At 47.7% G+C, this 224642-nt stretch overlaps 1 protein-coding gene across 1 annotated transcript; it reads left to right on the forward strand.

The window, feature by feature from the left end:
* Positions 1-311: 311 nt before the first annotated feature.
* LOC147081741 (fer-1-like protein 6) lies at positions 312-214115 on the forward strand (the record flags this gene model as incomplete). The annotated part of the gene is made up of 39 exons (XM_085980729.1): positions 312-361; positions 733-787; positions 892-1023; positions 2957-3019; positions 5895-5973; positions 12165-12324; positions 14612-14798; positions 15965-16157; positions 19413-19753; positions 22885-22993; positions 29350-29527; positions 31768-31888; positions 33033-33133; positions 36614-36704; positions 58592-58708; positions 66240-66392; positions 71906-72086; positions 77575-77699; positions 80682-80816; positions 87019-87168; positions 94734-94844; positions 95692-95853; positions 97578-97752; positions 107159-107274; positions 118348-118464; positions 120491-120536; positions 126383-126498; positions 135122-135253; positions 137664-137783; positions 138341-138468; positions 139512-139682; positions 143217-143371; positions 156112-156254; positions 169163-169251; positions 171919-172017; positions 182530-182771; positions 195143-195306; positions 203673-203773; positions 206931-214115. Coding segments are annotated over 39 exons (5289 nt in total), but the record flags the coding sequence as incomplete, so codon positions are not given.
* Between the last annotated feature and the right edge of the window lie 10527 nt (positions 214116-224642).

Consider the following 224642-nt stretch of genomic DNA (forward strand, 5'->3'; position numbering starts at 1 on the left):
TTCCTCAGTCCATTCAAAATAGGACCCCTTTATCATCTACACATGTTTCATGTTCCCAACGCACATTCTGTTTTGCATGATGTCGGGAGTGGAAAAAAGAAGAGCTTAAAACACTAGCTGATTTTAAACCAGGACGAGCACAAAACTATTTCCTTCCCAATAACTATTTTCTAGGGGGTCACAAATTTATGTTGTATAAGGCTAGATCTAGGTTAGATGTCAGGAGGTGGTTCTTTTCCCAGAGAATAGTGGACCTCTGGAACAGGCTGCTGTCCCGTGTGGTGGGCGCGGACTCACTGAATTCCTTCTAGCGAGAGCTGGATTTGTTTCTGGCTGGGGCGGAGATCACCTCTTACAGAAGGTAGGTGCTGCAGGCAATTCAGGGCCAGAGTGATCTCCTGGTCTCGTTTCGATCGCCCAGATGGATCGGAGAGGAATTTCCCAGATTTTTTTCCCCCCCCAAATTGGCCTAGGTTTTTAAAATCTGTTTCTTTGCCTCTCCCAGGAGATCACATGGTTTTGGGTGGGGTGGAGAGTATATGTTGTGATAAACAAGGTATCGCAATTGAGTGGGACAGGCTCGATGGACCAGATGGTTTTTACCTGTCCGTCATTGTTTGTAATATGAGCAGACTGTAATTAGTTATTGATTTGAGTATTTTATTTACTTTACAAAACTTATGCAAAAATATGGATAATAATCACACTTCTTTAACAAAATATTTTGCACAGATCAAAACCAGTGTTTAAAATACAACCCACTGAAAGCAAGTCTCAACACTATCAGGTAAGCGAACATAGTAACTGATTCCAGTAGTTTTTCAATGATTGTTTGACGCATACAACTTGAAAACTTTTCACCAGAGAACTCATGCTTCCTGTGTCTAACAGATTGCCATTACGATCACTGAGGCGCGGCAGTTGGCTGGGGAAAATATTGACCCGACAGTAATAATTGAAGTCGGAGATGAAAAGAAGCAAACAACAGTGAAAGAGGCGACGAATGCCCCTTTTTACAATGAGGTAAAAGTATTGAATCACTCATCATGTCAATAAAGGCATGTCTGTTGTGAACAAATAATGGTGATTTAGCCTGTTGAGAGTAAGAGAGTTTAGACATTAGTTTTGAAAGGATCAGAATGGCTTTCAAAGTTCAAATAGCAATTCAGAAAAATATCCCTAATAAAAAAAAGAGGTGAATCTTCCCCAGGAGCGAATATGGGCAACTGGCTGGATGCCCGCTAGTCCCACCGGAAAGCCCGGTCCGTATAGAGGAAACCGAGCACCGGGGCAGTCTGCCAACATCAGGGCCGGCACAACATCAGATTGTCCGGTCGGTTCCTGGCGGGGTGGGAGGTGGACGGGAGAGCCATAGCGGCAGTGGTCCTGGCTGGGTTTGTGCAGCCTGGAGGAGCAGTCCTGCCCCTCTCAGCCCCACAAATGTCAAGAACAATTCATCTTTCAGGTCCTTGTCTGCCCAGCTGCCAGCTGATAGCGGGCGGAGTTTGCATGGCTCATCCCCCAGCGAGTTAAACCCAAAAATGACATTGGGTTTACATTGACGTCATAGGACTCCGATTTAAGTATTGCAATCAGCTGGGTGCCCTCCTCAGGACCCCAGCAAGATGGCGACGGCCACCGGTACGGCAGCAAAAGGATGGTTAAGTTCTTGCACTCCATTTTCATGTCACTACCATCCTGTTTCCACTGGAAGGGAGGCCTGAAAATTCAGCCCAAAAATCCTATAGGCAGTGCTTTGGAGCCCCTGTAGCCTGTGCCAATGTGAGGAAACCAAACACCCTGGGGCAGACTGCCCAAAATGGAAGATCATAGACTCGCTCCTGGGAATCTTCACACAGTGACTCACTGATCTTCACCATGTTGCTGTGGGGGATTACTGAGTGAAGATCAACTCTTCTCCCATAGGGATAGATGGAAGATTCCATAGAGCAGCTACAGCTACCTGGAAATTCCTGCGCACCGGGGTAATAGAGTGACATTGTCAGAGGACTGGAAGTTGGCTATCCCCCTCACACTGCACCCCCCCACACCCCCATTCCACACGATCTTCGCTTGTAATGATGTGTGAAACGGGAAGAAGAAAATATAACAAATATTCTGCAAAAGAAATTATTTTTATAGAATTGGGAATAGTAAAAGGACACTAGCAAAATACATAATCTCAGCTGCATTCTCTGATAATTGAAATAGAAGATTAGATGTGACAGCGGATGTGATATTGATTTTGATTTCATTTTGGAGAAAAGCTAGAAAACTCACAAAACACACAAATATAAATTGGTTGTGTTTAAAAGTAAATATAAATTAACATCCCAATTTTCCTCAGCTGTTTATTGTTTATATAAATTATTAAAACATAAAATAAAATATGTTCCCTGTATCCTTGTTTCTGAAATAATGCAGAAACTTCCACTGCCGAATGAACATTTCATATCTGTGTTCATGTCTCTCGCACACATCCTAAAAATCAGTCATAATAAACAGTTAGTTTATTGAAGAGGCTATTTAGACAACAGCAATGTCAAACAGTGTTTAGTTATTTTAAAAAATCACTGTGGTTACATCTAAATTGTGTGGCATTATTAGTTAGCTTTTTACTTGAATTCTGTTCCTAGCATAATTACCTCAAACTCTCAAAGAAAGCAGCCTGTTTAAACAACTTAGCAATTGCTTTGCCATATAGGTAGTAAAGCAAAGAGCTTTTAGTTGCATTTCTATAGACAGCAAGACCAAGTTTATAACCTAAGAACAGTCAAAGGAGAAAAGGCCATTTGGCCCATCAAACCTGCTTCCTCTCGCGCCCTATTTGTCCAGGTTAATACACAGCTGCATTTTAGATGCTCCTGATATCTGTGTCAGTGTTGGACTGAACAATAGAATTGCATAGAATAGTTACTGTGACACGATTAATTACTTATTCATTCTATCTTTGCAGTACTTTGTGTTTGATTACATTGGTCCAGCAGATACATTGTTTGACAGAATCATTAACCTTTCAGTAAGTATTCGCATTATTATACACAATTTTAAATGACCTTTTGTAAATGATCAGATAAAGTTTTAACTGTCCAGTATACTCTAACTGAATGTTATTACAATTTAGGAAAAGAGAAGTTGGTTTGAAAAAGGTTTCCCCGCCCAAAAGTAGAAATATTCTCGCTGTGATTTAAAGAAACAGGGATAGTGTAAAATGGATAATTGCGAGTTTGTCAGCCCTTTACATCATTCCCGATTGTTATACCCATTGAAGGCAATAAGTGATGTAGAAGCGGGCTGCCAATTCACTATCGCCCGTTTTACAATATCGTACAAAGTCAAGATCTACCCCATAGAATCTAGGGCAGGGGAAAAAGTCCTTTGTGAACTAAGTGTAATAAAATTATAAACCCCTTTCCAAAGAACAGGTTTGATGATTATGTAGTGCACAGAGGAAATCTCTCCCCGGGTTTTTACATTCTTTAAAGAGATTTTAATCATTCAGCTGCTTTAGATTTTACCCAAGCATTGTATAGATTGGGATTGGCAGAGGAAACTCCTGGTATTTTGGCCAAATACTTGATAAATACAGTGTTAGATAGGAACAACTGAGCAATGCTCAGGCCATACACAATCACTTTTTATTGCAGTTAAAAAAAATTATTTGTGGCACTTACTCACCAATAACCTGCTCACCGATGCTCAGTTTGGGTCCCGCCGGGACCACTTGGCTCCAGGCCCCATTACAGCCTTGGTCCAAACATGGACAAAAGAGCTGAATTCCAGAGGTAAGGTGAGAGTGACTGCCCTTGACATCAAGCCAGCATTTGACTGAGTGTGGCATCAAGGAGCTCCAGTAAAATTGAAGTCAATGGGAATCGGTGGGGGTGGGGGGGCGTGGGGGGGTGGGGGACTCTCCACTGGCTGGAGTCATACCTAGCACAAAGGAAGATGGTTGTGGTTGTTGGAGGTCAATCATCTCACCCCCAGGACATCGCTGCAGGAGTTCCTCTGGGCAGTGTCCTAGGCCCAACCATCTTCAGCTGCTTCATCAATGACCTTCCCTCCATCAAAAGGTCAGAAGTGGGGATGTTCGCTGATGATTACACAGTGTTCACTTCCATTCACAACTCCTCAGATCCATGCCCAAATGCAGCAAGACCTGCATGCCATTCAGGCTTGGGATGATAAGTGGCAGGGTAACATTTGCGTCACACAAGTGCCAGGCAACGACTATCTCCAACATGCGAGAGTCTAATCACCACCCCTTGACATTCAATGGCATTACCATCGCCAAATCCCCCAACATCAACATCCTGGGGGGTCACCATTGGCCAGAAATTTAACTGGTCCAGCCACATAAATACAGTGGCTACAAGAGCAGGTCAGAGGCTGTGTATTCTGCGGTGAGTGTCTCACCTCCTGACTCAAAGCCTTTCCACCATCTACAAGGCACAAGTCAGGAGTGTGATGGAATACTCTCCACTTACCTGGATGAGTGCAGCTCCAACAACACTCAAGAAGCTCGACACCATCCAGGACAAAGCAGCCCACTTGATTGGTACCCCATCCAGCACCTTAAACATTCACTCCCTCCACCACCGGTGTACCGTGGCTGCAGTGTGTACCATCTACAAGATGCACTGCAGCAACTCGCCAAGGCTTCTTCGACAGCACCTCCTAAACCCGTGACATCTACCTAGAAGGACAAGGGCAGCAGGCGCATGGGCACACCACCACCTCCAAGTTCCCCTCCAAGTCACACGCCATCCTGATTTGGAAATATATCGGCCGTTCCTTCATTGTCGCTGGGTCAAAATCCTGGAACTCCCTCCCTAACAGCACTGTGGGAGTACCTTCACCACACGGACTGCAGCGGTTCAAGAAGGCAGCTCACCATCACCTTCTCAAGGGCAATTAGGGATGGACAATAAATGCTGGCCTTGCCAGCGACGCCCACATCCCAAAAATGAATTTAAAAAAAGACTAGGGGCTGAACTGGGAACTTTTTGGTCTAAATGGGTTCGAATCTAACTTCTCCCACCTGGCAGAAACCGGGCAGGAGGGGGTGGGGTCAGTTAAAATGAGATCAGTTACTTAAATCCCCCCCCTCCCTTAAATATGCAGATTGGGTCTGATGATGGCTTCCCCATAAGGCAAACCTGTCGGGAGCCTGGATACTTTAGGTTTCCTTGTGGGTCAGGAGGACCAAGAGTGGTCCTCCAGGCCTCACAAGGACGCTTTGGGCCTCCCTCGCCCCGGGAGCTCCCAACCTTACCCGCACCCCCCCCCCCAATTGCGACCAGAAAACACCCCCAGATCACCTCCAGAGGTCCGCCAGCTGCGGCCTCCTGCCGCCAAAATCCCTTTCTTGCCCGCCGGCCAGGTAATGGATCTGGTCAGATCCGATGGGACTTGGGGAACATTTATTCAAATATGGCCCGGCCATTCCAATCAGCTGGGCCTCCAGGTCCCCGGGCTCCCCGGGTTCGACTACCGCTTGTGGCTCATATGCACCGTACCCGCGCCCCCTTTAAAACCAGGGCCTGTGGTTCAGCATTTAGTAACAGAAGTATTATTTATAAGTAGTAATAACAGCATCATAACTATACAAATGAATTGTTATTTGATGAAATAGGGACATATTAAAGAAACCATGAAGATACCCACTGAATTCCATTCCTGAAAATTTATCTGTTTTTTGAAAATGGGCCCAAAGTCCAAACCTGAAAGTTTACCTTTATCACAAGAGTAAGGAACTGACAGCAGATGAACTGATCAAAGCTTGGGAATGTCCTATTTTTATCCGTTTTAACATTTCATTAATAAATGCCAAGTTTTTCAGTAAACCTTTTCACTCATTTGCTATTTTTCTAAATGCTGATGTGATTGTGCAGGTCTTGCATTCCAAATTGATCCGTGGAACGCTGATTGGAGCATTTAAACTGGATGTAGGAACAGTTTACAATGAATCAGGTACATTCAATTGTTGCTAATTTGAGGTTATAGGGAAGTTTTCCTGGGTCTCCTCCTGGGCACACTGGATCGCATGGGCGCATTGAATATCGGAAAACTGGACGTGTCAGAGTGCATGCCTGGAGGAAAATTGAGTGTTATGTTCGGACTCGCCCGATATTTCAGCCGGTCCAGTGCCGGACACAGGAAACTCTCCCCTCGCTAGGCGGGGTGTTCGGCCATGTCCAATTTTCTTCTCTACTGCCACTACCAACCCCAGGGAACACCATGAGAGGGATGGCAGTACAAAGATGGAAAGCTCACCAATCCCGCCCCCCCCCATCCCCCCATTCCCCACTTAGAGGGAGAGACTTCTTAACCTCCTCTTCCTGGCCAATTGGTTCACTGAGATTCTTCACTGAAATTTAAAAATAAATCTTTGGGCCTTTTTTGCCCTTTTACCCATGACTTCCTCTTCTTCTGTTGCGGGGATGTCTAAGGTGGCCATCGCAGCACTGTTGAATTTTGCTTCCTGGCAACAGCAGGCTCCCTCTCGGTGGCAGAGATGCCACTGGATGCTCATCCTGTATAGATTACCAGCCCTGATCCAGGAAAACGGGTAGAGGTCAGGGTGGTGTGTGGAAGTCCTGCCTGACCTTACCCCGGCGGCAAAACCGCCCGGGAGGAAAATTCAGCCCAAGTTATTAATTGATTTGTTTTTGGTGGTGGTGCTTAACGGGGGGATGTTAGCTGGGGCATCGGGAGAACTCCCTGCTCTTTTTTTTGAAATGGGAAAAGGGTCACTGGCCTAATTATAAAGTGTTCCAACCCACCGAGGCAAGAATCAGCAGAGACAACATCAGCGGTGATAATACATTGAAAACTGAGTCAGTTAGTGAGCAAACAATTTTATGTTCCTTTGGTTCCTTTTGTGGCCGGGCCTTCTGTTGCCTAGGCCCTGAGCTCTGGAATTCCCTCCCTAAACCTCTCTGCCTCGCTACCTCTCTTTCCTCCTTTAAGGCGCTCCTTAAAACCTGCCTCTTTGACCAGGCTTTTGGTCACCTGCCCTAATTTATTCTTATGTTGATCGGTGTCAAATTTGTTGTCTTATAACACTCCTGTGCAGCGCCTTGGGATGTTTTACTATGTTAAAGACGCTATATAAACACAAGTATTTGTGTTGTTGTTGGTTAGGGAACAGTGCATGGCCTTGGGGAGTTTTAAAGTTTCAGAATGAAATAGGTTGGAAATAAAGAGTAAAAATAATGATAATAAATAAGTAACAGACTTTACTGCAGCTTACTGATAACCAAGTTATCTCATATTTCTCTAATGCCTTTGCCAGAGCTCAGGTGACTGTGTGGCACTGGGTGTGGCGCTGGGGATGTGGTGCTGGGGATGTGGCGCTGGGTGTGGTGCTGGGTGTGTGGTGCTGGGTGATGTGCCTCAATAAATCCGAGACTCGATGTTAGCGAAACAAAACAAGGCTTTTATTGACTTAGAAGGTAACACACAGAGGAGAATGTATCTTCGATCCAGAGGTCTGCCGTACTGGATGTGCTGCAGGCTGGGCCAGCTTACATAGGAGCCAGGTATGGGCGGAGCCCTACACACAGTACAATACAATGGAAATGAAACTGAAACCAACCACAGTCACAGGCAGAGAAATACTGATGAGTGATGAATGGAATATTTCATCACATTCACCCCTTCTATAGATTTAGTCTGTTCGGGGGTTTGATAGTCCTCTGCGACCGACGTGGCTGTTGTGGTGCCACGGGTGTCGGCTGGGTGTCCCCGGTGGCCTCCTGGGTCTCTGCCGGGGGTGCCGCCAGGGTTGTTGAAGGGGTAGTTGGTGGGGGTACCGTTGGTCGATGTTCTTCCGGGGGTGATGAAAGAGTAGTGGGTGGGTAAGAATTGCTGTGGTCGTTGTTGCTGCTGTTGTCGTGGTTGTTGTCGTTACCGGCTGGGGCGACGTCTTTTATGGACACTGTGTCCTCCCTTCCGTCGGCGTGCCGGACATACGCGTATTGGGGGTTGGCGTGGAGTAGGTGCACTGACTCCACGAGAGGGTCCGTCTTGTGGCCCCTCACATGCCTTCGCACGAATACCGGACCTGGGGTGGAGAGCCATGACAGCATGGATACGCCTGAGGTGGATTTCCGGGGAAAGACAAACATTCGCTCGTGAGGCGTGGCATTAGTGGCAGTACACAATAGCGACCGTATCGAATGGAGCACATCTGGGAGGACTTCCTGCCAGCGGGAGATAGGGAGGCCTTTGGTCCTTAGAGCTAGAGTGACTGCTTTCCATACTGTCCCGTTCTCTCGCTCCACTTGACCGTTACCCCGGGGGTTGTAGCTGGTGGTACGGCTCGTGGCGATCCCCCTGGACAGCATGTACTGGCGTAGCTCTTCACTCATGAAGGACGCCCCCCTATCCGTATGGATGTAGCTCGGCATACCGAACAGGCAGAACAGGCTGTTGAGGCATTTAATGACCGTGGCGCTGGTCATGTCTGGGCAGGGGAAGGCGAATGGGAAACGAGAGTATTCGTCCACAATGTTCAGGAAGTAAACATTGCGGTCGACGGACAGGAGGGGGCCCTTGAAATCTAAGCTGAGCCGCTCAAAGGGCCGTGTAGCTTTGATTAAGTGGGCTCTATCTGGGCGGTAGAACCGAGGCTTGCACTCAGCGCAAGTGCGACAGTTCCTGGTCAGGGACCGAACTTCCTCAATCGAGTAGGGTAAGTTGCGGGACTTTATGAAGTGGACCAGCCGCGTGACCCCTGGGTGGCAGAGGTCATTGTGGAGGGTCTGTAGCCGATCCCCGGTGACGCTGGCACACATCCCTCGTGAGAGGGTGTCGGGGGATTCGTTAAGGGCCCCTGGCCGGTAAATTATGTCATAATCGAAGGTGGAGAGCTCGATCCGCCACCTAAGAATCTTATCATTTTTAATCTTCCCCCTCTGTTTATTATTGAACATAAACGCTACCGACCGCTGGTCGGTAAGTAGGGTGAAGCGTTTGCCGGCTAGGTAGTGGCGCCAGTGGTGCACTGCCTCCACGATGGCTTGGGCCTCCTTTTCTACGGAGGAGTGTCTGATCTCGGGCCCTTGGAGGGTCCTCGAGAAGAAAGCTACGGGCCGCCCCGCCTGGTTGAGGGTGGCCGCCAAGGCAAAGTCAGACGCATCACTTTCCACTTGAAAGGGAGTGTTCTCGTCCACTGCCTGTAGCGTGGCCCGCTCAATATCCTGCTTAATGCTTTTGAAGGCGGCATGGGCCTCAGCAGAGAGCGGAAAAGAGGATGCTTTCAAGAGGGGGCGGGCTTTGTCGGAGTAGTTGGGGACCCATTGGGAATAATAAGAAAATAACCCCAGGCACCTTTTCAGGGCTTTGGGAGTGTTGGGCAGGGGCAGCTCCCGTAGGGGGCGCAATCGGTCGGGGTCTGGTCCGATTTCCCCATTCTCCACCACGCTGCCTAGTATGCAGAGGCGCGTGGTGTTGTAAATGCACTTGTCCTCGTTGTAGGTGAGGTTGAGTTTTTGTGCGGTTTTCAGGAACCTCTCGAGGTTCGAGTCGTGATCCTGCTGGTTGTGACCGCAGATGGTGACGTTGTCGAGGTAGGGGAATGTTGCCTGCAAGTGGTGGTCATCGACCATGCGGTCCATCTCCTTCTGGAAGACCGAGACCCCATTCGTCACCCCAAAGGGGACTCTGAGGAATTGGTAGAGGCGTCCGTTCGCCTCGAAGGCGGTGTACGGGCGGTCCTCTGGTCTGATAGGGAGCTGGTGGTACGCTGATTTGAGGTCGATGGTGGAGAACACCCGGTATTGGGCGATTTGGTTCACCATTTCTGATATGCGGGGTAGCGGGTAGGCGTCTAGTTGGGTGTACCTGTTGATCGTTTGGCTATAGTCGATCACCATCCGTTTCTTCTCGCTACCCCTTACCACCACCACTTGGGCGCGCCACGGGCTGTTGCTGCGTTCAATAATGCGCTCCTTCAGGAGCCTGTCTACCTCGGTCGCGATAAACCGCCTGTCCTCCCAGCTGTACCTCCTGCTTTTGGTCGCTATTGGCCGGCAGTTAGGGGTAAGGTTCGCGAATAGCGAAGGCGGCTTTACCTTCAGGGTAGCCAGACCGCACACTGTGAGGGGCGGCTGGGACCCACCATACTTGAGCGTGATGCTTTGGTGGTAGCACTGGAAATCCAGGCCCAAGATCACGCTCGCACATAGATTCTTCATGATTAGTACTTTAAAATTATCGTATACCGTTCCGTTAACGGACAATTGTACCGTGCAGTAACCCATAATGGTCGATGTCTGGGTTTTATCAGCCATAGAGATGGTACCCCGAGTAGGGACCACCTTTTGGGAGAGTTGTACCAGTTCAGGGTGGATAAAACTCTCCGTGCTTCCACTGTCAATTAAACATTTAACCCCGCACCCGTTTACCTCGATGTCCACCATTGATTTGGATAGCGGGTGCGGCCTGGTCTGGTCCACTGTGACCAATGCCACTGTAGGGCCCTGATCGAGACAAGGTGGCGTCCACGCTGTCTGCTCACAAGATGGCGGACCCCACGAGGTTGGGCAAGATGGCGTCCAAGATGGCCGCTCCCACGGCGCACACGCGGCGGTGGCGGGTTTTCCGGCGGGGTTCCCTCTGCACACCTTCCCGAAGTGCCCCTTCTTACCGCACTTAAAGCAGGTGGTGCCTTTCGCCGGGCACAGGTTTCTGGTGTGCTTCGGCTGCCCGCAGAAGTAGCAGTTGGGTCCACGACGCGTCGCGGCTGTCGTAGGGCTTCTGGGGGGAGAGCAGGGCCCTGACGGTGTCGGGCTGCCGGGCGGGGAAGATGCCTTCCAAGGTGGCGGCGTGGACGGCGCAGGCTGAAGAGTAGGCGTCCGAGTTTCTCTGGGCCACATCCAGGGATCGCGCTGTGTCCACAGCCTGTTTCAGGTCCAATCCCGTTTTTTCCAGCAGTCTCTGCCGGATGTAAGTGGAGCTGAGGCCTGTGATAAAGGCATCGCGAACAAGCTCGTCAGTGTACACTGCGGCTTTTACATTTTGGCACTTGCAGTCTTTGCCAAGCGTTTTCAGGGTGCCTAGGAACTCCTCCACCGATTCCCCAGGTCGCTGTGCGTGAGTAGCGAGCAGATGCCTAGCATACACCTCATTCGTAGGCTGCTGGTAATGCGCCTTTAAGATGTCGCAGGCGGCCGGGTACGTGTCGGCGTCTTGGATGAGGGGGTAAACCCGGTGGCTTACCCAATTCCGCAGAATTCCAAGTTTCATACTCGCAGCATCCGTAGCGTCTTTGACGGCTGCGGAATTGTCCAGGAAGAATTCCATACACATAAACCAGTGTCCGAAGCGTGCCGATGCGTCCGAAGCATGCTGGTCCAAATCCAAACGTTCGGGTTTCAAGAGTTGATCCATTGTGTTGAAAATTAAGTCAATAAAATTGATGTGCCTCAGTAAATCCGAGACTCGATGTTAGCGAAACAAAACAAGGCTTTTATTGACTTAGAAGGTAACACACAGAGGAGAATGTATCTTCCATCCAGAGGTCTGCCGTACTGGATGTGCTGCAGGCTGGGCCAGCTTACATAGGAGCCAGGTATAGGCGGAGCCCTACACACAGTACAATACAATGGAAATGAAACTGAAACCAACCACAGTCACAGGCAGAGAAATACTGATGAGTGATGAATGGAATATTTCATCACACTGGGTGTGTGGGGGTGCCTGAGATAATAAAGATTGAGTAAGATGGGACTCATTTACTGTACCAGACTTGTGAAGCCATGGAACCATCAAGCAATCTGCTTATGAATCATAAAGTTGTCTTGCAGTGTTTAATTTTAGCTTTCAAATTGGCTTCTTTTCGAAGTTTACATTTTTTCAAAAGCTTTAATTCATAATTATAAGGTTGAAAAGAACATAATGGCACTTTGAAGGTTGCTTTTCTGCTCAAAAAGGTAAAGGGAAGAGCTTTCTCCAGAGTCACCGATAGACCTGGAACTGTTTGTTTGTGTGCTATCCATTGTCTCGGCCAACAACCAATTGCCCCTGTGATCTGCTGGAGTGCTGCAGTAATTGCAGCAATACAATAAATATGCAATTCTGACTGTGGTTAGTCATAATTTAAGAAATGAATTAACATGAGCATACCGAATTAACTTTTTTTCTTGCTCTTGCTTCAGGCCATCAGTTCAATAACAAGTGGGCACCTCTTACTGATCCCAGTGATATCAAGACTGGGGTGAAAGGCTACCTTAAATGTGACATTTCTGTTACTGGGAAAGGAGATAGCATGCAACCTCCTCAGAAAACCAGTGAAGCTACTGAGGGAGAAATCGAAAAGTATGGCTACATTCTCATTCCTTTTGAGCAAATCGAACAAAAACAAAGTTGTGATAACAAGAGAAAATGCGGGAAATGCTCAGCAGGTCAGGCAGCATCTGTTGAGAGAGAAACAGAGTTAACGTTTCGGGTCGCTGACCTTTCCTCAGAACTGGAAGAAGCTGCATGGACAGAGAGCCAAGGAAAGGGGGAGGGGAGGAGAGAACAAAGGGAAAGGTCTGCGATAGGGTGGAAGGCAGGAGAGATTAAATGACAAAAAGGGCAAGGCAAAAGGGGGTGGTAATGGGACTAGAAAAGGAATAAAAGCTGGGTCCAGAGGAGCTGTAAATGGCAGCAGCAAAATAGCAGAGCGAGAGTGAAGCTTTGAAAATCTAGGAAAGCGGAGAAGGTTGCAGTGTCCCGGGAATGTGGCGGAGGAAAGGCAGTCGGACTCCAGGGGTGCAGACCACCCTACTGGCCATGTACCGATAGGGGGATCCTCGCCCAAAGCCCCAGCCTTCACCTCCTCCTCTCCCAGTGGCCCCGCTGCAGCGATCCTCCATTACCAACGCCTGCTGTCCCAGAGAAAGAACAACGTTGTGTTCAGCTTCAAACCTTTATGCAATTAAAAAGAAAGGAAAAACTGCCAGTGCTGGAAATCTGAAATTAAAAAAACCCATAATGCTGGCAATACATAGCAGGGCAGACAGCGTCTGTAAACAGACAACGATGGCTTAGTGTTTTATGCGTTGTCCCCTTGTTAAAACAGTCCCGATGAAGAGTACACCTGAAATGTTAACTTACTGCTTTGCTTTCAGACGTTAATAGATCTGTTGTGCATTTCCAGAATGTTCTATTCAAACCTACGTGCTCTTGCTCTTGGATTATAATGTAACGTTTTAATAGGTAAAACATGAGACTTTTCAATGCAGGAATAAAATGTGTTTACTGTTTGTTCGTGTGAAAATTTACATCATGAAAAGTATTTGTTTTTCAACTAAATTAATGTTTTTTTCTTGAGATGGTGAATCTGTATTTTAATTTTAAAATATTGTGCTCAAAGTGATGATTTAAGTGCCAGTGAATGAAACAAGTTCCAATTCAGGCATCAGCACCAAGCATTGCCAGGTCGGGTGCAGCACAGTTCGATGCAGAATGACATTTCCTCTGCTCTGCCTGAGAAGGGCACCCTCTGCTTGCACCAGTTGTGACATTCTTTCCTTTTCCGACACCATTCAACGTTAGGTCTGTCAGTGAGATTGCCACTCCGCTCTGCATTTGGGGCAGTTTTGTGCTGTAGGCCCATGACCAGTGGACCGGGATTGAGAGACTGTCAAACTCATTTCACAGAGGACCCTTCCAGCCAGCACACGGAGGAGACTCTCATTCCATCAGACTGACCTGGAGTCGACCCTCCGTTCCAGAGGTGAAAGGTCACCGTGTCTCCTAGCTCCCCTAATATTTCAATTTGTTTTAATTAGCTTTTTGTTTCAGTTACTGTTTAAAAAAGGTAAAAGATGTTGGCCCAGTAATTCCGGTCCAAACGCGTGAGTACGGACGGGGTACTCATGCGTGGGCCCGTTGGAAGTGCCGGATTTCAGCATGCACAGCGCATGCGCGGAAAACCGGCATTTCCACTCCTCTGAACCAAGGGGTTAAGAGGCGGTTCCCTAGCGACGTTTGAGGCAGCGCGTACGCGTTGAACTTCGGTTTTTTTGACAGGTTTGTCTGTGCGTGAAGGCCTCCAGCAGACGTAAGGACTTAGTTTTATAAGGTAAGTGGTCTAATAATTAAAGTTAGAATTTTTTTTCCACAGGTTTATTATTTTTAAAGAATTTACAGTAAGGTAAGTGTATTTTCGGACCCGATTTCTTGAAAAAAAAATTTTGGCAGAAATTTGAATAATTGTTTAAAATAGTTTTTTAAAGTTATTAATAGTTAATTTAATTATTGGAATTTTAAAAAACTTTTATTTAAAGTTTAATAGTGTTTTGGGCGCCCGGACTTTTCATGAGTTTGACAGGTCTTATGTCTAACTCATGAATGGACTTTTGTAAACTCCCATTGGTTGCCCAGTGCTCACGTGATCCCAGCCGGCTCATCGCACTAAGTACGCCGCTGGATCACGCATGCACAGCGCGCCGGGAGCTGAACCGGGCCACAGACCGGAAATCCACGCAGGCCCAGTCTTCAAATGTCAGCGCGATATGTAAGTGTAGGTCGGGGGCTTGCACCCGCGGGAAGCCCCCGACCCGAATTTCTGGGCCGTTGAATTTTTACTTGCAATGCAATTTTTGGTGTGCAATAGGAATCTACTCATTCCAATGGGGTTTCCAACAGAAAGACCGTGGGCAAGGTTTTATGTCAAAATTTACAAAGCTCAGGGACTTCCGAAGATGAACTCCAGCATCATGGCAAATGTAACAAAGGCATTCATGGGAGACAACAAGGATTTTGTGGACCCATATGTCATCATCACCTTTTCTGGTCAAAGGGTATTACCTTTAAAATGATTTTTCTGCTTATTAGCACTTTTATTGCACCAGTCTGCAACTTCACCGAAGTGATTATGACATGAAACAGTTTATTTGAGACAGATGCTAAATAACTTTATTAATTAGTCCTGAATAGGATTCCTGCGGATTGGCCTACTAGGGGTCTTGCCTTTTATTATGCTACATGTTACTTATTACAAAACTTGAGGGCTGATTTTACCCCTGCCTGGCAGGCGGAAACCGGGTGGGTGGGCAGTAAAAAAGGGCCGCAGCGACTTGAACCCTCCGATTCCGCGGGTTGCAATTTTATTCTGCTCTTTTGAGCAGGCGAGCTGGAAACGCACACTGGAAGGCAGTAGAGCCCTTCCTTAAATATGCAAATCACCTGCAATTTTAATCCAAGGCCTGCACGGGAAGCCATCATGGCTTCGGGACGTAGGAGCAGGAGTAGGCCATTCAGCCCCTCGAGCTTGTTCCATCATTCAGTGCGATCGTGGCTGATCTGTATCTTGACTCCACCCACCCACCTTGGCTCCATATCCTTTTATACCCTTGGGTAGCAAAGATCTATTGAACTCAGATTTAAAATGATTAATTGAGCTAGCATCCACTGCTTTTTGTGGGAGAGAGTTCCACACTTCTTCTACCCTTTGCATGCAGAAGTGTTTCCTAACTTCTCTCCTGAATGGCCTGGCTCTAATTTTAAGGTTATGTCTTCTTGTCCTAGACACTCCCACTAGCAGAAAATGTTTCTCTCCCTCTACCCTATCAATTCCACTCAAAATCCTAAAATCTCATTCCAATCACCCTTTAACCTTCTATATTCCAGGGAATTCAAGCCGTGTTTATGTAATCTCTCCTCACAACTTAACCCTTGGAGCCCCGGTAACCATCTGGTTAGCGCCCTCACCAGGTCAGAAGATGCCTAGAAAGGCAAATTATTTTCAAACCCTCAAATTCTGCCATTTTCCCGGCAGTCCCGCCTCCATACCTGCCTCCCCAGGGCTGGCAAAATCACCCCCAAATGTTGAATTTGGCCGGTTAAGATTCCTTTGAGAGCCCATGATGTGAAAGTTGTTGGAAAGTTGTCGGATTGGAATGGTTTACTCTCTCCACTCTGTTCGTGACAGAGACTCTCATTCTTACTATTTCCTTCTGGTCATCAGGGCCGAACATCTGTGCAGAAAAACTGTGCTGAACCTGTCTGGAATGAACAGATCATTTTCAAAGAAATGTTTCCACCACTCTGCCGTCGAGTCAAAATTCAGGTGTGGGACGAAGGGAATGTTAATGACGTTGCCATAGGAACTCATTACATTGACTTGAAGAAAATATCAAATGAACAGGATGGAGATAATGGTGAGAACCACTTATAGAGTCATAGAGGTACAGAAGGAGGCCACTTGGCCCATCGAGTCCGTGCCGGCTCTCTGTAGCGCAATCCAGTCAGTCCCATTTCCCCGCTCTATCCCTGTAGCCCTGCAAGTTTATTTCCCTCAAGTGCCTATCCAGTCTCCCCTTGAAAACATTGAGTGTCTCCGCTTCCACCACTTCCATCGGCAGCGAATTCCAGGTCATCACCACTCGCTGCGTAAACAAGTTTTTCCTCACATCCCCCCTGTATCTCTTGCCCAAATCCTTAAATCTGTGTCCCCTAGTCCTTGTACCATCAACTAGTGGGAACAGCCTTTCCCCGTCTAGCTTATACAAACCCGTCATAATCTTGTACACCTCTATCAAATCACCACTCAACCTCCTTTGCGCTAATGAAAACAAATCCAGCTTCTCCAACCTGTCCTTGTAGCTAAGATACCCCATGTCCGGAACCAGTCTGGTAAATCTACTCTGCACCCTCTCAAGGGCCCTCACATCCTTTCTAAAGTGTGATGACCAGAACTGGATGCAATACTCCAGTTATGGCCTAACCAGCACTTTATAAAGGTTCAGCATAACTTCTCTACTTTTGTACTCAATACCTCTATTTATGAAGCCCAACATCCCATATGCTTTGTTAGTCACTCTCTCAATATGTCCTGCCACCTTCAGGAACCTATGCACATTAACTCCCAGGTCCCTCTGTCCCTGCACACTCTTTAAAACTGTGCCATTAAGTGTATATTGCCTCTCCCTGTTCCTTCTGCCAAAATGCATCACCTCACACTTCTCTGTATTAAATTCCATCAGCCACTTGTCTGCCCATTCTGCTAGCCTTTCTATGTCCTGTTGCAGTCGATTAGTATCATCATCACTGGTTGCCACACCCCAAGTTTGGTGTCATCGGCAAATTTAGAAATTCTACTCTGTATTCCAATATCCAGGTCATTTATATATATCAAAAAAAGCAGTGGCCCCGGCACTGACCCTTGGGGAACACCACAGTCTACCATCCTCCAGTCTGAAAAACAGCCATTTACCACAACTTGCTGTTTTCTGTCCTTAAGCCAATTCATTATCCAAGCTGCCACTGACCCACCTATTCCATGAGCCTCAATTTTGTTAACCAGCCTTATAAGTGGTACTTTGTCAAACGCCTTCTGAAAATCCATGTAGACAACATCCGTTGCATTCCCTTCATCAATCCTCTCTGTTACTTCATCAAAAAATTCAATTAGATTGGTCAAACACGATCTGCCTTTTACAAATCCGTGTTGGCTCTCCTTAATTAGCTTAAACCTCTCCAAGTGCCCGTTAATTTTTTCCTTGATTATTGTTTCTAAAACTTTACCCACCACTGATGTTAAACTGACCGGCCTGTAGTTACCAGGATTGTCCTTCCACCCTTTCTTGAACAATGGTGTCACATTTGCCACTTTCCAATCCTCAGGCACCTCCCCCACATCTAGGGAAGATTGGAAAATTATGGCAAGCCCTTCCACTATCTCCTCCCCCAATTCCCTTAGCAACCTGGGATGCAAGCCATCAGGACCAGGCGACTTATCCACTCTAAGCATTCCCAGCCTTTCTCGTACATCCTGTCTATCATTTTCACCCCTTCCATTGCTTCTACCTTTTCCACTTCTGTCAACTTTGTCAGGAAAACTTGTGAAATTTCTCAGCAAAAAATCAATTTCCTGTCAAAGAAAATGTTCCTTTAAATTTTCATTATAAAATAAATGTTATGTAAGCATTTAATGATTGACTAGGCTCACTGGAGTTCAAAATAAAAACTATTGAATGCTTGATAGTTAAAGCCATTACATATATCGGCAGCAGCAAGATGGTGTTTTTGTTGATAATATTGCTATTCTCGATTTATATATTTAAGACTTTCAAATGAATTCTTCAGATTTCAGAAGATCTGCGAGTTATAGTTGTGGCAAAAAATATAAATAAGGTATTGGCTCTCATCAGGAGGGTGACAAAATACAAACCGTAAGAGTTATAAGGGGCAATTTTCTTAAATTGCACTCCTGGCTCAGAATCGCGCCTGCTGGCATTGGCAGCCAGGAATTTGGGGGCACCCCCAACAATTTTCCAATCATTAATTTTAATAGATGGAACATTGTGGAAAGTATGGCAAAATTTCTGATCTGTGCTTGTGGTGGGTGAGGCTCCATGCCTGGTGCACAATTTGAGAAAATGACCACTATTATAGTGGTTCGACCCCGCTGGGAATACTGTGTGCAATTTCAGGGCACTAAATCAGAGGAATGATTTTATTTCCCTTGAGAGGGCACGCAGATGAAAAACAAAGACTATTCTTGGTGTGGAATCTTTAAGTAAGGTATGGTTTAGAAAATAGGCTTGTTTCTTTGGAAGAGTGATTTTGAGATGATGACATTGAAATTTTCAGGATTATGCAGAATTGATAAAATCGATTTAAGCAAATTGTTCATTATGATGAAGGATTAAAATTCCAGGGGATTGAAGTTAAAATTAAGCAATTAGGAATTAAGAAAAGTCAGATGGAACACTTTCCCCAAAGGATAATATAGTTGTGGAATGAGTATTTAGGGCAGAACATTAAAGCAGACTGTTTAAATGAGTCCAAGAGATGATTAAATGCATTTTGGAGAGAGAAGGGACTGAAGAATATAATTAGGAGACAGGTGGGTGGGGTTGAGTTCTGAAAATGGAATGGGCTTGTGCCTAATGGCCTTTGCCTAAAAATTCTTTGTATTCTTATCATTAATTCAAGAAAAAAGGATGGCTTGATAGTTACAACACTAGTCTTGGGAGTACCTACCAAGAGACCCAAGTTACAATTGTAGCCTCGAATGACTATGAGATTTGGGATATTTCCAGAGGGATAGTTTTGCTGAGTTTTCTAGCAGAAGCAAGATAATCTGGTCTGTGAGGTGGGGCTAGGTCCCTTCCTTCACCATTTAAGTGTGACTCCTGGTGGTTAATCAAGGAACATTGTTAAAATGATATGCATGCAGATGTCAAATGTTGGACCTTCCCACCTCCCCTCCACACTGAGGAGGAGCATAGTTTGGACAGTGAGACTACCGGGGGAATGAGAGTGTGGGTGTGTGCGGTGGTGGAATACAAATAATAAAGACAAAAACAAATGAACAAAAACATTAAATAAAATGTTAATATTACAAAATCAAAAAATGATATAAAATGAAAATTGATATCCAGAAAAACTTCATTGTGTGCTTCTTTAAGGATTTTTGCCAACTTTTGGACCAGCGTGGATCAATTTGTACGGCTCAACCCGCAATTATACCCTAATGGATGATAATCAGGAGCTCAATATGGGTATTGGAGAAGGAGTATCATTCAGGGGCCGTCTCCTGATTGAAATTACAGTGGAGATTCTGGCAGCCGGGGCAGCTGAGTCAAGATTCTCTAAGGTTGCAAAGGAATTGAAGATTGTGCCTAAAGAGCCCAAATCTGGGAAAGACCAAAAGACGTCGCCCACAGCTGAAGAATCCAAAACCTCGAGCTCTTCTGATAAGACAAACTCTACTGAAGTTGAAGTGGAACCAATAGAGTCTTCTTCTTGGGTTTGTTTTACAATCACCATAGAAACATAGAAAAATAGGAGCAGGAGTAGGCCATTCGGCCCTTCGAGCCTGCTCCGCCATTCAACACGATCATGGCTGATCCTCTATCTCAATACCATATTCTCGCTCTCTCCCCATACCCCTTGATGCCTTTTGTGTCTAGAAATCTATCTATCTCCTTCTTAAATTTATTCAGTGAATTGGCCTCCACAGCCTTCTGTGGTAGAGAATTCCACAGGTTCACCACCCTCTGAGTGAAGAAATTTCTCCTCATCTTAGTCCTAAATGTCCTACCCCGTATCCTCAGACTGTGACCCCTCATTCTAGACCCCCCAGCCAGGGGAAACATCCTCCCTGCATCCAGTCTGTCTAGCCCTGTCAGAATTTTATACGTTTCAATGAGATCCCCAAACTCTAGTGAATACAGGCCGAGTCGACCCAATCTCTCCTCACCAGTTCTTTCATGTTAATCTGGGGATAAGTGGAGAAGGAATGAAGTTGTGGTCTCTGTTACTTTTTTTCCTTAAAGTTTATTACTGATACATTAATTTCAAGTTTGATTGCAATCTCCAAGACTTTTGTTAGAATCAGAAGAAGCAGAAAGGTTAATTTCAGATAGTTTCATGCTAGTTCCCTTTAATTTAATTACTTCACGGGTTAGGGTTTTACTTATGAGAATTACAGACACACATTAATCTCTTGCTTAGTTTCATAGTAAAGCAAAATTGTTTAAACATTTTGTGCAGCTCACATACTTTTAATGGTAACAAAGGTCTATTGAGCGTCTGAAAATTTAAAATATATATTACACATTGTCAACCTTATCATTGAGATTTTAAATGTTTCTTTTTACAAGAATACATGGATTTGAATCTGTATGCAGCGCAGGTACAGTGTCAATAATGAATGTTAATTTTCACTAACTTCATCCAATTTGTTCCCCCTTAGCTTTCTCCAATAGTTATTCATTTCCAGGAAATTAGAAATGAATGATACAATTAGATGCTTAACAAGGAAGGTGGCAGGACAAGTTGATAAGGCTGTTTTTAAAAAAAATAGCAAATGGAATCCATGGCTTTATAAATAGAGCCATAGGGCTCGATTTTCCAAGCCCCGAGGAGGCGGGTTTGGAGGCGGGAGAGGTGGGAAAATTGCAGAATCGGGGGGCAGGAACCCATCCCGCCCCCAACCCGCCTCCGTGCCAATGTCCCAGGAGGCGGGTACCCGACCTGTGCTGGGAGCTGCATCCCCGAGGCGGGAAGGAGATTAGTGCTAATTAACTGCCTGTTAACAGGTAGTTAACAGGCAGTTTTTTGCCTAATCCCTATTTTTAGCCCTGAAGTGTGGGCTGTCCGACGGCTCCGAACCACGCCAAGTTAGCGAGGCGGACCGTCGGTCTGCAGGGGTTGGAGGGGTCGAGATGTCCATTGTGCAGGTGAGTGATGGGTGCATGTGTGCAAGGGGTAAGTGTGTGAGGTGAGTGTAAAGTGTTTTAATAAGTTTTACTTACCTTTACTTTCTCCTGCAGGCTTCCTTCCTTCAGTTCTTGGGAGTCCCTCAGCTCACCGGCACAGAAAGCAGAATGGCCGCTGAACTGTCAAAAGCTGCAGCCTCTGCTTTCTGATCTGGAGAGATCTCTAACTGAGTCTGAGTAGAAGGACTCAAGTTAGAAGACAGATTGTCAGTGTTTGACAGCTTCACAGAGCTGTCAAACGCTAATTTTTCATCTGTCAAAAGCTCTTGACAGATGAAATGTCAATCGCTGACGTCACCAGTAACCAGGTGTCCCTTAATTGGCCTGCTGAGCCCGCTGGGTTGGCCACAAGTTGATGGAGGTGGGACTACAACCCAAAAAGTGGGAGTTCCGCCTCCAAAAGCTCCCCATTGACAAAATTGAGCCCATAGAATACAAAAGCAAGGAAGTTTTGCTGAACTTTTATAAATCACTGGTTAGGCCTCAGCTGGAATATTGTGTCCAATTCTGGGCACCGCACTTTAGGAAGGATGTCAAGGCCGCTGTTGTTTAGTTTTGTCAGGATATGGAATGCTCTTAAAAAACCAAGTTCAGACCTAGGCATCTAAGTTAAAATGGGCTATTCCGTCAGTTCAATATGTTTAACCTTCCATATCGTTCTGCTCAGGAATGCTGCCACTGTCGCAGGAAGTCTCTTCAGCTCTATCAGGCTGCCAGCTTCACCACTGTAGGAGACTCCATCTCAGAAGGCACAGCTAACCTTCCCCACATACTCGGTTGTCCTAGTTGTAAGCACATTTTGTATTGACCAGTAATATTTCTACCAGTAGTTCAGAGGTCCGCAGTGCAGAACAGCTACATTGCTCCAGCTGACGTACTGTGTGGAGTGAGCAGCTGCTGTGTGCAAACCAAGGAGGTTTGAAAGTGCACGGTGCCATGCTGGTAATAAGTACATTAAAATGTTAGTGAATAAAGAAATTTTGTACTATTATAATGAAGGTTTTACTACACAGGGTTAGAAATGAATGGAGTTGGGCGGCGCACTCCAGGTCCTCCTGGCTCCACAGAGAGTTTTTAAAAATGAAATCTAACTTCCCTTTAGCTGGCTGCTGAAGAATGCTGAACGTGGCCGGCCCAATGCCTGCTCTGGCCATTGGTAACTCATCTTGTAGAGGGGTCCTTCCACAGGTGTCAGGCCCTGCATCAACAAATTCAAGGAGCCCAACACATATATTAGGCGGCTGCCAGGACGTTTAAAAAAATGAGTCCTAAGCATTTAGCAGCAGGACCAATGGCTGCGCAGGCTTGAGCCGTCCCACTGCTAAATTAGTATACTTTGTGGTCGCTTTACACCCAAAAAACAGGTGCAACACAAACCAACTTCTACCCCTTAATATTTCACTTAATATCTGATATTAAGTTCAATAATATATTAAGTGTGATTTCAATCCAAATAAAAGGCATTGGGGAAAAACAAAGTTTAGGAAAGGAAGAATGGCAATAAATATTCCCATTTTAAAAGAAATCCTGTTCAATTTTATCTCCGCTACTTCAGTCATTTGGAAAAACTGGACGAAATACAGATTTTATGATGATTCTGTATTTACTGTTTATCTTCTCAGTATTACCTGCTATGACTAACACATGCCTTTTTCAGATTGATGAGGAAACTGTACAAGATTTTCTTCTGTTTGGTACGATTTTTGAAGCAACAATGATCGACAGGAAAATTGGTGAAAAGCCAATCAGCTTTGAGGTATCTTTAGGTAAGGAGACACAATTTGCTCTCTTTACTTACATGATTGACCATGAAAGATACTCAAACCAGTGTTTTGCTGCATCAGTAAATGCTGAATTGTGAGCACAGTGATAATCCCGAGCAGTCACCGAGTGCAGGGTGAGAAAGCATTTCACCCTACAATGACACAATGACATTTTATTCCAATGAACAGTAACAGCTGTTCAACAATGCCTCCCTCACAACAACATACCCTCCAGGGGAACGGTAGGGAAGATATAAGAGGAAAGCTGGGAGTATGCACACACTCCACCAACTTCAGATACAGTAGAAATAGTGAAACCCATCTTCACCCTTGGATAAGTCGGGTGGCGCCTGTGCACTCCCACTCAGTCTCTTATGGCTACTGCCAATAAAACACAATCACCCTGAAGCAGGTAATGCTACCACACTTGTACATTCAATGCCAACATTGACCGGCATCTTCCACTTCTGCATTCCCATGCCTATGATTTTCCATTTATTAATTTTAATGGGTGCAAAATTGTGGTCTGGGTTGGGGGTGTGGGGGCAGTTGCAGCAAATGTTTGTGTGATTGAAGTGTACAACAGCATCCGAATATAAACCGGTGTAAAATTGTGAAAAAGTAAAAACACAATTATCCTCCCTACATCCCTCTGAACTTGGTGGAATCTATTCTTTCCTCATTACTCCTACAATGGCCAGGATTTTGTGGTTAAAAATAACGGTGAGGCTAGTAGCACTCACCGCTATTAAGGAGTAAATCAGACAGCAACTTCCGGCGACTGCACATGTGCAGATAAACGCGGCAATCAGGAAGTTGCTGTCCAAGTTGCCCTGTGTAATGTATATACCTTTAAGGGGGGAACTATGTTTTACAGCTCATGTATACTGCAGTACCGGCAGTGACCACACCTGTATATAGCACTGAGTAGTAATCTGTACAGATCAGTTGCAGTGTGAGCTACGTTGAGTAAACACCTGTTGTACCGTTCTCCGCAGTCTGTGTCTTATTATACACAGACGCAACATTGGCGACGAGGCAGGTTCGAACCTACCTGCAACTCTGCATCACCTCCCGGGGATTCGTTCTTGGAGATCAGTGGATTGGAGGTCAAGGCCAGAGACTCGGGCGTCGACCACGGGCAACCGCCCAGTCATCCAGCAGAGACTTGAGAAGTGCGGGGGAGGCTGTCGAGAGCCAGGCTTGGCTTTCCAGTCGAGGTGGTCCAGCGAAACGGGCTGGCAACAGGTAGTGCGCAGGCCCTTCCCGGACAGCGGCGGGCTAGAGCCCGACCGAGCAGCACAGCAAAGGGCCGAGCAGCGGCGACGGGGGAGAGAGAGAGAGGGCAGAGCACACAGGGTACAGCCGGTGTTCAGGGGCCGAGCAGCGTCGGAGAGAGGGAGAGAGAGACGCGCAGAAACCAGCGAGGCGCCACCATTGCCACGAGGACCGCCGAGAGTGGCGTTGGCAGCAGCGCAGGAGAAGCGTGCGAAACCTACAGGGCGCCACCATTGCCACGAGAACCGCTGGGAGCGGCGTTGGCAGCAGCAGGGGAGGAAGGAAAGCGCGGGAGACGCCATTTTAAGCCATTGGGAGACACCATTTTAAATCACAACCAAAATGCCGAAGAGTGGCAGTATCACCGCATTTGACAATGAAGTCGAAGATTGGACGACATATGTCGAACGAATAGAGGTGCACTGCAAGGCAAATGAGGTGTCAGATGACAAGAAAGCGTCGGTATTGTTAAATTTAATGGTTGCAAAGACGTATGGTTTATTACGAAATCTAGTAACCCCAACGAAGCCAATGGAAAAGAGTTTTGAAGACATAGTAACGATACTAAAGGAACATTTAAACCCCACACCGCTGCTGATAGCAGAAAGATTCAAGTTTCACAAACGGAACCAGCATAAGGATGAAAGCAATGCTGATTATTTAACAGAACTGCGCAAACTATCGAAACACTGCCAGTTTGGAGCGGGACTGGCAGATATTTTAAGGGACAAGTTTGTGTGTGGGCTTCAAAGTGAAGGAACCCAGAAATGGCTTTTATCTGAAAAGGACCTTACGCTGGAAAAGGCTTTCAGCATTGCGGTATCATATGAAGCAGCAGCACGGGGCGCTGCAGAGATACAACAGAGACCGCAAGAATATGGCACAAACGAAATGTCATATGGAACAGAGAAGTGCTATCGCTGCGGCAGAACAACACACGACCAGGATGATTGCTGGTTCAAAGACAAAGTGTGCAGACAGTGTGGAAAAGTAGGACACATAGCACGAGTCTGCAGGTCGGGAAAGAAAACCAGCAATAAGAAACCTACCAAAGGAAAGTACAAGAAGGTACATAAGATGACGGAGAATAGTTCAGACGAACAAAAGAGTGATAACGACTCCGAAAGCAGGGAACTGAGTTGTCTGAAACTACATAATGTGATCACAACGGAGGATCACCGAACCATTTGGGTCACTCTCAAGTTAGCAGGAGTCCAGGTAAAGATGGAATTGGACAAAGGATCAGCCCTAACAGTCATAAACCAACGGGACTACGAGCGGCTATTCTCACACATACCCTTGAGAGACACAAAAATTATTTTGAAGACGTACACGGGGCAAAAAGTCTACCCCAAAGGAAAAATAAGGGTGACCGTTATATATAACGGTAAGGAAACACCAAAACTAGACCTGTATGTATTGCAAGATGGAGGACCACCATTACTGGGACGTGAATGGATCCAGAAAATACAACTGGATTGGCATTCCATACAGGCACTGACTGTGGCTGACAAAAAGGATGACGACGTCACACCTGGGCGACTGTCAAAGATCCTAACTGACGCGAAAGAAGTGTTCCAGCAAGGACTCGGAACACTAAAAGGCATGACAGCGACGATTAAAATTGAAGAAAATGCAAGCCCAAAATTTTTTAAGGCCAGACCGGTACCTTATGAGATCCGCCCAGCCGTCGAAGCAGAGCTGGAGAGTCTGGAACGTTCAGGTGTACTGTCCAAGGTAGACTGGAGCGAGTGGGCTACACCCATCGTCCCTGTGATGAAAAAGTCATTGAGCAGCACGCCTGGGGAACCAAGGAAGGTTCGCATCTGTGGGGACTTTAAGGTAACAGTGAACCCGATCCTTCACACCGTACAATATCCACTTCCGCGGATTGAAGACATTTTCGCCTCACTATCTGGAGGGAAACGCTTCACTAAGATTGATCTGGCCCAGGCGTATCTGCAAATGGAGGTAGAAGAAGCATCAAAAAAATACCTCACAATCAACACCCATAAAGGTCTCTACCAATACAACCGGCTGGTATTCGGGGTAGCATCAGCTCTGGCTATTTGACAGAGGGCAATGGAACAAGTCCTGCAAGGGACCCCAGGGACCCAGTGTTATTTGGACGACATCCTGGTCACGGGCGAAAATGACAGTGATCACCTTGCCAACCTGGAGCAGGTGCTCACTAGATTGCAGGAATATGGGCTCCGAGCTAACCGCCCCAAATGCGAGTTTTTTAGAAAACAGATCTCGTATTGTGTCCACGCTATCGATAAAGAGGGGTTACATAAGTCCCCAGAGAAGATTGAGGCAGTAGTCAAGGCTCCAGCACCGGAAAATGTGTCACAACTGAGGTCGTTCCTCGGGCTGGTAAACTACTACCATAAGTTCTTGCCAAATTTGTCTACAATACTACACCCACTGAACACCCTACTGCAAACTGGGGTGCCATGGAAGTGGAGTGACGAATGTAGACGAGCTTTCCAGAAGAGCAAAACACTAATCACATCGAAAGAGGTATTGGCCCATTACAACCCGGCATTACCAATTCGGTTGGCATGTGATGCGTCACCCTACGGCATTGGAGTGGCGCTGTCGCACAAATTCTCGGACGGCTCAGCGACGCCAATAGCCTGTGCGTCACGATCACTAACCTCAGCCGAGCGTAACTACGCCCAGATTGACAGGGAGGCCCTCAGCCTAGTGTGGGGAGTGAAAAAGTTCAATCACTATCTGCACGGGCAGAAATTCACCTTGCTGACTGATCACCAGCCTCTTGTCTCCATTTTTAATCCGAAGAAGGGCGTTCCGGTGATGACTGCGCAATGACTACAAAGATGGTCACTTTTTCTAGGGGTGTACCACTATGAGATTGAATATAAGGGCACGAAACAGCATGGAAATGCTGATGGGCTATCACGCCTGCCACTGCCTACTGCGGAGGAAGCACCAGCAGTGGATCCTGTCAAAATATTCCATTCGACTATAGTTGAATACCTACCGGTAACTAACGCTTGTATCGAAAAGGAAACCCGAAATGACCCGACACTATCTCGGGTATATGATTTGACGGTGAAGGGATGGCCAGCACATGGCGACTCACTGTTGCCAGCATTCTCGACAAGAAGAGAACAGCTGTCAGTGTGCCGGGGGACCTTGATGTGTGGATCCCGAGTGGTAATTCCACCCAAGTTAAGGGATAGAGTGCTCAATGAGCTTCATGAGGGTCATCTGGGAGGGGTAAAAATGAAAAGCCTAGCCAGGGCTTATGTGTGGTGGCCGGGAATCGATAAACAAATCGAGGACCTGACCAAGAGCTGCTCAGGATGCCAGAAAGTCCAAAATGCACCACCACAGGCCCCTCTACACCCATGGGAGTGGCCCTCATCTCCATGGCAACGGGTGCATATTGATTTTGCTGGTCCATTGATGGACTCAATGTTTTTAATAGCCGTGGATGCGCACTCGAAATGGTCTGAGGTCATCAAAATGTCCTACACCACCACGGAGAAAACTATTGCAGTCCTACGGACCATTTTTGCCAGGAATGGCTTGCCAGAACAGATTTGCTTCCACAACGGACCACAGTTTGTGTCCGAAGAGTTCCGGAGGTTCGTGAAAAAGAATGGGGTAAGGCATTACACATCCGCCCCGTATCATCCAGCCACAAATGGATTGGCTGAGAGATTCGTACAAACCTTTAAGAAGGCAATAAAGGCTATGTACAATGACAACATTCCGCTGCAGCACAAGGTGGACAATTTCCTGTTCTCGTACCGGAATGCGACACATGCAGTCACCAACCAGGCCCCAGCCATGATGTTCTTTAACCGAAGGTTAAGATCTCGCCTGGATTTGCTCAGACCTAACGTACGAAGAGATGTTGAGAGTAAACAATTCCAGCACATCCATGAGAAGCCAACAAGGAGCTTCAATGTAGGGCAACCAGTCTTGGCCCACGACTACCGAACAGAAAAACGGCAGCCAGGAACGATATGCACACAGCAGGGCCCACTAATGTACACAGTGGACGTTGGGGAGAGCATCGTGAGACGCCATGCTGACCAGATCCTAGAGTCACGGGAACAAGTCAACCCCATGCCTCGCCCATACGTACCTGGTGATGAACCCGATGTACAGGTAGCATCTACCCCAGAAACAGTAGCATCGGAAGCTGATGAACCAACCGACGACAGGGGGCCAGAATCGCCTCCGCACCAAGAGCAAGACACTCGGGAAAGGCGCTATCCAGAAAGGATCAGGAAGCCTCCCCAAAGACTGAATATATAAATAGACTATTTTCAGCTAATGTTGCATGTTAAAAGTGTTAATTGTAATTAGTTTGATATTTAATTGTTAAATGAGTGTTATGGTACTGTTAATCTAAAAGGGGAGGAATTGTAATGTATATACCTTTTAAGGGGGGAACTATGTTTTACAGCTCATGTATACTGCAGTACCGGCAGTGACCACACCTGTATTAGCACTGAGTAGTAATCTGTACAGATCAGTTGCAGTGTGAGCCACGTTGAGTAAACACCTGTTGTACCCTTCTCCGCAGTCTGTGTCTTATTAAACACGGACCCAACACCCTGCTCTTCCAGAGGCTTCCCTGGAACAGTATCTCGCTGAGAGACGCTGCATTGAAACAAATGCAACGACGTGAAGTTGCTGTACTTATGTTCACGCAGGTCCCACGTCCCCTGTTAGGGATTTTTAAGAACCGTAAGTTCCAGTGCAAAAGCCCACAGAAAGCCTATGGGCAAGTGTAAGTGTAATGAAGGGCGAGCAGCGTTCGTTCACCGCTGACCGCAAAATCCGGGCCATTAATAAATTTACAAACTTGAAGTGTAAAGGCTCCTTTAATCGTCTTACTTCTTACTAGTAGAATGCGGTGCTGTGAGGAAGTGTGTGTATGCATCAGGAGCAAGGACATTTAAGAATGAACTTTGCAGGGTCAAACACAGGAAACAAGCAGAGATAAATTTAGGTCGCATAATAAATAACTGAGCAATTATTGGACCAAAAGGTCAGAATGAGAAGGGGAAGTTATGTGTTGCATTTCATTTTCACAGGGAATTATGGAAATGTTATAGATGAAGTTGCTCCACCTACTCCAATCAAATGGCGGCCACCAGAAATGAATGAGGGAGAAACTGCGTCTCTGTTGCGTGGCAGTGGATTAGATCAAACACCCGAGTCTGACAAGCCGACTACCACACCTGAGAAGCCACTGCTAACTGAAGGCAATAGGTAGAGAAAAATATTCTATTCTATTTCAACAAAGTAAAAAAAGAGAATCCTGTAAAATCTGGGCTATTGTTCACTCTGATGCAAAGGTTGCAGCTGCTGATTTTTGTGGTGAATGGCCGGTTGGCAAAGCATTGATTGCACCACTGTGTAAGCTGCACCCTCAGGTTTGCAAGTCAGAAGCAGCTGCCTGAAGATGTAACTTTAGCACTTGGCACTTCCATACATAACTAAATCCATGTGGTAAATACTACGTGAAACTGGTTCCACTAAGCTGAAAGGACTAACCAATTAAACCAAAGTCTTGGTAGAGCAATGCCAAACTAGTCTCCGTGTAGACTGGCTTCAAAACTGAAAGCTTAGTTCCGCACATGCACACTCCCATTATGCTGGCATTGTACTCAAATTTCTTTTGCCAGCACTAGGCATTGCCAGTGGGCAGGCTTGCCCCATGGTGTTCCTGGGCCATGTTAATGGCCTGGGACAGGAAATTCCTTCCCGAGTCTGTCTTTACTGCAACACCTATGCAAATATCTGTGATCAGCACATACCATAATGTTGTGCTGGTTACAACGGGAGCCCTAAAGGCACCAGTGGCCAATGGTCTGAGCTGCTGCAACTGCCCCCACACCCCCCACCCAGACCACAATTTTGCACCCATTAAAATTAATAAATGGAAAATCATAGGCATGGGAATGCAGAAGTGGAAGATGCCGGTCAATGTTGGCATTGAATGTACAAGTGTGGTAGCATTACCTGCTTCAGGGTGATTGTGTTTTATTGGCAGTAGCCATAAGAGACTGAGTGGGAGTGCACAGGCGCCACCCGACCTTATCCAAGGGTGAAGATGGGTTTCACTATTTCTACTGTATCTGAAGTTGGTGGAGTGTGTTCCAGAGTTCCAACATTAACCCACCTATATCTTTCATACGGACATATGAAAATGATGGACAGGGAAAGACCAGCTGGTCTGTTGAACCTGTCCCATACAGTCATGTTGTAACTAAGTATCACAAACCCCAACGACCCCACCCATCACAAGCCTCGTAAGTTCCTGGGAGAGGCAAAAAACCACAGAGATAAACCCTAGGCCAATTCAGGGAAAAATAATTCTGGGACACTCTTCTCCGACCTCCAAAAGCAATCAAAACAATTTCAGGAGATCATAGTGACAATGAGGCACATCACCCAACATCTTGTCACCGATATTTCCTTACTGTGGCAGGCACAAGTTACTTAGTATCATCGCTTTTACACAATAGATCCGGAGGTACAAAGGCTCTCTTGGCCGACACCCCATCCTCCACGCTCCAACTTCAGCTGATCCAAAACTCTGCTGCCTGTATCCTATCCCACACCAAGTCCTGCTCACCCATCACCCCTGTCCTTGCTGACCTACATTGGCTCCTGGTCACCCAGCGCCTACAATTAAATATTCTCATTCCTGTGTTTAAATCCTTTCATGCGGTTGCCCCTCCCTGTCTCTCTTACCGACTCCAGCCCTATGAACCCCACTCCATGAACACTCCATTCCTCAGCTGCTGGCCTCTCGTGCATCCCTCCTTTTACCCCACCATTGGTAACCGTGCCTTCACTCATTTAACCACCATGTCCTGGAATTCCCTTCTTACACCTCCCTCTTTTCCTTTAAGATCTTTCTTAAAACCCACCTTTTGGACCTCCTAATATCTCCTTCCTTGACACGCATCTATGTTGTCTGATTCTACCACTGTGTTGTGCATTCAGACATTTTTGTACAGTAACAACAACAACTTGCATTTATATAGTACACTTATATAAGGCGCATCACAGGAGCGTTATCAAACAAAATTTGACCCCGAGCCACATAAGGAGATATTAGGACAGGTGACCAAAAGCTTGGTCAAAGAGGTGGGTTTTGAGGAATGTCTTAAAGGAGGAGAGAGAGGCGGAGAGGTTTAAGGAGGGAATTCCAGAGCTTCGGGCCTAGGCAGCTGAAGGCACGGCCACCAATGGTGAAGCAAAGGAAATCGGGGATGCACAAGGAGCCAGAATTGGAGGAGCACAGAGATCTCCAATTAAAGGCGTTACAGTATATAAATGCATGTTGTTCTAGTTGTTCTAATCTATACAAAGACACCATATATAACTTACCTTTGACCCTTCAGGCCCTAATTCTCCCCAAAACTTTTGGCTCAGATACCATTACATTAGTAACAAATGTATCAACTGATTGTGATTTAGTTCCTTTCTTTTGCTTGCAGAAGTTACTACTATTTGCCATTTAATAACAAGAAGCCATGTGTCTATGTCAAGAGTCACTGGGAGGACCAAATCTTTCGGTTGCACAGTTCTAACTTCCTGGACAAAATTGCTGACAGGCTTGTTAGTTTTTTATTACTTAATTAAATTGCTCTACCTGCGCTGGAGTTGTTGGCTCACTCTCATTAGTTCAAGGGTCCCTGAAAGATCTGTCCTCTCTCCCTTCTATATATCAGTGACCACCTCCACCCATCGGAGTAATTTTAACCTCCAAGAACGGGTGGATTTGGGTCGGGTGAGAAGTTAAAATTTAAAAAATTTAAAACCTGGCTCAAACCCGCTCACTTCTGGGTTAAAAGGAGGTGGGGTGGTGTGCGGGCGACTAATACGCGCTCAGGTGGCTGGTCGCTTGGCAACAGCTTTTAAGGGGGCTGGTAAAAGGTGAGATGGGCTGTATCCATAAGGTAAGTGCCTTTCTAGCACTATTTTCTGGGCCAGGAAGAGCAGGAGTGCCCGATCCACTATCTCCCCCTGACCCTCTGTCCCCCCCCACCCCATCCCCCCACACCGCGATCTCTCCCTTCCTCCCTCTTCTCCACTTCCCAGCTGCGGCCTTTCAGCACAGGCCTTCCCTCCCAACAGCCTCTCAATCTGGCCGGCTGCTGGCTGGGAAACAGAGAAAAAAATTCAAATGAGATCCTGCTGTTAAATTGAAAAGGACCGCCACATTCCGCACATTTCTGGGTTTCGCGGCCACTGCGGCCCTCCCACTCCCTCCCCACCTTCCCGTAAATATCGGGGCCTTGGTTGCTCTATTTTTGCTGACCTCAAGTGAAACTCCCACAGTTCCTTCATCATTAAGGCTGCCACCATTTCCACTTTTGGACAAGTTGTATAGCTACTGTAAAACAGAAGCCGGTATCTGAGATCAGGAAAAGCTGCGTTGGTGCTGGAGGAGCTGGATTTCAGTTGCCGATCATTTCAGGTGGTAGGCCAGCCATAATAAATGGTGCATTTTATTCTGTACAGATCCCATATGATATGCATATGACACATGTATCCATCATAACTTTTAACGTTGTGTGCGTTGTGCAGAATGGTCTGAAGTGTGAAAATGGACGCAATATGTGTACCATTTATTGAAGTTTCAGTATAGGTGATAATGAGTGACTCGGATTCCAACTGGTCATAGCATAATGGGCCTAACAGCACAGAAAGGATGGCGGAGCCTTGACAGCTTTGTTCATTGCCTCAACTTCACATTTAGGAAGAAGGGTTGGAAGAAATCAAAGAATGCATGAAAATTTCTGACTCGAGAATGGATAAGAAGATGCACGAGGTCCTGAAGGAATTTATAACCCGATGCAGGTAAAATACTGAAATGGCTGACTGATATATTAACCATCCCAAAGCGAATATAGCAATAAAACTAATAAAACACCCTGAATGCCTTTTGACTTCCAGATTTGCATTGCAATCTGTTTAGCTGCTTAAGAACATTTTATGAATACATAGGATTACATACATAGGATATACGGCACAGAAACAGGCCATTCGGCCCAACCAGTTTATGCTCCACTTGGGCAAATAGATTTTGGCTGAAATTTAATGTGAAGGAATGTGAGGTAATATGTTTTGGGAAGAAGAATAAGGAGAAGACTAAAAGGAGCAGAAGAATAGAAACACTTCAAGGTAGAGATGCAGAAATCTTTAAACGGAAGACAACATGTTAATAAAACTATATTATAAAAAACTGTATGGAATCTAAGGTTTTATAAATAGGAACAAAGAGGTAAGCCAAACATATACAAGTTCTGATGAAGGGTTTCGACCTGAAACGTTGACTCTATTTCTCTCTCCACGGATGTTGCCTGGCCTGCTGAGTTTCTCCAGCGTTTTCTGTTGTTATTTCGGATTTCCAGCATCTGCAGTATTTTGCTATCGTATACAAATTATTGGTTAGGTAGCAGCCAGAATATTGGCCCGTATTTTACGGGGCCTATGACTGCGTACGCATAGTGTATGCCGTTGTAAGTGTCCCACAAGTTCTGGGTTTCCGCGTGCGATGCGCATGCACGAAATCCCGGAACTTGTGATCTGTCAAGTTTCTCCTTGATGGGCGTACCCATCCGTTACAAATTCACTTTCGCTGGCGCAGGGTTGGGCTATTTGCCCAACTACTGTCCAGCAACTACCCACCAAACCCTTACGCCATTGGTTGGCCTGGCCCACATGATCCCAGGGATGCTCGTGAACCATGTGCGTGTCTGGGATGCATGGGCCTTTACGCAGGCGTAGGCCTACAGGCCCAGGACCGCAAGATGCCATAGCTCCGGAGACACCAGGTAAGTACAAACTTTTCTTGCGGTTCGGAGACATATGTGGGCGGCAAGCCTCCGACCGCAATTTCCAGGCCAATGTGTCCTGTTTTAAGCAGTCTAATTTAGGAAGGAGATCAAGGTTATGATGAGAACACAGACTTACTAAGGCGATAACATGGATGAGATTTAATTATGAGGAGAGGCTAGAGACACTTTTCAGTCAAACAGAAAAGGTTAAGAGGCTATCTAATAGAGATGTTCAAAATAACAAGGGATTTTGGTTCGCTAAATAGGGAGAACTATTTCCACTTGAGGTTATAAATTTAAGATAATCACCGAAAGAATGAAGGAAGAGGTTAGGAGTATTTTTTTAACGTTGAGGGTTAGGGCATGGCTTTCCCTAACAGAAACAGTGCTGAAAACAGAAGCTATAATAGCTTTTAAAAGGTAGTGGATAACTATTTGAAAAGTAAAAACTTAGAGTATGGAAAAAGGACAGAGTAATGGAATTAAGTCTGTAGCAATTTCAGTATATGTGTAAAGGGCCAAATGGCCTCCTTCTGGGATATAAAACACTCTAAGAATTGGTTGTATTGTGCATTGCATCGGGATAAACTAAAAAAAACTATTTGCAAAGATTAGAGGTGAGATCATGTCTATTCGTGTACCTGAATCCACTGCAATAATGTAGGCGTTAACTCATTTCCAATAAACTGGTTAATGTCTTCACCAAAATAGTGGACAAATGAAGTTCATGTTAACAACCTCAACTCCATTAGGAATGGCTATGACAGCCTTTACTGAGGAACAAATTGGGACTAGGTAATGAGTTACTTTTATCTAGAATTTAAGTGCATTGGATTTGAATATAAATTGATTTGACTGTATTTTATTTAAAATATAAGTACAAAGACCATAAATGAATCAGGAAATGTAAACAGAGAGTTAATTGGGCAATGAAAGGATTGCATTGTTTAACTCTCTATGCAGGATGTCACATTACTTTATCGTGGACTTTGACTTGAATGTAAAGTTATTCCAGGTAAGGAAAGATTAGCGGCTGTAGGTAATAACTTTATCAAATACAGTACTTCAATTTGAATATGTGGGGAGGTTATGCGAGTGCAATGCAAATGCAAATATCACTGGTGTGGAAATACTGCTCCGTTGTGGCACTGGTGAGCTGGATTGTCCCATTCTCAGAATGCATAGGTTGGAATGTGTTACTAGGCAGTAACAAGTCAGATGACATAGTAAACCACTAACATAGCCTGTTTCCACTTCCTCAGGACAACCCAGAGTGCTTCACAGTCGATAAGTGACTTTTGAAATGTAGTCAATGTTGTTATGCAGACAGCATACGCTAATCTGTATATTGGATATAGGTGATGTTCATAGGAACAGGTTTATTCTGTTTTTAGTAATATTTTTCAAACAAGAACAAGGGAGATTTCTGCGATCAAATCACATGACTGGAACTACAGGCTGCCCGCCCAGGAATAGCAGCGAGAGGCCTGGTCCCCTTTAATGGCTGGGCCTCATTAACATCCTGCCGGCCAGCTACCTGCCCGAAACAGGCATCCAGATGCAGCTCGCCGGCTTTTGGCCTACAAAGATCAGGCGTGGGCAGCGAGTTCGGAAGGGTTTCGTGGATGGGGGGGTGGGGGGTTGGGGTTGGGAGTGGGGGTGGAGCGGGAGCATGGGCCGGCAGCAGACCAAATGTTCTTGGGGCCGCACGAAGATAAGTTTTACACTTACCTGGCAGGGTCACTGGGTGTTCACCAGGCTTTACTAAGCAGGGCATCTGGGTACAATAGACAGTTAAAATAGCATCTGGGTCCGACCGAAGTAACAGGGCTCCGATTTGCAAATATTTAAGAGGCTTCCGCTCGAATCAGGTGGTTGCCACACCTGCCCATGAAACAGCAGCATTAAAATATCCACGAGTTGGGAAACGAGCGGCCTTGGTTTTAACTCCAAGAGTTAACTCCTGAGTTTCTCCTGTACTTTCTTCTCTTTTCTCCCTCCCACCCTGCCGGTGCTTGTTGGGATATTATTCCACGAGCTCCAATAGCATCCTGCTATCTCACCCAAGTGTCCATTCGTTATCTGTAAGCACAGACAGTGTGTGTTGGTGGGCTGTGCAACTGCAGCTGGCATCGTAGCCAAGTCCTATCATGTCTTCACTCAACATGACCGCACAGGGACCTTCCAGCAGGGTCACTGGATAGTGATTAGGAGCAAGAATCTTGGCTGATTTTTGACTTGCTTGGGGGTGCTGAGGCCAATTGTAGTGATCTCACATTTGAAAGTATTTGCATGCAAGCAAAGGATAATAAATAACAAATGATTTATTGAAAATAATTTATTCAAGGTTTTTTGATAGTTGCTTGATTGCAGGTTTGTTAATCAGAACCACTTGATGGAATTGCTGCCTTGTAACTCCTAACTCTGAGCTTACACCAACAGAGGTGAAATATCCACCCACTCCTCTAATTAATAATCAAACCGTTTATTTGTTTCTTAGACATTTTTCCACCTTTACCGAAAAGAAAATGGAAGGAGTTGATCAAACTGCGCTTGATAAGAAACGCCTCATCACATGCAGGCTGGAACTGGTAGGATATTGGCAGAATGAAGTGGACGTAAAGGCTGGGAATTTCCTCAAAACTGCTCCCGCTCCGCCAACGCAAGCCAGGCAGAGACCCGTTTAGTCACTTCCGACGAAGTTACAGCGGGAGCAGCTCTGAGGAAAACCCCGGCCAATTTTTCAGTGTGCTTGGCCATCATGACATGAAGCTCTTTATAATCATTATTATCAAAGGACAACTGCTAAAAGACAATTACATACAATGAGTTCCTATCTCATTGTTCTAGTCTGCTTCCCTCAATTATTTCTAAAGTAACTTATTGTATAAGGAGTGCAGCGGCCCGAACCATTTCAAGGCCCGGGCCTCATATAAATAGAACCAGCGGGCCAGCGCAATATCGGGCGACCCTGAGGCTGCCTGGACGGCAGCAAGGTAAGTCCTGGGGGAGGAGGTTTGAGATCATGGGGGCGGGGGCGGGGGCGGGGGGAGTGGGGGGTGGGGAGGTGAGTGTGGACAGCCCAGGGTGGCAGTAACCAGATTATTTTTGTAGGGCCCAAAGCAGAAACCCAAATTCTCCAGATCAGTAACTTAATTTTTTTCTTCAATTCTGGGTCTAAGGCCTAGAAATTCACTTTGGGCCCGCCAGCTGGCGTGCGCCCAAAAGTTAGCGCTGAGCGCGGAGCCAGTTGCGACCGTCAGATATTCAGTTTTTGCGCCCCAAGTCGGAACCGGGCGCTATTCCAGGGTGTGCCCGCCCCCGCTTGGGGCGCTGAAACTGAATTTCAGCGCTCTAGGCACCGCTGCGCCACCCGCTGCGGAGCGGAAGGCTGCGGTACTGCAGGCCTCCTCCTTCTCTTAAGGGGGAGGTGCCTGCAACGGGGAGATCGCCGCTGGATAGTGCCGGCAAATGAGCCCGGCACCACGGAGAAGTGCCGGGTTCGCGGAATGCAGCTGGCAATGCCACGGGGGGGGGGAGCGGTGGAGGAGGCCGGGGAAGGAGGTGCGGGCAGGCGGCCGCCGAAAAAGCGGCCGGCCGCACCTCCACCTTAAAGCGCCCCACTAAGGCTACAGTACGGCCCCGTTTTCTGATCGCTGTTTGCGGCCGCTGCGGTAGAGGCGGCCGCAACTCAATATGGGGGTCGGGCCGGTAGCGGGGCGGTAGCGGGGCACTGCGCACACCGATGACGTCATTGGTGCCGGCGCAGCGCTAGCGGCTACCGCCGCCATTACCGCTGCGCTGAATATCAGCGCAAACTCCTCTATTGGCGCAGAAGCCCTCTTTGGGCGGTAACTGGCCGCAAAGCTGGCAGCGCCTTACTGAATTTCTAGGCCTAAGAATTTAGAAGCAATTTGTACATTACTGCCTTTGTTAATACCGCACAATGGGACCTGTTTTTATGATTTGAAGGTCGTTGGGGGGGGGGGGGGGGGGAGACTGTTCAAATAATGTGAGTGCATTTTCCAAGTTGGACATTCTAACTTAAATTAGTATCGCTGTTTAAATTCAGAGTTACCCAAAGACCAACGATATACAGGACTAATAATATAAACAATGTAGGAACACTCCTGCTCCCTCTGGCCCCACACAAATAATTTAAAGCGGACCTTTTTGGGGCCTGTATCACTGGTCGGAGGGTGCACAGCTCAGGCTCCACTCAGTTCTGTCCTAAAATGGCAATCGGGCTCCTTTGTATGTGGAGTTGCCAACTCTGGTTCAACGTATTCCTGGAGGGATCATCACATGACCTTCCACCTCCAACTATCCCGCCTTCACACTGCCGCTATTGGTCCCCTTACATGTCCATCCTCGTGGCGCGCCACCTTCCTGAACCAATTGGAAAGTAAACAGACTCGTCATTACCCAATTGGATGAACCTTGACCGTCAGTCCAACAGCATTTTTCCCCCATATTCAACAACAACAACAACAACAACTTGTATTTATACAGCACTTTTAATGTCGTAAAACATCCCAAGGCGCTTCACAGGAGTGTCATAAAACAACATTTGATACCGAGCCACAAGGAGAAATTAGGGCAGGTGACCAAAAGCTTGGTCAAAGAGGTAGGTATTAAAGAGCATCTTAAAGGAGGAAAGAGAGGTAGAGAGGCAGAGAGATTTAGGGAGGGAATTCCAGAACTTAGGGCCTAGGCAACAGAAGGCACGGCCACCAATGGTTGAGCGATTACAATCAGGGATGCTCAAGAGGCCAGAATTAGAGGAGCACAGATATCTCAGGGGATTGTGGGGCTGGAGGAGATTACAGAGATAGGGAAGGGTGAGGCCATGGAAGGATTTGAAAACAAGGATGAGAATTTTAAAATCAAGGTGTTGCTTAACCGGGAGCCACTGTAGGTTAGCGAGTATAGGGGTGATGGTTGAACAGGACTTGGTGCGAGTTAGGACACGGGCAGCCGAGTTTTGGATGACCTCAAGTTTACATAGGGTAGAACATGAGAGGCCAGCCAGGAGTGCATTGGAATAGTCAAGCCTAGAGGTAACAAAGGCATGGATGAGGGTTTCAGCAGCAGATGAGCTGAGGCAGGGGCCAAGATGGGCGATGTTACGGAGGTGGAAACAGGCGGTCTTAGTTATGCTGCGGATATGTGGTCGGAAGCTCAATTCAGGGTCAAATATGACACCAAGGTTGCGAACAGTGTGGTTTAGCCTCAGACAGATGCTAGGGAGAGGGATGGAGTCAGTGGCTGGGGAACGGAGTTTGTGGTGGGGACCGAAAACAATGGTTTCGGTCTTCCCAATATTTAATTGGAGGAAATTTCTGCTCATCCAGCACTGGATGTCGAACAAACAGTCTGACAATTTAGAGACTGTGGAGAGGTCGAGAGAAGTGGTGGTGAGGTAGAGCAGCATACATATGGAAACTGACGCTGTGTTTTCGGATGATGTCGCCAAGGGGCAGCATGTAGATGAGAAATAGGAGTGGGCCAAGGATAGATCCTTGGGGGACACCAGAGGTAACAATGCAGGAGTGGGAAGAGAAGCCATTGCAGGTGATTCTCTAGCTACGATTAGATAGGTAAGGATGGAACCAGGCGGGTGCAGTCCCACCCAGCTGGATGACGCTGGAGAGGCGTTGGAGATGGATGGAGTGGTCAACCGTGTCAAAGGCTGCAGACAAGTCAAGAAGGACGAGGAGGGATAGTTTACCTTTGTCACAGTCACATAAGATGTCATTTGTGACTTTGATGAGAGCCGTTTCGGTACTATGAGTTTGGGGCGGAAACCTGATTGGAGGGATTCAAACATGGTGTAGGGGGTTTTGCTACTTGCTTTGGCCAGTCGGTTATGTCTCCGGCTGCCTTATCTCTGAGCGGTTCGGATCGCTCACCCCTTGGTTCTGATCCCCGGACTTATTGGCAGATAGCGATATAGACAAACGAGCAGACCAGTGGTTTGGTACAAAGAAAACCAAAATTTATTAACAGAGAAAATAAGATAACAATACTATACAAAAGGATGATATGAATGCAGTACACTTACACTTAACAAGGGAGGAGAAACGGCACATCGAGGGAAAATGGCTAAAATGACAATTCAGCAATCCCCTTAACTCCCACCCTCTACACCTAGCTAGATTATCTTGCGATGGGTCTGAAGTATAATGCTCACCGGCCTGAGATGTTGAAAGAAAAGCCTTGTCCCTTTGCCCTGTTGCCTGCCGATGTCACGTGGTCCCGCTGTTGCACAGACTTCACCGTCCAGGTAGAGATACCCCAGTAATTAAAAGGTCTCTGACAGGGTATCCTACCTCTCTGGATGGGCTCTCCTTCGATGGTCTTCTTCCTTGGTTGATGGCGAGGCAGGGCGCAGGAGGCGAGGCGAGAGAGAGCGAATGGCTTCTCGAGAGGCTAGTTATAACCCCCTCGATAGCCCTTATCTCTACGCTCAATCAGCTCATTCTTTTGTCTGATTTGAGCGGGCTGGAATTAAACAAAAGGTATCGATCTTGGCCCATCGACTTGGATGGCCGGTATTCGGTTCCTGCCGGTTCTGCAACTGCTCTCCTTTGTCCAACAGGTTCTTTGATGGGGGCCAGCCCAGTCTCGATGGCCCCGCTGATTATTTTGATTGTTTGAGCAAACACCTTGATGGCCTTTATGCGTAGGTCTGATTGTAATTGGGTTTGTCCCCAATGCATATGCAAAAGTCTTGTCTGGTTTCAAGATCTCCTTGCTGCAGACATTGAAATGCACAAGCTGTTAGCTTGCCAGGGTCCAAATTGAAACTGATAGGCTTTCGGTCATGAGGTCTGACCGCAGCCATTTTGTTGTGCCCTGGATTTTAACACTCAGTCTGACCAGGGTTTCTTTTAAAAAACCAAATAAATCTTTGGGGGGTGGGGGGAGATGTATGAAATTTTCGAATCCTTCAGTCCTCCCTAGGATACTGAAACTTGCTTGAAGTGTCCAACCAAGGTGAGCAAAATTTCTGATCCCCCACAAATAACCTTCCCCTGTATTTACCTATCCATAATCCCTCAGCCCACATTTCCCGTACTTAGAGAAAACGCGGTGTACAACAGGCATCTACAGATGGCAAATATGATTCGTTATAAACAATCCAAGCGTGGAGGGGGTCCAACACCCCTGCACCACTTGGTACATTACAAAATTTTTATTCTGTAGTATCAAACAGTCACAATCTTTATTAAAATAACACAATGAAACGAAGAAACAATCTTTATTAAAAATAACAAACAACGACCATCACGTTTAAGTGATGCGACGCAAAACTCAAACGGGTGTCTCTTCTTCCCTTCTTCCACCCGGGCATAATGTTCCTTCCACACCTTTTTAGGTTTAAACTCTAATCTGGAACCCTTTCTCCTACACTGGATGCACACCAGGTAAAGAACTATCCCTAACTGACACACCACCAGGATGTGGGATGCCATACGGATCCAGGATGGGACCTCTATATTTTCAAAAACGTCCCACCAGGGTGGGGTCGTAATATCTAAAATGTCGGCCCCTATCTGGACAGTCTTCTGTTCCAGGGTATAGAAGTGTTTTTGTGACACTAAAACTGCTTTTAGCAATTTAGTGAGGTGTTCTGGGAGAGGGGGAATCTGATAACCGAAATGCGCAACATATTTCTGCAGGTGGGTGAAATTCTCTTTCACAGTGAGGTGAACAGTGGAGGGTTCAGGAATGGGGACAATTCGTAGTTGTGCCACTTGAACTTCTGCCTCGGGTTTGAAACAGAAACTGCTGTCACTCACTGCACACCAGCTATGCTGTCCATACTGGTAGTGAGGCATTCCTGCGGTGACACAATATGTCCCACCTCCTATATATGCTACCTGGGGGGGAACATGGCCTTGTGCCATTGCCTCCATGGTGCAATTTATAGGTTTCGCGCCAGCAGCTCTGAACCCGCACTGTGGTTTGGAATAGGCATTCAAGTGCTGGGGACACAGGATTATGTGCACTCCCCGGCTACGGCACCCCGAGAGGTTAGTGCCCGTCATAGCATGCTCCCACTTTATGACGTAGGGCGGGACCGCTGTAAAACGAATGTGTGCACCCCCCTGAATGACCCCAATGTTCTCCACCCTGTACACCGGCGCGGGTCGGGCCGTCCCGCCCATGACCAGCATTCTGACTACTAGCCCCATGACGGTGTGGTTGGACCGCCCACAGTCCACCGGGACTGGGTAGGCCTCAGAAGCTAACCGGAGCTGGCACGGGCTTAATGCATTCTCAAAAGGGTGGAGGGCTGCGAGGTGTTTGTTGCTGATCCAGGAGGGGACTAAACCTTGCTTTAAATCCTCCAGATTGCTGCGGCCCTCGCCCAGCAACCATGCCCCATACAGCACACACACTTCATTCTGCGCAGCTTGGTCAGAAGCGTTTCTGTCCTCCCTAATGAGCACATTAACCGTTTTGGCATGTTCCTCCAGCTCCGCTATGATCTCCTTTAAGTGGAGTGTCATGGCCTGGTCCTCATGCAACTCGGAACCCACCACCTCATTCTCATTGATTAATATTTTCTTTAATTGCGTTTTTAAACCATTAATCTGGGTCTGCAGCTCGATGTCATCTAAGCTGTTGATGACAGAAGACCCCGTGTTAAAACCAGTTAAAACATTGTTAAAAGCATCCCTTCTTTGTCTCCCAATCCCGTCCAAAAGCTCATGGGTGTATAGTCTGGTTCTGTCAATGTCTGAAAAATCAAACTCATAGAATATACGGAACATATCTTTTAAGAGGGCTTGATACAACTGCGCGGTCTCTGTGGGGCACCATGCGGGTAGGTGTACCTCGGTGAGGTTTAAAATCACGGAGGCTACCGCGTAGTGCACCCTTTGATACAGCACCTGGTCTGTAGGTACTAGCACCAAGCTGTTCCCTGGTCCCTTGGTCGTGGCGGGGCATCCCTCTACTATCGTCCGTGACATCGTGGGCAGGGGCTGTCGGGGGCGGGTCACTAGTTCAGTGGCATTAACTGAGATTGGGGAGTATGGGATTGCGCATGCGTCCAGGCAAGACTCCCAGTCCATCCCCCTCCCGTTATCTTGCCACTGGCTGCGGAAAATGATGGAAATGCCTGTGGGGCAGGCCTTCTCTGATCCCCACATACAGACATAGATCCCCTGATCCGGTTCCCACCATTTATCCCAGCACACACTTAACCCCCCGTGGGTCCCTGTGATAGTCCGATGAGTGTTGTTCCCCAACCGTTCCCACTCAACTCTGGGGTTCCCCATGCCTTTACTTAGTTTCCTGAGCCACCACCACCTATCCAGGGGAACGTGTCCCTTGCATGTTAAACATATCCTTTTGCCCACGGTGACGCTAATCCTGGGAGCGACGATCCGTATCCTGGGGCACAGGAGGGAGGCCTCCTCGTAGGTGAACCCAGTCTGGCTGGAGTACTGGGACGAATTGGATCCCAGCCACCCCGGCCACGTCCCCTCGTGGAAGTAAGCGGTTGTCTCCTCCGCTTCCCGTACGCCGCTACCGTCGACTGCCACCGGCGCCCTGTTCCCCGAGCGCCCGAAGATGTGGTGGTCCTCGACGTCCCCTCTCCTACCGATCCTCAGCCCGAGCAGGACGAGCAGGATTACGCCTCCGTACATTCTGAAATTTCCTGTAATAGACATAAAGGCATCTAGCCAGGTTCCCTGGAGACTCGTTGGCTCGGGTGACGTATGGTCGGGTCCCGCGACCTCGACTCACACGGACAATACTCTGAGACGGCTTCATACTTAAATCGAACCTAACTGTTCCTTACTTAGAATTAAATTAAAATAGCCTAACTTAACACTATAAACTTAAACTACTAAAACCATATTCATCTGTCGCCCGTCTCCGAGCGGCCAGCCTAATTCCTGCCTGGGCTGTTGCAGGCTGCTCCCTGCGGCGTGGCTGCACTGACTTGCACTTCTGGTCCCTTGCAGTCTGTAGCTGCTAGCTGGGGACCTTTGTCTTCCGACTTCTCTTTAACTCGGGAGGTTGCCCTTTCAAACTGGGGAGCCGGCGACCATGCCTTCCTAGGCTGGGGTGTCCGAGGAGACCTCCTAGGAAGTGCTACTGGTGGGGCTACCCTGGTGAGCAGACCTTTTGCTCGGACCGCATTCCTCGCTGGCTGGGGATCTTCTCCCTGGGGTCCCTCCCCTCCCAAACCTGAACTGGGGACCGGTAATCTCCCGCCGTCGGCTGCCGGTGGCTGAGGGTCTCCACCTCCAGGTTCAAAACCTGGGACGGGGGCAGGGCCATCTGGCTCGGGCTCCTCCTCCTCGGAATCCCAAAGGAGGGGGGGAGTGGTCTGAACAAGGTGCTGGGGGACTCCTCCCTTGACACACACGACTGCGCCTGCGTGTGCAGCCAGTGTGTGTGCGCGCCCGCTGCGGGCTGAGGATTTCTAACCTCGGGTTGGATCCCAGCTGCCTGCTTCTTCGCCTCCGGCTTAAACAGCTTACACTGGTTGATATGGAACCATTTTGTGCACCGGGGCAATTTCACTGCATACACCATGGGGCTGGCTTTATCTACTACTAGCTGGGGAGCCCCGCGTTGCGAGGGCAATTTTGGGGCGCTTGGTCTCCTTGCCCCTGTGTGTCCCCCCTCTCCCTGTCATGTCATCTCCCTGTCCTATCCCTCCCTCCCCTCCCCTACTCTCCCTCCCCTCCTCTCCCCTCCTCTCCCTCCCCTCCTCTCCCCCCCCTCCCCTGTCTCCCTCCCTCCCCCGCTCCCCCACTCCCCTCTGTCCCTCTCTCCGGCCCCTCCCCCTGCCTAGCGCCTGAGGTCCGGAGCTGAGGTCCCCCGCGTATCGCGCGGCTGATGGACGGCCGCTGTGGGCGGGCGGGCGGCGCATGCGCAGTCAGTGCGGGCGGCGCATGCGCTATAGGGTTCCATGTACAATGGCTCTAAACTCCCCACTCGGGCGTAGTTCCTAACCATTACTTGGTCCCCTATCTCCCATTGGTGACTTTTGTTAGGCTTGAGCAGCAACCGGTTATTCCGGTGCTGCTTCCCCATGCTACCTGCTGCCTGCTCGTAAATCTGCTTCAGGCGCTCGAGGAGTGTTCGGGCGAATTTATCCCGATATACCTCCCGAAGCTGCCCTTCGGTAAGAACTGGGGCTAGGACATGGGTGGGGGTCCGCATAACCCTGCCAGTCATTAACTCGTACGGGGAATACTCTGTACTTTTGGACTGACTGGCCCGGATCCCCATGAGGACTAGAGGCAGGACCTCCACCCATTTTTGGGGTGAGTCCACTGTCTCTTTCTTCAGCTTTTCTTTTACGGTGCGGTTCATGCGCTCCACAATCCCTGAGGACTGTGGATTGTGAGCTACGTGCCACTTCCCCTTGATGCCGAGCAGCATAAGGGTGTTCTGCATGACTTGGCCGGTGAAGTGGCTTCCCTGGTCGGACTCCACAAACTGGGGTAGCCCCCACTGCGAGAACATCTCCCGTACCAAGATCCTTGCAGTGCCCAGTGCTGTGGCTGTTCTACAGGGGATGGCTTCTACCCACTTGGAAAACACGTCCACCAGGACGAGGCAGTATTTGTAGCCTCCCTGGGCGGTGGACAGGGGCCCGATGTAGTCGATCAACTGGATCGACTGCCATGGTCCCTCCACCCTCCTAACGTGTCCCATGGGCACCTTCCTTCTGTGGGGGTCGGGGTTGTTTGCAGCGCACACAAGACAGCTAGCACAGAACTCGCGGACGTCTTCCCGGAGTCCCGGCCACCATCCCGCCTGTTCCATCCGTTGCCAGGTGGTCTCAGGCCCGGGGTGTCCTGCTCCCGGACCCTCATGGGCCAGTTGAAGGAACTCCCTCCGGTGCTGCTGGGGTACTACCCACTGTTCTTCTTTGAACAGCACGCCTTCCCTTATGGAGAGGGCCACTGTGCCGTAAGGGCCTTCTAACTTCCTGACCTCCATTACTGCACTAATGACAGTTTTCAGGACAGGGTCCTGGGCTTGGACCATTTTAAGATCCGGGGCTAATGCTACTCCTAAGCTCCTCTGGGTCCCATCTCTGCCTCTAACTGCCGCCACGGGCCCGGACCCATAGGGGTCCCAGAAAGTGTCGATGCGGGCACCCTCCTTGGCCAGCGTGTCAGCTTGCTGGTTACCCTGGCCGCGGGGTTCTGTGGAGGAGTGGGCCTTCACTTTGTGGATGAAGATCTCGCCTTCCTCCCCCACGGCTGCCAGGATTTTCTCCAGCAGGGGTTTTACTGTTAAGGGTCTCCCGTCGGCGGAGGTATACCCGCGGCGAGACCAAATGGCCAGGTATTCCATGCACGAATTGCAAGTGAACATGCTGTCCGAGCAAATCGTGTACTGGGTAGGGAAGATTTCGGGGTGGGTCACGACGTACACCACCGCGGACAGCTCCGCCTGCTGGACGCTCATGGTACTGGGGAGCTGGATCGCCAGGGCAATGTTTGCCGTTGGGTCATAAACTCCACACCCTGTGAGTCGTTCGCCAGCAGATACCATGCTGGAACCATCTACATAGATCTCGCGGCCTGTGGGATGCATCCTGGCCCGTAAACCTATGTTCACCTCCCATACCCCTTCTATGGAACACCGATGGGCTGTTCCAGGATATACCATATTGGCCGCGAGCTTTGGCTCGCAAAGGCCCCTCACCTTCAGATCCATCTGCGAGAGGAGGAGGGTCCAGCGCGCAATGCGGGCACTGCTGACTGTCCCATCTTTAATCCTCCCGTCCAGAAGCATCTGGTGGGTGTATGATGTGTGAGGAGGGTGATGGGAGAGGTGTTGAGTCTGTGGTTTCAATTGCAGTTATACTGAATAACAGGACACAGACTACAGAAGTAAGTAAACAGGTCTTTAGTGATTGAGGGTCAGGGCTGAACTGGGATACACTTTGCTCCGCAGGGTTTATATACCGGTGTGGTCACCACCAGTACTACAATGTACAGGAGCCATCAAAAAGTAGTCCATCACCTTAAGGTGGTACAGGTTACATACACTACAATTCCTCCCCTTTTTAGCTTAACAGTGTACACCCCAAATTAAACATTACATGGATAACATATATACAATTTACACACAAAACTGTTCAAAGATTCAGTCTCTGAGGAGGCCTCCTGATCCGGGCCGGATAATGCCTTTCAGGGGTCTCTGGTTCTCGTTGCTGGGGTGACTCATCCACTTGATCTCCTATGGATTGAACATCATCAGGTACGTTCGAGTCTGAGGTAGATGCTACAGGCTCAATAAGTTCTTCAGCTGGTGTCTCTGCCGTAGACATGGGGTCGACCCTTGTTCTCGATTCCACAAGTTGGTCAGCATGACGTCGTATTACGTTCTCTCCAACGTCTACCGTGTACATCAAGGGTCCTTGTCGTGCACGAATTGTTCCCGGTTGCCATTTATCATCCCTATAGTCCCTGGCCAACACTGGTTGTCCTATTTCGAAACTACGAGTGGCCTTGTTATTTACATGCTGGAATTGCTTGTTTTCGACTTCCCTTCGCACATTGGGTTTTAACAAATCCAACCGGGACCGCAACCTTCTGTTATAGAACATTATGGCAGGGCTTTGATTTGTCACTGCATGCGTGGCGTTTCGATATGCCATCAGGAAATTGTCCACCTTGTGTTGTAGTGGAATATGGTCTTCACTCATGGCCTTTATCGCCTTTTTGAACGTTTGTACAAATCTCTCGGCCAACCCATTTGTAGCCGGATGATATGGGGCAGATGTATAGTGTTTCACCCCATTCTTTTTCATGAATTTCTGGAATTCTTCTGACACGAACTGTGGTCCGTTGTCTGAACATATTTGCTCCGGCAACCTATTCCTTGCAAATATGGTTCTTAGAACTGCGATCGTCTTCTCAGAGGTAGTGGTCGACATCTTAATCACTTCTGGCCATTTAGAATGTGCGTCTACTGCTATCAAAAACATGGAATCCATGAATGGACCTGCAAAGTCGATATGCACACGTTGCCATGGGGCTGAAGGCCATTCCCACGGATGCAGCGGCAATTGGAGGTGCGTTTTGAACTTTTTGGCACCCTGAGCAGCTTTTAGTCAGATCCTCTATTTGTTTGTCGATACCTGGCCACCACACATAAGCCCTAGCAAGGCTTTTCATCTTGACTCCCCCCAGATGACCTTCGTGCAATTCTTTCAGAACTCTCTCTCTTAATTTCAGAGGAATAATCACCCTTGTTCCATACATCAATGTTCCTTGACATACGGACAGCTGTTCTCGTCTGGCTGAGAATGCTGGTAACAGTAGTTTGCCATGTGCTGGCCATCCCTTCACTGTCAAGTCGTAGACCCGAGACAGTGTCGGGTCATTTCGGGTCTCTCTCTCAATACCCGCATTGGTGACTGGTAAGCATTCGATGATGGTCGAGTGAAATATCTCGACAGGGTCAACTGCCGGTGCCTCTTCCGCTGTAGGTAGTGGCAGGCACGACAGCCCATCAGCATTACCATGTTGCTTTGTACCTTTGAATTCAATATCATATTGATGTGCCCCTAGGAAAAGGGACCATCTCTGAAGCCTCTGCGCCGTCATTACCGGAACACCCTTCTTAGGGTTGAAAATGGAAACCAACGGCTGGTGATCTGTCAGCAGCGTAAACTTTTGGCCTTGCAGGTAATGGTTAAATTTCGTAACTCCCCACACGAGGCTCAGAGCCTCCCTATCTATCTGAGCATAGTTGCGCTCAGCGGAGGTCAATGATCTGGATGCGAAAGCGACTGGCCTTTCCGGGCCATCTGGAAACTTATGTGAGAGCACTGCCCCGATACCATATGGAGAAGCATCACAAGCTAAGCGAATAGGCAGCGTTGGGTTAAAGTGAGCCAACACTTCCTTAGAGGTGATCAGTGCCTTGCTCTTGAAAAGCCCGCTTACAATCATCGCTCCACTTCCATGGTATTCCCATTTGCAAAAGAGTGTTTAGCGGGTGTAACACCGTGGATATATTTGGAAGAAACTTGTGGTAATAGTTAACCAACCCGAGGAACGACCTCAACTGGGATACATTTTCCGGTGCAGGAGCTTTTACAACAGCTTCGATCTTGTCAAGTGACTTATGGTGGCCGCAGTACGAGATTCGCTTTTGAAAGAACTCGCATTTCTGGCGATTAACTCTGAGCCCATATTCTTTCAATCTGATGAGCACCTGCTCCAAATTCGCGAGGTGATCCTTATCGTTATCTCCTGTAATCAGGATGTCATCCAGGTAGCATTGTGTGCCTGGAATTCCCTGCAATACCTGCTCCATGGCCCTTTGCCAAATCGCTGGAGCTGATGCCACTCCAAAAACCAGTCTATTATACCGATATAAGCCCTTATGCGTGTTGATCGTGAGATACTGACGTGACGCGTCATCAACTTCCATCTGTAGGTACGCCTGCGCCAGGTCTATCTTAGTGAAGTGTTTCCCGCCAGACAGCAAAGCGAAGATATCTTCAATCCGCGAAAGCGGATATTGCACCGTGTGAAGAACCGGATTAACAGTGATCTTGAAATCGCCACAGATGCGAACCTTCCCAGGTTCCCCCGGCTTGTTGCTCAACGAATGCTTCATGACAGGAACAATGGGTGTAGCCCATTCGCTCCAGTCCACCTTGGACAGTACCCCTGAACGTTCTAGCCCTTCCAGCTCTGCTTCCACAGCAGGTCGTATCGCATAAGGCACCGGTCTGGCTTTGAAAAATTTTGGGTTTGCATGTTCTTCAACCTTGATGGTTGCCGTAATTCCTTTCAGTGTTCCAAGTCCCTGTTGGAACACCTCCTTAGCATCGTCTAAGATTTTGGACAGTCGTTTAGGTTTGACGTCGTCCTCCTTACAGGCATCTACAGTCAGTGCTTGTATGGAATGCCAGTCCACATTTATTCTCCGGATCCATTCCCGTCCCAGTAGTGGCGGACCTCCATCAGGTAACACATACAAGTCCATTTTCTGACTTTCTTTACCATTGTAGACCACGTTTACTTTTATCTTTCCTTTGGGGTATACTATTTGCCCCGTGTACGTTTTCAATACAATCTCCGTATCCCTCAGGGGAATGTGCGAGAATAACCTTTTGTAATCATGCTTATTCATGACCGTTAATGCCGACCCAGTGTCCAATTCCATCTTCACTTGGACTCCTGCAATCTGAAGCATGACCCAGATAGTTTGGTGGTCTGCTGTGTTACCCACATTCTGTATTTTCAGACAACCCAGTTGCTTACTGCTGGAGTCTGAATCCGTCTTTTGTTCATCCGAACTGTTCTCTGTCACCTTGTGTACTTTTTTGTACTTCTGCTGCGGTGACTTCTTGCAGCTGGTCTTCTTTCTGGACCGGCATACTCTCGCTATGTGACCAAGTTTGCCACATTGCCTGCGTTCTTTATCTTTGAACCAGCACTGGTTCTGGTCATGCATTGTCCTTCCACAACGATAGCACTTTACTGTGCCCAATGCCATTTCATTGGTGCTGAATTCCAATGGCCTTTGCTGTATCTCTGCAGCGCCCCGTGCTGCTGCCTCGTGGGATGCTGCAATGCTGAAAGCTTTGTCCAGCGTAAGGTCCTTTTCCTCTAGCAGTCGCTTCTGGGTTCCTTCCCTTAGGAGCCCACACACAAACTTATCTCTCAGTGCGTCTGCTAGTCCTGTTCCGAACTGGCAGTACTTTGATAACTTGCGCAGTTCTGTTAGGAATTCAGCGTTGCTTTCTGCTTTAAGTTGAATTCTTTTGTAGAATTTAAATCGTTCCGCTATCAGCAGCGGCATGGGGTTTAAATGCTCCTGCAGGATAGTAACAATATCCGCAAAACTCTTTCCTACCAGTTTGTCTGGTGTTACAAGGTTCCTTAATAACCCGTACGTCTTCGCACCCATTGAGTTTAATAGGGTTAGTGCTTTCTTATCATCCGGTACCTCATTCGTTGTACAGTAAACTTCGATGCGTTCCACATAAGTGGCCCAATCTTCCACATCGTTATCAAAAGTAGTGATGTTACCCGTTTTTGGCATCCTTGCTGAGTTTCTCCTTCCCCTTTGGATATTATTATTATTATTTTAATTTTTTTTCCAAGATGGCGGCTTTTCCCGCGCTTGGCGGCTTTTCCCGCGCTTGTCTTCTTCCCCCGCCGACTCAAAATGGCGATTTCCACGCTGTTGCCGTCCACGCCTCCCAGCGGTCCTTTTATTTTCCTCTGCGTTGCTGCTCTTGTTCCCCCGCCGCTCCCGCGGTCCTTGTGGCCATAAACGCTTTTCTGGCTGCTGCGCGTCTCTGCCCGATTGCAGTCCGGCCCCTGACACCGGCTGCGGTCGTGTTCTCCGCCCTTTTCGTCGTTTTCCCTCCCCTTCTCCCACTGACAACTCGGCCGACTTCCCCCCCGTGCCACTCGATCGGGCTTACCCGCCGCTGTCATAGAAGGGATGCTCACGGATGCTTGACTTCGTGCTCAGCAAACCAACCCGGGCTTCCGATGGCCTCCTGTGCGATGCAGGATGTTGAGGGCGGATGCCCTTTTTCGACGCCCGTTTCTGAGGACGAAGCTTCCTTTGATGCAAAACTGCCGCAAGGTAAGATCAGACTCGTCACCACTGTTGAGTCTGTGGTTTCAATTGCAGTTATACTGAATAACAGGACACAGACTACAGAAGTAAGTAAACAGGTCTTTAGTGATTGAGGGTCAGGGCTGAACTGGGATACACTTTGCTCCGCAGGGTTTATATACCGGTGTGGTCACCACCGGTACTACAATGTACAGGAGCCATCAAAAAGTAGTCCATCACCTTAAGGTATCCTCTTAAGGTGGTACAGGTTACATACACTACAAGAGGTGCCTGTGAAGATCGAGGATCTTTTCACAGCCCAATACGTGGCCAAAAGGTGCCGTTCGCAAATTGAGTAGCTCCTCTCCACATCAGTGAGTACTCTGGAGGAGTAGACCACGGGTCTTAGCCTGCCGTGCCGCTCCTGGAGCAGCACAGCACTGAGACTATCCCCGCTGGCCGCTACCTCCAAGATGAACTCCTTCCCCCCATCGATGGCTCCCAGGGCTGGTGCGGTCTGCAGGTCCCCCTTGAGCTGGACAAATGCTGCCTGGCACCCCTCATCCCAACACCACTCCACTCCCTTGTGTAGGAGTCGGAGTAGAGGGGCTGCTGTGGCTGCATAATCTTTAATGAAGTCTCTGCAGTACCCCGTTAGCCCTAGGAATGACCTCACACCTCTCACTGTGTTGGGGACCGGTAGCTCTTGAACCGCTTCCCTCCTCGCCTTGTCTATGGCTCTCTCTCCGGCGCGGACGGTCAGGCCCAGGAATTTAACTTCCCGCTGGCTGATCTGCGCCTTTTTCGGGTTCACTTTGAACCCCTTACACTGTAGCAGCTCCAGCAGTTCGGCCAGCAGCGGGCCGTGCTCCCCGACTGAGTCGGTAAACAAAAGCAGGTCATCCACATACTGCACTAACTGGGTGGGCTGACTAAATTCTTTTAAACTATCCGCCATGGAAGATGCTGGGGCTGTTATGAAAGCCTTGTGGCAAGCAGTTCCAAGTGTACTGTTGCCCTTTAAAAGTAAAGGCAAATTTGTACTGGTCCTCCCGCCTTCAAGGGATGGACCAAAACCCATTTGAAATATCCCGCACCGTGAATGTGGTCGCAGATGCTGGAATACTTCCGATGAGGTTGGCAACTGCTGCCATTGTGGGGGCACACGCGGGGATATTGCTGTTGAGCACCCGATAATCCACCGTGGCTCTCCATGAATTGTCCGGTTTCTTAACCGGCCAAAGCGGAGAATTAACATGGGTGGCTATGGGCCTCAACACTCCCTGCTGTACTAAAGAGGACATGGCTGCTTCCATGTCGGCCTCTGCTTCTCGGGGGAAGCTATGCTGCTTCTGGGGCCGGGCCATGGGGTCCCCGTCTACTCTGACCTCAAACCCGGTGACCCTCCCGCAGTCGTGTTTGTGCATGGCAAACGCAGCCAGGTGGGCTTGCACGAATGCCTGGAATTCCCTCGGGACACCATCGACCATGAGCCCGAGGTTGTAACCCTCTTTCGGCTTCACAGTACACAGGGTCCCCTTCCCTTCCTTTCCTGGGATGACTACCACACTGCCCTCCTTACCCGTGTCGGCTCCCCAGAGGCAATGATTGCGGAGATCCACGAGGATCCCGTGGCCCACGATAAAGTCGGCCCCTAGGATCCCTTTGCCTCCCTCCGCTTCCCACCTCACCAGGACGCACGTCCACTTGGTCTGGAGCATGCCCAGCCGGATTGAGAGCGGCTTGGAGTGCGCTTCCGCCTGTTCCTTGCCTGTGAAGCCCGATAGGACGTATGGAACCCCGCTAGGCAGAGGTGAGGTGGTGGGGTTAGCTGCGTGGATCACGGTGCACGATGCTCCTGTATCCAGCAGATAAGTCCCTTTAACCTTCTCTACCTCCATCTGCATGAGCGGTCTCTTCCATCCGTCATACCGGAGATCACACAGGTGGACAGGCTGCGTGGGCTCCAGTCATTGCGGGGAGTCAGATGGGGCTGAGGGAACTACAACACCGGTGGTGGCAGCTATTTTCCCCTGGCTGGCCAGGAGGAGAGACCGTAGGGACTGTATCGACTCCAGGAGTGGCTCGATCGCAGCGGGAGGGATACCTGGCCCTGCCTTTTGGGCTGGGGCTGGTGAATTCCTCCCCTTATTCTCCTTCCAGGGATTCTTACAATCCTTTCGCCAGTGGCCGTCCTTCCCGCACCCGTAACAGTTCAGCTTATTCTGGGAGGGACGGTTTCCCTCCTGGTGCCACTCTTTCTTATTCTGGCCCCCAGGTTTAACCTCATCGACTTTCCCCTTGGGTTGGGGCGTCTCGATACCCCTTATATTTTTAAATGCTATCGTGAGCTGGCGGATCACCATTTCCTCAGTGGTCTGGGGGCTACGGGGGTCAAACCAGGCCGCAGCCTGGGCTCGGATTTGGGGCAGGCAGTTTGTCATTAGACAACGGAGCCAGTGGGCCTATTGGTCTTGGTCCATCAACGTTCGTGCCGGCGTTCCCGGGCACGCCCTCCGGTAGACTGGCCACAGCCTGTCTGCGAACGCCTGCGGGGACTCCCCTGGGAGCTGTGCTGTACTGTTCTTTCTACACGGGCGAACGGGCTGCCGTCATTCATACCCATGGCCTCCAATATCTCATCTCTTAAGTCATCGTATCCCTTCTGCCCCTTCTTACATTCATCTGATAGGGTCTGGAGGAGTTTACCCTCCAGAGAAAACAGCAGCATTTTGGCTTGCTCTGCATCATCGCAGTCATTAACGCAAGCTGCCTGTTCTATCTCTCTAAAATGCAGTGAGGGGTCTCCCTTTTCGGAGAGCTTGGGGATGTGACTAACCATGGCCCTGAGTTGCTGGGTGCCATGCGGTACCACAAACTGGTTTTGGATGGCTCCTTGTTCGTCGTCCTCGCCGGGCGGGCCGTACTTCCGTTGTCGGAGGGGGTACACCGGTCCCGGTCCCGGCCTATCTAGCGGGGGCTGCTGTACCTCCCCTACCACTTCATCTTCCACCCCCCTATGCTGCCAGACCTCCTGAAAGCTCGGAGCTATGGGTGGTGGCCGTGAAACCTCTGGTTCCCTTGCTGGCTCATCTCTTTGCGCTGCCTGTGGGACCGTTCTGCTTGGGTTGCCGGTAAAGTCCGACTGGCCTGCCTTTGGGCTGATAAGGCATATCATCCCCTTAGCCCTCGCTAAAGCCATACTCAAGGTTTCTATCTCTTCCCTACAGGGGCCATGATCTGCTTCCTCAAAGCCTCGGTCGCAAGCCAGCCTATATGCTGCCTTTACTTCTTTAACCTTCTCCTCCTGTTCCCTTATCTCTTGGGTTAGGCGGGCAATTGTGTCCTGTAACCTTATCTCACTACCTCTTGCCTCTCTGACCTGGAACTCCAAACACTCCACCTTGTACCTTGCGCTACCTTTGATTTCGGCGGTCTGGCATTCCAGGCGCTCTATTTTTGCTCTTGTATTATTCTTAACTTCAGCGACCCGGCTCTCCAGGCGCTCTATTTTTGCTCTTGTATTATTCTTAACTTCAGCGACCCGGCTCTCCAGGCGCTCTATTTTTGCCTGGTGTTCTTTTGCCGTCTGCACTCTTTCTTGGTTTAGTGCCTGAAGCGCCACTATCAATTTCTCCTCTGCTAAAGCCTTATCCTGTATCTCTATCTCCTTGTGCTGGATTTCTAGGGCCGATTTCTTAAGCTTGGCAGCCTGTGCTGCTACAACTCCGTCCAACAGTAGGACCTGTTTCTTGGACTGGGCTGGCCCCCATCAAAGAACCTGTTGGACAAAGGAGAGCAGTTGCAGAACCGGCAGGAACCAATTACCGGCCATCCAAGTCGATGGGCCAAGATCGATACCGTTTGTTTAATTCCAGCCCGCTCAAATCAGACAAAAGAATGAGCTGATTGAGCGTAGAGATAAGGGCTACCGAGGGGGTTATAACTAGCCTCTCGAGAAGCCATTCGCTCTCTCTCGCCTCGCCTCCTGCGCCCTGCCTCACCATCAACCAAGGAAGAAGACCATCGAAGGAGAGCCCGTCCAGAGAGGTAGGATACCCTGTCAGAGACCTTTTAATTACTGGGGTATGTCTTACTGGACAGTGAAGTCTATGCAACAGCGGGACCACGTGACATCGGCAGGCAACAGGGCAAAGGGGCAAGGCTTTTCTTTCAACATCTCAGACCGGTGAGCATTATACTTCAGACCTATCGCAAGATAATCTAGCTAGGTGTAGAGGGTGGGAGTTAAGGGGATTGCTGAATTGTCATTTTAGCCATTTTCCCTCGATGTGCCGTTTCTCCTCCCCTGTTAAGTGTAAGTGTACTGCATTCATATCATCCTTTTGTATAGTATTGTTATCTTATTTTCTCTGTTAATAAATTTTGGTTTTCTTTGTACCAAACCACTGGTCTGCTCGTTTGTCTATATCGCTATCTGCCAATAAGTCCGGGGATCAGAACTAAGGGGTGAGCGATCCGAACCGCTTAGAGATAAGGCAGCCGGAGACATAACCGACTGGCCAAAGCAAGTAGCAAAACCCCCTACAATGGAGTTCCCAGAAAGATGGGCACGGATTTGGGAGGCGACAACACGTTCAAGGACTTTGGAGAGGAAAGGGAGTTTGGAGGTGGGGCGGCAGATTTGAAGGAGAGGGGACAGTACCTGAGGAGAGAAAACTGTTAACACTGTCAGCTAACATGGGAGCCAGAAAAGGAAGTTGGGTGGTCAGCAGTTTAGTGGGAATAGGGTTGAGGGAGCGGGAACTGGGTCTCATGGACAAGATGAGCACGGAGAGGTCATGAGGGGAGATCGGAGAGAAACTGGAGAAAGATGCAAATTCAGGGCTAGGGCAGGGGATCCTTAGAGGAAGCTTAGTCCGGTGGGCTAGGGGAAGGGAGGGAAGTGGCAATAACAGCTGATTGGATGGTCTCAGTCTTAGAGACAAAGAAGTCCATGAACTCCTTGCACTTGTTGTTGGAGGTGAGGGTGGAGGAGACGGGAGATTTTTATAACTAATAAATGGAAATGTTCAAAGAAAATTTAAAAAACATATAATTCTTTTAACGCCCCTATGATGTTTCTCCAGGGTTGCTCGCAGTAGAGTCCAGGAGATGAATCTTTAATTCCTGGTGACTCCAAGACAATCCTGGAGGGTTGGCGACCCTACTTGTATGTCACAGGACCCCGCCCGACTTGCCTATTGAAAGGGGCCTACTGCCGGAAACAGGCAGGAGCTTCAGCCACTCGGCAGTAGGCCCTTTCACAAATGGTGATAGCCAAAGTGTCGCCGGGATTGGGGCGGTAAGTCTACCGACCCCATTTTGAGGCTGTTCCATCCGCGATATCACTGACTAGGCCAAGTTAAAATCGCCTCCAAAGGAAGAAAGTCCAAATGCCTGACCAATAAAAAGTGAAGGACATGTACAGTAGGTTCCAAAGTATCATGTAGCCTGACTCACCAATGTAGATACGCTTAAATTAAATATATAATACATTTCTTTTTATATTGTTGGTCTCGAACAAGAAAACAAGTTACTGATCTGGAGCGTTTAAGTTGCTCCTTTTGATTGCTTTTGGTATTTTGGCAGGCCCTTTTTTGTACACAGAAGCTCATAAACATAATCTTGTAAAGGCAAGTTTAAAATAAGGGGAGGGCAATCTCTAAAGGCGATGGTTTCAGGATTGAATCAAACATTAACAATAGTGCTCCATGGTTGTCACAACATGAGCCTGGAAATTACTGTGATCAAGCATTTAAAATAAATGGGTTTAATGTCTCTGCTACAATAGTAGAGGGAGGAATTTGGTACAAGCACATTAAGCATTCAAATGATAGCATTGCTTACAGTAATTTCCAGGTGATAGTAATTTTTTTATATAACCAAAGTAGGGCTAAAGAAATCCACCAGTCAAAACATTTTGTCATTTTCACATTGGAAGTCCAATTGAGGAACCCCCAAAAAATCTCACAAATAAGACATCAGACTAGATTTGACACCTCTCAACATGTTATCTGTGGTGAATATTTGTCAAAACCTCTTTGTCTGCACAAGTTTTTAAATAACAGCTGCATCCCTGGATAACAAAGAATAAAATGCAGAAATTTAATGGAAACTGTGAGATTCTCTGTCTGGCTATTTCTCTATCTGCCTATGTCCCTTGGCATTTAACTCCAATCAAGACCAGTCAAATGGGATTCTTTCCAGGGTGTTCAGTCTTTCTTGTAGCTATTTCTTTTTTTGAGGGAAAGGCTAGATTTTGTACTGAGTAAAATGATAATGTCATTACTGGGGAGTGGATCATTTTTTCAGGTTTGTCACTCAGTATCAACCTCAGGTACACTCAGATGCAGCTTGAAACATCCTTTACTCTGTCCCAACAGACTGCTAACCTCAAAAAAGCACCTGCTGCCAAACCAAGCTAAATTTTCCATTTCCCACACTAGCCATCCTTTTGGTCTGTTTGAAAGAGAGCGCCAATTTGTGCCAACAGATGGGCTCTTTGCTCCTATGGGCTGATGCCCACAAAGAGTTGGGATGAGACTGTTCAAGTTATTCTATGCTGGAACGTTATAACCAGCAGAAAGAGGAGACTTTCATCCCATCAATCTGCATTGGATCCCAGGTTCATTCAATCCGTCTTATCTGATTTAAGCCAGGGCAGTGCTGTTGGACTATGGAAGAGAGAAAAAAAGGGTCCCCTCTCCAGATTGCTGGTGTGCGCGTGTGCATGTACGTGTGCGTGTGCGTGTACGTGTGCATGTACAATTTCATGTTTCACCGTAGCCTGTTAACAATAAACTGGAAAACCAAATAAAAATGCTGTTTGACAAACTGTCAGGTACATTTTCCACTGTTATCATCTCGGTCATTTTCTGTATTCTAGGAACTAATGTCCAACGAAGCCAGTCTAACGGTTCAGGGAAAGAAGAAAATGTCAGTGAGTGAGCGGTTGCGTGCAATTCAGAGCTGCATCCAAAAGCTGCGATTCCTTGTTGATGAGGTATAATATAGTAAAGAAGTATTTCATTACAATCCAGCATTAGTTTTTCAACCTGAGTGTTAAACCTAATGACATGGCAACAAACTGATCTGTTTTAATATTCATATTGTTTGTTTTTCCCTAACCCCTGAAGGAACAATCCTCAATTTATCACTTGAATGCGGGTCAAGAAGGCCATGACATAGAACACCAAATGAATCATAGAAAATCATAGAAATTTACAGCACAGAAGGAAGCCATTCGGCCCACCCTGTCTGTGCCGGCCGAACAAGGTCTATCCAGCCTAATCCCACTTTCCCACTCTTGGTCCGTTGCCCTGTAGGTTACGGCACTTCAAGTGCATATCCAAGTACTTTTTAAATGTGATGAGGGTTTCTGCTTCTACCACCCACTCAGGCAGTGAGTCCAGACCCCCACCACCCTCTGGGTGAAAAAAGTTCTCCTCAACTCCCCTCTAATCCTTCTACCAATTACTTTAAATCTGTGCCCCCTGGTTATTGACCTCTGTGTTCAGGGAAATAGGTCCTTCCTATCCACTCTATCCAAGCCCCTCATACTTTTATACACCTCAATCAAATCTCCCCTCAGCCTCCTCTGTTTCAAAGAAAACAACCCCAGCCTCTCCAATCTTTCCTCATAGCTAAAATTCTCCAGTCCTGGCAACATCCTCGTAAATCTTCTCTGTACCTCCTCTAGTGCAATCACATCCTTCCTGCAATGCTTTGGAGTGAGTTGTAAGCCTGGAGTTCAGTCAAAGGGCTTTAGTGATAAAACAAACCACGACAATGACACATTAGTTGTTTATGAATGTCAGCAGAAGCCCAAGATTGAATGAATCATGGAATGATACAGCACAGAAGGAGGTCATTCGGCCCATTGTGCTGGTGCTGGTTCTTTGAAAGAGCTATCCAATTAGTCCCACTCCCCTGCTCTTTCCCCATAGCGCTGTCATTTTGTTTCCCATCAAGTATTTATCCAAGAGAACAGTTGCTACTCTCCCTAGTATCTGTGATTTGTTTTAACAACGCATACTGAAGTTATTTTTACACTGAAGTTTTTCAGGTATTGAATTCGATAGGTTGGAGAGCCCTAGACTGATGAATTAGTACTCAAATATAGTGTTATGGTCACGGATGTCCACGTGACAAATGTAAGGGACTCCAGTAATTCAAGTTACAGAACATGGACATTTATTTAACTGTTTAACATTTCCAACCCAAACAAAATATAACACAATGATGGGTAAACCCAGATAATCCCCTTATGTAGCATTGTAGCTATAAAATAAAGGGTGATTCAGGAAAGAGTGTAATTGTGTTGTACTTAGCACTCTCACCTCTGGGTCAGAAAGTTGTGGGATCAAGGTCCTTTACAGGACTTTATTTAGGTTGTCACTTCAGTGCAGTACTGAGGGAGTGCTGCACTGTTGGAAGTACTGTTTTTCAGATGAGATGTTAAACCAAGGTCATGTCGCCTTGTTCTGGTACTTCAACTGGACGTAATAGATTCCAAGGGACTAATCGAAGAAGAGCAAGAGTTCTCCTCGTGTCCTGGCCAACACATCTCCTTCAACCATCACCATAAAAAACAGACTAACTGGTTGATATACCTATCAATTCATCCAATGAAAAGCGACGAGTTAAGATAGTAACTATAGGTTTTTATTGGCTAAATAACAGAGCCCACCCTCGTGGGTGATCGGGTCCAACAAGGAGGAATACCAGCCAGTCGACCACCTTTATACCTGGACAAGCAGGCGGAGTCATGGGCGGAGTCAGCTGTGGTCAGCCCAGGTATAACAGCATGACAAGAGGTGACCTTGTGTAGTGATACAACAGTGTAAAAATACCTGTTTATACACTGTATGAATGGAACCGCGTTTATGTGTTCAACCATAAATGTATTTTGATGCTTTGGCAACATAAGATGTACCTTATCATGCCAATAAAGCGATTTGTATTGTATTGTAAACAGTGATAACCATAGTGTAACGATATAAACAGTGATAACCATAGTGTAACGATAGTGAACGATAAAAGTGGTTTACCACATTCACCCCTTGTTTAGATTTGAGTCCGGCAGGGTGAAGTGTGCTACCAGTTCGGGTATGTCACTCTGTCCGGAGGCCTCGTAAGTCTCTCTGATCGGCGCAGCAGCGGCGGCGGTGATGCAGTATCCGATGTTAATGCTGGTGTCTGCGTGGTCGGCGAAGGCTCGTGGGGTTCCGGCATGCCGTCTACCTGGGGTGGATTTGGGGGGGTGGTGGGGGGTAACGGTGGTGTCTCAGGGGTGCCCGAGGGTGCAAGGTCTCGTAAGGAGACTGTGTCCTCCCGCCCGTCTGGGTATGCCACATAGGCGTACTGGGGGTTGGCGTGCAGGAGGTCCACCCTCTCGACCAGGGGGTCCGTTTTATGGGCCCTCACGTGCTTTCGCAGCAAGACGGGCCCCGGAGAAGTCAGCCATGTTGGTAGCGAGGTTCCAGTAGTCGACTTCCTGGGGAAAACAAACATTCGCTCATGGGGGGTGGCGTTAATGGCCGTGCAAAGCAGTGACCGGATGGAATGCAGCGCTGCCGGGAGGACTTCCTGCCAGCGAGAGGTTGGCAGGCCCTTAGACTTTAAGGCTAAGAGAACGGCCTTCCAGACAGTCGCGTTCTCTCTTTCCACCTGGCCGTTCCCTCGGGGGTTGTAGCTGGTGGTCCTGCTTGCAGCAATGCCTCTCGCTAGTAGGAATTGGCGAAGTTCCTCGCTCATGAAGGATGAGCCCCGGTCGCTATGTATATAGTTCGGGAACCCAAACAAGGCGAAGAGGTCGTTCAGGCATTTGATGACCGTGGTACTGGTCATGTCTGGGCAGGGGAAGGCAAAGGGGAAACGGGAGTACTCATCAATGATGTTGAGGAAGTACACATTACGGTCAGAGGACGGGAGGGGCCCCTTAAAATCGATGCTCAAGCGCTCGAAGGGGCGGGTGGCCTTGATCAGGCTTGCTCTGTCCGGCCTAAAGAAATGCGGTTTGCATTCGGCACAGGTTTGGCAGTTCCTGGTCATGGTCCTGACCTCCTCGATGGAGTAGGGCAGGTTGCGGGTCTTAATGAAGTGGTAAAGTCTGGTGACCCCGGGGTGGCAGAGGTCGTTGTGGAGGGTCTGCAGTCTATCAATTTGCGCGTTGGCGCATGTACTTCGTGATAGAGCATCTGGGGGTTCGTTCAGTTTACCAGGTCGGTACAAGATATCATAATCATAGGTGGAGAGCTCGATTCTCCACCTCAAGATCTTGTCGTTCTTGATTTTGCCCCTCAGCTTGTTATTAAACATAAAAGCGACTGAACGCTGGTCGGTGAGGAGGGTAAATCGTTTGCCTGCCAGGTAATGCCTCCAGCATCGTACTGCCTCCACGATCGCCTGGGCCTCCTTCTCGACCGACGAGTGTCGGATCTCAGGGCCCTGTAGGGTCCTTGAGAAGAAGGCCACAGGTCTCCCTGCCTGGTTAAGGGTTGCTGCTAGGGCGAAGTCGGATGCATCGCTCTCCACTTGGAAAGGGATAGACTCATCCACCGCGTGCATTGCGGCCTTAGCAATGTCTCCCTTTATGAGGGAGAAGGCTGCGCACGCTTCTGCCGTCAGGGGGAAGGAGGTGGACTTCATGAGGGGTCTGGCTTTGTCCGCATAATTCGGCACCCATTGGGCATAGTAGGCGAAGAGCCCCAGGGTTCTCTTCAGCGCCTTTGGACAGTGGGGGAGGGGTAGCTCCATGAGGGGGCGCATTCTTTCGGGGTCGGGGCCGATGACCCCGTTCTCTACTACGCAGCCGAGGATGGCGAGACGCGAGGTGTTAAACACACATTTCTCCTTATTGTAAGTGAGGTTCAGCCGTTCGGCCGTACGGAGGAATTTCTCCAGATTAACATCGTGGTCCTGCCGGTCGCGGCCGCAGATGGTGACGTTATCTAGATAAGGGAACGTGGCCTGCAGCCCGTTCTGGTCAACCATCCGGTCCATCTCCCTTTGGAAGACCGAAACCCCGTTGGTGACGCCGAAGGGAACCCTAAGGAAGTGGTAGAGGCGGCCATTCGCCTCGAAGGCGGTATACTGGCGGTCCTCAGGGCGGATAGGGAGTTGGTGATAGGCCGACTTAAGGTCGATGGTGGAGAATACCCGGTACTGTGCAATCTGATTGACCATATCAGATATGCGGGGAAGGGGGTATGCGTCCAGCTGGGTGTACCGGTTTATGGTTTGGCTGTAGTCGATGACCAGGCGGTTTTTATTGCCGGTCTTAACGACTACGACCTGGGCACGCCAGGGGCTGTTGCTCCTCTCGATGATGCCCTCCTTCAGGAGACGCTGCACCTCAGAGCTAATAAAAGCTCTGTCCCCGGCGCTGTACCGCCTGCTCTTGGTGGCGACGGGTTTACAGTCGCGGGTGAGGTTAGCGAACAGGGAAGGGGGCGGGACCTTGAGGGTGGATAGGCCGCAGGTGGTATGCGGTGGGCGGTTTAAAGGCTGCTGGTTGTCGACTGTGAGTGGGGGGAGGGGTCCACCGTATGCCAAATTGACACTTTGAAGGTGGGATTGGAAGTCCAGCCCTAGTAGGACGGCAGCGCAGAGCTGGGGCAGGACGAGGAGTTTAAAATTTTTATACTCCGTGCCCCTAACCGACAGGGTCACAACACAGTAGCCGCCGATGTCTGTAGAATGGGACCTCGACGCCATCGAGATCCGGTTGCGCGTTGGCCGGACAGTGAGGGAGTAGTGGCTCACCGTGTCTGGATGGATGAAACTCTCCGTGCTTCCGCTGTCGAACAGGCAGGTCGTGGCGTGGCCGTTTACTTTGATGTCCATCATGGACTTGGACAGGTGATGTGGGCGAGCTTGGTCCAGTGTGACGGAGGCTAGTGTATGGCTGAGCGAGCTGCTGTAGTCTGCGGGTGAGGCGGTGGTCGGGTCTGGAGGCAAGGTGGCGGTCGAGTGTGGTGGACAAAATGGCGGCGCCCACGAGGTTGAATAAAATGGCGGAGAAGATGGCCGCCCCCACAACTCACATGAGGCACTGCTGGTCTCGGTGGCCTTGATCAAAGATGGCCGCCCCCCACGACTCACACGAGGGGATACTGGCATCTGTGGCCTTGATGAAAGATGGCCGCCCCCACAACTCGCATGAGGCACTGCTGGTGTCTGTGGCTCTCCCCCTGCAGGCCTTAGCGAAGTGGCCTTTCTTGTGGCAATCGGAGCAAGTCGCGTTTCTTGCAGGGCAGCGCGTCCTCGGGTGTTTCGCCTGGCCACAGAAGAAGCAGCCGGCGGCCCGATCGCGGGGCTCCGATGTTGCAACCGGTACCGGGGGTGGCGGTCCCGATCGGTTCTGGGACGCCGACGCTGAGGTAGGTCCCAGAGGCGGCGGTGCGAGGGGTATTGCGGCCGGGGTCGGGCCGGAGTCCCAGGGTTGCGCAGCACAGTACCTGGAATACGTCTCGAGGTCCCGATGGGCCACTTCCAGAGAGCGAGCGAGGGCTGCAGTTGTATTCAGGTCGAGGTCCTTTGATTCGAGCAGTCTTTGCCGTGAGTAGTCGGACCGAAGGCCTTTCACGAAGGCATCGCGGATATTCCCTTCAGTATTTTCTGCAGCCGTTACAGCTTTAAAATCACAGTCCCTGCCGAGTGTTTGTAGCGCCCGTAAAAATTCATCTACAGACTCTCCTGGCTGTTGCGAGCGGGATCTTAGGAGATGTCTGGCATACATAGAGTTTACCGGGCTCCGGTACTGCTCTTTCAGCAGGTTGAGGGCGTCCTCGTATGTAGTAAGGTCCTGGATGATTGCAAATACTTTAGGGCTCACTTGGGCGGTCAGAACTCTTAGTTTGGATCCCGGAGGCACGCCGGATTCTCCCAGGTAGGATTCGAAACAGCTCAGCCAGTGTTTGAAGTCGAGGGCTGAGTTCGCTGCCTGTGGGTTTAGATCCAGGTACGGCGGTCGGAGGGCTCGCAGCCAGGCCGGCTGCTGTGGCTGTTGTAGCTGGCCGTTTGGCTGGTCGTTTGGCTGCTCCGATCCACTCATTTCAAAATTTAGCCAATAAAATTGATATACCTATCAACTCATCCAATGAAAAGCGACGAGTTAAGATAGTAACTATAGGTTTTTATTGGCTAAATAACAGAGCCCACCCTCGTGGGTGATCGGGTCCAACAAGGAGGAATACCAGCCAGTCGACCACCTTTATACCTGGGCAAGCAGGCGGAGTCATGGGCAGAGTCAGCTGTGGTCAGCCCAGGTATAACAGCGTGACAAGAGGTGACCTTGTGTAGTGATACAACAGTGTAAACAGTGATAACCATAGTGTAACGATATAAACAGTGATAACCATAGTGTAACGATAGTGAACGATAAAAGTGGTTTACCACACTGGTCAATCATGTCATTTGTTGTAATCAGACCTTGCTGTGCACTAATTGGTTGCCAGTTTTACCTCCAAAACAATGGTTACACTTAAAAATAAAATGTAATGGCTATGATGTGCTTTGGGATATCCTGAGGACTCAGTAGAATCATAGAATGATACAGCACAGAAGGAGGCCATTTGGACCATCGTGCCTCTTTGAAGGAGCTATCCAATTAGTCCCACTCCCCTGCTCTTTCCCCATAGCCCTGCCAATTACCCCCTTCAGGTATTTATTCAATTCCCTTTTGGAAGTTATTATTGAACCTGCTTCCATCGCCGTTTCAGGCAACGCATTCAAAATCACAGCAACTCGCTGCGTAAATGTTTTCCCCTCATGTCACCTCTGGTTCTTTTCCCAATTAACTTAAATCTCTGTCCTCTGGTTACCAACCCTTCTGCCACTGGAAACAGTTTCCCCCTATTTACTCTATCAATACCGTTCATGATTTATAACACTAAATAAATACAAGTTCCTTCTTCTTTCGCTTTGGAATAAATATATAAAAACATTTTTAATTGATGAATTCTGCTGAGGCTAATTGCATCTCATTTGCCCAATTTCCAAATTTTCCAGGAAAGATAAGATATTTGTAATTGTGATGATCTGATTATCAATAAATTATGATACATTTTTGAATCAAAATCAAAATATCACATTGTTGATTGGACCAGTGGTGCAACTTATTATTATGCTATGCCCTAGGAGATCCAGGACTGCCTCTCATCAGTGAGTTATAAATCTTAGATCATCAGACATGGAACTGTGCTGTGTTGAGTTGCATCATTAATCAAGGAATTATCCTGGTTTGTAGATCGACTTAAGCACTCCCTAATTGCCGACAACATACTGGTGTTGGTGAAGGCCATCGAAGTAGCCATAGCAACCCATACAGCCTTTCACCCAGACTCCAAGGTGTATAGCCCAAAGGCAATGAAAAACAACACTTGAAGCTAAAAATATATCAAAGGACACAACCACAAATTGTGATGTTTCTGTTTGTTAAAATAAGTTTGCAGCATAACAGAACATGACTAAATGCAAAGCAGAGAAGTTTAAAAATCACACTATTGATTTACATTATTTTTATATTTCAGCCGCAACATACTATTCCAGATGTGTTCATTTGGATGCTCAGCAGCAACAAGAGAATTGCGTATGTACGGATTCCAGCTAAAGACATCCTGTATTCTGAGAAAGAGGACGAGAAAGGAAAGGATTGTGGGAAGATTAAGTCACTATTTCTTAAAGTAAAACATTTTTGATGTGCCTCAATAATTCCGAGACTCAATGTTAGCGAAACAAAACAAGGCTTTTATTAACTTAGAAAGTAACATGTAAGAGAGAGGGGTATCTTCCTTCTGGAGACTGAGGCCAGACTGAGCTAGCTTACAAAAGGGGCCAGGTATGGGCGGAGCCCTACACACAGCACATTCCAGCACATTCCAATAAACAATACAATGAGGACTGGGGGAAGGGAAATGACACTGAAACCGACCACAGTCACAGGCAGTGATGAATGGAATATTTCATCACATTCACCCCTTCTATAGATTAATCTGTTCGGGGGTTTGATAGTCCTCTGCGACCGACGTGGCTGTTGTGGTGCCGCGGGTGTCGGCTGGGTGTCCCCGGTAGCCTCCTGGGTCTCTGCCGGGGGTGCCGCCAGGGTTGTTGAAGGGGTAGTTGGTGGGGGTGCCGTTGGTCGATGTTCTTCCGGGGGTGATGAAAGAGTAGTGGGTGGGTAAGAGTTGCTGTGATCGTTGTTGCTGCTATTGCCGTGGTTGTTGTCGATGCCGGCTGGGGCGACGTCTTTTATGGACACGGTGTCCTCCCTTCCGTTGGCGTGCCGGACATATGCGTATTGGGGGTTGGCGTGGAGTAGGTGTTCTGGCTCCACGAGAGGGTCCGTCTTGTGGCCCCTCACATGCCTTGGCACGAGTACCGGACCTGGGGTGGAGAGCCATGACGGCATGGATACGCCTGAGGTGGATTTCCGGGGAAAGACAAACATTCGTTCATGAGGCGTGGCATTAGTGGCCGTACACAATAGCGACCATATCGAATGGAGCACATCCGAGAGGGCTTCCTGCCAGCGGGAGATAGGGAGGCCCTTGGTCCTTAGAGCTAGAGTGACTGCTTTCCATACTGTCCCGTTCTCTCGCTCCACTTGGCCGTTACCCCGGGGGTTGTAGCTGGTGGTACGGCTCGTGGCGATCCCCTTGGACAGCATGTACTGGCGTAGCTCTTCACTCATGAAGGACGCCCCCCTATCCGTATGGATGTAGCTCGGCATACCAAACAGGCAGAACAGGCTGTTGAGGCATTTAATGACCGTGGTGCTGGTCATGTCTGGGCAGGGGAAGGCGAATGGGAACCGGGAGTATTCGTCCACAATGTACAGGAAGTAAACATTGCGGTCGACGGACGGGAGGGGGCCCTTGAAATCTAAGCTGAGCCGCTCAAAGGGCCGTGTAGCTTTGATTAAGTGGGCTCTATCTGGGCGGTAGAACCGAGGCTTGCACTCAGCGCAAGTGCGGCAGTTCCTGGTCAGAGACCGAACTTCCTCAATCGAGTAGGGTAAGTTACGGGACTTTATGAAGTGGAACAGCCGCGTGACCCCTGGGTGGCAGAGGTCGTTGTGGAGGGTCTGTAGCCGATCCCCGGTGGCGCTGGCACACATCCCTCGTGAGAGGGCGTCAGGGGATTCGTTAAGGGCCCCTGGCCGGTAAATGATGTCGTACTCGAAGGTGGAGAGCTCGATCCGCCACCTAAGAATCTTATCATTTTTAATCTTCCCCCTCTGTTTATTATTGAACATAAACGCTACCGACCGCTGGTCGGTAAGTAGGGTGAAGCGTTTGCCGGCTAGGTAGTGGCGCCAGTGGCGCACTGCCTCCCCGATGGCTTGGGCCTCCTTTTCCATGGAGGAGTGTCTGATCTCGGGCCCTTGGAGGGTCCTCGAGAAGAAAGCTACGGGCCGCCCCGCCTGGTTGAGGGTGGCCGCCAAGGCGAAGTCAGACGCATCACTTTCCACTTGAAATGGAGTGTTCTCGTCCACTGCCTGTAGCGTGGCCCGCTCAATATCCTGCTTAATGCTTTTGAAGGCGGCGTGGGCCTCAGCAGAGAGCGGAAAAGAGGATGCTTTCAAGAGGGGGCGGGCTTTGTCGGAGTAGTTGGGGACCCATTGGGAATAATAAGAAAATAACCCCAGGCACCTTTTCAGGGCTTTGGGAGTGTTGGGCAGGGGCAGCTCCCATAGGGGGCGCAATCGGTCGGGGTCTGGTCCGATTTCCCCATTCTCCACCACGCTGCCTAGTATGCAGAGGCGCGTGGTGTTGAAAACGCACTTGTCCTCGTTGTAGGTGAGGTTGAGTTTTTGTGCGGTTTCCAGGAACCTCTCGAGGTTCGAGTCGTGATCCTGCTGATTGTGGCCGCAGATGGTGACGTTGTCGAGGTAGGGGAAGGTTGCCTGCAAGTGGTGGTCATCGACCATGCGGTCCATCTCCCTCTGAAAGACCGAGACCCCATTCGTCACCCCAAAGGGGACTCTGAGGAATTGGTAGAGGCGTCCGTTCGCCTCGAAGGCGGTGTACGGGCGGTCCTCTGGTCTGATAGGGAGCTGGTGGTACGCTGACTTGAGGTCGATGGTGGAGAACACCCGGTATTGGGCGATTTGGTTCACCATTTCTGATATGCGGGGTAGCGGGTAGGCGTCTAGTTGGGTGTACCTGTTGATCGTTTGACTATAGTCGATCACCATCCGTTTCTTCTCACTACCCCTTACCACTACCACTTGGGCGCGCCACGGGCTGTTGCTGCGTTCAATAATGCGCTCTTTCAGGAGCCTGCCTACCTCGGTCGCGATAAACCGCCTGTCCTCCCAGCTGTACCTCCTGCTTTTGGTCGCTATTGGCCGGCAGTTAGGGGTAAGGTTCGCGAATAGCGAAGGCGGCTTTACCTTCAGGGTAGCCAGACCGCACACTGTGAGGGGCGGCTGGGACCCACCGTACTTGAGCGTGATGCTTTGGTGGTTGCACTGGAAATCCAGGCCCAAGATCACGCTCGCACATAGGTTCTTCATGATTAGTACTTTAAACTTATCGTATACAGTCCCGTTAACGCCCAATTGTACCGTGCAGTAACCCAGAATGGTCGATGTCTGGGTTTTATCAGCCATAGAGATGGTACCCTGAGTAGGGACCACCTTTAGGGAGAGTTGTTGTGCCAGTTCAGGGTGGATAAAACTCTCCGTGCTTCCACTGTCAATTAAACATTTAACCCGGCACCCGTTTACCTCGATGTCCACCATTGATTTGGATAGCGGGTGCGGCCTTGTCTGGTCCACTGTGACCGATGCCACTGTAGGGCCCTGATCGATACAAGATGGCGTCCACGCTGTCTGCTCGTAAGATGGCGGACCCCACGAGGTCGGGCAAGATGGCGTCCAAGATGGCCGCTCCCACGGCGCACACGTGGCGGTGGCGGGTTTTCCGGCGGTTGGTTTTCCGGCGGGGTTCCCTCTGCACACCTTCCCGAAGTGCCCCTTCTTACCGCACTTAAAGCAGGTGGTGCCTTTCGCCGGGCACAGGTTTCTGGTGTGTTTTGGCTGCCCGCAGAAGTAGCAGTTGGATCCCTGACGCGTCGCGGCTGTCGTAGGAGTTCTGGGGGGAGAGCGGGGCCCCGCCGGTGTCGGGCTGCCGGGCGGGGAAGATGCCTTCCAAGATGGCGGCGCCCTTGGTGCACACGTGGCGGCGTGGGCGGCGCGGGCCGAAGAGTAGGCGTCCGAGTTTCTCTGGGCCACATCCAGGGATCGCGCGGTGTCCGCAGCCTGTTTCAGGTCCAACCCCGTTTTTTCCAGCAGTCTTTGCCGGATGTAAGTGGAGCTGAGGCCTGTGATAAAGGCATCGCGAACAAGTTCGTCAGTGTACACTGCGGCTTTTACATCTCGGCACTTGCAGTCTTTGCCAAGCATTTTCAGGGTGCTTAGGAACTCCTCCACCGATTCCCCAGGTCGCTGTGCGCGAGTAGCGAGCAGATGCCTAGCATACACCTCATTCGTAGGCTGCTGGTAATGCACCTTTAAGATGTCGCAGGCGGCCAGGTACGTATCGGCGTCTTGGATGAGGGGGTAAACCCGGTGGCTTACCCAATTCCGCAGAATTCCGAGTCTCATCCTCGCAGCGTCCGTAGCGTCTTTGACGGCTGCGGAATTGTCCAGGAAGAATTCCATACACTCAAACCAGTGTCCGAAGTGTGCTGATGCGTCCGGAGCATGTTGATCCAAATCCAAACGTTCGGGTTTCAGGAGTTGATCCATAGTGTTGAAAAATAAGTTAATAAAATTGATGTGCCTCAATAATTCCGAGACTCGATGTTAGCGAAACAAAACAAGGCTTTTATTAACTTAGAAAGTAACACGTAAGAGAGAGGGGTATCTTCCTTCTGGAGACTGAGGCCAGACTGAGCTAGCTTACAAAAGGGGCCAGGTATGGGCGGAGCCCTACACACAGCACATTCCAGCACATTCCAATAAACAATACAATGAGGACTGGGGGAAGGGAAATGACACTGAAACCGACCACAGTCACAGGCAGTGATGAATGGAATATTTCATCACATTTTTTTTGCTATAGAAACATCTCAAACCTTGTATTGATTCTAAAAAGAAAAAGGCGTGGTTCAATTTATTCCATTTATGTCCCGTTGTGCTGTGCATGGTTTCTGCTCCACAGGGTAGGTAGGTGGGCATCCTGTTTCTAAGTCACCGGCATTCTGACAATGCCATTTTGTGACTGGCCATTTCACTTGGAAGCGCATAGGAGCAAGCTGCCAGGCTTGCATGCTAACCTTTTGTCCCTAACTGTTGGAAGGTGTCTGACCTCCACCCAGAAAATTCTGTGGCAGTCCAAGCAGGACTTGGGAACATAGGAACAGGATTAGGCCATTCAGCCCCTCGAGCCTGTTCGACCATTCAATTGGATCATGGTTAATCCGCACCCCAGCTCCATTTACCCACCTTTGCTCCATATCAACAACAACAACAACAACTTGCATTTATATTGCTGCTGCTGTTGATATGGGGCAAAGGTGGTTAAATGGAGCTGGGGTGCAGATCAACCATGATTCAACTGAATGGTGGAACAGGCTCGAGGGGCTGAATGGCCTAATCCTGTTCCTCTTCCTTGATACTCTTACCTAACAAACATCTGTTGCTCTCAGCCTTTAAGGTTTCAGTTGGTCTAGCATCCACAGCCTTTTGGGGAACAGAGTTGCCGATTTCTACTAACCCATTGTGGGGAACTTGCTTTGTGGGGGCAATTGCAGGCATGTACCCACATCCGACTACACCATTGGCACCAATCCGCTGCACCTCTTCCTCTATACTATAAGAAAAAATAATTCCCAGTGACTTTTCTTATGGTCTATCTGAGTTTCAAATTATGGGTAACATTGCACTCAAGGCTCATGCCCACTAAGAACTGCACTAGAAGTGCCGAAAATCATTTCATTTAAGATCCTACAAGCCAGCAGAAAAAAAGAGAATTCCATAACATTAGTCTGGGGCTGAATTCAAACACAAGCCCCAAGCATTTTAATGGATCAATGTACCTACTTCCCCCACTCAACCCTGAGGGTATTTAGTTCTCTGATTAGATATAACTCACAATATGTTGTGATCGCTTTTGATTAAAATGAATTAAAATGGCTGTCACTCTGGCATCATTTGCAATGTAAGTTTTTTATATGTGCATCCTTTAAGCTGCCAGGGAAGCGTGTCATGGGATGGACCGTACAAGCAAAAGTGGATATTTACCTATGGTTGGGTTCAACCAGACATGCGGACACTCTTTTGAAAAACTTACCCGACGGATTTGAGCCAGAAATTCCAACAAGCAGCACTGGGCATCAGGTTTCTCTACCTCTCAGTATTCTTTATAAAGGTAGGTGTGACAGATCAACGATCCATCCTGTTTCAATTCATAAGAAATTCTTATATTTTATCTTTTTATATTAACTTGTAGCTAGAGCAGTGCTGCGAGATATTTAACATGGACTAGAGCCAGTGATCCCCCAGAGGAAGCTATTAGGGCTGGAATTCCTCTGGTTTGCACCAGGGACCGCTAATTTCCTGAGTGTAGAGCAGAGCAAAAAGGGGCCTAGACCTGTTATGCCAGGTCTCCACCCCCTTTGGTTTGCCTGGGGACTTCAGGACTACTTTTTGGGGAAGGGGGTGCAGGTGAGTGCTTGTACCAACAAAGGCACAAGCATTAAAATAACATGAAAATGATACGTGTGTGGCAGAGCCACCAAAGGACTCAGATCGTTTGTATATAATTCCTTTAACAACATGTTAGCTACTGACCGAATCTGTATCTTTATTTATGCTGTTTAACTGTACAGGGCGTGGTTACTTTAACAGCGCGGTTAAAACGTGATGATGTCACGCCGTTCATCACGTGATTCCCCACTGGCGGGAAAATGTGATGACGTCAGCCACGGGACCGCAGGGGCAGTCCTCGTGGAGCTTCCAAAGAGAGCAGACCTACATCCGATGTTATCCTGCAGTTTCTTGTTAAAACCTGTTCGTTTCATTAAAGTTCGTTTTGTTTGATCGCCTGAGTAGAACTCAGTCTTTTAGTTAGGAAGCCATGTTCCTACACGTGAATCATTTCACAGCGCCTCCCATCTCATTTTCTTATTTTCCTCTAACAACACTGGAGGATGCCTATTCAGGGAAGGTGGGGGGGGGGTGGGGTGCAGGTGCGGCGGCGTTGGCAGAAGTAGGCCTCGGGCCTTGCACCCATCCCCCATCAGATCAGAGTAAGCAGGATCCTGGGTTCAGACCTGTGGCTAGCAGGATTAGTGCAAGTCTGGAGGTTTTCTGGCTGCTGTTTTCGGACAAGAGCCAGAAGGTCCTGCAACTGGCAGCCATTACTGCTGCCACAGGACCCTCTCACGCTTGTAGCAGTGACTGGATTTCTGCGCTTGCTTCCAGCACAAGGCCCGAACAAGGGCCAGGCTTGTGCCCGGGGCACTTCCGGCCTATTTTAGCGACCTGATCCGGTAAATATGTGTGGGGTCAGGACAGGTGGAGCACACTGTAGGTACGCTCCATCTGACTTGTGCCAGGTGGATGAGAGGGGAAGGAAAATCAATCTCAATTGTCTGCAGCTTGGAACATACAGCTGTGGGATCTAGTTTAAACTACAGCTAATCAAGTGGCATATCTTTTGAAAGGATAATGACTTTCTGTCTGATGGCTTTCATTTTATTTGGTGAAATGCAAATGCAAGTGACGTTGAACCAAAGTGTTCATAGAATCCTAGAAATTTACAGCAGAGAAGGAGGCCATTCGGCCCATTGTGTCCATGCCGGCTGACAAAGAGCTATTCAGTCTAACCCCACTTTCCAGCACTTGGTCTGTACCTTGGAGGTTATGGCACTTCAAGTGCATATCCAAGTACTTTTTAAATGTGATGAGGGTCTCTGCCTCTACCACCCTTTCAGACAGTGAGTTCTAAACCCCAACACCCTCTGGGTGAAAAAAATTCTCCTCAAATCCCCTCTAAACCTCTGACCAATTACTTTAAATCTATGCCCTCTGGTTATTGACCCCTCTGCTAAGGGAAATAGGTCCTTCCTATCCACTCTGTCTAGGCCCCTCATAACTTTATACACCTCAATTTTGTCCCCCCTCAGCCTCCTCTGTTCCAAAGAAAAGAACCCCAACCTATCCAACCTTTCCTCATAGCTAAAATTCCCCAGCCCAGGCAACATCCTCGTAAATCTCCTCTGCACCCCCTCTAGTACAATCACATCCTTCCTGTAATGTGGTGACCAGAACTGCACGCAGTACTCTAACTGCGGCCTAACTAGTGTTTTATACAGTTCAAGCATAACCTCCTTGCTCTTCTATTCTATGCCTCAGCTAATAACAGCAAAGTATCCTGTATGCTTTCTTAACCACCTTATCTACCTGTCCTGCTACCTTCAGGGATCTGTGGACATGCACTCCAAGGTTGGATGAGCCCCATTATTTATGACATGATGCTGGTGCTGTGGGACTGCAGCATGCAGCCCAGGCACTTTGTTCTGCAGGTCAGCCAGCTATCTCCAAGTGTAATTCAGTTATGACTGGTCAAGGCAGTAATTGGGTATGTAATACCTGGACCACATGTAAGTTGGAATTCAGTCAAGCTGGTGCCATGCACTGTGGTCATCTCCCATTGTGTGAATAAAAAGAGGAAAAAGAAATACTTCAAATGCTGTAAATCTGAATTAAAAACAGAAAATACTGGAGATACACAAAATCTGTGGGGAGAAAAGGCAGGTTAATGTTTTAGGTGTAATGTCTGGAATATCTGGAGCACTACAATTCGGACCTGCTGAACTCTGTGGGCTGATCCACAATCCCATACAGTGAGGCTCCAAGATGAGCTTCATCTCATCAATATACCCCAATACAGTATTTGTATCTTGCATGCACTGCACATCAAATGTGTGTGGTCTAGTAGACCAGAAGTGGTCTATTGACATTTCCCGTTTTTCTATTTCTGTGGAGTCTTCTCCCCATTGTTTCACTGAAGTCCACTCCCCAGTGTTTTTCTGTAGGCTTGCCGCCTGCTTCCCAACTTCTAGGCAACTTGCTCTGCAGTGTTTCTATACAGGTCTGCCCCAGGTATGGTTTTTACCTTTTTGCCAGGTACAAAACTGGACAGGGCCTGTTAGAGTCAAGGCGGGCGGGTGGTGGGTTGGGATCGTGGCTTGAGTTCTGAGATATGCTTTTCAAGTGATGAAAATTCATGTAACACCTCAATAACTAAAGCTTTCACAAGTGCAAAAATGTGACTTTTGCCTTAAAATTCAGAGTTTTGTGTTCGGTTTACATTTTAGAAGTTTCCAGACCAACTGCTCAAAAACTGGACTATCCAAGACTGACTTGGTGCCAATCCTATCCCCAGCTCCACTGATGTTTCTGTGCACCTGCTCACTGATGTTTCTATCATATTTGATAGTCAGTGACTCACTAAAATGATTGCTTTTGGATCTTTCTACTAAAGGAAATGAAAATATCCTAATAAAACATCTCCCTTTAATGGACTTTACCCTATTTATATACCAGGGAGCGACAAGAAAGATTGTGTGAGAGAGAGAGCGAGAGGTTGCAGGCTAGAAATGAGGAATGGATCACCTTAGAATTATAGAATGATACAGCAGAGAAGGAGGCCATTCATCCCATCATGCCCGTGCCGGCACCAATTAGACCCATTCCCCTACCCTTTCACCATAGTCCAAGTATTTATCCAATTCCCTTTGAAATTTATTTTTGAATCTGCTTCCACCACCCTTTCAGGTAGTGCATTTCAGATCATAACAACTCACTGCATAAAAAAAAATCTCACCTTGTCTCTGGTTCTTTTGCCAATTACCTTAAATCTGTGTCCTCTGATTACTGAACATAAGAACATAAGAAATAGGAGCAGGAGTAGGCCATTTGACCCCTCGAGCCTGCTCCACCATTCAATAAGATCATGGCTGATCTTCTACCTCAATTCCACTTTCCTGCACTATTCCCATATCGCCTTGATTCCTTTAATATCCAAAAATCTATCGATCTCTGTCTTGAATATACTCAACTAGTGGGCCTCCTCAGCCTGCTGCCACTGGAAATAGTTTCTCCTTATTCACTCTATCAAAATCCTTCATGAATTTGAACACCTCTATCAAATCTCCCCTTAACCTTCTTTGCTCTAAGGAGAACAACCCTAGTTTCTCTAGTCTTTATACGTAACTGAAGTCCCGCATCCCTGGTACCATTCTAGTAAATCTTCTCTGCATCCTCTCTAAGGCCTTGACATTGTTTCTAAAGTGCGGTGCCCAGAATTGAACACAATACTCCAGCTGGGGCCTAGCCAGTGTTTTATAAAAGTTCAGCGTAACTTCCTTGCTTTTGTACTCTATGCCTCTGTTTATAAAGCCAAGAACCCTGTAAGCTTTTTTAACAACCTTCTCAACTTGTCCTGCCACCTTCAAAGATTTGTGCACGTACACCCCCCAGGTGTCTCTGTTCCTGCACATCCTTTAAAATTATACCATTTAGCTTATATTGCCTCTTCTCATTCTTCCTACCAAAATGCATCACTTCACACTTCTCTGTATTAAATTGCATCTTCCATATGTCTGCCCACTTCAGGGAGTCAAGACCAAGTGTAGTCTTCAGGTGAAGCAGGGTTAGAGGATAGGAGATAGTTGGCCCAGGGCAAACAGATGTAATTTAGTCCCTATTTTAAAGTCATGCATTCAATCCTTATTTTTATGTAATATTTTGTTTTGCTATTATTTATAGTTAAATAGCAAAACTTACAGCAATTTGGGAAACAGAGAAATAGAGTTTGTTGCAGCTTAGGGGCATTCTCTGCAGTACAGCCTAAGGAGCTGGGAGACACCAAACTGAGGCACTACACCGCCACCACTCGTGGGAGGGTGTCATTACACCGTGGCAAATTTACACAGGTAGTTTTCATCATGGATGCGGGCATAAGAATTTGTAAACGGAAAAAGTTGACATAAAAGTGTGACAAAAAACGTGACACAGGAAACATTTTTAGACAGAAAATGTGGGCAGTTGTAATATTTTAAAATATATTTCAAATGGATACCTAAATAAACAGTTTAATGTGCTCCGTGATATATTCTTGTGTCAGTGCAACTAAATAAACAACATTTTAGTTGATGAAGGTAGTGGTAGACCAAACTACATTGTTGTGCTTTTGCTGAGGTTTGATGAAGTGTTAGAGCCTTTCCTGCCAGGTCTGAGCTGGACTTTTCAGCGACAGCTGCCTAGGGTCCTTAAGTATGTGCAAGCTGGAACACATCCTGCTTGATTGGACCAGCTCTCCCACCCAGTTAATGAACTTAATCAAAGTTTTTTCTGACAACTTCAACAGCTCACTTCTGGTATCAGAAACTCGTGTTGGAAGCGTGTGACCTCTATCCTCAAAAGACAAATATTCCAACACATGCAGCATGTGTCACCAGTTCAAATATTAAGGAATGCAAACCAGACAAGATTATGTCAAACACATGGGAGCTTGCTCCCATTGTGACCTGAGTATTCTTTAAAAAAAAAAGTTGCAAGAAAACTATTTGCTGCTTATGAAAAGTGCTAAGAGCACCTTTCCACGATGACTTCAGTTAAAAGGACTTATATTTGGGAACACTCATGACACAAGCTCCTTTAACTAAAAGAAATAAGAGGAGATGATTGCATAAAATGATTTTCTACCAGGCTTAGGATGCGATCCCATTTCTTTAACCAGCTATGATCAGTAATGCTAACAAGTGATTATTAACGAATAAAGTGCTGTGTTTCTAACCGCTGTCTCTACATTGTTAACAGTTGTGTTTTGAACTTCTTGTATTGAACAGACCACCATAAGTTTCAGCTACGATGCCACATGTACCAGGCGAGAGGTCTTCTGGCCGCTGACAGCAGTGGTCTTTCAGATCCTTTTGCTAAAGTGACATTCGTTTCACATTGTCAGACCACTAAGGTAAATAATGATACATTAATAATATGTTAGGAATTGTAACCACTGCAATCATAGATAAAGCTTTCTGATGTACTCCACTGTTTAATCATAACATGCAGTACATCTGGTTCCCTCAGTTTGCCAGAAACTCATTTTAAGCAACCCATGTCCTTACATGCTTTTGGATTGGTTCCTGAACGTAGTGTTATGGGTCAGTCCATTGTTCGTACAAAGATTTGCATAGCAAGTATTGGCACGCTCTCTGATAAATAGTAGTGATAACAGTACACAAATATACAATAGCATCATTAAAATTATTGACTGTAGTATAGCCTCGGGAAACCTAATTACTGCTGTTTATCCAGACACATTTTTTATGAAATCAATACATCATTTTTGACAACGTGTTCTTTTCATGATTTTAGTTGTGCTTTAGAACTCCAATATTAGTCAACACTGCAGTGTTCCTTTCCCAGGACCTGCTTATCAATATTAATAACTCAATATTGAGTCTGCTATGGCTCCTAGGTCTCTCAGATTCATCCCTGGAGTACGCATATCATCTGCATTTCTTTCACTTGTCCACACTAAATTTCATCTGCCATTGTTCTGTCCACTTACATATTTTGTCCAACTCGCTCTGTATTTTTTGTGCTGCCTTTTCTTATTCCACTGCCCTTCCTACTTTGGTATCATCTACAAATGTAACCATTTTGCATTGCTTTTCTGAATCCAGGTCATTTTATATAAGTTAGAAACAGTCGTGGTCCCAACATTGAGTCCTGAGGCAACCCACTCAGTATTCTCTGCCCCCCATCCCATCCCATTCCAACATAACTCCTTTAATGTGTACTCATTGTTTCCTACCCTTTCAATCCATTCCCAGGGCTTACCCTGAATCTTCACAATTTTGAGTTTAATTAATATTCTTTTGTGTGGAACTTTATCAAAAGTCTTTGAGAAGTCATGGTACTCCATGTCATAGGGCTTACCACTGTCCACTTGGGTTCTTACTTCCTCAAATGTTCAGGAGGTTGGTTAAGCAGGATCTTGCTCTTCTGAATCCATATTGATTGTGGTTTATTGGTTATTATTGTACAGATAATTGAAATTGGGAATTCTAATTATTGAGGAAAGATTAGGCATTTTGTGACTGGTATCGGTTTTGTTCTTGCAGCATGAAAGGGATATCCTGGCAGCCTTTATCTCCAGGGTACCTATTTAAGTTTATGTTGCTCCAATTTGGTTGTGTCCATTGGACAAATATTGCCTGTATTTTGCTGGACCATGAGATAGATTGCTGCTTGGTGCTGTGGCATTCAAGGTGTGCTGTGTAAGGAAGGAAGGAGGGATAGGGAAAACTGCATGCCAGTTCACCTGCTGCCAGATCACTCAGCATCTTAAAGGGGAACTGCCTTCTAAAATGAAAAAACTAAAAATAATTTTAAAATATGCAGTTTTTAGCCATCTCCTTCCAAATGCACCACTAGCCTCACACGCTTCTCAATGCACAATTCCTCCCACCCAATCACTCACCTACCAACAATCTATATGAAACATGAGGCACACCTCCTATTCCTAGCTTCACCTCACCCCCTTGGAGGAGACGGTGCTGGCCATTCTTGGCAGGGGCGTGGCTGAGTCCTTGGCCAGCGGCGGGGCTGAAAAGATACAAGATGCTGGTATCCTTATACATTATCCTCCTTCTCGCATGTCCCTCTTGCTTTCCCATCCTCCCCCCACCACAACTCCACACTTGTGCCTTCCTCATTTCACACACCCAAGAAATGCAGCCTGCCCAGCCAGTGGTTGACCAAGAAGAGGAAGAGGAGAGTGAAGAAGAAGAAACACCGTCACTCGAATTCGCACTCCCAGCCACCAGCTCCTTAAGGTCAACCAGCAAGGCCATTTGCAGTGTCCCCACTGAAAGTCAGCAGCCTTCCACCAGCCATGCTGCAGCAGCACTGCATGACATCAGCAGGATAGGCAAAGGCACACACAAGACAGTCACGAAGGGAATGCACAAGTATGATTAGTTAATTTCTTGATGTCATATTGGATGGATAGATGTATAAAGTTTGATTGGAAATTATGCTTTGTAGTGGCTTTTATTTCAGCATTGTGGCCAAGAGGATGCTGTGATGGTCAGTAACAGAGGGAAGGTAATGTGTGGGACAAATGTTGAAAGGGGAATTGGGGTTGTGGTCACTGGTACCACAGGCGAATGATTCCATCCCGGATATCCCGGCCAGAAAGGGGCTGTCTGGGTTGCATCCTTTCATCTGCTTCCTCCTCTTCTGCTTCTTCCTCTTCCCTCAGCGAGTGGATGCTGTAAATCTGAAATAAAAGCATAAAGTGCTGGAAACACTCAGCAAGCCAGGCAGCATTCACATCTGAAATGTGAACTCTGTTTCTTTCTCCACGAATGCTGCCTGACCTGCTGAGTATTTCCAGCTATTTTTGTCTTCTCAGAGGCTTTCCTTTACCATTCGAGGCCTTGCAAGCGTCCAGCAGATCTCCCTGTATACTTAAAACATTTTTTTAAACATGTATTGCCCCAAGCCACTACTTCAATAAAATATAAAAAATCCAGTCCAAAAGCTTAAATGCAAATTACCTGAAAGATGTGTGTGTCTCTTTAAGAAGTGCTGCACGCTCGCTTTTCAGAGCGAGCCTAGGACCCAGCGCTAAACTCAGCGCTAAGGTCCAAGTTCGCAGAGCGTAGCGTTAAGTTGGCGTTGCACGCCAACTGACATCACGCTCTCCATACTTGCATCTCCAGGGCCATCACTGCTATCGGTAGCACTAAGGCCCTCACCAAAATGGCAGCTGCCGAGTCCCGCGCCAGAGAAGGGCGTTACAGTGGCGGCTGCCAATTTTTTCCAGGATTGCGGCGGTAACTCGTGCCGGTCAGTAGCCCAATTTCTGGGCCAAAGAATGTAACAAGAATACCATGGTCGGAAACCTTCTGTCATGCTTCTTTTCTTCTTTGATTCTGAACAGATTATTTCTCAGACTTTGTCCCCAACATGGAACCAGATGCTCCTGTTCAATAACATCCACCTTTATGGTGAAGAAGTGGAAATAAGTGAGGCTCCTCCACTTGTGGTTATTGAGGTTTATGATTCAGATGCAGTCGTAAGTATAAAATATTAATCTGTCTGTATCATGGGGGGAAAAAAATCTTCTCTCAAAGCACAGTTATTAGTGTTTGCATTTTTATTATTTATTGGCCCATGTTCTTTCTTGAATCGCTTATTTCTATCTCAATCCCATGTCATTTCATGCCTTTCCTTCAGACTGCCTGTGTCAATTTCACTCTTGATCCAGCCACTGAGAAGCGGCAGACAGTAACCCAATGAGATGCATCCTACTGACTTCCTCTTCCCTTTCCATGGGGAGGTGATTCCCGTCAATTGAGACTGTTTGTGGGAGCTTGCTGTGCGCAAGTTGGCTGCCGCCTTTCCTACATTACAACAGTGTCTACACTTCAAAAGTATTTCATTCGTTGTAAAGTGCTTTGGGAAATCCTGAGGTTGTGAAAGGCGCACTTTCTTTACCCTTCTTGGCATGGGTGATTCAAGTGTGCAACCTCAGGTGGTATGAGCCCATATCTCCTCTTCTCATGGCACAGATCACTGGGGCACCAATTTACTGCATCGCCCTGCTGTCTGGTGTTTGCAATTTTTTTTTTATTATTGACTCTTAATTGTGAAATATGACAAATAATAATTGTTATAAATCTCATCATCATGAAGAAACGACTCATGAAATAACACTGGATGGCCAGCTGGTGGCGCCGTCCAAGGAGTATAAATACTCAGGTGTGGCCCTGCTTGCCCAGGGACATTGTGTAAGACAGGAACTAGTGAAGTACAACTAGACCTCCTTGTTTTGAAACAAGTTGATTAAAGCCTTGCTTTATACTCAAACCAAGTGCGTAGTGAGTTTTATTACGTCAATTTAATCAACTTGATATCGACTCCATGCTCGGAGTGATTTCAGGAACAGCCAGCTATGACTTCAACTGCAGAAGGGAACTCCGGCATAGTAATCAATCCATCATGGACAAACTACTCAGATCCGCCCGTCTTGACCTGGACCCGAATTCACCTACAACTGCTAAGGTATGGAAACACTGGTATCGTACCTTCAGCAACTTCCTCAGGGTATGTGGTGAGAATGTTCCTGATAAATTAGAGATACTTGCCAATTATGTATCTCCTCATGTGTTTGACTATATTGAAGACTGTGTAGACTATGACTCCACTATCCTAATATTACAGCGACTATATGTTAAGGCCCCAAACGAAATTTTTGCTCGGCATCTACTGGCCACAACTCGACAACAACCCGGGGAATCACTTGACGAATTCCTTCAGAAACTTTGCAGGCTCAGCAAGGATTGTAATCTTAAAGCTGTCACAGCTGAGCAGTACCAGGAGGAGTTAATTCATGATTCCTTTATTAATGGAATTATGCCTCCCTTCATACGCCAGCGTCTGTTGGAGAATAAAACCCTCGAGTTACAGGCTGCCTATGACCAGGTATGTTCCCTGGACTTAGCAAAGAGGAATGCAGATACCTATCTTTTACCTCGTGCATAGGGCTGCTGCTATCACTTTTATGACTCCTTCGATAGGTCTCGGGCGGAAGCCCTCACTGATGATGACTCTAACCTAACGGATGACAACCCTACCCTGGAAGCCTTCACTGATGACGACCCTGCCCTAGCGGCATCTTGGCAATCTGGAAGGAAGTGTTTCTTCTGTGGAGGGGTGTTCCATTATAGGAAATTTTATCCTGCTCGTAACGCAACCTGCAATCATTGCAGCAAGGTCACTTTTCTAAGGTATGCCAGTCAAGAGCCTCTGTTAGTAAGAAAGGCCACTTTTCTAAGGTATACCGGTCGAGAGCTCCTGTTAGTTTTGCAGCTACTATCTATAAAACTGCTCCTCCCCCAAGAGCCACTACTAAGGTTGCAGCTGCTATCTATGAAACTGCACCTCCCCCAAGAACCACTACTAAAGTTACAGCTGTCAAGGGTAAACCTGCTCCTCCTCCCATCACAGCTGTTTTTCCCCAAAGTCTATCCCATGCAGCCACGAAGGTTTTGGTAAATGGACACATTTTGAGCGCACTAATCGACTCATGCAGCTCTGACAGCTTCATTAGTGAGCGGGCTGTCAGTAAGTTAAAACTGCGTATTTACCCCTCAGACAGGGAAATTGCAATGGCTCTGACGACACTGACCACCAACTCTTCTGGCTTTTGTCTTGTTGACCTTATTCTCAATGGCCGCACTTATCTCTCCACCCGGCTCAGGGTGCTCAAAAACCTATGCAGTGATGTGCTCCTGGGACAGGATTTCCAGAAACAACACAAAAGACTTACTTTCGAGTTTGGAGGGTCAAAGCCGGAGCTTACTATTTCCATAGTACCGTTTTGTGCGCTTTCGGCGGCTTCGCTTGATGAGCCCTCCTTGTTTGCCAATCTTTCCCCCCGATGTGAGCCCATAGTCACTAAATCACGACGTTTCAGCCAAGATGATCGATCCTTTATCGAGGCAGAAATCTCTCGTCTTCTAGCTGACGGTATCATTGAGCCATGTTCATCTTCCTGGCGGGCTCAAGTCGTTGTTGTTAAAAATCCTCTGAAGCAACACAAGAAACATCTTTGCATCGATTACTCGCAAACTATTAACCAGTATACCAACCTGGAGGCTTACCCACTACCACGCATCGATGATATGGTCAATAACCTTGTCCAGTACAAGGTATTTTCAACTTTTGATTTAAAGAGCGCATATCATCAAGTACCGTTAAAGGACTCTGACAAAAAGTATACGGTCTTTGAGGCCAATGGTTGGCTTTATCAGTTTTGTCGCCTTCCATTTGGGGTCACCAATGGGGTGGCCGTCTTTCAACAGGCAATGGATAGCCTACTCAAACAGGAGAACTTAACGGACACTTTTCCATATCTGGATAATATCACCATTGCTGGCCATGACCAGAAGGAGCATGATGCCAATCTCCAGAAATTTTTTGACGTTCTCCGTCGTCGCAACTTAACCTTAAATGAGTCCAAATCTGTGAAATCAGTACCATCAGTCAACATCCTTGGCTACTGGGTGGGCAACGGTGTCATCAAACCGGACCCGGAGCGACTTCATCCACTTCAGGAGCTCCCTCCCCCTACGAATCTCGGCTCTCTTCGTCGGGCACTCGGCATGTTCACCTATTATGCGAAGTGGATACTCCACTTCTCCGACAAGATCCAGCCCCTGCTTCACGCGAAGTCACTTCCATTGGAGGCAACGGCTATTTCAGCTTTCAACCTCCTCGAGACAGCTGGAAAAAGCCACGTTTCGTTCCATTGATGAAAATCTTCCTTTCGTGGTCGAGTGCCATGCATCGGAGGTGGCGATCTCTGCTACCTTGAATCAAGGTGGTCGACCTGTTGCATTTCTGTCCAGAACTTTGCAGGGTAGCGAGCTCCATTATCCTCCTGTCGAGAAGGAGGCTACGGCCATCATCAAAGCTGTACGTAAATGGAGTCATTTTCTCGCTCGTCGCCATTTCACACTTATAACCGATCAGTGCTCTGTGGCCTTTATGCTGGATAACCGGAAATGCACTAAGATCAAGAATAACAAAATACAACTCTGGAGGATGGAATTGGCCGCATTTGGATACACCATACATTATTGACCCGGCAAAGAGAATGTGGCCCTGGATACCCTCACGCGGGCATTCTACTCTTCTATGTCAACTTCGACTCTTGCGGATCTTCATACTGACTTATGCCATCCTGTCGTTACCCGTATGTTGCACTTTGTGCGATCTAAAAATCTCCCATTTTCTACGGAAGATGTGAAAAGAACATGCTCCTCCTGTAGAATTTGTGCGGAATTAAAACCGCAATTCTTCCGTCCATCGGATGGCTCGCTCATACACCCTATGCAGCGACTCAGCATTGACTTTAAAGGGCCATTGCCTTCCTCAACGCGAAACACCTACTTACTTATTATGGTGGACAAATATTCACGCTTTCCCTTTGCTTTCCCCTGTCCCAATATGCTTACTTCCACAGTGATCAAATGCCTTGATCAAGTCTTTTCCCTTTGCGGTACGGCCAATTTCATCCACTCTGATCGGGGTCCCTCCTTCATGTCAAGTGAACTCAAAAGTTATCTAACGGGGAATCGCCACAAGTGAAACGACACCATACCATCCCATCGGTAATGGACAGGTTGAGAGATACAACGCTATCATTTGGAACGCTGTTCGTCTTGCACTGAGGTCACGCAACCTACCAAACCAGCAGTGGGAAACTGTGCTCCCTGTTTTGTTGCATTCCACCAGGACTCTTCTTTCTACGTCCACCAATGTCACGCCTCACGAGCGATTCTTCAGCTTCCAGCGTTGCTTCACTCATGGGACGTCCCTACCATCATGGTTGGCAGCTCCCAGCCCCGTGCTGCTCCGAAGATTCGTCCGATCTTCCAAAAACGATCCCCTCGTCGACAAGGTGGAACTCATGGATGTTAATCCCATGTACGCACACGTGCGGTACCCTGATGGCCGGGAGTCCACCGTTTCGCTCTAGGATCTGGCTCCCTGTCCAACTGGTCCCACGGACCCAACTGTTAGAGGGACCCACGGTAATGATGCCGACACTCTGCGCTCTTTTGAAGATGACGCCCTACCTGGGACATCAAGAGATCTGTCGGCTACTCCACTGGATCCACTCAGGGAGCTGAGCACTCCCCGTGGGATGGCCACCTGAAGCCAGGACGCCGGTCAATCCCCAGCTATCAAACAAGATGAAGCCAGCTCTGCGCCTGTGGGGACCTGCACCCGGAGTCACAATCTCCCCAGTCTCCCTCGGGTCATTCAAGACGACACGGGCCCTGTCGATCTACCAGTACGGACCAAGCGACCCAGGGACCAAGACACGGTCCGAGGAGACGTGCCTTCCAGCCACAAACAAAGATCTAAAAGACTGCGGCTATTCGTGGTCCGCCTAATCCGTTAGGAGGAAGTCGTCGGACTTCCATATCTTTTAGGCAGGAAGAATGTTATAAATCTCATCACCATGAAGAAACGACTCATGAAATAACGCTGGACGGCCAGCTGGTGGCGCCGTCCAAGGAGTATAAATACTCGGGCATGGGCCCAGCTTGCCCAGGGACATTTTGTAAGACAGGAACTAGTGAAGTACAACTAGACCTCCATGTTCTGGAAACAAGTTGATTAAAGCCTTGCTTTATACTCAAACCAAGTGCGTAGTGAGTTTTATTACATCAATAATCATCAACCAAACATCACAGTTTTTCTACAATTAACATGCCTGCACACTTCATCTGCAAGTACACAAATGTTGGTTTTATTATTCATGTATCCACCTAGTAAACTGAAACAGAGAAAAGCTCCAACACTTGCAGTTCAGGTCATGATTTAGGATCATAGAAACAGAAACATAGAAACATAGGAGCAGGAGTCGGCCATTCGGCCCTTCGAGCCTGCTCCGCCACTCAATATGATCATGGCTGACCCTCTATCTCAATACCATATTCCCGCTCTCTCCCCATACCCCTTGATGCCTTTTGTGTCTAGAAATCTATCTATCTCCTTCTTAAATATATTCAGTGACTTGGCCTCCACAGCCTTCTGTGGTAGAGAATTCCACAGGTTCATCACCCTCTGAGTGAAGAAATTTCTGCTCATCTCACTCCTAAATGTCCTACCCCGTATCCTGAGACTGTGACCCCTCGTTCTAGAGTCCCCAGACAGGGGAAACATCCTCCCTGCAACCAGTCTGTCTAGCCCTGTCAGAATTTTATACATTTGAATGAGATCCCTCTCATTCTTCTAAACTCTAGTGAATACAGGCCCAGTCGACCCAATCTCTCCTCATACGACAGTCCTGCCATCCCAGGAATCAGTCTGGTGAACCTTCGCTGCACTCCCTCTATGGCAAGTATATCCTTTCTTAGGGAGACCAAAACTGCACACAGTACTCCAGGTGTGGTCTCACCAAGGCCCTGTACAACTGTAGTAAGACATCCTTACTCCTGTACTCAAATCCTCTTGCAATGAAGGCCAACATACCATTTGCCTTCCTAACTGCTTGCTGCACCTGCATGTTTGCTTTCAGTGACTGGTGTACAAGGACACCCAGGTCCCTTTGACTTCACTGCCATTTCTAGACACTAGAGAAACTGGTTATCCACTTCTATCAGTTCATTTTCACCCTGTTAGGTCAGCACAGATGAAGCGTGTGTATTAGCAAGGTGACTGGAAATGATGGATCTTCTTTCATGCTACCTTTATTTCAGGGTAAAGCGGAGTACATTGGCAGCACTGTGGCTCTTCCTGTTGTGAGGCTGGCTGGACAGGATTATGCCCCCCCTGTGCTTCAATATTACCCAGTGTATTGTGGCAGCATCCCTGGTGGTGAGCTCCTTGTAGCCTTTGAACTTCTGCAGGTACGGATGTATTGGGGGGGGTCAAGTTTTATTTTATTCCATTGAACTCCTTAACTTAAATTGCTTCACTGATGATATGCTGTGCTTGTAGGAGCCTACATCGCTAAGTTAGTTATATAGATGGTCAATAATGGTATACTAAAACTCTAGAATTAAAAATATGAATATACATAATCACTTATATAAGTTAATCTGCACTTATACACACACACACTTTAAAACAGTCCCTGTTCATTACCTTTCATGAAAGAGGAGCTGAGGAAAGCTAGTCGCTGAAGAGTTGGTTCGTCCCGAGATGAAGTTCCAATGACATTTCACCAAAACTGTGCTCACACCTGTCACAGTAACTCTGCCGAGAACCAGCCCAAATTTCCTCAGTGCACATTATAAAAAGGATTTAGAGGCACTGGAGAGGGTGCAGAGAAGATTTACAAGGATGTTACCAGAAATGCGAGGGTATACATATCCGGAAAGGATGAACAGGCTGGGTCTCAATTCTCTTGAAAAGAGAAGGCTGAGGGGTGATCTAATAGAGGTCTTTAAAATTATGAAAGGTTTTGATAGAGTGGACACAGAGAGAATGTTTCCACTTGTGGGGAAGAGCATAACTAGAAGCCATCAATATAAGATAGTCACCAAGAAATCAAATAGGGAATTCAGAAGAAACTTCTTTACCCAGAGAGTGGTGAGAATGTGGAACTCGCTACCACAGGAAGTGGTTGAAGTGAATAGTATAGATGCATTTAAGGGGAGGCTAGATAAGTATATGAGGGAGAAGGGAATAGAGGGTTATGCTGATCGAGTTCGATGAGGAAAGATGGGAGGAGGCTCAAGTGGAGCAGAAACACCGGCATGGGCTGGTTGGGCCGAATGGCCTGTTTTTGTGCCATATATCCTATGTAATCCTATGTAGTCAGAGCCAGTCTGCCCCTTGGGGGAGGAACGTCCAGTGTAGCTGCAGCAGCTGGAAGGCCAAGACAGCCATTTTGGGTCTCTATAATAATGCAATGTCTGAGACTGGAGCTTCTTCAGGCCACCAAGCTCACAATTTTAAGGATTCCTCAGCTGAGGTGTAACTCCCTCTAATCCATTAAAAGAGGACATCATTTTTTTTTAGCTTTGAGGGAAGGAGGCCTATGAAGGGCATGATCCGGGCCGGAGCAGGTAGGTGGCCTTGGCAGTGAGTGCCCCTCACCTGCATTAAGCAAAGCCTTCTGAAACTTGGATCACATTCTAAATTGATGCTCTACTTTTGCCACAGTCAAAGTCAAGGAAATGTCACCTTAATCTCCCAAGGCTCCTGCTGTAAATCATCGGTCAACCACCTCAGAACTTCCTGCCACTTTAGGAGATGAACACAGAGTAGGCACCAAGAGTATGCACCAAGGGGAGGCATGGTCCTTTAAACAGTAAGAAGGTTGTCAGTGAGATGTTTGTGTCACTGATAGGATTTCTGAAGAATTATTTGGGGCAAGGTGGTGCAACACCTGCATGAAGAAGTATCAGAATAATCTTCAAATGGGGGCTTTGGTAGTTGTTGAGGAGACTCAATGTCAGCAAAGGACTGAGTTGAGGTGGAACGTGATGGCAGGACCCATCTGGCAATGGGCTCAGATCTTAGTCAGCTGAAGGTCTCCTTATGAGATGTATCTGCAGTTGACTGGCAGCTTCCACAACTCAGGTACTGTGAGGAAAGGGCAGCCTTCTGAAGCATTGCTAAAGGAACATAGTGAAGGAGCCCTGCCTGGATCTGCATCTCTGTGGTGGTCCTCTTGATCCTCCTCCTCTTCCTCCTAAAAACAGAAGAAGAAGTGGAGGCCTAAGAGAGACCCCATTGATACCCAAGAGCCTGTAACATTAAAACTTTAAAAAAAACTTTGCAAATACTTGAAAAGAAACTTGTATTAAAAATTAAAGAAACTTTAAGAAAAAACTTGAAGTTGGAAAAAAAAACTTTAAAAAATGTTTAAAGACTTACCTCCAGGTTGCTCTGGGTCCCTTGTGGCCTTTAACTATGGAATGCCTTTGGTCCAACACAAACATGCCCCAATGCCTGTTCTGCAGAGGTGTTGAGCACCATTGGCTGCCACTGGGCAACAGCAGTAGGAAATGGACCTGGAGCCCGACCAAAATCGCTGCCCACCCGCCATCATCTGTATGTGTTGGCCAGTAATGACTACCCCCAGTTGGCCTGAGGAAAATGGTCGGTTCCATATTTTGGGGTGGGGATCCAGCGTAAGTTTCCACTGCCTGATTTTCCTCCGTTATCTGCCCTGGAGACGCCTGAAAACGGGTGGCAAAATAGAGGAAAATCCAGTCCGTAGTGAGCGACTAGTTTGCTAAATGAGGTTGTGACTTTGAATATAGAATTAAATGATCATCTGTAACATAATTAATAATTAATAATACCTGTAGTATCAGGCTGTGAAGACTCACCACTAAATCTTATTGGCATAAACTAAATCAGCGATCTAGGGGCATAAGGCATAATGACCTAGAAATTCGGTTGGTAGCGCTGGCGCTGAGCACCTAAAGAGACCTAGAATTGGGGCGATACCCTATGTTGGGGCGTTCGCTATGAAGATAGCGACAACTCAGATATTGACTATACATTTAGCGCCTGCGCTAAGTGTTTGCGCGCGCCCGCGAGCGCAAGCAGATCATGACGTCATTTCAGTGTGCAACGCCTTTTAGGAGCGCCTGAGCGCATATTGGGTGGCGCCCGGAGCCTTAACGCCCAGCGCTATTAGTGACAGTTCGAGGGAGGGCTAACAGGCCCTTCTCGGAGTAGGGGGGCGCTATTTAAAGGGGACAGCTCTAGTGCAGAATCTTCAGCCACTTGACCTGCTCATTGCGATCGTTGCTGGAGAGAGTTGGCGAGCTAATGTGGAGCGAAGTTCTGGGAATTGAGCTTTACATTACTTGGGACCTTCAAACCTGTCCGAAGCACTTGCAGCACTACACCTAAAAGCCTTTTGACCAACTGGCATCGGAATGGGAGCTTCTTTGGAGGGCGACGGCCTCATCGCCCAACACTGTGAAGGGGCAGAGAGACGGCGGGAGAGAGGGCTGGGATTGGCCAGAAGGAGGAGGGGCAATGGAGGTCGGACAATCCGACGGGAAGCTGCGAGGGTCTTTAGGCAGCAGGTGACAAGCCTTGACATGTCGGAGGAGCAGTGTTTGGGAAGGCTCCGATTCTGGAGGGACATTGTTACTGATCTGTGCCACCTGCTTGGTCAGGATCTGCAGCCGCGTGAACGCTGCAGAACCTCTCTGTCCGTGATCGCTAAACTGACTGATAGCCTCAATTTTTATGCCAACGGATCCTTTCAGTCAGCCATTGGGGACATTGCGACTGTCGCTCAGGTTGCAGTCCACTGTTGCATCCGGCAAGTTACAGATGCCCTTTATAGGCGAAGGCGTCAATTCATTACCTTCCCTCGGACCCTGCACAAGCAGGCGGAGTGCGCGCAGGGTGTCGCTTCTATTGCGGACTTCCCCATGGTGCAGGGGGCGAGTGACAGCACACACGTGGCTTTGAGGGCGCCATGCCATCATCCTTAGGACTTCTGCAACCGCAAGGGGTTCCACTCCCTCAACATGCAGCTGGTCTGTGACCACCGCCAAATCATCATGGCAGTCACCGCACATTTCCCAGGGTGCAGCCACGATGCCTTTATCCTGTGGTTGACCTCAGTTTGTAACCTTTTTGAGGGGCTGCCTCGAAGACGAGGCTGGCTTACTGGGGACAAGGGCTATCCTCTCTGGCCATGGCTGATGACAACACTCCGTGTGGCCGACACCCCAGCAGAAGAGCTGATCAGCAGCGGCCATCAGGCGACCAGGCACAGTAAACAGCACACTATTGGTGTTGTCAAAAAGCCTTTCCAATGTCTGGAACATTCGGGGGGATCCCTGCAGTACTCGCCGCAGCAAGTGGGACACATCGTCGTCGTCTGCTGCATGCTCCACAACTTGGCGAATTGACGCAGCCAGCCAATTCCAGCTGTCCCTCAACGACCAGCAGAGCAGGCGGAGGAGGAGGAGGAGGAAGAGCAGGCGAAGGAGGAGGAGGAGGAAGATGGAAGAGCTGCTGAAAGTGGAAGGGCCATACGTCAGAGGCTCATCTGGCATCGTGTCGAGACCCCTGTGGCGGAATGATGAGAGTCTTAACTCATGCGCACTTTGGATGTTTGACGGCCTCTGAATGCCAGCATCACTGAAACTAGTCACATGCACCATGCCACATTGAAACTTCTGTTTATTGGCACAAAAGTCGTTCATTACAGCTAAACAACGTAAGGTCAACAGAAACCATAACTTTCAAAATAACTGTGAACTCTTTGGCAAAGCCGCAAAACTCAACAAACCTTCTGCAAATATAACAACAGGTGAGGGTGTCCTTGAATTTGGACAAACAAACATCTCAGTACCTCCCTCTACAACTGGCCCCTTGAGGGAGAATGACTTCTCTTTCGCGCCTGGCCCCTTCCCTCCCTGCTGCTCCTACGTAATTGGACCCCAGTGGCGGGCTCAAGGCTGGGGGACGCCTGCTGACTGTCTGGAAGCGCAGAAGCCCCTGAGGGACGGCCTGGCCGACCTCTGGGCTTGGAGGGTGCGGACGCAGGATGCTTGATGTGACCATGGCTGGAAGCAGTGTGGCCTGCAGGTGGTGGCAGCTGCAATGCAGGCGTCCCAGCGCTGGCATGTGCAATGGTCTCCTGCCGAGAGAGGACACCTGCACCATGGTCGGACGACACACTGGCTATCTGAGGGGAGCGGCTCGGCTCATCCGCCACAATTGCATGCTCCACTGATTCCTGGCCTTGTATGGGACTGGAAGGGCCCGGGGTGATCGTCACTGATGCAGAGAGGGTGGCTACAGTGAGAGATCGCGTTGTGTCAATCTGGGTGTGGAGGAGCACAGCAAGTGACTGCGTGGCAACAGTGAGGACCTGTGTGCCAGGTGCCAGTGCTTCGGAGAAGGCCTGGACAGTTCTTCCCATTGCTTCGGACAAGGCAGGTGCCGACCGCTCCACTGCCTCGGACAAGCCCTGGACAGACCTTTCCAGGGATTGTCCGAAGCCCTGAACAGTCCTTTCCATAGCCGACTCAAAGCCGTGGACAGTCCTCTCCATTGTTGGGCCGAAGCCCTGGAGAGTCCTGTCCATTGTTGCCCCGAAGCCCTGGATAGACCTGTCCATTGTTGCCCCGAAGACCTGGAGAGTCCTGTCCATTGTTGCCCCAAAGCCCTGGAGAGTCCTCTCCATTGTTGCCCTGAAGTCCAACATACTCTTAGCCAATGAATCTATTGACTCAGGCATCTTCTCGACTGCAGCCATCAGCTCCGTGTGTCTGACCCGGGCCTGTTTGCTCATCTCAGCCAGGCGACGCACCTCATCTGCACTCTGTGCAGCAGTCATCACTACCTGCCTTGCCCTCCGGGGAGACAGTGGCTGAACTTGCCTATCCCCCGTGCGTTGCTGCATGCCGCTTGGTCCGGCAACTGGTTCATCGTCAGAGCCCCCCCCCTCCCCTCCAGGGGACTACTATCCCCAGTCTGTAGATGTGTCCGCTCCCCGGATTCTGCAATGGCTGGTCCGGATTCCTCCTGGTCCTCGCCTCCGGTGGCACTGGCACTGGCAGCTTCAGTGCGTTGAGCCCCAGTTGGTGCTGCTTCATCTGAAAGTGGGAGGTGGAAGAGTGGCTTTAGCAAAAGGACAGGTTTGCTGAAAGGCATGCCAGATTGTGGCAAGGCTCTGACATGGCTGCACACTGAGGATGCATGCTGGCGGGGGGACCAAGTGGAAGGCAACAGGTGAAAAAGGTGAGAGTCTTACCCTCGCTGTCGGAAATGGGGTCGGCAGATGCAGTGGTCACAGGACCAGGCAGACGTCCTCCAAGTATCTGGTGCACTCTCTCCTCCAGATCCGTGAGAGTGACCACTTGTGGAGGTCCGCCACCGGTTCGACGCTGCTCCTTTCGGATCATCGCCAGCTTGGACTGCAGGGGAAAGAAGGGGAAGTTCTGTAACATGATGCCTTGAGAGATCATCGCATGCCCCCCATGGTGCAAGAGCCCTTACATGAGGCCTTGAGAGATCATCGCATGCCCCCATGGTGCAAGAGCCCTTACATGAGGCCTTGAGAGATCATCGCATGGCCCCCATGGTGCAAGAGCCCTTACATGAGGCCTTGAGACATCTGTCCATGTGTGTGCCCAGAAAGGGCCATGGGTGCATGCTGGCAGATGGCCATTGGGGCATCATTGCAACAGGGTGCCCGAAGTCAGCTGCAGATGGAGGGAATCAGACGTTTGCAAAACCATCACTCACCCTAACGATCCGTGTGAGGTCATTGAATTTCTTCCTGCACTGAACAGGGGTCCTGGTCGCCATGCTGCTGGAGTTGACCCTCACAGCAACCTCCCTCCAAGATCGTCGGTAAGCCTTCTGATTCGGCCTCTTGCCATTATCCGGATACAGGATATCTCGACGGCGCTCAACTGCAGCCACCAAGTGGTCCAGAGCCTCAGTGCTGAAGCGCTCTGCTCTCTGTCTAACCTTCTCCATGCTGAACAAGTTTGTAACGCCAGACAAGGGCGAGCGCTGATTCTGAGGCCTACAGGGCATTGGGTGTTGAAGCTCAGGCTGACTGACCCGCCCCTTTAAGAGCCAGCCGGCGCCTGGAAGTCTCGTGGTTTCCCGTAATTGAGATCACCTGCGCTGCGCTCGTCCGCATCGATATTGAGTAGCGCCTGAACTTTTGCGCCTTAGGAGCACCGTGCAACGGCTGAATTAGCGCCTCAATCCCCTTTGGGGGCGATGCAACCCAATATCTCGCCAGGCAGCGATAACTTTTGTCTGGCTATAAACTTAGCGCTCCGCCAGTTCTAACGCCTCAAGCGGGGCTATACCCAATTTCTAGGCCAATATCCCCAAAACTGTAGCCAAGTCTCCCCAACAAGGAGTACCTGTCTCTCAAAATGCTATACAGCTGATTATTTTTGTGGCAATTTGAAATTTGTGCTTTTCATGGACAAACCCAGGCCATTTAAAAACAAATATTTACTGGTATTATACAGAGTCTATGGAATATAGAATTTGAATTGCAAATTTAAATTTACAGCAGAAATGGGTACCCTACCCCCTCAAAGTTTACAGCATGAATTCAAATAGTTCTACAATAAAATGGGTGGTTTCAAAGACCCAGGGCCCCAAGGCAACATTTTACCAATAAAATTCTGATCTATAATCACACTGTTAGACCAAGAAAGGGGGAAACTATCAAAGGAGCTCGTATTGGGAAGAGATGGTTGCTTCAGGTGAGCTGAATGCAGACTGTTTTTTAATTGCACTTTAAATATGATTTATTTAAACCTCTTTACATCAGTGTAAATTAATGCAAAGAAAATAAAAGACTGACAGAAACAGTGCAGGTTAGGTTGTTTATCAAGATGGTGTTAGCTGGGGGAGGGGAAGGACCAGAGGAGAGGAGAGAGAATGATGTTGAATGTAAAAGTGTGTGGAATCTTCATCTTTTGCTCTACAAATGATGTGCTTTCAGATCCCTGATTCAGGAGCTGAAGATCTTCCTCCTACTGATGAACCAGATGCAAGTCAGATCTTTGCAGTGCCAGTCAGTATCCGTCCTGTCCTAAACAACTACAAAGTGGAGGTACAGTGTATAGTGCAGCCAACATGAGGCTTGTCGAACTATTGCACTCTCTCCGTCTTTATGTTTTATCGGGTTTGCTGTCAGAATGAGGGCGCCTTCGACTCTGTTTAGAAAAGAACACTTATTATGTATTTTTTTTCTTGTAAATGATCCCCCATCTTTAGTCTGCCTGATCCCAATACTTCTGCTGAGGAGATGCAGATAGCTCTACCAAAACTGCAGTTTAGAATCCCAGTAGCTAGTCACCAACAGGCACCGGGGACAATCCAGGGGTGACTCTCCCCTCCAATTTCCTCTGGCTCCTGAAGGGCAACACAGAAGCCTCCGCACAGTACAACCCCATTCAGTGATGCTCAGAGCGGGAGGAAAGCAGAGCATGGCACTGAACCAATAAAGAAAGAAAGAACTTGTACTCGTATAGCGCTTTTCATGAACTCAGGACATCCCAAAGTGCTTCCCAGCTAGTAAATAACTTTTCAAGTGTAGTCTCTGTCGTTTATTAGGCAAACGTGGCAGCCAGTTAGTGCACAGCAAGGTCCCACAAACAGCATTGAGGTATATGATCAAATAATCTGTTTTTGGTGAAGTGGCTGAGGAATAAATATTGGCAAGGATACTCAGAAAATCCTACTGCTCTATTAGTGCTATAACACTCAGCAACAGCCCTCCCCATGATACTATCATCATCTTACATGATCCAGTTCCTCCTGTATCTCAGAATGCACATCCTCGCGTTCTTTAGAGCTACAGCTCTCCATCTTCCACGTTCGTTTGAATCTGAATCTAATGCTCACATTTTAAATGTCAAAGTTGGCTTCTGTTTATTTTGAAATGTAATTTTCTGCAGGTGTTTTTTTGGGGTCTTCGTGAGCTCAAACGAGTGCAGCTCCTTACTGTGGATCGACCTCAGGTTTTCATTGAATGCTCAGGGAAAAGCATCAAATCTTCTGTCATCCAGTGTTACAAGAAAAATCCTAACTTTGCAGTTCAAGTAGACTCGTTCACAGTAGTAAGTAGACAACCATTGAATTAATCACATACACTTTTGCTGCCAGCTACGGGAGCATTGCTGGGCTACCCCAGAAATTCTACCCATTACTCCTTGCTGAAGTCCAGCAGAAGCCATGCCAGCTGAGAGCAGGCATGACTTCCAAACTGGGCTTCATAAAGACCCCGGACATTTTAAGAAGGAAAGGTAATTCATCCTCGTGCAGTTGTTTAAAATTGTAGCATTACCTCTTCAGCCAACTAAGGGGCTATGGCTCCCTCATCAGAGTGGCAGGGTACTACTGTGATTTTCTGCTGGACAGTTGTGGTGGGCACCTTTGTCCTGCGTCTACAGATATGGGCCATTTGCCCTGACTATTTAAATGACCTCGTCTCTGATGTTGGTACAGGGTTACCTCCAGGGCACAGTAGCAGATGGAAGTCCCGCCAGGCCACACTGCCAAGGGCGAAGCAGGGACCCTGAAATGTTGGGCCCTCTCTCTATAAACTTGCTTACCCACAGTCCCCTTCATGCTGATTAGAACAAAGGACCACAATGAGCAATTAAAGCAACAAATTGTGTCACTATCTTCAGTTTATTTGAGGGGGGGGAAGGAGGAATTTTCTGGATATGTTTCCCCCTTTCTTTTCTGCCCTTTTGTTATCTGGCCTCGTGTTGTGGAAGCCAAGAGAAAAGACACGGCTCCTTGCTACCAGGGCCTCACCTATGATCTCTGTAGCTGGCTGCCAGGAAGCACCAGGCGCTGCCTAGGCCATTCTTTGCTGTGAGAGGCCACGGCCTCCACTCGCCATCTTCCCATTCTGATTGGGAGTGGAGTGGCACAAGTGCCGAACCTGCATCTATCACTGCGCCATCTCGTCCTCACTAGCTTCACTTCTTTGACACATTGGGGTCGATATAAACCTGCCCATGTGGGCGGGAGAGGGTCGGTGTGGCGGGCGGGGGGCGTGGGGGATTAAAATTAAATAGACAGCAAAACGCGACCCCAACCAGGCGCGTACGCACCTGCTGCCATTTTTATGTTTGCGAGGCGGGCGTGTGTCCTGTCTTGTAGGTTCATATTAATATTTAAATCAGGCTCCCACAGGAATGAACACCCACACCCACAGCGCAATCAGGAGCCTGATTTAAATTTAACGGCTGCCAGTTGGGTTCCCAGGACTTGGGGAAACCCGGCAGTGAAATGGAGACGGGAGCAACCGCCTGCAGAAGGTTACGTGCTTTTTCGAGCACTCCTGGTGAGCCAGCAGGAGCAGGTGTTCTCTCCATGGCCCCTTAAGCAAACCCTCTGCCGATCGCGGCCTCTCCTCGCTGCTGCGTGTGGGCAACAGCCCGCCCCAACCCCCGATCTTTCTCTCACCCTCGATTGCTGGGCTCCGAACACCCCCCCTCCACCACCCCCACTTCCTCCACCAACCCTCAATCTTTCCCTCTTGCTGGGGCCTGTCCCTGCATCCTTCTACCGCAGGCTTTCCCGCCCGGTATCCGGCCAGCCTCTCAATCTGGCTGGCTACCAGGTGGGAAACGGAATTTTAAAATGTTAATGAGGTCCTGCCGTTAAATTCCAGGATCACCCTGCCCTCCTCTCCCCCCCGCACCCCCGCTACCATGGTCCCCAGCTCCCTCCCCGTAAATATCAGGGCCATTGTATTTCACAGCTACAACATTTATGCATTGTGAAAAATGGTAATGTAAAAGAAAGATTTTGCTGTTTATTTTGATAGGAATTACCTGAGAACGAACACCTGCACCCACCACTCTGTATCTCTGTTGTCGACTGGAGAGCATTTGGCCGCAGCACTCTTGTTGGGACACACACAGTCAACTCACTGAAGCAGTACATATACAAGCCTTCTGAACGTCGTCGATCAGCACTTAACCAGACAGGAGACGTAACTGGTGAGAATCCCTGGATATTTCAAAAGCTCCTCTTAAATCAGCTGAAATGTTAACTGGGGGCAGCGATCCCCGGTTCTGTGATGAGTGAGCATTTTAATAGAATTTTGGTGGGATATTTTTGGCTCCAACCATTCTTTGGGTGTCAGCCTTGGATCATTGGTAGCATTCTTGCCTCTGAGTCAGAAGTTTTTGGGTTCAAGCGCCACTCCAGAGACTTGAGCACAAAAATCTAGGCTGGCACTTCAGTGCAGTGCTGAGGGAGCGCTGCACTGTCGGAGGTGCCTTTTTTCGGATGAGATGTTAAACCGAGGCCCTGTCTGCCCTCTCAGGTGGATGTAAAAGATCCCGCAGCACTATTCAAAGAAGAGTAGGGGAGTTCTCCCAACATTTCTGGCCAGCATTTATCCCTCAATCAACAGCTAAAAATGGATGATCTGGTCATTTATTTCATTGCTATTAGTGAGACCTTGCTGTGCACAAATTGGCTACCACCTTTCCCACATTACAACTAGTGGAGTGACTTCCCTTCAAAAATAGTTCATTGGTGGTCAAGCGCTTTCGGACATCCTGAGGTTGTGAAAGACTTTATATAAATGCAAGTTTTTTCTTTCTTTCTTTACCTGGTCATTGTAACTCCATTTTATGTCTCAAAAATTTAAATTTGATTTGGTGAGTTCAGTGTAATATACTTGCATGAACCTCGCGTGCTGGAGCATAATATTGGGTAGATTATTTATAGAATATTTTCATGGTTGACTGACGCGGAGGTAATTATCTCTGTATAATGTACACTCATTAATATATTCAGGTAGCAATGGCACAACACTGAGCGAGTATTTGGGTTATAGGAGGGAGCGTTATGTAAGGGGTCAGTTACTCGATGCTAAATGTAACCCAAAACACAACCTGACATCCCTGACTACCAGGAGCTGATGGAAATTAGGTTTCTCACTTTTTTTCTCTTTTATCATCTTTATACATTGTACCTTTTATTTCTATTTGCCTTAATATTCTTTTGTCCATTTTCTTTTCTCTTTCATTTTGACTTTCAGCTTTTCCTTATTTTTATTCCTATTTTCTTTACACATGTTTTGTTTCATTTTGTTTATTTCATTTTTCTTTCCTTTCTATGTTATTTTAATTTCTTCCATCTTCATTTCCTCTTTTGGGGGAAGATTTTTCTCTTCAGTGTGTTTCTTCATCTCATTCTTTCTGGTGTGTTATTTTTACTGGTCAAAATTCATTAGATCCTGAGGCTGATTCATAAAAATAGCAACCTGCATATGGTTTAATATTGAAGATATTTGAACAGAACACAAAGGAAAACGAAGGCTTACATTTATATAGCACCTTACACAATCTCAGACTGTTCCTAAGCACTTCATAGCCAATTAATTACTCTTTGGAATGTAGCCACGGTTGTTTTCATAGGCAAACGTGGCAGTCAATTTGCACAAAGCAAGGTCCCGCAAAAGGCATTGAGATGAAAGATAGTTACTCTGCTTTGGTGTGGTGTTGGTTAAGGGATGAATATTGGCCAGGACACTGAGCGAGAATTGCACAGAATTTACAGCACAGAAACAGGCCATTCGCCCCATCTATGCTGGTGTTTATGCGCCACACAAGACTCCTCCCACCCTACTTCATCTATCCCGATTCAGCATACCCTTATATACCTTCCTCCCTCATGTACTTATCTAGCTTCCCCTTAAGTGCATCTCTGCTATTCATCTCAACTAGTCCATGTGGTAGCACATTCCACATTCTAACCACTCTCCGGGCAAATAAGTGAGTTCCTTACTGGATTTATTAGTGACTATCTTGTAGGAATGTCTAGTTCCTATCCAAAGACTGAGGTCCACTCAGGCGCTTAAACAAAACGAAGTTCAATGGAAACTAACAGGTTTAAACAAGTAACTGCAGGAGAACATCGAGTGTAGGTCTATTCAGTTCGGAGGCTCCACGAGGACTGCTGGCTGGTCCCGTGGTTGACATCATGATGTCATCACGTTCTTCCCGCCAGTGGAGGATCACGTGATGTACGGCATGACGTCGTCGCGTTTACCCACGCTGTTAAAGTAATCATGCTCTATACAAGTAAACAGTACAAATAAAGATACAGACTCAGGCTGTAGCTAACATGTTGTTAAAGGGAATTATATACAAATGGTCTGAGTCCTTTAGTGGCTCCGCCACATGCGCCCCCCCAGAATTGTCTTTAACAGCAAAAGTGAGACGGCGAGGAGGCCTGACAAGCCTGTCCGAGCGACTTCTGTAACCCTGAAGTGGAAGCTGATGGCCGGTGGTCGAGCTGTCGGGCGGTTGTGGTGGAGCTGGCACGGCGACTGTGGGCGGTCGGCCCCGTTTTGGCGGTTGAGCGATTTCGACTGGGCTGTCCAGGTCTAAGTGCGCCGGCTTCAGCCGGTCCACCGATATGTGGTCCGGTTTACCTCCGATATCGACCGAAAAGGATTTGTCTCCCGGCTCTATGACGCGGAAGGGACCAGTGTAAGGAGGCTTGAGCGGGTCCCGGTGAGTGTCTTGGCGGATAAACATGTACTCGGCGCTTTTCAGCTCAGTTGGGACGTGGGAGCTCTGTAAGCCGTGATGTGACGTAGGCACTGGAGCGAAACATCTGGCCGCTGCCTGGTGGCTGACGAGTTGCTGGGATGCGGACCATGGCTCTGTTGGAGACGGGAGGAAATCCCCTGGTACTCGTAGAGGTTGGCCACATACAAGTTCCGCCGAGGAGGATTGTAAATCTTCTTTGGGCGCCGTACGAAGACCCAAACGGACCCAGGGAAGTCTGTCCACCCATCCCGCGCCTTGAAGACTGGCCCGCAGAGCGGCTTTGAGCGACCTGTGGAATCACTCGCACAGGCCGTTCGCCTGTGGATAATAGGCGGTGGTGTGATGTAGTTTGGTGCCGAGCCCCTGAGCCACAGTGTTCCAAGCTCAGAGGAAAATTGCGGTCCACAATCGGAAGAGATGTCCGCCGGTACGCCGAAACGAGCAACCCAAGAGGAGATGAAAGCTCTGGCCACGTCTGCCGAAGTGGTGGAAACCAAAGGAACTGCCTCTGGCCATCTAGTGGTGCAGTCTACCATTGTGAGGATGTGTGTAAAACCTTGATAAGGTGGAAGCGGCCCCACGAGGTCCACATTCACGTGGTCGAATCGACGCTCCGGAACAGCGAAGGTGGCCAATGGAGCTTTGACATGGCGCTGTACCTTGGCCTTTTGGCAGGCCACGCAGGTGTTGGCCCAGTCGCGGACATCCAGGTGCATACCCCTCCAGACGAATTTTGATGACATCAGCCTTTGCAAGGCCCTCATGCCAGGGTGTGACAAACCATATATGGCGTCGAAGACCTTTCGGCGCCAGGCGACTGGAACTATAGGGCGGGGAACTCCCATGGAGACATCGCAAAGTAGCGTGGTGCCTGCAGCATGGAATTTGACGTCGGCCGCTTGGAAGCTAGAGGGGCTGGTCCTGTATGCTTGGACCTCCGGGTCCAAGGCTTGATCCGTAGCCATGAGGGCATAGTCGATTCCGAGCTGGACTGCGTGCACAGTCGCGCGGGAGAGACAATCCGCCACCAGGTTATCTTTGCCTGACACATGCTGAATGTCCATGGTGAATTCTGAAATGAACGTCAGGTGACGTTGTTGCCGAGCTGACCACGGTTCAGCGGTCTTGGCCATAGCGTACGTTAGTGGCTTGTGGTCCACGTAAGCCGTGAATGGACGTCCCTCTAGTAAGAACCGGAAATGGCGGATGGCTAGGAAAAGGGCCAGCAACTCCCGGTCAAAAGTGCTGTACTTTCTTTCGTTTCGCCGTAGTTGACGGCTGAAAAACGCAAGCAGTTGCCACGTCCCATTCACCCACTGTTCCTGCACTGCGCCGATTGCGTAGTCCGACACGACGGTGGTAAGGGCAATGGTGGCACCTGGAAGCGGGTGCGCCAGCATGGTTGCGTTGGCCAAGGCGCCTTTGGTGTCGACGAACGTCCGGTCCATCTCGGCCGTCCAGCTGATCGGATCCTTACCGGACTTGGCCTTGAGGGCCTCGTACAAGGGCTGCATAAGTAGAGCCGCCTTAGGGACGAACCGATGATAAAAATTTACCATCCCGAGGAACTCGTGTAGGGCCTTGACGGTCTGCGGGCGCAGGAAAGATGTAACCGCCTCGACCTTCATCTGTAAGGGAATTGCGCCGTCTGATATAATGCGGTGGCCCAAGAAATCAATCCGCTGCAAGCCGAACTGGCACTTGGCCGGGTTGATAATCAAACCGTGTTGACTGAGGCGTGTGAAGAGGGTACGCAAATGGCGGAAGTGCTCCTCTTTGCTAGGGCTGGCGATGAGGATGTCGTTGAGGTAGATGAAGAGGAATTTTAGGTCCTGAAGCACGGAGTCCATTAAGCGCTGGAAAGCCTGTGCAGCGTTCTTTAAGCCAAACGGCATCCGCAGAAATTCGAATAGGCTGAATGGAGTGATGACTGCGGTTTTCAGGACGTCTTGCGGGTGCACGGGGACCTGGTGGTAACCGCGGACGAGGTCGACTTTCGAAAAAAAGGTATTTCCTGCCAAATAGGCCGAGAAACCTTGGATATGCGGGATCGGGTACTGATCAGGAGTAGTGGCGTCATTCAGGCGTCGGTAGTCGCCGCATGGCCGCCATCCGCCGCCGGGTTTTGGAACAATGTGGAGAGGCGAAGACCAGGGACTATTCGACCGGCGAATAATCCCCAGCCGCTCCATCGTGTCGAACTCCGCTTTCGCAGCCGCGAGCTTGCCGGGTTCGAGTCACCGGGCCTGTGCGTAAACCGGGGGGCCGGTGGTGGTGATGTGATGTTCCACACCATGTTTAGTAGCCGAGGAGGAGAAAGTGGACCTGGTCAGATCTGGGAACTCTCCGAGGAGCCGAGTGAAGTCGTCTGGAGGTGGGAACGCACAGAAGACAGTGCGCGGCACGGCATTACCGCGGTGGCATGGGATGGAGTGGAACGTGGCCGCATTGATCAACCGGCGGTGCCTGACATCGACCAGGAGGCCGTTGGCACACAAAAAATCCGCCCCAAGGATGGCCTGCGTGACTTTGGCCATGATGAATTCCCAGTGGAAACGCTGGCCGCTGAAACACACCTGGACCCGCCGCCTTCCGAAGGTCCGAACGGCTGCGCCATTAACCGCTGCGAGGGCGGGGCCGTGGCCCCCAGCTGGTATATTGAGATTCGACGCAGGTAGGATGCTACACTGCGCCCCGGTGTCGCAAAGGAAACGTCGACCAGAAAGGGAGTCGGTGATGAAGAGAAGCTTCCCTGAGTCTCCGATGGCCATCGCAGCCGCGGGGCACTCGTTAGACCCGGTCCTCTTTCGCCAGGGTGTCTGTAGATGTTTTTTTTTGGTGTGAAAAACTGCAGGGAGGGCGGCAGCATCTGGCTTTCGCGCCAAAACGGGCGTGGTAAAAGCACAACCCCGCTGATTGAGGAGCTGGAGCAGCGTCTGTGGGGGAGGGGCACCTCGTGGCCGCACAGTGCTGTTGTGTCACCACGAAGATCTTGTCCGCTTCAGCAGCAAGCTCCGCGCAGTCTGTGACTTCGGACCTGGCTAGGGCAGCCTGAACTTGCTCCGGGAGTAGGCTGAGGAATAGCTCCCTGAAGAGGAAGCATTCCGGCTCGGACCCGAGGAGCGTGAGCATCTGGCTCATGAGTTCGGACGGCTTGGAGTCCCCAAGGCCGGGCATAGCGAGCAGCCGGCGAGCGCGCTCTGACTTCGTGAGCCCGAAGACCTGCAGTAACCGCACCTTTAAGGTGTCATACTTGCGATCAGTAGGCGGACTACCGAGTAGGCTGACGATCCGCGAGGCTGTGGCGCTGTCGAGGGCGGAGACCACGTAATAATAACGGGTCTGATCCGCAACAATGTCCCTGATGGCGAACTGGGCTTCAGCCTGGATGAACCACGCGGCTGGTTGTTGCTCCCAGAACTGCGGTAGCTTCAAGGTAACGGCGTTCGTTTCCATGTTGATTATCTTCTGCGAAAACTGTTCGCAAAAGTCGGGGTCACCAATGTAGGAATGTCTAGTTCCTATCCAAAGACTGAGGTCCACTCAGGCGCTTAAACAAAATGAAGTTTAATGGAAACTAACAGGTTTAAACAAGTAACTGCAGGAGAACATCGAGTGTAGGTCTATTCAGTTCGGAGGCTCCACGAGGACTGCTGGCTGGTCCTGTGGTTGACGTCATCACGTTCTTCCCGCCAGTGGAGGATCACGTGATGTACGGCGTGACGTCATGGCGTTTACCCGTGCTGTTAAAGTAATCACGCTCTATACAAGTAAACAGTACAAATAAAGATACAGACTCAGGCTGTAGATAACATGTTGTTAAAGGGATTTATATACAAACGGTCTGAGTCCTTTAGTGGCTCCGCCACAATCTTATATTTAAGACCCCTAGTTTTGGTCTCCCCTACAAGTGGGGACATCTTCTCTATATCTACCTTATCAAACCCTTTCAGAATCTTAAAAACCTCTATTAAATCACCCCTGAGCCTTCTCTTTTCCAGAGAAAAGAGGCCCAGAGCTCCTTATTCTTTTTCAAATATGTGCCATGGAGCTTTTTTTACATCCACCTGAACATGCAGACAAATGTCTCATTCAAAAGACGGCATCTCTAACCATGCAGCACCCCATCAGAACTTCACTGAAGTGTCAGGCTAGATTATGTGCTCAAGTCCTACAGTACAGATTGAACCAAAGGCAAGAGCATTCCAAATAAGCCAAGCTCACACACTGACCTGAATTTTAATGGGGAGGCGGGTTGGTAGCGGGGGGCTCGGAAGTGGCTGGGAAACCCGGGATAACCTGGGGAAGCTGCAACATAGGACTACATGCATGCTAAACAGCGAAATCAGCATGCTATAGACAGAGCTAAGCGATCCCACAATCAAGGATCAGATCGAAGCTCTGCAGTCCTGCCACATCCAGTCATGAATGATGGTGGACAATTAAACAACTAACAGGAGGAGGAGGAGGAGGAGGAGGCTCCATGAATATCCCCATCCACAATGATGGCGGAGCCCAGTATGTGAGTGCAAAAGACAAGGCTGAAGCGTTTGCAACCGTCTTCAGCCAGAAGTGCCGAGTGGATGATCCATATCGGCATCCTCCTGAGGTCCCCACCATCACAGAAGCCAGTCTTCAGCCAATTTGATTCACTCCACGCGATATCAAGAAGCGGCTGAGTGCATTTGACACAGCAAAGGCTATGGGCCCCAACAACATCCCGGCTATCGTGCAGAAGATTTGTGCTGCAGAACTAGCTGTGCCTCTAGCCAAGCTGTTCCAGTACAGCTACAACACTGGCATCTACCCGACAATGTGGAAAACTGACCAGGTATGTCCAGTACACAAAAAGCAGGACAAAGCCAATCTGGCCAATTACCGCCCCATCAGTCTACTCTCAATCATCAGCAGAGTGATGGAAGGTGTTGTCGACAGTGCTATCAAGCGGCACTCACTCATCAATAACCTGCTCATCGACGCTCAGTTCGAGTTCCACCCGGACCACTCGGTGCCAGACCTCATTACAGCCTTGGTCCAAACATGCACAAAAGAGCTGAATTCCAGAGGTGAGGTAAGATTGACTGCCCTAGACATCAAGGCAGCATTTGACCGAGTGTGGCATCAAGGAGCCCTAGTAAAATTGAAGTCAATGGAAATCAGTGGGAAAACTCTCCACTAGCTGGAGTCATACCTAGCACAAAGGAAGATGGTTGTGGTTGTTAAAGGTCAATCATCTCAGCCCCAGGACATCACTGCAGGAGTTCCTCAGGGCAGTGTCCTAGGCCCAATCATCTTCAGCTGCTTCATCAATGACCTTCTCTCCATCATAAGGTCAGAAGTGGGAATGTTCACTGACGATTGCAGAGTGTTCAGTTCCATTCGCAACTCCTCAGATAATGAAGCAGTCCATGCCTGCATGCAGCAAGACCTGGACAACATTCAGGCTTGGGCCGATAAGTGGCAAGTAACAGTCGCACCACACAAGTGCCAGTCAATGACTACCTCCAACAAGAGAGAGTATAACCACCGCCCCTTGACATTCAACGGTATTACCATCACCGAATCCCCCACCATCAACATCCTGGGGGTCACCATTCACCAGACACTTAACTGGACCAGCCACATAAATATTGTGGCTATAAGAGCGGATCAGAGGCTAGGCATTCTGCGCCGAGTATCTCACCTCCTGACTCCCCAAAGCTTTTCCACCATCTATAAGGCACAAGTAAGGAGTGTGATGGAATACTCTCCATTTGCCTGGATGAGTGCAGCTCCAACAACCTTCAAGAAGCTCGACACCATCTAGGACAAAGCAGCCCGCTTGATTGGTACCCCATCCACTACCTTAAACATTCACTCCCTCCACCATCGGTGCACCATGGTTGCAGTGCGTACCATCTACAAGATGCACTGCAGTAACTCGCCAAGGCTTCTTCGACAGCACCTCCCAAACCCGCGACCTCTACATCCTAGAAGGACAAGGGCAGCAGGCGCATGGGAACACCACCGCCTCCAAGTTCCCCTCCAAGTCACACACCATCCTGACTTGGAAATAACTCGCCGTTCCTTCATCATTGCTGGGTCAAAATCCTGGAACTCCCTTCCTAACAGCACTGTGGGAGTACCTTCACCACACGGACTGCAGCGGTTCAAGAAGGAGGCTCACCACCAGCTTCTCAAGGACAATTAGGGATGGGCAATAAATGCTGGCTCTGCCAGCGATGCCCACATCCCATGAACGAATAAAAAAAAATTTGCTGGCAGGTTGCATGAAGCGTGCAAAAGCCGACCAGCCACTGTTATATTTAGAATGGAGATTAAATCTGAGACATGCCAGCCTCATTCTAATATTTAAATTGACGACCTGCCTCCTGGCAACGGGTTGATCGCCCGCCCCCATCCCACCTCTGTTAAAACCGGAAGTGGGCGGGTTGGAGGCTGGTTCTAGTCCGGATTTAGATTTTTAACACTAACTTCCCACACGACCCCTTCCCACCTTTTTTTTTTGGTTAAAACTCCCCTCACTGTGATCTTATGTTATGAGTCAGAAACAGAACAGGGACTTGGATGTGGTCCAAATAAAAAGCTGTTGAAGACCTTCCGTTGTGCTTGGATACATTAGTCTGGGCTTTTGAGAGACTCTAGATCTAACTGTGCATATACAAATTTATTGGGTTCAGACTTTGGAAAGTCAGAGCAAAGTGAACTTAAGTGTTGAATCACTGGACAAACAAAGTCACCATTGTACCTGAGATGTCTTGATATATACAGCAATATTTCAGCATAAGTAAAAGGTCAGCTTTGTACTAATTATTGATTTTTTTAAAAAATATAGATTCCTCTGGTGCTATGCTAAATGTACCACAAACACAGGAAAATGAAATCCATATAAACATTGATTCTGAAATGCCACCTGAACAAATTCCAACAAAAGCTCCCCCAAAAGTACTGGTCAGTAAGCCTTTCTTTCCTGCACGCTTCCATAAGTTAGATTGTACCTCGTATTGGAATGTTGAACTTGATTGATTACTGTATAGTGATATGACATGTAGAAGTGTTAATGTACTTTTATTGACCTCAGGCTGTCACACTATACCATCCATGAGCTGAACCTCATGCCTCCAAAGGCACACAGGATCCAACAAGTCATTATTCCTGAGACTAGAAGCTGGAGGCATGAAAAACGAGTGTCTCTCTTTATTGGCCTTTCAATGGCACAATTGTAGTCAAAAGTTGAGTCCATGTGGCACTTCCTTTATTTTAATTTGGCTCGAGAACAAGTTCAGTCACTGAGTTCCAGTCACAATGGAGTGCATTTCTGGTGCACTCCACACTCTCAGATAGTGCTAGGAAACATAGAAACATAGAAGATAGGAGCAGGAGTAGGCCATTCGGCCCCTCGAGCCTGCTCCGCCATTCGATGTGATCATGGCTGATCATCCAAACTCAGTACCCCGTACCTGCCTTCTCCCCATATCCCTTGATACCTTTAGCTCTAAGAAATATATCTAACTCCTTCTTGAATATATTTAAAGACTTGGCCTCAACCGCCTTCTGTGGTAGAGAATTCCACAGGTTCACCACTCTCTGGGTGAAGAAATTCGTCCTCATCTCTGTCCTAAATGGCTTACCCCTTATCCTTAGACTATGACCCCTGGTTCTGGACTCTCTGACCATCGGGAACATTCTACCTGCATCTAGTTTGTCCAGACCTGTCAGAATTTTATAAGTTTCGATGAGATCCCCTCTCATTCTTCTAAACTCCAGCGAGTATAAGGCCAATCGACCCAATCTCTCCTCATACGTCATTCCTGCCATCCCTTGTGAATCTTCGCTGAACTCCTTCCATGGCAAGAACATCCTTCCTCAGATAAGGTGACCAAAACTGCACACAATACTCAAGGTGTGGTCTCACCAAGGCCCTGTACAACTGCAGCAGGACATCCTTGCTCCTGTACTCAAACCCTTTTGCTATGAAGACCAACATACCATTTGCCTTCTTCACCGCCTGCTGCACCTGCATGCTTACCTTCAGCGACTGGTGCACAAGGACACCCAGGTCTCGTTGCACTTCCCCTTCTCCCAATCTATTGCCGTTCAGATAATCATCTGCCTTCCTGTTTGTAATGAAATCTGTTTGTCTTGGTCCTGTATTCGTTTTGCACTCATGTATATTACCCTCCCCCACTGTGTATAGTTTCACTTCCTCTTTCCCGACTAACCTGGGAGGTTCCAGGTCTTGGCTCTTGGCTCCGCCCCTGACTTCTCTTACATAAAGATCCCAGGATCTGTATGACTCATTCCTGTGAACCAGTCGGCGTTGAGATGTTAGCTCTGATCTTAGTGATTAAAAGCCAACTTGTTTAAGTCTATAACGTCTAGTTTTGTGGTTATTGAAGGCCCATCAATTTTAATCACTAAAGAATACTAGGATGGATCGACTCCTAAAACCAGAGCGTCTGGACTTGGATCCACATTCTGCTGAAGCATCAAATCAATTTGGACACTGGCTCAAATGCTTCGAACTCTTCGCGGGGGCCTCATCCGCTAGCGAGGTAGATAAACTGAGTCTACTGACTACTCGCGTAAGTCATCGGATTTATTCGTTCATCCGGGACGCCACCTCTTACACGGAGGCCATCACTATCCTGAAGGCCCAATACCAGAGGCCGGTAAACGAAGTGTACGCCAGACATCTGCTGGCTACACGCAGGCAGCGACCAGAGGAATCAATGGACGATTTCTTACAGGGCCTAAAGGACCTGGTCCGGGACTGTAACTGCAATGCCGTGACGGCCAACGCGTACTCTGACGAATTGTTCCGCGATTCCTTCATCACGGGCCTCAAATCGAATTATATCCGGCAGAGACTGCGGGAGAAGGAGGTCCTGGACTTAAAAAAAGGCAGTGGCCACTGCGCGATCGCTGGATGTGGCCCAGAAAAACTCTGGCCTAGAAATTCAGCTGGTTGCGCCAGCCGGTAGCGCCTTAGGAGGAGTAGATGTCGGGCACTAGGCGGCTAGTGGCCGGGTGCAGCGCGATCTGCGCATCGCCCCAACTTCACTCACGATTTAGCGGAGTCGCAATGTCTTTGCGCGCACTCAGCTGCGCGCGCAGATCATGACGTCATTTCCTCGTGCAACGCCCTTTGTGCGTCCCCAACCGGAAATTCAGTCGCTACGCCCCATTGTGCGCCTGGCGCCCCTAGCGACTGTTAGAGTGGAACGGTGCTCAGTCGATGCGGGGCGCAGGGGGCGCAAATTAAAGGGCACTCCTCCTGCCCTATAAAAGGCTGCCATTTTGCAGCACTCCTTCTTGAGAGACGGATCTTTGCAGAGAGACCAAGGTAGAGAGCTTTCTGCTTTGGCCCAACACTCGGACAGGTACTTGTGGCTTCAGGCCACAGCTTTCCACTTGTCTTTGCCTTCATTGATATATCATTGTTTGCCAGCATATTATGGGGGCTGCAATGGGTGCAAATGTTGGCTTTCTCAATTGCATCCAAAGGGCTCACAGACGCCTTGAGAGTGTGGCAGCCCTGGCTAGACGGAGAGGGGGCAACAGGCGTCGGGAAAGGAGGCCTTACCCACCCAGGGTATACCGCCAGCAGTTCTCCTATCTCAACATGTCTGATGAGCAGTGTGTTCGGAGGCTGCGATTCAGAAGGGAGGTGGTCACAGAGATCTGCCACCTGCTTGGCGGTGATCTGCAGCCACAGCTGAGGAGCAGGACGTCTCTGTCGGTGGTAGTGAAGGTGACGGTGGCTCTCAACTTCTATGCCACCGGCTCCTTCCAATCCGCTACTGGGGACATTTCCAACATCTCCCAGTTCGCCGTGCATTGCTGCATCCGCCAGGTGACCAATGCCCTTTTCAAAAGGAGACGTCAGTTCATCTCCTTCTCCATGGCCCTTGCCAAGCAGCAACAGCGTGCAATGGGCTTTGCAGCATTCGCGGGCTTCCCCATGGTGCAGGGCGCCATTGACTGCATGCATGTGGCTTTGCGGGCACCTCTGGAGAATGCCGAGGATTACCGCAACCAGAAGGGCTACCATTCGCTGAACGTCCAGCTGGTGTGTGACCACAGGCAGCTCATCCTAGCTGTCAATGCCCGCTTTCCAGGCAGCAGCCACGATGCCTTCATCCTGCGACAGACTTCTGTGGCAGACATGTTCCAGGCCCAGCCTCACCCACGAGGATGGCTTATCGGGGACAAAGGCTATCCTTTGTGTACCTGGCTGATGACCCCGCTCCGTGCGCCCAGCACCCCTGCTGAAGAGGGATACAACGATAGCCATCAAGCGACCAGGAACATCATCGAACAAACAATCGGCGTCCTGAAGCAACGGTTCCGCTGGATCGTTCCGGTGGAGCCCTGCAATATTCGCCGGAGCGAGTCTCCCATTTCGTGGTCGTTTGCTGCATGCTGCACAACCTGGCTATCCGCAGGACTCGGCCACTGCCACCAGACATTGGAGGACCACCTGAGGAGGAGGAGGAGGACCAGCACAGGAGGGAGGCAGAAAGTGCAAGGGCCGCCCGTCGCCGGCTTATTGAACGTCGGTTCTAGGCCTCCTCTCAGGGAATGGCTTGTGCCAATGTCAGCAGATGAATGTAGCCACTCCACAAGCCCTCAGCCGAGCAGGGCAACCCGGACTTTACAAAAAAAACATGCACAGTGCAATTTAAGAACAATAATTTATTGCAAACCTCTGCCCTTCCCACATTACATCCTCATGTGGAGAAGCCCCCTCCAAAAACACAAAACTACCAGTCTCGGCCTTACAAAAAGAAAGAAAGACACCAGTCTCGGCCTTACAAAAACACAACTGCACCAGTCTCGGCCTTACAAAAAGAAAGAAAGACACCAGTCTCGGCCTTACAAAAACACAACTACACCAATCTCGGCCATACAAAAAGCACCAGGCATTTGTGCATACCTTCTACTTTTTGCCCTGCGAGGGCGATGCCTTTCGCATCCTTGCCTGGCCCCTGCCCGCCCTGCAGCTCCTCCTCAATGGGAGCCCAGTGGCTGCAGCAAGGCTGGGGGAAGGCTGCTGAGGGGCAGATGGCGAGACGGCAGATGCCCTTGGGGGTCGGCCTGCACCAGCTCTGGCCTTGGAGTGGCCGGCTGCTGACTGCTCCAACTCTGGCTGGGCGGCAGCAGTCTGTCCAGCGGCTCGTGGCAGCTGCAATGGCGGAGTGGCAGTGTCGGCTGCAGGAATGGTGCCAACCTGGCAGATCACAGGTGCTCGCTGGTCGCCTGAGACATTGGCACTCGCACGGGCCAGCACTGCAGCATGCGCAGCAAACAGCTGAAGAACAGACTGCTGGGCTGCTGCTGCGCGGCGAGTGCCCTGGCGATGCCTGGCTGGTCCAGCGAGGGTGGCAGCAGTTAGTGCCCGTGTGGCCCTGGTCTGTGTCCGCATGACAACAGCCAGTGAATGGACGGCACGACTGAGCACTTGGCTCGAAGCCGCCTGTGCTGCCGCAAAGTCCTGTAGACTCCTGGCCTGTGCTGCACTGAATTGATCCAGACTCCTGGCCTGTGCTGCTCCAAATTGCTCCACACTCCTTGACAAAGACTCAATGGAGTCAGGCATCCTTGCCACTGCAGCCATGAGCTCATTGTGCCTGCGCTCAGCCTGGACGGCCATTTCCTCCAGGAGCCGCATCTCCTCTGCGCTGACCGTCGCAGGACTGGAGGCCGCACTCACCCTCTGGGGAGAAGTCCGCCGAGCTTCCCCACCCCTCCCGCGTTGCTGCAGGCCGCTGGGCCCCGGAGCTTTGCTCTCCTCCGACCCTTCCCCCCGGCTCCCCTCCAGGGAAGACGTGTCCCCTACATCGCCATGGGCTGGCGCGGCTGAGGGTGGCACTGATGGGCCGGCTTCCTCTTCCTCCTCCTCGTATTCCGAAGCGCTGACAGTGGCAGCTTGAGGGGCCGCCTCCTCACCTGCCGATTCACCATCTGAAAGCAGGAAGGCACAAGAGTAGCTTTAGAGTGAGGACAGGGTGGCAGCGAGGGAGGCATGAGTGGTGCCATTCACTGCATTGGTCGGACAGTGGCAAAGGATGCTGATCTGAGGCGCAAGTGGAACGAGCGAGGTCAAAAAGGTGATGCCCTTACCATTGGTGCCCAGAACAGGGTCGGCATCTCCACTGGCGACGGGGCCAAGCAGCCGGCCTGCCATAATGCGCTCCACACGCTGGTCGAGGTCGGAGAGCTCTTTTACGTCAGGATGGCCTCCCCCGGTGTCAGTTCGTTTCCGCCGGTTGTGCGCCACCTTGGCCTGCAAGAGAAAGGACGGCCTCTAAGTACAGTGTGAAGCCCTGATCTTGTCTGCACTACCTCCCATGGTCGAATAGCTTGTACAGTGTGTAAAGTGCTGAATGTGCAAGTGATTTTCATGCCAGTCCCATAGCTGCTGGATGAGGGCTGGCCATTAGGGCTTTCAGGTCCCTTTGCCCATAAAGTGAGGTGCACATGCAGGGATGAGGAGGACACTGGAAAGGGTACTCACCCTGACAACCCGAGTGAGGTCGTTGAACTTCTTCCGGCATTGCACAGTAGTCCTGGCAACCACGCTGTTGGAAGACACCCTGTTGGACACCTCCCTCCAGGCTTTCCAGTAGGCGCTGGGCAGCGGCCTCTTGCCACCTTCTGGGAACAGAACATGGCGCCTGCGCTCCATTCTGCCAACCAGCAGGCTCAGGTCACCGTCGCTGAAGCGCTGCGCTCTCTCCCTGGCCTTCTCCATAGCCCTGGGCGTTGTGCAGATGAAGCTGAAGTGGTCAGGCCTAAGTTGAGGGCTGCAGTGTGCAGGGCGTGGCAGGCAAACAAATCCACCCTCCCCCTTTAAGAGCTGACCGGCGCCAGAGTGTCTGCCGTCAATCAACAACTCGCCGCACCTGTGCTGCGCCTGGCCTCGGGGGTATTGCTCAGCACCGCCGGCTTAGCGCCTAAAGATAGTCGTGCATCGCCTGTTTTAGCGCAGCAGCAACCTCTTGGGGCGATGCGACTGCATATCGGCGAAGGTGGCGCGACTTTGCGCCGGGCGCAAACTTTAGCGGCCGCCCGACTTTACCGCCCCAAAAGTGGCTATACTGAATTTCTAGGCCTCTGACTCTTATTCTTCCGGCCATGCGGCCCTCACCGCCTCGTGCGCGCCGAGGGGGCCGCCATCTTGGAATCAGCCATCTTCCCCATCCAGGTCTCAGACCAGCTCTACGCCGCCGGAGTCCCCACACAGAAGTTCACCCAGGAGTCCTACTACAGCGGCAATGTCTCGAGGCCCGAAATGCTACTTCTGCGGCCAGGCCAAGCACCCCAGACAACGATGCCCAGCGAAGGACGCTACATGCTTCAAATGTAAGAAAAAGGGGCATTTTTGCAAAGTCTGCAGGGGGAATCCGATTTCCAACTCCGTCACTGCCTCGTGCGTGCCGTGCGGGCCGCCATCTTGGGATCCGCCATCTTTTCCCGACTCAACGGCCGCCCAGGGCCCAACAGTGGCTTCGATCACGGTGGATCAATCCAGGCCGCACCCGTTGACAAAATCCATGATGGACATACAGGTAAACGGGAATTTAACGAAATGTTTAATTGACTGTGGGAGTACCGAGAGTTTTATCCACCCTAGCCTGGTACGGCGGCACTCATTAACGGTAACCCCTACACGGAGCAGAATTGCTATGGCTGCTAAGCCCCACACTTCGGACATTTTGGGCTACTGTGTGGTAACACTGACTGTAAAAGGCACGGACTACAAGGATTTTAAACTCCTCGTGATGCCAGAACTCTGTGTTAATGTAATCTTGGGCCTGGACTTCCAGTGCCACCACGAAAGTGTCACGCTAGCATATGGCGGGTCCCAGCCGCCACTCACAGTCTGTGGCCTATCAACCTTAAAAATCAGCCCGCCCTCTTTATTCGCTAATCTCGCTCCGAACTGTAGGCCCATAGCGACCAAAAGTAGACGGTACAGTCTGGAAGACAGACACTTTATCAAGGCGGAAGTGGACAGACTCCTGTGGGAAGGCATTATTGAATGCAGTACCAGCCCGTGGCGTGCCCAAGTAGTCATAGTTAAAAATAGCGAAAAGAAACGGATGGTAATTGACTACAGCCAGACTGTTAATATTTATACCCAGCTGGACGCCTACCCTTTACCCCGCATATCAGAAATGGTCAACCAGATTGCGCAATACCGAGTCTTCTCGACTATCGACCTCAAATCCGCATATCACCAGCTCCCCATTAGAACGGAGGACTGCCCATACACTGCCTTCGAGGCGAACGGGCGCCTCTACCATTTTCTCAGAGTGCCCTTCGGGGTAACAAATGGGGTCTCGGTCTTCCAACGTGAGATGGACCGCATGGTTGACGAGAATAAACTACAAGCTACCTACCCCTATCTGGACAATGTCACTACCTGCGGGCACAACCAGCAAGACCACGATCTAAATCTTGCGAGATTTTTAAAAACTGCCCTAAAGCTGAATCTAACCTACAACGAAGACAAATGTGTCTTCAACACAACCCGTCTCTGTATCCTCGGCTGTGTGGTGGAAGATGGGGTAATTGGACCGGACCCTGACCGATTACGCCCCCTAAAGGAACTGCCCCTGCCACACAATCCCAAAGCTTTAAAAAGGTGCCTGGGATTTTTTTCGTATTATGCCCAATGGGTGCCCAATTACTCTGATAAGGCCCGACCCCTCATTAAATTGAAGTCCTTCCCACTATCAGCTGAAGCTCGGGAGGCTTTCACCAGTATTAAACAGGACATTGAAAGGGCTGCAGCGTGTGCAGTGGACGAATGCATTCCCTTTCAAGTCGAAAGCGATGCGTCAGACTTTGCCTTAGCTGCGACCCTCAATCAGGCTGGGAGACCTGTGGCCTTCTTCTCCCAAACCCTTCAGGGACCTGAAATCAGGCACTCTTCTGTCGAGAAGGAGGCACAGGCTATAGTGGAGGCAGTGCGGCACTGGAGACACTACCTAGCCGGCAAACGTTTCACCCTGCTCACCGACCAGCGGTCGGTGGCTTTCATGTTTAATAACAAACAAAGGGGGAAAATCAAGAATGACAAAATACTCAGGTGGAGGATCGAACTATCCACGTTCGACTATGATATTATGTACAGGCCGGGAGCCCTTAATGAACCCCCAGACACCCTATCGCGGGGAATGTGTGCCAGCATTCATACGGACAAATTACAGGGTCTCCACAACGACCTCTGTCACCCAGGGGTCACCCGACTATACCATTTTATAAAGTCCCGCAATCTGCCCCACTCCATTGAGGAGGTCAGGGCAATGACCAGAGCCTGCCGCATCTGTGCGGAATGCAAGCCTCGTTTCTACAGGCCTGACCGTGCACACCTTATCAAAGCCACACGGCCATTCGAGCGCCTAAGTCTGGACTTCAAGGGACCCCTTCCCTCTGCCGACCGTAATGTATACTTCCTCAATATCATTGATGAATATTCCCGCTTCCCCTTCACCATTCCCTGCCCAGACATGACCAGTGCCACGGTCATCAAGTGTCTCTGTAATCTATTCTGCATGTTTGGAATGCCGAACTACATACACAGCGATAGGGGGACGTCATTCATGAGTGACGAGCTGCGCCAGTTCTTGCTCTCGAAGGGGATAGCCACTAGCAGAACCACTAGCTACAACCCCCGGGGTAATGGGCAAGTGGAAAGGGAGAATGCTACTGTTTGGAAGGCTGTCACGTTAGCCTTAAAGTCAAAAGGCCTTCCGACCTCCCGCTAGCAGGAAGTCCTCCCAGACGTGCTCCACTCCATAAGGTCTCTGTTATGTACTGCCACTAACGCTACCCCTCACGAAAAGATGTTCGTTTTCCCCCGGAAATCCACCTCGGGCATATCTCTACCCGCGTGGCTGACGTCTCCGGGGACAGTACTATTGCGGAAGCACGTGAGAGGCCATAAAACGGACCCCCTTGTGGAAAAGGTACAGCTCCTCCATGCAAACCCTCAGTACGCCTATATCGAATACTTTGACGGGCGAGAGGACACTGTTTCCATAAAAGACCTCGCTCCCTCGGGGAGCGGAGAGAACGATGGGAGACTACCCGATGAAGACCTACACAACAAAGAGACAGGACGCCCAGAGGTATCAATACCCAACTTTAACCTGGAGGACACTGCAGATAACCTGGAAGACACTGCGGAGGCCCGGACAGCGGAGGAACCAGAATCCACTCCCCGAGAGGCACCCCAACCGGCTTTGCGCCGATCACTGAGAACTGCAAAACCTCCTGACAGACTCACTTATACCAACTTTTAAGAAACATCACCCCGATGGACTAAATCTATAGAAGGGGTGAATGTAATGAAATCTGTTTGTCTTGGTCCTGTATTTGTTTTGCACTCATGTATATTACCCTCCCCCACTGTGTATAGTTTCACTTCCTCTTTCCCGACTAACCTGGGAGGTTCCAGGTCTTGGCTCTTGGCTCCGCCCCTGACTTCTCTTACATAAAGATCCCAGGATCTGTATGACTCATTCCTGTGAACCAGTCGGCGTGTTGAGATGTTAGCTCTGATCTTAGTGATTAAAAGCCAACTTGTTTAAGTCTATAACTTCTAGTTTTGTGGTTATTGAAGGCCCATCACTGTTTTTGCCACCAAAGTGGATAACCTCGCATTTATCCACATTATACTGCATCTGCCATGCATCTGCCCAATCACCTAACCTGTCCAAATCATACTGCAGTTTCTCGGCATCCTCCTCACAGCACACACGCCCACCCAGCTTTGTGTTGTCTGCAAACTTGGAGATATTACATCTAGTTCCCTCGTCTAGATCATTAATATATATTGTGAATAGCTGGGGTCCTAGCACCGATCCCTGCGGTATCCCACTAGTCACTGCCTGCCACTCGGAAAAAGACCCGTTTATTCCAACTCTTTGCTTCCTTTCTGCCAACCAGTTCTCTATCCAAGTCAGTACCTTACCCCCAATCCCATGTGCTTTAACTTTACATGCAAATTTCTTATGCGGGACCTTATCGAAAGCCTTCTGAAAGTCCAAATACACCACATCCAGTGGTTCTCCCTTATCTATTCTACCAGTTACATCCTCAAAAAATTCTATTAGATTAGTCAAGCACGATTTACCTTTTGTAAATCCATGTTGACTTTTTCCGATCCTGTCACTGTTTTCCAAGTGCTCTGCTATTACATCTTTTAAAATGGACTCTAGCATTTTACCGACTACCGATGTCAGGCTACATTAGCTACCCTCCAAACCATGGGAACTGTGCCCGAGTCTATAGAATTTTGGAAGATGAGCAGCAATGAATCTACTATTTCTAGGGCCACTTCCTTAAGTACCTTGGATGTAGCTTATCAGGCCCTGGGGATTTATCGGCCTTCAATCCCATCAATTTCCCTAACACCATTTCGCTACAAACACTGATTTCTTTCAGTTCCTCCCTCTCATTAGACCCTATGTTCCCCAACATCTCTGGGAGGTTATTTGTGTCCTCCTTTGTGAAGACAGAACCAAAGTATGTATTTAATTGTTCTGCCATTTTTTTGTTCCCCATTAAAAATTCCCCTGATTCTGACTGCAAGGGACCTACGCTTGACTTCGCCAATCTTTTTCTCTTCACATATCTATAGAAGCTTTTACAGTCAGTTTTTATGTTCCCTGAAAGCTTACTCTCATACTCTATTTTCCCCCTCTTAATTAATCCCTTTGTCCTCCTTTGCTGAAACCTAAACTGCTCCCAATCCTCAGGTTTGCTGCTTTTTCTGGCCAATTTATATGTCCTCTCCTTGGATCTTATGCTATCTCTAATTTCCCTTGTTAGCCACGGTTGAGTCACCTTTTCTGTTTTATTTTTATGCCATTAAGCCAAAGGTTCTCTCCCTTGCTACGGTGATGGGATATGATGGTCTATCCCTATATAGATCCAGTGACAATGTGCCTTGATGTTTTTATTTTATACTCATTGAAACCACCTCCCATTGGCTTTGCTTTATTTCAGAAGAGGCAGCTATCACGAAAGTTCACTTCAAGAAGGAAATGGTCTTGCATTGATGACAGTGACAATGTCGTAGACTGGTGGTCAAAGTACTACGCTTCTGTGGAAAAAGCCCAAAATGTACGGCATACTTATTCATGAGGGTTTGCTTCATAATGCTTGTCTAAAAATCATTATATCATTTATTGAAATGGTATCACTGATCAATAAGAATGATTGTATTTCACTGATTTTATTTATAATATATAAAACAAAAACAAATGGTTAAATACAAATGACCAACAGAAAGTTAAAAAAAAACAACAAATGCATCGGGTTCTTGAAAATAAAGAGAAAGCCACTGCTTCCCCCTTTCCCTGCCTGTGTGCTTTCATAAAAACGATTACATTTCTATAACATTTTCCAGTTCTGACGAAAGGTCATCGACCTGAAACGTTAGCTCTGTTTCTCTCTCCACAGATGCTGCCTGACCTGCTGAGTATTTCCATCACTTTCTGTTTTTATTTCAGATTTACAGCGTCCGCAGTTTTTTGCTTTGTTCTCATCCTGTTGCGTCAGTAGCTGGGCTCCCTGGAAGTGCAGCAGCTCCTTAGCTCCAGTGCTTTTAGGTGCTTGCACTATGGAGTCAATTTTCAGCACTCCTTACACACAACTTCATGTGCCAGCTATGCATATCAGAAAATTAACTGTTCACTGTCCGTGGTTTTCTATCCAGTCACTTTAATGCATGGAAAACTGCGGGCAGCGAGTGCCCAGCTTTCCGATATACCTTGCCAGTGTGAGAAGCACTGCATCAAGCATGCGGAAGACAAAACGTTACCCCTAGAAGTGAGTTTGTTTGAAATATGAGCCAATAAGCTGTGTCTGTACTTGCAAATTCTTGTACAAGTGCAGTACTATCAAGATTACCATCAGGATTTCTATGTGCTTGTGAGTTACTTGTTTTTTATCGGCCATCCTTTGTTTTTGTCAATATAATCCTTTAGTGACTTTTTAATCTAAATAATTCCATTAGTAATGCTTGAGTATTCAGTGACTAGAATAACAACACATTTATTTTAGTTTATTTGAGTAGAAAGTAAGTACAATTTGTTCCTTTTTCCTCAACCGAGGATTCCCCTCCACTGTAGTTGACACGGGTCTCGACCGTGTCTGTTCTATTTCCCGCACTTCTGCCCTCACCCCTTCCCCTCCCTCCCAGAACCACGATAGGGTTCCTCTTGTCCTCACCTTTCACCCCATCAGCCTTCACATTCAACAGACCATCCTCCACCATTTCCGCCACCTATAGCGTGATCCCACCACCAAACACATCTTCCCATTCCCTCCCCTTTTAGCATTCTGAAGGGACCGCTCCCTCTGCGACACCCTGGTCCACTCCTCTGTCACCCCCAACACCCCTTCCCCTTCCCACGGCACCTTCCCGTGCAAGCGCAGGAGATGCAACACCTGCCCTTTTACCTCTTCCCCCTTCCCGCTGTCCAGGGCCCCAAACACTCCTTCCAGGTGAAACTCATCTTTTGTTTCTTAACTTGTCCCATTACCATCTCCTTTCACCTTGCACCATCATTCCTTTTGTCATTTAATCTCTCCTGCCTTCCACCCTATCATAGACCTTCCCTTTTGTTTTTTCCTCCCCTCCCCCTTTCCCTTTCCCTACAGTTGCTTAAAAATCTGTTACATCTCTAACTTTTTCCAGTTCTGACGAAGGGTTATTGACCTGAAAAGTTAACTCTGTTTCTCTCTCCATAGATGCTACCTGACCTGCTGAGTATTTCCAGCATTTTCAGTTTTTATTTCAGATTTCCAGCATCCGCAGTATTTTGATTTTGTATAATTTTAACAGATTCCCCCAATGGCTCAGTGAGTTTACCCAATGACTAGCTGAGCTATACAAGGAAGTCCCAATCCAATTGTTGATGTGTGCCAACTGACCTCAGCTAAGGGAGTGGTGGAGGTGCCACAATTGGCCTGAATGTCTGTGAATTAGGGAAGGGGAAATTATTCAGAGTTCTTGCTCCTGATTTCTTAGAATTGTCACGTTAACTTTACTATAGGAAAGCTAGCAAACGTGTTATTATAACATTATTTACAAGTTAAATGCTTGCCTACTCACTTTTAATTTTGTCTTTCTGATAATGCAAAGCTGAAAGATTTAAGCACCAATCTGCATGCTGAGGGATATGAAAATGGTAAGTGAATACTTACGACAAAACAAGCTCCGTAATTGTTAAGAAAGCCTATCCTAAATACAAACCACTGCTCACATTATGTAACACTATTAATAGGCCCTATGCCCTGTGTTGGGAGACTTAAGCAGTCCAATTGTACCTAAAGGACATAATGTATGATTTATATATGTTGTGAAACACGGAGGCCTTGCATCTCCAGTGGACAAGAATGCTCACTGCAGAATTGGCCGCAGAGGACAATGCTTCTGATTTGCAGCACTGTCAATTTTCTGACCATTAATTTTAATCACCAGAAAAGTGGAAGTGGCCGAAAAGGTGAGCACGCTGACCTCCGTTCCTGATTCTCCGCTCTACACTGGCCACAGAACCGCACAAAATTTACCCCATAATATCTGAGATTTATTTGCATAAAATAAATTCTTTAAAACCTTTGGTCCAAAGGTAGAAGTGGTAGCTATAGAATATTTAGCATACTGTCAGTCAGGTTAGTGCATTAGCCAATAAAATGATGCCCCTTGGTGATTTTATAAAGGATAATTTTATGGACTTGCACTCCTAGTCCCACGCTTCAGCCGCCAGGAGTGTGTACCAGGAATTAGGGTGGGCTCCAAATACCTGAAGCTGTATTTCACTCAAACAATTGTCTTCTGAGGGTTGAATTTAGAAAATTGCCCAAATATTGCATTTGCCTGGCTGTCGCATGAGTGCTAATTCTGCTCATAATGCTATTCATAGAATCATTGGGGGCGAAATTCGTTTTAGCCAGTAAGGTTGCCGGTGTCACCGGCAACTGGAGTTAACGGCCGCTGAAAAGGGCCGCAATATTAACGGAGCAAAATTCGTCTGGGGACGAAGGAGATTGTTGGCGCATCGCTTACCTGCCGTGCAACACCGTCCTGGTGGCATCCGACCCGAAGTTTGCGTGCAGGTGCGGCGTTACTGCTTCCCACAGCCTCTGGAAGCGAGGCTGTGGAGCTCGCAAGGAATTGTGGGCAATGAAGAAGCCTGAGAATTAAAAGGGCCATGCATGCTGAAGCAATACAAATTACAATGAAGTGAAACAATGCAGTTTTCAGCCCTTTCTGCGTTAAAAAAAATTTAACATTAGAAAGAAGTCCCAAATGTGAATATTCAGCTCTTAAAGCTGAATTCCCTTCCTGACCTCAAAAAAATGGGAAAAATGCCTCAGCACAAACACACATGGTTCAGCAAGCTAGGGAAGGGGCACCCAGGGTCTCGCACGCAAAGGATAAAAGATGCTGTTATCCTCATACTTTACCATACTTCTAGCCTGCACCTCTTGCTTTCCCGCCCTCCCCTCACCACAACTCCACCCTTGTGCCTTCCTCATTTCATACACCCAAGAAATGCAGCCTGCCCAGCCAGTGGGTGACCTAGAAGAGGGAGAGGAGAGTGAATAAGAACAAGATTGATTTTACACTCTCAGCCATCAGCTCCTCAAGGTCAACCAGCAAGGCCATTTGCAGTGTCCCCCACTGAAAGTCAGCAGCCTTCCACCAGCCATGCTGCAGTCACTGGGGTAGCACTGTGTGACATCAGTAGGATAGGCAAAGGCACACACAGGACTTTCACTAAGCGAATGCATATGGGTGATGAGTTGATTTCATTGGATGGATAGACGTATATAGGTCGATTGGAAAGTTTGCTTTGTGGTGGCTTTTATTTCAACATTGTGGCCAAGCGGATGTTGTGATGGTCAGTAACAGAGGGAAGGTAAGGTGTGGGACTAATGTTGAAAGGGGAATTGGGGTTGTGGTCACAAAGAGGCTGTCTGAGATGCATCCTACCGTCTGCTTCCTCCTCTTCTGCGTCTTCCTCTTCCCTCTGCAAGCAGATGTTGTAAATGTGAAATGACAGCATAAAATGCTGGAAATACTCAGCTGGTCGACCTGAGACATGGGGCAGGATTTTCATTCAGGAATCGGGTAGGAGGCAGGGCTACAACTTTCGGGGTTGTAGTCCCGCCTCCATTGAGATGTGGCCAATCCACGCGATTTTAACTTGATTGACCTTGTTGAGCCCGCCCAGCGGGCTCAGCAGGCCAATTAAGGGCCACCCGGCAACAGGTAACGTCACAGACTGAAATTTCATCTGTCAAGAGGTTTTGACAGATGAAATATCAGCGTTTCACAGCTGTTTGAAGCTGTCAAACACTGAGGTCTAGAAATTGGATTAGGCCTGAAAACGGGCGGTGTCATGGTTCAGCGCCATTTGGCTGCACCCATTCAAAGTGGTCCAGGCAGCACGCAAAATTCATGCTGCCTGCTCATTATAAAGATTGGAGTGCTGATCTCAGCACTAAACATGCTGCTGTTTGGCTCACCGCTCAACAGGTGGGCCAAGATCTGGTGCAGCCTCATGGCCAGTAATGTTTGGCCTAGGCTTTCTCCACTACTTCGATGCAGCAGCACCTCATTGTCATTGGAGTTGGAGCTGGAATTGGAATCGCAGTTGCAGTTGGAACACATGGCTGAGCACCAGGAAAGAGAAGGAGCCAGAAGGTTCTCCGATGCAGCTCTGGAGGCATTGGTACTGGCCGTGGAGAGGAGGCGGGCTGTCCTGTTCCCAGTGTGGCAGGAAGCCATCAGCACATACATCGAGAAGGCTGTGGCAAGAGATAGCTGGGTACGTCATGGTGGTGCCGAGAACATGGATCCAATGCTGCAAGAAGTTTAATGACCTCACACGGCAGGTCAAGGTGAGTGAAGGCTTAAGCAAATGCCATATCCCACCATCTGCAACACTAGCTTCACACACTGCTCAATGCACCACACCCCCATCACTCACCTACCAACAATCTCTACTTTTCACCACTCATACCTCACTTCACTTCACCCTCACAACATTACCACTGCTGCAACACTCACACCCACATCTCACACCTTGCACACACTAACAGTTATTCAACTATGGCAGGCACATCACCCAAACACATTGCAGCACACTCACTGACACACTTCCCTTTCTCTTGCAGGTTAAGTTCACTCACAATCGCTGCGAGCAGTGGCAGATGGGAGGCAGCCAAGCCGCTTTACAGGCATTGAGCCAACTGGAGGAGACAGTGCTCGACATCATTGGAGGGGAAGTCACCGAGGCCGCGGCAATGGGCGAAGTTAAAGCCCATGGAGACAATAACAGTCTGCTTATTCCTAATCCTCCTTCTCACATCCCACTTCCCCCTCATCCCACAATCTCTTCTCACTTACAAGCTGCTGATGGAGTATGCATCGATATCTTGTGATCCCCCTCTCCTCACCATAACGTGACTCTTGTGCCTTTCTGCTTTCAGATGACCAAGATCTGCCATCTGCACAGCCTGTTTCCGAAGTAATGGAGGAGAGTGAAGGAGAAGAAGAAGGCACACAGTCACTGCATCTGACACTCGCAGACACCAGCTCAGAAACAGGCACTGCGTGTAATTTACATGGTAGTATAGATGTGGGATCTGCACAGGGTGAGGCACCGGGCACGAGTGGGCTGCAGCAAGGCCAGGGGGAAAGGGTCGCTTGGGGGCCAGCTCCCGGGGGGCGAGTTCGCGCATGAGTTCTGCTGCACACGCCTCAGATGAGGACCTCGATGGGGCGTGTTATGTATTGTGTGTTCTATTGTGTGTTCTCCTCCCACCTGTGGTGGCGCTGTCACAGGAGATAAATGGTTGGGTGTTCTCTGTTAAGTTTAGCTCTCTTTGTTTGGAACTTTCCAGAACTTCCTTTCCTTCCAATAAAGCACTTCATGTTTGAATCTCTGAGTTCTGAGTCCTAAATTGTGTCTAGGTAGAAAGGTACCAACACAACAGGGCGGCCTTCAGAAGAAGGATGATGGGCAAGCACACGGAAATCCTAGGAGCAATGGCAAGCCTGCCAGAGAGCCTCTTGGCAATGTCAAGGAGCATGGAGGAGTCTGTTTCCAACATTGGCCAGGGCTTTGCACATAGCTTGGAGCCCGTGATTTCCAGGCTGGAAATGATGGACAACTCCAGGAGAGCCCGCGTCGAACCAGACATGATGCTGCGTGTGATGGGCGATGTCGCGGCTTCCATTGCAGCACAGGCGGAAGCGATAAAACGTGTCAGTGCTGCAGTGGATGCGCAGACTGCTCTCCTGCAGTCTCAGCTTGCTGCCACCCAAGCTCAGACTGCTGCCATTGAGGCTGGGTTTATCAGTGTTGAATGGGGCTTGCAGGGTGTCACAGAAGCCCAGCAATCTCTCCTCTAACAGATTGCTAGGGATGCTAAGGTGCTCCCCCGGGGGAGTGGCAGTGGGTCAGTGGAGCAGGACTCTGCTGTCCTGTCTCAGGATGACAGTATTCATATTCCCACCACTGCCACTTCGCTATTGCCCTTGCCGCTGCCTGTCAACCAGCCAGCCCAGACTGCCGCCGCCCATGCGAGGTGGTGCAGTCTACAGCTGGGCCTTCTAGGTCCAGAGCTGGTTGAGGCCATCTGAAGTCTCCCCCACGGAAACTCTGCAGCCTTCCACCAGCCATGCTGCAGCCTTCCACCAGCCAGTCTCCGAGCAGCCACCCTTGGGTTTGACGTGGTAGCTGGAAGATTGCTGGCACACCAGACTGAGACAGGATGAAGGCATCATGACTGCTGCCAGGATAGCGGGCATTGACCATCAGGATTCGCTGTCTGTGGTCGCACAACAACTGCACATTAAATGAGTGGTAGTTATGGAAGATCTCAGGATTATTATGCGGTGCCCGCAAAGCCATGTGGATGCAGTCAATGGCACTCTGCACCACGGGGAAGCCCGCTATCCTGGCAAAAACAAATGCACGTTCGTCTTGCTTCTCTCTGCTCAGAGAGAAGACAACGTAATCCCTTCTCCTGGATGCAGCGATGAATGGCGAACTGGGAGATGTTAGCTATGTCTCCTGCTGCAGACTGGAAGGATCCGCTGGCGCAGAAATTGAGGGCCACAGTGACCTTGAGGGCTACTGGGAGAGCTGTGTTCGCCCTGCTCTGAGGCTACAGGTCTGGTTGCAGGAGGTGGTAGAGTTCTGTGACCACCTCCTTGGTGAAGCAGAGCCTCCTAATACACTGCTCCTCGCTTAAGTGGAAACAGGAGAAGTGCTCTCGGAAGACCCTAGGTGGGTAAGGCCTCCTGTTGAGAGCCCTCCTGACCCTCCTCTCCTCCCTCTGTGCACATCTTCTCCTCTTCGCTGCCTGCGCTCCCTCTCCTGAAGATACTCGAGCATGAGGGGGACTGCCCCATGACTATGAGCAAGTGTTGTGAGCAGAAGCCTTTAAATAAGAATGAAGGCGTTCTCCACTTGCTCCAACACTCCCAATCACCTTAGTACATTGAAAAAAGTTTAGAAAGTTGCTGGATTTGCAGAAAGCGCCACAGAGCCATTCAAACTGAACAAACATGTCAGCTGCAAGTAGTTGCTGATGATCCCTTTAAATAACGCAGTTGGAGCCTCCTTCCTGCTCATCAATGCTTGGTCAGCTGATTGCAATTAACACAGGCCAGTAAGTTGAGCAGCGCACTCCAAAATGGCAGATTGGGCGGCAGGTGAGCGTTGCACACTCACTGACATCACGATCTGCACAGTATCCATATTGCTAGCGAGCGTGGACATCGGCAGCGCCGTTGCCCAGCCAAAAATGGCGGCCGCCGTCAGCGGGCGTACGTGAGGCAGCCGCCATTTTTTTGCCGAAACGGGCCTTAAACGCCACGCTTACACCTTCAATTTCTGGGCCCTAGTGTCTTTGAAAAGTCAAAAACTAAATGTTGTTTCTTTTTTCTCTGTTCTAATGCACAATGTGATTACGTTAATAGATGGTGCCTACTTAAACCTCTTGTCTTTGTTTCTAGTGCGGTCTGCACATGGCACGCTTATCACTTCAGCTGGTGAATATGGTGAGAAGAAAAAGAGAGAGAAAATTGTCAAAAGGACCAAAATGCAGAAGCCTGGATTAGCAACTCTGGAGGTAGAGTCCAAAGCTATGTTGCCCATATTGTTCATTCTAGAAATACATGTCTATCAAAGCCATTCTTAAGACCATGTCTAATTGGTCCTATCATAGTCTAGACCTCATCTATTCAATCTCCTGAGGGAGCTGACAAACCACATGTAAAATCTCCAAGACAAATTACACACTGTGTAATTTCATCACGAAGTCCAATGAAATCTTTGCAAAAATCTCAGATATGAATTTTACACTAAATCCTACATTAAACAATCCTTTTTGAATTTGCACTCCATGGGTGACACCGCTATGGCCCCAGCACCATTGTATTCCAAACAGTCGCACATAGAATCATCAGCCCCGATATTTACACGGGGAAGCGGAGAGAGCAGGGCTGGGGAAGCGGCGAGAGCAGGGCTGGGGAAGCGGAGAGAGCAGGGTTGGGGGGTCGGGGGACAGGCGAGGATTTGCAGACGGAAAACCCGGAAGTATTGAAATTAACAGCAGGACACCTTTTAAATTTTTTCTGCAAGTTGCTGGTCGCCTGGCTGGAAAGCCTGCAGCACATGAATGCAGTCAAGGAGCAAAGAAGAGGGAGGGAGCGATGGCAGAGGGTGGAGATCCAAGGGGGGGGGGGGGGTGCTTGGTGAAGGTCGGGGGTTTGGTGAAGGTTCCGAGGGTGAAGGTCAGGGGTGTGTGGTGAAGGTCGGGGGGGTGTGAAGGTCGGGGGGTGTGAAGGCCGGGGTGGTGGGGGGGGTGAAGGGTCGGGGGGGTGGTGAATGTTCGGGGGGTTGGGGGGTTGGAGGTCGGGAGTGGTGAAGGTGGGGGGGGGTCGGGAGTGTGAAGGTCTGGGGTTGGGTGGTGAAAGTCGGGGAGGTGAATGTCGGGGGGTTGGTGAAGGTTCAGGGGGGTTGGGGGGATGGTGAAGGTCTGGGGTGGGGGGGTGAATGTCGGTGGGTTGGTGAAGTTTCAGGGGGGTTGGGGGGATGGTGAAGGTCTGGGGTTGGGTGGTGAAGGTCGGGGGTTTGGGGGGGTGAAGGTCGGGGTTTGGGGAAGGTTCGGGGGGTTGAAGGTTGGGGGTCTGGTGAAGGTCGGGGTGGTGAAGGTCGGGGGGTTGGGGGGGTGGTGAAGGTCATGGGGGTGGGGGGTGAAGGTCATGGGGGTGGGGGGGTGAAGGTCTGGGGTTGGGTGGTGAAGGTCGTGGGGGTGGGGGGGTGAAGGTCGGGGGTGAAGGTCGGGGCATTGGGGAAGGTTCTTGGGGGGGTGGTGAAGGTCGGGGGTGGTGAAGGTCAAGGGGGTGAAGGTCGGTGTGCTTGTTGAAGGTTCGGGGGTCGGGGGGCTGGTGAAGGTTCGGGAGGTCGGGGGGTTGGTGAAGGTTCGGGGGGTCGGGGGGGGTGAAGGTCGGGGGGGTTGGTGTTGGTGAAGGTCGGGGTTGGTGAAGGTCAGGGGGGTGGGGTGGTGAAGGTCGGTGTGCTTGTTGAAGGTTCAGGAGGTCGGGGGGCTGGTGAAGGGTCGGGGGGTTGGTGAAGGTTCGGGGGTCAGGGTTGGTGAAGGTTCAGGGGGTCTGGGGGTTGGTGAAGATTCGGGAGGTCGGGGGTTTGGTGAAGGTTCAGGGGGTCGGGGGGTTGGTGAAGGTTCGGGGGGTCGGGGGGCTGGTGAAGGTTCGGGGGCAGTGGGGTGAAGGTCGGGGGGGCTGGTGAAGGTTCGGGAGGTCGGGGGGCTGGTGAAGGTTCGGGAGGTCGGGGGGTTGGTGAAGGTTCGGGAGGTCGGGGGGTTGGTGAAGGTTCGGGGTTGTGGTGAATGTCATGGTGGTGGGGGGTGAAGGTCGGGGGGTGAAGGTTGGGGCGTTGGGGAAGGTTCGTTGGGGGGTTGGGGGGGTGGTGAAGGTCGGGGGGCAGGGGGGTGAAGGTCGGGGGGTTGGTGAAGGTTCGTGGGGTTGGTGAAGGTCGGGGGTGGTGAAGGTCATGGGGGTGAAGGTCGGTATGCTTGTTGAAGGTTCGGAGGTCGGGGGGTTGGTGAAGGTTCGGGGGTCGGGGGGCTGGTGTAGGTTCGGGGGGTCGGGGTGCTGGTGAAGGTCGGAGGGGTGGAGGTCGGGGGTGTGGGTGATGAAGATCGGGGAGGGTGGCGGAGATCGCCGTGGGTGGGATTGTGGCGGTGGGGGAGGCGTTCTGTGAAGAGATTAGCTGGGAGGAAACGCTCCTCCTGGCCCACAAGCAGTGCTGTAAATGCACTTACCTTATAGATCCGGCCCTTCTCGCCTCCTTTTACCTGCCAGGATTCTGGCTTGGGGAAACCCAGCCGATATTAGTTAAAAAATAGATGCATGCAGCCTCCTTAAAAGATTTCAATGACCGACCCGCCTCCTGAGAGCGGATTGGTTGCCTGCCCTGCCTCCGTTAAAACCGAAAGTGGGCGGGTTGGACTCGGGTTTGAAATTCTTACAATTTTTGCTTCCCACCTGCCTCAAATCCACCCGTTCTTGTGGGTTAAAATTACCCTATAGAATCTTACAGCACAGAAGGAGGCCATTCGGACCAGCGAGTCTGTGCCGGCTCTTTGAAAGAGCTATCTGTTAGATCCATGTATCTTGATGTTGTGTGTCCTTCAATAATTAGACAAGAGACTGCAGGGAACAATCAACAGGTGTTTACTGGATGAGGGTTACTCTAAAATTAACTGTACAGATCCCTACTCAGGGTTTATATACAGGTGTGGTCACTGCCGGTACTACAGTATACAGGAGCTGTAAAAAGTATTTCTCCCCTTAAAGGTACATACACTACAATTCCTCCCCTTTTAGATTAACAGTACCATAACATTCATTTAACAATTAAATATCAACTAATTACAATTAACACTTTTAACATGCAACATTAACTGAAAATAGTCTATTTATAAATTCAGTCTTTGGGGCGGCTTCCTGATCCTTTCTGGATAGCGCCTTTCCTGAGTGTCTTGCTCTTGGTGCAGAGGCGATTCTGGCCCCCTGTCGTCGGTTGGTTCATCGGCTTCCGATGCTACTGTTTCTGGGGTAGATGCTACCTGTATGTCGGGTTCCTCACCAGGTACGCGAGACATGGGGTTGACTCGTTCCTGTGACTCTAGGATCTGGTCAACATGGCGTCTCACAATGTTCTCCCCAACATCCACTGTGTACATTAGTGGCCCCTGCCGTGTGCATATCGTTCCTGGTTGCCATTTCTCTGTTTGGCAGTCGCGGGCCAAGACTGGTTGCCCTACATTGAAGCTCCTTGTCGGCTTCTCATTGATGTGCTGGAATTGCTTATTCTCAACATCTCTTCATACATTTGGTCTGAGCAAATCCAGACGAGATCTCAACCTTCGGTTAAAGAACATCATGGCCGGGGTCTGGTTGGTGACTGCATGTGTCGCATTTCTGTAGGCTAACAGGAAATTGTCCACCTTATGCTGCAGTGGAATGTCGTCATCGCACATGGCCCTTACTGCTTTTTTAAAGGTTTGTACAAACCTCTCAGCCAATCCATTTGTGGCTGGATGATACGGGGCGGATGTGTAATGCCTTACCCCATTCCTTTTCATAAATCTTCGAAACTCTTCGGACGCGAACTGTGGTCCGTTATCAGAGCAAATCTGCTCTGGCAAGCCGTTCCTGGCAAATATGGTCCGTAGGACTGAAATAGTTTTCTCCATGGTGGTGGAGGACATTTTGATCACCTCAGGCCATTTCGAGTGCGCATCCACGGCTATTAAAAACATTGAGTCCAGGAATGGACCAGCAAAATCAATATGCACCCGTTGCCATGGAGATGAGGGCCACTCCCATGGGTGTAGAGGGGCATGTGGTGGTGCATTTTGGACCTTCTGGCATCCTGAGCAGCTCTTTGTCAGGTCCTCGATTTGCTGATCGATCCCCGGCCACCACACATAAGCCCTAGCAAGGCTTTTCATTTTCACCCCTCCCAGATGGCCTTCGTGAAGCTCATTGAGCACTCTCTCCCTTAACTTGGGTGGAATTACCACTCGGGATCCACACATCAAGGTCCCCTGGCATACTGACAGCTGTTCTCTTCTGGATGAGAATGCTGGCAACAGTGAGTCACCATGTGTTGGCATCCCTTCACCTTCAAGTCATATACCCGAGACAGTGTTGGGTCATTTCGGGTCTCCTTCTCTATATCAGCGTTAGTTACTGGCAAGCGTTCAATTATAGTCGAATAAAATATTTCGACAGTGTCCACTGCTGGTGCTTCCTCCGCAGTAGGCACTGGCAGGCGTGATAGTAGCCCATCAGCGTTTCCATGCTGTTTCGTGCCCTTATACTCAATTTCATATTGGTTCGCCCCTAGAAAAAGGGACCATCTTTGTAGCCGTTGCGCAGTCATCACCGGAACGCCCTTCTTAGGATTAAAGATGGAGACAAGTGGTTGGTGGTCAGTCAGCAACGTGAACTTCTGCCCGTGCAGATAGAGGTTGAACTTTTTCACTCCCCACACTAGGCTGAGGGCCTCCCTGTCAATCTGGGCGTAGTTACGCTTGGCTGAGGATAGTGACCAAGACGCAAAGGCTACTGGCCTCTCCGAGCCGTCTGGGAATTTGTACGACAGCACCGCTCCAATGCCATAGGGTGATGCATCACACGCCAACCGAATTGGTAGTGCTGGGTTGAAATGAGCCAACACCTCTTTTGATGTGATCAATTCTTTGCACTTCTGGAAAGCTCATTTACATTCGTCATTCCACTTCCATGGTACCCCCGTTTGCAGTAGGGTGTTCAGTGGGTGTAGTACTGTAGACAAATTCGGCAAGAACTTATGGTAGTAGTTCACCAGCCCGAGGAACGACCTCAATTGTGACACATTTTCCGGTGCTGGAGCCTTGACTACTGCCTCAATCTTTTCAGGGGACTTATGTAACCCCTCTTCATCAATAACGTGGCCACAATACGAGATCTGCTTCTGGAAAAACTCGCATTTGTGGCGATTAGCTCGGAGCCCATATTCCTTCAATCTAGTGAGCACCTGCTCCAGGTTGGCGAGGTGATCACTGTCATTTTTGCCCGTGACCAGGATGTCATCCAAATAACATTGGGTCCCTGGAATCCCTTGCAGGACTTGATCCATTGCCTTTTGCCAAATAGCCGGAGCTGATGCTACCCCGAACACCAGCCGGTTGTATTGGTAGAGACCTTTATGAGTGTTGATCGTGAGGTACTGTTTCGAGGCTTCCTCTACCTCCATTTGCAGGTACGCCTGGGCCAGATCAATCTTAGTGAAGCGTTTCCCTCCAGATAGCGAGGCGAAAATATCTTCAATCCGCGGAAGCGGATATTGTACCGTGTGAAGGACTGGGTTCACTGTCACCTTAACGTCCCCACAGATGCGAACCTTCTTTGGTTCCCCAGGCATATTACTCAACGACCTCTTCATTACAGGAATGATGGGTGTAGCCCACTCGCTCCAGTCCACTTTGGACAGTACTCCTGAACGTTCCAAACCTTCCAGCTCTGCTTCGACGGCTGGGCGGATCGCATAAGGCACCGGTCTGGCCTTAAAAACTTTGGGCTTGCATTTTCCTCTATTTTGATCGTCGCTGTTATGCCTTTTAGTGTTCCGAGTCCCTCCTGGAACACTTCTTGTGCGTCAATTAGCATTTTTGACAGTCGTCCAGGTGTGACGTCGTCATCCTTTTTGGCATCTACAGTCAGTGCTTGTATGGAATGCCAATCTAGCTGTATCTTCCGGATCCATTCACGTCCTAGTAGTGGTGGCCCTCCATCTGGCAATACATATAGGTCAATTTTTGGTGTTTCCTTGCCGTTATATATAACGTTCACCCTTATTTTTCCTTTTGGATAGAATTTTTTGCCCCATGTACGTCTTCAAGACAATCTCTGTATCTCTCAAGGGTGTATGTGAGAATAGCCACTTGTAGTCCCTTCGGTTTATGACTGTTAGGGCTGATCCTGTGTCCAATTCCATTTTCACTTGGACTCCGGCTATCTTGAGCGTGACCCAGATAGTTTGGTGATCCTCCTTTTTGATCACATTATGTAGTTTCAGACAACCCAGCTCCTTGCTTCCGGAGTCTGTATCACTTTTCTGTTCATCTGAACTACTCTCCGTCACCTTATGTACCTTCTTGTACTTCTCCTGTGGAGATTTCTTGCTGCTGGTTTTCTTTCCCGACCTGCAGACTCTTGCTATGTGTCCTACTTTTCCACACTGTCTGCACACTTTGTCCTTGAACCAGCAATCATTATGGTCGTGTGTTGTTCTGCCGCAGCGATAGCACTTCACTGTTCCGTATGACATTTCATTTGTGCCATATTCTTGCGGTCTCCATTGTATCTCTGCAGCGCCCCGTGCGGCTGCTTCATGTGATACTGCAATGCTGAAAGCCTTGCCCAGCGTAAGATCATTTTCTGATCGAAGCCGTTTCTGGGTTCCTTCACTTTGAAGCCCACACACAAACTTGTCCCTTAAAGTATCTGCTAGTCACGTTCCAAACTGGCAGTGTTTCGATAGCTTGCGCAGTTCCGTTAAATACTCAGCATTACTTTCATCTTTATGCTGGTTCCTTTTGTGAAACTTAAATCTTTCTGCTATCAGCAACGGTGTGGGGTTTAAGTGGTCCTGTAGGATTGACACTATGTTTTCAAAATCCTTTTCCACTGGCTTCTCTGGGGTTACTAGGTTTCGCAGTAAGCCATACGTTTTTGCACCCATTGAATTCAACAATACCAGCGCTTTCCTGTCATCTGGCACTTCATTCGCCTTGCAGTACACTTCTATGCGTTCGACATATGTCGTCCAATCTTCGACTTCATTGTCGAACGCTGTGACACTGCCACTCTTCGGCATCCCTGGGTGTGGTTAGACTGGCTCAAAATGGCGTCTCTCGCGCTCTCCCTTCTTCTCCGCTGTGGCTCAAAATGGCGTCTCCCGCGCTCTCCCTTCTTCTCTGCTGCGGCTCAAAATGGCGTCTCCCGCGCTTACCTTTCTTCCCCGCTGACGCTGCTCGGCCCTTGAACACCGGCTACGCTCTGCTCTCTCTCGTTGACGCCGCTCGGTCCTGAACACCGGCTGCGCCCTGTGCGCTCTACCCTCTCTCTTCTCCCGTCGACGCCGCTCGGTCCTGAACACCGGCTGCGTCCTGTGCGCTCTACCCTCTCTCTTCTCCCGTCGACGCTGCTCGGCCTTTTTCTGTGCCGTCGGTCGGCTCTAGCCGCCGCTGTCCGGGAAGGGTCTGCGCCGTACCTGTTGCCAGCCCGTTTCGCTGGACCACCGTAACTGGAGAACCAAGCCCAGCTCTCAACAGCCTCCCCTGCGATGCTCAAGTCTCCGCTGGATGGTCGACGCCCATGCTTCTGGACTCGGCCTTCTTCTTTCACTGTTCTCCAGGAGCGAATCCCTGGGAGGTGATGCAAAGTTGCAGGTAGGTTTGAATCTTCTCGTCGTCAATGTTAGATTCATGTATCTTGATGTTGTGTGTCCTTCAATAATTAGACAAGAGACTGCATGGAACAATCAACAGGTGTTTACTGGATGAGGGTTACTCTAAAACTAACTGTACAGATCCCTACTCAGGGTTTATATACAGGTGTGGTCACTGCCGGTACTACAGTATACAGGAGCTGTAAAAAGTAGTTCTCCCCTTAAAGGTACGTACACTACACTATCCAATTATTCTCATAGTTCATAACAGTTTTATAGTTGGGAGTTATGGCAGTCAGCGGTACTTTGGCCATCAAATAATTTTAGTAGTGTCTACCTGCAGTGTGGCTCATCTCGCTTGAAAGGGATAAAGTTATCGTAAGAACAAAACTCCACATGAAGTAACACACTACATCTGTGAAGGTACATTCATATCATGTTGGGGCATGCACATAAAAAAATAAACACGTACGTTTTGGTCTATGCTTATCATTCTAACCTTCAACCCTGTTCTGAATAAGATATTTATCCTCAAGGATTTACTTAATATGGCACTGTTTTAGCTGGGAATCTATTCCACATATCTGCTGGGGGAAGGCAGAAAAGCTATTCTAACACTGAACTTTACTTCAGGCTTGTTAACTCTGTGCTGTGCTCTGCAGTGCTTTGTTTAAGTTAAGCGACCTGCTGACATTAACATTATCCACCCTCTCATCATGTGAGAGACCCAAACCATGTCTCCTCTAAGCAGCTAATTCATGAGTATTCTGCTACAGCAAATGAGCTTCGCAAAAATTACCATTTGATTCTTCATTCTTTAATGAAGAGAAATTCAGTTCGGTGAATCCCTTTTCATAACCTGAGCTTCAAGCCCCAGAATCATCCTGGTCACTTTTCTCTGAACCTTGTCCACTACATCAATGTTCTTTTAAAAGGAAGGGTGCTCAAAGTTGCATGCAATACTCCAAATGAGTTGCACAGGGTTAAAATAATCTGTTTTGACTTGCAATGAAATCCCCTTAAACTGCATCCCAGCCATGGCCATAAGCTGCAAGTTTAAAATTATACATAAGGATTGACCCCAAATCTCCTCTGATCACTTGCTCCTCATTTCTAGGTAACGTCCAGGGCTAGTTTGCCTGGAAAATTTCTATTTACCAATTGTCTGTTGTGCTGATCAGTTGCATAATTGGAGTAGATGATCCAGTTTTGTGAATTGTTTCCACCAGATATATGATAAAGAATTAGAAGGAGAATTTGATAACTTTTTTGATTGGGTACAAACGTTTGATCTTTTTCGTGGTAAAGCAAGTGAAGATGACACCAGCGTAGACGATGAAAGAATTGTTGGAAAATTTAAGGTAGGTTTAAGTCTATATTATTAATAATCTTAGGGTAGATTTTACAAATTAGTGCTCTTGGTGCAGGGATTCATGCAACATGATTCGGGCACATAGGACTGTGCGTCCCACACAGGAGAGAAATAAAAATTCACGGGAGAAGGAGGAAGAAGTAAAAATCTAGCTTGCTCCATGTTGAGATCCTAGTCAACACCAAGGCTGTAATTCTCTGCTCCTTGTTGAGAGAAACATGTTTTGTCCTGTCATCTCCTTTGCCCCAAAAGGCATTGACTTTTGTTCGCGAGGTATTGGCAGCCTTCCATTACTTTCCACAGTTGGTCATTCTTCGCACCCAAACCATGGGTGTCAGCAAGCTATTAGATCATGGGAGGGGCTTCATAGCCAAACTTGATCCTGTCCTCACTCAATGTCCACAGGTATGTGCATCAGGGGTCACTGGATAGCTGTAGGGAGCAGGAAATCCTCTGGGTACCCCCCTCCCCCCCACTAGCCCAGGTCTTTGAGCAAATTGTAGTACCCCAACTGTGGTTGTAGCTGAGATCAAAGATCAAAGATCAAACCTGGCACTTTCTAGTCTATTTGGCTCAGTACCCACCAGGACCCTCGGACATCATTGGAAAAATGTTTCGATAAATATTTAATATTAGCAGATCTCCCATAGCATTACTCACAGTGAGTTGGAGGATCTGCTGTTTTATAATCATTGAATCATAGAATAGTACATAACAGAAGGAAGCTATTCGGCCCATCGAGTCTGCGCTAGCTCTTTCGAAGAGCAATCCAGTTAGCCCCGCTCTTTCCCCATATCCTTGCATTTTTTCTCCTTCAAATATTCAAAAATAACCGCAAAGTATGATGGAGAAGTAACGGTATGTTATACAGAAGACTAATTGTAGATATTTACAAGCACCATGACATCTAAAGAGCACCATTAATCTATTTCATTGAAGGCAATATGAAGTGTAATTTCATGAGACTCTGCTGCTGCATGGAGTCTCACTCACTTGTGCCAAGCACAGGTCAGATAATTGCCGTATTGTTTTGTAGGGTTACAGCCCCAATTTTCTCATCCATGCTTGGTACTAGCCAGGCTCTGCACCGGCAACGGGGCCTTGCAAAACCATCCCTCTGTTATCTCGTTATAAAAATTAAATTGTTTAGCTGCATTTTGCATTTTTTGAACAGTTATGCTCTTTGAATAGTATTTAGTAAAGCTGCAGGAGAGCTGTATTTTTCTATTGTATATGTGTTGACCACTATTCTAAGTTATCAGTAATTTGACAGAAATTCCCCAGCGCTACTGCCTCTCACATGGGGCTGGAGCTCAGCACTTCCACTGATCTGTGGGAGAACAGACTGCAGAAGCTGAGTGACGCCTTGAAAGACCCAATTCATTAGCTCCGTCAATCTGTCCAAGGCGGACATCTACCTCTCCAAGGCTGAGCACAGGTTTGAGCCCAAAGTCCGCATGGAAACAGTTTGAGCTTTTGCGAAAGCTGCAAAGGCTGTGAACATTGACTCTTGTTGTGAGGGCCCATCTGCAGTGCCCTGGAGATGACTCCACTCTCCGAAGTAGACTTCAGAGAGCTGATGCCCTGGGAGATGACACCACAGAGCTTGGAAGCGGTCTCCTCCACATTTTCAGGTGAAATTCCTTGGAAGGCCTTCCAATACCTGATAGAATTGCTTTTGTGAAGCAAGCCGTTTTCTTCTCATTGCTGGGCCCCTGATGTCTGCATCTCTGTCCTCCTTAACAGAGCTGGGAGAAGACCATACCCTCTGGTGGGCTGTCCCTGCCACCAGTGCTGGGTGTTTCACCACATGCAGACCTCATTCTCTAATCCAGCTGGGGTGTCAATCATTGTGATGGTGATTGGTTGTGATGCAGCATGTGATAGTGCCTCCTTAGACAGATTCTCCGCCTTTGGGGTGTCTTCTTCTGTGGGTTGTGGCCATTGAGAAGGACCTAGAGGAGAGAGAAAAGGGATAAGATTTAAGGAGCATCTTAAAGTAGGAGAGAGTTAGGGAGGGAATTCCAGAGCTTTACGGCCTAGACTGCTGAAGGCACTGCCGCCAATGGTAGGGCGAAGGAAGTGGGGAAGAGGCCCGAGTTGGAGGAATGCAGAGTTCTCAGGGTTGTAGGGCTGAAGGAGGTTACAGAGATCAGGAGGGGCAAGGCAATGGAGGGATTTGAACACGATTATGAGAATTTTAAAATCGAAGCATTGGTGGAGTGGGAGCCAAAGGTGGAGGTCAGGGGGTGTGATTGAGCATTTATAGAATATCGTGGTAAATGGAGGGCCAAAGGCAAGACAGTTGGGAGCTCTCTTTTTTTCTACACATCAGCATTCTATTTCTTCTCCCCTATTGGGATAACACTATAAAAGGCCTTCCTTACTTCTCTTTTCAGGGTTCATTCTGTGTGTGGAAATGTTATGATGGCTATGATACCGATGGGCAATTCAAAATTTTGCAGGGAATGCCATCAAACACCCCTGTCAAAGTTTTAATCAGAGTCTACATTGTATCAGTAAGTAACATGCATGTTTCTTCTCACTCACCCCCACCCCCCAGTTCTCCAACTTTAACTGAGACTTATGCACACCACAGAAATTAGTCTTTTTTTTAAAAAGCTAAAAACTGCAAATGCTGGAAATCTGAAACAAAATCAGTAAATGCTGGAAACACCCAGTAGATCAGTCCGCATCCGTGGAGAGAAAAGATGAGTTAACACTTCAGGTGTGGAACTGGCTCTGATGAAGGGTCTACACCTGAAACGTTATCGCATCTCTTTTCTCCAGATTCTGACAGAAACATTTCACCAAGGAAGCGGAAATTTTCTTCTTTATTTGCACAGATCCCAAATGAACGTTACAAAACATTTTGAATCGTGCTTTTATATTCTGCGTAATCTCTGTTGACTCATTCCTTTGTAAAGAAATGATTTCAGCTACAGTTCCTGGCCTGGTGAAGTCATCACGTGGCTGTATTATTACAAAGCTGTATGTTAAAACCAATGTGTTTCCTGATTATTTACTCAAATATAATCATGTGTTTTAAAAAAAAAAACTGTTTGACCTGTACTAGGCTACTAATCTACACCCAGCTGACCCTGATGGCAAGGCTGATCCTTACATCGTACTGCAGCTTGGAAAGACTGAAATTAAGGATCGTGACAACTACATCCCTAAACAGCTTAATCCACTGTTTGGAAGGTCAGAAGTTGTGTGCGCGCATTTTTACTGTCTGACTTACTCTGCACCGTGTTCCTATCTCCTAAGTAATCAGATAAAGTATAGACTAGAGGGTTAATTCAGCACTCCGAGTGTTGAGCCACATTTGCGTTGACAGCACCCAATTAGGTCTAATGTTACAAGCCACATGTTAATATAGTGAGATTAGGGGCGTGAAGGGTAATCTTCTGCTGCTGTCACTACATCGCAGCTGCTGGTACAGGTCTGATACCATTTGAATAGTCAGCAGGGCATGGTTACACTGGCCACGTGCAGCCCTCTGTCTCTACTCACTGGAATGTGTGCACTCACCAGCTTCCGGCTGTGGTGAGATTTCTGTTGACCAAAAAAGGCAGTAATGCGACACTAAACCTGTTTCAATCGGTAAAGATAATATGATGCTGCAGAAGGATGTCTTTGTTTCAAAGCTGATTTTTCAATCCCAATTTAAAATTGGACCCTGCACCTGCCGGCGTTGTGAATCTTGAAAGGCCAGCTCTTAGAGATGATTGTATGGCACATTGGAAAGCCTTAGAATTCGATCAGTACATCTCAAATCAAATAAATACTCTTTTACTGTAATTTTGTCTCCAGGGCACTCCAGTACTATAGTCCAATGTACCTCCTTGTACTACACAGTGCCGCGATAGAAAAAAAATGACAATTATTTGACCCTGAAGCCATATCCAGAACTGTGGAAGGAACCATAAGTTCCTGGCTATGAATATTTGTCTAAGTCGCCTCTTTCACTCTAAATGTAAAACATTCAAAGTTATAGTGGCCACCATTTTGTTTACTCAGAAATTAAATCTACTTGAGACAGAATCCTTTCAAATACAATATTTCACAAAGAAGCTACCCTGAAAGTATAACCTGGTCCCATCGATAGGAGTGGATTTTCCAAAATCTGGCGCTCTGGTTCTTTAAGATTAAGACGTTATTGTTCAAATTATTAATTTTTCATTTTATGACTATTTTTGGAAGAAGCCATCTCTTGTACAATAATTCTTTCCTTCACCTGACAGGTCCTATGAGATTGAGGCTACATTCCCAATGGAATCTCTGCTCATGATAACAATCTATGATTTTGACGTGATTGGAACAGATGATTTGATTGGAGAAACTAAAATTGATCTGGAGAACCGCTTTTATAGCAAATACCGAGCTACCTGTGGGCTACCGCACAAATACGAGATGTAAGGATGGGTTTAGTATAAATTATTTTTTACACTACAGATTTTAAAGCACTTACAGAAAAGACAGAGGTGTCTGTGTTACCATACAAGTATGACAGGTACCAATAAATTTGGTGTAAATGGTCTTAGTAGTCCACTGATTTGCAGCATATTGGAGTGCCAGGGTGAGGAATCTATATGGAAGGACGTAGATTCAAGCCCCCATTCCTCTGTCTTCAACCATGCTGCTGTGGGAGGGGAAATTGGAGGGATTGACATTACTGGGCTGCTGTTGCTGGCTTTCACAAAGGCCTTGTTGGGCTCAATAGGTGCACGGCCCAGCAAGATCAAGGGGGACTGCAGGAAGAACAGAGAGATTCATTTCATATCAGAAAAATTGGGCATCTTGGCACCAAATGTACATTTGCTGTAGGCTTTTCATGTCTGAATTACAACAACCTTGCATATGGGTATTATACTGCAAAGTCAATGTAATAAAAGATCATTACCCTGTCTTTGTGCTTTTCCTGTTATATCATAGAAACTTACAGCACAGAAGGCGACCATTCGGCCCATCGTGCCTGTGCTGGCTCTTTAACAGAGCAGTCGTGCTCAGCCCCACAACCTCGCTTTTTGTCTGTAACCCTATAAATTGCTCATCCTCAAGCACCTATCCAACTGCCTTTTAAAATTATTTATGGAATCCGCTTCCACCACCTTTTCAGGTAGAGCGTTCCAGATCCCGACAACTCTCCGAATGAAAACATTTCTCCTCATCTCCCCTCTAGATCTCTTGCCAATGATTTTAAATCTATAACCTCTGGTTATTGACCCACTTGCCAGAGGGAATAGTTTTTCTCTATTCTATCAAAACCTCTCATCATCTTGAAAACCTCTATTAGGTCACCTCTTAACTTTCGCTGTTCCAAGGAGAACGGCCCTAACTTTTCCAACCTCTCCACATAACTGAAGTCCCTCATCCCTGGTAACATCCTGGTAAACCTCCCCTGTACCCTTCTTAAGGCCTTTACATCTTTCCTGAAGTGTGGTGCCCAGAATTGTCCACAATACTCCAGCTGAGGCCTAACCACTGATTTATAAAGTTCTAGCATGATCTCTTTGCTTATATATTCTATTCCTCTACTTATAAACCCAAGTAACCCATATGCTTTTTACATCCTTATCAACTTGCACTGCCACCTTTAAAGATTTGTGTATATGGAACACAAGGTCTCTCTGCTCATTTACACTTTTCAAAAACGTGCCATTTATAGTATAGTCTTTCCATATTAGTCCTCCCAAAGTGCATCACTTCACACTTGTCTGCATTGAACTCCAACTGCTGTGCTTCTGCCCATTTCACCATCCTGTCTGTGTCATCCTAAACTTATAACTATCCTCATCTTGATCTACAAATTTGCCAATTTTTGTATCATCTGCAAGTTTTATAATGCTGCTCCCTACACAGGAGTCTAGGTCATTTATAAAAATTGCAAAGTGTAAAACTGACTCTTGGGAACACCATTTCAAATCACCTCCCAGTCTAAAAAATATCCATCGACCACCACCCTTTGCTTCCTGTCACTGAGCCAATTTTGTATCCATACCGTCACCTTCCCCTTAATTCCGTGGGCTTCCATCTTCTTGACAAGCCTCCTATGTGGCACTTTGCCAAATGCCTTCCAAAAGACCATATATACAGCATCTACTGCACTACCTTCTCTGTCACCTCATCAAAGAATTCAATCAAGTAATAAATGACCAAATAATCTATTTTATTGATATTAGTTGAGGGGATAAATATTGGCCAGGGCACAAGGAAAACTCCCCAGCCAATCTAAAAAATCATAAAAATATGAATATTGTGATATGCAGCCACTGTTTAAAAATGGTAGTAACTGACATGACAGCATGTGGACTCTGATTTCCATATATCTGTTTTTTGTAATTTTTTTCATTAGCATACATTAAGTTAAAATTCTATTGAATATCAGGCCTGCTCCTATTTACTCAGCTCATGTCACCGTTTCAAAATGAGAACCTGAACAGACATCCCATCAGCACCCTGGTGACATGATTTGCCTGTCATTTGGCAATGTTACTTCAGTGCAGTGCTGAGGGAGTACTGCACTGTTGGAGGTGCCATTTTCAAATGCAGCGTTAACCTGAGACCCCATTTGCCATCTCAGGTGGATATAAAAGAACCCACAGCACTATTCAAAGGGAAGTTTCTCCCGGTGTCCTGGCCGACATATACCTCTCAACCAACACCTAAATACCAGATCAGAGGTGTCCTCATTGGATGAGACGTTAAACCAAGATCCCATGGCACTATTCAAAGAAGTGCAGGCGAGTTCTCCTGGTGTCCTGGCCAATATTTATCCCACAACCCACATCAATAAAACAGATTATCTGGTTATTTATTTTATTGCTGTTGCGGGACCTTGCTGTGAGCAAATTGGCTGCCACGTTTCCTACATTGCAACAGTGACTACACCTCAAAAGTACTTCATTGGCTGTAAAGTGCTTTGGGACACCTTGAGGTCATGAAAGGCGCTATAGAAATGCAAGTCTTTCTTTGTGAATTAAAGTGTCCAGTAATGAAATCAGCAACTCACCAATTTTGTCTGCCATCAAAAAATGCTCTTTCTATTAAAAGATTGTTATGGCAGCTGCATAGCAACAACCTCCTTTTCTGCATATCTTGGTGTCATCCCCAAAGTCAAATACCCAGTTGGAGCTGTTACCATTGATCATTATATTTGTTATTTTTCCTGATTCCCCCCCCCACCCCCCACAGCCAATTTTCTTTCATTCCCAGAAGCATGATTCATGCTGGAGTACAGAGTCACAGGGGTTGGCTGCCCTCTGGTACCATTCTTCATTTGTAAGTCTACACTGTGAGCGTCAGGAAGCTAATTGACTGTCGTGGGAGGTGTCGCAACCAAATCCAGTCACGTCCTCGCCCAATGTCTGCATATACCACCTTCTAGCAGGAGCCATTCGATAGTGATCAGAAGTGGGAACCTTCGCTGATTTTACCCTCCCTAGCCCAGCAGCACATAAGCCAATTATAGTATCCCTACTACTGCCTCAGGTCAGATCAGCTACTATAGTACAGACCAGGGATTGAAGGTGGGATCAACAATCGAACCACAGGAACAGGAGGAGGCCATTCAGCCCCTCGAGCCTGTTCCGCCATTCAGTGAGCTCATGGCTGATCTCTGTTACTTGATCTGTCATGACATCAGTGTCACTTTTAATTATAAAATGTTACTATAGTCCTCCAATGGGTCATCCTTGCTGTATTTGTGAAATGATATGCATGGTGTTGAGGCATTGTACATTTTTCCCACCTGGCTCAAACAAGCAAAGGAGAGATAGATTCGAAAAGTTGTCACAAGCTTTTGCTCTGGTTTGTTTTGAATCATCAACAGTTTCCTAATACTGTAGATTTAAAAGCTAGCATAATTTATCCAACTGCCAAAAAGGTTATCCTTCACTTCTCATGCATCTTTTGACTGTAATTTTTAATGGAATCTTTTTCAATTGCAGAGAAGGTTACAATGCCTGGCGTGATGCAATGAAACCAACTGAGATCCTGACCAGACTGTGTAAGGAAAATGGTTTCCATGGACCCTCCTTTACGTCAGGAAAGATTCAGGTGGAAGACAAACTCTTCACGGGCAAAACAACCTTTATGGAGGATGGTGAATGTCTACACTTATATTAATAAGAACCTGGAACTGAGAGAGGTCAAAATAATATTTGGGATTGTAACACTTTTACATGCCAATATTGTAACCAGTGGTTTTGAGATTGACACGAAATCTGGACATCCTTCATCTCACTTTAGGCTGTTGTGCCTTTTTTTCTGTCCTCACCAAACATGCAGAGCTAATTACCAGAAGCTGGTTTGCATATTAGGGCCTTTACACACAGGGGGTTGATGTGTTCATTAAAAAACAAGCAATGTGATCATTAAACAGATGTAACTGTATAATATGCAGAATGCTGCAGGGTCAAAGCACAGATTCAGTTATGTATGTTCAGCTTTGGCTCACTGCAAGCACTCTCACCTCTGGGTCAGAAGGTCGTGGATTCAAGCCACACTCCAGTACTTTTTTTTTATTCATTGATGGGATGTGGGCGTCGCTGGCTGGCTAGGCCTGCATTTAGTGCCCATCCCTAATTGCCCTTGAGAAGATGGTGGTGAGCCACTTTCTTGAACCGCTGCAGTCCATATGGTGTAGGTACACCCACAATGCTGTTAGGAAGGGAGTTCCAGGATTTTGGCCCAGTGACAGTGAAGGAATGGCGATACAGGTCCAAGTCAGGATGGTGTGTGGCTTGGAGGGGAACTTGTAGGTGGTGATGTTCCCATGCGTCTGCTGCCCTTGTCCTTCTAAGTGGTAGAGGTCACGGGTTTGGAAGGTGCTGTTGAAGGAGCTTTGGCGAGTTGCTGCAGTGCATCTTGTAGATGGTACACACTGCAGCCACAGTGCGCCGGTGGTGGAGGGAGTGAATGTTGAAAGTGGTGGGTGGAGTGCCAATCAACCGGGCTGCTTTATCCTGAATGGTGTCGAGCTTCTTGAGTGTTGTTGGAGCTGCACTCATCCAGGCAAGTGGAGAGTATTCCATCACACTCCTGACTTGTGCCTTGTAGATGGTGGAAAGGCTTTGGGGAGTCAGGAGGTGAGACACTCGCCACAGAATTCCCAGCCTCTGGCCTGCTCTTGTAGCCACAGTATTTATATGGCTGGTCCAGTTCAGTTTCTGATCAATGGTAACCCCCAGGATGTTGATAGTGGGGGATTCAGCAATGGTAATGCCATTGAATGTCAAGGGGAGATGGTTAGAGTATCGCTTGTTGGAGATGGTCATTGCCTGGCACTTGTGTGGTGCGAATGTCACTTGCCACTTGTCAGCCCAAGTCTGAATGTTGTCCAGGTCTTGCTGCATATGGACACGGACTGCGTCAGTATCTGCCAAGTCTTGAATGGTGCTGAACAGTGTGCAATCATCAGCGAACATCCCCACTTCTGACCTTATGATGGAGGGAAGGTCATTGATGAAACAGCTGAAGATGGTTGGGCCTAGGACACTGCCCTGAGGAACTCCTGCAGTGATGTCATGTGAATGAGATGAATGACCTCCAACAACCACAGCCAACTTCCTTTGTGCTAGGTATGATTCCAACCAATGGAGAGGTTTCCCCTTGATTCCCATTGACTTCAGTTTTGCTAGGGCTCCTTGATGCCACACTCGACCAAATGCTGCCTTGATGTCAAGGGCAGTCACTCTCACCTCACCTCTTGAGTTCAGCTCTTTTGTCCATGTTTGGACCAAGGCTGTAATGAGGTCAGGAGCTGAGTGGCCCTGGCGGAACCCAAACTGGGCGTCAGTTAGCAGGTTATTGCTGAGTAAGTGCCACTTGATAGCACTGTCGACGACACCTTCCATCACTTTGCTGATGATTGAGAGTAGACTGATGGGACGATAATTGGCCGGGTTGTATTTGTCCTGCTTTTTGTAGACAGGACATACTTGGGCAATTTTCCACATTGCCGGGTAGATGCCAGTGTTATAGCTGTACTGGAACAGCTTGGCTAGGGGCGCAGCTAGTTCTGAAGCACAAGTCTTCAGTACTATTGCCGGAATGTTGTCAGGGCCCATAGCCTTTGCAGTATCCAGTATCTTCAGCCGTTTCTTGACATCACATGGAGTGAATTGAATGGGCTGAAGACTGGCATCTGTGATGCTGGGGACGTCAGGAGGAGGCCGAGATGGATCATCCACTCGGCACTTCTGGCTGAAGATAGTTGCAAATGCTTCAGCCTTGTCTTTTGCACTCACGTGCTGGGCTCCACCATCATTGAGCACTTAATCTAGGCTGACACTCCAGTGCAATACTGAGGGAATTCTGCACTGTTGGAGGTGCCGTCATTCAGATGAGATATTAAACCAAGGTCCCGCCTGTCCTCTCAGGTGGACGTAAAAGATCCTATGACATTATTCGAAGACTAGCAGTGGAGTTCTCCTCAGTGTCCTGGCCAATATTTATCCCTCAACCAACATCAATAAAAACCAATCACCTGGTCATTTATCTTGTTGCTGTTTCTGGGACCTAACTGTGTGCAAATTGGCTGGTGCGTTTCCCTACATTTCAACAGTGACTACACAACAACAGTAATGCATTGGCTGTGAAGTGCTTTGGGACGTCCTGAGGCTCTATATAAATGCAAATTCTTTCTTTGCTTTTTATATTTTTGCTAGTGTTTTTTTCCAGTTGTCATCAAGACATCTCATCCCTTAGCTGAGATGGCAGGGGACTTGTTTCCAGAAGTGCTACCTCTGTTCGGATATGGCAAGTGGTGTGTGCGAACATGGTCCCGGAGGTGACTTGCCCTCTGATTTGCTTTCTCTCAGTGGGAAGGAACCTGCCTTCTGCTCACTCATGGTTTAACAGCAAGGCTGAGGTCTGATACCTTTCATTGTGAGCAATCATGGCACGAAGGGGCACTATGTCTTTCGGTTGCTTGGATGTGGAGCACTGTGATTGAATTGCAAAGCTCATGGATAAAAAAGACTTTGATTTCAGTTGGCAAATATACCAGAATTATTAAACGTAATGACTGGAGTGTTACAAAGTCAACAAAATTAAGGTGGACAATTTTTCTTTTTCTTTCTCTCTCTCTTTTCAGTATCTTTCTCTTTTCAGTATCTTTCTCTGTATACGGTTATATAATATGGTGGGGAGAGAGAGAGATTGAGAGGATCCAGCATGGTGTTGTTATATTGCTCTTAAACAGGATTGCTGTAAGTTAGCACTAGGGTTATCCTCTTGTACAAGGCACTGATTATCATTTTGAGCCATCCTCTCCTGAAGGCACTGACTCCTGCTGGAATATGGTTCATTGAGCACCAGCCTTCCTGCAAGTGTCCATTTTCCTGGTGTGTTGCCACCTGATACTGTCTTTGATGTGAAATTTAATGAAAATTTCACTCCACTATCATAGTCAGTAATATCACACTTGATCAGCAGAGGGCTCTGTAGCATTCAATAATCCTGTTTCAATGCATCAAGACAATGGGCGGAATTTTCCGGGGGGTCAGCGGGCGGGATTGCTGCCAAGTCGGGCGGAAAAGTGAATTTTTTTAACAGCGGGTCAGGACCCCGCTGCCAACCCACCGCCACGTGCCTTTCTCAATGTCGGTCTGTCAGCGCTGAGTACACCCGACAGGCAGCAGCTAGGGACCCAATTAAACTCATTATAACAGATCATTAACAGGCTTTTTAACTTACCGTTTCACTTTAACTTCATGGCCACGGGAACCACGCTGTTCGGGGACCGCAGATGTCAATCTGAGGTGGGAGTTGAGTGGCCATTGCTCCAGCTGATTACTTGACAGCTTCAAGGATTGACCTGTAAGGAATTGGCATCCGAGGAGGCAGCAGAGTAAAAAGAGCAAGGAAGGCCAAGACAGCAGACCTGGAAGGAATCGGCAGCAGAGAATAAAGAGCACGGGAGGCTGAGGGCAGCGTGGACCCGGCAGGAGTCGGCAGCAGAGACGACAGCAGAGAATAAAGAGCGCGGGAGGCTGAGGGCAGCGTGGACCCGGCAGGAGTCGGCAGCAGAGGCGACAGCAGATACAAATTCACCAAATTCCAAAAGAACAGCAAAATCAAGGAGTGACATCACAGGACTGCAGGTAGGTGATTGGTGGGTGAGTATTAGCATTTTATTCTCTCTATATTAACTAATTAATATAACTATAAATAATTGTGTGAATAAAGACTTTAGCTAAGAGAGCGAGCGAAGTGGCTGGAGATAAATTTAGGCCTGACTTTTAAGATTCTTAGGGGGCGATTTTCTGACACCGGAGGAGGCGGGTTTGGAGTCGGGAAAGGTGGGAAAATTAGAGTCAATGAGGTCGGGTTCGAAACCCGACTCCAACCCGCCTCCGTGGGATTTTGCCGGTGCCGGTTTTGGAGGTCGGGAAACGCTCCCGCCTCCAGCTGGCCATTGTGTTAATTAACGTCTGCAAATGCTTGTTAAGGGCCTCTCTAATCCTATTTTGAGAGGCCCTCGTGAATTCCCCATCATTTCGGCGTGCTTCACGCAACTTCTGAACCACGCCAGGTGGCCTCCTCACTGCTGCAGGTCTAACAAGACATCACTTATTGCAGCAAGGATTACTTGCAGGTGCCAGACCTTGGCTTTAAAAGGTCTCTGAGCACTTTTAGAAGGCCTTCCGAAGTCGGAGGTGCTGCAGCTTGAATCAATCAACTGTGGGACCTCCTGAGAAGATCCTTGCCCCACTTACAATGAGCGTTTCCCCAGAGGAGGTATCTGCAAGCAGAATGGGAAACATACATTTCCTTTCACCTTGGACCTCAGATGAGGATGAGGACCATCCAGGGCAGCAGCAGAACCAGGCAGCTCAGCAGCAACATCAGCAGGAGCCCCAACCTCCTGCTCAGCCACCTGATGCTGCACAGGACAGAAGGCGCCAGTGCATCGAGGCACCTCACCGCAGGAGATACCCCCCACAGAGGGTTTTTAGATAAATGATGAGCTACCTCAACATGAGTGAGCAGCAGTGCCAAAGGAGGTTGAGACTTTCGCGTGAGGTTGTCTGAGAGATCTGCAGCCTGCTGCAGCAAGACCTGGTGCCCATAGGAATGGGTTGACACCCCTTACCAGTGACTGTCAGTCACCACCGCACTCAACTTCTTCACCTCAGGCTCCTCCCAGGGATCATCAGCAGACATCAGCGGCATCTCCCAGTCAGCTGCCCACAGTTGCATCATGCAGGTTACCGATGCCCTTTTTGCTAAGACCCACAATTACATCCAGTTCACAAGGGATCAAGCAAGTATAACCGCCCGTTCGGTTGGATTTGCAAATATGACACGCATGCCAATGGTGCAGGGCATCATAGACTGCACACATGTGGCCCTTAGGGCACCCCATCACAACCCAGCTATCATTGTCAACCGCAAGGGCTTCCAATCCCTCAACATACAGCTGGTGTGTAACCACAAGAAGGAGTTCTTGCATGTTTGCACCATGTATCCTGGCAATTGCCATGATTCTTTCACCCTGCAGCACTCTAATGTTCCTCCGCTTTTCAATCCACCAAACCAACTTAATGGATGGCTCCTTGGTGACGAAGGCTATCCCCTGAAGAGGTGGCTAATGACGCCGATCAGGAGGCCAGCTAACAAGGCTAAAGAGCGCTACAACGCCAGCCACACTTCGACCAGGTCCATCACAGAGCAAACCATTGGGTTGCTGAAGATGCGCTTCCATTGCCTTGACCGATCAGGTGGAGCCCTGCAGTATACACCATTCAGGGTCTCCAGAATGGTCGTGGTCTGCTGTACACTGCACAACATCGCACAGCGTCATGGCTTGCAGCTTCCTGATGAGCAAGCGGCTCAGTTCCAGCCCTCCTCAGATGAGGATGAGGAGGAGGAGGAAGCTGAGGAGGAGGAGGAGGAGGATCTGGAGGAGGAGGATCTGGAGGAGGAGGAGGTCAGAGCGCCGGTGTATCGACCAGTGGCAGTGGCAGCACGCGGGCACATGGCTGCCAGGGATGCAAGGGATGAACTTATCATGGCCAGATTTGTATAGGTTGGCCAGTTGGCACATGTCCTTGGCTCCATTCTAGGACTTCATTGACAATGGACATGACTCTCTGGCCTCCTTTCACTCAGGCCACCAACCTGACAACGCAAGTGTGGCGTTGCCCACAATGTGGAGCTGCCTAAGGCTAAGAAACAGATGGCATAACGCCAACATTTTGGCATCAAATCATGTTAATGCTTTCCAACAGGGATGGCATTTCATCAATATACAGAAACAGTCTCCCAATCTACACACAGATCTGGAGCTTATATCCCTTGCCAGCTGTACCCACACAGCCTTGGTTTCTTTGGCAGGCCTCTTCCTCCAAGATGAGTGGAAGAGCACCTCCATGCTAGTTCTCACCCCCTCAAACAACATTTGCAGAGCCTCATCTGAGAGCCTCGGGTAGGCCCTTGCCTTGGAATTGGACATAGGTATCTCAAAAGATGTTGGAGGTGGTGCAGCAGAAGCAGGAATACAGTGGAACGAGCCAAGGGAGCAAGAAGCCATAAAATCAGGCTGGAAAAGTACTGTCAACAGAGGTGAGTTTCAGTCCCAAAACACTAATTGAGCAAGGGCATCCCACACCTCTGAAATCAAGTGGCCAATCAAGGGATAATCTCAATTTTTTGAAAACTATCAGTGGAGGCGAGATTCAGATACACCCAAACTGAAACCCGCCTCCATCTCACCTCCAGTGAGAAAATCACCCCCTTAGTGTTAAGTTTATTTCTGTAAGATAGTTAATAGTCGAATAAATAGAGGCATGGCAGGGCACCTCAGTCCCGTGGAATGCAAATCCTGTGCCATGTGGGAAATCCAGAATGCCTCCCGTGTCCTGGACAACCACATGTGCAGGAAGTGTCGTCAGCTGGAGGAGCTCGAGCTCCGGGTTTCGGAGCTTTAGCAGCAGCTGGCGTCACTGTGGTGCATCCGTGAGGCTGAGAGCTACGTGGATAGCACATTTCAGGAGGTGGTCACCCCGCAGCGTAAGAGTGTGCAGGCAGAGAGGGAATGGGTGACCGTCTGACAGACAAGCAGGACCAGGCAGGTAGTGCAGGAGTCCCTTGAGTGCATCTCGCTCTCCAACCTGGCTGGTGAGGGCAATGGTTCCTCTGGGGCGTTCAGCCAGAGCCAAGTCCACGGCACCACGGGTGGCTCAGCTCTACAGGGCGGGAGGAGGAAGATCGATAAGGCAATAGTGGTAGGGGATTCGATAGTTAAGGGAACAGACAGACATTTCTGCGGCTGCAGACATGACTCCAGGATGGTATGTTGTCTCCCTGGTGCTAGGGTTAAAGATGTCACTGAGTGGCTGCAGGACACTCTGACGGGGGAGGGTGAACAGCCAGAGGTCATGGCCCATATTGGTACCAACGACATAGGTAGAAAAAGGGATGAGATCCTGCAGGCAGCTTTTAGGGAGCTAGGAAAGAGATTAAAAAGCAGGACCTCAAAGGTAGTAATCTCCAAATTACTCCCTGTGCCACGAGCTAGTGAGTATAAAAATAGGAGGATAGAGCAGATGAATGCGTGGCTGGAGAGATACATAGAAACATAGAAACATAGAAGTTAGGAGCAGGAGTAGGCCATTCGGCCCTTCGAGCCTGCTCCGCCATTCAACGAGATCATGGCTGATCATCCAAACCCTAGCACCCGGTCCCTACACCGACAGCCATCCCACCCAAGCCCTATCCCCGTAACCCCGTAACCCCACGTATTTAATCCCCCCTAACACTAAGGGCCAATTTTTTATCATGGCCAATCAACCTAACCCGCACATCTTTGGACTGTGGGAGGAAACCGGAGCACCCGGAGAAAACCCACGCAAACACGGGGAGAATGTGCAAACTCCACACAGACAGTCACCCGAGGCCGGATTTGAACCCGGGTCCCTGGCGCTGTGAGGCAACAGTGCTAACCACTATGCCACCGTGCATAGTGCAGGTGCAGGAGGGAGGGCTTCAGATTCCTGGGACATTGGGACCTGGGGGAGGTGGGACCTGTACAGGCCAGAGGGGTTGCACCTCAACAGAGCCAGAACCAATGTCCTCGCGGGGGGTTTGCTAGTGCTGTTGGGGAGGGCTTAGACTAATTTGGCAGGGGAATGGGCACCAAGATGTAGCATTAGAAAAGAGAAACAAAATGCACAAATGAGTGGGAGAGACAGATAGCACTAGAGTAAGAAATAGTACGGTATTAGGTGAGGTCAGACTAAGAGAGAATACAAGAAGGTCTAAGACAGGTTTACAGCGCATGTGCATAAATGCACGAAGCGTGGTAAATAAGGTTGGTGAGATGCAGGTGCAAATAGCCACATGGGAATATGATGTTGTGGCGATAACTGAGACCTGGCTCAAAAAAGGGCAGAATTGGGTTTTAAATATTCCTGGATATAAGGTGTTCAGGAAAGATAGGGAAGGAAAGAAAGGAGGTGGGGTGGCAGTATTGGTTAAAGAGAATGTTACAGTGCTAGAGAGAGAGGATGTCCTGGAGGGGTCAAGGACAGAATCTATTTGGTTAGAATTGAGAAATAATTGAGGTGCCATTAAACTACTAGGTGTATTCTATAGGCCACCAACTAATGGGAAAGATATAGAGGAGCAAATTTGCAGGGAAATTACAGAGAGGTGCAAGAACTATAGAGTAGTAATAATGGGTGACTGCAATTATCATAATATAGACTGGGATAATAATAGTGTAAAGATGGGGAAGAATTTCTGAAGTGTGTTCAGGAGAGGTATTAGGTGGGGTCAGACTAAGATAGAGAATACAAATATTTTTCTGGTCCAATGAGGAAGGAGGCATTGCTGGATCTGGTTCTGGGGAATGAGGTGGGTCAAGTGGAGCAAGTGTCAGTGGGGGAACATTTAGGGAACAGTGATCATAGTATCATAAGGTTTAGATTAGCTATGGAAAAGGACAAGGAGCCATCTAGAGTAAAAATACTTAATTGGAGGAAGGCAAATTTCAGTGGCTTGAGAATGGATCTGGCCCGGGTAAATTGGAATCAAAGATTGGCAGGCAAAACTGTAATCAAACAATGGGCTGCCTTTAAAGAGATGGTTCAGGTACTGTTGAGGTACATTCCCACGAGGTGGAAAGGTAGGGCAACTAAAGCCAGAGCTCCCTGGATGATGAAAGAGATAGAGAGTAAGATGAAGCAGAAAAAGGGGGCATATGACAGATGTCAGGTTGAGAATACAAGTGAGAACTAGGCTGAATATAGAAAGTTCAGAGGGGGAGTGAAAAAGGAAATAAGAGGGGCAAAGAGCGGGTATGAGAATAGAATGGCAGCCAACATAAAAGGTAATCAAAAAGTCTTCTATCGGCATATAAATAGTAAAAGTGCAGTAAGAGGGGGAGTGGGGCCGATTAGGGACCAAAAAGGAGACCTACTCATGGAGGCAGAGGGCATAGCTGAGGTACTAAATGAGTACTTTGCATCTGTCTTCACCAAGGAAGAAGATGCTGCCAAAGTCATAGTGAAAGAGGAGGTAGTGGACATACTGGATGAGATAAGAATTGATAGAGGAGGTACTAGAAAGGCTGGCTGAAGTTAAAGTAAATAAGTCACCAGGACCGGCCGAGATGCATCCTAGGATGCTGAGGGAGGTTAAGGAGGAAATCATGGAGGTACTCACCATAATCTTCCGATCCTCCTTAGATACGGGGGGGTGGTGCCAGAGGACTGGAGAATTGCAAATGTTACGCCCTTGTTCAAAAAAGGGTGCATGGATAAACCCAGCAACTACAGACCAGTCAGCTTAACCTCAGTAGCGGGGAAGCTTTTGGAAACGATAATCAGGGACAAAGTTAACAGTCACTTGGACAAGTGTGGATTAATTAAGGAAAGCCAGCACGGATTTGTTAAAGGTAAATCGTGTTTAACTAACTTGATTGAAATTTTAGGTGAGGGCAATGCGGTTGATGTGGTGTACATGGACTTTCAAAAGACATTTGATAAAGTGGCACATAATAGGCTTGCCAGCAAAGTTGAAGCCCATGGAATAAAAGGGACAGTGGCAGCATGGATATGAAATTGGCTAAGTGATAGGAAACAGAGTAGTGGTGAACGGTTGTTTTCGGACTGGAGGAAGGTATACAGTGGTGTTCCCCAGGGGTCAGTACTTGGACCACTGCTTTTCTTGATATATATTAATGATTTGGACGTGGGTGTACAGGGCACAATTTCAAAATTTGCAGATGACACGAAACTTGGAAGTATAGTGAACAGTGAGGAGGATAGTGATGCACTTCAAGAAGATATAGACAGGCTGGTGAAATGGGCTGACACATGGCAGATGAAATTTAATGCAGAAAAGTGTGAAGTGATACATTTTGGTAGGAAGAACGAGGAGAGGCAATATGAACTAAAGGGTACATGATGCGCCTCAATAACTTCAAGACTCAAAGTTAACTGAATAAAACAAGGCTTTTATTAGCAAAGAAAGATGCCTGTGTCTTCACCTAGCGTTCTGCTGTTCTGCTGCAAGACAAGCCTGGGCTTGTCTTAAGTAGGGCCAGGTATGGGCGGAGCCGACACATCCAATGGGGAGAAAGGGGGCGGTGCACTATATACAATACAAGGTAAAACACCGGAGCAGGCAATACAATATGTGTAGTTAAATACAGAGTCTGATGAATGACATATTTCATCACAGTACAATCCTAAAGAGGGTGCATGAACAGAGAGACATGGGGGTATAGGTGCACAAATCATTGAAGGTGGCAGGGCAGGTTGAGAAAGTGGTTAAAAATGCTTACGGGATCCTGGGCTTCATAAATAGAGGTATAGAGTAGAAAAACAAGGAATTTATGATGAACCTTTATAAAACACTGGTTCGGCCTCAACTGGAGTATTGTATCCAATTCTGGGCACTGTGGTTTAGGAAGGATGTGAAGGCCTTAGAGAGGGTGCAGAAAAGATTTACGAAAATGATTGCATGGATGAGGGACTTCAGTTACATGAATAAACTGGAGAGGCTGGGGTTATTCTCCTTAGAGCAGAGAAGGTTGAGAGGAGATTTGATAGAGATACTCAAAATCATGAGGGGTCTAGACAGAGTAGATAGAAACTGTTCCCATTGGCAGAAGGGTCGAGAACCAAAGGACACAGATTCAAGGTGATTGGCAAAAGAACCAAAGGCGACATGAGGGAAAAAAAGTTTACGCAGCGAGTGGTTAGGATCTGGAATGCACTGCCTGAAAGGGTGGTGGAGGCAGACTCAATCATGGCTTTCGAAAGGGAATTGGATAAGTATCTGAAGGTAAAAACAATTGCAGGGCTACAGGGAAAGGGCGGGGGAGTGAGACTAGCTGAAGTGCTCTTGTTGAGAGCCGGGACGGGCACGACGAGCTGAATGGCCTCCTTCTGTGCTGTAACCATTTTATGATTTTATGATTCCATTCTATGATTCAAATGTACAGTAAAAGCTCCCACCTGACAGATCACCACTTGCCTCAGTCACAAGCTGTTTCTCAGTCAATTTCCAGCACAGATTCTACAGGCTTTCCACTTTCCACTCTCTATCCACGCTTACCTAAGCATATGGAGGGTAGTCATAGGAGAACCTGGGTGCAGCTCTGCACCTCTGTGCAGTGCTTGTCAGTGTTTGCAGCACCTCAATGCTGTAGAACACTGACAGCCCAATGTCAAAGTAAAGTTGGCCATGGTCCCTTTAAGGAAACCGGCTGATAACAGCTGATGAAATGACATCACCAGACCTGCTTCCTCTAATTGGACTGGCAAACGCGCTGGGCAGGTTTAGCCCAATCAACGGAAATTCATTTTGGACAGCGGGATGGAGCCAGCAGCGGGGTCGGGACCCGCCACCGACATCACCCGCCCTGGACCCATCGAGATGAGCTACATCCCGGCCAACAACTTGTATTTATATCGTGCCTTTAAAGTATAAAGGTGTCCCAAGGCACTTCATGGAGGCATGAGGAAATAGGAAAGATTAGGAAGGGTGACTAAAAGCTTAATTACAGAGGTGGGTTTTAAGGAAGATCTTAAAGGAGAAGGAAGTGGAGAGGCAGAGGGGTTTAGGGAGAAAATTTCCAAGAGTGGGACCTAGGTAGTTGAAGGCACGGCCACTTATGGTGGGGTGAAGATGGGGGGGGTGGTTGGGGGACAGGGTGGGGTGGGGGTGGGGGCAGGGTGGATGCACAAGAAGCCGGAGTCACAGGCAATGAGAGTACCAGGTTTGGGGGGGTTGGCGGGGGAGGCTGGAGGAAGATACAGAGATAGAGAAGGTTGAGGTCATGGATGGATTTAAACACAAGGATGATCAATTTAATTGGAGGCATTGAGGGACCAGGAACCTATGTAGGTCAGCGAGGATGGGCAAGCAAGACTTTGTGCAGGATAGGAGACAGCAGAATTTTGGATGAGCTGACATTCGTGTAGAGTGGAGAATGGAAGGCTGGCCAGGAAAGTTCTGGAATAACTGAACCTAGACGTGACAAAGGTGTGAATGGGGGGTTTTGCAGACAGATGGACTGAGGCAGTGTTGAAGGTGGGTGAAGACAAAAGAGAAATTGAAAATAGGGAAGCCACATGCAGTAGTCTCAGCTTCCTAAACTCAAGGTGTATCTGCAAAGACTTAATACTATGACACATGCTACATAAAACAAATAATTGTGATACTCAAAGAAAACAAGACCATGATTATCTTTCAATGTTCCTTTGTTCTTATCTGTTATAACAGAAAAGCTTGTTATTCTCTATATTTTTTAGAACATGTGTGTAACTCAGCCACCACTAATATTTCCATATGATCTGAACATACTCCATTGTGTATTTAATCTAGGTGAAGAGGTGAAATCGCATGAACACCTGGCTTTAAAGGTGTTACACCAGTGGTCAGTGATCGCTAGGACTGAATACAAATTGGTTCCTGAGCACGTTGAATCACGATCCCTCTACCACTCTGACAAACCAGGCATGGAACAGGTGACTTAAATATTATCTGTACAGTGTCCTGGATTACTGATAGCTGAGAGCTTCAACCATTATGTGATGTGATTTGTGACCTTTTTATATGACCCACCTCCATTATAAGGCAATGCTGGTAAGCCAGTCATTTTGTGTGTTATGGTGAGATGTGTGACACATTTATTGACTCGTCAAAAATATAACGTGATACGTCATGAAATAGTGGGAGCTAAAGTTTAGCAGCTTTATATCACCGTGTTTTAACTATGGATAGACACCAAACTGTATTCTAAACTCAACACACAATATTTTGCCAAATACTTGAACTTTGACACTTGAGATTTGGGTTGGCCTGTTCTTTTTATAAAGACATTTTTATGAATGGAAAAAGTCATCCTCTGTGTAGTGTATGTACCCGTCTACCTTTAAGGAAACTATTGTATGTAACCGTTCACCTTTAAGAGAACTACTTTAGGTGTGGCACTACTTGTTTGGCTTCTGTATACTGTAATACCGACAGTGACCACACCAGTATATAAGTGTTGTGGCAGGATTGCTGGGGCAGATTCGCCCTGACCTTCGAATAGTAAAGACCTGTTTGTTTGTTACTTCTGAAGTCTGTGTATTTATTAACTGCACAACCAACAGACTTTACAGTGGCGACGAGTCCGATCGTACCCTGCGGCAAGACTACCAAAGCAACGAAGAGCGTCGAAGAGAGGCATCCGCCCTCGTCGTGCTGCTGAAAGAAAACACGAGGCTGCAGCAGGAGAAAGGAGGAAGACTTTAGCAACAAAAGCTTCCATCAGCAACAGGCACTGACTACCCTTCTACCACGGTGCAGAGTGAGCCGATCAGCTGGAAACAAGGCGGCCGCGGAGACTGAGTAGGGGAAAGTGTAAGGAGTATCCGGAGGATAAGGGCAGAGCACTCGACCTCGGTCGAGGGGGAGCTGAGCCGGTCAGAAGTCGGGTCCAACGGCGTCGGGTGACAGCCGGACCGCGATCGGCGGGAAAAATCCGGGCAGCGGCCGAAGCCACGAAGCGCTGAAACCGAGCGTGTGGGAGAGGCAGAGCCGAGCAAAGGAGGCTGCGCAAGAGCCAGCCCAGCGGCTGAACTGTTCTCCGCCAACGGGGTACCCAGCGCCGGTAGAGCCGAACGTGCGGGAGAGGGAGAGAGACAGAGCCGAACAAGGGGGGAGAAACTGCGCGAGAGCCAGTCCAGCGGCTGAACTGTTCTCCACCAACGGGGTACCCAGCGCCGGTAGAGCCGAACGTGCGGGAGAGAGAGAGACAGAGCCGAACAAGGGGAGAGAGACTGCGCGAGAGCCAGCCCAGCGGCTGAACTGTCTCCATCAACGGGGTGTACCCAGCGCCGGTAGAGCCGTGCGGGCGGGAGGAAAATACAGAGCCGAGTAAGGGGAGCTGTGCGAGAGCCAGCCAGCGGCTGAACCTGTCCGCTGTGGGGAAAGCGTACCCCTTCCACCAGGAAGAAACGCGGGAAGCCGCCATTAGGCGGTGAAGACGGCAGAAGCGGGAAACCGCCATTGAAGTGGGCGGAGAGAGAAGGAGAGAGCGGGAAACCGCCATTTTCGTGGGAAAAGCCGCCATCTTAGAAAAAAAAAACATAATAATTTAAAGAATTACTGGTGTTGTACCCAAAGAAAGGAAGATGCCTAAGTGTGGGGACAGCAACAATTTTAATTCTGAGATAGAAGACTGGGCCACGTACGTGGAACGTATAGAGATACATTGTAAGGCGAACAAAATAGCTGAGGATGAAAAAGCTGTAACCTTACTTAGCATGATGGGTGCGAAAACATTCGGGTTGTTGAAGCACCTTCTCTCACCAGCTAAACCGGCGGATCAGACTTTCGAAGAGATTGTGGCGGTGCTGAAGGACCACTTGAACCCCACACCGTTAATGCTGGCTGAACGATTCAAATTCCATACAAGAACACAGAAGAAAGACGAAAGCAACGCAGAATACTTGGTCGAACTGCGGCGGCTAGCGAAAGACTGCCAGTTCGGGGGGAACCTGACAGAGGCACTGCGGGATAAGTTCGTATGCGGATTGGCCAAAGAAGGGACGCAGAAGCGACTGCTGGAAGAGAACGACCTCACACTGGACAGGGCTGTCCTTATAGCTGCATCGCACGAAGCCGCAGCGAAGGGAACGGCGGAAATGCAGCTAAAGGCGGCGGCACTTGGGGTGGACCAAATTACCTCGAGCACAACAAAATGCTATCGTTGTGGGAAGACAACACACGACCAGAATCAATGCTGGTTTAAAAACCAAAATTGCAGGAAATGTGGAAAGATCGGGCACATAGCTAAGAGATGCCGGTCAAGAACGACGTACAACAATAATGAGTCACCACAAGAATGGTACAGAAAGGTACAAGAGGTGACTAGGAAGAGTCTGAAGGAACAGAAGTCGGACTCACACTCCAACTGCAAAGGACTGGACAGTCTGAGAATTCACAGTGTGAGTAATGAAGCTGACCGACAAACTATCTGGCTAACGCTACAGATTGAAAAGGTCCGAGTAAAAATGGAAGTAGACACCGGATCGGCGTTGACGGTCATGAATAAGCATGACTATAAAAGGTTTTTCAAGCATATTCCACTACGGGATACGGAACTAGTACTGCAGACATACACGGGGCACAAAGTATTCCCCATCGGAAAGATAGAAGTCAAGGTGAGATACAAGGATAAAGATCACCACCGGTTGGATCTGTATGTGTTGCCTGAGGGAGGTCCACCACTTCTGGGACGGGAGTGGATCCGAAAAATAAAGATGGACTGGCATTCACTAAACACCATGACGGTGGATGCCGAAAAAGAGGATGTCAAACCGGAACGGTTGTCCAGAATATTGGACGAAGCTAAAGAGGTATTCCAGCCAGGACTGGGAAAGCTGCGAGGAATTAAAGCAAAGGTTAAGATTGCAGAACATGCAAGCCCAAAGTTTTTTAAGGCCAGATCGGTACCCTACGCAATACGACCAGCTGTGGAGGCAGAACTGGAAGAACTTGAACGATCAGGGGTTCTGTCAAAGGTGGACTGGAGTGAGTGGGCCACGCCCATTGTTCCCGTCATGAAGTCCTCACCAAGTAATAAGCCAGGGGGACCAGGGAAGGTCCGTATCTGCGGAGATTTCAAGATCACAGTGAATCCGGTGCTTCACACGGTTCAGTACCCGCTTCCGCGGATTGAAGATATTTTTGCTTCGTTGGCTGGAGGGAAGCATTTCACGAAAATAGACCTGGCTCAGGCATATTTACAGATGGAGGTTGAGGAAGAGTCACACCAGTACCTCACCATCAACACTCACAGAGGCTTGTACCGCTATAATAGATTGGTCTTTGGGGTAGCTTCGGCGCCAGCAATTTGGCAGAGGGCCATGGAGCAGGTGTTACAAGGAATTCCAAGCACGCAGTGCTACTTAGATGATATCTTAATCACGGGAAAAGATGAGGAAGAACACCTCACGAATTTGAAACTGGTACTCACCAGGTTGAAGGAGTATGGCCTTCGAATTAATCGCAAGAAGTGTGAGTTCTTCCAAAAACGGATCTCATACTGCGGTCATGTCATTGACCGAGAAGGACTACATAAGTCACCTGAAAAGATAGAAGCGGTTGTGAAGGCCCCCGCCCCAGGGAACGTATCACAGTTAAGATCATTCTTGGGGTTGATTAATTACTATCACAAGTTTCTGCCAAATTTATCCACGGTGCTGCATCCGCTGAATGAGCTGTTGCGGAAAGAAACACCATGGAAGTGGAGTGATGAATGCAAAAAGGCTTTTCGCAGAAGCAAGGAGTTGATTACCTCGGAAGAAGTGTTGGCCCATTTCAACCCAGCACTACCTCTTCGTCTAGCTTGTGATGCTTCCCCGTACGGCATTGGGGCGGTACTTTCGCACAGGCTACCAAATGGTTCTGAAAGGCCAGTGGCATTCGCGTCCCGATCATTGACACCCGCGGAGCGAAATTATGCTCAAATAGATAGGGAGGCCCTCAGTCTTGTGTGGGGCGTGAAGAAATTCAACCACTACCTACAATGTAAAAAGTTCACATTGCTGACAGACCACCAGCCGTTGGTGTCCATATTCAACCCAAACAAGGCCGTCTCCACCATGACAGCACAAAGGTTACAAAGATGGTCCGTTTTACTGGGGGCACATCAATATGACATCGAATACAAAAAGTCTAAACAACACGGAAATGCTGATGGGTTATCACGCTTGCCATTGCCGGTGGTAGAAGAAGCGAGTAAAGTGGACCCAGTAGAGTTGTTCCACTCATCCATAGTGGAGTGTCTACCGATTACAAACTCAATGATTGAGAATGAGACAAGGAATGACCCGACTCTTTCACGAGTCTATGATTTAACGGTGGAGGGATGGCCAGCACAGAGCGAACCAACACTGCAAGCATTTGCACAGAGGAAAGAACAACTGTCAGTGTGTCGAGGAACCCTGATGTGTGGGTCGAGAGTGGTGATTCCACCCAAACTCCAAAAGAAAGTGCTAAAGGAGCTGCACGAAGGACATCTGGGTGGAGTAAAGATGAAGAATCTAGCAAGGGCGTTTGTGTGGTGGCCAGGCATTGACGGAGACATAGAGGAGATCACGAAGAACTGCCTAGGATGTCAGAGGGTTCAGAACGCGCCACCACAGGCCCCTCTGCATCCATGGGAGTGGCCCTCATCTCCTTGGCAAAGAGTACACATCGACTTTGCTGGTCCATTTATGGACTCGATGTTCCTAATAGCGGTGGATGCCCACTCCAAGTGGCCGGAAGTAATTAAGATGACCACCACAACGACGGAAAAAACCATCACAGTGTTACGGACTATGTTTGCTCGGAATGGCTTGCCGGAACAGATCTGTTCTGATAATGGACCGCAATTTGTGTCCGAAGAATTCAAGAAATTCTTAAAGAGCAATGGGGTTAAGCATTACACGTCAGCCCCATACCATCCCGCCTCCAATGGATTGGCTGAGAGGTTTGTCCAGACCTTCAAGAAGGCCGTAAAGGCCATGGGTAATGAAGACATAAGTCTACAACATAAGGTGGATAGCTTTTTGTTGGCATATCGGAATGCAACACATGCGGTCACGAATCAAACTCCCGCAATGATGTTTTGTAATAGACGCCTAAGATGCCAGCTGGATTTACTCAAACCAAACGTCAGAAGGGACGTAGAGAACCGGCAATTCCAGGGCATGAATGAAAGGCCCACTAGATCTTTCCAGATCGGTCAACGAGTTTTGGCCCGGGACTACCGTACAGAGAAATGGCAGCCTGGAACTATTGGAAAAAGGCTAGGGCCGTTGATGTACACCGTGGACATTGGGGACAATATCATAAGGCGCCATGTTGACCAGATCATAGGGTCCGCCACAAATGTGCAACCGACTTCACCACCTTGCCCGGGTAATGTTGAGGCTGAGATACCCCGAACACCTACGTCCGATCTGGTAATACTGGAATCAGCTGAACCTGACACTGGCTCTCAAGCCGAATCAACTTTGCCAGAAACACCGACTAATCCGCCTGGAATGACGACACCACTGCGGCGTTATCCGGACAGAATCCGGAAACCTCCGGAAAGACTGAATCTATGAACTGTCTGACATAAAGCTGTATATATGTTATAATGTTTGTTCACTATGGACTCCGTATGTTGAAATCTAAAAAGGGAGGATTGTAGTGTATGTACCCGTCTACCTTTAAGGAAACTATTGTATGTAACCGTTCACCTTTAAGAGAACTACTTTAGGTGTGGCACTACTTGTTTGGCTTCTGTATACTGTAATACCGACAGTGACCACACCAGTATATAAGTGTTGTGGCAGGATTGCTGGGGCAGATTCGCCCTGACCTTCGAATAGTAAAGACCTGTTTGTTTGTTACTTCTGAAGTCTGTGTATTTATTAACTGCACAACCCACAGACTTTACACTCTGTGTACAGAGGGACTGGATACACCTTCAAACTTGCACACTAACTAAGTTACCCAACAACAACAACAACTTGCATTTATACAGCGCCTTTAATGTAGTAAAACGTCCCAAAGTGCTTCACAGGAGCGTTATCAAACAGAATTTGACACCATACCACATAAGGAGATATTATGCTAGGTCAAAGAGGTAGGTTTTAAGGAACATCATAAAGGAAGAGAGAGAGATGGTGAGGTGGAGAGGTTTAGGGAGGTATTTCCAGAGCTTAGGGCCCAGACAGCTGAGGGCACGGCCGTCAATGGAGGGGCAAAGGAAATCGGGGATGTGCAAGAGGCAAGAATTGGAGGAATGCAGAGCTCTCGGAGGGTTGCATGGCTGGAGGAGGTTACAGAGATAGGGAGGGGCAAGGCCATGGAGCGATTTGAAAACAAGGATGAGAATTTTAAATTCGAGGCATTGCTGGACCGGGAGCCAATGTAATATTAACCCATTACAGCTTTCCATCTAATGCTTAAGGAAAAGTTCCTGCTGTCTGGCTGGAGGCACAATGACAAAGGTTATTTCTTTTTTAATTAAAAAATGTCTATTAGTTCGTCACCTCGGGCGTTCAGTGGTGCTGGTGGAGTATGTATCTTCATTAAAGTTTGCAAATAAAAATGATTCCACGCAGTTTGTTGAGAAACAATATGCAGCTCTTTGGTGAGTATACATCCATCCAATCTGTATAAACCTACCAGGGAAAGAGTTTGTGGCCTCATGGTGGCAATTAATCCATCTGCTCAGACCCAAGTTCTCAGCTTGTCAGCTTGGCTCAGTGGTAGAATTCTTGCCTCTCAATTAGAAGGATGTGGGTTCAAGCTCCACTTCAGGACTTTAGCACATAATCGAGGCTGGCACTTCAGTGCAGAACTGAGGGAGGGCTGCGTTGTCAGAGATGTGGTCTTTTGGATAAGACATTAAACCAAGGCCCCATCTGCCAGTTCAGGTTGTCGTAAAAGGTCCCATAACATTATTTGAAGAGCAGAGAGCTCTCCCAGTGTGCTGAACAACATTTATCCCTCAACCAATATCACCAAAAATAGATTATCTGGGACATTGTGGGACATTACGCACAAATTGGCTGCTACGTTTGCCTACAAAATAACAGTCACTACTGATGTTCCCCCTAAGGTGCGCGGCTGCGCACCATTCGCGAGGTCCCGTGCAGACCACTCAGCTGCTGTTCCGCTGGAAGAAATGCAGCTTATTTAAAGGGCTCGCGCAGGGAAAAAAAATTAAGGGAACATTGGTCACTACACTTCAAAAGTAGTTAATTGGCTGTCACATACTTTGAAACATCCTGAGGACATGAAAAGGCATTATCTGAGTGCCAGAGGCATGACTGGTTGATCAAAACCCATTCTAAACATAGCACAATTCAGACTTGAAGGCTGCACTTATGTTACAGTTCTGTAGAGTGTGATCCTCAGTGAAGTAAAGTGGAATTCTTAAGGGTAATCTTACGAATTTATGCCTCTAGCATGGAGCTTTGCCCATATTGTAAAAATACCATGATTTTCTGTCCGTTTGTCCACTTGAGATATGTTAGATCCGTGATTCTTAAAGTTGGATGTTTCCCAATAACTACACGGAGGCTGTAACTTAACAATCAACAGGTGTTTACTGGAGTAGGGTAGTCTCAAGACTGGGAGTACAGAGGCATGCTCAAGGCTTATATACAGGTGTGGTCACTGCCGGTACTACAGTATACAGGAACTGTAAAAGTAGTTCTCTCTGACAGGCACATACACTACAATTCCTCCCCTTTTAGATTAGCAGTACCCATAATATGCAAATAACAATTAACACTTTAACATGCACATTAAACACAAATAGTCCATTTATAGATTCAGTCTTTGGGGCGGCTTCCTGATCCTTTCTGGATAGTGCCTTTCCTGAGGTTCTTGTTCTTGGTGCGGAGGCGATTCTGGCCCCCTTTCATCGGTTTCCACTGCTACTGTTTCTGAGGTAGATGCTACCGGTATGTCGGGTTCATCCCCAGGTACGCGAGACATGGGGTTGACTCGTTCCTGTGACGCTAAGATCTGGTCGACGTGGCGTCTCACAATGTTCTCCCCGACATCCACTGTGTACATTAATGGCCCCTGCCGTGTGCATATCGTTCCGGGTTGCCATTTCTCCGTTCGGTAGTCACGGGCCAAGACTGGTTGTCCTACATTGAAGCTCCTTGTCGGCTTCTCATTGATGTGCTGGAATTGTTTATCCTCAACATTTCTTCACATATTTGGTCTGAGCAAATCCAGACGAGATCTCAACCTTCGGTTAAAGAACATCATGGCCGGGGTCTGGTTGGTAACTGCATGTGTCGCATTTCTGTAGGCTAACAGGAAATTGTCCACCTTATGCTGTAGTGGAATTTCATCATCGCACATGGCCTTTATCGCCTTTTTAAAGGTTTGTACGAACCTCTCAGCCAATCCATTTGTGGCTGGATGATACGGGGCGGATGTGTAATGCCTTACCCCATTCCTTCTCATAAATTTCTGAAACTCTTCGGACACAAACTGTGGTCCATTATCAGAGCAAATCTGCTCTGGCAAGCCGTTCCTGGCAAATATGGTCCGTAGGACTGCAATCGTTTTCTCTGTAGTGGTTGAGGACATTTTTATCACCTCAGGCCATTTCGAGTGCGCATCCACTGCTATTAAGAACATTGAGTCCATGAATGGACCAGCAAAATCAATATGCACCCGTTGCCATGGAGAGGAGGGCCACTCCCATGGGTGTAGAGGGGCATGTGGTGGTGCATTTTGGACCTTCTGGCATCCTGAGCAGCTCTTAGTTAGGTCCTCGATTTGTTGATCAATCCCCGGCCACCACACATAAGCCCTAGCAAGGCTTTTCATTTTCACCCCTCCCAGATGAACTTTGGTGGAATTACCACTCGGGATCCACACATCACTGTCCCCTGGCATACTGACAGCTGTTCTCTTCTGGATGAGAATGCTGGCAACAGTGAGTTGCCATGTGTTGGCCATCCCCTCACCGTCAAATCATATACCCGAGACAGTGTCGGGTCATTGCGGGTCTCCTTCTCTACATCCGCGTTAGTTACTGGCAATCGTTCAATTATTGACGAATAAAATATCTCGATAGGGTCCACTGCTGGTGCTTCCTCCACAGTAGGCAGTGGCAAGCGTGATAGCCCATCAGTGCTTCCGTGCTGTTTCGTGCCTTTATATTCTATTTCATATTGGTTCGCCCCTAGAAAAAGGGACCATCTTTGTAACCGTTGTGCAGTCATCACCGGAACGCCCTTCTTTGGATGAAAGATGGAGACAAGTGGTTGGTGGTCAGTCAGCAAGGTGAACTTCTGCCCATGCAGATAGTGGTTGAATTTTTTTACTCCCCATACTAGGCTGAGGGCCTCCCTGTCGATCTGGGCGTAGTTGCGCTTGGCTGAGGTTAGTGACCGAGACGCAAAGGCTACTGGCCTCTCCAACCCGTCTGGGAATTTGTGCAACAGCACCGCTCCAATACCATAGGGTGATGCATCACATGCCAACCGGATTGGTAGTGCTGGGTTGAAATGGGCCAACACCTCTTTTGATGTGATCAAATCTTTGCATTTCTGGAAAGATCGTTTACATTCGTCATTCCACTTCCATAGTACCCCCGTTTGCAGTAGAGTATTCAGTGGGTGTACTACTGTCGACAAATTTGGTAAGAACTTATGGTAGTAGTTTACCAGCCCGAGGAACGACCTCAGTTGTGACACATTTTCCGGTGCTGGAGTCTTGACTACTGCCTCAATCTTTTCAGGGGACTTATGTAACCCCTCTTCATCAATAACGTGGCTACAATACGAGATCTGCTTCTGGAAAAACTCGCACTTGTGGCGATCAGCTCGTAGCCCATATTCCTTTAATCTAGTGAGCACCTTTTCCAGGTTGGCGAGGTGATCACTGTCATTTTCGCCCGTGACCAGGATGTCGTCCAAATAACACTGGGTCCCTGAAATCCCTTGCAGGACTTGATCCATTGCCCTTTGCCAAATAGCCGGAGCTGATGCTACTCCGAACACCAGCCGGTTGTATTGATAGAGACCTTTATGAGTGTTGATCGTGCGGTATTGTTTCGAGGCTTCTTCTACCTCCATTTGCAAGTACGCCTGGGCCAGATCAATTTTGGTGAAGCATTTACCTCCAGATAGCGAGGCGAAAATATCCTCAGTCCGTGGATGCGGATATTGTACCGTGTGAAGGACTGGGTTCACTGTCACCTTAAAATCCCCACAGATGCGGACCTCTTTGGTTCCCCAGGCGTATTACTCAACGACCTCTTCATTACAGGGACGATGGGTGTAGCCCACTCGCTCCAGTCTACTTTGGACAGTACTCCTGAACGTTCCAACCCTTCCAGCTCTGCTTCGATGGCTGGTCGGATCGCATAAGGCACCGGTCTGGCCTTAAAAAACTTTGGACTTAAATTTTCCTCTATTTTAATCATTGCTGTTATGCCTTTTAGTGTTCCGAGTCCCTCCTGGAACACTTCTTGTGCGTCAGTTAGCATTTTTGACAGTCGTCCAGGTGTGACGCCGTCATCCTTTTTGGCCTCAACCTTCAGTGCCTGTATGGAATGCCAATCTAATTGTATCTTCCGGACCCATTCACGTCCTAGTAGTGGTGGTCCTCCATCTGGCAATACATATAGGTCCATTTTAGGTATTTCCTGGCCTTTGGATATCACTTTCACCCTTATTTTTCCTTTGGGGTAGACTTTTTGCCCCGTGTACGTCTTCAAGACATTCTCTGTAGCTTTCAAGGGTATATGTGAAACTAGCCGCCTGTAGTCCCTTTGGTTTATGACTGTTAGGGCTGATCCAGTGTCCAATTCCATTTTCACTTGGACTCCGTCTATCTTGAGTGTGACCCAGATAGTCTGGTGATCCTCCATTTTGGTTACCTTATGTAGTTTCAGACAACCCAGCTCCTTGCTTCCGGAGTCTGTATCACTTCCCTGCTCGTCTGAACTACTGTCCATCACCTTATGTACCTTTTTGTACTTCTCCTGTGGAGATTTCTTGCTGTTGGTTTTCTTCCCTGACCTGCAGACTCTTGCTATGTGTCCTGTTTTTCCACACTGTCTGCACACTTGGTCCTTGAACCAACAATCCTTCTGGTCGTGTTTTGTTCTGCCGCAGCGATAACACTTCCCTGCTCCATATGACATTTCATTGGTGCCATATTCTTACGGTCTCCGTTGTATCTCTGCAGCGCCCCGTGCGGCTGCTTCGTATGATACTTCCATGCTGAAAGCCTTGTCCAGCGTAAGATCCTTTTCTGATAGAAGCCGTTTCTGGGTTCCTTCACTTTGAAGCCCACACACAAACTTGTCCCTTAACGTATCTGATAGTCCCACTCCAAACTGGCAGTGTTTCGATAGCTTGCACAGTTCCGTTAAGTACTCAGCATTACTTTCGTCTTTATGCTGGTTCCTTTTGTGAAACTTAAATCTTTCTGCTATCAGCAGCGGTGTGGGGCTTAAGTGGTCCTGTAGGATTTCTACTATGCTTTTGAAATTCTTATCCACGGGCTTCTCTGGGGTTATCAGGTTTCGCAGTAAGCCATAAGTTTTTGCACCCATGGAATTTAACAAAACCAGTGCTTTCCTAGCATCTGGCACTTCATTCGCCCTGCAGTACACCTCAATGCGTTCCACATATGTCGCCCAATCTTCGACTTCATTGTCGAACGCAGTGATACTGCCACTCTTCGCCATCCCTGGGTGTGATTTAACTGTCTAAAATGGTGTCTCCCGTGCTCTCCCTTCTTCTCCGCTGGCACAAAATGGCGTCTCCCGTGCTTTCCTTCCTTCCCGCGCTCGCCCTTCTTCTCCACTGCGGCTTCTAAAAATGGCGTCTCCCGCGCTCTCCCTTCTTCTCCGCGGTTCAATGGCATCTCCCGCGCTCTCCCTTCTTCTCCCCGCGGACGCGGTTCAGCCCTTGAGCCCTGGCTGTGCTCTGCGCGTTCTCCTGTGCGCCTTTCCCGTTGCCGTCGCTCGGTCCTGAACCCGGCTGCTGCTTTACCCTCTCTCTCTGTCTGTTTGTTTTTCCTTCACCCTCTCTCTTACCCCATCGACGCTGCTCGGCTTTTCTACGCCGTCGGTCGGCTCCAGCCGCCGCTGTCCGGGAAGGGTGTGCGCTGTACCTGTTGCCAGTCTGTTGCTGGATCGTCGTGGCTGGGGAACCAAGCCTGGCTCTCAACAGCCTCTCCTGCGATGTTTACTCTCTGCCGGATGACTGGGCGGTTGGTCGTGGTCGACGCCCGTGCTTCTGGCCTCGACTTTCTTCCGCCGTCCTCCCGGAGCGAATCCTTGAAGGGAAATGCAGAGTTGCAGGCAGATTCGAATCGACCTCGTCGCCACTGTTAGATCCGTGATTCTTAAAGTAGGATGTTTCCCAATAACTACACGGAGGCTGTAACTTAACAATCAACAGGTGTTTACTGGAGTAGAGTAGTCTCAAGACTGGGAGTACAGAGGCATGCTCAAGGCTTATATACAGGTGTGGTCACTGCCGGTACTACAGTATACAGGAGCTGTAAAAGTAGTTCTCTCTTAAAGGTACATACACTACAAGATAATTGCAGGAACTTTCAACTTTGATGGAGATGCTAAAACACGGGCAATATTGGATCGGCTGCCCATTATGGAAAAGAAAATTAGGTGGTGTGTATAATGGACGGACAATCCCATATCATTTGTTTAGATTGTCCTTGCCTGTTGTTGAATCTGAGTCATTCTCATTAACCACGAATGAGCCCATCACTTAATTCCCCATTCCCTAATCGTGTGTCTTGATGTAACCGTTCCTTTAGTATCATGTAGAATTTTATTGAAGCAGGTAACTGGTTCTCTAATATCATGTTTCTGCTTCTGATATTCCTCCAGGGCCGTGTTCAGATGTGGGTGGACATGTTTCCAATGGATATGCCTCCTCCTGGGCCTTCTGTTGATATATCACCTCGCAAGCCGAAGGGGTAAAAGGAAAATTCTAATTGAAACACAAGTAGAATGATATAGTTTTGCAAGAGCACTGCACTGTTGGAGGGCTGTAATTTATTCTTTAAAAGGATATTAAAATTTAGTCTTGCCGTCATCCCTTTAATTAAATTGCTCACTTGTCTCATCATTACTGTGAGGCCTTCTTTGCTGCGTCTTATCCCTCTCTTCAGAGCTCTCTGTGCTCATTTATTTCTCTGACCTAAATTTGCATTATCAAAAAGACATCAAATCAAATTACCTGGAAATTCAAAAAAATGCACTGACTTTTGAAAACTAAATGTTCCAAAGTTTACTTCTGAAATCACCTGTACCCCTCCTTATCTGAAACCGAGACCAGTTTTAGAATTGAGGACGGAGAGGTTTTTTTTACTCTCAATTTCTTCTGGTGGTCCCTAATTAATGGTAGACAGTGGGAAAACTGATACTCCCGGCAATGACATTCCGCACTTTGATGAGTACAAATATATCACGAAAACATATAAATTATTTACTAATTAGAATGGGAAGTTTGAGCCACTGTGACAGTACTGGTTACAGAAATCAGTACAGTTATAACAATATGGAGTGGGTTGAAAGCTGTAAATAGTAAATCTTAATTCTGCAGATCATAAATTACGAAGTTTTGCTTTCTGGTTTCATCAGAATTCCTTGATTTCTTGAAGTCTTGTAACTCCTTGTAATAGTGTCTATTATTGCTTACTCTCTGGCACTGTTCTCTTATGGTTTCTCTCCTACACATCAGATCATAGACACTACATTGCCTCCAACAGCTTTTCCTCGTTCCCACGCAATCACCTAAGCCGTAGCTCAGGGTTCCGTCCTTGGCCACTTGCATTTCATCCCTTACATGCTACTCGTCGGAGACATCAGCTTGAAGCATGGGTCAGCTGATGACATTCTCTACAGCCGCCAATCTCGTATTAAGATCTGAATAAACCAAAACTCCCTCCAGCTAAATGTTGGGAAAATTGAAGCCATACACGTCAGCTCCCACCAAATACCTAAATGTCTCTGGCCTCCACTTCATCAACCTCCCTACCTGCCACCCCCAGACTAAGCTCAGAGGTGAGGAACTCTGGTTTCCGCTCCACCCAGAGCTCAGCTTCCTCCAATTTGTTACCAAGATTGCTTTCTTTTATTTCTGAAAAATCACCCACTTGCTCTCTTGCTCTCTGCTGCAGGAACCCTAACTCATGTCTTTACCACCTCGAGGCTCTAGTGCTCCCCTTGCTGACTTCCTGCTTCCACCTTCCATAAATGATGATTCATCCGAATGCTATGGCTTGTGTTCTCACCCAAACTAAGGCCTATGTCCACATCACCCCTGTCCTTCCCATGCTCAAACGGCTTCCCGTTTGAAATGACCTGAAGATACTCGTTCTCAACTTCATACCAGTCCGTGGCTTCACCCCTCCCAACCTCAGCAATCTCCTCCTGCCATACGTCCCTTCATGCACCCTCAGCTTTATGAACAGTGGTGTACTTCTCATCATCTGTTCCCTGTGGTGCACCATTGGTAGCTGTTCCTTCAGGTCCCCACCCCCTGGATCTTCATCCCTCAGCAACTCTCCCTTGTCCTCTCTCTCCACTTTCTAAAGCCTCCTAAAGTCTCTTCTCTTCGCCCACTCTTAACCCCATCCTTCCCTTATTCCCTCCTTCTTGGTGTCCACGAGTTGTCCACTGCCCTGTGAGGCAGATCTCTGTATATGAGGAGTTCTATAGAAAAGTAAGTTGTACATTTTATTTCGATTAGAATAGAGGGGGAATTTTGCCAGCCCTGGGGAGGCGGGTATGGAGGCGAGACTGCCAGGAAAATGGCAGAAACTGGGAATGGGTACCAACCCCGCTCCCAATCTGCCTCCGTGCCATCTTCCCGGGAGGCGGGCCCCCGACTCGCGCAGGGACCCATCTCCTCGAGGCGGGAAGGGGATTACAGCCACAAGTGTGGGCTTCCCGACGGCTGCGAACCTCGCCAGGGTCAGCGAGGTGAGCAGTGGGTTTGCAGGGGTGAGAGGGGTCGAGATGTCAGATGTAAAAGAGAGTGATGGGTGCAAGTGTGGAGAGGTAATTGTGAGAGGTGAGTGCAAAGTGTTCGAAAAAGTTTACTTACCTTTGCTTCTTCCTGCAGGCTTCAACCTTTGGGGATCCGGAGGTGCCTTATCTCCATGGTAGAGGTGACAGAATGGCTGCTGCATTCTCTGATGCAGCAGCCATCTGCTTTCTGCTAAGGAGAGAGATTTGGTGAGTCTTCAGTCCAAGGGCTTACCTTAGAACAGAGATTGTCAGTGTTTGACAGCTTCTCAAAGCTGTCAAACACTGACAATTCATCTGTCAAAAATATTTGACAGATGAAACGTCATACACTGACGTCCTCTGTCACCGGCTTTCCCTTAATTGGCTGGCTAAGCCTGCAGGGCGGGCTTAACAAGTTCAATCAAGGGAAAATAGCATGGGTTGGCTGGACGTTGTTGGGGACAGGACTGAAACCCGACAACCAGCTGTCCCGCTCCCAATGTGCCCCTATTGAGAAAATCCAGCCCATAGTGTCTGAGGAAATCAGATTGCCTCCAATTTAACGTATACATGTCATGTCTTAAACGTCTGTGAGATCGTCTTTGATCAATTGTTGTATTTGATTGCAGGTATGAACTAAGAATAATTATCTGGAATGCCGAAGATGTCATATTAGAAGATGAAAATTTTATTACAGGTCAAAAATCAAGTGACATCTATATCAAGGGGTAAGAGTTTCATTTGATTCAAATTTACTTTTTAAATTAGAGAAGTGTCTTATTGGAAACTAGGATTAAAATCTATTTACAATCTTACCGAGATCTTATAAAATAAAACAAATTTAAATGTTGGATTAGTTGTTGCACAAAATCAGGAACTCACTGTGTGAGGAATCAAAGGTACAAAACTTCTGTCTTACTCCAATTATTAGTACAAAAGCCTTCTCTGCCACTAAATTGTCTTATGCTCACATACTCCTACTTTGGGAAAAATATATTCATGTTTTACATTAGTTGTTGAACTATTAAACAATGAATTTAGAAATCCCAGCGTGTACAAGAAACTAAACTGCATCTGTTCAATGAATAACCAGTGCGTCCACAGATATATAACTGGCAGCAGGTGTGTATTTGAAATATACACACACTCTATAAGTTCATCTATTCATGTTTGATGCGGTTACAACTACATCCTATCACAAAATTTTAAGCAATTAGTAAAATGGTGTAATCTTGGAGCATAGTGAGGCCTTAATGATAGTTTCTCTCACTTCATTCCAGTTTGGAGAAATGCTTTGGATTCCCACTCATGATGTGTTTGTGTCCCTTATGTGTATTTTTCATACCCTGGGCAATGTTTACGAATACAGACAGTGTACGTTGTCCACATGCTTAGCCTCAATTTACTTCAACTTATTTCAGTTTTGGAGTATTCCCTAAAAGTGAAGACACACGTGTGCGTGTGTGTGTGTGTCTGTGTGTGTGTGTGTATATGCTGTACACGCACACAGATACAAAACACATTGAGTGATGAATTGGGATTCTACAGGTTAATTTGGATTAAAAATATTTTTTTCTTAATTCCAATTCAGATTGCTTGTATGAATAAAAATTGTTGGTGCCTCACAGTTGCTCTTCAATTTTGAACATAAAGTGTATGTGCCATTCTCTGACCCCGCACTCCCCCCTCCCCCTCCCATGCAATCTTGGCTTGCCTAGTGGCAAGTTAGCTGAAGTGCTTGGACAAGAACTGTTGCCATATGGGATTATGCACTTGTGGGTAAGATTTCCGAGCAACCACAGTCAATGGGCGGGGGCTGAAAGTATGCAGTGCACCCAATTTCTCCACAGGTAGTGTGTGAATTTCCAGCAGGGCCTTAGATCAGGCCTCGGGAGCTCAAGGCAAAAAAAGACGAGAGCTTTAATTTTAATAGAATAATATATTGTATGGCTGTAAACACAATGTCCAGTGATTCTTGACGGGATTACGCTACAACTTGAGTTTGCCCATATATGATATGTTCTGGGTGCAGGCACTTTGAGGGCTGACAGGATCTGAGCATTTAAAGGGAGACCTTCTGTTTTTGAAGAATATAGGCCTGGAAATTCGATATCGGTTAAAAGCCTGCTGTTGCCACCGCGGGCCGGTGTTAACTGAAGCCGGAAATGATGGCGCTGGCAATTCCGGTAAATTGGCGCTGGTGCCTATTTAACATTAGCCCAGCGCTAAACTCGCCGTGCAAGGCTGCTTTGGTGCCATTCGTCGCGACAGGATGTCCCAATGTAGCGTGGCTGTAGCGTTATTGTAGCAAGAACAGTCTTCTCTTAAAGCAAAGCTGTCATTTCGGAAAGCTATTCGGTCCTTTAAAGGGAAACTGACTTCTGAAATGAAAAAAAAAAATCTAAAAATATGCAGTTTTTAAACCCTTACAGCTGAACTGTCTTCTGAAAAAAATATTAAAAAGAATTCTCAAATGGGAGTCTTCAGCTCTTAAAGCTGAATTGCCTTCCGCACCTAAAAAAAAAAAAATGGGAAAAGTGCTTCAGCACAAACACAAATGGCTCAGCAGGGCAGGGAAGGGGCACCAAGGGTCTTGCACACAGCACTCCAGCTTTGGGCAGGGGTTCAACACTGCAAGAGAGGTCCTCTACCTACAGGGGCCAGGAGGCCCACCAGAAAGAACGATGTGGGACCACATCACCGAGGCCATCACTGCCAGCAGTGTCGCCCCCACCACCTGGCTCCAGTGCCCAAAGAAGCTTCATGACCTCAGACCACTGGTCAAGGTCAGTGAATGGATCTTCAAAAGCCATCTCCTACCAACTGCACCACTAGCCTCACACACTGCTCAATGCATGACTCCCCCTCCACTCACCTACCAACAATCTCTACTAAACACGAGGCACACCTCCTATTTCTATCTTTACCTCACCCACTTGGCAGGGGCATGGCTGAGCCCTTGGCTAGCAGCGAGGCTGAAAGGATACAAGATGCTGGTATCCTCCTACATTATCCTCCTTCTAGCATGCACCTCTTGCTTTCCCGCCCTCCCTTCACAACTCCACACTTGTGCCTCCCTCATTTCACACACCCAAGAAATGCAGCCTGCCCGGTCAGTGGTTGACCAAGAAGCGGGAGAGGAGGCTGAGGGGTGACTTAATAGAGGTCTTTAAAATTATGAAACATTTTGATAGAGTGGATACAGAGGGAATGTTTCCACGTGTGGGGAAGAGCATAACTAGAGGCCATCAATATAAGATAGTCACTAAGAAATTCAATAGGGAATTCAGAAGAAACTTCTTTACCCAGAGAGTGGTGAGAATGTGGAACTCGCTACCACAGGGAGTGGTTGAAGCGAATAGTATAGATGCATTTAAGGGGAGGCTAAACAAGCATATGAGGGAAAAGGGAATAGAGCGTTATGCTGATAGATTTAGATGAGGAAAGATGGGAGGAGGTTCGAGTGGAGCATAAACGCCGGCATGGACTGGTTGGGCCGAATGGCCTGTTTCTGTGCCATATATCCTATGTTATCCTATGTAAGAAGAAACCCCATCACTTGATCTGACACTCCCAGCCCCCAGCTCCTCAAGGTCGGCCTGCAAGGCCATTTGCAGTGTCCCCCACTGAAAGTCAGCAGCCTTCCACCAGCCATGCTTCAGCCACTGGGGTAGCACTGTGTGACATCAGTAGGATAGGCAAAGGCACACACAAGACAGTCACTAGGCAATGCATAAGGGTGATGAGTTAATTTATTGATGTCATATTTGATGGATAAATGTATAAAGTTAGATTGTGGTGGCTTTTATTTCAACATTGTGGTCAAGAGGTCGCTGTGATGGTCAGTAACAGAGGGAAGGTAAGGTATAGGACAAATGCTGAAAGGGCAATAGGGGTTGTAGGCACTGCTACTGCAAGCAGATGATTCTATCCTGGATATCCCAGCCAGAAAGGGGCTGTCTGGGATGCATCCGTACTTCTGCTTCCTCCTCTTCTGTGTCTTCCTCTTCGGCGTCTTCCTCTTCGGCGTCTTTCTCTTCCCTCTGAGAGGGGATGGTGTAAATCTGAAATAAAAGCATAAAATGCTGGAAATACTCAGCAGGTCAGGCAGCATCTCGCCCTGAGACGTGAATTCTGTTTCTTTCCCCACGGATGTTGCCTGACCTGCGGAGTATTTCCAGCATTTTCTGTCTTCTCAAAGGCCTTCCTTTACCATCCGTGGCCTTGCAAGCGTCCGGCAGATCTCCTTGCACACTTAAAAAAAAAAACTTTTAACATGTATTGCACCAAGTCATTACATCAATAAAATCAAAAAAATCCAGTCCAAAAGCTTAAATGCAAACTTACCTGAAAGATGTGTGTCTGTCAGTCTGCTGCATGCTCACTTTCCTGAGCGAGCTTAGGACCCAGCGCTAAACTCAGCACTAAGGTCCAAGTTTGCACAGCGTGACGCCAGTTGGCATTGATGTCACGCTCTCCATATTTGCATCTCCAGGGCCAGCGCTGCTATTGGCAGCGCCAAGGCCCTCACCAAAATGGCAGCCACCGAGTCCCGTGCCAGAGAAGGGCGTTAGGGTGGCAGCTGCCATTTTTCGCAAGGATTCCAGCGCTAACGGGTGGCAGTAAGGAAGGGAATTTCTGTTTTTTCATATCTGAAAGTGTCATTTTTCTTTTGATTTGTGATTTCAGCTCTAGTTTTTGCCCAAATGTTTTGGCTACCACATTTTTAGTTGCTACAGTTAGAATTTTGAAACTAGGCATTGAAATGATGGTTCATCTTTTGCTGTGTTATTTGAGGAATAGGCAAAAGGAGGAATGCTAGGCAGGTCACGTGCATCAGAGATAGACTACCCTTACTCATATACCCTTACCCACAAAGTTGCATATACAGGTTGAGGCCACACTTACCTTGGAATGTCAGGGGCAGACTGCCTTTGCATGCGAGGCTTCACTGGAGAGGCAGTGACGGAACTTCTAGCCAACTTCCATCACATCAATGGCAATGGCATTGGTTGTTAAGGTCAGCACATCCCTGAACCTTTAGGTGTTTGGCTCATTCCAAGCTGCCACAGGGAACATCAGCAGCAGACAATCAGCAATTCACCGATGTAGCAAGCAGGTGACTCGTGTTGCTTGACGGTGCAAACAATTCCATCACTTCCCATGTGGGCACCCAGCAGCAGAATGAGAGAGCTGTGCAATTTGTTTGAGACATCAGAGGCCAGATTTTGACTATTGGGTAGCCTGCCCGTAGAGCACGGCAGCCGGCTGTCTGATGGTGCTGCTGGGAGCCTGGTCCGTTTTTAGGGCTGGGCCTCATTACCGTACACTCGGCAGGCCGCGGGCCACCAGGGAAGCTTGCTGGCGCTAATCTGACAGAATATTGGGCAGCCCCAGGCTGGAGAAAAAGGTAGGTCGGGGGTGTCCGCCTGCGCTGGTTGGAGGAACGGGTGTAGCAGTGGCCCGGATTATTTTTGCACAGCCCAGAGGAGCACTCCTGCTGCTCCTGGCCCCACAAAAATAAATAAAAACCTACCTGTGGTGTATGTAACCTGTTGCACCTTAAGAGAACTTAAGCCTGTTCCACCTTAAGAGATGTACTACTTTCTCTGGCTGCTGTATACGTAATACCGGTGGTGACCACACCGGTATATAAGCACTGTGTATTAATATTGTATTCAGTATAGTCCCGACCTCCAACCAGTAAAGACCTGTTGAATTTACTCTGGTAGTCTGTGTAGTAATTATCACTATAACACACAGACTTAACAGTGGCGACGAGTCCGATTCTTACCCTGCGGCAGTTATTTCCACGGTGGCTTCGTCCACAGACAGGACGTTGAAGAGAGGTTTCCACCCTCATCACCCTACTGGAAGACACGCCGAGCGGCAGGCATCGAGAAACCGGAGTGCAGAAGACATCCTGACCTCGAAGCCTCCATCAGCGACTGTCAGCTTTCTTCTTTTCTACCTCGGTGGTGGGTAAGCCGGGCAGCGACGCGACAGAAAGTCAACCGTGTTGGCTGTACAGACGGGGCTGGGAAGACGGAGGAATAAGGGCGGTGAGATCGATCGCGACCGGAGGTAAGGGCCGGGCCACTTTCGAGCGAGAGGCGCAGCGCGGGGACATCGATCGCGACCGGAGATAAGGGCCGCATTCGGGCTAAAAGGCGCAGCGTCTGGGGAAACTGAAGGCGCGAGAGCCGCGGTGAAGCGGAGACAGCGTCGGGGGACGGTTGAAGACCGCCAAGCGCGGGAAAACCGCCATTTTGTGGGCGGAGGACGACGACAAGAGCGGGAAGCCGCCACCTTGGATAACATAAAAATACAATAAATTGCAACGATGCCTAAACATGGGAACATTAATACCTTTGATAGTGACACCGAAGATTGGGCCATGTATGTAGAACGCATACAAAATTATTGTAAGGCAAATAAAATTCCTGATGCAGATAAAGCACTAACATTATTAAATTTAATGGGTGCGAAGACATACGGGCAATTGAAACACCTATTATCACCAGATGAATCGGCGGATAAGACGTTCGATAAGATTGTTACTGTCCTGAAAAATCATCTAAACCCCACGCCGCTGATGCTAGCGGAACGATTTAAATTTTACGACAGAAGGCAGCTGCAGAATGAAAGCAATGCTGAATATTTGATGGAATTACGTAAGCTAGCAAAATATTGTCAGTTTGGAACGGGACTGACAGAGGCACTACGAGATAAATTTGTGTGTGGTTTATTTAAACAGGATACACAAAAGCGACTGCTCGAGGAGAATGAGCTGACGCTTGAGAAGGCGGTCACTATGGCAGCAGCACACGAAGCCGCAGCGAGAGGCACGGCAGTAATGCAGCTACGGTCACCGGAACTCAGTACAAACAAATTGGGTTTGAGTTCTGTCAAATGTTATCGTTGTGGAAAGACAACGCACGATCAGAACCAGTGTTGGTTTAAAAACCAAGAATGCAGAATGTGTGGCAGGCTTGGCCACATAGCTAAAGTATGCCGGTCAGGAAAGAAGACCAGCAACAAAAAGTCACCGCAAGGAAAATACGCAAAGGTACACAAGGTGACAAAGAACAGTTTGACCGAACAGAAGTCAGATTCAGATGCTAGCAGTAATGAACTGGATAGCTTAAGAGTACACAATGTTGGTAAGGATGCAGATCTCCAGACAATTTGGGTCACTCTTCAGATAGCAGGAGTCCAAGTAAAAATGGAATTGGACACTGGATCGGCATTGACGGTCATGAATAAGAAAGATTACAGAAGGTTATTCCAACATATTCCCCTACAGGATACGGAGATTATATTGAAAACATACACGGGGCAAAGAGTGTACCCCATCGGAAAAATAGAGGTAGAAATGGTCCACAAGGGCGAAGAAAGCCAAGTAATGGACTTATATGTGCTACCTGAAGGAGGTCCACCACTACTAGGACGGGAGTGGATTAGGAAAATTAATATGGACTGGCACTCCTTGAAGGCACTAATGGTAGATTCCGGGGAAACAGATGTCAAACCTAAACGATTGTCCAGAATATTGGATGATGCTAAAGAGGTGTTCCAGCAGGGACTGGGAACACTGAGAGGAATTACGGCAAACATCAAGATTGATGAACATGCACAACCAAAATTTTTTAAAGCCAGACCGGTACCCTATGCAATACGACCTACTGTTGAAGCGGAACTGGAAGCACTAGAACGTTCAGGTGTACTGTCTAAGGTAGATTGGAGTGAGTGGACTACGCCCATTGTTCCCGTTATGAAACGTCCTGCGAGCAACAAGCCAGGAGATCCAGGGAAGGTTCGCATCTGTGGAGACTTCAAAATCACCGTTAATCCGGTGCTTCACACGGTGCAGTATCCGCTTCCACGGATTGAGGATATTTTCGCTTCATTGTCTGGCGGGAAACACTTCACCAAGATAGACCTGGCACAGGCGTACTTGCAGATGGAGGTTGAGGAAGAGTCACGCCAATACCTCACGATCAACACGCATCGAGGGTTGTACCGGTACAATAGGCTGGTTTTTGGAGTGGCATCGGCTCCAGCAATTTGGCAGAGGGCCATGGAGCAGGTATTACAGGGAATTCCAGGCACACAATGTTACCTGGATGATATTCTGATCACAGGTGATGGTGATGAACAACATCTCGCAAACTTGGAACTGGTGCTCAACAGACTGAAAGAGTATGGACTTAGAGTAAATCGGCAGAAATGTGAGTTCTTCCAGAAGCGGATCTCGTACTGTGGCCATGTCATTGACCGGGAGGGGCTTCATAAGTCTCCTGACAAGATTGAGGCAGTTGTAAAGGCTCCCGCTCCGGAGAATGTCTCTCAGTTGAGGTCGTTTCTAGGATTAATTAACTATTACCATAAATTTCTGCCAAATCTATCCACGGTACTGCACCCGTTAAACGCTCTTTTACAGAAAGGGGTACCATGGGAATGGGGCGAAAACTGTAAGAAGGCATTTCGCAAAAGCAAAGAATTGATCACCTCAGAGGAAGTGTTGGCTCACTTCAACCCGACACTGCCTATTCGGTTGGCTTGTGATGCTTCTCCATATGGTATTGGGGCAGTACTCTCACACAAGTTGCCAAATGGCACGGAAAGGCCAGTCGCGTTTGTATCCAGATCATTGACCTCCGCTGAGCGCAACTATGTGCAGATCGATAGGGAGGCTCTTAGCCTTGTATGGGGAGTGAAGAAGTTTAATCATTACCTGCAGGGCCAAAAATTCACACTTCTGACAGACCATCAACCGTTGGTATCCATTTTTAACCCTAAGAATGGTGTTTCGGTGATGACAGCGCAGCGTCTCCAGAGATGGTCTCTTTTCCTAGGGGCACATCAATATCAAATAGAATTCAAAGGTACGAAACAGCATGGCAATGCTGATGGGCTGTCGCGCCTGCCACTACCTGAAGAAGAAGGCACGACGAAAGTTGACCCTGTTGAGTTATTTCATTCGACCATCATCGAGTGTTTACCAGTCACCAATGCAAGTATTGAAAGAGAAACCAGGAACGACCCGACACTGTCCAGAGTCTACGAGGTGACAGTGAAAGGATGGCCAACACGGGGTGATCCTCTGTTACCGGCATTTTCGGCAAGGCGAGACCAGCTGTCCGTCTGCCATGGTACCTTGATGTACGGTACAAGAGTGATTATTCCTCCCAAGTTAAGGGAAAGAGTTTTAAACGAACTGCATGAAGGTCATCTGGGGGGAGTTAAAATGAAAAGTCTTGCTAGGGCTTATGTATGGTGGCCGGGTATTGACCAACAGATTGAGGAGTTAACGAAAAGCTGTGCTGGGTGCCAAAAAGTGCAAAATGCACTTCCGATAACCAAAGTCCTGCCATGATGTTTTATAACAGGAGGTTGCGGTCCAAGTTGGACTTGTTAAAACCAAATGTGCGGAGGGAAGTGGAAAACAAACAGTTTCGGCATATTAACAACAAGACCACTCGAACTTTCGACGTAGGACAACCAGTGTTGGCAAGGGGCTATGGAAACGAAAAATGGCAGTCCGGAACAATTCGGGCCAGACAAGGACCTCTGATGTACACAGTAGATATTGGTCATAATGTGATAAGGCGTCATGCGGATCAACTGGTAGAGTCGAGAGCAAGGGTCGAACCCATGGTTGTGACAGAGACAACTGTGGAAGACGTTAATGAACCTGAGGCATCTACCTCGGCAGGGAATGTACTTGATGATGATGACACCCAATACATTGGAAACCAAATAGAGGAGGCACCTCAACAACAAGAATCAGAGACTACTGAGAGGCGTTATCCAAGCCGCATCAGAAAGCCTCCTGAGAGACTGAACCTTTGAACTGTTATACCTGAAGTTATATATGTATATATGTTATTATGTTATGTTAAATGGGGATATGACTGTTAAGCTAAAAAGGGAGGATTGTGGTGTATGTAACCTGTTCCACCTTAAGAGAACTTAAGCCTGTTCCACCTTAAGAGATGTACTACTTTCTCTGGCTGCTGTATACGTAATACCGGTGGTGACCACACCGGTATATAAGCACTGTGTATTAATATTGTATTCAGTATAGTCCCGACCTCCAACCAGTAAAGACCTGTTGAATTTACTCTTGTAGTCTGTGTAGTAATTATCACTATAACACACAGACTTAACACTACCTTTGGGCTCCTCTTCAGAAGTCCATGGCACACGCTCCACCCAGTTTAGTTCTAAAGTGGCAATCAGGGTCCCATCTATGTCATAGGACCCCAATTCGCATATTAAAAGGGACTACTGCCCGAGCCAGGCAGATGCGTTGGCCCCTTTGATGGGGGCAGCAGCCGGAACGCTGGCCTAAACGGGGCGGTGAGTCATTTTCAGATCTCTGCCGCCCCATTTAAGACAGTGGGCCCAAGTTAAAGTTTAACCCCATGTTTTTCCAAAGTCCAGGACATCACAGACTGTGCAGTCCTCTGGCGGCTCCTGCACACAATCCAGTGTTCCGGGTTAACCTTTTCTATTACCTGTACAAATCGGCAAGTGAGTCTAAATGTTTCAAATTTCAAGTATATCCTTCCTTATTTAAGGAAGGAAATACTTGCATTGGAGGCAATTCAGAGACGATTCACTAGGTTAATTCCAGAGATGAGGGGGCTGACTTCTGAGGAAAGGTTGAGCAGGCTGGGCCTATACTCATTGGAATTTAGAAGAATGAGAGGTGATCTTATCGAAACATATAAGATACTGAGGGGACTCGACAAGGTAGAGGCAGAGAGGATGTTTCCCCTCGTGGGGAAATCTAGAACTCGGGGGCACAGTCTCAGAATAAAGGGTCGCCCTTTTAGAACTGAGATGAGGAGGAACTTCTCTCAGAGGGTCGTAAATCTGTGGAATTCTCTGCCCCAGAGAGCGGAGGAGGCTGGGTCATTAAATACATTTAAAGTGGAGATAGACAAATTTTTGCAAGATAAGGGAGTGAAGGGTTATGGGGAGCGGGCTGGGAAGTGGCTTTGAGCCCAAGATCAGCCATGATCTTATTGAATGGCGGAGCAGGCTTGAGGGGCCAAGTGGCGTATTCCTGCTCCTATTTCTTATGTTCTTATGTTCTTATTCATAAAAACATTGGACAGTTGGAATCCTATTGGATTCTGGACAAGATGTAGGAGCCTTATTCTCTCTAGCAGTGTGTACTTGTCTCGGGTGCAAAATACTTTTAACATTTCAAACACTCTTTCTTTTAGCTGGCTAAAGGGAAAAGAAGAGGATAAGAAAGAAACAGATGTGCATTACAACTCCTTGACTGGGACTGGAAACTTCAATTGGCGCTTTATTTTTCCTTTCAACTACATACCTGCGGAGAAACAGATGGTCGTATGCAAAAGGGAATCCATTTTCTCTTTAGACAAGACTGAACGCAAAGTTCCCGCAGTCCTTGTACTTCAAGTCTGGGATTTTGAGAGGCTTTCTTCTGATGACTTCCTAGGTAAGCCAGTAACTTGGAATGCTTCCTGTTTTTCTTGCAGAAGCTTAAAGAAAGAATTTGGGAGCTCACTGTGTTGAAATATTGTCCTTTCATATCGGAAACCTGATTTCAAATCTAACTCCAAGGCAATCAATAGACATAAAAAGACAAGGGTTTAGATCTTCCGCTTTTGAGGAATTGGGAGCACCTTCGGCATGGTGAGACTTCTACCTACCACAAAGATGCACTCTTGACAGCGGATGTTTTTTTTTAGCCTCACAGTCATTTAAAGTCTATTTTTGAAGACTACCTGGATTAGGAGCAGTAATTGTTCGTGCTGGGCCCTGATCGCCTGGAACAGTGCAGCTCTGCGGGCGCAAAAGTTTAAATGTAAAAAAACTTGGTACCTAAGCCTCTGCCAGTCTATGTTACACTCGTGGTTTTTGTACATGCCTAGCAACCCAGAAGTGGTGAGTTGAAAACCCACCATGGCACTTTCTGAAATTAAGTTTGATAAATCTGGTGATTTGTGGGTTGGCAACTGAAAAAGTTGACCGTTAAAGCCGCCATTTTAAAGTAGTAAAGGGGGTAAAAGCAGGAATAAATTGTCACAAAACATATTTTAAAGTTCTTTATCTGAATGCACGCAGCATTCGTAACAAAATAGACGAGTTGATGGTACAAATAACTACACATGGGTATGATCTGGTGGCCATTACGGAGACATGGCTGCAAGGTGACCATGACTGGGTACTAAACATCCAGGGGTATTTGACAATTATGAAGGACAGACAGAAAGGAAAGGGAGGTGGGGTGGCTATGTTAATAAAGGATGGAATCACTGCAATAGTGAGAAATGATATTGGGTCAATGGATTAGGATAGTGAAATGGTTTGGGTGGAGATAAGGAATAATAAGGGGAAAAAGTCACTAGTGGGCGTAGTCTATAGGCCTCCTAACAGTTGCAACTCTGTTGGTCGAAGTATAAATCAGAAAATAGTTGGGGCTTGTAATAAGGGAACAGCTATAATCATGGGGCATTTTAACTTTCATATTGACTGGACAAATCAAATTGGGCAGGGCAGCCTTGAGGAAGAGTTCATAGAGTGCATTAGGGACGGGTTCCTTGAGCAGTACGTTACTGAACCAACCAGGGGGCAGGCAATCTTAGATCTGGTCCTGTGTAATGAGACAAGATTAATAAAAAATGTCCTAGTAAAGGATCCCCTTGGAATGAGTGACCATAACATGGTTGAATTCCAAATTCAGTTGAAGGGTGAGAGAGTTGGATCTCAAACCAGCGTACTAAGCTTAAATAAAGGAGACTATGAAGGTATGAGAGCAGAGTTGACTAAAGTGGACTGGGGAAATAGATTAAAGTGTAAGACGGTACATGAGCAGTGGTGTACATTCAAGGTGATACTTCACAACTGTCTGTGTGGAGTTTGCACATTCTCCCCGTGTTTGCGTGGGTTTTCTCCGGGTGCTCCGGTTTCCTCCCACAGTCCAAAGATGTGCGGGTTAGGTTGATTGGCTATGATAAATTGACCCTTAGTGTTAGGGGGATTAAATACATGGGGTTACAGGGATAGGGTGGGATATGTGTTGGTGTAGGGGTTACGGGGATTGGGTGGGATATGTGTCGGTGCAGGCTCGATGGGCCGAAATGGCCTCTATCTGCACTGTGGGGTTTCTGTGATTTCTGTGAAAAATATATTCCACTGAGGAAAAAGGAGCGTAAAAGAAAAGACAGCCATCCGTGGCTAAGTAAAGTAATAAAGGATAGTATCTGACTGAAAACAAGGGCATATAAAGTAGCCAAATCTAATGGGAGGATAGAAGATTGGGAAGCATTTAAAAGCCAGCAAAGAATAACTAAAAGATTAATTAAGAAAGGGAAGATAGATTATAAAAGTAAACTAGCAAAAAATATAAAAACAGATAGCAAGAGTTTCTACAGTTATATAAAAAGAAAAAGGGTGGCTAAAGTGAATGTTGGTCCCTTAGAGGACGAGACCGGGAAATTAGCGGTGGGGAACATGGAGATGGCAAAAACGCTGAACAAATATTTTGTATCAGTCTTTACAGTAGAGGACACTAAAAATATCCCAACACTGGACAAACAGGGGGCTATGGGGGGGAGGAGTTCACAGAAATCACAGAATCACAACAGTGCAGATAGAGGCCATTTCGGCCCATCAAGCCTGCACCGACACATATCCCACCCGATCCCTGCAACCCCTACACCAACACATATCCCACCCTATCCCCGTAACTCCACGTATTTAATCCCCCTAACACTAAGGGTCAATTTATCATAGCCAATCAACCTAACCCGCACATCTTTGGACTGTGGGAGGAAACCGGAGCACCCGGAGGAAACCCACGCAAACACGGGGAGAATGTGCAAACTCCACACAGACAGTCGCCCGAGGCCGGATTTGAACCCGGGTCTCTGGTGCTGTGAGGCAACAGTGCTAACCACTATGCCACCAAGTTAAACATGATTAAAATCACTAAGGAGTTTGTACTCGGTAAGATAATGGGACTAAAGGCGGATAAATCCCCTGGACCTGATGGCTTACATCTTAGGGCCTTGAGAGAAGTAGCGGTAGGGATTGTGGATGCATTAGTGGTAATTTTCCAAAACTCCCTGGATTCAGGAAAGGTCCCAGCAGATTGGAAAACTGCTAATGTAACGCCCTTATTTAAAAAGGGAAGTAGACAAAAGGCTGGAAACTATAGACCAGTTAGCCTAACGGCTATGGTTGGTAAAATGTTGGAGTCCATTATTAAGGAAGCAGTAACAGGACATTTGGATAAGCATAATTTAATCAGACAGAGTCAGCGTGGTTTTATGAAGGGGAAGTCATGTTTGACAAATTTGCTCGAATTCTTTGAGGACGTAACAAACAGAGTGGATAAAGGGGAACCAGTGGATGTGGTGTATTTGGACTTCCAAAAGGCATTTGACAAGGTGCCACACAAAAGATTACTGCACAAGATAAAAAATCACAGGGTTGGGGGCAATATACTGGCATGGGTGGAAGATTGGCTATCTAACAGAAAACAGAGAGTTGGGATAAATGGTTCATTCTCAGGTTGGCAATCAGTGACGAGTGGTGTTCTGCAGGGGTCAGTGCTGGGACCCCAACTCTTTACAATCTATATTAACGATTTGGAGGAAGGGACGGAGTGCAACGTATCCAAGTTTGCCGACGATACAAAGATGGGAGGGAAAGCAGTGAGTGAGGAGGACATAAAAAACCTGCAAAAGGACATAGACAGGCTAAGTGAGTGGGCAGAAATTTGACAGATGGAATATAATGTTGGAAAGTGTGAGGTTATGCACTTTGGCAGAAAAAATCAAAGAGCAAGTTATTATCTAAATGGAAAGAAACTGCAAAGTGCTACAGTACAAAGGGATCTGGGGATCCTGGTGCATGAAACACAGAAGGTTAGTATGCAGGTACAGCAGGTGATCAGGAAGGCCAATGGAATCTTGGCTTTTATTGCAAGGGGGATGGAGTATAAAAGCAGGGAAGTCTTGCTTCAGTTATACAGGGTACTGGTGAGGCCACACCTGGAATACTGCGTACAGTTTTGGTTTCCATATTTAAGAAAAGATATACTTGCTCTCGAGGCAGTTCAGAGAAGGTTCACTCGGTTGATTCTGGAGATGAGGGGGTTGACTTATGAGGAAAGGTTGAGTAGGTTGGGCCTCTACTCATTGGAATTCAGAAGAATGAGAGGCAATCTTATCGAAACATATAAGATTGTGAGGGGGCTTGATCGGGTGGATGCGGTGAGGATGTTTCCACTGATGGGTGAGACTAGAACTAGGGGGCATAATCTTAGAATAAGGGGCTGCCCTTTCAAAACTGAGATGAGGAGCAACTTCTTCACTCAGAGGGCAGTAAATCTATGGAATTTGCTACCTCAGAGAGCTGTGGAAGCTGCGACATTAAATAAATTTAAAATGGAGATAGACAGTTTCCTAGCTGATAAGGGAATTCGGGGTTACGGGGAGTGGGCAGGGAAGTGGACGTGAGTCTAGGTTCGGATCAGCCATGATCCTATTGAATGGCGGAGCAGGCCCGAGGGGCCGTATGGCCTACTCCTGCTCCTACTTCTTATGTTCTTATGTTCATCCTGTTGTCAAAACTCAACTGGCCTACTAATGTCCTTTAGGGAAGCGAGCCGTTCGAACTTTAGCCGGCCTGGCCTACATATATCTCCAGTCCCACACTACGTGATTGGTTCTTCAGGGCAACTAGGGATGGGCAATAAACACCACTTTGCTAGCATTGTCCACATCCCAAGTACAAGTACATTAAAAAAAAATTGATGACATCGGTTTTTGGGGAACTTACATTTGAAGTGACCCTTGCAGTAAATGCCGGTGATGAATCGGGATCCCTCAGGCCAGCATTGCAATGGCATAAATGGCGGATTATACGTTGGATGACGTATTTTTGTCATTCCTTTATTATTTCAATGTGCCCACTTGTGTATAGGTGGGCATGTTATAACCTCCTCCCACCCCATCAGTTCTGATGGGACATCCTGGAAATAGTGCCGCAGCTCAGAAACAGGGCTTCCCAGCGTAACTCCAGGGGAAAACCTACCACGCTAATTGCAAATGCTAGAAGTCAGAAATAAAAACAGCAAACGCTGGACATACGCAGCAAGTGTGTGAGCATCTCTGTAAGTAGGGAGATAGTTTGATGTTTTGGGTAAAGATTACAGAAATGCTAGTTGTTGGCATTATACAGGGTATGAAACCGGTTCAGTTAGTTTTCCTCAATTCTACTTTAGCTTTGTATCCAGAGTAGAGATAAAGCTGATCAAAATCTAAATTGGGTCAGAATTTGCTTATTTAGAAAACAGTGTTCATGTTAGAGACTTCATTTCCCACATTTAATTGAAGGCAAAACCTCTTGGATAGCATCATGTAATAGAGATACAACAATTGGCCTTAGCACCCTTCTAGGGAGGGGAAAAATCAGCAAGGGTTGCTGTTTGAATACACCCTTCGCTCACTTACCCACAATTCTGAAGTAAATAATTTCAAAGGGATCGATTGTCAGATCATTTTTATCTTGAAAAAAATGGAAGTATTCAATATTGGTGTCCACCGCATTATTTTCCTTATTCTAGAATTCATCCAGATTCTCTGATTGGCCTCCCGGGATCTTGTGGCAATGTGTTTGTAGATATTATAGTTCCAAATTTCAACTATTCAAATTTGTCCTCTGACCTCTTTGTTCAACTCACGGTAGTGGTGATGACACCACCAGGGAAATCTTCTAATCTGCCCATCCCATCCTGCCCTAGCTCCTCCTACAAAAGTGGCATGAAGCTGTGAAGAAGGATCCCTCCCAGCATGGACAGGTAACCACTTAGCTCATGGTGTCATTTCTGGGCTCAGAAAGAATCATAGAATGATATAGCACAGAAGGAGGCCATTTGGTCCACCGTGCCTCTGGAGCTATCCAAATAATCCCACTCCCCTGTTCTTTCCCCATAGCCCTGCAATTTTTACTCCTTCAAGTATTTATCCAATTCCCTTTTGAAAGTTACTATTGAATCTGCTTCCACCACTCTTTCAGGCAGTGCATTCCAGATCATAACAACTCACTGCATAGGGGTTTATTTTGGTGAAAGGGCAAAAATGGGTGCTAAATGGATGTTGTGCTAATAACACGCGCCTTTTTGAAAGTCTGGTTTTAGCACGCAATTTTGGTCCTAATTGCTGATTACCATAATTTGAAGTTGCTTGGAGGTGCTAAAGCAGACACCTGCAGGTATAGCACTCAAGTGCTGATTAGACACAATTTTCGTGAAGCAGTATATGTGGGCTCGACGCACCCACTTCCACTGAAGGTGTGGAGTGTGCTGGATGACACACAGCGGCACATTTCAGGATGGCTAAGGGACCAAGTGAGAGGACACACAGGTTCTCAAACGTGGCACTGGAGGTCCTGGAGGAGGGGGGATGTCCTGTACCCGCAGATGGGGGAAGGAGTCCACCTCGGCCTCCTGTCCCTCCCTCCTGCAGCAGCTGGTGCTGCTCTGCCTGGCCTCATGTCCTCGTCCTCCTCCCATTCCTCCTGGAGACCAAGGGGGACCCCTAGCACGATAGCGATGACCAAGTCTAATGTATATACCTTTAAGGGGGGAACTACTTTTTACAGCTCATGTATACTGTAGTACCGGCAGTGACCACACCTGTATATAGCACTGAGTAGTAATCTGTACAGGCAGTTCCACTGTGAGCCACGTTGAGTAAACACCTGTTGTACCGTTTCTCCTGCAGTCTGTGTCTTATTATACACAGACACAACATTGGCGACAAGGCAAGTTCGAACCTACCTGCAACTCTGCATCACCTCCCGGGGATTCATTCCTGGAGATCAGTGGATTGGAGGTCAAAGCCAGAGACTCGGGCGTCGACCACGGGCAACCGCCCAGTCATCCAGCAGAGACTCGAGAATTGCGGGGGAGGCTGTCGAGAGCCAGGCTTGGCTTTCCAGTCGAGGTGGTCCAGCGAAACGGGCTGGCAACAGGTAGTGCGCAGACCCTTCCCGGACAGCGACGGGTTAGAGCCCGACCGAGATGCACAGCAAAGGGCCGAGCAGCGTCGACGGGGGAGAGAGAGAGCGAGGGCAGAGCGCACAGGGCACAGCCGGTGTTCAGGGGCTGAGCAGCGTCGGAGAGGGAGAGAGAGACGCGTAGAAACCCGCGAGACGCCGCCATTGCCACGAGGACCGCCGAGAGCGGCGTTGGCAGCAGCGCAGGAGAAGCGCGCGAAACCTACAGGGCGCTGCCATTGCCACGAGAACCGCCGGGAGCGGCGTTGGCAGCAGCGGGGGAGGAAGGAAAGCGTGGGAGATGCCATTTTAAGCCATTGGGAGACGCCATTTTAAACCACACCCAAAATGCCGAAGAGTGGCAGTATCACCGCATTTGACAATGAAGTCGAAGATTGGACTACATATGTCGAACGAATAGAGGTGTACTGCAAGGCAAATGAGGTGTCAGATGACAAGAAAGCGTCAGCATCGTTAAATTTAATGGGTGAAAAGACGTATGGGTTATTACAAAATCGAGTAACCCCAACGAAGCCAATGGAAAAGAGTTTTGAAGACATAGTAACGATACTACAGGAACATTTAAACCCCACACCGCTGCTGATAGCAGAAAGATTCAAGTTTCACAGACGGAACCAGCATAAGGATGAAAGCAATGCTGATTATTTAACAGAACTGCGCAAACTATCGAAACACTGCCAGTTTGGAGCGGGACTGGCAGATACCTTAAGGGACAAGTTTGTGTGTGGGCTTCAAAGTGAAGGAACCCAGAAACGGCTTTTATCTGAAAAGGACCTTACGCTGGAAAAGGCTTTCAGCATTGCGGTATCATATGAAGCAGCAGCACGGGGCACTGTAGAGATACAACAGAGACCGCAAGAATATGGCACAAACGAAATGTCATATGGAACAGAGAAGTGCTATCGCTGCGGCAGAACAACGCACGACCAGAATGATTGCTGGTTCAAAGACAAAGTGTGCAGACAGTGTGGAAAAGTAGGACACATAGCACGAGTCTGCAGGTCGGGAAAGAAAACCAGCAATAAGAAACCTACCAAAGGAAAGCACAAGAAGGTACATAAGATGACGGAGAATAGTTCAGACGAACAAAAGAGTGATAACGGCTCCAAAAGCAGGGAACTGAGTTGTCTGAAACTAAATAATGTGATCACAACGGAGGATCACCGAACCATTTGGGTCACTCTCAAGATAGCAGGAGTCCAGGTAAAGATGGAATTGGACACAGGATCAGCCCTAACAGTCATAAACCGACGGGACTATGAGCGGCTATTCTCACACATACCCTTGAGAGACACAAAAATTATTTTGAAGACGTACACGGGGCAAAAAGTCTACCCCAAAGGAAAAATAAGGGTGACCGTTATATATAACGTTAAGGAAACACCAAAACTAGACCTGTATGTATTGCAAGATGGAGGACCACCATTACTGGGACGTGAATGGATCCGAAAAATACAACTGGATTGGCATTCCATACAGGCACTGACTGTGGCTGACAAAAAGGATGACGATGTCACACCTGGGCGACTGTCAAAGATCCTAACTGACATGAAAGAAGTGTGTGTTCCAGCAAGGACTCGGAACACTAAAAGGCATGACAGCAATGATTAAAATTGAAGAAAACGCAAGCCCAAAATTTTTTAAGGCCAGACCTTATGCGATCCGCCCAGCCGTCGAAGCAGAGCTTGAGAGTCTGGAACATTCAAGTGTACTGTCCAAGGTAGACTGGAGCGAGTGGGCTACATCCATCATCCCTGTGATGAAAAAGTCGTTGAGCAGCACGCCTGGGGAACCAAGGAAGGTTCGCATCTGTGGGGACTTTAAGGTAACAGTGAACCCGATCCTTCACACCGTACAATATCCACTTCCGCGGATTGAAGATATTTTCGCCTCGCTATCTGGAGGGAAACGCTTCACTAAGATTGATCTGGCCCAGGCGTATCTGCAAATGGAGGTAGCAGAAGCATCAAAAAAATACCTCACAATCAACACCCATAAAGGTCTCTACCAATACAACTGGCTGGTATTCGGGGTAGCATCAGCTCCGGCTATTTGGCAGAGGGCAATGGAACAAGCCCTGCAAGGGATCCCAGGGACCCAGTGTTATTTGGACGACATCCTGGTCACGGGCGAAAATGACAGTGATCACCTTGCCAACCTGGAGCAGGTGGTCACTAGATTGCAGGAATATGGGCTCCGAGCTAACCACCCCAAATGCGAGTTTTTTAGAAAACAGATCTCGTATTGTGGCCACGTTATCGATAAAGAGGGGCTACATAAGTCCCCAGAGAAGATTGAGGCAGTAGTCAAGGCTCCAGCACCGGAAAATGTGTCACAACTGAGGTCGTTCCTCGGGCTGGCAAACTACTACCATAAGTTCTTGCCAAATTTGTCTACAATACTACACCCACTGAACACCCTACTGCAAACTGGGGTGCCATGGAAGTGGAGTGACGAATGTAGACGAGCTTTCCAGAAGAGCAAAACACTAATCACATCAAAAGAGGCATTGGCCCATTACAACCCGGCATTACCAATTCGGTTGGTATGTGATGCATCACCCTACGGCATTGGAGCGGTGCTGTCGCACAAATTCTCGGACGGCTCAGAGAGGCCAATAGCCTTTGCGTCACGATCACTAACCTCAGCCGAGCGTAACTACGCCCAGATTGACAGGGAGGCCCTCAGCCTAGTGTGGGGAGTGAAAAAGTTCAATCACTATCTGCACAGGCAGAAATTCACCTTGCTGACTGATCACCAGCCTCTTGTCTCCATTTTTAATCCGAAGAAGGGCGTTCCGGTGATGACTGCGCAACGACTACAAAGATGGTCACTTTTTCTAGGGGCGCACCACTATGAGATTGAATATAAGGGCACGAAACAGCATGGAAATGCTGATGGGCTATCACGCCTGCCACTGCCTACTGCGGAGGAAGCACCAGCAGTGGATCCTGTCGAAATATTCCATTCGACTATAGTTGAATACCTACCGGTAACTAACGCTTGTATCGAAAAGGAAACCCGAAATGACCCGACACTGTCTCGGGTATATGATTTGACGGTGAAGGGATGGCCAGCACATGGCGACTCACTGTTGCCAGCATTCTCGACAAGGAGAGAACAGCTGTCAGTGTGCCGGGGGACCTTGATGTGTGGATCCCGAGTGGTAATTTCACCCAAGTTAAGGGATAGAGTGCTCAATGAGCTTCATGAGGGTCATCTGGGAGGGGTAAAAATGAAAAGCCTAGCCAGGGCTTATGTGTGGTGGCCGGGAATCGATAAACAAATCGAGGACCTGACCAAGAGCTGCTCAGGATGCCAGAAAGTCCAAAATGCACCACCACAGGCCCCTCTACACCCATGGGAGCGGCCCTCATCTCCATGGCAACGGGTGCATATTGATTTTGCTGGTCCATTCATGGACTCAATGTTTTTAATAGCCGTGGATGCGCACTCGAAATGGCCTGAGGTCATCAAAATGTCCTCCACCACCACGGAGAAAACTATTGCAGTCCTACGGACCATTTTTGCCAGGAATGGCTTGCCAGAACAGATTTGCTCCGACAACGGACCACAGTTTGTGTCCGAAGAGTTCAGGAGGTCCTTGAAAAAGAATGGGGTAAGGCATTACACATCCGCCCCGTATCATCCAGCCACAAATGGATTGGCTGAGAGGTTCGTACAAACCTTTAAGAAGGCAATAAAGGCTATGTACAATGACAACATTCCGCTGCAGCACAAGGTGGACAATTTCCTGTTCGCCTACCAGAATGCGACACATGCAGTCACCAACCAGGCCCCAGCCATGATGTTCTTTAACTGAAGGTTAAGATCTCGCTTGGGTTTGCTCAGACCAAACGTACGAAGAGATGTTGAGAGTAAGCAATTCCAGCACATCCATGAGAAGCCAACAAGGAGCTTCAATGTAGGGCAACCAGTCTTGGCCCGCGACTACTGAACAGAAAAATGGCAGCCAGGAACGATATGCACACGGCAGGGCCCACTAATGTACACAGTGGACGTTGGGGAGAGCATCGTGAGACGCCATGCTGACCAGATCCTAGAGTCACAGCAACAAGTCAACCCCACGCCTCACCCATACGTACCTGGTGATGAACCTGACATACGGGTCGCATCTACCCCAGAAACAGTAGCATTGGAAGCTGATGAACCAACCGACGACAGGGGGCCAGAATCGCCTCCGCACCAAGAGCAAGACACTCGGGAAAGGCGCTATCCAGAAAGGATCAGGAGGCCTCCCCAAAGACTGAATATATAAATAGACTATTTTCAGCTAATGTTGCATGTTAAAAGTGTTAATTGTAATTAGTTTGATATTTAATAGTTAAATGAGTGTTATGGTACTGTTAATCTAAAAGGGGAGGAATTGTAATGTGTATACCTTTAAGGGGGGGGAGCTACTTTTTACAGCTCATGTATACTGTAGTACCGGCAGTGACCACACCTGTATATAGCACTGAGTAGTAATCTGTACAGGCAGTTCCACTGTGAGCCACGTTGAGTAAACACCTGTTGTACCGTTTCTCCTGCACTCTGTGTCTTATTATACACAGACACAACACCAAGCACTCCCTTTCTCCTGGTGACTCCTATAAGGTGTCCAATAAGAGAGAGTAGCACAGCACTTAATCTTTATAGGTGAAGTCCTCAGAGAATTTCCAGAATAAATGTTGCTCGAGTGTTGGTGAAGTCTTGACAATGTGTCCCACAAAGTCTCCCGATGTGTCTCAAAAGTCCTCTTCAAAAGTCCAGCAGCAAGTGAACAGTAAAAGGGGATATACCTTTAAGTAGCGCTCAAAATCCTCAGGAACGACTTGTTTACTCCCAATCAGCTGGTCGCTATTATGAGAGGGCGTTAGGTCACGCGCTGGCCAGCAAAATGCCATGCAGCCTCCTTAATGAGCGCTAGCAGGCAACTTAAGTGGCAGTCAACCCCCTAACGATCCTTCGGGCGGCCATTCCTAGCGCAAGCTTCAACTCCTTTGCCAAGATGGCGTCTTGCGTAAAATGCGGGCAAAAACATTTTTTCAGCTTAAGACCCCATCTTGGCCACCTTGGAAGCTCTTTACCGCCTAAGGTATCCAGGGAAAATCGCCCCCATAGAATTTACAGCACAGAAATGGCCCATTCACCCCAACTGGTCCATGCCGGTGTTTATGTTCCACACGAGCCTCCTCCCACACCTCTTCATCTCACCCTATCAGCATATCCTTCTATTGCTTTCTCCTTCATGTACTTATCTAGCTTCCCCTTGTGCTCTGCTGGGCCACTGATTGCACACCTCTCGGCATTTACAGGTATATTTTACTGTTGTCATGAATGTGAATGAATAAAGTTAGTGCCATTATCAGTGACTTATTTTTCTGCCCAAATAGGTTCTGAGACAAAGTCATTTTTACATCTTCAGGGGAATGAATCTCAGATTTTTTAAATGATTGGTAGTAATTTTCATCCAGCTCCTTCCAAGTTAAACTAGCTCCTTCCAAGCATCCTGAATGTAAATGTTGCCACAAATTCATTGGTTGTTTTCCCTGCTTCTTCTGTTGACTGTTGGCCTGGCTTCTCCACTGGTGGAGAATGTGGTGATGCACGGTAACTGCGGGGAAAAAAAAGTAGGATTTAAAATGTAGAGACGATTGAAAAAAGGGAATGGATAAAATATTCACTTCACAACATTGTCCATAACCTGAAGGGACTTATCCAATGTAAGCAGTTTTTCATGTGCATTTGTATTTTTCTGACCCCTTCTGTTTGTAGGATCTGTGGAACTTGATCTGAATGGATTTCCTAATGGTGCAAAAGCAGCTAAGAAATGTGACTTGGATATGATCGCAAAGGATTCTGAGACTAAACTTATCTCCATATTTCAGCAAAAACGTCTGCGGGGTTGGTGGCCTTTAGAAAAGTCAGGTGACCTCACTGTAAGTACAGTACTTCCTATCTGTAATAAATAAAATTAAACTAAACTTCTACCACATGAAAAAGAAATAGGGGACTGAGTGATGCAGTGAGTTAGACAACTTTCCTTTTCTCATTGGCAAGCTGAGTTTGATTTACCCAGAGAAAGTCTCCTCTCTATTAGCCATGAGTAAAGTGAGTTGGGCAGTCTCTACCAATGTTCCCTTTCATTTTATTTGGGCGTGTAGCCGCTTTAAGGGGCAGCGCAGCCCATTCAAAATACCGTGCGTTTCTGCTGGCTGCGATGAGCCCCCTTCCCGCTCCCCTCAGGCAGTCCAAAGTTCGATTGTTCAGCTGGGCGAGCTGCCTGTGGAGGTGTGACAGTGGCGACAGCTCACCACCATTCTTTAGATGAGGCCCGAGGACCAATTTTCCACGATCTTCGGGCCTCCTTTCAGGCACAGGGATTGTTCCCTGCGCCCATTTTGACACTTGAAAACTGGCCCGAACGAATTTCTAGACCTGCATTTTTTAGCTCAAGCTCTACCACATTCTGCTGGATAGAATTAATCAACAGAGTGCTAACTCGTATATTTAATTTCCACTCAATTTCCTTTCTGTCCCCCCCTTTAAGGCAGTGGCTTATACTGGAGTGTTATTCCACAGCCACTTGTTTAGGCTAGAGGTGTCTACTGCTTAATTAGTAGAGTATGGTACTGGACGAGTAACCCGGAGGTCATGAGTTTATAATCCCACCCAGGGTAAATTCTGAAATTGAATTCAGCAAGAGAACCTGCCACATCTACCTGGTCTGGCCTACATGTGACTTCAGCCCCACAATATTTGGTTGACTATAAATGCCCTCAAAGCAATCATAGATGGGCAATAAATGCTTTGCCATAATAAATAAATCCCAAGAGAAAATATAAAAAATATATATATTTGTTTTTTTCCCAGGATGGTGAGCAGACACCTTGGGATTGAGGAGGCAGATATCAAATAACTCACATTAGGGAGTATCATAGAATCATAGAAATTTACGGCACAGAAGGATACCATTTGGCCCATCGTGTCTGTGCCGGCCGAAAAAGCGCTATCCAGCCTAATCCCACTTTCCTGGTCTTGGTCCGTAGCCCTGTAGGTTGCAGCACTTCAAGTGCATATCCAAGTACATTTTAAATGTGATGAGGGTTTCTGCCTCTACCACCCTTTCAGGCAGTGAGGTACAGACCCCTCCCACCACCCACCCCCCCAACCCTCTGGGTGAAAATTGTTCTCCACAACTCCCCTCTAATCCTTCTACCAATTACTTTAAATCTATGCCCCCTGGTTATTGACCGCTCTGCTAAGGGAAATAGGTCCTTTCTATCCACTCTATCTAGGCTCCTCATAATTTTATACACCTCAATTAAATCTCTGCTCAGCCTCCTCTGCTCCAAAGAAAACAACCCCAGTCTATCCAATCTTTCCTCATAGCTAAAACTCTCTATTCCCGGCAACATCCTCATAAATCTCCTCTGTACCCTCTCTAGTGCAATCACATCTTTCCTGTAATGTGGTGACCAGAACTGTATGCAGTACTCTAGCTGTGGCCTAACTAGTGTTTTATACAGTTGAAGCATAACCTCCCTGCTCTTGTATTCTATGCCTTGGCTAATAAAGAAATGTATCCTGTATGCCTTCTTAACCACCTTATCTACCTGTCCTGCTACCTTCAGGGATCTGTGGACATGTACTCCAAGGTCCCTCTGTTCCTCTACATGTCTCAGTACCCTACCACGTATTGTGTATTCCCTTGCCTTGTTAGCCCTCCCCAAATGCATTACCTCACACTTCTCCGGATTGAATTCCATTTGCCACCTTTCTGCCTACCTGACCACTCCATTGATATCCTCCTGCAGTCTACAGCTTTCATCCTCACTATCAACCACACGGCCAATTTTTGTATCATCTACAAACTTCTTAATCATGCCCCCTACATTGAAGTCTAAATCATTGATGTATACCACAAAGCAAGGGACCTAGTACTGAGCCCTGTGGAACCCCACTGGAAACAGCCTTCCAGTCACAAGAACACCCATCGACCGTTATGCTTTTCTTCCTGTCACTGACCAATTTTGGATGCAACTTGCCACTTTCCCTTGTATCCCATGGGCTTTAAATTTTCTGACCAGCCTGCCATGTGGGACCTTGTCAGAAAGAGTATTAAGTCATCCTACCTAGAATCATACAGCACAGGAGGAGGCCATTCAGCCCACTGTGCTGGTGCCGGCTCTTTGAAAGAGCTATCCAATTCATCTCACTCACCTGCTCTTTCCCTGTAGCCCTGTAAATTTTTCCTTTTCCTGTATTTGTCCAATTTGCTTTTGAAAGTTACTATTGAATCTGATGCCACCACCCTTTCAGGTAATGCATTCCAGATCATCATAACTCGCTGCATAAAAATAAATTCTCCTCATCTCCCCTCTGGTTCTTTTGCCAATTATCTTAAATCTGTGCCCTCTGGCTATTGACCCTATGACCGTAGAAACAGTTTCTCCCTATGTACTCTATCAATACCCCTCAACATTTTGAACACCTATATTAAATCTCCCCTTAACCTTCTCTGCTCTAAAGAAAACAATCCGATCTTCTCTCATTTCTCCACATAACTGAAGTCCCTCATCCCTGGTACCATTCTAGTAAATCTCCTCTAAACCCTCTCCAAAGCCTTGACATGCTTGTAATAATAGTGAGTAAAATTAAATTTAAAATAAAACACTTATGGGAAAAATACACAGCAAGGAATTGTGTAAATCCAGTTTACTTAATTCATGAAGAAAATCGTCATAAACTCACTCTTGAATTATTAAGGGTTCCTGATTCATAGAATAAGCGAGATGGCCCACTGTCTCCCATTAGGTATCCTCTACATATCCTACCATTTCCTAACCGCAATAACATGTTTCTATAGAGCAGACTCCAGCCGAATTTCATTGGAACAGGGAAAACTAACTGGTTGAGACTGCACGATGGCCATCCCTAAGAAGAATATTTGTGCCAGTACATTTTAATTCATGACCATTAGCTAACCATTTGGCCAACAGCATTGGTTTCTGTTACTGAGAAACACAGATCAAGGGCTTGGGCCTATGGTGCAGAAAATCACCGAGGGTGAAAAAGTTGGCGAGAAAATGTGATAAATCAATAAGTAACCATTAGGTGACCCAGAGTTTGGGTTTTTTAAATGTATTGATTATAGAAAGGAGGGAAAACTGAGGGAGGGAAGAAGATCCACCATCGGAGGATAGTATGAGTCATTGTAGAAGATGTGGTGACAAGTCTCGATTTCAACACAGTGAGGATGGAGGGAAGCGGAAAGAGCATATAGGATAGCAGATTTGGAGTTTAAGAGGAACAGTCTGAGTAGTAATTGATTAAAATAAAGAAGGATTGTAATGAAGAGAGTAAAAGAAAGAAAGACTTGCATTTATATAGCGCCTTTCACAACCACTGGACGTCTCAAAGCACTTTACAGCCAATGAAGTACTTTTGGAGTGTAGTCACTGTTGTAATGTGGGAAACGCAGCAGCCAATTTGCGCACAGCAAGCTCCCACAAACAGCAATGTGATACTGACCAGATAAACTGTTTTAGTGATGTTGATTGAGGGATAAATATTGGCCAGGACAAAATAGTGCCATGGGATCTTTTACGTCCACCTGACAGGGCAGACGGGGCCTCGGTTTAACGTCTCATCTGAAAGATGGCACCTCCAATAGTGCAGCACTCCCTCTGCACTGCACTGGAGTGTCAGCCTGGATTTTCGTGCTCAAGTCTCTGGAGTGGGGCTTGAACCCACAACCTTCTCACTCAGAGGCGAGTGTGCTACCCACTTTTTTTATTATTAATATACTTTATTGAACATTAAGAACATTTACAACATCGTGATCATTTCATTGTATCATACAATTCCATTCCGTTGCTCTGCACAGCCATTCTGCCACCACATTTTAACATCAAAACCTGAAGTTTAATTTGTCTCCTGTAACATATATTAATCAATTGTGCTTTAAAAATTGATTGTAAAATACTATCTTTAAATTCCTTTCTGAATAAAACATCCACAGAGCCTTATAATGATCTTTTAGCTTGTATTTAAAATACTCTTTCAGATTGATTCTCCTCCCCTTAAAAAACAGAGCATTCCTTCTTTGCACAATCACGAATCTAGCCAAACTGAACATTAAATTAATTGCCGCTCCGCTAGACTCAGGCAGACTCTCCTGCAATCCCCATCTCAAAATTGAGTCCCACAGGATTCCCATTCTTGCTCTTCAGTCCCCACCCAGCAAAAAAGCTTCACACAACTGTCGAACATAGTACTTAAAATCATTTAACTGTGGACATAACACCAGTAAATGGGACAGAGTCTCATCCCGTATCCCACACACTGGGCAAGTTGCCGGCTCCACTCGTCCAACCTTGCACAAGACCGTCATGGTAAAAATCCTGTTATGAGCCAATTTGAAATCCAGTTCAATCCACTCTGGACATTTAAAATTCGCCCACACTCCCTCCCAAATCCTGTTGAATTCCAGCTGTGGGTATATACTCTGCCAAAACTCCTGACCAGCAGGTGTCTTGAATCTCCAATCTCTAAATACCTCATAGAAATCTCGAGTATTACTGTTGTCAAATTGGACCAACTCTCCCCCTTTCTCCAGCAGAAAGCATGGAAAAGCGGGACGCATTTTACTTCCTTTGGAGATTTCCGCATTTATTTCTTCCATCCAATCCTGTGGCATTGCCCTCACAATCTTCTCATACATGATCCCTATTGCTTTTTCCTCTACCTCCTGATCCTCCTCCCACACCATGTCCCTCACTATCGCTTCCGGCAACCAACCTGGAATTACCTCGTATAATACATCTTTCACACATATAATACCAGCTTTTATAAAAGCTTGATTAAATAAATCCTCTCCTTCGATGTTGACCCACCTGTTCAAAAATAAGGGCTGTTCTAAAAATTCCTCAGGCCCCTTGGGCATAAACTGCACACTTTTTAAAAAGTGGGCCCAAGTCTCTACAACCCCCTTATAAAACCTAGGGAGAAGTTTAATCGATTTCAAAAACATTTTATTGAAATTTTCCCCGAAACCAAATGCTTCCTAAACCTTCAATAAAAACTCATGAGACGGACTCACCAAAACAGCCACCCCTCTACTGTTTTTGTTTGCACAACTTGCAAACACCTCTCCCTTCCAAACCTTCTGAACTCTTTCTAGGATATCCTCATCCCAAAAGGTTTCTTGCAGACACAACGGGGGTGATTTTCATTCAGAAGTCGGGTTGGAGGCGGGACTACAACTTTCGGGGTTGTAGTCCCACCTCCATCGAGATGCGGCCAATCCACATGATTTTAACTTGATTGACCTTGTTGAGCCTGCCCAGCGGGCTCAGCAGGCCAATTAAGGGCCACCCGGCAACAGGTGATGTCACAGACTGAAATTTCATCTGTCAAGGTGTTTTGACAGATGAAATATCAGAGTTTCACAGCTGTTTGAAGCTGTCAAACACTGACAGTCTTACTTCTAACCTGAGTCCTTCTACACAGACTCAATTAGAAATCTCACTGGCACAGAAAGCTGCAGGCTATAACTTTTGACAGATCGCAGCCATACTGCTTTCTGTGCCGGTGAGATGATGGACTCCCCGAACCTAAAGGAAGGAAGGCTGTAAAGGTAAGTACAGGTAATTTAAACTTCTTTACACACACCAAACACACTTACCTTTGCACTCATGCACCCATCACTCACCTGTACACCGACATCTCGACCCCTCCAAGTCCTTCAACCCGACGGCCCGACTCCTGTAACTTGGCGTGGTTTGGAGCCGTCAGGAATCCCACATTTCAACATTCAAAATAGGGATTAGGCTAAAAACTGCCTGTTAACTAGCTGTTAACAGGCAGTTAATTGGCACTAATCCCTTCCCGCCTCGGGTAGGCGGGTCCCAGTGTGGGGCGGGTACCCGCCTCCTTTGAAACTTACATGGAGGCGGGTTGGGGGTGGGATGGTGTCGGGACCCCCGAATTCGGGACTTTAACCCCCCGCACGCCTCCAATCCCGACTCCACGGGTCAATGCAAATCGACCCCAACAAGTCCCTGCCTTTAAAACCCTGCAACAACTGCTGCAATTTCTTCTCACCCCTCAGTCCGTTCACATTAATCGAGACCAATGTAATCATGGCTCCAAAGAAGGGAAGTATGCCTGATAATCTCCCCATCATTTAATCTCTGGCCCTTCCCTCCTCTGATGCTCCTTCCCAACTTTTTGGCTAGCTGTTGCTTTTTCCTGCAGCCTCCGACTCTTTTTCACCTCCTGTTTGAACCTTCCCTGCTGTTTCAGCCTCTTCCTTGCATTAAGTTTGGGCCAAGGAGCTGCCCTTTCTCCCTCCTTCTGCCCCTCACTAACCTTTCTCTTTCCACATGATGCCACCACACCCCCCACTTCCATGTCTCTGTCCCCCTCTAATTCCTCACTCTTAAGCTCTTCTGTATCCCTCTGTGCCTGCTCCCCATCAGATACATCATCTCCCATAGAGAGTCTTCCTGCTATCGCGGTTTCTCCAACAGCGTCACTCCCTTCGACCTCATCTCCACCGCTGACCCTTGCTCCCTGATCCTTCTCTCTCTGGGACAATGGTGCACCTATATTGCTCCCTTCTGGCATCTTTGTCTCGCCGCTCCCGTCCTGCTGCCCCTTTAAGGCTCCTGCCTCTTGCACCCTCTCCTTGTCTTGGCTCCTCCTGCTCACCGAGATGTCCGACTCCCCGTCTTTCTTTGGAGTACTTACATTTATCACGCACCCCGCTCCTGCCTCCTCTCCCCCCGCGGACACCAGATTCTTTAAGGAGAGCTGAACCGTATTAAGGCTCGAGTCTGCACTCGACCCTTGCTGCCCGCTGCTGTCTTTGTTCTTTTCCACTGTACTTGGTGTGTTTTCCACCATCTCCATCCTGTTTTCTGCTCCGCAATTTTCTGCCTCTTCCTGTGCTCTTTTCTCCTTCAATTTACCAGCTGTGCCCTCCGACTGCTCCGCTCCTCCGGCCATTCCACTCACACCTCCTGCTCCTTCTCCCATCTCCTCGTCACTCATAGAGCTTCCTTCTGCCTCACACTCACAGTGGGTGGGGCCTTTGTGACACACCACACAGCTCTCCACTTTGCAGCTCCGAGCGATGTATCCAGACTCTCTGCAATTATAACAGTACAAGTCTGGACAGTTTCTTACAAGATGGTCGTGTCCAAGACAATAATAACAAACCTTTACTTGGTTATCATGCAGTACTCGGAAGTACTGCACTCCTTCCATTGTCTAGAATTTCATGCTGTACAGTAATGACTTTACCCCCTTTGGGAACCGCACCTTTATGTAACGGGTTCCATCTGCTACCTGTGTTCCTGGATAGTATCTCCTCTTTATTGCTGAGCAAATTTTAATGTCCCACGACTCCAACTTTTTGATTAGCACATCGTCCTCAATATAAACTGGCAAGTTTAAGAATGAGACCACGACCTCTTCCGAATATAGCAGAGATACCTCCAAGAACTTATCGCCAACGTTCAAACTGAGTAAAAGTCTTTCCACCTCCCCTCGGCCACTGACTGTCACCTCAAACCCAACATTCGGCTTTGGTCGGCAGGCAAAGCAGCTTCCCTCGCCACAGTCCTCATGTACTGCTTGGATCATATCCCAAGCTCGTATCTCCTTATCCTCGCACTGAACCACCACCGTGTTTTCTTTTCCAAACTTCCTGGGGTCCCGGCCCAAATCTTTGGGCCTTTTTTTTTCCCTTCCGACGACAGTTTCTCCCCTAATTAAATTCATCTTGCGAACACTGTCCCCTGAGCGGCCCGGCACTCCGGACCCCTCAGCAGCCATCTGGCTGTTGTTTATGGGCCAAAAAGGCCCTAAAACCTGAAAACAAAAACCACCACCAACTTTTTACAAACTCACTCCAACTCCCTGCTGCAACCAGGCAACCAGTAACACCTGCTCATTCCTAGCCCCTCCCACCTAGAGAGTGCTACCCACTGAGCCACAGCTGACGCAGAAGTTGGAGGTTAGAGGTGACAGAGGATTGCCAAACAAACAAGATTCTCCTTTTATCTTGTCAGGAGTGCAGGAGATGTGTTAGAAGAGCATTCTTGATGTGGGACAATTAATCAAATTCTAATCTACTAATAGATGCATTTTAAAATTAAAATACACCTGTTAATAACAGCCATTCTGCACTGATCAACGCTCTCAACCTAAAATTTGTACTTTTGTTATTCATGGTATTTTTTGCTCACAAGTGTCGTATGTGCTGCTATTCATGATTTCTACACAACTAATTTAGGGAAAGGTTGAAGCTGAATTCCACCTGGCTACTGCCGAAGAGGCTGAGAAGAATCCAGTTGGCTCTGGTCGCAAAGAGCCAGAACCACTGGAAAAACCCAAGTAAGTTTGGTTTCACTGCTGAACTGGGTGAAGGTTATAGAAGCTGGGGGTTTCAAGTGATTTGATCTGCACTTTCAAATTTTCTTGCCACTTTCACTCACCATTGAAACACGAGCATGCATGTTTGTTCTGATAAATATATATTTTCATTATATTGAATTTATCTTAATTTGTTCCTTATGCAATATCATTAGCTAAGGATATTGGAAAAAATCCACCAAATTTGCATAAATTCTTGTTAGCCAAAGGTTACATTTTGGTAAGCGCGTAGGACTGGGTTGAGTTAAATATTGTTGAACTGTACAGGTTTTACTCCAACTTTAACCTAAGTGGTTTCTTAACAATTAGAGGTCACTTCAATTTACTTAATGCTAACATTAACATTGCCTGTAGTTATTAGATCAGCACATTGTAAACTCTCCACCATAGTACTTATTGGGTTTTGATTATAAAGTTATTGCTGCTTGTCAGGGGCGATTTTCTCACTGGAGGCGAGATGGAGGCGGCTTTCGGTTTGGGTGGGTTTGAAACTCACCTCCACAGATAGTTTTCAAAAAATTGCGATTTTCCCATGATTGGCCACTTGATTTCAGAGGTGTGGGATGCCCTTGGTCAATTAGTGTTTTGGGACTGAAACTCACCTCTGCTGCCATCACTTTCCCAGTCTGATTTTATGGCTTCTTGCTGCCTTGGCTCATTCCACAGGATTTCTGCCTATGCTGCACCACCTGCAACATATTCTGAGAAATCACTACGTCAATTCCAAGGCAAGGGCCTCCCGAGGCTCTCGGATGAGGCGCTGCAAATGTTGTTTGAGGGGGTGACAGCTAGCAGGAAGGTGCTCTTCCACTCATCTGGGAGGAAGAGGCCTCCCAAAGAAACCAAGGCTGTGTGGGTACAGCTGGCAAAGGATATAACCTCCAGATCTGTGTGCAGATTGCGAGAATGTTTCTGTGTATTGATGAAATGCCATCCCTGTTGGAAAGCATTAAAATGAGTTGATGCCAAAATGTTGGCGATATAATACGCAGCTCCACATTGCGGGCTCCGCCATACTTGTGTTGTCAGGTTGGTGGCCTGAGTGATAGGAGGCCAGAGAGTGATGTCCATTGTCAATGATGTCTTTGGATGGAGCCAAGGACATGTGTCAACTTGGGCAACCTATGCAAATCTAGCCAGGATAAGTTCATCCCTTGCATCCTGGGCAGCCATGTGCTCACGTGCTGCCACTGCTGCTGGTCGATACACCAGCACTCTGACCTCCTCCTGCTCCTCCTCCTCCTCGTCCTGCTCCTCCTCCTCCAGATCCTCCTCCTCCTCAGCCTCCTCCTCCTCCTCCTCATCTGAGGAGTGCTGGAACTGAGCCACTTGCTCATCAGGAAGCTGCAAGCCATGACGCTGTGCGATGTTGTGCAGTGCACAACAGACCATGACTATTCTGGAGACCCTGTATGCTGTATACTCCAGGGCTCCCCCTGATTGGTCAAGGCAACGGAAGCACATCTTCAACAACCCAATGGTTTGCTCGATGATGGACCTGGTTGAATTGTGGCTGGCATTGTAGCGCTCTTCAGCCTCGTTAGCTGGCCTCCTGATCAGTGTCATTAGCAACTTCTTCAGGGGGTAGCCTTTGTCACCAAGGAGCTATCCGTTAAGTTGGTTTGGCAGATAGAAAAGCGGAGGAACATTAGAGTGCCACAGGATGAAAGAGTCATGGCAACTACCACAGAACTTGGCGCAAACATGCAAGAACTCCTTCTTGTGGTTACACACCAGCTGTACGTTGAGGGAGTGGAAGCCCTTTCGGTTGACAATGATAGCTGGGTTGTGATGGGGTGCCCTAAGGGCCACATGTGTGCAGTCTATGACGCCCTGCACCATTGGCATGCCTATAATATTTGCAAAGCCAACCGAACAGGCGGTATACTTGCTTGATCCCTTGAGAACTGGATGTAATTGTGGGCCTTAGCAAAAAGGGCATTGGTAACCTGCGTGATACAACTGTGGGCGGCCGACTGGGAACTACTGCTGATGATCCCTGGAAGGAGCCTGAGGCAAAGACGTTGAGTGCAGTGGTGACTTTGACAGGCACTGGTAAGGGGTGTCCACCCGTTCCTCTGGGCACCAGATCGTGCTGCAGCAGTCCGCAGATCTCTCGGACAACCTCTCGCGAAAGTCTCAGCCTCCTTTGGCACTGCTGCTCACTCATGTTGAGGTGGCTCATCTTCTGTCTGTAAACCCTCTGTCAGGGGTTTTTCCTGCAGTGAGGTGCCTCAATGCGCTGGCGCCTTCTGCCCCGTGCAGCATCAGGTGGCTGAGCAGGAGGTTGGGGCTCCTGCTGCTGTTGCTGCTGAGCTGCCTGAGCAGGAGGCTGAGGCTCCTGCTGCTGTTGCTCCTGAACTGCCTGGTTCTGCTGCTGCCGTGGATGCTCCTCATCCAAATCTGAGGTCCATGGAGAAAGAAAACGAATGGATCCCATGCTGTTTGCAGATGCTTCCGTTGGGGAAGCGCTCATTGCAAGCGGAGAGAGGGTCTTCCAAGGAGGTCCCACAGTTGATAGATTCAAGCTGCAGCACCTCCGACTTCGGAAGGCCTGCTAAAAGTGCTCAAAGACTTTTTAAAGCAAAGTTCTGGCACCTGCAACTAATCCCTGATGAAATAAACGATCTATTGTTGGACCTGCAGCTGTGAGGAGACCACCCACTAGTCAAGCCGACAGGTTTACCTGGCGTGGTTTAGGAGGGTCGTGGAACGTGCTGAAATGCTTGAAAAATCACGAGGGCCTCTCAAAATAGGCTTAGAGATGCCCTTAATGAGCATTTAATCCTCCTAACAAGCGCTATGGGCAGCTGGAGGCGGGACCGTTTCCCGCCCTCCAAAACTGGCACCAGCAAAATTCCGTGGAGGCGGGTTGGAGGCGGGTTCCAAACCCACCCTCATTGTTTCTGGTTTTCCTGCCTTTCCCACCTCCAAACCCGCCTCCTCGGACATCAGAAAGTCGCCCCCTACGTTTAGGCATTTGCCATCTTGTGCTTGTATGCAGTGGGTTGTGTCCCTCGACAAGCACATTTGTAGTATTTCAGTTTTAAAGGGTCATCAACACTGTACTCACACTGGTCTTAAACTGTTTTAATAAGCTTTTCTTTCCTCCCTATAGCCGTCCTGATATCTCCTTCTCTTGGTTCATCAACCCTTTCAAGTGCCTTTATTATCTGATCTGGAGAAACTACAAGAAGCACATCATTGTTGGACTAATTTTGCTAATCCTATTTTTGTTTATTGCGATACTGCTCTACACATTGCCTGGTGCAATAAGTACGAGGATAGTGAATGGATGAACTAAAGTTTTTTAATTGAAATTGAAGAACTCCTCTCAAATGTACTGATCAACATTACTGTCTTAAATCAACCAAAGCCTATCAACTATATTTCAGGGTTCAGTTTCATGTGTTTCATGGGTCATTCTATTTATACTGAAATCTTTGCAAGTTTCTTGCAGATGTTTGATTTACTGTGATAAAATGGTTCCTATTTGCTTTATTGAACTAAGGAGCCTAAATTAATACACAGATATGATCCTAACTCTGTAACACTGTGTTTATGAAATACAAGTGCAAAGATTTCTGCTTTAACCGACAAATAGGTAATTTTATAGTCTGTTTGCAGACTAGTCCCAGAATGACAACTATGTTGAAAGCAACATTCTTTATGCTTTGCTATTTGTTCACACCTCACGTTATGATGCTCAGTGTTGTAACCTTGAAGACGATCACTCAAATTGCCTCATGTTTTATAAATTGCTGGAAAACGGAATCTGCGAAGCACAGGAGTTGTTCAATTTCAGAATTAGCGAAAACAAAATTATAATACAGGTAGACTATCCTTTATCCGAACTTCCGAAAACCGAAAACCTCTAAAAACCGAAAGTTTTTTCGTTCAGCGTAAGTCGTGCGCACGACGCCGACCCCCGACCCCCCGCCGACCCCCCCGCTGACGCCGACCCCCACCCCCGACCCCCCGCTGGCCCCGACCCCCGCCGACCCCCCTGCCGACGCCGACCCCGACCCCCCGCCGACCCCCACCCCCCGCCGACCCCCACCCCCGACAAATTTCCCAGTCTTATAAAATACCTTCTGAAATCCGAAATTTTCCGAAAACCGAAACACGGCTGGTCCTGAGGTTTTCGGATAAAGGATAGTCTAGCTGTAGTAAAATTCTCATGAGAACAAAATATTTCCGTCTCAGCTGAGATTGATTTGAACTCACCTTTATTTTGGGGTGATAGATGAATCTCTGTGCTGTGGCAAGGCCATCAATCTAGGGGTGCAGAAAAGTACTAAGATTTTCCCTGTCTGTCGATGCCACCTCTCTACCAGACTCAAACACTTTGACAGCAGCTATGGAGAAGACGGTGGCCCAGGCCATTCACCTTTCAGCCAGCAAGAGTATTGGTAACAATTGGCTGAAAAATGAAGAGAAATATAACAAAAAAGATTGGGAGATATTATCAAAGCTTAAAATGTAGAAAAATATTAAAATTGGCTCTAAAAACATTTGCAAAAAAATATATATGTGAAAAGCAATGACCATTAGGAACAATCAGGCTGAGTGAAGAGGTTAAAATGCCTCACATTTATGAGGTGTGCGAATCTAAATGTAAAGCAGCTCCAAACCCTAGTCCACAAGCTTAGGCGACTTTGACAAGTTCTCACCTGAGTGGATCACACAGCACCTTGACCTTGTGGTTGTGGAGGCGTCCTTGATTGCTGTCTTGGCTAGGCAACTGAAGGCAACTGTATAAGCACCCAAGGAGACAATGAAATATAGCTGCCATGTTTTAGGAGGAACTAACTTGCTTTTAATGAGTGGGCTGGAGCACCAAACAATCGCACAACTCAAAAGCATTCAGATTCCTTTCCAGGAAAGAAGCTAGATTTTTATAGCTCTTAACAACAACAACTTGTATTTATATAGCGCCTTTAACGTAGTAAAACGTCCCAAGCTTGGTGGGAGTGCTGAGGGTTTAGGTGAGGGGGGCTGGACTCTACTGAGAGTACTACGACATTATAGAAATGAAACAGGATACGCAGAGCCCATCATGTTCATCTTGCTTGGATATGCAATACCATTAATGCAGCTCCAATGGTATTGTTAATTCATGTTTTATAGATAAAATATGTAAAATTAACCGCTCTTGATGACTTCTCTTGCCATTGTTTAAACAATAACATTTAAAAAAATATTTTCCATCTCCAGTCTTGGGTTATTGCAAAGTTTAAAAAAAAATTCTGTTAATAGCACTTAAGGCTTTCTTGCTAATTAGTTCTCCTGAATTTTAGATGCTAGTGAGCTCAGGATAGTTTCACATTACTGCCAGAATAAAGCAAATACACACCACTATAATTGGCAAACTTTTGTCAAGCAGTAATTACTGCAATTGCACACTCAGCAATGGTTGCTAAATTGAATTGATCGTGTAACTGGAAATAACATTATGTGGCAAAACCACTAAGAGACTCTCACAGTGACTGGTACAATTGCCTTTAATCATGTTTATTACCTTTTAATGTTGGCTCTGGTTAAACAGAGCTAGATTGACAAAATCGCGATCTGACGCGATGACGTCATCACGTGGGTCATGTGACGTTCCAACGGCGGGAAACGTGATGACGTCATGACGTCAGAGGTAGAGGGCATTTCCAGCTAGTCCTCATGTGGAGTGATAGTGAATAGACCTGTTTAGAGCTTCTCCTGCATTTTCTTGTTTTGTAAAGTTTTAGTACATTAAACTCAGTTTGTTAACTACTAGTGAGTTTATAGATTCTTTGCTAGGAGTGCAGAGACTCCTACAATACGATTTGATAGCAGTCCATTGGCAGATATTGTAAAGTATTGTGATTAGCTTTGTTAACCAGTCAGAGTTAGAGGATTTGGATGAAATGTCAGGTTGCAGCTGAGTTACTGTCAATTTTCAGAGAGCTGGCGCGGTCAGTCGTAAACAATTCACAGCCTCTTCATATCAGAGCAAGGTACAGTATGATCCTTCACCGGAGGCTGTCAAAAATAAACCCAAATAGACACGTCTTATACCTTAGTTTGATAAATGTGATGTAATTTTTAAAATGAATATTAAATCTAGTTTTAAACATAGAAACATAGAAGATAGGAGCAGGAGTAGGCCATTCAGCCCCTTGAGCCTGCTGCGCCATTCAATGAGATCATGGCTGATCATCCAAATTCAGTACCCTGTCCCTGCTTTCTCCCCATATCCCTTGATCCCTTTAGACTTAAGAAATATATCCAACTCCTTCTTGAATATATTTAATGAACTGGCCTCCACTGCCCTCTGTGGCAGAGAATTCCACAGGTTCACCACTCTCTGGGTGAAGAAATTCCTCCTCATTTCAGTCCTAAATGGCTTACCTCTTATCCTTAGGCTATGACCCCTGGTTCTGGACTCCCCGGCCATCAGAAACATCCTTCCTGCATCTAGTCTGTCCAGGCCTGACAGAATTTTTTAGGTTTCGATGAGATCCCCTCTCAATCTTCTAAACTCCAGTGAGTATAAGCCCAATCAACACAATCTCTCCTCATACGTCATTCCTGCCATCCCAGGTATCAGCCTGGTGAATCTTCGCTGCACTCCTTCCATGGCAAGAACGTCTTTCCTCAGATAAGGCGACAAAACTGCACACAATACTCAAGGTCTGGTCTCACCAAGGCCCTGTACAATTGTAGCAAGACATCCTTGTTCCTGTACTCGAACCCTCTTGCTACGAAGGCCAACATACCATTTGCCTTCTTAACCGCCTGCTGCACCTGCATGCTTACCTTCAGCGACTGGTGCACAAGAACACCCGGGTCTCTTTGCACTTCCCCTTCTCCCAATCTATTGCCATTCAAATAATAATCTGCCTTCTTGTTTTTGCCACCAAAGTGGATAACCTCACATTTATCTACATTATAGTGCATTTGCCATGTTTCTGTCCAATCACCCAACCTGTCCAAATCGTACTGGAGTTTCAAGACATCCTCCTCACAACATACCCTCCCACCCTGCTTTGTGTCATCTGCAAATTTGGAGATATTACATCCAATTCCCTCGTCCAGATCATTAATGTATATTGTGAACAGCTGGGGTCCTAGGACCGATCCTTGCGGTACCCCACTAGTCACTACCTGCCACTCGTAAAACGACCCGTTTATTCCAACTCTTTGTTTTCTGTCCGCCAACCAGTTCTCTATCCAAGTCAATAACTTGCCCCCAATCCCATGTGCCTTAATTTTGCACACTAATCTCTTATGCGGGACCTTATTGAAAGCCTTCTGAAAGTCCAAATACACCACATCCACTGGTTCTCCCTTATCTATTTTACCAGTTACATCCTCAAAAAATTCCAGTAGATTAGTCAAGCACGATTTACCTTTTGTAAATCCATGTTGACTTTGTCCGATCCTGTCACTGCTTTCCAAGTGCTCTGCTATTACATCTTTTATAATGGACTCTAGCATTTTCCCCACTACCAATGTCAGGCTTACCGGTCTATAATTCCCTGCTTTTTCTCTACCACCTTTTTTGAATAGTGGGGTAACATTAGCTGCCCTCCAATCCATGGGTACTGTTCCAGAGTCTATCGAGTTCTGGAAGATGACCAGCAATGCATCTACTATTTCTAGGGCACTTCCTTAAGTACCCTGGGATGTAGATTATCAGGCCCTGGGGGTTTATCGGCCTTCAGTCCCATCAATTTTCCTAACACCATTTCCCTACAAATACTGATTACTTTCAGTTCCACCCTTTCATCAGACCCTATGTTCCCTGGCATCTCTGGGAGGTTATTTGTGTCCTCCTTTGTGAAGACAGAACCAAAGTATGTATTTAGTTGGTCTGCCATTTTTTTGTTCCCCATTATAAATTCCCCTGATTCTGACTGCAAGGGACCTATGCTTGACTTCACCAATCTTTTTCTCTTCACATATCTATAAAAGCTTTTACAGTCAGTTTTTATGTTCCCTGATAGCTTACTCTCATATTCTATTTTCCATTCCTTAATTAATCCCTTTGTCCTCCTTTGTTGAATCCTAAACTACTCCCAATCCTCAGGATTATTGCTTTTTCTGGCCAATTTATATGTCCTCTCCTTGGATCTTATGCTATCTCTAATTTCCCTTGTTAGCCACGGTTGAGTCACCTTTTTTGTTTTATTTTTATGCCAAACTGGGATGAACAAATTCTGTAGTTCATCCATTCCGTCTTTGAATGTTTGCCATTGCCTATCCACTGTCAACCCTTTGAGTGACATTCCCCAATCAATCCTACCCAACTCGCTCCTCAGACCATCGTAGTTTCCTTTATTTAATTTGAGGACCCTAGTCTCTGAGTCAACTACTTCATTCTCCATCTTAATGAAGAATTCGATCATATTATGATTGCTCCGACCCAAGGGGCCTCTTACAACAAGATTGCTAATTAATCCTTTCTCGTTACATAATACCCAATCTAAGATGGCCTGATCTCTGGTTGGTTCCTCGACATATTCGTTCAGGAAACCATCCTGTAAACACTCTTGGAATTCCTCCTCCACAGTATTGTTACTAATTTGGTTAGCCCAATCTATATGTAGATTAAAGTCACCCATGATGACTGCTGTGCCCTTATTGCATGCTTCTTTAATTTCCCTTTTAACGCCATCCCCAACCTCCACCTTACTGTTTGGAGGTCTATATACCACTCCCACTAATGTTTTCTTCCCCTTAGTATTTCTCAATTCTACCCATACAGATTCCACATCATCAGAGCTAATATCCTTCATTACAATTGTGTTAATCCCTTCTTTAACCAGTAATGCTACCCCACCTCCCTTTCCTTTTTGCCTATCTTTCCTGAACATCGAATACCCCTGGATGTTGAGTTCCCAGTCTTGGCCATCCTTGAGCCACGTTTCCATAATCCCAACCAAATCATATTCGTTTACCTCTATTTGCGCAGCCAATTCATCTACCTTATTACGAATGCTCCTCGCATTAAGACACAAAGCCTTCAGGCTTGTTTTTTTAACGCTCTTAGACCTATTAGAATTATTATTTACTGTGGCCACGTTTGATTTAAACCGTTGATTTCTCTGACTGCCACTTTTGTTTTTCTCCTTCCTATCTTTTGCTTTTATCCTTGTTTCCCTTTCCTCTGTCTCCCTGCTCAGGTTCCCAACCCCCTGCCATTTTAGTTTAAACCCGCCCCCAGAGCACTAGCAAACACTCCCCCGAGGACATCGGTTCCAGCCCTGCCCAGGTGCAAACCGTCTGGTTTGAACTGGTCCCACCTCCCCCAGAACCGGTTCCAATGTCCCAGGAACTTGAATCCCTCCCCCTGGCACCATTCCTCTAGCCACGTATTCATCTGAAATATCCTTCTATTTCTACTCTGACTAGCACGTGGCACTGGTAGCAATCCTGAGATTACTACCTTTTGAGGTCCTATTTTTAAATTTACCTCCTAACTCCCTATATTCCGCTTTTAGGACCTCATCCCACTTTTTACCTATATCGTTGGTGCCTATATGCACCACGACAACTGGCTGTTCACCCTCCCCTTCCAAGATGTTCTGCAGCCGCTCGGAGACATCCTTGACCCTTGCAGCAAGGAGGCAACACACCATCCTGGAGTCTCGTTTGCGGTCACAGAAATGCCTATCTATTCCCCTTACAATAGAATCCCCTATTACTATAGCTCTACCCCTCTTTTTCCTCCTGTTCTGTGCAGCAGAGCCACCCCTCTGCAGTTGGCTGCTGCTGCCTTCCTCTGATAAGCCATCCCCCCCAACAGTACTCAAAGTGGTGTATCTGTTTGAGAGGGGGATGTCCACAGGGGACCCCTGCACTACCTGCCTGCACCTAGTTTTAGTTGACAAATGAGTGTAATGTTTACGCAGAAAACGCTGAAACTATTCAGCAGGTCAGGCAGCACCTGTGGGAGATGGCAGACTACTTTATGTTTTGGGTGCACACCCTTCTTCAAATACATTTTGAAGAATTTGTACCCAAAACATTAACGTGTCTGTCCTCTGCACAGATGCTGCCTGACCTGCTGAGTGTTCCCAACATTTTCTGTTTATGTTTCAGATTTCCTCCAGCTGCAGGTTTTTCATTTCTATTTTGTAATGTTTGCTCTGTGATTTATTAAATGTGCAAAATAGTGTAGCATTTTCATTCTAAAGTTAATCTTTCTAATTGGAATTGTATATACTGTATTTACTCTGCATATTTATCTGAAAGCTTTAAGGTGGTTTAGTATTTTACTGTTTAATGCTTGTTATCAATCATTAAAATTTAAAAATGTTCTTTACCTTGCGTTGTATAACTGAGCTGTTCTTTAGTTTATTGATAATAACAGTGATCATATCTTCAGTGAAGAAACCTATATCTTATAGGTGAGGGTTTTGTTTTATGCTGTTCTGTGAGCTGCCAATGTTAAACCAGCTGCTGAATGTGCATTTCAAAGATCACTCTCATTGATAAGTTCCTCGTGACGTCTACTCCTCCACCACCACCATAACTTTGGTGGAAGTTCGGTGAAAACTCATTCACGCCAAAGTTACAGTTGCTGAGCAGGAGATGCCCAGAGAACATTCCTGGCATATGCCTCAGTGATGTACAAAGGCAGTTCAATCCATGGTCAGATAAAACAGCGTGACCCAGAAATTCGATGCTTTTATGCGGGCTGTTAAGGCCGGTTTCGTAGAAAAACTGGCGGCTGCCTTGCGTTAGCCCACTTCCGGCGCGGAATGCGGTGGCCGCCACATTGGGCAGGTTGGCAGCGCTGCTGTTGCCTGCACTCGCCGCAAGTATTTTAATTACCAGGAGCGTGACGTCAATCGGCGTGCGACGCTGAATTGATGCACGCTCATCCATTTTGGAGCTCACCGCTCCTCTTCCCGCTCTCTCTAAAGCACGCCCATGCGTGCAGCCATTGACAGCGTGTAGAGCCGGGAGAAAGCAGCATTGAGCTATAAACCGCACAGTAAACAGCTACTGAGATAACTGGTAACTATGGAGAGCTGAGACTATGTACAGTAATTGGATTGAAAACTGCTCCCAATGAGTTGCATCAAATCTCCCACCTGGTCAGTCAAACATTACATGAGGTAAATACTTTTAAAATAAACTATACTCTACTACAGTTGTAATAATCTCAGGAAAAAAATCAAAACTGCATTTCCTTAAATTTTATAAATTGGGTTTTCTAGTTTCGAAACTGATAAAATAATATGCAAAGTTTGGAAGTCTGTTTTTAAAAGGCTTAACACCGTATTCTCACCAAGTGTTCTTCAAAAGTCTGTTGCTGTTATAAATTTAATTGAACTCTCTTCTGCACGATTTACACCAGTAAACTCCTGACCAAGAGGTTCAGGTTACCCTCTAAAAACTTTTTTTTATTTCAATTGATTTCTCCAGCAACAGTTTAAGGACATCTATGCCACAGTCTTTGTGGTGTTTTCAGCCACAGTCCCTACAGATCTAAGCCTGTGCTTTAAGATCCACTCACCAGGGAGTGAATCTCCTTTGCGATATGCAGGCTAGTGCACTGTCACTGCGAATTGCAAGATGGTGCATTACCATCCCCATCCCCATTCCCCTCCACCTCCACCTCCAGCATCACGATGGAGCACAAACCACCACACAGCAACCATCTGGGTGAAACATCTGTGGACCTATGGCAGCCAGCGAAGGTGGGAGTACCAAGCAGTCTGGAAACTATTTGTGGACCCCACATAAGACCCAGACAAATGTCCGAGAAAGTAAGAGGGGAGCCGTGGACAAAGAAATGCCTCCTAATGTGCCGCAGCGCACAATGCTCCAACCCTACAAGGGCCATCAGCGGACTCAATACCTCCTGACCCAGCAAAACCCAGGAGCCGTCTCCAAATTATCCCAAACAACACATTGCTCGAGAACGCCGTACTAATCCTTGAGACGCGGCCTTCAGCTTCCTGATGAGGCTACCGCCGGAAAGAACGCGTTGCACAAGAGGTTCAGCACTCTGCTCATGTAACTCAGCAGGCAGCACCAGAATACCGCTGCTGCCTGCGCTCTTTTTACAGGCAGCCGTTAACCTTGGCCTGCGGTGGCACCGGCCGTTTTCTGGACTAATCGAATTTCTAATTGAATCGAATTCTATATTTTTTTACAAGATGCTGTCTGGTCTGCTGCGTATTTCCAGCATTTTCTATTTACATTTCAGATTTTCAGCATCCGCAATATTTTGCCTTTATATTTTTTTATCAGCACTTTGTTTTTACAACTGAGCATTTTGCTTGTTCTAGGACAAACTGGTTTACAATGCTACAACCAGATGTGATGCTGCAGGCGAATGGCTTTGGAGAAAGCTTGCTGTCTTGGGAGGCATATCTAGTTTGAGTAATTAGAGCAAGGGCCTTTCAGTTTGCACGTGCAATGTCATTGTTGTTCAGCATCCCAGTTTCCACATGGGCACTATCGGTGATCCCCTGAACCTACAGTGTTACGGCCTGAAAGGTAAGAATGGCATAATAACTAGGGTAAAAATTGGGTTGCTTTGTGCCTCCCGTTAGCGCCCTAACGGGTTGCAAAGCAACTAGCGCCCGGGTGCGGCGCCACCCATGCCTCCCACAAAATTCAGCGTGAGGTTAGCGGCGGTGCTGACTGGTAGTGCCCCGTGGCGGCGCTGACCAGTAGCGCTCCGTGGTGCTGCGCCGCCGGTGATGACGTCATCGCCGTGTGCAGCGCCCCAGCCACGATCTTCAGGAGCGTCCCCAGACTTACCACTGGACACTATGTCTGACAGGGTCAGGGGGGCCTACCTGCGGCCGGGGAGGCGCAATTTAAAGGCGAGGTGCGGGCGGCCATATTTGTTGCTGGCCACCTGCCAGCACCTGTCTGCGCTCCCATCCCCAGCCTCCTGAATGCCCCCCCCCAACCCCCGGGGAGTGCCGGCTGCGCTCCAATCGCCCGGCACCTCTCATGAGTGCTGGGCTCTTTTGCCAGCACTCCTGATCCCCGGGGGCCCAGCTGGGCCCCGGGTCGCGCTGCGCAAGGCCCCTCCCCTTTAAGAAGGGGTGGAAGGCCTGCAATACCGCAGCATGACATGCTGCAGCGCCATTGTCTCGCAGCGCCCCAAGAGGGATGCGGGGCGCTTCCAGTAGCTACTCAATTTTTAGCCCTTAGTGTTGTCGTTACCTTGACTATCACGGAATGCAGTCCTGATTGAAGACTGGCCCTGCAGCTTATTGTTCAGGAGGCCAGTAACTTTCATCCATGTAAACAAAGCCTTACAGTGTCAGAATGCCAGATGATCAATTGAAATTTTGTGGGGTGAAATTGTTCTTTGGCGATAGAGCAAAATGGGCGATAGCGAATCGGCAGCCTGTTTACACCCCGTCAGATCTTCTTTTCCAAAGTCAACGGGAAACTAAATCGGACGGGGTGTAAAACATTATCTTATCAATTTTTTGTAATGACTTGTTTGCAGGTTGTTTCCAGTTTTACCCTGTTCTCATTTGGGGTCTTATAATTTCCACAGAACCAGTATCTGAATTAATACTTTCTTTCTACACAATACAGTGCGACTCATGTATTTGCATGTTGATAATTTATGTATTTGCATAGAGGACAGTAGAATAATTTTTTTGTTGCATAGTACAGTGTAATATAAATTATATAATTTCAAACCATTAAGTGACTGGCTAGAGGCTCTGAAAATCTGTGTCCTCCTGCTATGAAACATTTATTGTCAGATAACCTCTGGTATCTGCGTGGTTTGCAGCTTTGGAAACTTTCAGATCCTAAAATCTGAGAAGAACTGTAATGAGGGAGACACCACAGCCTTAATCAAATCATGCGCAAAGGAATAGAACTTCTGACTTGATAATCCGCTGGGTGGGGGGGGTGGGGGAGGAAGGGGAGGGGGGGCAGGGCAGTGGTGGTGCGTAAGGGCCAAGACGCACCCACCTTGGACCTCGTTGCCGACCCCGCAGGGTTGGGGAAGGTCCCTTAAATTCCATGACCATGCGAGTGCCCCCTGTAGCCAGTCCTGCAGCAAGAATGCACTTAACGTAAAGTAAACTGACATTGAAGGCTTAAGCGGCTGTACTGTAAAGGCAGTTTTGTAAATTGACCAATCATAAGAACTTGACCAAGCTTCATATCCCAGCATGCCTCGAGGAACCAACGGGACTTTTAAACAAACTTTTAAAAAGCTGTGTGCCGAACGGAATGCAGGAGGAAATTATTCATACAGAGACACAGACACGATTGATTGACTTTATGAATATGCTAACCAAGGAAGTAGCTGGAGTAATCAGATCACACAATGACATGTGTTTGTTTAAATTTAACTGACTGTCCTGTCCATTGAACTCCTGTGGTCAGGCTGTTAACAAGACTTACAAATCAACACAACAGGTAACGACCATGGCTCCACCGAGTCTGGGTCGGTCCCCTCATCCTTTGGAGATGTTAATATCAAAATTGTTGCTGGAGTAAAACCCATTCACCAACCTTTCAGAATGCTGATAAGCCTGGAAATTTTCCCCATCGAAACACCTTTGTGTGATAATGGTTGAACATCGAACAGAATGAGAATATTTCCTTGTGTGATGATGGACTATTCACTGACCCAGGATGGGGACGTGATCAAATTAAGCACTCTATAGATTTACAGAAACAGACAAGATTAAGATGGTCCAATCAAGTGGGGGATGCATCAATCAATTGTCACGGGTATGATCTTTGTATTATAAAAAGGGTACGTTTAGGGACAAACTTCAGCAACTTGCAAGGGAACTGTGGATGGGTTTGATCATCCGGACAGATGGAAACATACTCCTCCAAGTGATCGTCGGGGTGAGTGGTGTTTGAAATTAAAGAGAGTTAAAGGGAACAGTATATGTGAGCACTGTTTGAAGTTAAAGGGAACACTGTATGTGAGCACTGTTTGAAGTTAAAGAGAACAGTGCATTGACATTTGTGTGTTATCCGTAGTACAATAAACAGTTAAAAGAATACTGACACTAGTACGATAGCAAAATACTGCAGATGCTGGAAATCCGAAATAACAACAGAAAATGCTGGAAAAACTCAGCAGGTCAGGCAACATCCGTGGAGAGAAATTTGAGTTGACGTTTCGGGTCGAACCCCTTCTTCAAAACTGGAAAGAAAATAAAATAGATCGAAGGCAAGGCTGCGATCGAACAAAAGAGAAAATAAAAGGTATTCGAAGCCAGACGAGATGGTATTAGGCCCGTGGCAGCTGAGATTAGGTGTGAAGTGTACTGGCAGGTAAGAGACAGCTGCCAGGTGAGAGAGAGAAACAAAAGGAAAGGGGGGGGGGAGGAGGACCCAAAACAAAGGGGTGGAAAAAATTATAAGTAAAAAAGTAATAGGGGCCGAGGTTATGATCTGAAATTGTTGAACTCGATATTGAGTCCGGAAGGCTGCAAAGTGCTTAGTCGGAAGATGAGTTGCTGTTCCTCGAGTTTACGTTGAGCTTCCATGGAACAATACAAGAGGCCAAGGACGGTGAGGTCCGTGTGGGAATGGAGCGGTGAATTAAAATGACAGGCGACCGGAAGCTCGGGGTCACCCTTATGGACTGAACGGAGGTGTTCCGCAAAGCGGTCACTCACCCCACCAGCCTCCACATTCAACGGATCATCCTCCGCCATTTCCGCTACCTCCAAAGTGATCCCACCACCAAACACATCTTCCCCTCCCCTCCCCTTTCAGCATTCCGTGGGGACCGCTCCTTCCGAGACACCCTAGTCCACTCCTCTATCACCCCAAACAGCCCTTCCCCTTCGCCTGGCACCTTCCCGTGCAAGCGCAGGAGATGTAACACCTGCCCCTATACCTCCCCCCTTCCCACTGTCCAGGGCCCCAAACACCCCTTCCAGGTGAAACAGCGATTTACTTGTACTTCTTGCAATCTAGTATACTGTATTCGCTGCTCACGATGCGGTCTCCTCTACATTGGGGAGACCAAACGCAGATTGGGTGACCGCTTTGCGGAACACCTCCGTTCAGTCCGTAAGGGTGACCCCGAGCTTCCGGTCGCCTGTCATTTTAATTCACCGCTCCATTCCCACTTGGACCTCACCGTCCTTGGCCTCTTGTATTGTTCCATGGAAGCTCAACGTAAACTCGAGGAACAGCAACTCATCTTCCGACTAGGCACTTTGCAGCCTTCCGGACTCAATATCGAGTTCAACAATTTCAGATCATAACCTCGGCCCCTATTACTTTTTTACTTATAATTTTTTCCACCCCTTTGTTTTGGGTCCTCCTTCCCCCGCCCCCACCGCCACTCCTTTCCTTTTGTTTCTCTCTCTCACCTGGCAGCTGTGTCTTACCTGCCAGTACACTTCACACCTAATCTCAGCTGCCACGGGCCTATTACCATCTCGTCTGGCTTCGAATACCTTTTATTGTCTCTTTTGTTCGATCGCAGCCTTGCCTTCGATCTATTTTATTTCCTTTCCAGTTTTGAAGAAGGGTTTCGACCCGAAACGTCAACTTAAATTTCTCTCCACGGATGTTGCCTGACCTGCTGAGTTTTTCCAGCATTTTCTGTTGTTATTTTAAAAGAATACTGAGTTCTACTGAGTTGTGAACCTTGGCCATTTTACCCCACCCGGACGGGTTCAGGTCGGATTCTGGAACTGGAGTATAAGAGGGAAGTTGCGGGTTCACTTACCTACACCGCACATCTAGAGCACCCTCCCGCCAAAGAGGTTGGAAAGTCTGGGTGAAGAATGGCTAAGTGGGGGGGTGGGGGGAAGGGAAAGAGTGAGTGCTAGGTCCCCTCCTCCTGGAAACATCTGATAGCTGCAGGTGACACTGAGTTCTGACTGTTTTTTCACTTGTAAGAAATATATTAACTCATGTTGGACCACATTCCCAGAAAGAGAATGGCAATGTACCACATCTAGTGCAATCGATCCCATTTTATACATGTGTATAAAGATACAATGTTAGGAAGATAACCCATTGGTATGATAATGACAAAGGGACTTGGTGCTAATTGTAATTGTGGCTTAATAAAAACAGCCAGGGCCTTTAAGTTATCAGTATCAGGTTTTCCAAAGCAGCTAATGCAGCGGGGAGGGTAAGGCTGAGCTCTGGAGTATCCGCTGTGTACAGTGTTCATAGTTGCATCCTTTTGTGGCTCAATGCCTTGCTTATAGCTCAACACTTCTTTGTGTGAGTATAAATATTCAATTGTCCCATTTTGGGCTGTGTGTGCTGCTGCCTTTATCAGTTATACTGCTACAGCGATGGTTACTGTGGAAATATTGCTTATACAAATGTTAAGATGGAATGAGACAAGCTACAGCAAAGTGGCTTTTGAAATAATTTCAACTGCATTCATTACTGACCTTTATCTCAAAACTAAAATCTATGGGAGAAAAATTGGGTCGCGCTCCCTTTGGGGTGCTAACTTCGCCAGGGTGCTACTTACCGAAAAAATTAGTGCCCCCGCAGCCGAAATGCACCTGTAGCACCCCAAGAGGGAGACGGGGTGCTACTGGAAGTACCCCATCTCCCTCTCGGGGCGCTGTGAGTGAATATTGCGGTGCTATGTGCCGCGGCGCCATGCGCTGTGTCATATCGCACCGCGGTACTGCAGGGCTTCCTCCCCTTATTAAGGGGGCGGGGCCTAGCGCAGTGCAACCTGGGGCCCAGCTGGGCCACCAGGAATTCGAGTGCCGGTAAAAGAGCCCGGCACTCGAGAGAAGTTCCGGGCCCACGGAGCGCAGCCGGCACTCTGCGGGGGGGAGGGGGGGCTGCTCAGGAGGCCGGGGATGGCAATGGGGGCAGGTGCTAGCAGGCAGCCAGCAACAAAAATGATCACCCGGCACTTCCCCTTTAATTTGCGCTGCCCAGGCCGCAGGTAGGCCCCCCTGAGCCTGTCAGACATAGCGTCCGGCGGTAAGTCAGGGGGCGCAACCGAAGATGCAGTGCCGTGGGGTGCTAACGGTTACAACGCCGCTAACCTCCCGCTGAATTTCGCGGGAGGCGTTGGCGGTGCCACGCCCAGGCACTAGTTGCTTTGCGCACCATTAGCACCCTCTTAGGGCGCTAACGGGAGGCGCAAAGCAACTGAATTTTTAGGCCTTAATGTCTAAATAAATATTGATAACAAACACATTGGGCCAAAAATTCAGGGGTTTAGCACCGGCCATTCCCGCTCGATTCAGGGGAAACAAATGGTGGCCACCACCGTACTTCCATCCGCTGTTGGTGGGTCCCGTGGCAGCGACCATTTTCAGCTGGGCGGCAGTGCTGCTGATGTCGGCACTCGCGAAAATTTTGTAGATTATGTAGATTGTGATGTCAGTGAGTGTGCAACACTCACTTGATGCCTGATTTTTTTAATTTGTTAATGGGATGTGGGCGTCACTGGCAAGGCCAGCATTAATTGCCCATCCCTAGTTGCCCTTGAGAAGGTGGTGGTGAGCCCCCTCCTTGAACCGCTGTAGTCCGTGTGGTGAAGGTACTCCCATAGTGCTGTTAGGGAGGGAGTTCCAGGATTTTGACCCAGTGATGATGAAGGAACGGCGATATACTTCCAAGTCATGATGGAGTGTGACTTGGAGGGGAACTTGGAGGCGGTGGTGTTCCCATGCACCTGCTGCCCTTGTCCTTCCAGGTGGTAGAGGTCATGGATTTGGGAGGTGCTGCTGAAGAAGCCTTGGCGAGTTGCTGCAGTGCATCTTGTAGATGGTACACACTGCAGCCACGGTACGCCGGCGGTGGAGGGAGTGAATGTTTAAGGTGGTGGATGGGGTGCCAATCAAGTGGGCTGCTTTGTCTTGGATGGTGTTGAACTTCTTGAGTGTTGTTGGAGCTATACTCATCCTGCTAAGTGGAGAGTATTCCCTCACACTCCTAACTTGTGCCTTGTAGATGATGGAAAGGCTTTGGGGAGTCAGGAGGTGAGACACTCGCCACAGAATGCCTAGCCTCTGACCTCCCTTGTTGCCACAGTATTTCTGTGGCTGGTCCAGTTAAGTTTCGGGTCAATGGTGACCCCCAGGATATTGATGGTGGGGGATTCGGTGATGGTAATGCTGTTGAATGTCAAGGGGCGGTGGCTAGGCTCTTGCTTGTTGATGATGGTCATTGCCTGTGTAGCTTTTAAAATCTCTTCAGAATAATTTGCCTGTGATTACACAAACCACTCTGGGTACAGGTATATTTTGTATCAGTAAAACAGGTTTATTAAGCATTAAGCATCCAGTACAAAGAAGTAATACTTAACAAGAAGATAGTCGCAGTCTGTTCATTGAACCCCGGCATTCCTTCCAAGTGACTGTTTAACTCTTGCTGTGTTCTGTTGACTGAAGCTTCTCATCCTCTGGTTTTGCGCTGCTTTCAGTGTTCAATAGCTGTTCCTTTTATACCTTTTTTTCCCTTTCAAAAATACATAGCAACTTGCAGCTGCTTGGGCTATCTCACCATTCTGACCTTCACAAGTACGGTCTATGATTTCCTCCCCTTTTCTGCTGTGAGCTTTACTATGAGAACTTTTACATCTTTTGTCTTTCCCATAGCCCATTAACTAGACTGGTCTGAAACTTCAATGATAAGGGATATTAGGTATTGAAAACCCTCGATCTTGCTTTGAGACTTAATTAATGTTTTGTCCTTCACTGTCTTTTTGTTTTTAACATAACAAAAAATCTACACTACCTCAGCACTATTCTCGGAGTTAACATAATGTTGGCTTAATTTTACCATCATGCTTTGGTCTCAGCCATTCGCCATTTTATACAGGCTTTTAACATACAATTTCACATATTATAGTTATATACTAATGGTTATAGAATCTTAATAATGTTTACTAAATCCTACAGGTACACTCTATCCTACAGATCCCTACCTTGAGGGCGAGACATTTTGCTGACCCCTCAAAACTAAAATCTTACATATGGATTTGTTCTCCCACATTTATGTACAGTAACTCTAAGATATTCTGTGTTCTGATGACATTTAAACATGATCGGGTTTTGTACGTTGGGTGTCTCAGGTAGCAGGTGTAAACTAGTAAGCATATCAATACTACAAGTTGGGTGATGACCAGTACATGGGAAATTATCCTAATCCAAGGAGGAAATTCCATGTTTGTCCCTATGTTGTATTATCAGTCCTAACAATTTTTGACTCCCTACCTTGTGGCATTTGTGTTTAACTGGGTAGATCATAATCAAACTTCTGATCTTACATAGTTCTGCATCATCATAATAACTGGATAGCTGATAAGTGTTTATTAGTGACCCAAATGGAGAGACGTCCCTTATTGATGGTCTGAAGGTTTTCCCTAGTTTGCTCAATCAGCCAATTCCCGTACATAGCGCATACGTCATTATGGGCTGCCTGATCAGAGGCATTTCTGTTTTCTCTAATCAGAGCATTAATTCTTTTGGCAAGATCCTCTATCTCGTGTATGATGTCCCGCAGGTGTATGGTCATTACCTGATCCTCCCTTAGCTCCTCGCGTTCTATGCTGTTTTCCTTACTGAGTATCTCCTTCAAATCTTCCCTTACCATTTGTACTTGTCTCTGTAAATCTGCGGAGTCCATTGAGTTAACTATTGAGGTTACTGTGTTGAAACCCGTGAGCCCATCATTTATCAATCCTCTTCTTTGCCTACTCTTTCCCTGGCTTTTCTCTTGATTGGTATTAAGCTCATGGCGGAAGGCCCCTTCTGTTTTTTCTATGCTTGTCGACAAAGTCGCCTTTTCCCAGTATTGGCTAAAAACCTGCTGCAGCATTCCTTGAGTTAATTTTGCTGTTTTGTTAGAGCACCACTTTGGTAGTATTAGGTCTGTTAAA

Source organism: Somniosus microcephalus, unplaced genomic scaffold (genome assembly GCF_052327205.1).
Source record: "Somniosus microcephalus isolate GS21.2 unplaced genomic scaffold, FLI_Smic_1.0 scaffold473, whole genome shotgun sequence".
Taxonomy (NCBI): Eukaryota; Metazoa; Chordata; class Chondrichthyes; order Squaliformes; family Somniosidae; genus Somniosus; species Somniosus microcephalus.